This window comes from Mirounga angustirostris, unplaced genomic scaffold (assembly GCF_029215605.1).
Source record: "Mirounga angustirostris isolate CCGP_5_RB_7025 unplaced genomic scaffold, mMirAng1.0.hap1 SCAF_35, whole genome shotgun sequence".
NCBI lineage: Eukaryota > Metazoa > Chordata > Mammalia > Carnivora > Phocidae > Mirounga > Mirounga angustirostris.
In genome coordinates, this window is record NW_026991743.1 from 99,045 (window position 1) to 387,402 (window position 288,358).

Below are 288,358 nucleotides of genomic sequence, written 5' to 3' on the forward strand. Positions count from 1 at the left end.
GAGTTAAGGATGTGTGTACTAGCAACTTGCCCAAAGATTGCAAAGTTCCTTTGGCACAGAGTCAGATTCACTTCAAGTGTGGGATTGGGGCTGGCTCCTGTGTACCGAGATGAACCTTCCAAATGTCAAACAAAATCTGGAAGGCAGAGGAGAAAAGGACCAAGGGGTTGGGGTGGGAACAACGAGTCAATGGGACTAGCTCCTTTGAAGTACGCCAGCTAACGCTTTAAATATTTTAATATTTTTTCCCAATAAATGTCTATCATTGAAAGATTATAAGTGAATTTCTGAATCTCCGAACAGGCAAAGGAGGGAAATTGGAAGAGTGCTGTTTAAAAGGGCATATTTTAAGGGCTTTGGATGGAGCCTAGTGTTCTTGGCTCCCATGCTCCATATAGCTTCCCAATTTTTTTATTCACAAGCTTAGCCTTGGGGCTCATTTTCTGATCCCAAATCTGAGTAGCGTTGCTACCAAGCAAGATGTGTCTCTAGGGTCTGGATGTATAAAACTCTTCACTAAACCAAAGGTAGCCTTCGTTGGTTGGCTTTCAAAGCATGATCTGAAGTTTCAGCAAGGTCTTTGTTTTGGTCCAAAACTCCCCTCTGGAGCAAAAGATCAGAGCACTTGCTTTTCTTGAGACAGATTTCCTTGCCACACGCAGGACTGAAATCATTCTGGGCTGCCTGTATGGAAGTGAGTTTTCAAGGAAAACAATTTGACTCATTCATTTGTATTCCTAAATGGATTTTTTAAGTGCAGTTAATAAGATTACTTTGAAGTTAAAATCTATTTTCTTAGGTAAAAACTACAAATTAATCCCATTTAATTTATGGGGCTCCCCTTAATAGAGCCTGAAGGTAATCTGTTTTAGATTTTGCACTGAGCTTTCAATAAACATTAACTGAAGTTGTCATTTGGGCAGGGTACCTGTGCTAGGCTCCGAGGGAAAAGGATTTTAATAATCTTACCCTGTGGTCTAGTAAAGGAGAGAAGAAGTCCTGTATGGAGTCAAGAAGCCATACAATCAGAGAGCAAGGGAGTCACCTCAGCGCTGACTGCACGGGTGATGGATATTTGGATACAGGGGAAGGAGAGTTGGCTTCTGCCCCGAGTGATGCAGAGGGACAGCAGGGAGGTGGGAGGCTCTGAGCTGAGCCCGGAAGGATGGACGCATATCGCCTACCAGGTGTGGGAGAGGAGGTGGCAAGGCACGAACGGCACCAAAAGTAGTTATCTCAAATCTGGCGGAAGTTTCATGAAGGGAAATCACTGGAAGTTAGACTGGAAGTGTCTTTGCTGAATTTAAAGACCCTCTGTAATGTGTATCTAAGCTTTGGACCCCACCGAAGAGGACGGATATGTGGTAGTGTGCCCATGAAGGTTGATCTGTTGGCACATTGAAGAAAGTGAAAGGAAAGAAACACGTGTGTCATTTTCAGGAAACTTTAATGCAATGTCACATAGTTGCCAAAATTGTGAAGAAAAGGACACCTGTATCTCTGATTTTGTGATACTTTTTTTTTTAAGATTTTATTTATTTATTTGACAGAGAGAGACAGAGCAAGAGAGGGAACACAAGCAGGGGGAGTGGGAGAGGGAGAAGCAGGCTCCCCGCAGAGCAGGGAGCCCGATGCGGGACTCGATCCCAGGACCCTGGGATCATGACCTGAGTTGAAGGCAGTCGCTTAACCAACTGAGCCACCCGGGCGCCCTGATTTTGTGATACTTTTATTGGAGCCATGCGCTGGTGCATTAAGGCAATTATGAAATGGATATTTCTTATATATGAACGTGTTGACTTCAGAGCTCCGTGGCAATGATACGGTGAAGACTTCCAGTGTCGAATCCAAGCTTGGGCAGAACAATTTTACAGGGTATTTCATTAGTTTACAGTCAATCTACTTCAGGACTGTCTCTAGGGTTTAATTTGTCAACCATAAATTCAGGAATATTTGTCACCTAGATAAGAGGTTAAAGAATTAATGAGACACATTATTAAATACTTTCAGCTTTAAAAGGGTTTAGTATTTTAAAGTTTAGTAGAACCTTGTCATAATGCAATCTCTGGGGCCTGTGTCATTGAAATGTAATAATGATGAAGTTTTATAATTCAGTAAAAACTACAGCAGGTGAAAGATAGCCCACCTTATCCTGAATCCCATCCTATTTGCATGAGGAGAGATGAGTAAGGTTTCAACAAAGCTGAAGCCCCAGTTCCTGTAGCTTTCACAAGCACTGGAAAGATGGAGCTCTGTGAAGTACAAAATCTCGAATGAGAAGGGAACAGAAGGGGCAGGATGGCACCAGCAAAAACGACTGGTCTTTGAAACTATGCACCTGGCTTCATTAAAATCTCTAGAAATAAACAGTGAAAGTGAAAGCTGTTCAATATTTTAAAAGAAACTACCTATTTGAGCACCTGGTGTCAGGGAGCCAGGAGGCTGTTGGAGCTCAGAACTTACCAGGGTTCCAAATAGAAGACACACTGTCTATCTGAGGCATACGGAGCCCTGGGAGCTCAGAGTGTGATGTTACCATCTGTGTGATTGTGATGATCAGCTACCCGATAATGTCCGTGAAGCAGTGGGGGGCTCATGGCAGTGGGCACATTTTGGTTTGTCTGGGGCAAGGGAAAAAGAAAGATCACTAAATGTTGATTCCTTTGTTTCTCTTCCTTTTTTTGGAAGGTATGGTAAAAAGTAAACTAGTGGTAAAATAATAATAAAAAATAATAATAGGGGTGAATGGGTGAAATAGGTGAAAGACATTGAGTATACTTATCATGATGAGCACTGAGTAATGTATACAATTGTTGAGTTACTATACTGTATACCTGAAATTACTATAACAGTATGTTAACTGTAGTGAAATTAAAAAAAAATAAAAGGGACACCTGGGTGGCTCAGTTGGCTAAGTGTCTTCATCTCAGGTCATGATCTTGGGGTTCTGGGATTGAGCCCCATTTTGGACTCCCTACTCAGCAGGGAGTCTGCTTCTCCCTCTCCCTCTGCCCCCCAATCCCCCCACTCAAGCTCTCTCTCTCTCTCTCAAATAGATAAATAAAGTCTTTAAATAATAATAATACTAATAATAATTGCCAACATTTATTGAGTGTTATGTGCCAGGTGCTATAAACAGATGACCTACTCACATCATTGAAGCCTTACAACCAACCTATACAGCTATACTGATTATTATACCCTTTTTACAGAACAGGAAAGTGAGGGTTAATGAAACTGGACTCCAACGTTAGTCTATATAGGGGCCTGAGAACTACAGTCCACAGGCCAAAGCTAGCCCACTGCCTGTTTTTGTAATTAAAGTATTATTGGAACATAGTGATGCCGTTTGTTTACATATTTTCCATGGCTGCTGTACGGCTACACAGACAGAGTTGAACAGTTGTAACAGAGACCATATGGCCCCCAAAGCTGAAAATATTTACTAATGGTCCTTTAGAGAAAGCATAGAGTCCACTTGGTGTAGAATCCCTAGAGCTGTCACTCCAAGGAGTATTTTAGTTACAAGAGAATGGATGGGGTGCCTGGGTGGCTCAGTCGGTTGAGTGAGAGACTCTTGGTTTTGACTCAGGTCATGATCTCAGGGTCGTGGGATCAAGCCCCACGTTGGGCTCCGCAATCAGTGTGGAGTCTGCTCAAGATTCTCTCGCCTTCTCCCTCGCCCCACTTGTGTGCATGCTCTCTCTCTCTCTCAAATAAATAAATAAGTAAAATATTTTTTTAAAAAAGAGGGAGAATGGAAAATGTATCAGTAGTGGAAAGAGCACTAGACTGGGAGCCTGTAAAAAGTGGCCATGGGACCTTGGAAAAGTCACTCCACCTCCTAAGAAATCTTTTTTCTGATCTACTAATTAAAGCCACACTGCCAAGTTTCCAAATTAGAAGGTGTCCTAAACACTTCTTTCTGGTTTGCAAAAAGCTATTTTAGCAGAGGGAGAGAGAACGAGAGAGAGCAAGCTCAAGCAGGGGGAACAGCAGGCAGGGGAGAAGCAGGCTCCCTGCTGAGCAAGGACCCCGAAGCGGGGCTGGATCCCAGGACCCTGGGATCACGACCTGAGCCGAAGGCAGACGCTTCACCGACGGAGCCACCCAGGCGTCCCCTTTATTTTGATAGTTTTACATTTTAAATTTATCTACAATTTTGAATGAATTTTGGTGTAAGTTGTAAAGCCTGTGTCTGCATTTCACTTAATTCCGTATGGTTTCTAATTAATTGTTTCTATTTCTGGAGAAGTCGGGGACAATTGGACTCCATTTCAGTTCGAATTTCCAAAATGTAATGGATTCAGCTGGACCCCAGGACAGGTGCCTCCGCTGAACTGCGGGCACCGCATCCTGCACTGCCCCCGCCTCCCGCAGGGGGCGCCCGAGTCCCGCTCCGAGACCCTGCGGGGCATGCGCGCTCAGTCCTTCTCCTCGGGGCGCTGACCGGCGTTCCAAAGCCGCAGAACCCACTGTGCTGACGCCCAGGCTTCGGGAGGACGTGGGTCCGCGTCCACGCTGACCGGAGCCGGGTCTCCTCAGGACCTGCTGTGGAGGCTTTGGGAGGACGTTGGGCCTCATCCACAGTCAGGAGCCGGACCTCCTCCGGCCCGCTGTGGAGACTCCGGGAGGACGTGGGTCCGCGTCCACGCTGACAGGAGTCCGGCCTCATCAGGACCTGCTGTGGGGACTTCGGGAGGACGTGGGTCCGCGTCCACGCTGACGGCAGCCGGGTCTCCTCAGGACCCGCTGTGGGGACTCCGGGAGGACGTGGGGCCGCGTCCACACTGACGGCAGCCGGGTCTCCTCCGGACCCGCTGTGGAGACTCCGGGAGGACGTGGGGCCGCGTCCACGCTGACAGGAGTCCAGCCGCGTCAGGACCCCCCGGGAGTAGAAGGTGAGGAGAAGCCGCCTGAGCCGGGACTGCGGGGGAGGGGGGGTGCGAGCTCCCGGGACCCCGCTGGGGAAGGGCGCGCTGTGTAGATGCGGGGCTTTGTGTGCGCTGCCGTGGGGTCCCGCGCGGGGCTGGGCGCGGGGCTGGCGGGTCTCCCCTTCCTGAGCTCGGATCCGCTCCGAGGCCCCGGGGTCTGTGTTTATGGGCCACTCGGATTCGGTTCCTGGGGCTGCTCAGACAGTCTGCAGGCTGGGAGGGGACACCCGCCGCGGGGCTCGTGCTCCCCGGGCCTCGGCCCTGCGGGCTCCTTCCCGTGTCCACGCGGTCAGGATCTGGGTAGGGCTCCGGCTCCGGCACGGAGGTTGGCGTCTCTGCTTCTCTGGGAGGTGCTGACGTGGGTGTTCGGAAGAGTCACCGACTGCGGCGAGCCTGTCCCAGCAGCACAAACGCTCGGTCTCCGCACTCAGACCCCCAGCTGTCCTTGGCTCAGCACATTTCCCACCTCACACGGGGCGCTTGGGTGCGTTGGACCCCGAACAGGGACGCCGGCCCGCGGAACCGGCACATGACCCTAAGTGCGGAGATCATCCGGTGTCCACACTGCAACCCAGCCCGCAGGCCCGCTTCCACGGTCACCACCTGCCCCACTGTCTGAAGCGTCCTTTTCCCCTCGCGTCTGGTTTTCTTCCTCTGGAACTGCTCCCGACACGTTGCCTTATGCGGGTAACCTTGGCGGATGTAAAGAGCAAGCTGGTTGCAATCTGGCCTTTCCTGTCTGGCTTCTGTCACTGGGGCTGTTTTCAGTGTCCACCCACGCTGTGACCTGCCTCAGTCCCTCATTCATCTTTTCACTGCGACTAAACACAATAGTATCGACCACTTACAACATTGCAGGTGCACAGTTCTCTGGCCTCAGCCGAGTTGCGCGGTTGTCCCTCATTCTCCAGCACTCTTTCCTTCTCCGCGAGGGGGACTCTGTGCCTGAGACGCCAGCTCCCCATTGCCCTTCCCCTCGGCCCCTGCAGCCACATTCTACTTCGTGTCTCAGGATACTTCCTGTAAGTGGGATCACACAGTGTCTGTCCTCCTGTGACTGGCTGATTTCACTCAGCGAAACGACTTCCAGGGTCAATCCGCGTTGTAGCCTGTGTCAGAACTCCCTTCGTTTTTAAGGCCGAATCGAGTTCCACACTGTATATGCCACATTTTGTCTATCCATTCATCCGTCAGCGGGCACTTGGGTTGCTTCCACCTTTTGGCTGTTGTGAAAATTGCTGCTCTGAATAAGGGTACTTGTACTTTCAGTTTTGGGGGGAATATAGGCTGCAGTGGAATTCTGCGTTCAATATTTTGAGGAGCCACCCTATTTTTTTCTACAAATGAACCATTTTTCTTCATTCCTTCATAGGGCAGAACAAGATTGCCAGTTATGGATCTACCTCATTTTGTTTATCCTTTCCCCATTGATGGACATTTGCATAGTTTCTGGGTTTTGCCTATTGTGAACACTGCTGCTACGAATATTTCTGTACATTTTTGTTTGTATCAGTGTTTTCAATTTTGGGGGTATACACCTAGGAGTGTAATTGTTGAACCATATGGTAATTCTACTTTGACCTATTTGAGTAAATGCCAAAATATTTTATACGTAGACTCACCATTTTTCACAAGCAAGGTGTAAGGGTTTCAGTTTCTCAACATCCTTTCCAAAATCTGTTATTTTAGTTTTCTTGATTAGAGCGATTCTATCGTGTGTAAAAGGACATCTAACTGGTTTAAATCTTCATTTCCATAAAGACTAAGGATGCTTAACATCTATTCATGTGCTCTTCACCATTTGTATGATTTCTTTGGAGGAAGGTCTATCCAAGTCCTTTGTCTATTTTAAAAAATGGGTTGTCTTTTTGCTGAGGAGTTGTAAAAGCTCTTTACATATTCTGGGCAACAGACTCTTATTAGATAAATAATGTACAAATATTTTCTTCCATTCTGGGGGCTTTCTTTTCACTTTCCAGATAGTATCTGATGATGTACAGATTTTTATTTTTTTTTACATTTCTTTTTTAAGAGTGAGTGAGAGAGAGTGTGCAAGTGGTCAGGGGCAGAGGGAGAAGGAGAGAGAATCTTAAGCAGGCCCCATACTCAGTGTGGAGCCTGACGTGGTCTTGATCTCATGACCCTGAGATCATGATCTGAGCCAAAATTAAGAGTCGGACGCTTAACCAACTGAGCCACCCAGGCACCCAGAACAGATTTTTAATTTTGAGGATATTATTTTATCTATTTTTTCCTTTCCTTTCTTATGCTTTGGTGTCAGATCTAAAAGCATTGCTAGATCCAAGCTTATGAAGATTTATCCCCATTTATTTCTTCTAGAGTTCATAGTTTTACCTCTTACATTTAAGCCTTTAATTCATTTTGAGTTAATGTTTATATGTGGTGTGAGGTAAGGGTCCAGTTTCATCTCGCTGTTCATGGATAGTCAATTGTCTAGCACCCTTTGTTGAAAAGACCATTCTCTCCCCCAGTGTAATGTTGCCACCCTTGTCAAAATTCAGTGGAGCATAGATGAAGGGGTTTATTTCTGGGCTGTCAGTTAAATCCCACTGATCTGTATGCATATCTTTTTAAAAAAAATATTTTATTTATTTATTTTTAAAAACGTTTTAAATTTAAATTCAACTAATTAACGTATAATGTATTATTTGTTTCAGGGTGAATGCTACCTTTATGACAGTATCACAATATTTTATTTACTGTTGCTTTGTATTAATATTTGAACTTTGGAAGTATGACCTTTCACCTTTGATTTTCTTTTTCAACATTGTTTTGACTATTTTGTGGTCCCTTGAAATTCGATATGACTGTTAGGATTAGCTTGTGCATTTCTTTCCAAAGGCCTTTGTGAATTTCCTCGGGAACACATGAATTTCCACATTGCATTGTGTACTATTGCCATCTTATCAATAGTATGTCTTTTCATCACCATGGGGTCCTCAGATTTATTTAGGTTTCCCTTTCTTTCAGCAATGTTTTGTAATTTTCAGTGTACAAGCCTTGCACCTTGATTACATCTATTCCTGAGTATTTTGTCAATGTTAATGTTCCCTAAATTGGAATTGTTTTCTTAAATTATTTTTTTGGATGATTCATGGCTAATGTATACAAATAAGAGAGATTTTTGTGTGTTGATATTAACTGGCTGTAATCATTTTTTGTTGATTGTTTAGGAAGCTCTCTATATAAGATGATGTCATCTCTGGTCTCTGAATGGACGTAGTTCTACTGTTTTCTTTCACATGTGGATTTCTTGCCTTATCATTCTGGGTAGAACTTCCAGTACGATACTGAGCAATGAGTGAAAGCCAGCATGATGGACTTGTTTGTGATTTCAGAGTAGAGCTGTCAGTCCTCTAAATTGAGCATGATGTTTGATTAGAGTTAGGGTTGGGTTAGGGGTTAGGGTTAAGGGTTAGCGTTCGGGTAGGTGACCCTGTGACCCATGCAGCCCCACAGTCAGCATGTTGGAGCCAGGAACACTCCCCCTGTGCTGAGCTCCCGGGCAAACCCGGCGGGTCCCCTCCCCTGGCTGACCCCCTGAAGGTTCTGTCCCCACCTGCCATGAGTTGGAAGTCCCCACAACCTCCTCTTCAGGTTTGGATAATCTGCTCCAGTGGCTCATGGAACTCAGAGAAACATGTGTGATTCTTGGGCACAGCCATGAATCTCAGCTTCTTCATGATGGGGGCAGCCCAGCAGCTGAGTGACCATGCAGGGCTGCCTCTGCTTTTATTTCATTTTTTTATCAGAAAAGCAAGGGCAGTTGCCTCAAAGCGTGGGAGAGGAGGACAAAGGGATGGCAAGTATCCTGAAGCTGTAAAGCAGTCCTGCACCCTCCCCTAGGGGCAGGCACGCAGGGAGGCAGTCATGGGATAAGGGAAAAGCAGGATGTTTGTGCTAGCAAGCACCAGGTGCAGAAAGGGGACCTGAGGGTTACATTCTTTCCTAGCTCCTAACCTGTGCCCTGCCCCTGGGGATCATGGGATCCTGCTCCTACTGGGCCCTTGCGTTCAATAGTCTGAGAACAGGAACGCTGTTGACCTTTCAGCTGCTTCCACAATCACTCCTGAGGGCTTACAATATATTTTCTAAGAATAATTCCACACTTCCTCCGTGAGGTGGACTACCTGGTATTCACAGAGGTGGACATGAAGTTCTGCGACCACGTGAGTATGGAAATCCTGTCCCCCCTCTTCGGCACCCTGCACCCCGGTTTCTACCAGGCAGCCCACAAGGACTTCAGCTACGAGCATTTCCCACAGTCCCAGGCAAACATCCCCAGGGACAAGGGCGACTTTTCCTACATGAGGACCTTTTCTGGGGGGTCGGTGGTAGAGGTTCACCAACTGACCTTGGCCTGTCACCAGGCAATGGGGGTCAACCTGGCCACTGGGATTGAGGCTGTGTGGCACAATGAGAGCCACCTGAACAGGTACTTGCTGGACCATAAGCCCATTAAGGTGCTGTCCCCAGAGGACCCGTGGGACCCTCAGCTGCTGGGCTGTCCCCGAGAGGACCTGTGGGACCCACAGCTGCTGCGCTGCCCCTGGAGGACCTGTGGGATCCACAGCTGCTGGGCTGTGCCCCATCATGAAGAAGCTGAGATTCATGGCTGTGCCCAAGAATCACCAGGACATCAGCAGTGGTTATTACCTGAGGAGTCATTTTGGTGCCCACCAGGTCTTTCACTTGAGTTAACAGATGAGCCCGAAGGAAGGACGTCATCAGTTAGGAAGTACAGACGAAGGTCAGAGTGGAGGTGGGCAAAGCCCTCTTTAACTCAGAGAGCGGGGGAGCCCCGAGCTTCTTCTACACACCTTGCCCTGCTCATCGATTCCAGCTGCCTGGCCCTGAGTTCTGTCCTTTTAATGAACTGGTCATCTAGCAAGTAACATGTTTCTCTGAGTTCCATGAGCCACTGGAGCAGATTATTCAAACCTGAAGAGGAGGTTGTGGGGACTTCCAGTCTGTAGCCCATAGCTCGGAAACAGGGGTGACCTCTCTGCCCAGCCACTGGCTGACCACTGAGTTAACAGCACAGGGATTCAGTGGCCACACACAGCAAAGAATACAGACTTGACAAAGTTAGTTCAGAAAAGTCACTAAGCCAACAGTAGCAACTACAACGAGCAGCAATCATGAAGCCTGGAGTGGGGAAGGTCTGATGTTCAGGATGCTTCCATTATAATATTCATAATCACACCCTGGACTTGTCACTGGGGCCAAGTCCCCCGGCTGGGGGTCCGGTAGCTCCTACATGTTCCACGTGCCTCTCTCTGGCTCCCCCAGCTGTGAACAGTCCTGTACTGCTTCCCAGCAGAGGTCAGTTTTAACCAAAGCCAGGGAGATGGGATGGGTTTTCCTGACTCCACACCCCCTGCCCCCCAGGGCTGCAAGAGAGGAAAAAGTTTTCCTCAACCCTGTTAAGGTCCCCGGCTGAGTCTGGAAATTGACAAAGACAGATGAACAGGAGAAAAGCAAGCAAAATGTATTGATTGCTTTGGTGGGAGCCTCACAAGACCATGAAGACCAGCAGAGGTGACTGGAGCAGACAGCTCTTCTACCTTTTAGACAAAGAAGCAGTAAGCGTGTGAAGAATCGACAGACGCAGGGGTTTGGACTAGGGCTCGTAAACGGTAAAGAAGTAACTAGGAAGATAAGGGTTAGTTTAACCAGGTGTGTGTGTATAGACCCCGTGGTCCTAAATTCCTTGACTCTGGTGATAAGCACATCATCCCTGTGGTCCGGGGCGAGAAAGATCCACATGGGAGTCTTCTGACCTGCTTAAGGGAAAAAGGGCTGATGGCTGGGGGTCAGAGAGACCTTCTTGCTTTGCTCTATGCAAAAGTTCTTTTAGCTACTATATTTATTTTGCCAAGGTGCCATATTTGGGGTAGTGTGTCCTGACCCTCACTGGCCTGGTGCTGTACTCTGTCTCCTAGTATCCAGGACATTGGATGTGCTGCTGTGGAGACCTTCCAGCCCTGGGGTAGCCCCTTGTCCAGGGAGGCACCTGCCTCAAGGGGAGGGTCGCTAAGGGTGGCCGCCCCTCCTCAGGGAGATTGGGTGGGAGAATGCAGATCTTACTTCGAGAAGCTGACTTTATTTCCTGAAAAGGTCTACCTGATAGTGGGATCATACGGGAGTTCTATTTTTAGTTTTTTCGGGAAGCTTCATCCTTTTCCCAGCATGGGTGTGCCAACCAAAGTCAATTCCAGATGATTTTTACCTATAAACCAGAGATTTTTCAAGAACCTCTCCAGCAGAGAACATGAGGAGAACAGTTTCAAGACCTTAGACAGGCAGAGATTTCCCAGAAGGCAAAGTATACTAACAATAGGAACAAACGGGTAACTTAGAAACTACAGAAATGAAGAACTGGTTTTCCTTCTTCCATTTCTGGCTAGTGTGCTGGTCTGTGGCTCGATCTCACCTCAGGCAGCTGAAAGGTTGACCTCCCAGGTCAGCTACCACTGAGATGGCTACTGTTTCTAGAAATTCTTCGGGGTGTGGCCGGTTTTCCCCACCTGTGCACTGATCAAGTCGGCGACCTCAGACAGTGGAGCCACGGGTCCTCCAGGCATGGTTCCTCCCCAATGCCCCAGTAAAGCCATTCCACTGAGGGTTTAGGGGGACCGGAGCTGCCCCTAGGCAAAAACACCAGAGGTTCTCACTGTCCCTACCTGGCCTTCAGATGCTCCTCAGTTACTCCTGTGCCTCTGGTGTCTTCCTGGAACCCAGACCTGGCTGTTTTTGGACAGTTTGTCCAGTGCTACCCTCACTTTCTGGGAGGGGGATTTGCTGGAATCCGCAGTGTGTCCTGCAGCCCCACCGGGATCACTTTTTGAAGGCACGTCGCCTGGGCCATCTGAGGACTCAAGACTGTGGGTCTGTGGCTTGGAGGGATTCTGAGCATAGCTGGTGGGATGGGAGGGCTGCAAGGCCCAGAGGCAGGTTTCCAGAAAGCTGTCTGGGGTCCCCGGCATCCTACCGTTTTTGAATCAAAGCCCTGAGATCTTTAAAATGCCAGCAACGTTACAGCATGGGCCAGAAAAACAACTGTTCCTGTGCACCCAACACCACCTAAACTATTGGCCATTTCTTGTCACTTGAGCTGAGTAGAAAGGATTGGGAATCAGGGCTTGAGGGGGGTCCTGGGTCAGACTTTGTGTTTGGGGGACAAAGGTCATCCAGATAAGCTTGTGCTGAGGCTGAGGAGGGGGTCTGTGTGGAGACTCCAGCTGCAGGCACTGCTGTCCACTGATGCCCCCTCAGCCTGCCCAAGTGCACCTGCTGCTGGGGGAGAGCCTGCCCCCTCTTCTCTGCCTGAGGGCTCTGTCCTGCACCAGGTGCACCTCCTCTCCTGCCAGCCACTGCCAGCCTGCAGTCTGGGAGGGTGGCTACCCCAAGTTCCTCCAGCTGCTGGGGGAGAGCCTGCCCCCTCCTCTCTGCCTGAGGGCTCTCTCTCACACCAGGTGCCTCCTCTCCTGCCAGCCACTGCCAGCCTGCAGCCTGGGAGGGTGGGAGGGTGGCTACCCCGAGTTCCTGCAGCTGCTGGGGGAGCGCCTGCCCCCTCCTCTCTGCCTGAGGGCTCTCTCTCACACCAGGTGCCTCCTCTCCTGCCAGCCACTGCCAGGCTGCAGCCTGGGAGAGTGGCTATCCCGAGTTCCTCCAGCTGCTGGGGGAGCGCCTGCCCCCTCCTCTCTGCCTGAGGGCTGTATCCTGCACCAGGTGCCTCCTCCCCTGCCAGTCACTGCCAGCCTGCAGCATGGGAGAGTGGATACCCTGAAAACCTCCAGCCCTGTGGACAGAGTCAGTGCAATGTGGTCTCCCAGCAGGTCTGAGCACCAGGCCCCCACATTGCTCACTCTCGTCCTATGGGCTCAATGTGCCACATCCTCCCTCAGGCTCCCTGGGTCCGAGTCCTCCTCTGCTCGTGGACCATCCTTGGCCCAGGCTCCACACGCTGAGACTGGGAGCGGGTCGTCTGGACGTTCTGGACTCTCGCTTCTGTTCCCGTGACACGGGCACAGGCCGGCCTCACAGACTGCTCAGAGGAGACTCAGCACAGGACGATGCAGGTCGCTGTAAGGGGAGATGCCAAGTGACCCCAGAGGGAGCACACAGGCCTTGCAGAAGGCACTGGGCTCATGGGGCTCAGTGTGGGATGCGGGCGCCCAGCCAAGGGGCATGGGGAATCCTGCTGAGGGCGGCCCTGGCAAGTGGGGGAGGGGGAAGCCACGGAAGGGTCTCAGAAGAGGCAGGAGACAAGGAAGAGGACAGGACAGAGCTTCCTAAGGAGGTCGATGGAAGGATCAAAGGATCACAGAGACCCTTGGGGAAACTCGGAGGCCCTGGAGATGTTGGCTGAAATGCTGTCATTTGGTCAGAAAAGTTGTGTCACAACTCCCCAGTTGACACTGGATGATTTACACTTTGTTGGTTCTAGGAATCAGTGCGTACCTGCCATTAGAACTCACATGGCATGAAGTCTAGGACATACTTACTTTTCATCACTTTTCAGGACGAGATTTTTCTAGAGGAGGTGCTAAACACGGGTCTCTCCATTCTTTTCTTTGTGCGACTGGCCTGTTTCCAGGAGCAGATTCCTAGTGCTCATCACCAGAGCTAGCGGTGAGGAATGCCCCCCATCACCTCCCACAGTGGACGTGACCATGTGGGTTGGGGGGTGTCACTGATGAAGCCCCAGTGCTCAGTACCCAGCAGGGACCCCAGATCCTGTGCTGAATGAGGGAGGATGGGAGTGAGGGAAAGAGAGAGGGAGGGACGATGGGAGAGAAGGAGGGGAGAGAGGGAGAAGGGAAGGGAGGATGGGAGGGAGGCAGGATGGGGAGGGGGAGGGGAGAAAGGCAGGAGGAAAGGGAGGATGGGAGGGGTAGAGGGGAGGGAGGGAGGCAGGGAGGATGGGAGGGAGGCAGAGAGGCAGGGAGGGAGGGAGTGGGGGAGGGAAGGGAGGAGTGGAGGGGAAGGAGAGAGAGGGGGGAATGAATAAGTGAATAAATGACGTAGGGAGGGAGGGAGTGAAACCACAGAAGCTGGATCTGTACCTCAGGAGCCATTATTTGGGGTGAGGTCCGAGGGCATCACAGCCTGGGTCCTGGATGGTGGCTCAGGGCACGTCCATCTGTCCTCCCAGTGCTGACCTTCCTTCTCCTTGGACCCGGTGTCATCCTGGATCCTCTCCACCTCCTCCTCAAACAATTCTCAATGTTCCCAGGAACAGGGTGGCAGGAGGGGTCTCAGGAGGGCTTCCCGGATCCTGTGCCCCGAATGACAATGTGACAGTGGCTACAGGACATTCTATCGTGAGGACTGGGACCATGGATCCCATCCATCTCCTTGGGCATTAGTGTTGCTCCATTCCCTGCTCTCTCCACCACCGCTGTGATGAACACTCCTGAAAGCAGATCTGTGAAAAACCGAGCCAGAGTTTCCGGGGGTGAGTCCGAGGCCGAGCATGCCAGGTGATGGGTGCACCTGCAGCCTGGGATGGGTGATGCTCACTGTTCTCCCAGACAGGGGTGCCCATCACCCTTTCCTCCAGGGGACCTGCATTGGACCTCCGCTTCCTCACGTTCTCCCCAGACCAGACACCTGCCAGTCTGAGGGTGACCAGCGCTGCCTCCATAGGGTTTCCTTTGCCGGAATCCTTCCCTGGGAGCTCCACATCTCTGACACATATTCCCTGCATGCCTGTCCTCCCCCCTTGGACTGGCATGTGTTTGGTCTCCATCCCTGTGGAACCCAGTGACTTGGAGCGTGGTTTGTACCAGAGTCAGGTGAAACCTTTCTCTGGCCTTGCTTTGTGGTGTGTCTTCCAGCTTTCTGCGTTTCCCTGGTTTCTGTGTGGGCCACAGGAGTAACCAGCCATTTCCTGTCTGGGGTCAGGCTGTGGTGTCCCAGCAGGAACAGGGGTCTCCGCCCCGAGATTGTGCCCATAATTCCTTTTTTTAAAAAAGATTTTATTTATTTATTTGACAGAGAGAGACACAGCGAGAGAGGGAACACAAGCAGGGGAAGTGGGAGAGGGAGAAGCAGGCTTCCCATGGAGCAGGGAGCCCAATGCGGGGCTCGATCCCAGGACCCTGAGATCATGACCTGAGCCGAAGGCAGATGCTTAACGACTGAGCCACCCAGGCACCCCTGTGCCCATAATTCCTAAAGTGGCCTCTCTGATTACATCTGATCTGTAATCAATCGGGGATTTCAATATCGAATAAGGGAAATTTTATGACAAATAAACACAAGAAAACGAGTCCCCTTTGAAAATAGGTGGGCAGACACAAAGGCTCCTATTGCATGATTCCACGTACAGAAACATCCAGAACAAGTAAAAAAATAGGGAGAGAAAGCAGCTTAGGGGTTTCCAGGGTCTGGGCTGGGTGCGAAATGGGCAGGGGGGCTTCTGGTTCGGGGACTCCTTTGAGACATGAGATATTCCGCAGCAATCTTCTGTGGTGTGGTGGCACAGCGTTGGGAATGTACTTATGCTCATCACATGTTCAGTTGAAAACAAGTAATTTTATTTAAAACAAATAATAAACAGTATACAGAACATGAAAATGAACAATATGAACCAGAACAATATGAACCAGAGAGAAAGAACATAGGGGGAGGGGATGAAACAATCTGGCGGGGCGTCGGGGTCCGGCGATGGACCTAAGGGTAATTGTACAAGGAGCTCTCCCCGCAGGGCTGTGGGCTCTGGATGTGGCTCTGGGAGCCCTGCGGGAGCAGGAGTAGGGGCAGGGGTTGGGATAGGGGCAGGGCCAGGGGCAGGGCCAGGTGTAAGAGCAGGGCCATGGGCAGGGGCAAGGGGAGGGATAGGATCAGCAGTCCTGGCAGGTGCAGGATCTAGGGCAGGACCTGGGTAAGGAGCAGGAACAGGAGCTCCGGCAGGCGCAGGGGCAGGGGCAGCAGGTCTGGCAGGGGAAGGGGCAGAAGCAGGAGCAGGAAAAGGAACAGGAACAGGAGCTCAGGCAGGGGCAGGGGCAGGGGCAGCAGGTGTGGCAGGGGAAGGGGCAGAAGCAGGAGCAGGAAAAGGAGCAGGAACAGGAGCTCAGGCAGGGGCAGGGGAAGGCACAGAAGCAGGAGCAGGAACAGGAGCTCAGGCAGGGGCAGGGGCAGCAGGTCTGGCAGGGGAAGGGGCAGAAGCAGGAGCAGGAAAAGGAGCTCAGGCAGGGTCAGGGGAAGGGGCAGCAGGTCCGGCAGGGGTAGGGTTATGAGCAGGAGTAGGGTCAGGGACAAGAACAAGAGCTCAGGAAGGGTTAGGGGAATGGGCAGCGGAGTCTGGCAGGGGCAGGGAGAGGAGCAGGAGAAGGAGCAGGAACCGGAGCTCAGGCAGGGGAAGGGGCAGTGGCTCTGCCAGGGGCAGGGGAAGGGGTAGGAGGAGGATCAGGAGCTGGGTTGGAGCAGTGGCAGGTGCAGGATCCAGGGAGGACCTGGGTCAGGGGCAGGATCCAGGGCAGGAGCTGGGTCAGGGGCAGGTGCCAGTTCTTCCTGGTCCACGTCAGGCTGTCCGTGGGTGGGTGCCGGGTCACCTGCCTGCTCCTGGTCTCCTCCTGAGGTCGCTGCAGGCACCACCCCTCCGTCCAGAGCTGCCGATGGAGTTGGAACCGGCTCTAGCTCCTCAGGTGGTGGGGCAGCTGGGAGAGGAGAAAAGCTCTCCCCGAGCCTGCTCTCCATGGAGACAGAACCCAGCCCAGGGCCTCCCAGAGAAGCTGCAGCCAGGAAGGAGCCCTCCCTGGGGTGTCTCCCCGACTGCAGTCCACCCGCTGGATGCTTTGCGCCCAGTCTTTGCTCCAGGCCCCACACCAGCCTCTGGGGGCTCGTCCCTGTGGGGCCAGCACCGACCCATCCCCACACACCACAAACACCCAGCCCCAGCCTTCTCACCCTCGGGCTCGGTCTCCGTGGGCTCCGGGTCCTGGACCACTGTCCGGTGACCAACCACCTGGGACAGTGGTCTGGGTGGTGTTGGAGGTCTTGCCCGGCAATCCCCAGCACTTGTTTTTGGGGATGCCTGTGGAGTCAACCCCTCCGTCAGGGAGGAGGGCATGTCCGCCAGCCGCCTCGGGAGGTCATCCGTGGCCTTCTGCAAAGACAGGGACGGGTAGCCGGCTGGAGGCATCACAGCCCTGCCCGGCCATCCTCACTGTCCTGCCCAGTCCCCCTGCTGCTCCCAGATCAGACACAGACCTGTGAGTGCACAGCCCTGCACCCGGGATGCAGTGACCCATCCCTGCAGGGCTATCGGGATAAACCCTGGGTAGAAGGGGCAGCGCCCGCACACCCCATCCCACACAGCCAGCCTTGCCCTTGAACATGACCTGCCCACTGGGAATCTGACCACTCATTAGCCTGCTCCTGCTCAGGGTGGCCCCACCCCGCATGACCCCTCTTTACACACACACACACGCACGCACACCCACAGACACACACGCACGCACACACACACTCACACACAGACACGCACAGACACACACACACGGAGGGGAGCTTGGGGCTGCACAGGCAGATCAGAGCATGTGGGGCTGGGTGGCAGGCTCTGGGCCTCCTGGTGTCACCTTTCTGTCCTTCTGGCCAAATGGCCAGAGGCTGTGGGGAGCCCTGATTCGACATCCCCAGCGGGGGACAGCGTTTTCAGGGCGCTCTTTCTTCAGCCTGCAGCGTCCAGATTTGGGGAAGCAGCACCCGAACATGCTTTTTGTTGGAGGGTCTCCAAAGAAATGAGCTGGGCAGGGGGCTGTCTCTGGAATGTGGGTGCCTGGTTACCGGGGTTCCAAATTCTGTTGGACTCTGTTGTCAGGGAAGTGAGGTCACCACTGCCTGGGGTCCCCTTACCCAACTTCCTCCTCACATAAGACCCCCGCCCCCGAGGGCCCCCTCCCCCGGCTGCTCAATGCTCCCCCTCCCCCCATGCCCCATCCATACAGTGATTCCCTCACAGCCCCCCCACAGCCTTCCCAAGGCCTGGGTGCAGCTGGTGTCCCCGCTGTGAGGACACAGAGCTGGGTTCAGACTGGGCTCCTGTGTGTGCCCAGGGCTGTGACCCTGGACAGACCCTGTGCCTCTCAGGGCCTCCCCAGGCTCCCCATATGCACAGTGGGGTGTTCTGGCTTCTACTCCTAGGGACGCCATCAGGGGTAGGACCTCTACATACATTCCGGACCTGCTCTCACAGGAGGCTGGGGCACACTTGGCAATGCAAGGATGAGCCAGGGGCTGGGCGGGACATGGAGCACAGCTCAGAGGGGCCTGGGTCTGCTCTGGGGTCTGGGCAAAGCCACCCCCTTCTTGCCTGTTCCCAGCCCCTGTGGGAAGGTGGCAATGAACGGATTCCGACCTTGTCCCCTGGTGACGCACATTTCCAGGGGCTCCCATTAGGTTGAGGCTCAGGCCCCGGGGCCTCGTCTGTGCCCACGTGCTGGGCAGTCCCCACAGTGGTTCCCGGGCATTCCCGCATCCTGCTCACACATCCCTGTGGAATCCCCTCCCCTCCGGGGTGGATGGCCTGTGTGACCGCGCTCTCAGGAAGACAATGGGGCCAAATGCTGGGATGTCATTTCCAAGCTGATGGAGGAAAGTCTGTGACTTCTTCTGGTTCCCACTCTCGTGTGTTCATTCTCTGTCTCCTTCTCTGTTTCTGTCTCTGTCTCTGTGTCTCTCACAGGAGCAGGAGCTGTGGACTCCAGGGGTGATGTGAGAAACCTCAGAAGCCTCCCTTGTCCGTGTTTCCCTCTTCTGTCCCGGTGCTCCATTCCTTCCTAAGGCCTTGTCACCCGGACCAGAGCAGTGAATCTGGAACCTCTTCCAAATGGAGACCCGGAGGCTGCAACAAGGAGGGTCTTGGCCTTGGTCCCCAGACTAGTGGTCAGTGCTCTGCCACGTTCTGCGTACCCAGGTCCTCAGCCCCCCAAGCCCCCAGTCTGTCCCCTGCTCCGAAGGACCTCGAGGGAGTACAAAGCATTTTCCCAGGACTGGGAGCACAGGGGGTCGGGGATGGAGATCCAAGGCCAACAGGCTTTCCCACAAGCCTGTGGGACCCTAGGGACACTGCATCTCTACAGCCCAAGTGACAGAAGAGTAAGCTGAGGCCTTTGTGCTGGAGCCCCTCTGGACTTAGGGGTGGGTATCTCTTCCTGCTTCCAAGTGCCCAGGCTGGTGATGGACACCGGAACCCAGACCCTGTCCTCTCCCAGTGCCCTGGCAACCCCCTTGGGCCCCTTGGGGACCCCTGACCCTCAGCCTGGCCTGTCTCCCCTCCCCATGCTATGGATCTGGGTCCTTGCCAGGAGTCCTGATGCCCTGCCCCATGGCCCATCTGTCTGCAACCTGTTTCTTCTTTCCCCCCTGACACCCACCTCACTCCCAGGGTGTCCTCCCCTTCTGACCCCCAGCTGGGCAGTCAGAGTGGTGTGTGTGTGGGGGGTGAGTGTGCAGGTGCACGTGCCTCTACGTGCCTGGGGATGCCAAGGTCATGTCCCCACATGGGACGGGGTGGGTAGCTCTTCCCGAGGATCTGAGGGGCTGTCACCCCCAAAGCAAACCTCATGGGAGGGTTGGCACTGGCCTAGGACTGGAGAGCAGCTCCTTGGACTCTGCACCCCTCAGTTGTCCTGGGCCAGTCCCTGCCTCTCTTGACCCAGGTTCCCAACTGTCCCTGAGGGTCGGACATGGAAAGGCTTGAACGTGGCTGCTCCTCCAGGGGTAGGTGGGGGACAGGTGCACCAGGCACGCAGGCCTCCCCACCGACAGGGCCAGCCAGGTGTGTCATGGCCAGGTGTGCACAGACGACCTGCCCACAGCTCCTGTACCATGACCCAGCCCTGCGGCAGATGTGCACGAGACCCATGGCTCCGCACCTGACCGGTCCCCCGCGTTCCCTCACCACCTCGGAGACAAGGGCTCTTCTTCGTCCTAGGGCCCGTCATCCTTCGGACAATGAGAGCAGAGGGATCCGTATGTAGAGGACGCCGGCAGGGCGTCCCACGGAACGTCGTGTGCCCATCTCTGCTTTGTCGTCTAGGCTTAGCGGCGGACCCCCACCTAGAAAGAGGCCCGCGGGGCAGGGACATTTGTCTGCCCTGTTCCCTGAAGTATGGGAAATGTCTAGAAGGGGCTTCCTGTCCATGTGTGGAGTCGATGAAGCCCAGCCAGCACCTTTCAGATGTCTGAGTGGCTCTGGGGCCCCTCTGCCAGCCCCCAGGGATCCCTGCTCTGGCTCCACCCACGATGGGAGCCCCAGAGGGAATCTGAAACCTCCTCACAGCCAGGAATGCGGCTTTGCCCAGGACACATGACACCGAGGGTTGGGGCAGAGAGCTCCTTCACGGTGAAGAGGAACCGCCTCAGCCCCAGGCGACCCTCCCCGTGGGCCGGCCACAGGGTCGGGGAGCGGTCCCAACAGGCCCGCCGGCAACCCCGTGTGTGGGGCCTGGCCTCGTGGCACGCAGGGTCCCCAGGAGTCACCTGAGGTTCGGAGAGGGGACGTGCCAGGCCCGAGACACACAGCCCGCAGGTGAGGGGGAGCCTCCGGGCGGGACGGGGGGCCCTGCTCACCTTGGTGAGCAGCAGGTGTGGGAAGGGCTGGGGAGGCGTTCCTCTGGGAGGTGCTCCGGGAGAGGGGCCACAGGAGAGGGCCTGGCCCGGCTCCACCAGCTTCCTCAGGCTGTCAGCACGGACCGCCCACAGCGTCTGGCTCACCCCCAGCGGCAGGGCCCACTCAAGTTCACGGTGGGGCTGATCTGTGGTAAAGGAGGGACAATTCACAACACAGAAACTGCAAAACTATTCCTGTCCGTATCCCGAAGTGCAACAGAATATCCAAATTGGTTCGGAGCTCCAAGCAGGCGAGTGGGCCAATGGATGGAACCCATGGACAGATGGATGGACAGACAGGTGAAGGCCAATGGGTGGAGAGAGAGGGACAAACAAAGTGAGAGATGATGACAGATGAACAGACAGGCACTACTGAGTGGATGGACGCAGAGACAGAAAGGATGGGAATAGCAGAGAGATGAATGGACAGAGGCTAAAGAACAGACAGGAGACTAGAGATGAAGGACAGAGGGGCAGCGTCAAAAGGAGCCAGGAAGAGACAAGCCAGGCTGCCTGCAGCCCTCCTTGGCCCGAAGCCGAGGTGCCGCATCAGCAGGTGGGGGCAGATAGCCTGTAAGTCCTCTCGGCACGCTACACCCCTGCCCCGAAACCGCAGTCTCCTCTCTGGTAAAATCCAGAAAATCATCCCAGTCACCCCTAGTGCCTGTGCCAGACTGAAGGAGCCCACATGCACTTGGACTTGGCCCCTTACCGGGGGCACCCTCTGTCTGGACACCTGGGACCTTCTCTCACTTTACAAGGCCAGGGGTGGGTGAGGAAAGGGCTACCGGAGGCAGGAGGAGTCATTCCAGGAGTGGAGGAACCTCCCTTGGTTTCGCTATAAGCTTCACTGACAAATTCATCCTGTAGCTTCCCAAGCAAAAGGCTCATAAAATGTCATCAATGTTCATAACGGTTCATAAAAATGATCAGTTGAGCAGGCAACTTCAAAATGAGGTAGAAATAAGTTTAAAGATGTTTTCACTGTAATTCGGCTCTAGGACCCAGATATTTTCAGAGACGTAAATAATAATACATATGGCACAGAACCAGGCTGGGAGTGGGGAGGACAGGCTCCCACCTTGGGAGCTGGCACCTCAGCTTTGGCTGAGGAAGCTGGGCCTGTGCTGGGTGCCTACTGTCTCCTAGGCTGGGCCCTTCCTGTACCCTCCCTGGAAGCCCTGTGGTAGGACTTGACCACACCGACCAGAAGCCACAGCCTGGGCTCCGTCCACAGACTGACCATCCTTTGCTCATCTGGAATCTAGAACTTGGGTCTCCCCAGTGCCCTCCCAACTTCCTCATCAGGTCCCCTCATTTTTATCTCCTTGCTATGTCTTGGGTTCGCCGCCCCCTGCCTTCCATCATGCTTCCACAGCCTGAACCACTGCAGACTGGAGCAAACCTCCAACCTCCTGGGCAGGGCCTCCAGAAGGACCCCATCAAAACACACACTCTATCACCCCTCTGCCCAAGAACTTCGGGTGGCTCCTCACTGCCTGGAGCACCGTGTCCTACAGGTTCAGCATCCAAAGTCCTTTAGCATTCAGTTGGACCAGACCTGTCAGCCCCCCACAGCCCCACATCCCCTTCCTTTGTTCTTCCACATCTTTGCAGACATCCTCTTTCCCTAGTGAACGCCTCTGCATCCTATGAGACCCCAGGCACACATCACCATCCTCATCTCCGGGTGGGTCTTTGGGAGGGTGGGAGGGGGAGGTCATGGCCTCATCTTTGGGCAGACTGACTCAAATGGTCAGTCCCATGTGGGAGGGTTAGGCTGCCCAGAACCCACCTGTGCTGTTGTTAGGGCCTGGGCACACACCGACCGACAGACCACAGACTAGGGAGGGGAGGAAGGGAGGGAGGCTGGAAAGATTTAGAAGCAGACCCACGGGCAATGGAGCAACAAGGCTCCATCCTGCCCACGCACGATGTGTGGGGATAAGCCCAGACCCTACCTGCAGGACGTCTCTCGGAAGGAGATGTTCACGTCCCAGTGGGTGTGGACTCTGCAAGGAAAGAAGCGGAGGGTCAAAGTGGCCTCCAGGATCTGGTACCTGAACAGCAGGGTGTGTGTATGGCATAGCCCTCATCTTCCCCAGAGCGCTGGCCCCAAGGGAACTGGGTTGGCTCGGATTTGTCTCCAGTGCTATCTGGTACCAGCTCAACCAGCCAGTGGCTGCCACCAGGATAGGACCGTGGGGCAGGAGCTGACTCCTGGTCTCACCAGACAAAGGAATTGGGAAGGACAGAAATGAGGCTGCCACACCTGTCCTTCTTGTTGCAGCGAACCCAGGAGAGCTGCCACATTGTGCTGAGGGCGGGGGTGGGGAGGGGAGCTGCAGCCTCTTCTGCGACCAGCCAGGCAACTGAACCAAATTCCTAGTTGCCAGAGCTGCTCCAGCCAGGCTGGAACAGGTCAGGGAGCAAGCCCCATGGCCGCTGCCGGCACCAATGGTCCAGAGTCAGCCCAGGTGGGTACAGCTTCCTGGGTCCCAGCTGCTACCAGTCTGCCTCCTGAAAGCGACCACCGCACTTGTAGGTAGGAGGGATGCCAAAACGAGAGGTCAAGTAAGGAAACAGCTCTGCCCTCTGCCTGTCCCCTCACTCATAGCAGTGTTCCCAGAAAGACCCTCAGGCTGAGGGATGGTGATTGGAAGCCTGTGTGGGTGTGTCATCCTAGTAAGCGTGGGTATGAGGGCTGGGAAGTGGGAGTGTTGGGGGTTTGGGAGGGTTATTTTAGGGCAGGAGATGTTGGAACACGTTGAAAGACTAGGTGGGAAGAGAAAAGGCCTAGAAACTCTGGGGGTGAGTAACATGTGCTGGATGGACAGACAAATGAATGGACCGACGACAGATAGATGGAGGCATGAAGAGGTGAGTGGACAGTGGGAGGTGTCTCTGCCAGGAGAGGAGATGGTGGGAAGTCAGGAAGAGTGGCCCCAAGCCTGGAAGGGACAGTGGGTAGCCAGGAAAGCTGCCTCCTGCCAAGGAGAATGAGCATGAGAGTTTCAGGGACAGCCCTGGGAAGGGGGCTGCTCAGCTCCTTTCTCTCCTCCTGGCTGTGGTGGTATCAGGCCCTCCCTTCCTGGGTCTCCCTGACTGCCCTCCTCCGAGAGCCCCCGGCCCTTCCTAGAGCCTCCTTCCTTCCCCACATGGAACCTCGTCGACCCCCTCCCTCCAAGTGGGGGCAGGGTAGGTTCTCACTACGGTCTTGTGGCGTCAGGGGTTCGGGCTGTTTCAGCTTCGGCAGATACCAAGACATGACAAGCTAAACCCGGGCCCTGTCCCCAGGGCAAAGGGTCCTCGCCCTGGCCTGGCCTTCAGCTACCTGGAGACACCAGTCTTGATGTCCCGACCAGAGCCCGGGTGCCTCCCCCGAGCCTGGCCCCCAGTAAAAGTGCCTTCTCCTCATGAGAGGGACATGTGGGGTGTCCCCCTGTTTCAAGCCTGGTTGCCGCCCACAGGCTGGGCCACTCCCATCGCTGTCACCATCACTGGATGAGAAGCTGGGGGTCAGCTCCTTCTTTAGGACCCGTGCAGTGGGCAGGGCAACTGTCCTCTTGTCTGCCAGCCGCCCCTGGTTCTGGGTAGGGAGGGAAGAGAGGAAGGTTAGGCTGAGCCAGGACCCTCAGGGTCCTGGGAGCTGTGCACTCCAGGCCCGAGCCTCAGGCAGGGTGCAGGTGACGGAAGCCCTCAGAGCAGCTGCTAAGATCAAATAGGCACCATCACTGGCCCCGCTGCAGGGCTTCTAGCCCACAGGACAGGCCCGGGGGTCCACATGGGTCCCAGTGGCTGGAGCTGAAGACAAGAGCAGAAAGATGAGGCCCGGGTCTGCTACCAGGGAGCGGGGTGCAGTGAAGGGCTGTAGGCCCTGGCCAGGCTCCTCGTGACACTGCCTCGTCCAGACTCTGCACTCTAGCCGGAGTGTGGGGGTGCCCACCCGGAGGCAGACCCCAGCTTTCTCGGCCCCAGGGAGCCCCAGGGACCACGTGTGCACAACACAGCATGTCTGCATTCTGCCACGTGTTCAACGTGCAGGTACCTCTGTGTGCTGTGTCTGCTGGACCGTCCCACAAGCTCCCGCATGAACCCCCAGCCACTGCCAAGTCCTGTCTTCTATTCTGCTAGTGCCACGCAGGGTCCAGTTCAGGGTTGTTTGGAGCCTGAGTCTGGGGCCTGATCCTGCTGACCCCTTGCAAACTGCAGGCCCGGGGTTCACAGGTCACTTGATGGGGAGCCCTTACCAACCTAGACCCTGTGTCCCATGGGCCCCTAGTGAGCCTACCCTCTGGGTCAGAAACAGAGATTCCATTTCTTCCACAACACCTCCTTCTCCCCTCCCTACACCCATGTTGTGAGGATGTGGAGCTCATGTGTGTGCTGTGTGCTGGGAGATCAGAGCAGGAAGGCATGTCCTGTGCACAGACATGGAGGGTACTCCACACCGAGCTTGTCCGTGCTCAGAGCACACTATACAAGGTCACTATACACCAAGGCTCCCTACAGTGTCCTTAGGTCCTGCTGCCCCAGTGGAAGAAGAAAAGTTACTGATTATTTTCGGGTGGGCAGGAACCCTTTTCTTATTTAATAAGGGGTTGCTGTTTCAGGGGGGTGGCAGGGACCTTGGGATTATCTAATTCTCTCTCATCTCTTCAGTCACCTGGGGACCCTCGGACATCCTCTTTCCTGTTGCAAGGACAATGCCATCATACCCACGAGCTTGAGGAGGAAAGTGTGGAGGAGGGTCTCGCCTCACCCTGGACCCGTGTCATCCTGGACCTGCAGGACTGCTAAGCAGCCACCATCGTCCTGCCCTCCAGAATAAGGGACCTTCCCTTCAGACCCAGCCCACCCCAGCTCCAGATTTGGTCAGTGGCCCCAACAGGGTCAGGGGGCCCTAGTCTTCTCCCCTCGCTTGGTCTGGGGACCACAGTTGCCCCCCTCTCCAGGCCCCCCACCGCGAGCCACAGTCTCCTCCATACTTGCCCTTATGAATCCACTTGGGACACCCTCCGTATTCCTCTCTGCAACATACTCAGTGAGAGACCCTGGACAGCACTGGGGCCGGGTGGGAGTCTGAGGGTAGGCCTGAGAGATGAAATGGCCTGCTTTGTGGCCCCTTCTGAGACCCTGGCCTTGGCCCTGTGCTCTAACAGCAAGAGCAGAGAGTGGTTGAGCCGCAGGTGCGAGGGCCTGTCGGGTCCAGCTCTTGGGCGCCAAGGGCAGTGTTTTCAACAACCGCTGGCCTGTCTGAAGTGTGCACTGCTGGGAAGCCCCACTCCGGTCTGCCCTTCTCTAGCCTGTGGCCCAAGCACCAGGACCTCCTCTCCTGTCTTTCTGCCTTAATTGAACTATTCTCTTAAGAAGAAAAGGAAATGCATTTCCCTCTGCTTCTCATCTGTAGGGCGAGGAGGAGAGGAAAATGAGGGCAGTAATACCGCCACTTGGGATGAGGCCAGACCAGCTACGCTGGCCTGCGGTGGCTCTTGGAGGTGCTCCTGTGGGAGGGGAGCTGAGGAAGAGGGACCAGGATGGGCAGCCCTGACCCCGACCAAGGACAGGGAGCATACTTTCCTCCTACGCACACCCAAGACCTCAGCCACTCACCCCTGCTCAGCAGCGCACAGATTTGAAAACTCTGTGACAAACCTCTGTTGCTAGTCAACCATTGGCGCCTCAGAACACAAGGAGGGGAACAGGAAAGCCATCTTGCATGTCTGCATGATCCCTGCACCAAATATGCACACCCACATTGTGCCCCTGGGGTATCTGTGGCTGTGAGGTGTGTATGTACCTTCGGGCCTGGCTGTGGGGGATGGAGGAAGACAATCTCTATGTGGCGAAAGCCGGGGCTGGAAAGACAAGGGGGTCTGTGTAGCTCCTTTCTAAGGGAAGGGTACAGGGATGGGCCTGGGCGGGACCAGGTTCAGGAGAGGCAGGCCCAGGTCTGAGGCATCCCTCATGCAGGACAGGGACCCGGGAGCCCCAGACAGGTAGGCAGTTCGAGGTCGTGGCCTCATCCCTGCCAGACCTCCCCACCCCTCTCCAATCCAAGCAATGTCCCGGGGAAATTGATACTGGGCTCAGGCCACCTGAACCCCACACTCGTGTGAGAGACCTCTGGAAGAGTGGGTTAAGACAGGCTGGGACCCTCCAACCCGAACAGAAACCCCAGGCTAGCCTTGAGGGTGCCCAGAAGACTCTTCTCCAGTACCAGCTGCTTGAAAAGGTGCGTTAAGTGGAGCGGGAGCTCAGCTTCTTGCCCCAGGCAGGTACCGTCGTAGCAGGTAAGAGGTGGGCTGCCTGTGCGCACATACTCTGACCACGAGCTCATGGCAGACAGGTGTGTGGGGTAGGCACACAGGAGAGGCATGGCTGTATCCCCGTCCCCCTGTCCAACTTGTGTGTCTGATCTGGTGTCTGTATTCACAGGTGTGTTTGTGGCTTCCCCGCCTGCTCAGGCTACCCGCCTCCAGGGTCCATGAGGAAACCAAAACATCCCTTCCTCCTTCCTACTTCCAGTCCAAAGTAAAGAAGCTGAAGGTGGTGTCCTGGGTCCTCTCTCACCCCTTCCTGTGTGGAGGGCTGCAGACGCCAGCAATAACAGCACAATCCCAACCACCACCAGCAGCCAGGACCCTAACCGGCTCTCCCCGAGCAGCTCAAAATTGGTTCCTCTCAAGATGCAATTTCTTCTTCAGATCAGTCCTCCAACTATGGCTGCCTGGAGGACATAGGATGTGGAAGACAGTGATTCAGGGGCAGGCCCAGCACCCCAATCTCTGCTGCTCCCCTAGGCCAAAGAGGGCGTCAATACATGTCTACACTGGGTTGGGGGTCCCACATCAGCCTCCACCTCCAGATCTTGACACCAAAGGCCCACACTGCTCAGATTCTGCCCCCAACTGGGTTGTATCCTCAGACTCTCCTGGACATCCAGGGCCTTGCCCAGCAGGGTTCTAGCTTTTGGCATCCCAGAGACACATGTTACTCACTTCCAAGCTGTGACCACCCCAGAATGTACATCCAGGCCAGCCAACAGTGTCACATCCCAGTACAGGTGTTACCTTAGGACCAGCCCCTCTCCCAAGCCAGGCCAGCTGACACAGTGACACCCCCACCCCCACCCCAGACCTGTGACAGGGCAGGGTCCCAGGCCCCAGGTGGATGGCACTGTCCAGGGAGGAGACCTTTACAGCCTAGGCTGTCCCCAAGACCTGAGAAGCAGCAGCTCCAAGATAGGGAATGGTCAGGTCCTGCATCCAAAGAGCGGAGGGCTGCCCCAGGATTCCCACCCAAAGCAAAGTCTCCCCTATTTGCCCCTGCGGGGGCTCACTCCTGCACACTGGCAGGGTTGAGGTTAGGACTCTGGATCCTAGAAAACAGGCACACGCTCCACAGGGGAGAAGGAAGACCCAAAGCCCCAACTTTTCTCCCACATCTCACCACCGGGGAGGATATTCGACAGCCCGGACAGTCGCAGATCGGAGGGTGCACCTGCAGAATCCCCTTGGACATAAGCGTCTTCAGACTTTTCCTGTGAGGAGAGCCGAGGCAGGACCTGTGAGAGAGCAGGGCTGGGGCACAGGTAGAGCCGGCACGCACGGGCGCGCTTTCGGGGCGCAGTAAGCTGCACGGCCGGTTCCCCCTCCTGGCACGTGTAGGAACATCCAACTTCCGAACCCGCTCCCTGGCCCTGCCGCCCACCACACCCTCGCAGACGCCGCGGGGATCTGCCGGGCTCAGAAACTCAAGATCCCGGCAAGCGCCGGCCCCTGACCAAGGGCGGCCTCCTCCCCGCCCCCTGCGGCCCTCCTCCCGCTCTCCACCCTCTCTCCAAGCCGGTCCGGGGGAACTGGGATCAGGGCTCACGAAGGTCGAGCCTGCGCGCAGGTGAGCGGCGCCGCCGGGACCAGGGCTGTGTCTGAGCCCTCAGCGGGAGGAGGGCGGCCACAGCAGAGCCGCGAGCCTCAACGCCCAGCGCGACGGGGTCCCCAACTTTCTAAGATCCCCCACCCCCGCCCCTGTCGCTCGCTGCGCTTCCCCCGTTTGCCTGCTCCGGCGCCCTCGCCAGGCGCCCTCGGAGCCAGACTCCTGAATGCTCTGAGCAGGCTGCTCCCAGCCCCGCCGCCGTGCCAGCTCCGCGAGCGCCCCCGCCCCGACGCGCGCCCCCGCGGCCCCCACCTGCCTACGACACCCCTACACCTTCCCTTGCCTTCCAGCAACTCGCACCCGCACCCCGGCCGCCCGTGGGCCCCTCTACTCCCGCTGGAACCTGGTGGCTCCCCGACCCGGGAGGGAAGTGGGGTCCCGCCCAGCCGGCCTCCCGCCGTCTCCCGAGTTCCCCTAAACTTCCCCTGGGCCACACAGCCCAGGAATCCCGCAAAGACCTTCCGAGTGGGAGGAGGGGCCGGCTCGTGTGCAGCCGGGAGCCCAGAGCACCGCGGCTCAAGCTGAGGTGGCGGTGGAGGCCGAGGGCGCTCTGCTTGGGTCCACCAAGGCGACCGTGCTGGGGGCGGTGGGGGGGGAGGGGAGTGTCCCCGCGGCAGCCCCAGAGTCGCAGCGCCCTCTCCGGGCGGAGATGGAGTCTCCCAGGTGGCAGAATGAGGGGGTCCGGACCCAGGGGTCCTCGGGGAGCAGAGGGGAGGGACCGTAGCGGCCTGCGCCCCCACCGCGGCCGCACCTTTGTGGCGGATGCTGCGCCTCCAGTCCTTGGCCGTCTCTCGGCGGCTGACGAACTGGAACTCGTTGGGTGTGAGCCACTCGCCGCGGTGGCGGATGGACGGACCCTTGCTGCCTCGGCAGAGTTTGCGCACGGAGAGCAGCGCGCGGTGGGCGCCGCGCTCCACCTCGATGCCCGGCTCGCCGTTGTCCAGCAGCGGCTGGAAATCGGGTCCGCGGCCGCAGTGGCTGAGACGCGTTCCAGGGCCAGAGGGCCCCGGGGCAGGTGGAGGTGCGGGGCGGCCTCGTGCAGGCTCAGGTAGGCGCGCGGGGAGCGGAGTGGTGGAGCCCACAGCGCCTCGTAGCCAGCGGTCGCGGCGGGTAGCGAGGCGGCCGGGGGCAGGGCGGCCGCGGCTGGCGGCGGTGTCCGGTAGCCTGGGAGCGGCGGCAGTGGCAGTGCGGCCCGGGTCGGATGGAAGGTGGCCAGAGCCAGGGCCCGGTCTTCGCGGCCTGGGAGCTCCTTCTTGACCGCTGGCGTGACGGGCGGTGGCCTTGTAGCCTGGCTCTCCGCCGCCGGCGCCACTTGCTCGGGCCTGGCCTGGCGTTGGGTCTCGAGGGCGGGGGGCCCGGGAGTCTCCCGGCCGCGCGCCCGCCCTACCCGCTACTGCGCCCCGGCACCTGCGGCCGCGCTGCCCGCCGGGCCACCACGGGCCGCTTCTCGGCCGGCTGCCGGAGCCTTGGCTGCCCGAGACATGGTGCTGCGGGAGCTCCTCTCGATCCCCTATCGACCTGCGGAGCGCCGCAGCCCCGGGGCCCCAGGGCTCCACAGGGCCCTGGGCCACCTGCGCCCGCGCCCCCTGGGGCGGCCCCGCTCGCTGGTCCGCCCGCAGGGCCCAGCCGGGCAGTGGAGTCCAGAAGTCTCTGGCCCTGCGCCCCGCCCCGCCCGGGGGTCCCAGGCCCCAGCCCCACCTCGCCGCCCCGGCGCCCCGGCTGCGCACCCGCGTACACTGGGGCGCGCCCGCCCGGCAGGGACTTGGGAGACTCCCGCCGCCGCCGCCGCCGCCACAACTTGGCCCATTTAAACGGCCCCGGCTCGGCGGGCGGGCGGGCGCGGGCTCCAGCAGGGGGTGCGTGACGGCCGACTGGGCTCACACGGCTGGCGGCGGGGGCGGTGGGACAGGGCTGCGCCCCTGCCCTATTTCCAAGCGCGCGAGGGTGTGCGAAGGAGCGTTCGCTAGCGAGAAGCTGCGCGCACCGACCGCGCCATCGTTGAGGGAGTCGTGGGGCGCAGCTGGGAGTCCCGGGCTACACTTGGGGAGGGGGCGGGCCCAGGACCGAGAGTGGGCTCCTGGCGCAGGAGGGACCTGTGATTAGGAGCGGCCCGCTGGCCTGGCGGTTCTGGGTAGGAGTGTTTTCACAGCGGCGGTGGGTGGTGGGCATCAGTGTCGGGCGTGGGTGGTCTCCTCTGCATCTGCAGGGTGTGAGGCTGTGGGTTTGTGGTGTGTGGCCTCTGCAAATGTGTTGGGGAGGTTTCATGTTCTGTGAACAACACGAAAAGGATGCTGTCAACTACCGCCGCCTTACTACTCTGCACTTTACATGCCTTAGTTCACTTGATCGTCTCAATATGAGTTTTCCTCATTATTCTCATTTTATAGATGAGGAGGGTGAGACACAGAGAGGTCAAGTAACTCTCCTGATGTCATACAGCTGTTTTAAATCCAGGCTCTCTGACTCCAGGACAAACAATATCTGAGCCATGCTGTGGGGCAGGAAGGTGGGCTAGATGCAGTCTGGTTGAGGGATGGAAGATGTGGGGAGGAAGAGGGGCCGATGAGTGCGAGATTGCACACTTGAGCACATTTCTGTTCCTTAGTATGAGCCAGTCTGGCGAAGAGGAACCCTCTACACTCATGTCCACTTTGGTGCCTTGAGGAAGCAGGTCAGCCTTGGCCCAGTCCTGGCATGAGGGTGGCTTGTCCCTTGGTGTTCAACTCCCATCTCCCTGCAGGCCAGCATGCCAGCCTTGCAGTAGAAGCATTAGGAAGAGAAACAGAAACCTACTAATAGCTGATGAGACAGGTTTGTCTTTCTCTGATGTGTTATTCTGAACAAGCTAGAAAGTAGTCTCAGATCCCATCCCAGCGCCTAGACCCACACTGAGATGCATTTGGCACGGCATTTTTGTGGGCATCTCTCTGACCGGGCTCTGGGGGGTTGAGCTGGACCACAGGCGTGCTTGCATGAGCACCTTGTGCAAGGGAGTGATGGGAGTGAGGGAGCACCCCACCCTCACCCACCTCCTCCCAGGCACCTGCACCAGCTGGGCATGAGCCTGACCCCTGGCCACTGCTCTGCTCTCCCTTGCTGATGCACACTGCCAAGATCATCTGCAACTGAGGCACCAGCCAGCCCCAAGACTGACTTGGGGAGCAAGGTCTGGGCTGAGACCAGGAACGTGTCTGGGAACCTATGCACCCAAACCTCTGTATCCCCCTTCTGCTCTACTCTTTGTACATCTGCCTGCTGGGATTTAAGGGGCCAGGTGTGAATGTGGGTGTGAAAGTGAGTGGTCCTCTATGGTGTGCCACCCTCAGCCCAGTTGCCCTCCGTGCAAACTGGACACCTGCACATGCCTGAGCCTAGGTGCACACTCACCTTCTGTGGCCCGCGTCTTGCTCTCAGGGGTGCTGCCTCCATGTCTAATGGATGCAGGAGGCTGTTCCTGCCCAAGAGCCAAGGCCCACAGAGGAGCCATCATGCTAAGCTGTGGTCATGGCACAGTGTGGAGAGGTTATCAGGCCTCAGCGTGAGGCCAACTGTCTGGCTACAGCCCTGACACCGCTTTCAAGAGATGGTCCCCTCCACTCAGTTCTTCTCATGTTTGCCTGCACCTATTCACTGACCCTTAGGCCTCCTAACCCCTGACCTTTAAACTGAGGTTTGGGGACGGAAGGCTAGTGAAGTTTATCTCTAGATCTGAGAAGGTACCATGTAGCCTGTGGAGGGGGCCTCCCTTCCCTTCTGCAGGACCACCCTTGACTCACCCCTGACTTCTTTCATCCTGAACAGGCCCAGAGTGGTGAAGGAGGGGCAAAGAAGGCCCCAACTCTGGCTTTCGGAAGTGGAACCCAGCTGGCAAGGTAAGGGGGCTAAACTAACCTAGCTCACCCAGCCTAACCTCCATGCTACTATCTGGTTCCACCTCTCTCTGGAGGATCAAGGGGCTTCCTAAAATGACCATGACTGGGTTCAAAGCTCCCTGCAGGACCCCTTCTCCTCCAAGGGCCACACCCTGACTTTCAGGAGACCCCCTTCTAGGGCTTTGGCTGATCAGTTCACCCCTACCCCCACCCCTACCTGTTTCCCCCTCTTCATGGGAAGTAGACCTCTCTGCCCACAGGATCAGAGCCACTTTCCCACAGGGATCAGGCATCCTTACTCCTGGGCATTCTACCCCTGCCACAAGGATCTGCTCACTTTCTTCCTCCTGTCCACCTGTGTCCTGGTTTGGCACCTGCTCTGCGCTTCTGACTGGAGCCAGAGGTCAGAAGGACAGAATTTTGGCTCTAGAACCTCCCCCCGCCTGGAGTTCAGGCCTGGCGGCACCTTCCTTGGGAAACACAGGTGGGAGCGGCTGCCCAAACCCCTCCTCCGGCCCTCAGAGGCCCCGCCCCTGCCTTCCTGGTGGCCACGGAGGCGCCCTCGCTGCTCGCGGTCCCCCCGCTGGGGGCCATCTGCCACTGGGCCGAGGCCGGAGCCCCCGCCTGGCCGCTGCCGCCAGGGAGGGGGAGGGGGTCATAAATAACCCGCGGGGCAGCGCGGCCCGGGCGGTGCAGACGGTGACCCGAGACGTCCCCGGGGAGCGCGCGGGGGCGGCCCGCAGACCCTGCTGCCCCCAACCCGGGCTTGGCCAGCCTTGACCGCCTCTTCTGGAGCTCTCCGACCCAGTCCACAACTGGCGCTCCTGCCAATAGCCTCCCTCCCATCCTGGAGGGCCTGCCTACCCCATCTCCAGACTGTGCCCCTTAGAGCCCCTTTTCATCCATTCGTTCACCAATCATTTATTGAGCACCAGATGTGGAGCCCCAGGGAGAGGGATCCCAAGGTGAGGCTGGGAGATGCCCAGGAAAGCAGTGTGTCTCTGGATCTCAGGTGCATCCTTGGGCCTGCTCCCTCAGCCTAGTCTTCCTGAGCTCATCCAGGGTGACTGTCAGGGTGGGAGAGCAGGCCCACACATGCCAGGCACGGGAAGGCATGCAGGGACAGACCACACAGGTGTGAGCACAGCTGACACGTCTCTGAGGAAGTACATCCTTGTGTACACATCCGTGTCCTCAGGCAAGCACCCGAAGCCCGCAACAGATACATACGACAGGGTACATTCTCAAAAGTGCAGGCGCAGGACAGGGGCTTGCACGGATGCTGACATCTTGACCACAAACGTGCACGGACAGTGTATGTGTTCACGTACAGCACAGCCAGAGGAAGGACACCAAGACCTGTGCAAAAACATCCGTAGACACACAGGCCTGCACCATGGGCTCCATTTGGATACAGCTGTCATATCTAAGACAGCATGGCTGGGGCAAGGGTCTGGTTTAGGAAGGGTTAACCTGTGAGGTCAAAGGTCGGTGGTGAGTCAGCTGGGGCTCCCCCAGACTCCCTGCAAGTGTGGCTGGAGCTTCCCTCCGGGAGGAATGTGTCTGTTTCCAGCTGCAGGTCAGACACAGGAGGGGCTGCCCTGCGAGGACATGCCTTACCTTTGGCCAGTCCCGAGCTGGCGGCAGGCCATGCCGTCTCCGTCTCAGGAGTAGAGATGTTTCCGAGCCCAGTTTGTTCACTGACCTTAACATATGCCATTTAAAGGAGAAAGAGATAGGACCTAGGGTCAACCTTACGTTCTCCCGTGGGTGTGCAGACTTGGGGCACCCACAGGGCACACGCTGCCGGAGAGCACTGGTTACACGATACTCACCTGCTGTGTTACACAGAAGTTGGGACACACACACACTTTCTCAGACACCAATACAAGGACACAAATGAGCTCAACACACAGGGTGTGCTGGGTACACTGATGTCGTACAGAGGAAGTTGCTGGTCTGGCAACATGGGTCGGAGTCTGGCTACCACTGGCTCTGCTTGCTTGGCCCCTCTTGAGGAGGGACGAAGACACCCACTTGCTGGCATCACTGGGGACAGAGAGCAGCACCTGCCCCAGAGCAGCCTGCCGGGGGCTGTGGACCCTTCTTGGCCCGGGTTATGCTGAGGTAGGCTGACACAGGTGGTAAGGACGGCAGACTCTGCAGGGGCCTGAGATTTGGGTCCTCCTGGCTAGCCACTGAAGGACCCAGTCTTCTCTGCCCTTCTTTGGACCTTAGTTTCTCCATCTGAAAAATGAGATAGGGGCTCAAAATCTGTGGGTTCCTTTGGCTCAGAGGAGAGCAGTCAGGGTAAGATGTGGCTACATGTGCCCTGGTCAGCACGGTGAGGCAGGCCTGGCACACCCTAGATGCTTTCTCCATAAATGGGCCCAGAGTGCAGGACCGGGGGGGGGGGGCACTCCAAGGTAGGGCCAAGTAAAGGGCAGGAGCAGAGTCTTCCAGGGCCCCTAGGGACCAAAGAATCTATCCCAGTGAATGGGCATGAGGGCTGGTGTCACCCCTTTCTCTCCCTGTCGACATTGCCGGCCTACTGCCTGGACATGGCTTGGGGTGGAAACGGGGTTGGGCGGACCCCCGGACGCAGCTGGTGCCCTGCTGGGTGCATGTGGGTGCCAAAGCCCCACGTGGTCCTCATCCCTCATGGCACAAGCCTCTGCAGCACCAGTCACCCCCTCTTTCAGATGTCAGGTCAGGGAGATGACCAGAGTGGAGTAGTAGAGCTGGGTGCAGCACGCAGACTCAGCTCCAGTCCCATTACACCCCTACGTCCCAGGAATGTGCCAGCAGGGGCTGAGTGTGAGAGACGAGGAGACCCTTACCTGAGAGTGTAGGGTTTCCTATGTGCTCGTGTGTGTCCATACTGTGTGCTTACATGTGAATGTGCTTCCCTCCTCCTGTGACCACAGTCTTGCTGTCCACATCAGCTCATAGTCAGCGTAGATCCCACATGAAGGCCTTAGGGACCCACGCTCCTCATTGTGGGGGTATAGGCCCTGGAGGGTCAATCCCAACTCGGCTGGTCACATGTTTACTCTTTGCATGGTCAGCTGTCTTGGCCTGGGCAGACCTGTGACCACAGTCCTGATAGAGACATTAGGAGGTGCTGTCCTCAGAGTCGTAGGGCAGCGGTCAGGCTCCCATGGGGGGGAGTGGGTACTGGGGGAGGAGTGGGCTTGGATGTGGGAGGGGCCTTGGAGTTGAGCATGATGAGCATGATGGGGCAGAATGGGCTCCCGTGGGCTCTCTGCCAGGACTGCCAGGTGGAAGTTGAAGGAGAAGAGGGGACATTCAGGTGGGGACCCTCAGCACAGAAAGCCTTGAGGCAGAGGGAAACTGGAGGTGAGGGGTCAGTTGGTGGAGGGCTAGGAGGGGGGGGGCTACAGCTGCTGTCTCCAGGCCCAGCTCTGAAAGACTCCCAGGCTGCCCAGGGAGTCCAGACTGGCTCTGGGAGCAACTGTTAATACATTGGACTTCCTGCAGAGTGTGAGCCCCCTATGAGCAGGACTTTTGTTTTCTGACATACCCCCGTGTCAGCATTTGAGGGCTGCATACAGGGGTCCATCCTGGTGTGGCCCACTCAGCCCAGCTTGGCCTCCCTGCCCTGGGGAAGCCCCATCCCTGCTCACCTCTTCTTCCAGCACCTGTCCACTGGGCTTCTGCCCAGGCAGGACTCTGAATACCCTCCTGTCCCCAGAAGATTCTCAAGAGTTTGGCCACAGGAATCCTCTTCATCAGAGAGAGAGAGAGAAAGTCCTCAAGCCTCTTGGCAAGGCCTCATCCACTATGCTGCAGCAGGATTGCAACTCTGCACCTGCCTGCGCTGGGAGGAGGGGTGGTCTGGGTGTACCTCACACACAGTCCCACCGTCAGGGTCACCAGGAAGACCAACAGTCACTTTGGCGGCATGGATTTGTCGCCTCAAGAAGTAGCAAGCCGAGGTGGTCAGTGAATTCACGATTTCACGAGTCCAGCCCAGGCTGGCTGTTTGAGGTCATCGACTTAGCCTGACCCCATCCAAGGCCCGGTCCTCCTTGCCAGTGGGCCCATTCCTCCAAGGGCTGGTTGAGTTGGTGACATCCCTGTGGGGTGCCCCGAATGCATTGACATCTGTGAGTGCCTGTCTGGGTGTGAGTTTCCTTTATTTTTATTATTTTTAAAGATTTACTTATTTGGTGGGGGGAGGGACAGACAGAGAGGGAGAGGGGAAGCAGACTCCATGCTGAGTGGGGAGCACAAGGCGGGTGCCCAATCTCATGACCCTGAGATCCACCTGAGCCGAAACTAAGAGTCAGACACTCAACCAACTGAGCCACCCAGGCACCCCTGGGTGTGAGGGTTCCTTTATTACTGCAACCCACTAAGTCCTCCATGGGGTCAACTCACCTTCTGTGCGGAGTGGCCCCGCACACTGTGCCATGAGAACAGGAACTCTGTGATGCCCAACCGTGTGAAGTTATGCACGGTGCCCCAGGTGCAGTCTCAGAAGTGGGTAGGCTGAAGAGCACAGCCTGGTACGGATTGAGACCCTGAGCAGAGCCCATTGGCAGAGGCCAGACCCACACCGACCTCCGGCAGGGGAGGGGCAGCAATTCCAGGGCTCTGTCCAAGGCCACAACCTGGCACTTTCTCCGGGGCATTTAATAGTCCCAGGTTGGCCTTGGGGGCCTTCCCACCTGCAGACTGGCTAGGCTGCTTGGGGGCCTGGGGGAAGTGGGAGCAGAAGAGGCAACCAGAGGGACTGGGGCTGGTCTGAGGGGGTTTTACCTCTGCATAGAGGAATATGGGCATCCCCAGATGTGGAGTCCTCATGCCCTGCTCAGGACAAAGGATCCTGAACTTTGATGCTCTGTGTACATGCAGATGCTAACAGAGGTCAGCGTGCTATAGACCCCTCCCAGGAGAACAGACAGACCATTCTTCCAGACTGGGTGGCCTTGCCAAAATATGAGTCTGCCACATGTTGGCAGTTGAGTAACTGTGTGTCTAAGGTCCAGCAGGTATATGTGGGCTCCTGAGCTCCCGGGGCCTCAGAGACGTGACAGGGTGATTCATGACTGGTGAGGGGCAAAGCCAGAACTCCTGCTGGGTTATCCCATCTTCCATCCAGGAACATGGTCCTCAGCGAATTGTCAGCTTCTGCTTGATAGCGTGATTTTGGCCTCAATACATTGGGATTTTTCTTAGTGCTTCTAGTTGACGCCTTGCTATGTATTAGATGAGCTTCACTCATGGACACATGCCCTGAGACCATCCCCTCAGATCAGCCTCGCCTCTCATTCCTGCCTCACCCACCCCTCAAACATAGGCTGGGTTGAGGGGTAGATGGGTGGGGGGATGGACTGACGGGTGAATGAGTGGATGATGGGTGACTGGGTAAGTGGGTGGGTTCTACACTAGGCACTCTTCTCTTTCATAAGACTTCTGTGGTTTCCTTTACAGACTATGAACCTGAGTCTCTAGCTTCAGTCCAGACACTCAAGATAAGCAGGTGGGAGCAGGGCCAACATCACCACCAGGCACAGAGAGCATAGAACCTGGATCCCTGGTGCTTTTAGAGACGACAAAGACATTTTACTTTAATATTCCTTAAAACCAGAAGGAAGAAAATAATATAATAGCCTGCCCTGTGCATCCACCCCACAGCCCCCTGAGTCTTTTTCCTACCGCCATGCTGTCATCCCCATCTCGCTCGCAGTCCCTCAGAGAGCAGGCACCATACTCCTCCCCATTAGCCAATCAGCAAACCTCATATGTGCTCCCTTCTAGATCCCTTTCCTTCAAATACCTAGTCTGGCCCCTCTCACCTATGATATTTCTGTGATACTCCCAGACTCTGCCCCCACTCATCCAGTACCTGATGGGCACATCTGGCCAACTTGCTCTCTAGGGGCTCCTCTGGGAACAGTCTGGGACCCTTGGCCTCCAGGCCTTGCCTCCGCCCCTGGGCTCAACTTCCTGTTTCCCTGTCTTCTTCAGTGTCTGAGCATGGCTGAGTTGTTGCCTTTGCCCAGGAGCGTCACTCCCTAATATCACTATTCTGTGGCCCCGTTACCACTTGTGTAGCAACTTCTGCATTTGGGAGTCCTTTCCTCCATTGAAAAATTTTAAGTTATATTTTATAACCCTATTGATATAAAGACAAATATAATCCATGGTAGATATATTATTTAATCTTCATTATTATTATATTACTTTTTTTCCTTCTGGTTTTAAGGGAAATTAAAGTAAAATGTCTTTGTCGTCTCTAAAGGCACCAGGGATCCAGGTTCTATGCTCTCTGTGCCTGGTGGTGATGTTGGCCCTGCTCCCACCTGCTTATCTTCAAGACTTACAGCAGCAACCCCTCCTCCAAGAAGCCTCCCTGGATTGCCTTCCTTTCCTGTCAGGGTGTCCTGCACCCCAGAACACCAGCACATACCCTGGACCCACAGGTTTCTTACTGTGTTGCTGAGGCCCTGGGCAGACGAGGGTGCTCAGAAGGGCCAAGTGGAGCCCCCCTGGGGATGCTGATTTGGGTGACTTCACTGAGAAGTGATTCTGGCAGGCTGGTACGGAAGCTGAGCTGGAAGTGGCAGTGGCAGTGGGAGGTGGTGTTGACAGAGACTGAGATTTTGAAGAAAGACCTGACCTCTAGGGAGGGGCAGGCAAGGCCAGCAGACATCACTCCCAGTTCTGGGTGAGTGGCAGGAGCCCAGGCCCAGAGTGGCCCTAGCTGCCAAGACCTCCCCATCTCTGCCTGTAGGGACTCTGCCTGTGTCTACACCTGCAAGTAAAGCTGGACCAGGCCATCACATCTCTGGAGCCGGGGATTTGACTTCCCTCTTTCTGGGCCCCCCTCCTCCAGCCATTTTGCCCCCAGGGTTTCCAGGCAGGTCCAGCTGCTCCCCCCATCCCCCAACCCTACTCTGGCTCTGGCCAGGTTCTCAAAGGTCTACCAGGGAGGGTGGGGCACAGACATGCACATGCCTGGGTGCACACCGAGCCTCCGTCTTGACCCTCGAGTGCCCAGCCTGGGGATTGAGTAGTGGCCACTCAGATTGGTGATGTGGGGATGGGGGTCTAAGGGCATTTACAGCCCAGGTCCAGGGGATGACTAGGTTCCTGGTGCCTGCCCATGATGATAGGAAGCACTCAGATCCCTGGGCACCATCAGGCTGCTCTGAACAGCACGGGAGGGTTCCAGAGCAGAGGACTCACCCCCCTCCCCCAATCCCAGTGCCTGCAGCACTGAGGCCAAGACTAATAAAACACCCACCTCACAGGAGACAGCTTTATCTTGTTGATCGGAAGTCTGCCAGCCCAATTTATGATGGAACATAAGCTCTCCAAATCTGAATTTATGCTCTGTAGTATAACGAGAGGTCAGTGGGATTAAAAGTGGGCTTGTGAGAGGGCCATAGGCAGCTCAGTCCTCCGTGCTGCCACAGGAACCTCATGGCCTGAGTCCCTGCACCCAAGGGAGGACAGCGCAGCCCAGCAGCAGGACAGGAAAAGGGAGGGCAGGGGAGAGATCAGCCTGAGAAGGGGAAAGAGGATGGGAGGCCAGGCAGGAGAAGCGGACAGAGCGGGGCACGGAGCCTGGGGCTGCTGCTGGCCTGGACCATCAGTGTGACAAAGCAGGCCCTGGGGAAGAAGGGTAAAGACAGGTAGGGATCAGAGGCTTTCATGCAGGGACAGGGGAGCTTTCTCTCGCCACCAAGCCCTGGGCTACCCCTGGCCCTGAGAACGGGTAGGAGATGGCCCTGAGGCAGGCTGAAGGACAGAGTTCCGACCCTGGCCCCGGGGCCCAGCTCAGTCAGACCAACCTCCCTGTCCCCCTCCTCGACACCCTCTGTCTTCAGCACCCCGTGGAGTCCTGGGTGAGGGTGAGAGAGGGGTGTGCTCTGTTTAGGTGGGGCCCTGCACACCCGTCTAGCATGAGACTGACTTTCTGAGGACACGCTAGACCCTGGCTTCAGAGTTTATACAAATAAACGAAATGAGAAGTGCTGGCAGCCCTGATCGGATTACAGAGTCATTCATTCTTTGGTCGTTAATAATTTGTGCAATAAAGGGTTGCGGCCGCTCAGTGTGAGGAGGAGCCTGTGGCCCAGCCTTCCCTTGGCGCCGGGCCGCGGGAGCTGGAAACATAAATTATTAGTTTCTTATCGCTCACCCTGCCATCGCTCATGCTGCCAGGAGCCTGGCAGGAGCCAGCGGCAGTCCCACCGCCTGCCTTGGCCTGACTCTCAGCTGCCGTTTGTTGGGAGACTCTGGGTGAGGCCCCTCATCGCCCCCCCCCAGCCCCTCACTGGTGGGACCCTGGGCCTTCAGGGGCTGCTTAGGGGCTGCAGCTGGCACTGAGGCCTATTCTGGAGCTAGGGGAGCTTTGGGGTTTGAGTTCTTGTGCTCTGAGCCTCAGGCCCTCCCTCTCTGTGAGTGAAGCCGAACTACTGGAGGTCGGTCAAGCAACCGCCCACTCCTGGCCCATGGTATTTGCTCAAAAAGGGCAGTGGTCATTGTGAGCAACACCACGGAGGTCCACAAACCGCTCTCCACCTTGGCCAACCCCCCGGTCAAGGGAAAAGAAAGGTCTGTATCCGGGTGCATGTCAGCTCCTCTTGGTATGAACGTGCCTTCCTGGGTGGGACTCAGAGCGTGTTTTGGACCAGAGTCAGGTGAAACCTTTCACTGGCCTTGCTTTGTGGTGTCTCTTCCAGCTTTCTGCGTTTCCCTGGTTTCTCTGTGGGTCACAGGAGTAACCAGCCGTTTCCTGTCTGGGGTCAGGCTGCGGTGTCCCAGCAGGAACAGGGGTCTCCGCCCCGAGATTGTGCCCATAATTCCTTTTTTTAAAAAAGATTTTATTTATTTATTTGACAGAGAGAGACACAGCGAGAGAGGGAACACAAGCAAGGGGAGTGGGAGAGGGAGAAGCAGGCTTCCCGCCGAGCAGGGAGCCCGATGCGGGGCTCGATCCCAGGACCCTGAGATCATGACCTGAGCCGAAGGCAGACGCTTAATGACTGAGCCACCCAAGCGCCCCTGTGCCCATAATTCCTAAAGTGGCCTCTCTGATTACATCTGATCTGTAATCAATCGGGGATTTCAATATCGAATAAGGGAAATTTTATGACAAATAAACAGAAGAAAACGAGTCCCCTTTGAAAATAGGTGGGCAGACACAAAGGCACCTATTGTGTGATTCCACTTACAGAAACATCCGGAGCAGGGAAAGGAACAGGGAGAGAAAGCAGCTTAGGGGTTTCCAGGGTCTGGGCTGGGGGAGAAATGGGCAGGGGGGCTTCTGGTTCGGGGACTCCTTTGAGACATGAGATATTCCGCAGCAATCTTCTGTGGTGTGGTGGCACAGCGTTGGGAATGTACTTATGCTCATCACATGTTCAGTTGAAAACAAGTAATTTTATTTAAAACAAATAATAAACAGTATACAGAACATGAAAATGAACAATATGAACCAGAACAATATGAACCAGAGAGAAAGAATGTAGGGGGAGGGGATGAAACAATCTGGCGGGGCGTCGGGGTCCGGCGATGGAACTAAGGGCAATTGTACAAGGAGTTCTCCCCGCAGGGCTGTGGGCTCTGGATGTGGCTCTGGGAGCCCTGCGGGAGCAGGAGTAGGGGCAGGGGTTGGGATAGGGGCAGGGCCAGGGGCAGGGCCAGGTGTAAGAGCAGGGCCAGGGGCAGGGGCAAGGGGAGGGATAGGATCAGCAGTCGTGGCAGGTGCAGGATCTAGGGCAGGACCTGGGTAAGGAGCAGGAACAGGAGCTCCGGCAGGCGCAGGGGCAGCAGGTCTGGCAGGGGAAGGGGCAGGAGCAGGAGCAGGAAAAGGAGCAGGAACAGGAGCTCAGGCAGGGGCAGGGGCAGCAGGTCTGGCAGGGGAAGGGGCAGGAGCAGGAGCAGGAAAAGGAGCAGGAACAGGAGCTCAGGCAGGGGCAGGGGTAGGGGCAGGGGCAGCAGGTCTTGCAGGGGAAGGGGCAGAAGCAGGAGCAGGAAAAGGAGCAGGAACAGGAACTCAGGCAGGGGCAGGGGAAGGGGCAGCAGGTCTGGCAGGGGTAGGGTTATGGGCAGGAGCAGGGTCAGGGACAAGAACAGGAGCCCAGGAAGGGGCAGGGGAAGGGGCAGCGAGTCTGGCAGGGGCAGGGACAGGAGCAGGAGAAGGAGCAGGAACAGGAGCTCAGGCAGGGGCAGGGGAAGGTGCAGAAGCAGGAGCAGGAACAGGAGCTCAGGCAGGGGCAGGGGCAGGGGCAGCAGGTCTGGCAGGGGAAGGGGCAGAAGCAGGAGCAGGAAAAGGAGCAGGAACAGGAGCTCAGGCAGGGGCAGGGGCAGGGGAAGTGGCAGTGGCTCTGGCAGGGGCAGGGGAAGGGGTAGGAGGAGGGGCAGGAGCTGGGTTGGAGCAGTGGCAGGTGCAGGATCCAGGGCAGGAGCTGGGTCAGGGGCAGGATCCAGGGCAGGAGCTGGGTCAGGGGCAGGAACAGTAGCAGGAGCTGGGTCAGGGGCAGGTGCCAGTTCTTCCTGGTCCACGTCAGGCTGTCCGTGGGTGGGTGCCGGGTCACCTGCCGGCTCCTGGTCTCCTGCTGAAGTCGCAGCCACCACCCCTCCGTCCAGAGCTACCGATGGAGTTGGAACCGGCTCTAGCTCCTCAGGTGGTGGAGCAGCTGTGAGAGGAGAAAAGCTCACCCCGAGCCTGCTCTCCGTGGAGACAGAACCCAGCCCAGGGCCTCCCAGAGAAGCCGCAGCCAGGAAGGAGCCCTCCCCGGGCCGTCTCCCCGACCGCAGTCCACCCGCTGGGCGCTCTGAGCCCAGTCTTTGCTCCAGGCCCCACACCAGCCTCTGGGGGCTCGTCCCTGTGGGGCCAGCACCGACCCATCCCCACACACCACAAACACCCAGCCCCAGCCTTCTCACCCTCGGGCTCGGTCTCCGTGGGCTCCGGCTCCTGGACCACTGTCCGGTGACCAACCACCTGGGACAGTGGTCTGGGTGGTGTTGGAGGTCTTGCCTGGCAATCCCCAGCACTTGTTTTTGGGGATGCCTGTGGGGTCAACCCCTCCGTCAGGGAGGAGGGCATGTCCGCCAGCCGCCTCGGGAGGTCATCCGTGGCCTTCTGCAAAGACAGGGACGGGTAGCCGGCTGGAGGCATCACAGCCCTGCCCGGCCATCCTCACTGTCCTCCTGCCCAGTCCCCCTGCTGCTCCCAGATCAGACACAGACCTGTGAGTGCACAGCCCTGCACCCGGGATGCACTGACCCATCCCTGCAGGGCTATCGGGATAAACCCTGGGTAGAAGGGGCAGCGCCCGCACACCCCATCCCACCCAGGCAGCCTCGACCTTGAACATGACCTGCCCACTGGGAATCTGACTCCTCATCAGCCTGCTCCTCCTCAGGGTGGCCCCACCCTGCATGACCCCTCTTTACACAAACGCACACACACGCACACTCACACACAGACACGCACACACACACACACACGGAGGGGGGCCTGGGGCTGCACAGGTCAGATCAGAGCGTGTGGGGCTGGGTGGCCGGCTCTGGGCCTCCTGGTGTCACCTTTCGGGCCTTCCGGCCAAACGGCCAGAGGCGGTGGGGAGCCCTGATCGGACATCCCCAGCGGGGGCCAGCGTTTGCAGGGCGGGCTTTCTTCAGCCTGCAGCATCCAGACTTAGGGAGGCAACAAGCCCACATGTTCATGGTTGGATGATCTCCAACGAAATGAGCTGGGCAGGGGGCTGTCTCTGGAATGTGGGTGCCTTGTTACCTGGGTTCCAAATTCTGTTGGACTCTGTTGTCAGGGAAGTGAGGTCACCACTGCCTGGGGTCCCCTTACCCAACTTCCTCCTCACACAAGACCCCCGCCCCCGAGGGCCCCCTCCCCCGGCTGCTCAATGCTCCCCCTCCCCCCATGCCCCATCCATACAGTGACGTCCTCACAGCCCCCCCACAGCCTTCCCAAGGCCTGGGTGCAGCTGGTGTCCCCGCTGTTAGGACACAGAGCTGGCTTCAGACTGGGCTCCCGTGCGTGCCCAGGGCTGTGACCCTGGACAGACCCTGTGCCTCTCAGGGCCTCCCCAGGCTCCCCATCTGCACAGTGGGGTGTTCTGGCTTCTACTCCTAGGGACGCCATCAGGGGTAGGACCTCTACATACATTCCGGACCTGCTATCACAGGAGGCTGGGGCACACTTGGGATTGCAAGGATGAGCCAGGGGCTGGGCGGGACATGGAGCACAGCTCAGAGGGGCCTGGGTCTGCTCTGGGATCTGGGCAAGGCCACCCCCCTCCTGCCTGTGTCCCAGCCCCCGTGGGAAGGTTGTAATGAACTGATTCTGACCTTGTCCTCTCACAGCACAGACTTCCAGGGGCTCCCATTAGGTTGAGGCTCAGGGCCCGGGGCCTCGTCTGCGCCCATGTGCTGGGCAGTCCCCACAGTGGTTCCTGGGCATTCCCGCATTCTGCTCACACATCCCTGTGGAATCCCCTCCCCTCCGGGGTGGATGGCCTGTGTGACCGCGCTCTCAGGAAGAGAATGGGGCCAAATGCTGGGATGTCATTTCCAAGCTGATGGAGGAAAGTCTGTGACTTCTTCTGGTTCCCTCTGTCGTGTGTTCATTCTCTGTCTCCTTCTCTGTTTCTGTCTCTGTCTCTGTGTCTCTCACAGGAGCAGGATCTGTGGACTCCAGGGGTGATGTGAGAAACCTCAGAAGCCTCTCTTGTCTGTGTTTCCCTCTTCTGTCCTGGGGCTCGGTTCCTTCCTAAGGCCTTGTCACCCGGACCAGAGCAGTGAATCTGGAACCTCTTCCAAATGCAGACCTGGAGGCTGCAACAAGGAGGGTCTTGGCCTTGGTCCCCAGGCTAGTGGTCAGTGCTCTGCCACGTTCTGTGTACCCAGGTCCTCAGCCCCTCAAGCCCCCAGTCTGTCCCCTGCTCCGAAGGACCTCGAGGGAGTACAAAGCATTTTCCAAGGACTGGGAGCACAGGGGGTCGGTGATGGAGATCCAAGGCCAACAGGCTCTTCCACAAGCCTGTGGGACCCTAGGGACACTGCATCTCTACAGCCCAAGTGACAGAAGAGTAAGCTGAGGCCTTTGTGCTGGAGCCCCTCTGGACTTGGGGGTGGGTATCTCTTCCTGCTTCCAAATACCCAGGTTGGTGATGGACACCGGAACCCAGACCCTGTCCTCTCCCAGTGCCCTGGCAACAGCCCTGGGCCCCTTGGGGACCCCTGACCCTCAGCCTGGCCTGTCTCCCCTCCCCATGCTATGGATCTGGGTCCTTGCCAGGAGTCCTGATGCCCTGCCCCATGGCCCAGCTGTCTGCAACCTGTCTCTTCTTTCCCCCTGTCACCCACCTCGCTCCCAGGGTGTCCTCCCCTTCTGACCCCCAGTTGGGCAGTCAGAGTGGTGTGTGTGTGGGTGTGGGTGTGTGTGGGGGGGTGGGTGTGCGAGTGCACGTGTCTCTACGTGCCTGGGGATGCCAAGGTCATGTCCCCACATGGGACGGGGTGGGTAGCTCTTCCCGAGGATCTGAGGGCCTCTCACCCCCAAAGCAAACCTCATGGGAGGGTTGGGACTGGCCTAGGACTGGAGAGCAGCTCCTTGGACTCTGCACCCCTCAGTTGTCCTGGGCCAGTCCCTGCCTCTCTTGACCCAGGTTCCCAACTGTCCCTGAGGGTCGGACATGGAAAGGCTTGAACGTGGCTGCTCCTCCAGGGGTAGGTGGGGGACAGGTGCACCAGGCACGCAGGCCTCCCCACCGAGAGGGCCAGCCAGGTGTGTCATGGCCATGTGTGCACAGATGACCTGCCCACAGCTCCTGGAACATGACCCAGCCCTGCGGCAGATGTGCACGAGACCCATGGCTCCGCACCTGACCGGTCCCCCGCGTTCCCTCACCACCTCGGAGACAAGGGCTCTTCTTCGTCCTAGGGCCCGTCATCCTTCAGACAATGAGAGCAGAGGGATCCGTATGTAGAGGAGGCCGGCAGGGCGTCCCACGGAACGTCGTGTGCCCACCTCTGCTTTGTCGTCTAGGCTGAGCGGCGGACCCCCACCTAGAAAGAGGCCCGCGGGGCAGGGACATTCATCTGCCCTGTTCCCTGAAGTATGGAAAATGTCTAGAAGGGGCTTCCTGTCCATGTGTGGAGTCGATGAAGCCCAGCCAGCACCTTTCAGATGTCTGAGTGGCTCTGGGGACCCTCTGCCAGCCCCCAGGGATCCCTGCTCTGGCTCCACCCAGGATGGGAGCCCCAGAGGGAATCTGAAACCTCCTCACAGCCAGGAATGCGGCTTTGCCCGGGACACAGGACAGCGAGGCTTGGGGCAGAGAGCTCCTTCACGGTGGAGAGGAACCGCCTCAGCCCCAGGCCACCCTCCCCGTGGGCCGGCCACAGGGTCGGGGAGCGGTCCCAACAGGCCCGACGGCAACCCCGTGTGTGGGGCCTGGCCTCGTGGCACGCAGGGTCCCCAGGAGACACCTGAGGTTCGGAGAGGGGCCGTGCCAGGCCCGAGACACACAGCCCGCAGGTGAGGGGGAGCTTCCGGGCGGGACGGGGGGCCCTGCTCACCTTTGTGAGCAGCAGGTGTGGGAAGGGCTGGGGAGGCGTTCCTCTGGGAGGTGCTCCGGGAGAGGGGCCACAGGAGAGGGCATGGCCCGGCTCCACCAGCTTCCTCAGGCTGTCAGCACGGACCGCCCACGGCCTCTGGCTCGCCCCCAGCGGCAGGGCCCACTCAGGTTCACGGTGGGGTTGATCTTTGGATAATGGAGGGACAGTTCACAACACAGAAACTGCAAAACTCTTTCTGTCCGTGTCGTGAAGTGCAACAGAATATCCAAATTGGTTCGGATCATCTTCCACGTATGTGAAGGGTGATTTTGTACCTGGCCAAGGATGGGGCTGGACCGGGTGTGTGTGTCTGTGTGTGAAGGACCAGGTGTGTGTGTGTGTGTTTGAAGGACTGGGTGTGTGTGTGTGTTTAGCGTGTGTGTCTGTGTGTGTGTATCTGTGACGGGAGCAGCCCAGACCCCTTGGGTTGAGATCATGGCCACGTAAGGGGCACAGCCGTCGTGGCACCCCGGGTCGTCAGTGTCCCGGATGGCGTCGGGGCAGGAGACCCTCCCGGCCCTCCCCGAGCCTGGTCCTGGAGCGCCCTCATCCCCACATTCCCCCGGAGCCCGCACCAGCCCTTACCGACTGCCTGGTGCACGTGCCCCACGCTGGGGAGCCGTTGAGTGAGGCTCCTGTTGACCAGTTTGTCCCCAATTTCTTCCATGGGGCTCTACGAAGACAGTGAGCGGCGCCCGGCCCGGAGGCATCACAGCCCTGCCCGGCCGTCCTCACCGTCCTCGTGCCCAGGCCCACTGCTGCCCCCAGATCAGACACAGCCCCGTGCGGGCACAGCCCTGCGCCCGGGGTGCAGTGACATGTATCGACAGGGCTCCGGATCAACCCTGGGGAGAGGAGGCCGCCCCAGCACAGCCCGTCCTACCCAGCCAGCCTTGACCCGGGGTGTCAACATGATCCACCCACCAGGCATCTGGCCCCTCATCACCCTGCTCCTGCTCAGGGTGGGCTACCCTGCCCGGGACCTCTGCACACACACACACACACAGACACACACACAGGAGGGGCGCTGGGCTGCACAGTCGGATCACAGCGGTGTCTGGCTGGCCTGGCTGGCTCTGGGCCTCCCTGTGTGCCCTTTGGGCCCCTCCAGGCAAATGGCCATAGGTGTCAGGGGTGGGAACTGACCCCAGGTCTGCAGTGGAGGCAACGGCTCTCACTGTCGGCTTTGCTGAGACCACATCCTGGGGACATCGGGATACAGCAGGATTGCAGCATCTCCAGCCAAGTGAACTGAGTAGGAAGGGGGCTGTCTCTAGAATGTGGGTGCCTGTGACAGCCCTTGGGCATCTTGGGGACGCCCTGGCCATCAGCCTGGCATGTCTCCCCCGAGCCCCATGCTACGGCCCCGGGCATGTTCCCAGGAGACAATGCCCACAGCCCACGGCCCAGCTGCCTCCAACCTCCTCCTTCTTTCCCCCTTGTCCCATCCAGGGTCCACGCCCCCTTGGACGCCCCTGGGGAGTTTGTGTGTGTGTGTGTGTGCGCGCGCGCGTGCACGCAGAGAGCCTTGTGCGTACGTGTGCCCGCGTGAGGATGACCAGAGGAAAGGGCCCCACATGGGAGTGTGGGCAGGGTTCCCCCGGATCTTAGGGGCCCTCGTTCCCAAAGGAAACCCCCTGCGAGGTGAAGCTTGGCCTCGGAAGCTGGAACCCTCCCTGTTCCTCTAGCCTTTGCTCAGCTGGTGGGTCCCAGGCCAGTCCTTGCCTCTCCTGCCCTCAGTTTGCCGACTGTCCCATGAGGGCCTGGAGGAGGACCTTCATTAGCGTGGCTCGGCGTGGCCGGTCAGCTCCCACCTTTTGGGTGGACGTGGCACAGGTGCACTCTGGGTGGGCGGGGCCCTCCCACCAACGGTGGGTCGGAGGCAGGTGGATCCTGCGCAGGCGCACACGGCCCAGCAGACGGCGCCTGCGCGGGACCCCACCTGCCAGCAGGCCTGCGCAAACCCGGGGGGCTGGCTGTGGCCTTGGTCCTCCGTGTCCCGATCTCCACTGCCTGCTCAGTGACCCTCACGTCCTCTTAGGCCGGAGGCCAGCCCCAGTCCCGCCAGGCAGGGCCGCTGGACTGAGTGGACACGAAGACCTGGGGACTAGAGAGAAATGAAATATACCCCCGCTGCTGTCCTGGCCCCCACGTTCCACTTCAGTGTTCGTCTCAGTGCATGGCGGGGGGGTCAGGGGAGGGTGATGGGGACACGTGTGGCAGGGAGGAGGTCAGGCCTCCTTTTCCTCCTCTACATCCCCTCCCCCTGTCTTCCTGGCAGCAGCCTCTCTCCCCAAAATCCGGCACTCAAACACCTTCATCTCCCTGCTTTCAACCCCAACCCATCCTCCTGAGGTGGGAGGCACTGACCCCATCTCCAAAGTAGAAAACGGAGGTCCCAGGAGTTCCCACAGGAGCTTGCCCGTCACAGGGCTGTGACATGGCCCTGCTGTGGGTTTGAACCCAGCTCAATCTGACCCAAAACCTGAGCTTACAGAGGAGCCGGAGGAAGGAGCCTTTGAGCCCAGGCTTGGAGGTGAGGCCATCCTGGATGGGGGTCATAGGGAGGGACGGCAGGGGTTCTGAGCGGCAAATTCCTGCCGGGCTCCCTGGGGGACGAAGGCCTTACAGAGGCTGGAGTGGGCTGAGGGGTGCACACTGGGGAGCATGTCTAGAGCAGATCACGCAGGGCTCTCTGGATATTGGGCAAGGAGTCAGGGGACACTGCGTGTTGAGGGGTTCAGGGGACACGATCCGCGCAGTCTTACCAGAGCCACAGCATCGTAGATTTAGAAGGAGCTTGGTGGGCATGTTATTGTCCCCACCCAAGCATGGATCACCAAGAAAGCACGAGCCGGAGGTGAGGAGGCTGCCGCAGTTTCCTCCTGTGTAGAGTGGGGGCCGTGGTGGTCGTCTGCGTCCTTCCAGGTCTGGGCATGGTGCCTGGAAGGTCCAGAGGTGGCTTCTTGTCAGAGTAGCTAGCTGTTCCAGTGAGGTCAGTACTCAGAGACGTCTGAGTCAGGAGACCAAAGGGACGCCCCACGTGCCCAGTTTAGGAGGATGCTCTTGGACATGGTGCCGATCTTCATGTCCAGGCTGATGGGGTTGAGGCAGCGGCGCCCACCTGCTGCATGGAGAGCGGCAGGGAGGAGCCGTGGTTGCAGACCCCGAGACACGGCGCTCGTGTGAGTCCGAAGCTCCCACAGATGTGATGGAGGCTGAGGAGGGGGAGGTGCTGACAGAGGCTGAGATGATGCCTGAGGTCTCCAGCGACGACTGGGAGGTCAACTCCGGAACTTGAGGAACGGCAAGGCCAGCAGAAACACCAGACTGTGTAAGGCAACCCCGGTCAGCATCTAGCCCAGAAGCTTCTAGAGACTGAGTCTTCTTGGCCCCTTGTGGCTGTGGAGTGGGGACCCAGCCTCCAGGAAGGGATGTCTGTCAGGGAGAAAGGGTGGGACAGTCACCTCCTTTTCCTGGCCATCAGGAATCCTGGGACAAAACCCACACTGATGTTGTCCACATCTCCATCGGGCTGGAGGAGCATGCAGAGCGGGTAGGCGATGTCCCTGCTGCGCAGGTAAGGGCTGCATCTGAGCTGGTTCCAGGACTTGGTGTGAGCGCTCCTTTTGGTCTTGGGTGTTGTGTTGGGGGTGTGGTGGCAGAATGGAGGGGCTGACTTTGCATTGATCCGACATCCTGGGTGAATGGGTGCTCTAGGGTGTCCATGGGCACAGGTGGCTGTGACCCACACATGGGAAGGTGTGAAGGAAGCACACAGAAGACAGTGCCCTGAGCTATGCAGGTTTTCTGCTCATGGGCAGTGCTCCTTGGCAAAATTCAGCTAGTCTGCTTGTTCCTAGAGCACAGAAGGCCCCTAAGGTCGTGAGTGGTTCATGGGAAGTCAGGTCAGTCTGTTGCTGGGCATCATGCCTGGCAGGAGGAGAGCTTCAGCCTGAAATGAACGTCTGGGGGTGACCTAGAATGCCAGGTAGGGTAGAAATTGCCCAGGTAGCCTGATCCACTCCAGTCTGTATTGCTTCTCTACCCAACAACCCAGACCTAGACAATGGCCCTCTGGCTGGCTGGCATCTGGAACAGTTCGAAGGTTCCTCTGGTTCAGTCGAAGGAGAAGATCAAAGTTAGTAGAGCAAAGGAAACTATGAAGATTAGGGCAGAGATACATGGAAGAGAAGAGCACGTGAGAAAAATCAGTGAAAACAACAGTTCTTTCTTTTGCAGATTTACCAAAATTGACAAAGAGACAAAAATGGAACCACTTTATACCAACCAATTGGCTCCCTGAGATGAAGCAGATCATTCTGAGAAGCACACAAACTACCAAAGTGACTCCAGAAGAAATGGAAACCCTGAGCAGACCTATAATAAGTAAATAGACTGAAGCAGTCGTGAGAACTTCCCAAGAATGAAAAGTCCAGAACCTGATGCTTTCCCTGGTGATTTGTCCCACACGTTTAAAGAAGACAGAATACCAATCCTTCTGAAAGTCTGAAAAAAGTACAAGAGGACGGAACACTTCCCACGTCACCCTAGAATGCCAGCATTGTCCCGATTCCAAAGACTGACAAAGACCTTACAAGAAAAGACAGTTGCAGGCCAAAATCCATTATGAAGAGCGAGGCAAAAATCCTCAACAGAATTCTAGCAGACAGAATCTAGCAGCACACTGACAGGACTCTACATCATGACGAAGTGTGATTAACACCGGGAATGCAAAGGCTATTCAACGTAGCTAATCAGTGTCCTAGACCACATCCAGAAGAAACATGATCATGTCAATTGTTGTAGGATAAGCTTTGACAAAATCCAAACCTTTTCATAACAAGTGTTCTCAATAAAATAGAAATAGAAGGTTAAATTGTGATAAAGGAGAGGTGCCTGTGTGGCTCAGTGGGTTGAGTGTCCGACTCTTGGTTTGGGCTCAGGTCATGATCTCAAGAGTCTTCAGATTGAGCTCCAGGGAGGGTTCTGCACTCTGTCGGGAGTCTGCTTGGAGATTCTCTCCCTCTACCCCTCCCCACTCTTGGGCTTGCATGCTCTCAAATAAATAAATAAATAAATAAATAAATAAATAAATAACTCTTTAAAAATTATGATAAAGGATATTTATGAAAAATAACTCATATGTATATCATGCTCTGTGGTGAAAGACTGAGAGTTTTCTCCTTAAAATCCCCAAAAAGTCAAGGATGCCCATGTCCACCACTTCATTTCCATATTGTCATGGAAGTTTGGTCAGAGAAATTATACAAGATTAGTTACTAAAAGCTCACAAATGGAAAAGAAGAAGAAAAAGGTTATTTATATAGGACATGATCTTCTATGCAAATAATCCTAAGAATTTGAAAAACTCTGTACGAGATTATAATATTTGCCGAAAGGTATGAGCAGAGAAGACCAACACATATGGATCAATGGGATACTGCTGAGAATCAAGGAATACATACATGTACAGTTGTTTTCGAACACGGAGACCAAGGTCATTCAATGAGGCAAAAACTGTGTCTCCAACAAACGGTGTTGAGAAACCGGATATCCACATACGAAGGAGTGAAGTCAGAGCATTCCCTTCTACCCTATAAAAAATGAACTCCACATGGATCCAAGAATGAACTTTAAGAGCGAAAATTCTTAACACTCAGAAGGAAACTAAGAGCACCTAGGAGCAGATCTTCCTTCCCTTGGATTGGGCAATATGGTGTCTCTTGTATGGCACCCGAAGCCCAAGCAACAACAGAGAAAACAGAGACACTGGACTTCAACGTTGCTAAAAACTTTTGTGAATGAAAGGGTAATCTCAAGAGGATGTAAAGAAACCCAAAGAATGGTAGGAAATATTTGCAAATCTCATACGAGTCTTGCATCTAGAATGTGTACAAAACTCCTCCAACTTAAGAACCTAAACAACCCCACTGAAAATAATAGGCATTTCTCCAAAGAAGATAGTCAGACGACCCAGTGAGCACATGGGGCGATTTTCCTCATGAGATCGTAGGAAATGCAAGCCAACACCACAGTGACATGCCTTCCCCCACCCAGGAGGAGGGGCTCCAAGATCGGGTCAACCTTCCTCTTGTAAATTTCCACAAAAGGAAGCAGGCAGAATCCTAGAGATGTTCTTCCAGTGGTGACCTCTGTGACGCTCCTGGATCCGAGTGGTGCCAAGGTGGACTGCAGTCAGTGCTACAGTGTGCTGCCCAGATGCGCTCCTTGGGACAAAGGCTCTCATTTCCTCCGTGGCCGGGAGTGCTAGCTGCTGATGGCTCAGAGAAGTCCCTCTGAGGAGCTGCCTGCAGCTGCAGGGTCCCCCTCCCAGGGGGCAGCCGTGCAATGACTGGTTTGTGCACAGTGCAAAGGCTCCACCCTCTGGTCTCAATTCAGGATCTCTCTCCAGGTGGCCCCTCACCGTTCAACCTCTCCTCCCCAAGAAGCTGCCTGCACGCAAGGATCAGCCATGCCCAAGACTCCCCTGTTACCCAGCGCTCCAATCTTTGTCTCCCTGCTGCAGCTGTGATGCTCCCTCTCCCTGGAGCCACTCCTTGCATTTTGTCCCATCTTGCCCGCTCGCCTTAAACTACAGTCACAGGTCTCATCAATTGTCCCGACCCCTCCACGCCTCTCAGTGAATGCTGCTCATTCATTGTCTCATCCTTTTCCAAGAGTGTGCTCACAGACACAGCAGTAAGAGCTCCGTAATCAAACATTTTATACATGGGAAAAGTCATAAATAATATAACAACAGCAGCATAAATTCCCTCGGCCATCAGAAATAAAGCATAATCAAAAAACTGAAGCCCCTTGACTTCCTTACTTACTGATCAAAGTCCCCACCAATACCCAGAGGCAACCACTCTCCTGAATTTAGTGTTTAGCATTCTTTTTTACTCTAAAAGAATGGAATTAGGGGCGCCTGGGTGCCTCAGTCGTTAAGCATCTGCCTTCGGCTCAGGTCATGATCCCAGGGTCCTGGGATCGAGCCCCACATCTGGCTCCCTCCTCCGGGGGAAGCCTGCTTCTCCCTCTCCCACTCCCCCTGCTGGTGTTTCCTCTCTCGTTGTGTCTCTCTCTCTCTGTCAAATGAATAAATAAAATCTTAAAAAAAAAAAAAAAGAATGGGATCAAATATTGCATGCATCCATATTCAACTTTTTTTTCATTTAACCTTGTGAAAATCATTTGTGTTGATATATGTAACTAATTCATTCATTTTGTTACCATATAGCATCCTATTGGATAGCTATGTATCATTTACCAATTCTCCTAGAGATGACTTGATGACCTTCCCCGCTGCCAGCAAAAGCAGCATGTTGCAGTGAATGTTCTTAAGTGAGGACAGAAATGATTAAAATAAATAAATCCCTGATGATTTTGATTAAACATTTTTTTTTTTTTTTAACTGAGAGCAGGGGGAAGTATTCCATTCCCCGAGGGCTGTGAAGACATGGTCGGAGGTCATGGGTGGGAACGAGTCAAAGTGCCCTGGGAGCCTACGTCTGTTTCTCTGTTCCCCAGACTGCCCTGGGCTAGCCCTGCCTGCGTGCAGCACGGAGGAGGACGGTGGCGCAGTGACCGGGGCCAGTATGGGACACCCGCCCTGCCCCGGCCTCTCCAGCAGCTCTGTCTCTAACCGCTCCTCAGCTTCCTGGTGCTCAGACATGTGCAGTTTGGAGTCTGGCCCTGCAGGCCCTTTGGGGTGCAGCATGGGTCCGCCAGGGGGGTCCTGCAGACAGCCGGGTGTCGGGATGGCCCTGTGCCGGGCCCTGGGAGCGCAGACAATGCCGAGCGAGGCTGCGGACAGACGTCCTGGGGCAGGGTTTTGTGCCACACCCCGGACGAGGCACTGTGGGCCTTGTTGTGACACTGCACGCTCGAGACTGCTTCTCTCCTGCCGGGGTCCTGACACGCGCCGCGCCGTCGGTCCTCCCTGCGGCCGGGGGTTTGCAGACCCGGAAGCCTGGGCTGTGGGTGGGTGGCAGAGCTGGCTCCCACTGCTGGCCCCTGGGCTCGGCCCTCGCCCGGCTCCTCTGGCCTGGGGGTCAGGAACGCGGTTCCCATGCGCTCGGATTTGCACAGCGTGGGGGTTCTTCAGGAGGAGAGGAACAGCTTCTTCTAATTTCACCCTGATATTCCCTCCACAGGCCAGAGGCGGAGGGGTTGGGAGGCCCAGAGGGAATGGGGCAGCCTGGGTTCTTCCCGTCTGTGGGGCCCTGGGCTTGGGGGACTTTCATTTTGAGTATCCCTAGTCTTTGTGTTCCCCCATTCTGAAATGCTGTTTCCTCTTTTCTGGGGGTTACCATGGCAATTCCAGCCTGAGTGCTGAGGGTCACAGAGGTAGGTGCCCGTGGTCGTCAGTGGTTAGAACAGTGTGGACCGCCTGCAGTCACGTGAATTAAGGGTTGCAGATGCTGTTGCCGGGGCTCGCACAGCCGGCCGGGGAGCCCGCGCACCAGGCCCTGTGGCAGCCCTGCCCGAGTGTGCTCCCATCTGCCCAGTCGGTGCTGCCGAGCTTGCGTCTGTCCCAGGCCCGTGGCTCCTAAGCGAGTGAGCCGCCTCTGAGCCCAGGCATGCTAGTTCAGGGCAGAGCTGGACACTTCTGGGTCCCCGACGGCATTAGCTCTGTTCCCTGGGGACCCTCCTGGGTGTTCTTGCCCATCCTGGCATCCATCCTCTGGGGGTCTGGAGTTCGCCGGCGCTGGTGTGTGCCCACTGCCCCGGCTGGCATGTCTGTCGTCTGCTGTCTTCCTTCTCACACAGCCTCTGCACTTGAGCTTGGCCATGCTGCTCGTGGCCAGCCCCCCTCGGTACGCTTCTCAAATGTGCCATGGAGCAGCTCTCCACCTGTTCCCGCGTATACCTTGCTCCAGTTTTGAAAGGACCCTTCTTTCAGTGAACCTTTGTACTAAACTAAAAGAATAAGGCTTGCTGGCTCTAAGGCTTATGCCCAGGGGAGACAAACAGCGCTTAATTCCTGTCTTCTGGATGAGCTCCTGATCCTTCACGGAAAGCCCTCCGCAGGGTGACTGGGAATGTCACGGGGCACTGGGCATGATGTGTGTGGAGAGCAGGGCAAAGGGCAGGGTCTTGGAAAGGGGACGGGTCCCTCGGCGCCACTGTGAACATTGGAGGCAGGGGGCAGTCCGTTTGAGGGTGTTGATACACGGGGTTCTCTAGTTTTTCCAGTGAACTTGTTTGCAGGGGGTGAGGCCAGCCAGTTGGTGGGATGATGTGTTGGGCTGTCGGCGTGGGGATCTAAAGGGGGCCTCTGGCCACGCTGCTTTCAGAATTCAGGCCGGCTCTGGGAGGAGAAAAGCATTTTCCTCCTCCTGTCGGGGGCGCTGGGCAGTTTGATGGGGTGGGGAAGGAGCACATAGGCCTGCCTCCGCCGACGGTAGCCGTCTGCCGGGCCGTCTGCCGGGCGAGCTGGTAGTGCCTCGGGTCGGGCCGCCGTGGCGTGGCTCTGGGCCCCGTTTTGTTTTCTCTTTAGGATTGTGCTCTTTCTTGGATTAGTTTTCTGTTCCAGAACCACTCACTAGAGCTGTGTGGCATTTTATTTCCAGACCAAATGTGGATTCAGAGACCAGCCTGATTTTCAGTGGCTCAGTTGGGATGGGTCAGGCCAGGGAAATGCAGGAGCTGATCAGAGGGCGCTCTCCTGTTGGGTTCTGAGAGAGTGTGCTCTGTCCTGTGGAACTTAACTCCTTCACGTGTAAAAGGCTCAATCATTCAAATATTTGTATAACGAAGAAGCATTAAATGTCTCAAGCATTTATTGGATGCCTTCTGTGTGCACAACAGGCCCTAAAGTTTGCTGGCCTGGGCCCCTGCAGGGCAGTCTGGGGGGTGCTCCCAGTTCCTGGGGCAGCGTGGGCGAGGGACGGGAGATGCTGGTGGAGGAGGGTGGGGGTGACCTCAAACTGGACCTTGAAGGACCGTCCGTTCCTATAGGTCCGTACTTGGTTGTGGGGGTGTTCTGTAGACAGGGCCCGGGGCTGGCCTGTGTGGCAGCCGAGTGGCTGCATGAAGGCCCGGCCGAGGAAAAGGTGAGCAGGAGAGAAGAGCATTGCTAGCAGGGACCTGACCGAGGGGGCTGGGCGTTCAGACGGGGTGGGCTGGAGGCCAGCGCTGGCCCCAAGCGGGGGTGTTGGTGTGGGGATGGGCGGGAGAGGAACAGGGAAGGTTCCAGTTGTTCCCCAAGGGCGACAGGAAGACCTTGCAGACTTTGAGCTGGGGAGTGAAGCTGTCCCCCGACTGGCAGAGCCGAGACCAGAACCAGAGGCAGCCGCGTGGGACAGTGACAGAGGGGAGGGTGGAGCTGTGGGAAGTGGTTCAGGGTTTAGGAGGACGTGGAGATTGGCTGAATGCGGGTGGCCTGCTTCAGGGAGGAGGGGAGGGGGGCCCTTGGGCTCCTGGATTGCCATTCATGGAGATTAGGTCATGGAGGGAGTTGGTGACCTGGGCAGGAGGAGAGACCGAGCCCCGATCCAGGGTGGTGGGGATAGCAGGTGGGTTTTGACGCCACAGAGGTTGGCGGCCCAGGAGGGCCAGGAGCTGCTGGTGGCAGAGGGGCGTGAGGGGGTGCAGGAGGCAGGGTGCGCTCGTTAGTCTTCTGCCTGACCCGTGGGGGTTGTCCCGGGGCTGGACACTGTGAGAAGTGGGCATGAGGTGTGGCAACTGGGGCAGAGCTGACTTCTGTAGTGGACCCGATAATGTGAGGAGGGGAGCGTGTGGCTGAGTTGCCAGTGGTGCCCCAGAGGCAGCGGTTTGAGAACCCTTTACCTAGAGACGGTCAGGAGCATCAGGAAAGAGCGTGGTTTCCCGTAAAGTGGGAAGAAGGCAGGGCTGGGGCCTCGGCTGTGGGGTGTGGAGGTCAGGAATGTGCAGAACAGTCTGAGGAGCCCCTGGACAGGCCGGCAGGAAAGGGGGTGCGGTGGCATGGGGGGATGGAGAGCAAGGTCGGGAGGGCTGGACGAGGTGCGTCTGGAGGCCAGACGAGGGCAGGAGGATTGAGGGAAGGTGGGATTTGGGGGTGGCTGGCCACCACGCTATACACTTTCCCTGCTGATTCCAAAGCCTCCTTTCTTCCTACTCATCGTATCTTCTGTTTTCCATAATACACACCCATCACTTTTGTCTGGGTGGAGGTCTCGTGGACGTAGAACATTGTATGAGTTTTGGGCGACAGTGTAATGATTTGATACGTGTATATCTTGTGAGATGATCACCACAGCCTGTCCTTAACCTCCACCACCACACAAGGTTCAGATTGCTTTTCTTCTGGTGAGAACTTGTGAGGTCTTCTCTGTCAGCTGCGGTCAAGTCTGCGACACCGTGTTACTAACTGTAGTCACCGTGCTGCCCACATCACTTCCCCAGGACTTATTTAAGTTTGTGCCTCCTGCCCACCTTCACCCTTTTGCCTGACTCCCCCCACATCAGACAGCCACCAGCCTGTCCCCTGTATCTGTGAGTTCACACGTTCCTCTTCTCATGTGGAGGAGCACTTTTTTGTAAACATGCTCATTTCCAAGATCTATTCCAAGAGACTGTCCATGGAGCAACCTGCTGACCGACTCAACAGCAGCCCGAGTCTCTGCTGGGTTCTGGGGGCCCCAAGGAGCATGACAGGAGACAAATCCTGTCCCTTTCACGGGGAGCTCTGGCCCCGTGGGGGCACTGGACGGCCAAGAGCGTGTGGGACAGGCTGAGCGGCAATGCCGGGTGGGGTGGCGCGGGTGTCATTGCTGGGACAGCTCGAGAGGTGCTCCGGTCTGGGTCCGTGGGGCCACGTGTGCCTGCAGCTGGCTCCGCGGGGGCCGAGAGCTCCAGACTCTGCTGTGGGTGGAGGGACGATGGAATTGTTTGCTGTGGTGATAATGGTGTTTCACACATTTTCCTCTGAAGCCCTCTAAAGTTAATTTCCTTGGAAAACTTACTTCTTCTGAATATTTTATAAACCTGGGGAACATTGCTGTGTGTTAGAGCGAGCCTAATGGTAAATCAGTCGCTAATTGAGTTCATATTTCAGAAAAGCATGTTGAGCGCAGAGGGGGCGCAGCATGGTTTGTGAGCCCGGCCGGGGAGGCTGGTGGCTGGGGAGGTGGTGGCCGCGGGGGGGCTCCCGACCTGCCCACTGATGCCCCGCGCCCGAGCTGCGGGCGAGCACTTCATCCTAAACCGGCATAGGTTCTTGGTTTCCTTTTAGGTGCTTAGGACACTTCTTTTCCGTACTTTCCCTTCCTCTCACGCTTCACTGTCTCAGGGCTGAAAGCAGCCCTGCTACTCCAGCCTTTCACTGAGGAACAGAGAGCCATCCTGGTCCCTGGCTCGTCAGTTTTGTTGCCAAGCCAGGGCCTTGGTGGTGGGGTGTCCTAGTTAGACCAGAGACATGTTTGCCAGGACACGCGGGAGAGAATCGCCCTCTTGCTTCTCCCGCTGCTCTGCTCACCTGTGTTCAGATGATCGCCTGCCATCGTGGGAGCCGGGGGCGGGCAGGGGTTGTCCCTGTGTCCCTGGCTCCCTGGCGTCTCTCCAGCTCCGGTGCCGCTGCCTGCAGCAGGTGCTCAGCCAGTGTCTGCCGAATGAAGGGTGCTCTCCAAGGGGGACCAGGCTTGAGCACTTGGCCATCCACAAGTGAGCACTCAGACAGTCTTAGATTCTGGTTTTTATTATACTTTCCCTGCCCGAGTTGTAAAGGTGGTGGAGCAGAGTCCTGAGGAGCCAGCGGTGATTGTTCAGGGGCCCCCGTCTCTCTTCTGTGGGCCTCCCCCAGCTGACCCGTGTCTCCAGGCTGTCCTCACCTGTGACCCCCTCTGCCTGGGGGCTCCCCTCGCTCCCACGTCCTGCTTGTGGTGAATCTCAGCTTTACTGTCTCTATCGCCTGCCTTCCCCTTCCTGGTGGGGGCATTGTAGGGGTGACTCCCTGTGCCTCATGCAGGAGGGGTGTGCTCTGTTGAGAACTCAGGGGCTATTGTCGGGGGTCCTCTTCCGGGCGCCATCCTGGGGGGCATCTCTCCACCTGCCTGTCCCTGGGCTGCCCTGTGGGGTACAGTCCTTGGTCTGGGCGCCTCCCTCTCAGCTGGATGGGAACCTCTGTGGGGCCAAGGGTTGGGTCCATGACTCATCGTGAGTTCTCGTGCATTTGTTCTTCCATCTGAGAGTCCTTCCCGGCCACCCAGTTGTGTGGTCGCTAACGCTATACACTACGTATACTATATACAGGATGGAGACCCGCCCGCCCAGATTATGTAGCTGTGGTCCCCACTGTTGGCCTGCTGATAACCAATGAATCCTTCTGAAGTTTCATGGTCTTAGTTCAGGGGTGATATCATGTCTGTCATTTTCACTTGAAGCTACTAAAATGTTTTGTTCTGGGCTGGTGGCATTAGGGACTTCTGTCATTCGGGGCTGCAGAGGTAGACTCGGACCTGTTTAAAGGCCAGCCGGGTGGCTGGTGCAGAAGGGCTGCCTTGCTCCAGCCTTCGCCCCCCGCGGCACAGCGGCCTTCCCGGACACCCGGTCAGGGAGGAGACCCTCCTGCTTCTTCCGCCTCTCCCCGTCCCTCCCTCCCTCCCTCCCCCTTTCCTCCCTTCCTTTCAGCATCTTTGTGGAGACGTCATTTACCTGTCCTCTATTTCACTCACTTAAAGTGTACAGTTCAGTGTTTTTAGTCTGTGGAGTTGGACGATCATCACCATAGTCAATTTTAGAGCATTTGCCTCACCAGCCGTGACTCCCCAGTCCCTCCTCCCCAGCCCCTGGCTGCCACTCATCTGCTTTCTGTTTCTGTAGACTTGCTTATTCTGGACATGTGCTTATTCATGTGTGTGGGATCATATGAATGTGGTCTTCGTGACTGGTTCCTTTCGCTGCGCATGATGTTTCCAGGCTTCATCCACGTGGGAGCGGCTGTCAGCCCTTCATTCCTTGTTGGAAGCTGACGGTATATTCCGGCGTGTGCCTGGTCACCCACCGATGGGCCTCGGGACTGTTTGCGCACTTTTGCTCTTCGGAGTTGAAGCCGTTGCATCCTCTTCCCGGCCCCAGAGTCCCCTCCACCCCCAGCCCTCCGCTCCCATCCTGTTCTCCGTTTGTTTTCATCACCATCATGAGCTGGGAGTTTTGACCACCATGTATGTATCCGACACGGTAGATAGTTTCATTTTCTCGTTTTAAAAACATTTTATAGATGACATCATACTGTGCATATTCAAGTTACTCTTCAGTGGTAGGCTTGTAAGTTCCCCGATCTTGGTTCTTGTAGTTCCTTCGTTTTTATTGTAGTTAGTATTCCATTATAGGTGTATGTTCCAGTTTGTTTATTTGTTACTCAGTTGATAATGGACAAAGGGATAATGTGAATTCATTCTTCAGTTGATGATGGATAAAAGTTTTTCTTAATTTTTTTTTTTCTTTTTAGCGTTAGTGACATCGCTGAACCTGCCTCCTGCGTCCTTACACAAGGGGTTTTCATGGCGTGTGCCTAGAAGTGGCATTATGTCGTGTGTATCTGCTTTTTGTGAGGAATCACTGGGGTCCTCTTTAAAGCAATGAGTTACTGTGGTGTTTTTAAGCAGTACAATTCATTAAAAAGTTTATTGGTGAACATATTTTTTAAAGAATGATTTCATGATGTGCTACTTTTTCTTTTAAAATGGCTTTAGCTGAAGCCTGTTTTTCTTTTTGGCTATGCAAGACCAGATAAAAATGCAATTTTAATAAGATAAAATGAGATGCCTTTTAGTCTGAGCTTGAACTTTGCTGGAACATTTTCTGCTCAATAAACACAAGTGGTGTGCCCATGAAGAATTAATGCATTGGCGCTTTCCTGGGAGGCAAGGGGCCTGCAGCGTGTGGTAACACTGCAAGACCCATGGAAATGCCTTGCACATAGAGGGCAGAGGCCCACTGCCTGCTGGTTTTGAGCCCTATTCGTGTACTGAGACATAAGGGAAGGGTGCAAGCCAGCAAGGTAGGTGCATAGTACCGGTGAATGCTGTCTGTAGGTCACTTGGCGGTAGTCAAGCTGCTGCCATTTATGGCTGTCTCATTTCTTACACGTTCTTATTCCCATTTCCGAGACGAGGAAGCTAAAGCCTAGAGCAATTACCCAGGCCCTTTGCTTCTTAAAACAGGAAACCTACCAAGGTCGGGGAAGCCTCCAAGAGATTTCTGGAAAGGGACCACGACAGAGGGGTTGTGCATGACCTCCGTGGGCTGATACTCTTTCTTTCCAACAACAACAACAAACCCCCAAACCCTCCTGGATTCGGTGGGTCAGACTGGTCTCTTTTCCATGGTGTCACTGGGAAGGTTCAGAGGCTGGGAGGGAAATCAGAAGAATGCTGGTGACTCACGCCTGTCGAGGTTGATGCCGGCCATCATCAGCTGGGACACCCCCTGGAAGCTGTGGTTCTAGTGCTTACATGTGGGCTTCTTCAAAGCCTGGTGCCTGGGTTCCAAGAGAGAACCCAAGAGAACCAGGTGGAAACTGTGCTGCCTTTAAAAGCTTACATCTTCATTGAGACTCACATATAATAATAGTTCACCCATTAAAATTCACGTACAACACCATTCCCTCATTTAAGGGGTGAAAGTCAGTGGTACTGCGGTGTATCCGTCGCCACAGTCAACGTTAGAATATGTTTGTCCCCTCAGGAAGAAGCCCTGTAGTCTTCTGCTGTCACCCCAGTCTCCCATCCTCCACCCCAGGCAACCACTAGTCTCCCTTCTGTCTCCCTTCTAGACATTTCATGTCAGTGAGATCATAGAATAGGTTTTTTTTTTAAAGATTTTTATTTATTTGACAGAGAGGGAGTGTTAGAGCAGGAACAAGCAGGGGGAGTGGGAGAGGGAGAAGCAGGCCTCCCTCGGAGCAGGGAGCCCGATGTGGGGCTCGATCCCAGGACCCCGGGATCAGGACCTGAGCCGAAGGCAGACGCCCAACGGCTGAGCCACCCCGGCGCCCCAGAATAGGTGTTTTTTCATGACTGGCTTCCCATGCGTAGCGTGATGGTTTCAAGGTTCTTCCGTGTTACAGCGTGAGCTAGCACTTTATTTTTTAGCTGATGACTATTTCACTGAATAATATTCCAGTTTACCATGTTTTTGTTGTCCAAGAACATTATAAACGCCAATTCATTTTTTTTTTTTTATTTTTGTAGGTAAACTTAAAGGTTCGTGCGAGTTTGGAGTCCAGTGTGCTTGTCTTTGCCTGCCTCATACTCCTCACAACCCCGTCGCAACGTGGGGGCTATCGAATGTACGTTAAATTTTGCTGAAACATTTTAGGATATAAAAGGGAACATTTTCTGTAATTAAAATGTTGTGTCACAGGCACAGACATGGAGGAATGAATGGAAAACTGAAAAAATGCCCCAGCATAGAGTAATCTCCTGCGTATTGAAGACAGTGTCCGCAAACCAGTAGGGAATAGGATAGGTTTTTAACCAATGTCATTGGAGCAGTGGATTATTTTTTAAAAAAGTTTTCTACAGGCGCCTGGGTGGCTCAATCCTTAAGCGTCTGCCTTCGGCTCAGGTCATGGTCCCAGGGTCCTGGGATCGAGCCCCACATCGGGCTCCCTGCTCGGCGGGGAGCCTCCTTCTCCCACTCCCACTCCCACTGCTTGTGTTCCTGCTATCGCTATCTCTCTCTCTGTCAAAAGAAAAAAAAAGTTTTCTACAGTCTGTAGCAAAATAAAATAAATTCTAGGTGACTCAATACTCAAGGGTAAAAAATAAAACCACACAAGTGTGGAACTAGGACACAGTTGGAGATTTATGCCATCTCAGTAAGTCGGCTGGGCTGAATGTTCGTGCACTCCCAAAACTCACAGGAAGCCCTACCCACCAGACTGAGTGTGTTAGGAGGTGGGGGTTTTGAGGGGGTGAGGAGGTCCTGAGGCTGGACTCCCCCAGGGTGGGATTAGAGCCTTTATAAAAGAGACCCCAGAGACCTTCCCTGCCTCTTCCGCTGGGTGGGGACGCAGCAGAAGGCACCAGCTGAGGCCCTCACCAGATACCAAATCTGCCAGCACCTTGATCTTGGACGTCCAGCCTCCAGAACTGTGGGGAATAAATGTCTTTGTTTATAAGCTGCCACATGCGTGGTATTTTTGTTATAGCAGCCGGGATGGACTAAGACAGTTGGGGGTGGGCCTTTTTAAGTAGAGTCCTCAAAGGAGAGCCCCGTGTAACGCATAAAAGTGAGGTTGACTTAACCACAGAGACCTTTAAGCTTCCATAAGCCAAGAGGATGGCTTTGTCACCTGTCTGTCACCATTCTGTTCTCTTTTGGTTTTCTGCTGCTGCTGTAACAAATCAGCATAACCCTATTGGCTTATAATACACACTTGCTGTCTTATAGTTCTGGTGCTGGGCTAAGATGAAGGTGTTGGCAGGGCTGCAGTGCCCCCGAGACCCGTGCTCTTTCTCATCTTCCTGCCGTGCCCGCGTTCTCGGGTGGTTGATATCTCCTGCTCATTTCTCATGGTGGCATGAGGCTGGGGAACCTCTAGGCCTCACATGTGTGTTCCAGGCAGATGAGGAAGGGCCCACACTGCTGGTGACTGAGCTGCGCTGGGTCACAGGGCCTCCCCTGGCTGGACGCCCCCGCCGAGGAAGGGGTGCGGGTGCAGCCACTCAGTGGACCGCCCTGGTGTCTGCCACGGGGGCTGTTTTGTTTCCATCTGTTTTCCAAGTTTACTCTGATGAACAGAAGACTTTATTTTTAAATTTAATTTTTATCTTCTTTAAAAAGATTTTACTTAATTAGAGAGGGAGAGAGAGAGAGAGAGAGGGCACGAGTGGGGGAGCAGCAGTGGGAGAGGGAGAAGCAGGCTTCCCGCGGAGCAGGGAGCCCGATGTGGGGCTCGATCCCAGGACCCTGGGATCATGACCTGACCTGAAGGCAGACGCTTAACCGACTGAGCCCCCCGGGCGCCCCCAGAAAACTTTTATAATAAAATCATTAAGTCTTTAAAAAACACATTTATCTTCTTTTTGTGATTCTGCATTCTGTCTTTGACGAAATGGCAGCAGATGGGAATTTCCAGACGGGCATTTCAGCATTAGTTCATAGTCCTGCCGCTGGCACACGGTCCGGGAGCAGAGGCTGCTGGAACTGGGCGATGCTGAGTGGCTCCCAGCTCCCAGCAGCCTCGTCGGCAGCGGCGCCTGAGGCCCTGCCGATGCGGTCAGGGCTGCGGCTCCCCGGGCTGAGGCCCATTTGCCCGGCAGGCTGAATGCCCCGTTGTGTGTGTGGCGTGGACCTGTGTGGCGCCATTCATCCCTTCCAGACGGGCCCTCGGGACCCGTGGCAGCTGAGGGAGAGTTGCTGCTCAGGTGTGTAGGTTACTGGGAACTGGTCCTTTTCCCGAGTTAGTGTGGGCTCTTGAGGAAGCTGGAGAGAAGCTAATCGGTTTTCCTTTTTTTTAAACAGCATCCAGCATGTGTACGGCGCCCAGCACCCCCCCTTCGACCCACTGTTACACGGCACGTAAGTGAGGCCTGTGGTCATGCTGCATCACGCACGCGCCTGGGCGTCCTGGTGACCCGCCGGCCTCCTCGGGGTCCTGAGGGGAGCAGCGTGGTCTTCCCTCGAGCAGACACGCGTCAGGGCCTCGCACGACTGGTCCTCCGGACAAGGGCAGAGAAGGAAGCCCAGCCCAAAGTGGAGGAGAGCATGAAGCTGGCACCCCCTTAGCTGACGGGAGGGCCTGGCCCCGGGCCTGTTCTCGGTGGTCAGCTCACTTCCCTTGCCCTCCACTGCACGCTCTGCCCCTGTGTCTGGCTCCTCCACCAGAGCCACGCAGGGGGCTGGTGTGACCCCCTGCCCATGCTGGCGGGTGTCACTGGGCCCCCCGCGGGGGCTCTTGCTCTAGTGGTGCTGTGTCGCGTCTGCACGCTGAAGGACAGCCGCTCCTGCCCCCGCCGCCCCCACTGCTGCCTTAGGAGGTTTGCGGGCACTGGCCCGTGTGAGGTTTGGGGACTCCCTGTGAATGCCGTGACTGCGGTGCTGGGGTTCCTCCTGAGTGGCTTCTGTCACTGAGCAGAGACTGCTCAGCGGTACTGCCCCTCGAGAGCCTCTCCTTCCTGCCCCCGAATCCTAGGAGTCCTCTTCTGTTTTTTTTTTAGGATTATTTATTTGAGAAAGAGAGCGAGGGCACAAGAGTGGGGGGGTAGGGAGGGGGGCGAGGGAGAAGCAGACTCCCCACCGAGCAGGGAGTCCGATGTGGGGCTCGATCCCAGGACCCCGGGATCACAACCTGAGCCGAAGGCAGACGTTTAACCGACTGAGCCCCCTGGGTGCCCCAGGAGTCCTCTCTCGGATGCCTCTTTGGGTTGTGCTTGCTCTTCACCCTCAGCTCAGTTGACACTGGAAGCTTGAATGTGCACCTTTCATCCATGGGCTCCTTTCTGACCAGTCGTGGGGTGAGTCCGCTCCAGCCTCCGAGGGGACAGCTGAAGTCTGCCTTTGCTTTGCAGCTTGCTCAAGGGCGCGCCCAAGGCGCCCGCCACACCCGTGAAGGCCAAGAGCATCAGCACCTTCCCGGAGTTTGAGAGCAACACCAGCGACGCCTGGGATGCCGGCGAGGACGATGACGGGCTCCTGGCCGTGGCAGCCGAGAGCCTGAACACCGACGTGGTCATGGAGACGGCCCACCACGTCCTGCGCAACCACAGCCAGCGGCAGGAGCGCCGCAAGCCGCAGGAGGCGCCGGGCCCCGAGCAGGAGCCACAGCCTTCGGCAGAGCCTCCTTCGGTCCCGAGCGGTGACCTCCGGCTGGTGAAGTCCGTCAGCGAGAGCCACACATCCTGTCCTGCAGGTGGGCGGGGGCGCGAGGAGATGACGTGCAGTGCTGCGAGGGAGAGGGGCTGGAGGCCTCTCGGTGCGGGAGGTTAGCGGGCGTTCCGTCCTCTTTGCCACAGGAGCTCGTGCCCTTGGAAGACCTTGAGGTTGTGATCCACGTGCCCACAGGCCTTCCCAGGCAGGAGAAGCCGTAGGCTTTTCTTTGTGTCCCCAGCTGAGTGCTTCTTTCTCTCCTCCGGGTGGAGGGTGTGGTGTGTGGCTTTCGTGGCCTGGCTGTGAGAGGCCCACAGTGAGCACCAGGCCCCAGGGGACTGTGTCTCCCTTCTAAGTGTGCCCCGGTTGTCCCAGGGGGACATTTCCAGCTCAGGGGCCAGGCCAACTGCACGTTCAGAGGCTGCACCTCCTCCGACAGCTTCCAATGACACCCCCTCCGCCGCCGGGACACCTGCACGTGGCTCAGAGTCTGTAGGGGGCAGAGTCTGGGGTGTGGAATGACTGCCTCCAGGTCATAAACTCAAGGATGCGATCAGCGCCTGTCTTGTACCCCGTGCCTGGTGCTCAGTAGCCTTTCTGGAGACGGCTCTCAGTAGCTTTGCTTTTTGTTTTTGGGGGTGTCTATGATGTAAAACAACACAGTGTTTGATGAGCCTCTGTGATGGGCCAGACTCTTAGGGCTTGGGGTGCCCCCAGGAAGTCCCTGGCCTGGAGTGTGTGTTCTGGTGAGGGGGACAAGCACCAACCTACACGTTGGGTCAGTAAGGAGGCCTGGAGCGTGCGGGGAGGAGACAAACGCCCTGGGTCGAGAAGGAGGTGGGAGGTGGCGACAGCAGCCTGGACCTGGGGCGTAATCTTCAGTCAGAGCGTCCAGATGCCCTACTGAGAAGGTGACACGTGAGCATCAGTGAGCTGAGGCAGTGAGGCGTGGGGAGCTGGTGGCAGAGGGGCCGGCCTGCACCGCGGCGGACTCACGGCCTCCCGCTCCCAGGGTCTCTGGGGGTCAGGGGGACTGCCCCTTGTTTACAGAGGAGAGAAGAGGGCATCGGGCAGCCTCAGCTTGCCCTGCTGGGACCACGGAGCTGGCGTTCATCCCCCTGTCTAGTTTTCAGAAACCCTTCCCGGGAGCTGACTAATGTTTGGAACATCACACGTCTTCGTGGGTGAGAACGCTGTGAATTAGTTCCTTTGACCAGTTTTCATATTGGAATCTGAACTATTTTTCTCCAAAATAGGCTGAACTTCAAAGTATTTGAGTTTAAAAATGAAAATCTGGTTAGGGCTTCTGCGAGTGGGTCGGGGTTCCCCGAGACTGACGCATCCTATGCCGATTACCGCCTGCGCGCCCCGGCCGGGCAGTGCCCTCAGCCTGGGTGCCTGTTCAAATTGGCAGGTGCCCCGGATTCCTCTGCCCTCTGCTGTGCCCCACGCCTCTGGGGCCTGGGTAGAGCCTCTGTGACACCTGCCATCTGAGCAGTTGCTGGGGGGCGGGCCTCAGCACCCATAGAGGTGGGGGCCCATCTCGGCTGAGCGGGCAGGCTCCTGTTCTCTCAGGCCGTGGGGCTGCTGCGAAGAGCACCCCAGGCCGATGGTGCATGAGCAGCAGAAAGTTAGGTCTCCCAGTTCTGGAGGCCGGAAGTCAGGTCAGGAGGCCAACACGGTTGGGTCCTGGCTCTCTTCGGGGTGCAGACAGCTGCCTTCTCACAGTATCCCAACATGGGGGAGACTAGAGAGGGGAAACAGGCTGTCTCGTGACTCCTCAGGAGCACCGATCCCATCAGGGGACCCCACCCTCCTGACTTCCTCTAAACCTGAGGCCCTTCTTCCTAACACCGTCCCGTCTGTGGAAGGACTTGCGCATACGGACTTTGGGGCCTCACGGCATTCAGCCCATGGCCAGGTATGCAGTTGGGCTGCATCCTGCCAGGGTGGGGAGCCTTGGGGTGGCCTCCTCCTGTAAAAGCCAGGTGAAGGATACCCCAAGCGGCTCATGCTGGGGAAGGGGCCGATTACTGTGTTTGCCTTCTGCCTCCACCCGTTTGCGCATCAACCATCTTTCCTTTGCTTTCTGAGCAGGCTTTTTGTGAGCAGTTCATTTCATGGTAGCAGCTAGTGTTTATCCATCGCTTACTGTGGGGCAGAGACTGTCTCGGGCCCTCGTCATGAACAGATGCCTCTGACTCTGCAGCCAGTCTAGGAGAGAGCTTACGGGGGAGGTATAGGGAGGTCACGTGGCTCGCCCAGCATGCTGAGCGGTGGGGTAGGGTTCAAGTCCAGGGCGTCTGAGGCCAGGGCCTGCTGCTAGCTGCTGACCTCCCCACAGAGAGCAGGGCCTCTTCGCTGGTGATGCCGCCCCCAGGGGACATGAGGTCCTGTGTTAGGACCTTTCCTGTTAACATCTGGGGCAGGGAGTGTGTGCTCCTGGCATGAAGTGGGCAGAGACCAGGGTGCCTGGCCCCCAGGGGACTCTCTGGCCCGACCGTGCACAGTGCCAAGGGGGAGAGGGCCGCTCTGGAGCCCGAGGTGGCCTCTCAGGGAGCCGACCCCACGGGTGGCTGGCAGTGGTGCGCAGAACTCGTGGGCCTGTGTTCAGTTCCCTTGGTGGGCTGTTAGTCGTGGGGATGGCTTACTCGGTGATGGCGCTAAGACGACCACATCAGCCCTCATTCTTACTGGGCTGGGCCCGGCGCAGATGTGTTGACTGGCAGGCAGTCTAGTGGGGAACACAAGGATCTGAGTCTTTCACCTCCGTGGGTGGAATGGAGCCTTGGAGTGATGGACAGGACCCAGAAGCACCCACGGGTAGAAGTCCCAGTTCAGTCTTGTTGAGGAGGGCCAGGACGTGTCAGGGAAGGCTTCAGGGAGGAGGTGATGTCTCTAAGGTTACCCGTAGGGTGAGGCTCCAGGCTTAGGAGGTGGGGCCATCCCAGCCGAGGGGAGGTGCCGGGTGGGCTGGGCTGGCTGACTGCACACCTCATCTACGTGGTTTGCAAGTTCCCCCAAGGCAGGGACCATGTCCCATTAACTTTGTTTCCCTTTGGGGTCCTGTGTCATTACGTGAATGTTGCTGAGCTAAACTGAGGTGTCTTCAGGGCCTGGTGACCGCGGGCTCTCCCCTCCTCCATGTTCTGCCCCACTCTTGTCCCTGCACCGGCCCCACGGCCCAGGGCCAGGCCAGGCCTCTGTTGAGGTGAGGGACCTGTGAGTGCCATTTCATGTGACTGTGCTCCTCGGAGCGGAGTTGTGTTTCTGGGGCCTGGACGCTGTGTTTCATGGGGCCCAGTGTGATCAGAGTGCTGCCTGCCCTTCCCACTGCCGGCATTGTGTCGGTGCCTGTCCCTTTATGGTGCGCCACCGTGGGAGCTCACGTCACCCCACGCAGCGTCCACAGGGCCTGCTGGCTGCCCTCGCCTTTGGCCTTCAGCCCTGGGTAGATGGCAGCCTGAAAGTTCCGGGATGCTGCAGCAGGGGTCTCCAGCTGGCCTTCCCCGTGCCTCCTGCTTACCTTTCGACTGTCCTGACTTTCTTAATCAGCGTCTGAGGTATCTGTACCTTTGTATCTGAAGTCAGATGCCCTTTGCTTGGTCTAGGGTGCCGCTGGCGTAATGGGGAGCCTGCGCCTTTGGCTGCGAAGGGCTCAGTGGGCGTGGCTGGGGAGGACTGTCCATCGCTGATGGGGACTGAGCTGCAAGTGGGTCCTGGGTGGACACTGGCTGCCCCGGAGGGGGACACTGATGTGTTTTCCACTTACAGTAGCAGGGAGACCTGCTGTTGACCTTCCTGCTTCCTCGGGGGGCAGGGGGCATCACTGTGCCTTGCAAACCCTGCCCGTCCCATCTTAGAGGGGGACCGGATGTGTGCTCTGCTCAGGACGACGTGGTCCTTACATGTAGGAGTAGATCACAGGGATGCTCTCTAAGATGGCGGAGAAGTAAAACTCAGCACGTTTGGTTCCGCGTTAGAACGAGGAATCCCTCCTCCCGCCCATCGTCTTTCCTGAGGAATCATGACGCACAGCGGAGTGGCAGATTCCGAGGGCGGGGAGGAGGGGGTCTGAGCATCGCTGCCCCGGGCCTCCCGGAGGGCAGGCCGGTGGGGACACCTCCTGCAAGCGAGGGGTCAGCCCTGCGGAGGGGCTGGGACTTGCTCTCACCTCGACGCACCCACCTCTACAGGCTTTTCTGGAAGCTTAACTAGGCCAGACACTGCTCCTCTGTAGCCTGAGGGTTTCTGTGTGAAGCCTTTCCGGGCCTCGATTTTAGGGTAATGAGTCAGCTCTGCGGGAAGGAGGGGGTCGGTGGGAGTCTGACAGCGGCGGCCAGGAGCCGGCATGTTTTCTTCACTTTGTTTGGTTCCCGCCCCATCTCCTGGAGTTGGTTTTTTCCTCTACTTTAAATTTCAGTTCTGGGAGATGTGACCATTCAAGGGTATTTTGACCTGGGGGTGTACAGCCTGGTGCTGCCTTTCCTGAGGGCCCCTCGTTGGTCCCTGGGGGCTCTTTCTGAGTGGGTGTTGGGCCTTGGGCTCTTTTCTGTGGCTCTTCCTGGTCCGGGTTCCTGGATTTAACGCACGGTTTCACTTCGGCCCTGTGTGTCCCTGTCGGTGGGCCTTTGTGCGTGGTGGTAGGTGGTGCCCTGGGGCGGGGGGTGCTGGGCAGGCCTGCAGCCTGCTGCCCCTCCCCTGCTTGCATGCGCTCTAGCTTCCTGTGCTTTCTCTTGGTGATGGTCCCTGCCCGCCTCCCTCATGGGGCTTGGGGAGATCCAAGGGGTGCAGTGCCTTTTTGGGCTTCATGCTCCTCCACATGTGGCTCGGTGGCTTCCTTCTGTGCTCAGGCCCAGGTGAGCCCCACAGGCACCAGCAGATCCTTGGGTTGTGTCACCTGGGCAGGCCTGCTAGCAGTGGGGGAGCCGGGGGGGTCTGGAGTTTTCTGGTTGTCGTTTTGCTTTTGTGTGAGGCACGTCTGTTTTCCCAGGGAGTATCACTCTACCAATAAGGCCAGTGGGCTTCTTGGGTGTTCACTAGTTTCACTTTATTGCCCCGGTCACGCGGGTCTGCACTGGCCGGTTAGGGGAGGAGGGGATGGCTGTGGCACGGTGGCGTTCCCGAAGGGCAGGTGGCGCGGGTGGGAGCCTTCTTACTGGGGAACAGGGCTGTAGGGGGGGGGTCCAGGAGGCCATCCTCACCCCCTGCGCGCTCTCTCCCCTGACAGCGCCGGTGACACTGCTCCTCTGCAGCGGTCCCAGTCTCTCCCGCACTCGGTGGCGGCCGCCGTGGGTGGCACGTCTGACCCCAGCGCCCTCAGCAGCTCAGCGTTAAGTGAACGAGAGGCCTCCCGGCTCGACAAGTTCAAGCAGCTCCTTGCCGGCCTGAACACAGACCTCGGTGAGTCCCCCGCCGGCGGAGGGCACGTGCACCTGCGCCCCCACGTGTGGTTTACTTTGTCAGAGGGCGATGTGTTTGTGCCGTCCTGCACGAGTCACAGAGATGAGCCATTTGTCCTTGAGGTTTACTTCAGCTGTGTGTTGGTCATGGGCTTCCGGGGCCATTGATCCAGTATTTTCTGTTCTGTTCTATTTTTTAATGCTCCGATTGAACTCCTTTGGCTTCTTGGGGCTGAACTGGTTTGCTCCACAGGACTGGCCAGCTTGGTGTCCTTGCTTTTCAGAGTCTTCGTGGGGACACAGAGCTGGTGACCGGGGTCCTGAGTGCTGCTGACTTTACACCTTCCTTGGTGTAAAGTGTGGGATAGGCCGTGAACACCCCGGGAGCCCAGGCGGGGCTGGGGTGGGCGGGCCAGCAGGCCGTACAGTCAGCGAGGGGTCAGCCCTGCGGAGGGGCTGGGACTTGCTCTCACCTCGACGCGCCCACCTCTACAGGCTTTTCTGGAAGCTTAACTGGGCCAGACACTGCTCCTCTGTAGCCTGAGGGTTTCTGTGTGAAGCCTTTCCGGGCCTCGATTTTAGGGTAATGAGTCAGCTCTGCGGGAAGGAGGGGGTCGGTGGGAGTCTGACAGCGGCGGCCAGGAACCGGCATGTTTTCTTCACTTTGTTTGGTTCCCGCCCCATCTCCTGGAGTTGGTTTTTTCTCGGGGGTCACCATGGCCGCGGGGCCGCTCTGCCACCAGGCTCTGAGGCGGGTGCTCGCCTCCAAGTCCATTTGCTGGGCTTCCCCTCGAAGCTGCGTCCTTTCCTCGGTACGTCTCTTCTTTGCGGAGTGCCACGCTGCATCGGGCATCTTGCTGGCTGCGGGGGCTCTCCGGAAGGTGGGATGTGGCCGTGGTCACGAGATCACGCATGGTGGAGGGTGGGTGCCAGGGTGGCATGGAGGGCTGGCGCGCCTCGGCTGCCGTGCCCCACTCGCCAGCAGGTGGCGCGTGAGGCACGCGGCTGGGCTGCCCAGCAGGGAGGCGGGCGGAGGCGGAGCGAGCATGGAGCTGAAGGATAGGCCGCGTCCCTGAGGATGCTGCTCCCCTTGTGGGTGCAGAAGGGTTCCTTCCCGTGAGTTTCTGCGTTTTCATTTTCCTGATTGATTTGCTCACGCACACGTAAGACAGTCACGCGGCACCAGAGGATGTGCGGTAAAAATGGGTCGCTCTCCTCTTCCCCAGGCCTGCTTTCCCTCCTTCGCGTGATTCCAGGTGTCTTCTTCCAGGGACAGGAAGGGAGGCCTCTCGTTCTCTTAACGCTGAGCTGCTGAAGGCGCTGGGGTCAGATCATGCACATGACGTGCACGTGACGTCTTAAACCTTTTATTTTGATGTAATTTCAAATGTAGACGAAAGTTGCAAGAACGGTACAGGCGAGTCCTGCCTTCACCAATCGTTTGTACTTTGCCCCGTCTTCATCCTGTGCGTGTGCCTGTGTGTCTGCGTGCTTTCCCCGAACCGTTTGAGTCCGTTGGAGACCCTGGACCCCTGGACCCCTGAGAGCATCACTGTCTGTTTCCCAAGCACAGAGACACCGTCAGAACATTGCACAGCGAGATGGTGCGCTCAGCTCATCCGCGGTGCACATTCTCTTCCTGCCAGTCGCCCCAGTGATGTGCGCAGTGTGTGTCGCCCCGCCCGTCCTCCCCGTCAGCCAAGGGGGTCCCAGCGTGCACCGTGTTCCCGGGCGCCAGGGCGTTTGAGGAGGGCAGGCCAGCCGTTGTGCGGCGCCCCTCAGCGGGGGTGTCTCGTATCCTCCTGATGAGATTCAGGCCGGTCGTTTGGCAGGGATGTCGCCTATGAGGTTTGTGTTGTCTGTCACCGTGGCGGGAGGCCACGGGGCGGGTTGGCCCTCGGGTTCAGGAGGGAATGCGATGACTGGCGAGATGGCGGCTGTCAGGTCCTGCACGGGGACGGGTGGCGGACGCGACTCTTCTGTGGTAGCTCAGAAGTCGCGTGTGGAGAGGCGCTTCGGGGTCCGTGCATCTGTGCATGTTTCCCCCCACGCGTGGTGGTGCTGCTCTGCCCCCCACGTTAAACCTCACAGCGTCTTTCCCGTGGTAGCGCTAGAGACGCGCGCGGCCCGCACGGGCTGTGCACCCGGGACTCCTTTACCGCCCCTCCGACGGGCACTTCGGTTCTTCCCAACTTTGTGTCACGGCAGTGGGCTTGGACCTGTGATCCTCACCCCGCGCTGGTGACTAGCGATGGGCATCGATCGTCCCGAAACGTGGGTCAGGGAGAGGAGGAGCTGGGGTGGAAATCTCACCACGACGCTGGGAAGTCAGGTGGATCGGGCGCCAAGGAGTCTAGTCGTGGGGTTTGAGCCCGTCCCTTGGCCACTTGCTTTTCCAGCCCGCCAACACACCTGTGCCCCGAGGCAGTGTGGGGAGGTGCCAGAGTGCGGGGAGGGCGGAGGTTCTGGGACAACTGCTGGCTGGGAGTGCGGGGCGGTGTTCTCCAGCCCCGTGACTGGAGCAAGCCTGGAGCGCTTCTGGGGTCCTCGGTCGCCTGCCCAGTGGTGCTGGCTGTGCTGAGGGGGCACACCCGGGGAGGGGATGCATACGGAGTGTTTAGGAGCGGGCCCAGCACACAGTGAACGCTGAACAGTGCTACTCATCTTCCTGATTCGTTTGCGTTGGCCTCTTTACCCCTTACCTTGATTTTCAGAGCACCGATGCACGTGGTCGCTGTGGTCACTGCCGAGTCAAGGCGGCTTGCACGTGTCCTCTTGGTTGAGTTAAGCGGTTTCTGACAGTAGGGGGCACGGAGGTAGTTGGTGAAGACAAGATACACTGATAGGAATTGCAGTTCTGGGTCAGGAGCTGAGCCCCTGTTAGTCTTCTGGTGGCCTTTGTCAGTGGACTAACTTGTGGACATTAAAATCCTACTTCAGAACAAAGCTTTCCGGACTCATGGGGAAAGCGGCTATGCACGGGCAGGAAGAAAGGTTAACATGTAAATATAAGATTCTTTTGTTGGGTTGGTGCCGTTATGAGTGTTTTCTGTCTTTTGCATTCTGTTTAAGTATCAAATCTCACACCAAAAAGCTTTCAAAGTTAAACAATTACTGGATTTGTATTTAGTGGCAGGAGAAAACACAGCCAGTAAATTGCCTGTTTTTATAAGGCATTTAAGATAGCCGTTCAACCAGCTGCGCCGCCCAGGTACCCCTTCTTGGTTTTTATATATTAGAAAGATTAGCCCTTTATTTTTGATATAAGTTGTATTTTTTTTCCCTTTGATCGTGAGACTGCCAGTTCCTTCCTGAAACCTCTTCTGCCCTTGGCCTTCAGTTTACTCTCTGGCTGCTCTCCTCAGAGGCCTTTGTCCCCTGCCTGTCAGTCATGTTTGTGTCTTGCAGTAGGTGCCCTCCTGTCTTCTTATACCCTCTCTCTGGATGGCCTTGGTCATAACTGAGGCCTCAGTGGGCATCTCTGTGCTGTCTCTGTGCACCTCCAGCTGGGACTCTCCTTGGAGATCCCAGCCGCCTGCCCCATCATTAATAGATCCTGCACTCAGATATCATCTCAGGCTGTGTGGTTCCCAGACTGGACTCAGTAACACACTTTCTCTTGTGACCCTTCTCCTGGGAGTGGCAGAAATCTCTCTCAACCACATCTCTGAGCTTCCCTACCTCATACCTAGTGGTTGCTTCTCAGATTCTCGGTGGGGAAATCCATCCTTTTTGTACAAACTGGTGCTCTGAGAAGTTCGTGTTGTTCTGGTCTAGGAAGATCTTGCATGGGGGGTTGAGCGCTCCACTGGACAGCACTACCCTTCAGTCTCTTTGACTTGCTTGGGGTCCACATGTCTTGACTAAATGTTATCCACCTCTGCTCCGAAAAGAGCCATGTTGGTTCACACAGATGGCAACATCCTCCTGGTACATTTGTCCTCCTTATGCCATGTGTCATGGTGCACTTCAGCCCTCCAGGATGGGCCGCAGCAAGCAAAGGCCCCTTTTGCACTTGGGAGATTGTGGTGTCCCCCCAGAAGGCTCCAGTCCTGGAAATGCAGGACAATATGAGCCAGCTGGGCTGTGTTCTTTCTACATAAGTATGGATGTGCTAAGGCTGGGCTTAAGCAGTCAGTGACTGCATCATGGCACAGTGGGGTTTGGAAGTCCCAAAGAGCTCTCACCATGAAGGAGTTAAACACCTCTCTTGGTGTTTCAGAAAAAACACTGTCCAATTGTCTGTTTCTATAGCAGAATTCCCAGTGCTCTGAGAGTCCTTAAAGGGCATCTAAAACTTAACATGTCCTAGATGGCACTCAAAGTCTTCACACTGGGAGATACTCTGTCAGTGTGCCTTGTCTCTGCCAGCAGGATCAGCACCTCCTGAGCTAATTAAGAGTGAAATGCAGATCTTATTCCCCATTTCCGCTTGCCTCACTCTCCACACCCATGTCATCTGTGATCCACCCAAGAGCGCTTTCAGATGCATTGCCAAGAATGGTCCAGCTCCCACCTGATCTTGCCCCAGCACCAGTGACAAGCAGCTGCTCCCTCTGCAGCCAGAATGCACCTGTTGATCCTGCCTTCTGACCTTGTTGTTTGGTCCTTGGCATCAAAACTCATGTCCTCAGGTAGGAGCTCCCCTTGTGGTGAGCACAATATTACAGAGAGTTGTCGAATCTCTACGTGGGACACCTGAAACCAGTGTGACCTTGTGTGTCAAGTATGCGGCAATAAAACAAACAACCCCCTCCCCCAAACTCACGTCCTCAAGCAGAAGCAACCTCAGGGGTCTGCAGGGCCAGACTTGTGGTGTGGAATGAGGGAGGCTGTGGGTGGCACAGCTAGACTGGAGAGCAGATGTGGCCCCATGGGACAGTGGACTGCGGCTGCATGGCACCCGGACCCAGTGTTGTTGGATCTTCCGATTCTGTCAGGAAAAGCTTGAACTGTGGATGTAAAAACTGTAAAATCTCTTTCCCTTTCACAATTCTTTGAACATGCCATCCTCCCGCCTGGTTTTTATTTTATTTTCCCCTCCATTTCCTACCCTTTCTAATGTCCCCCCAGGCCTCTTGGACGCCTGAGTTAATGCCTTTTTGGTTATGCATGTACCCTTGTATGTCATGCAGTGAGGTTTGTGTATACGTGCTTTTCATTTATGTACATATTATCCAGCTCTAGATCTGGTGCTTGCACCCCTTGCTTAGGAAAGCTTTAGTATTGATCCCTGTTCATTACATCATCACCCCCATGATGGGCCAGAAGGTGCTTCTAACTCCCACACACAAAGCTGCAATGAGCTCCCTCCCAGCTACCCTCCTACAGTCCTCAAACTGACCTGGGGCTGGAGTGTCATGCCATGGGATTTGTGTGCTTACTCATACCAAGTGCGGACAGATTGCTGTCCAGAAGAATGTGTCATCGATCTCCACACCCCAGTAGTGCCTTCCACCTGGCCGCACTCATGCCAACCTTTGTATATATACAAAGGGTACAGTGATATGAATTTCCACATTGCATTGTGTACTATTGCCATCTTATCAATAGTATGTCTTTTCATCACCATGGGGTCCTCAGATTTATTTAGGTTTCCCTTTCTTTCAGCAATGTTTTGTAATTTTCAGTGTACAAGCCTTGCACCTTGATTACATCTATTCCTGAGTATTTTGTCAATGTTAATGTTCCCTAAATTGGAATTGTTTTCTTAAATTATTTTTTGGATGATTCATGGCTAATGTATACAAATAAGAGAGATTTTTGTGTGTTGATATTAACTGGCTGTAATCATTTTTTGTTGATTGTTTAGGAAGCTCTCTATATAAGATGATGTCATCTCTGGTCTCTGAATAGACGTAGTTCTACTGTTTTCTTTCACATGTGGATTTCTTGCCTTATCATTCTGGGTAGAACTTGCACTACGATACTGAGCAATGAGTGAAAGCCAGCATGATGGACTTGTTTGTGATTTCAGAGTAGAGCTGTCAGTCCTCTAAATTGAGCATGATGTTTGATTAGAGTTAGGGTTGGGTTAGGGGTTAGGGTTAGGGTAGGTGACCCTGTGACCCATGCAGCCCCACAGTCAGCATGTTGGAGCCAGGAACACTCCCCCTGTGCTGAGCTCCCGGGCAAACCCTGCGGGTCCCCTCCCCTGGCTGACCCCCTGAAGGTTCTGTCCCCACCTGCCATGAGTTGGAAGTCCCCACAACCTCCTCTTCAGGTTTGGATAATCTGCTCCAGTGGCTCATGGAACTCAGAGAAACATGTGTGATTCTTGGGCACAGCCATGAATCTCAGCTTCTTCATGATGGGGGCAGCCCAGCAGCTGAGTGACCATGCAGGGCTGCCTCTGCTTTTATTTCATTTTTTTATCAGAAAAGCAAGGGCAGTTGCCTCAAAGCGTGGGAAAGGAGGACAAAGGGATGGCAAGTATCCTGAAGCGGTAAAGCAGTCCTGCACCCTCCCCTAGGGGCAGGCACTCAGGGAGGCAGTCATGGGATAAGGGAAAAGTGGGATGTTTGTGCTAGCAAGCACCAGGTGCAGAAAGGGGACCTGAGGGTTACATTCTTTCCTAGCTCCTAACTACTGTGCCCTGCCCCTGGGGATCATGGGATCCTGCTCCTACTGGGCCCTTGCGTTCAATAGTCTGAGAACAGGAACGCTGTTGACCTTTCAGCTGCTTCCACAATCACTCCTGAGGGCTTACAATATATTTTCTAAGAATAATTCCACACTTCCTCCGTGAGGTGGACTACCTGGTATGCACAGAGGTGGACATGAAGTTCTGCGACCACGTGAGTATGGAGATCCTGTCCCCCGTCTTTGGCACCCTGCACCCCGGTTTCTACCAGGCAGCCCGCAAGGACTTCAGCTACAAGCATTGGCCACAGTCCCAGGCACACATCCCCAGGGACAAGGGCGACTTTTACTACATGAGGACCTTTTTTGGGGGGTCGGTGGTAGAGGTTCACCGACTGACCTTGGCCTGTCACCAGGCAATGGGGGTCAACCTGGCCACTGGGATTGAGGCTGTGTGGCACAATGAGAGCCACCTGAACAGGTACTTGCTGGACCATAAGCCCATTAAGGTGCTGTCCCCAGAGGACCCATGGGACCCTCAGCTGCTGGGCTGTCCCCGAGAGGACCTGTGGGACCCACAGCTGCTGGGCTGCCCCTGGAGGACCTGTGGGATCCACAGCTGCTGGGCTGCGCCCCATCATGAAGAAGCTGAGATTCATGGCTGTGCCCAAGAATCACCAGGACATCAGCAGTGGTTATTACTTGAGGAGTCATTTTGGTGCCCACCGGGTCTTTCACTTGAGTTAACAGATGAGCCCGAAGGAAGGACGTCATCAGTTAGGAAGTACAGACGAAGGTCAGAGTGGAGGTGGGCAAAGGCCTCTTTAACTCAGAGAGCGGGGGAGCCCCGAGCTTCTTCTACACACCTTGCCCTGCTCATCGATTCCAGCTGCCTGGCTCTGAGTTCTGTCCTTTTAATGAACTGGTCATCTAGTAAGTAACATGTTTCTCTGAGTTCCATGAGCCACTGGAGCAGATTATTCAAACCTGAAGAGGAGGTTCTGGGGACTTCCAGTCTGTAGCCCATAGCTCGGAAACAGGGGTGACCTCTCTGCCCAGCCAGTGGCTGACCACTGAGTTAACAGCACAGGGATTCAGTGGCCACACACAGCAAAGAATACAGACTTGACAAAGTAAGTTCAGAAAAGTCACTAAACCAACAGTAGCAACTACAACGAGCAGCAATCATGAAGCCTGGAGTGGGGAAGGTCTGATGTTCAGGATGCTTCCATTATATATTCATAATCACACCCTGGACTTGTCACTGGGGCCAAGTCCCCCGGCTGGGGCTCAGGTAACTCCTACATGTTCCACGTGCCTCTCTCTGGCTCCCCCACCCGTGCACAGTCCTGTGCTGCTTCCCAGCAGAGGTCAGTTTTAACCAAAGCCAGGAAGATGGGATGGGTTTTCCTGACTCCCCACCCCCTGCCCCACAGAGCTGCAAGACAGGAAAAAGTTTTCCTCAACCCTGTTAAGGTCCCCGGCTGAGTCTGGAAATTGACAAAGACAGATGAACAGGAGAAAAGCAAGCAAAATGTATGGATTGCTTTGGTGGGAGCCTCACAAGACCATGAAGACCAGCAGAGGTGACTGGAGCAGACAGCTCTTCTACCTTTTAGACAAAGAAGCAGTCAGTGTGTGAAGAATTGACAGACGCAGGGGTTTGGACTAGGGCTCGTAAACGGTAAAGAAGTAACTAGGAAGATAAGGGTTCGTTTAACCAGGTGTGTGTGTATAGACCCCGTGGTCCTAAATTCCTTGACTCTGGTGATAAGCACGTCATCTCTGTGGTCCGGGGTGAGAAAGTTCCACATGGGAGTCTTCTGACCTGCTTAAGGGAAAAAGGGCTGATGGCTGGGGGTCAGAGAGACCTTCTTGCTTTGCTCTATGCAAAAGTTCTTTTAGCTTCTGTATTTATTTTGCCAAGGTGCCGTATTCGGGGTAGTGTGTCCTGACCCTCACTGGCCTGGTGCTGTACTCTGTCTCCTAGTATCCAGGACATTGGATGTGCTGCTGTGGAGACCTTCCAGCCCTGGGGTAGCCCCTTGTCCAGGGAGGCACCTGCCTCAAGGGGAGGGTCGCTAAGGGTGGCCGCCCCTCCTCAGGGAGATTGGGTGGGAGAATGCAGATCTTACTTCGAGAAACTGACTTTATTTCCTGAAAAGGTCTACCTGATAGTGGGATCATACGGGAGTTCTATTTTTAGTATTTTGGGGAAGCTTCATCCTTTTCCCAGCATGGGTGTGCCAACCAAAGTCAATTCCAGATGATTTTTACCTATAAACCAGAGATTTTGCAAGAACCTCTCCAGCAGAGAACATGAGGAGAACAGTTTCAAGACCTTAGACAGGCAGAGATTTCCCAGGATGCAAAATATACTAACCGTAGGAACAAACCGGTGACTTAGAAACTATGAAATGAAGAACTGCTTCTCCTTCTTCCATTTCTGGCTAGTGTCCTGGTCTGTGGCTCGATCTCACCTCAGGCAGCTGAAAGGTTGACCTCCCAGGTCAGCTACCACTGAGATGGCTACTGTTTCTAGAAATTCTTCGGGGTGTGGCTGGTTTTCCTCACCTGTGCACTGATCAAGTCGGCGACCTTGGACAGTGGAGCCACGGGTCCTCCAGGTATGGTTCCCCCCACCCCCCAATGCCCCAGTAAAGCCATTCCACTGAGGGTTTAGGGGGACCGGAGCTGCCCCTAGGCAAAAACACCAGAGATTCTCACTGTCCCTACCTGGCCTTCAGATGCTCCTCAGTTACTCCTGTGCCTCTGGTGTCTTCCTGGAACCCTGACCTGGCTGTTTTTGGACAGTTTGTCCAGGGGTACCCTCACTTTCTGGGAGGGGGATTTGCTGGAATCCGCAGTGTGTCCTGCAGCCCCACCGGGATCACTTTTTGAAGGCACGTCGCCTGGGCCATCTGAGGACTCAAGACTGTGGGTCTGTGGCTTGGAGGGATTCTGAGCAGCTGGTGGGATTCTGAGCGCTGGTGGGATGGGAGGGCTGCAAGGCCCAGAGGCTGGTCTCCAGAAAGCTGTCTGGGGTCCCCGGCATCCTGCCGTTTTTGAATCAAAGCCCTGAGATCTTTAAAATGCCAGCAACGTTACAGCATGGGCCAGAAAAACAAATGTCCCTGTGCACCCAACACCACCTAAACTATTGGCCATTTCTTGTCACTTGAGTTGAGTAGAAAGGATTGGGAGTCAGGGCTTGAGGGGGGTCCTGGGTCAGACTTTGTGTTTGGGGGACAAAGGTCATCTGGACAAGCTTGTGCTGAGGCTGAGGAGGGGGTCTGTGTGGAGACCCCAGCTGCAGGCACTGCTGTCCAATGATGCCCCCTCAGCCCGACCCAGTGCACCTGCTGCTGGGGGAGAGCCTGCCCCCTCCTCTCTGCCTGAGGGCTCTCTCCTGCACGAGGTGTGCCTCCTCCCCTGCCAGTCACTGCCAGCCTGCAGCCTGGGAGGGTGGGAGGGTGGCTACCCCGAGTTCCTGCAGCTGCTGGGGGAGCGCCTGCCCCCTCCTCTCTGCCTGAGGGCTCTCTCTCACACCAGGTGCCTCCTCTCCTGCCAGCCACTGCCAGGCTGCAGTCTGGGAAAGTGGCTATCCCGAGTTCCTCCAGCTGCTGGGGGAGCGCCTGCCCCCTCCTCTCTGCCTGAGGGCTGTATCCTGCACCAGGTGCCTCCTCCCCTGCCAGTCACTGCCAGCCTGCAGCATGGGAGGGTGGATACCCTGAAAACCTCCAGCCCTGTGGACAGAGTCAGTGCAATGTGGTGTCCCAGCAGGTCTGAGCACCAGGCCCGCACATTGCTCACTCTCGTCCTATGGGCTCAATGTGCCACATCCTCCCTCAGGCTCCCTGGGTCCGAGTCCTCCTCTGCTCGTGGACCATCCTTGGCCCAGGCTCCACACGCTGGGACTGGGAGCGGGTCGTCTGGACGTTCTGGACTCTCGCTTCTGTTCCCGTGACACGGGCACAGGACGGCCTCACAGACTGCTCAGAGGAGACTCAGCACAGGAAGATGCAGGTCGCTGTAAGGGGAGATGCCAAGTGACCCCAGAGGGAGCGCACAGGCCTTGCAGAAGGCGCTGGGCTCATGGGGCTCAGTGTGGGATGCGGGCGCCCAGCCAAGGGGCATGGGGAATCCTGGTGAGGGCGGCCCTGGCAAGTGGGGGAGGGGGAAGCCACAGAAGGGTCTCAGAAGAGGCAGGAGACAAGGAAGAGGACAGGACAGAGCTTCCCAAGGAGGTCGATGGAAGGATCAAAGGATCACAGAGACCCTTGGGGAAACGCGGAGGCCCTGGAGATGTTGGCTGAAATGCTGTCATTTGGTCAGAAAAATTGTGTCACAACTCCCCAGTTGACACTGGATGATTTACTCTTTGTTGGTTCTAGGAATCAGTGCGTACCTGCCATTAGAACTCAAATGGCATGAAGTCTAGGACATACTTACTTTTCATCACTTTTCAGGACGAGATTTTTCTAGAGGAGGTGCTAAACATGGGTCTCTCCATTCTTTTCTTTGTGCGACTGGCCTGTTTTCAGGAGCAGATTCCTAGTGCTCATCACCAGAGCTAGCCGTGAGGACTGCCCCCCATCACCTCCCACAGTGGACGTGACCATGTGGGTTGGGGGGTGCTCACTAATGAAGCCCCAGTGCTCAGTACCCAGCAGGGACACCAGATCCTGTGCTGAATGAGGGAGGATGGGAGTGAGGGAAAGAGAGAGGGAGGGACGATGGGAGAGAAGGAGGGGAGAGAGGGAGAAGGGAAGGGAGGATGGGGGGGAGGCAGGATGGGGAGGAGGAGGGGAGAAAGGCAGGAGGGAAGGGAGGATGGGAGGGGTAGAGGGGAGGGAGGGAGGCAGGGAGGATGGGAGGGAGGCAGAGAGGCAGGGAGGGAGGGAGTGGGGGAGGGAAGGGAGGAGTGGAGGGGAAGGAGAGAGGGGTGAATGAATGAGTGAATAAATGACGTAGGGAGGGAGGGAGTGAAACCACAGAAGCTGGATCTGTACCTCAGGAGCCATTATTTGGGGTGAGGTCCGAGGGCATCACAGCCTGGGTCCTGGATGGTGGCTCAGGGCACGTCCATCTGTCCTCCCAGTGCTGACCTTCCTTCTCATTGGACCCGGTGTCATCCTGGATCCTCTCCACCTCCTCCTCAAACAATTCTCAATGTTCCCAGGAACAGCGTGGCAGGAGGGAGTCTCAGGAGGGGCTTCCCGTATCCTGTGCCCTGAATGACAATGTGACAGTGGCTACAGGGCATTCTATCATGAGGACTGGGACCATGGATCCCATCCATCTCCTTGGGCATTAGCGTTGTTCCATTCCCTGCTCTCTCCACCACCGCTGTGATGAACACTCCTGAAAGCAGTTCTGTGAAAAACCGAGCCAGAGTTTCCGGGGGTGAGTCCGAGGCCGAGCATGCCAGGTGATGGGTGCACCTGCGGCCTGGGATGGGTGATGCTCACTGTTCTCCCAGACAGGGGTGCCCGTCACCCTTTCCTCCAGGGGACCTGCATTGGACCTCCACTTCCTCACGTTCTCCCCAGACCAGACCCCTGCCAGTCTGAGGGTGATGAGCGCTGCCTCCATAGGGTTTCCTTTGCCGGAATCCTTCCCCGGGAGCTCCACATCTCTGACACATATTCCCTGCATGCCTATCCTCCCCCTTGGACTGGAATGTGTTTGGTCTCCATCCCTGTGGAACCCAGTGACTTGGAGCGTGGTTTGTACCAGAGTCAGGTGAAACCTTTCTCTGGCCTTGCTTTGTGCTGTGTCTTCCAGCTTTCTGCGTTTCCCTGGTTTCTGTGTCGGCCACAGGAGTAACCAGCCGTTTCCTGTCTGGGGTCAGGCTGTGGTGTCCCAGCAGGTACAGGGGTCTCTGCCCCGAGATTGTGCCCATAATTCCTTTTTTTAAAAAAGATTTTATTTATTTGCGAGAGAGTGTGAGAGGGAGAGAGATCACGAGCAGGGGGAGTGGGAGAGGGAGAAGCACGGTTCCCATGGAGCAGGGAGCCCAATGCGGGGCTCAATCCCAGGACCCTGAGATCATGACCTGAGCCGAAGGCAGATGCTTAACGACTGAGCCACCCAGGCGCCCCTGTGCCCATAATTCCTAAAGTGGCCTCTATGATTACATCTGATCTGTAATCAATCGGGGATTTTAATATCGAATAAGGGAAATTTTATGACAAATAAACAGAAGAAAACGAGTCCCCTTTGAAAATAGGTGGGCAGACACAAAGGCTCCTATTGCATGATTCCACGTACAGAAACATCCAGAACAAGTAAAAGAATAGGGAGAGAAAGCAGCTTAGGGGTTTCCAGGGTCTGGGCTGGGGGCGAAATGGGCAGGGGGGCTTCTGGTTCGGGGACTCCTTTGAGACATGAGATATTCCGCAGCAATGTTCTGGGGTGTGGTGGCACAGCGTTGGGAATGTACTTATGCTCATCACATGTTCAGTTGAAAACAAGTAATTTTATTTAAAACAAATAATAAACAGTATACAGAACATGAAAATGAACAATATGAACCAGAACAATATGAACCAGAGAGAAAGAATATAGGGGGAGGGGGTGAAACAATCTGGCGGGACGTCGGGGTCCGGCGATGGAACTAAGGGCTATTGTACAAGGAGCTCTCCCCGCAGGGCTGTGGGCTCTGGATGTGGCTCTGGGAGCCCTGCGGGAGTAGGAGTAGGGGCAGGGGTTGGGATAGGGGCAGGGCCAGGGGCAGGGCCAGGTGTAAGAGCAGGGCCAGGGGCAGGGGCAAGGGGAGGGATAGGATCAGCAGTCGTGGCAGGTGCAGGATCTAGGGCAGGACCTGGGTAAGGAGCAGGAACAGGAGCTCCGGCAGGCGCAGGGGCAGGGGCAGCGGCAGAAGGAGCAGGAACGGGAGCTCAGGCAGGGGCAGGGGCAGGGGCAACAGGTCTGGCAGGGGAAGGGGCAGAAGCAGGAGCAGGAAAAGGAGCAGGAACAGGAGCTCAGGCAGGGGCAGGGGAAGGGGCAGCAGGTCTGGCAGGGGTAGGGTTATGAGCAGGAGCAGGGTCAGGGACAAGAACAGGAGCTCAGGAAGGGTCAGGGGAAGGGGCAGTGGCTCTGGCAGGGGCAGGGGAAGGGGCAGTGGCTCTGGCAGGGGAAGGGGTAGGAGGAGGATCAGGAGCTGGGTTGGAGCAGTGGCAGGTGCAGGATCCAGGGCAGGAGCTGGGTCAGGGGCAGGATCCAGGGCAGGAGCTGGGTCAGGGGCAGGTGCCAGTTCGTCCTGGTCCGCGTCAGGCTCTCCGTGGGTGGGTGTCGGGTCACCTGCCGGCTCCTGGTCTCTTCCTGCAGTCGCCGCAGGCACCACCCCTCCGTCCAGAGCTGCCGATGGAGTTGGAACCGGGTCTAGCTCCTCAGGTGGTGGGGCAGCTGTGAGAGGAGAAAAGCTCACCCCGAGCCCGCTCTCCGTGGGCCTTTGCGGAGACAGAACCCAGCCCAGGGCCTCCCAGAGAAGCCGCAGCCAGGAAGGAGCCCTCCCTGGGGTGTCTCCCCGACTGCAGTCCACCCGCTGGATGCTCTGCGCCCAGTCTTTGCTCCAGGCCCCACACCAGCCTCTGGGGGCTCGTCCCTGTGGGGCCAGCACCGACCCATCCCCACACACCACAAACACCCAGCCCCAGCCTTCTCACCCTCGGGCTCGGTCTCCGTGGGCTCCGGCTCCTGGACCACTGTCCGGTGACCAACCACCTGGGACAGTGGTCTGGGGGGTGTTGGAGGTCTTGCCCGGCAATCCCCAGCACTTGTTTTGGGGGATGCCTGTGGGGTCAACCCCTCCGTCAGGGAGGAGGGCCTGTCCGCCAGCCGCCTCGGGAGGTCATCCATGGCCTTCTGCAAAGGCAGGGACAGGTAGCCGGCTGGAGGCATCACAGCCCTGCCCGGCCATCCTCACTGTCCTCCTGCCCAGTCCCCCTGCTGCTCCCAGATCAGACACAGACCTGCGAGTGCACAGCCCTGCACCCAGGATGCAGTGACCCATCCCTGCAGGGCTATCGGGATAAACCCTGGGTAGAAGGGGCAGCGCCCCCACACCCCATCCCACCCAGCCAGCCTTGACCTTGAACATGACCTGCCCACTGGGAATCTGACCCCTCATCAGACTGCTCCTGCTCAGGGTGGCCCCACCCCACATGACCCCTCTTTACACACACACACACACACAGACACACACGCACGCACACACACACTCACACAGAGACACGCACAGACACACACACACGGAGGGGGGCCTGGGGCTGCACAGGCAGATCAGAGCGTGTGGGGCTGGGTGGCAGGCTCTGGGCCTCCTGGTGTCACCTTTCTGTCCTTCCGGCCAAATGGCCAGAGGCTGTGGGGAGCCCTGATTCGACATCCCCAGCGGGGGACAGCGTTTGCAGGGCGCTCTTTCTTCAGCCTGCAGCGTCCAGATTTGGGGAAACAACACCCGAACATGCTTTTTGTTAGACGGTCTCCAAAGAAATGAGCTGGGCAGGGGGCTGTCTCTGGAATGTGGGTGCCTGGTTACCGGGGTTCCAAATTCTGTTGGGCTCTGTTGTCAGGGAAGTGAGGTCACCAGTGTCTGGGGTCCCCTTACCCAACTTCCTCCTCACACAAGACCCCCGCCCCCGAGGGACCCCTCCCGCGGCTGCTCAATGCTCGCCCTCCCCCCATGCCCCATCCATACAGTGACTCCCTCACAGCCCCCCCACAGCCTTCCCAAGGCCTCGGTGCAGCCGGTGTACCTGCTGTGAGGACACAGAGCTGGCTTCAGACTGGGCTCCTGTGCGTGCCCAGGGCTGTGACCCTGGACAGACCCTGTGCCTCTCAGGGCCTCCCCAGGCTCCCCATCTGCACAGTGCGGTGTTCTGGCTTCTACTCCTAGGGACGCCATCAGGGGTAGGACCTCTACATTCATTCCGGAACTGCTATCGCAGGAGGCTGGGGCACACTGGGCAATGCAAGGAGGAGCCAGGGTCTGGGCGGGACATGGAGCACAGCTCAGAGGGGCCGGGGTCTGCTCTGGGGTCTGGGCAAAGCCACCCCCTTCTTGCCTGTTCCCAGCCCCTGTGGGAAGGTTGCAATGAACGGATTCCGACCTTTTCCCCCGGTGACGCACACTTCCAGGGGCTCCCATTAGGTTTAGGTTCAGGCCCCGGGGCCTTGTCTGCGCCCATGTGCTGGGCAGTCCCCACAGTGGTTCCCGGGCATTCCCGCATCCTGCTCACACATCCCTGTGGAATCCCCTCCCCTCTGGGGTGGATGGCCTGTGTGACCGCACTCTCAGGAAGAGAATGGGGCCAAATGCTTGGATGTCATATCCAAGCTGATGGAGGAAAGTCTGTGACTTCTTCTGGTTCCCTCTGTCGTGTGTTCATTCTCCATCTCCTTATCTGTTTCTGTCTCTGTCTCTGTGTCTCTCACAGGAGCAGGATCTGTGGACTCCAGGGGTGATGTGAGAAACCTCAGAAGCCTCCCTTGTCCGTGTTTCCCTCTTCTGTCCCGGTGCTCCGTTCCTTCCTAAGGCCTTGTCACCCGGACCAGAGCAGTGAATCTGGAACCTCTTCCAAATGGAGACCCGGAGGCTGCAACAAGGAGGGTCTTGGCCTTGGTCCCCAGACTAGTGGTCAGTGCTCTGCCACGTTCTGCGTACCCAGGTCCTCAGCCCCCAAGCCCCCAGTCTGTCCCCTGCTCCGAAGGACCTCGAGGGAGTACAAAGCATTTTCCCAGGACTGGGAGCACAGGGGTTCGGGGATGGAGATACAAGGCCAACAGGCTCTCCCACAAGCCTGTGGGACCCTAGGGACACTGCATCTCTACAGCCCAAGTGACAGAAGAGTAAGCTGAGGCCTTTGTGCTGGAGCCCCTCTGGACTTGGGGGTGGGTATCTCTTCCTGCTTCCAAGTGCCCAAGCTGGTGATGGACACCCGAACCCAGACCCTGTCCTCTCCCAGTGCCCTGGCAACCCCCCTGGGCCCCTTGGGGACCCCTGACCCTCAGCCTGGCCTGTCTCCCCGCCCCATGCTATGGATCTGGGTCCTTGCCAGGAGTCCTGATGCCCTGCCCCATGGCCCAGCTGTCTGCAACCTGTTTCTTCTTTCCCCCCTGTCACCCACCTCACTCCCAGGGTGTCCTCCCCTTCTGACCCCCAGCTGGGCAGTCAGAGTGGTGTGTGTGGGGGTGTGGGGATGGGTGTGGGGGTGGGTGTGCAGGTGCATGTGCCTCTACGTGCCTGGGGATGCCAAGGTCATGTCCCCACATGGGACGGGGTGGGTAGCTATTCCTGAGGATCTGAGGGGCTCTCACCCCCAAAGCAAACCTCATGGGAGGGTTGGGACTGGAGAGCAGCTCCTTGGACTCTGCACCCCTCATTTATCCTGGGCCAGTCCCTGCCTCTCTTGACCCAGGTTCCCAACTGTCCCTGAGGGTCGGACATGGAAAGGCTTGAACGTGGCTGCTCCTCCAGGGGTAGGTGGGGGACAGGTGCACCAGGCACGCGGGCCTCCCCACCGAGAGGGCCAGCCATGTGTGTCATGGCCAGGTGTGCACAGACGACCTGCTCACAGCTCCTGGACCATGACCCAGCCCTGCGGCGGGTGTGCACGAGACCCACGGCTCCGCACCTGACCGGTCCCCCGCGTTCCCTCACCACCTCGAAGACAAGGGCTCTTCTTCATCCTAGGGCCCGTCATCCTTCGGACAATGAGAACAGAGGGATCCATATGTAGAGGAGGCCGGCAGGGCGTCCCACGGAACGTCGTGTGCCCATCTCTGCTTTGTCATCTTGGCTTAGCGGCGGACCCCCACCTAGAAAGAGGCCCACGGGGTAGGCACATTTGTCCGCCCTGTTCCCTGAAGTATGGAAAATGTCTAGAAGGGGCTTCCTGTCCGTTTGTGGAGTCGATGAAGCCCAGCCAGCACCTTTCAGATGTCTGAGTGGCTCTGGGGCCCCTTTGCCAGCCCCCAGGGATCCCTGCTCTGGCTCCACCCAGGATGGGAGCCCCAGAGGGAATCTGAAACCTCCCCACAGCCAGGAATGCGGGTTTGCTCTGGACACAGGACAGCGAGGCTTGGGGCAGAGAGCTCCTTCATGGTGGAGAGGAACCGCCTCAGCCCCAGGCCACCCTCCCCGTGGGACGGCCACAGGGTCGGGGAGCGGTCCCAACAGGCCCGACGGCAACCCCCTGTGTGGGGCCTGGCCTCGTGGCACGCAGGGTCCCCAGGGGACACCTGAGGTTCGGAGAGGGGACGTGCCAGGCCCGAGACACACAGCCCGCAGGTGAGGGGGAGCCTCCGGGCGGGACGGGGGGCCCTGCTCACCTTGGTGAGCAGCAGGTGTGGGAAGGGCTGGGGAGGCGTTCCTCTGGGAGGTGCTCCGGGAGAGCGGCCACAGGAGAGGGCCTGGCCCGGCTCCACCAGCTTCCTCAGGCTGTCACCACGGACCGCCCACAGCCTCTGGCTCGCCCCCAGCGGCAGGGCCCACTCAGGTTCACGGTGGGGCTGATCTGTGGTAAAGGAGGGACAATTCACAACACAGAAACTGGAAAACTATTTCTGTCCGTGTCCTGAAGTGCAACAGAATATCCAAATTGGTTCGGATCATCTTCCACGTATGTGAAGGGTGATTTTGTACCTGGCCAAGGCTGGGGCTGGACCGGGTGTGTGTGTCTGTGTGTGAAGGACCAGGTGTGTGTGTGTGTGTGTGTGTTTGAAGGACTGGGTGTGTGTGTGTGTGTGGTGTGTGTGAAGGGAGCAGCCCAGACCCCTTGGGTTGAGATCATGGCCACGTAAGGGGCACAGCCGTCGTGGCACCCCGGGTCGTCAGTGTCCCGGATGGCGTCGGGGCAGGAGACCCTCGCGGCCCTCCCCGAGCCCGGTCCTGGAGCGCCCTCGTGCCCACACTCCCCCTGAGCCCGCACCAGCCCTTACCGACTGCCTGGTGCACGTGCCCCACGCCGGGGAGCCGTCGAGTGAGGCTCCTGTTGACCAGCTTGTCCCCAATTTCTTCCATGGGGCTCTGCGAAGACAGTGAGCGGCGCCCGGCCCGGAGGCATCACAGCCCTGCCCGGCCGTCCTCACCGTCCTCCTGCCCAGGCCCACTGCTGCCCCCAGATCAGACACAGCCCCGTGCGGGCACAGCCCTGCGCCTGGGGTGCAGTGACATGTATCGATAGGGCTCCGGATCAACCCGGGGAGAAGGAGGCCGCCCCAGCACAGCCCGTCCCTGTGCCTTGTCAGAGGAAACCGGCCTCCCCCAGCAGCGCTGAGCTGCCTCGAGACCTGGCTCTCGTTCTCGGGCTGCCTCTCACTCTGCCAGTGGTGCCGGATCGGGTGGGAGAACTGGTGTGGAGGTGGCTCTGCTCTGGAATTCACCCCGGAGCTGCTTTTGCCTCCGGAGGGGGACCACGTGTCGGAGCTGGAGGGGCTCTAGTCGGCGGGGCCCTGACCGCTGTGGCCTCAAGATCGGGTCAACCTTCCTCTTGTAAATTTCCACAAAAGGAAGCAGGCAGAATCCTAGAGATGTTCTTCCAGTGGTGACCCCTGTGACGCTCCTGGATCCGAGTGGTGCCAAGGTGGACTGCCTTAGGAGGTTTGCGGGCACTGGCCCGTTTGAGGTTTGGGGAATCCCTGTGAATGCCGTGACCAGTTTTTACCATCTTGATTATGGTCTTCCATAATTTTTTTTTCCAAAAGGATGATACCAAATTACTATTTTTTTATGCATGCTTTTTAAACTTTTTCTCTACTGTATCTTCTGAAAGTACCTTCCCATATATTTCTGTTTTTTTTTTTTAATTAACATAATACATTATTTGTTTCAGGGGTACAGGTCTGTGATTCACGTATTTCTGTTTTTAAGGAATTAATATTTCTAAATTTTCAGTGACTGAAAACATTTCCATGATATAGATGTACCATTTGACCAGTTCTTTACCTTTGGACATTCAGGTGTTTTTTTTCCCTTCCTCTTTCTTACTGTCTTCCTGTTACTTCATTCCTTCTTCTTTCTGTCTTCCTGTTATTTACTGGTGATAGAACTTTTGTTTTTGGGTGTCCAGAGTTATTTGTTCGCTGGGCATAGAGTTATTTTATTAAACCCTAGTGTGGACTTTGGGTAGGCTGTTGCTTGTGAGAGTGCCACTTTTTGTGTTCAGGTATGGACTCATATCTTATGTGTATCTGTCTTCCTAGCATGTAGCATTTGCTGGTACAGTGGGTGCTCACTAAAGAATTATTGTTGAGTTCCAGAAATATAAGGGCCATGGGACAAATATTTAAGTATTTACCACGTATTTAAGGCCCTATATATAGGAATGAACAAGACAAAGATTGTCCTTGCTCTCATAAGCTGAACTACTACTCTCTACAACAAGGTTTATGTTATAAAGATGACAAGCCTCTTAATGTGAGGATCAATTAAAAAACCTTAAAGTTGGGGCACCTGGGTGGCTCAGTCGGTTAAGGGTCTGCCTTCAGCTTAGGTTGTGATCCCAGGGTCCTGGGATCAAGCCCCACATCAGGCTCCCTGCCCCTCCCCCTCCACTCCTGCTCTGTCTCTAGCTTTCTCTCTGTCAAATAAATAAAATCTTTAAAAAAAAAAAAACCTTAAAGTCACACAATGTAGGAGAAGCAGTCTACGTGACCTATAGCGTGGTTACTTTTCATGCATGTGGCTAATTGAGGGTTGACTAGTTGATTTTCCTGTAGATGATATTTCTTATTTAGGATTGTCCACTAGGGTTACTACAATGGAATGATTTTTTTCAGGTTCATACTTTTTGACCCTTTCAAGTAACTAGAATCAGTTAACTAAAATTTAAAATTTCATACCTGAACATAATATGTTATACTTAGCTATTATAGAGAACTCAACAGATCTTTTAGGATTGGGTTTGGGGGCAATAGGAAATATATCCCAAAATATTTTTGGTTTTTCTCTTGCACATTTTAAAATATGATTAAACAAAGATTGCAACCACGGAGATTTTTTGTTGTAAATTGGTGTTTCAACACTGCCAGCCGTCCACGCTTTTTGTGGTCCCACTTATAAAAGTGGAAAGTGAAGGGTGAGTGGCTGCCCTCTTGGGCAGGCACACAATTAAAAAAAAAAAATGTGTGTGCCCCAGCAGAGCTATATTAGAGTTTCATATAGCTGCCTTTTTCTTTTTTATTGTAGGGCCAGCTCTCAATGTTGCAAGAAAAAATAGACCATTTGGAGTGTTTGCTAGCTGAGAATAATGAGATCATCTCAAACATTAGAGACTCGGTCATCAATTTGAGTGAGTCTGTGGAGGATGGTCCAAAAAGTTCACAAGGCAATTTCAGCCAAGGTGCTGGCGCACCTCTTCTGCCATCAAAACAGTTGTCCCTTGTAGTGGACCCTGAAGACTGTTCGTTCGCTTTGCAAAGTGGAAGTCGGAATTCAGATGTGCAGGTAATGTATGCATTCGTTAATGATCATTGGGATTTTCTTGCTTTTCTTTCTTTTTTGATCTGGTGTCTGTTTTAACTTAGTAAGTTACTTAAACTCTGGATTCTAGTTTCTGTTTTTGTAAAGTGACTGGATTAGTCACATGACCATTAAAGTTGTTTTTAGTGATAAAATTCTGTAATTCTTTATTTCCCTAATTATTTTTTTTTATTATTTTATACTTTGTGATTATGGCCTTTTTGTATGCTTTTTAGGTCTTATTTTGTCTAGTAGATGAAGACTTTTAGAGGTTTAAATTTGACCAAAGAGATTTTCTTATCTTCCTATTAAGAGTATAAGAAAAGCCTTATTCTTACTATATATCTTTTATACATTATAGGTTTCACACAGTGTAGGGTTCGATACCTTCTGCTGAATATCTCTTTGTGAGAGAGGGAAGGGAAATATTCTAGAGCTGTGCTGTTCAGTATGAAAGTCACTGTCCACGTGTGGCTCCTGAGCACTTGAAATGTGGCTAGTTTGAATTGAGATGTGTTCTAAGTGTTGAAGACTTACTATGAAAACGAATACAAAATACTTTGTTTCATTTTACATATATGTGGAGATAATATTATGAGTATATTGGATTAATTTAATTAATTAATTAAAAAAATACGGATTTGCCTTGCATTCTGTTTCTCTTGGATAGCGCTTTTCTAGAGGGTGGTGGAGTTGTAAACTAGGATAAGAAAGGACTTCTGCTTTTCTTAAATTTAAGGTGTGTCAAATGTGCTCTGTTCTGCCAGTTAGCAGAGAGCTGTGTTTAACCTGTACCTTAGACCTGAACTCAAACTTGGTGACGAGTCTGTACTCGTCAATTAATTTAATTTAATTTAATTTAATTTTGTTGGACAAAATGGGTTGGCTCTGGCCTTGCTTTGGAGTAGATGTTTCTACTAACTTCTGGGGACAGAGAATGTGATAGGATCTTGAAGCCCGTGGCTCACAGACCAAGCCAGCAGCTGGAGACAGAGTTGGCCAAGCCTTGTGCCCATAATCTTATCAACTAGTGTGTGGTCAGGTCCCCACACTATCAGGATTCTGTGCTGTGAAGGTATATCTATTTTTGTGAGTCTTGGCTTTGTATAGGTTTTAAATAAGTACCTTTTAAAGGAGAACAACAAAACTCTTTTTGGAGGGGGTTGTTAAATCTGGGCTGGACAGAAACAGCCGTATTGCTGAAGAACCCCAGAAGGCAGGCAGAACGAGGCAGTGGGGTACAGGGCGAGCTGCAGGGCCGGAGAAAAAACCAGAAGGAATAACAGAGACTGTTAACACATCCTCCTTTCCAGCTGGTTCCCTTTATTGACTCATCCTTGGAAGCATTTTATTTTATTTATTAAAGTCATACATTCTGAAGTGAGAGATATGTTGTTGCCTTAAAATACTTTGCATTCACTTTTTACATAATTTGCTCGGTATCTTTAAGTTTTTTTGTAACCCGCTTATATATTTTATAATATATAGTGATTTTTATGTAATTAAAATTTTATATATAATTTTTACATAATTTAAATTTTATCAAAGTCAAATTTTGGTAAAATCAGTTTTGTGTTCTTTGTCACATTTAGTATTATAGAGGATATGAAAAATACCAGCTTTTAGGGTTTTTTTTTTTCTGCAATATTTTTTCCTTTGTGTCCAAAAAGATTATTACCTCAGACTACTACATTGGAAACATAGAGAGCATTTGAACATTTAAAAATTTCCATTTTTACATGATTATGCCTCATTCACTCAGTTGCAGTTTTAGTTTTAGAATGAAAAAGGTGAACATAACATTTGCTAAATGAAGGAACAGCTGTAGATGCATTTCCATTCAGATACAGATTTTAAAATATATGTGATTAATTGTAAAATAAAGACAACTCAAAGTAAAAAAAATCATCAGTATTGCTTGTGAAAATGCTGAAATATTTGGTCATAATCACATTTCATCAAGAAATTTTTTCTTTGCTGTTTAGTTCCTATCAGTTTCCACTAAAATGTATTAGAAGAAAAGCAGGGCAAGAAGGAATTGAATGAAATTATTTTTCATTAGAAGCAGATGGAGGAGGGGCTTATTTATCAGGATAGTTAAGTAACACAGTAGCATTTTAAGAATTTGAATGGTAATTAAATGTTTTCTGCCTTAAACTGTTCAGTTAATGTCTACAGAAATAGTTTTATCTAGTAAAATACATACACAGTGACTAGCTTTGAGCAAATATTTTCCAACATTAAGTTCAAATTAAAAATGGTAATACATGGTTAAATTTACTCTTTTTTCCCCTATATTTTGTCTTTTGTATTTTTAGATGTTGGATGTTTACAGTCTAATTCCTTTTGACAATCCAGATGGTGGAGTTTGGAAACAAGGATTTGACATTAGCTATTTATTTAATGAATGGGACTCTAAGCCCCTTCAAGTCTTTGTGGTGCCTCATTCCCATAATGACCCAGGTAAAATTTACACTTCAAAAAAACTACAGGTTATTAAGCCCCTGTACACACAGAGTATTTTAACGAGAATCTGGTAGAGCTGATTTCTCAAGTTTTTGAGACACTATTTGCTGACTTGTTCCAGCAACGTATTCCTTTTATTTTGAGTTTTTATCAATTTATGTGCCATTCATGGATAGTACTTGTGCGATGTGAAATAGTAATAAACACAAGAAGGTCTTTGTTTTGGGGATGAAAAGTTGAATTCACTTAAGGTGCTGACTGTTCATCGTAGTTACTTCTTGTAAAATAGTGCGTGGGAGAATTATTTTGTGTTCATAAACTGTGCACTAAAAAATGCAGAATTCTCATGGGAACGTTTGAATCTTTAAAATGGAAAAGCAATGTAAAGTGGTTAAGAGCCTTGGTCAGGTGGACATGAGTGTGGAGTCCCAACCCCATGGTGTGAGACAACTTTAGGCAAGTTACAGAATGTGAAAGTAAGTATTTTCGCGGGTAGAATCAGAATAAAGTATCTACTTTATAAGATGAGTTGTAAAAGCGTGATGCATGGCCCCGGTAACTCCTGTCATTATCATTATTGTTATTATTTCATATGACAGCTTTTGTTATTTATTGGGGCTGGAGACCTTTTCCTCCAAGGTAAGGGAGAATTGCTAAAATTACAGTGGGAAATGTGATTCAATGTATAGATTTGTTAGTGTGAGTACACTGGCACAGAGTAAATACTTCATGAATTCTGTTGCAGAATTTTTTGGGGAATGTACTTCAAAAGACTTCCTTTGAGGACTGACTTACACTTCTATTTGTTACTTTTCTCAATTTTTCCATTTCATCATTACTAATCAGAGGCACCATTATTCACCTAGTACTTTGAAGGTTTTTTTCTTTACTCCCAGCATTCATTTATCTCTGACTTATATCCTTTCCCATTGATTTATTGGCATATGTTCCCTTCTGTTTCTAAGACAGTAGAACTTGTTGCTTTAGGTCTGGATGGACACATGATTTGGTGAAGTTGTGTGTGTCTGTGTGTGCGTACACACGTGTGCTGCTTTGGATGTGAAAGGTACTCGGACAGTTTGGATGCTGAAATGTTTGAATTTCCATAAAACTTCAAAATTCAGTATGCACAGAGGTCTGAAATATGTGAAATCAATATTATTTTGGAAATTTGTGATGAGCATATGTCACACCAGCTTCTGACTTGGTTTCTCTGTCTTTGGTCTTAATGTCTTTATCTTTTCTTACAAATACCCATCCATCTTATTAACCTTTCCTCTTAAATGTTTTGCATCTTCTTCCTCCTTAATCTTAGCCTGTCACTTCAAATCCAAACTCCGATGGCCAGGCATCATGGAAAGACTGCAGGGATCTGGAGCCAGGCAGAATGAGGCAGGCATCCTGGCTTGGCTGTATACTGGCCCCAAGTCCTTTGGGCACATTTGTGTGTCTGTCAAATGCAGATCATATGGTAGATCATCTTAAAGCAGGAGTTAGTTATCAAGTAAATACAAAAGGTGATGAAAATCACACGTAATTAAAATTCCTTTAGCTATTTACTTACTTGTATGCCAGATTAAATAGTACATTTGCATGGAGGGTATGTGTACTGAAAAACAGGTCTTTGTTTATATCTAGACTTAACAGTGAGGTGAGGTGCTCACACTTGATACGTGGGATCTGAGTTTGCCTGTAGGACTACAGATGATTGATTTTCTCTGTAAATCTCATTCACTCTGAAATATTCCCTTATTGAGTGAAATGGTGGCAGAGCCCCTGTAGTATTTAAATTGTTCTCTCCTTTCTTCTCTGCCAGTTCATTTCTTGTCTCTTAATTGGGTGTGTGATGTGATTCCATTGTATCCAGTTTCTTATAGGGTCGTCAATACACTTTGCAGTATGTCTTGCAAGTCCTCATGTGAACCCATTTCTCCAACCTTTTAGATTTTTTAAAGACTTTTATTTTCTCTTCCCCTTTTCTGCCATCCTCAGTTTCCACCAATCTCATTTCTTATAATTCTAGAACACACACGCTTAACTGTAATAATAAAATTTGTGGTTTACCAGGCAGTGTGCCAAATGTTTTATAAACGTTGAGTGCTCAAAACAACCCTAGAAGGTGAGTGTCACTATTCCTGATGAAGGCGTTACCAACTTGTCAGACTTCCAGGGGCAGTAAGTGGCACCACAAGAATTCCTTGTTACTTTACCTGGACCTCCCACCTGAGTACACTCAAGGGACAGAGAACATGTGCCTCCTGTTCAGTCTGTCTCATTGCCTAGCCCAACACGTGGCATAGAGTAATCGCTAAATAGAGACGAGGCCTTCCCGACCTGTCTCCATGCCCCTCTGAAGCTTCTTGAACCTTCCATACTTGCACACAGGCAGAGATGTCAACGTTTACAGCACTTCTGCTTTGTCTCCTCACTAGAATGCAAGCTCAGTGAGGGCTCACACTTTGTCTTATAACCAGCAGGTCACTAATGCCCAGAAGAGTCAGCAGCACATGGTACTGACTCATTCGGTTCAATAAAATAGTGAACCAGGGAATGTGATTCTGCAGACTCAGATGAAACATTGGACCTTGACATTCACATTTCTTTAGCTTCCCTCCATCTCTTCTTCCTGTTGTCTTATTTCTGTTCCTTAAAAAAAAAAAATATTTAAAATGTGCTTTGTAATTTTAAATACAAACAGCAGATGATGTGAAGCTCTTCAAGGGCAGGGATTACCTATGCCTTTGAGATTTTGTTTGTTTGCCTTAGGGGTTCCCGCTGTAGTTAATGTGTTGTTCCGTGGGGAGATTTCTCTAATCATTGGTCCTGACTGCTCTAAGTGAATCTGTCTGTTGGCATTTTAGCAACCAGAGTTGAGTCTTTTTGTCTTAGTAAAAGATGTTAATGACCCTTACCCTCAGGCCCTCCTCCACTTGAGGAAGAAATAATAGTCTGACACTGACCTTTTATTTTTTTATTTTTTAAAGATTTTATTTATTTATTTGACAGAGAGAGACAGTGAGAGAGGGAACACAAGCAGGGGAAGTGGGAGAGGGAGAATCAGGCTTCCTGCCGAGCAGGGAGCCCGATGCGGGGCTCGATCCCAGGACCCGGCGGATTATGACCCGAGCCAAAGGCAGATGCTTAATGACTGAGCCACCCAGGCTCCCCCATGGACTTTTTGAAAGCAAAAGCGATAGCGATTTTTGCTACCAGCAAAATAGAGAACAGAACCGCTGGCTTTTCTTGATAATTTTCACCGCTCCTTCACAAAAGTGGAATTTAGGTAAGCTAAATCATTCTGTGAAGAAGTAAATCGTTCAGATCATGAAGAAACCTCTTTTTCAGTGGAAGAAAAGAGATAAGTGTGTGCGCAGACATTCTGAGTCAAAATGTGACTCTGTAATGGGAAATCTTTGTATAATACTCCTAAATGAATGTGCAGTTAGGCGGTTTACTTTCTAAATGAGATTTATAGAGATTTGTTTGCATTTTCTGCAGCAACAGTTTAAAACAAACTTTAGCTTAGTGGTTTGTTTCATCGGAGTTTTGTCTGTTGGGGATAGGAATGTTTGAAATAGACTTATGAAAGATTCCTATATTGAGTTCCCTAACTTTAGGAATTCTGTTGCTGTGTTTTTATATATGTAGGTGTTTTTCTTTTTGGATCGAGTTCTGATATCTCACAAGACAGATAAATTTCAAATTATGTTTCGTATTTTAATTCCTAATCATGCCTTCTTCCAGTCTATGAGGACATGTAACAATTGTCATACAGCATTTTGTATGGTTTACATGAGTTAAAACAAAATTGGAAAGGAATTGTTAAGTAAATGCTGATAACTTTGTACTGTTATGCTTTTGAAAAGTTCTGAATCATAGACCATGAAATTAAATGTTAGTTGATTGATACATGTTCATGTTATATTTAATAAGCTGATTAAAACAGCACCTTTGTATCTACAATCTTAATTCTTTCCTTCCCACTACTTAAACTGCCGAAATATTTAATTTTCCTTCAAAAAAGTCACAGTGTGTAGAGAGTAGATAAGGTATACTAAATGGAAAGTTGGACCGCATATTGTTAGTTAAGCAATATGTAAGATGAACATTAGAAAATAATCCCCCATGTGGTATGACTCTGAATCAGAGAGACCTAGGCACAAGAGCCACAGTGGAAAATCATTTTATTTTGTGCATTTGCAGTTGTTTTACAGAGTTTTTATTGATTCAAATGAGTGAGTAGGATTTTTCACTTTTTTTTTTAAATTAAGGAAACAGAATTTTGCATTTAGCATTATATGATAATTTGAAATGAGTGTATGTACCCTTATTCTTTTTTTTTTTTTTGAAGATTTATTTATTTATTTTAGAGAGAGTGGTATAAGTGGGATGAGGGGAGAGGGAGAGAGAATCCCAGCAGACTCCCTACTGAGCGCAGAGCCAGACTTGGGGCTCAGTCTCACGACCCCGAGATCACAACCTGAGCCAAAATTAAGAGTCACCCTTAATCGTCTGAACCATGTAGGTGCCCCTGTGTGCCCTTTTTCTTAAAAAAAAAAAAAAAAAAAAAAAAGCGAGAGAGAACAAAAACGTGAGGAAATCGCAGTGTGGCATTATTTTAAAGGTTTTCTGCTCATGTATTGTTCAGCACAATCAGAAGAAAAGAGTTCTGGTCAGCCATAGTTGGGTAACACCCAGTGGGTGAAAGCAGGGGAGACTTGCAAGTCCATCTGCCAAAGGAACCTGCTGAGTGGAAGGAGATGGTCAGGAGAGGGCCATGTGTTTGTGGGCACAGTTTGCGGAGCACTTTGTTCTGTTTAATAATTGAGGGATAAAATGAGTTCTTCGGTTTTGGCCACTGTGATGGGAAATTTGAGTTTCTGGAGCTAAAATGCATGAGGAAGAACTGAGTGAGAACTGGTATTCATTGCCTGTCTTGTATCAGGGGAGTGTTAAGTGTGTGTTGCTTCATGTAATCCATTCTGCAACCCTTAAAACTGGTAAATTAAACCCCATTTACCAGGTGAAGACAGTGAGGCTAGGGTCGGTATACTAATGTCTTCGAGATCCATCAGTTATAAATTGGCACAGGATGGCGAATTAAAGCTCAGATTTGCCTAATTCTGAGATCTCTGTTCTTTCTACTTACCATGCTGCTTCTCAAGATATTTTATTTAGTTCAAGTGATTTGCTTGCTTTATGGGCGTTAACTAATTTGACACATTTATCTGAACCTTGGGTTGTTAATAGAATTGCCAGATTTTTTTTTTTTAAAGATTTTATTTGTGGGCGCCTGGGTGGCTCAGTTGGTTAAGCGACTGCCTTCGGCTCAGGTCATGATCCTGGAGTCCCAGGATCGAGTCCCGCATCGGGCTTCCTGCTCGGCAGGGGGTCTGCTTCTCCCTCCGACCCTCCCCCCTCTCATTTGCTCTCTCTCATTCTCTCTCTCAAATAAATAAATAAAATCTTTATAAAAAAAGATTTTATTTATTTATTTGAGAGAGTGCTCGAGCAGGGGGAGGGGCAGAGGGAGAGAGAGAAAACCCCAAGCCGAATCCCCGCTGAGCGCAGATCCTGACTCAGGGCTTGATCTCTCAGGACCCTGAGATCATGACCTGAGCCAAAACCAAGAGTCCGATGCTTCACCGACTTTTCCATCCAGGAGCCCCTTGAGTTGTCAGATTTAACTTTATAAAGAAAAATGTAAGTTAAGTTTACATTTCCAATAAACGATAATTTTTTTAGTGTGTGTTCCAAATATCATATGGAACACACAGTAAACATTTATTCATTATTTATCTGAAATTCAAATTTAACTTGGCATCCTGTATTTTATCTGGCAATCTTAATTAAGAAAACACTGGCATTAAGAGTTAAATGTTTACACAGCACTTTAGAATTATCGTTTTAAGCGATCTCTCAAATTGGTGTATTGAGGTTCTTTTTCAGGGGGAGAGTGCTGATCGTTGCGGCTCTCACTGGACTGCATTCCTTAGGAGCATATACATCAAGTAGCACCTAGAGATGTGGGTGATCATCAGACATGTCCCCACCCTCCTGTTTCGGTTACTTTTGTCTGTCTGTCCAGTCTGGGTGCTTCAGAGCTCACCGATGTGCCAGTTATACAAATAATTGCTACTGCTTATGAGACTTTACTGTTTCAGGCACTGTTCTCTTCACGTATTAAATCCATTACTGCTCTCAGCCACTTTATGACAAAAGTCCTATTATTACCCTTATGTCACAGATGAGAAAACTGAGGCAGAAGAGAGTCCAAGTAATGTGTTGGTGGCAGGGCTGGGCTTGAACCCAAGCTCTGGACTCGGACTTGTAACCACTATTTAATATTGTTTCTGGAAGGTAATACTTCTGAAACCACAGGCAGAGCTTCTAGGAAGAAGGTCTTCTAAGTGTTTCCGTGTTAGATGCCATCCACTTTAGTATGATTAATCATATAAAACATTTTATGAACTATCTTGCAAAAGTAGACACCTCACCACACTGTTTCTCATCCTTTTTTCCTTCTGGTCTATCCTTATTGAAATGGATGTTCCTGTCCTTAAATACTACTTGAGTACATGAGATGGTGAGTGGTTTTCCTCATTGCTGCATATTTTACAATTAGCAAGTCATTTAGAAGCAGTATTTTCCAGCTTTTAAATAGTTTCTTTTAGAAACTGATAATTTGCCCCACATTTGCCCTGACCGTAAGGCTAAATAGCCTCATATCCTAAGAGTAACTCCTCGAAGGAAGTCACTTTTACTTTTACTTCTAATGGTTTCTTTCATATTATAGACACTTTTCATTTTTTCAGACCACTAAGCCCTGTTTGGGGAAGACGTAGTAGGCCTAAAGTGTCCTACTCAGTGTGAATTGATGCTCATGGATGGAGTCCTTAACAAGGGAGGGAAGTAACTTTAGCCCAGATTTAGAAATTATTGTGGAGGTTGATCTCACAATGGCAGGTGTTAAATATCGAGGTATGCAGGTCTTTTAAAGGGCATTTAGAAAAGCAATATAGTAAGGGGTCACAATTGGACATTATACATACAGCTGCAGGGTGAACAAAACCCCAGCTGTCCTAACGGTAATGCAGATGGCTTCCGTGGTGTGGGATAGAATTTCCAGTGAGGGCATCTTACACGGGTTCAAAAAGTGCTGTATCTCAAACAGCTTCGTGGACGTGAAGCTGATATGCTTTGAAAACTATTAGATGACACTGAATCACCTGGGAAAAAGGTGAGGTGATTCTGGAAACCTGAGTTCAGAAGCATTTATAGGATTCAGCAGGCTTCTAGGTTTCCAAAGACTCACAGGTCTTTGGAAAACCTCAGCTTCATCTTTGAGTCTCTCTCTCGTCTCTCGGGAGCTTCAGTAAGTTAGCATCTTCTCTTCATTTTGCCTCCTTGGTGTCATAAACGTTTTCCAGCAGAATTTTTGCAGTGGCCTCATTTCCTGTTTTCTACTTTACCATCTTCGTCTATCCTTTACACTCACAGAACACTCATTTTTGAAAGCACAGATCAAAAGACCTTAACTTCCTTCCTCCTAGATTTTCAGCAAGAACCAAAAACAGTTTAGAAGATTTTCGGTGATCTGACCCCCACTTCTGTTTTTATTGCTCTCTGTACTCCCAGCGTGTAAGCTGCCACGCAGCCATACCCACCTGCCTTCTCCCTGAAACTGACACAGACCTTTGTGGTTTTGTGTGTTTTCCACATGCTCTTCCTTCTGTTTGGGAACTACCACCTTTTTCCTCTATCCAGATGATGGCTATTCTAAGAATCTCTCTTCTGTCCTCCTGGTAGGAATCCACCACTTCTATATTCCCACGGCATTTCGCTCATATTTCCACTGTGGAATCTGTTTTCATTGATTAGCTTTATTGCTTTGCCTTATTAGAGGCTTGGTTTGTGTTTGAATGAATAAACTGGAACAAGACGTTGGTGAAAACTCTTTCACAGTTTATCAGGGCAGGGGGAAACAAGCTTGACTTATAATGGAAATGTTGGAATTAAAATTAATCAGCAGCGGATTTGAGTTATGATAATACCAGTTAAGATGGTGCGTGATACCTTAAGTGTAAGAGTGGCTATTGCAGTCAACTATGGAAGGATTTGACAAGTGATGGAAGAAACCTGTTGATCATATGTTGATAGACAATAACTTCATTACTAAAATAAAGAAGCTTTCTTATTTTATAAACCTTTATATTTGTTTCTTAATTTGAGACTATTATGTTAAAACAGAAGTAACCTGAAGCTTAAGTTATAGTTTTTACATGTTTATTATCTGGATATAATTATTTTTGATTCAAAATTTACTATGCTCTCTTAACATTCAGTACCTATTTAACTTTGAGTAGAATAAATGTAGCCATTAAAAAAATCATTATTGTAGCAGTTAAAATCACAACAGTGTAGCAATGATTTGAGGGGATGTGTGTTTTATTTATTTATTTTTTATTTATTTTTATTTATTTTTTAAAGATTTTATTTATTTATTTGAGAGAGAGAGAATGAGAGAGAGAAAGAGCACAACAGGGGGGAGCGGGAGAGGGAGAAGCAGACTCGCGCTGAGCAGGGAGTCCGATGCGGGACTCGATCCCGGGACTCCAGGATCATGACCTGAGCCGAAGGCAGTCGCTTAACAAACTGAGCCACCCAGGCGCCCCCGAGAGGATGTGTGTTTTAAATTATCTTAGGGCTGACAGAGCTTTTTTAAATATAAAATAGAACCTTAAGAGATAATGACCAAAGATTATTAGGTTAGCATCAGAACAGACAATGAATGCATTAGAGCTAATTGTGTATGTGTGCAATGTCTTTTCCTTTTGGTTTCATTTCCAGTTGGAGTAATAAATTTGTATTTATATTTCATATACCTTTTTTCCCCTATCCTTTTGGCCGTGCATTTCATTCATCTATCACATACTTACTGAATTCTTGATGGTGTAGGCTTCATACTAGGTGCTGGCTTCATGAGAATTCAATGCTTTGAAGTTCGGGTTATAGGTTCTCAAATTTGTAGGAATTGGGGCAGAAATACCTGGAGGTCCTCAGGCCCTTTGTATAAACATTTAAAAGTTATAAATCAAACTGATACATTGCTAAATAAGGATAGGTCTTTTCATCCTGCCTTGAGAAATAGCACCATTATCAGGAAGGCCATGTGTGGGTTGAGATCGATCAGGCTCCAGTTCTCTACTGGAATGTGTTGGTGCATGTGGGAAGAGCCAGCCTATAGTAGCCCAGCCCTGTCTCCCAGAAATGGCCCTGTCCTAAACCAGGCCCTCCTTTGCAGACACTCCAGCACTCTTCCCACACCCCTGCAAACTGCATTCCCCCTGCCCATTGCTCAGGCTAGGGAGGTTACCACCTGCAGGTCGACTTCCCTATAGAAAAACCTATAGAAGGCCCTTGGTGGGCTCTAGAAACTGGCTTGAGGCTGTTTGAACACAGATTTCTGGGCCCTGGTACTCAGAAGGGCAGGTCAGGGCAAGTCAGGGCAGGCTCTGGGTGGGCAGGTTCTTTGCTTTGGGAATTTATTGTGTGAAAAGAATATGGTCAGAGGACAAATAGGAAGATCCCTCAAGTGACCAGGGCTCAGGAAGGGATCCCCTTGCCCAAGTGCTAAATTGGTGCTGTGTATGCTCTTGAACCAAATAAAACTGAGTGTTCCTTGAGAGGATCAGAGTGCCACAAAGTCTTTAGATTTTGAAGCAAGATCAAGAGTCAAATTTTAAAAAATAGTGTTTTGTCAGTGAACAATTACGAGGTGCTTAATTGTTCACAAGCATTAAAAATAAGCATTGGGTTGTCAACTTTATTAGGCTTTATATTTTAAAACTTAAAATTTTTTATGATAAAATAGTGATAGCAAACTTGGAGTTATGCCTGCTTTAAAGAACTTCTAATTATGTATTCTTTGTTTTAGATATTTCCCCACTTACTTAAAAATGGTGACTAGCTGTTTTATGGGTTGAAGTGTTGTTAGAGGGGAAAAAGAGTAAATGGAAATGTATTCTTCGTGCTATTCTAGCCCTGGTTCAATTTCCAAGTGTATTCAAGGGAAAGAAAAAGGCTGTGAATTGACCACTTAAGTAAATCAGTTTGCAACTCAATGTCCTAGGATTATTAAATCCAGAGGTAGGAATATAATTTTATGTCACAAAAAATCATCCCATACAACTTTTCATAAAATACTGTCTTTCTGATTGGTCTTATGTTAATATACAATTGTAGTTTTACAGTAATTGAGGAAAAGAAAGAGCCAATTCAGTGTAAAAGGGAATACTTGATTATTGTATAAGAGCAATAAAAGCTAATTTACTGTTATATTACTCAATATTGAAAGCTGCAAGAGGCTATCTTTTAGTTCATTCTTCATTAATTGTGTTATATTTTAGTGATATTAGTATCTATTATAGATGAGTTTTATGGAAGGCTTTTAAGTTGACATCTCAGCATGTATTTTGGCTCACGTAAATATCTTTGACATATTTTCTGCATGATTGTTGAAGGGCAAATGAAGTGTTGAAGGCAACATGGATTAATCAGTCACTGTGATTTCTTTATGAAAACTCCTATGATAAACTATTCTTTGAAAGGGTCTTAGCTAATAACAAATTATAACTGATGAAAACAAGTAATTGTACTTAAAAAAGAAAAAAAAAAAAACCTGTTACTTATTCAGCTTCATAAAGACAGTTTCTTCTAAATTTGCTTTCTATGCTAGATTACTAGAGTTTTATTATTAAATTAATTTTGGAGTCATTCCATTGTTAATAGCTCTTTTCTTTTATTGAGTTAATAGCCAAATAATTAGGGCTTAGTTTTGACCTTTGTTAAAATTTAGGTAAAACACCTATGTGTGATGTCTTAAAGACAATAATTTGCACAGAGCCATTTCAGGAATTTACATGGTCCTCACTGCACATGTATAATAAGAGCATGATGCAGAAGGAGAGGTCACTTCCAAACATTTGATTTTAGCTCAGTCTTGCAATATGGAGGTAGATACATGTTAAATTAAATATTATAATGGTCCTTGGTAAAATAAATTCTCCCCACAGTGCAATCTTTGTTTTTCGGATGGTAATAACCCTGATTTTTTCTAGGGCTAAATTAGTTTGCTAGGGTTGCCATCCCAAAGTACTACAGACTGGGTGGCTTAAGCAACAGAAATTTATTTCCTTACAGTTATGGAAGCTGCAAGTCCAAAATCAAGGTGTCAGCAGTGTTGGTTTCTTCTGAAGGCCTCTCATCTTGGCTTGCAGATAGCCCCCTGTCTTCGCATGGTCTTCCCTCTGTGTATGTCTGTGTCCTAATTGCTTTTTCTTGTAAGGACATATTGGATTAGGGCCCACCTTCATGACCTTATTATACCTTAATCACCTCTTGAAAGACCCTGTCTCCAGATACAGTTGCATTCTGAGGTATTGAGGTTTAGGATTTCAACATAGGAATTTTGAGGGGACACAATTCAGCCCTTAATAGGGGCATAGAATGAATTCTTTGCAAACCAAAGTTTTGGGTTACCAATATGTTTAAGATGTGGAACAGTTTATTTAAATGTTTTAAATAAATGTGCCCTTTTCAAAATTTAGTTGTTAGAAATATCTTTTATTTCCTCTTTTACCTGTTTTGATTGTAGAGATGGGGAAGGGTCCATTAAAGACTGATGAAGGTGATAATAATAATAGCAACTAACATTTATCAAGTCCTGTGTTATATCCTGGACTCTGGTCTGAGCACTTGATGTTTTTTTTGTCTTGGATGTTGGCATGGTCAGCATTAGCAGCGAGTTGGAGCATGCTAGGGGTAGGTTGGCTTTTCTTTGCTTGTCCTTGGGAATCCAGATGTGGATCTTGGCTTTGCGGTCTGGGGCAGGAGTCCCAAGTTTGTACCTTTGCCAAGCAAGATGGGATTCTTTGCAAACCACTATTTCATGAGCTATCTTTGAATTTTCTATATAGATAGGCTTTTTATTTAAACATGGAAAAGTTAAACTATCCATGTAGTATTCTTTGGTGACTTTAAAAATAACTTAAAGGTGTCCCAGATCAAGAAAGTCCTCGTAAAGAATATTTTACACTGAATTCCTCTTTGGCTTCTGGCTTCATACCTGTCGCTTTGTACATGCTCACTAAATAACTATGGAATGAATGAATAGATTTTAGTTAAAGCAAAAGGGAGAAATACAGAGTGTCAGTGCCCTTTTCAGAAGCTCATATTTACATTGTCAAAATAGTTGCATTGTCTTCTCTGCCCTAGCACATTTTATTATCTTCCAGCTATTACAGTATATTTCAGATATTAATTATAAACAAAAGAACTAACCAGTTGACCCCTTAATAGTTTAGTCTCCCCACATGTTTGAGGTTTGGAAAAAATAGAGCAGTAGTTTAGCCTGGTTGTATAGAAACTCCTATCTCTCTATAAGATTTCATGGATAAGAGGTTGTTCTTTGGAAGGTCCACGTGGCCAATAGATAGCTGGGTATGATTTTGCCTCAGCAGCTCATCATGTTGCTTTAATGCTCTGCCAGATAGGGCTATGCTTGGACCTATGGGTCTTGTTAAAAATGTTTCTTTATAGGGATGGGGCACCTGGGTGGCTCAGTCAGTTAAGCGTCTGCCTTCAGCTCAGGTCATGATCCCAGGGTCCTGGATTCGAGTCCCGTGTCAGGCTCCCTGTTCAGCGGGGCGTCTGCTTCTCCCTCTGCCTGCCACTCCCCCTGCTTGTGCTCTCTTTCTCTCTCTCTGTCAAATAAATAGAATCTTATAAAAAGATGTTTCTTTAGAGTGAAATTGCAAATATCTTTAGATAAAACTTCCAGGATATTTGAGAAAAGTCTGAGAACTAAGTCCTCAGTATCTACAATTTTCTTTTGAAAAAGACTTGACATACATGTATACACTTGTGTTGTTTGATTAGTGTCAATTTGTGCTTCCAAAAAATGGAATAATTTACAGCCTTTGGAAACTAATGCCCGTTCTTGGCAGAATTCTACTTCTCTGTATTCATAATAGTGCTATTAATTACCTTACTGCTTTGCTGCTGACTTTTAGATATAGTTTATACTTTTCTTTTTCTTAATTTAACTTACTAAAATGGGTAGGGAGTTTCAGATGTGGTATGAAGGGATACAGTTTTCATTACATTATGAGTAAGTAGTACTGCCAGCTTGTTAACGCTGTTCAGATTTTTAGAATTAAAGCAAATTCCTTAAATTAGAGATAAATTATAAATAATTGAATTCAATACTATAATTACTAAGCATAAATAAATGCTTTTGGGCCTCAGGTCATTTTTCTCATTTTTTCCCTCATTTCTATCTGAATTTGTGCAGTTTTCAGAGTGTTTTGTCATTAGTGACTTTTTGAGTTTCGTATCCATTGAAATGGAATTTCACCACTTGAAACATTTCTGAAATTTTTAAATGTGTCTTAATATGAATGAAACATCTAAGGGTATCCAAAGGTGATGCAATGGAATGTGACTGAGTTGAAATCAGACATATGAATCAGACCTTTGTTGTATATTTGTGTCTTGATTTAGGTTGGTTGAAGACTTTTGATGACTACTTTAGAGAGATGACTCGGTATATTTTTAATAACATGGTCATCAAGCTGAAAGAAGACTCACGGAGAAAATTTATGTGGTCTGAGATTTCTTACCTTTCAAAGTGGTGGGATACTATAGATAAGCCGAAGAAGGATGCTGTTAAAAGGTTTGTTTTAAAACTGTTTTTTTGTTTGTTTTTTTTGTTTTTGCAATTTGGTAATATTAAACATTAATTATACAGTGAAACAAGACTTGGATTTTTAGAAGGTAAAAATTCTTAGCCTTATATCTGAAACTAAAATATTTCTTCACATCCTTTTTTCCCTGATTCTAGTTCATCTCTGAAAAAGTGACTTGAAACTTTTCTGTTGAAGTCCTTATGTTCCAACTTTGTCCCGGAGATTGAATTATTAGGTCAAAGGGGCTTAATATTTTAAATGGTTTTTGAAGCATATAATCAAAGTGACCCTTGGAAAGATTGTTTCAGAGTATTCTCTATCTTCCATATAGAATTGTACCAATGTCTCTGCCTAGTTGGCCACCAGTATAATTTTTTTCTAAAACTTTGACCAATTCGATGGTTGAAATATTTTAATTTGGATTTTTGATTACTGATAATGTTGCATATTTTCTCAGTGTGGTATGATGAGAGAATCTGTTCCCTATGTGTCCCTCCCTTCTGCTCCCAAGAGTTTAAGGATTATCATAGCATGAATTGCTTTCTTTTATTTATTTAATATCACACATATAGCACTTACTGTTTTAATGCCTGTTCTGAGCACTTCACAAATGATAACTGATAATCCTCGCAGCAGTCCTGTGAAGTAGGTACAATGACTGTCCTCGTTTTACAGATAAAGACACTGGTTGTCCGGGGTCACCCAGCTGGGACGCGCCTCGCTGGCATGCCATCCGGGGCCGCCTGTCCAGCCCCACAGGCTCTTCCCTCCCATGCTGTGCTCTGCTGCTGCCCTAAGATGTAAATTGTCTGGTTTTTTTCCTACTTATTTGAAGTGCCATCTTTGTTGTATTTAAATATGCATTGATTTCTGGGTTTTCTGACCTCTTTCATGGACTTTTCTGCTTGACTCTGATTGCCGTGGCTTTAAGATCTGTTTCATTAATGGGCAATTTAAATCTCCCTTTGTCTTTCTTTGCTGAAAAATTCTTTTAATGAGTGACCACTTAATTTTCCCAAGGAGCTTTAGAATTAATTTGTTAAATTCTTCCTACCGTATCAAAAAAGAAAAGGATTTTGATGGAAATTGACACAAACTAATTTAAAGATAATTTGGAGGGATTTGGTTTTCCATCATTATCTATCAGACTTTTTTTTTTCCTTGATAGGGCACAGCATTCAAAAACTTTGCTAGTGATACACACACACACGCACGCACACACACAGAAGAGATGGGAACCTAATAAAGATGCTGGTAGAGATTTATGTATGTTAGGTGGTTAGAAATAACATAAATGCTACAATAAAAGACCTGAAGTTTATACTTGTAGACGTGGATGTCAGAAAGAGTACAGATTTTGAGTTAGTGCAAAATGGTAGAAAGTGGGTTATCTGAAATCTGACAGGAAGTTTTTTGGCATATGTGGATGATTGTGAACACAGACAGTGAGTTGAAGTAACTGGTAGACCTTGGAGGGTGTGTGTGTGTGTGTGTGTGTGTGTGTGTGTGTGTGTGTCTTGTGTATCCCTACGTGGCTGGGTTCAACTGGGTGCAGTTTTCTGCCTTCTTCACTTCTGTTTCTCAGGGACAAAATTTCACTTAAGCAATACAAAATTTGCTCCCTGATATAATCATTCACTTTGGAATAAATTTTTTTGAAACAAGCATTTATAGCAGAAATGACTATACCTATTTTTTTTGCCACTGTTCCCCTGTCAGCTCCCTTTTATTTTTAGGGATTTTATTACTTTTTAAATTTAGTACATAAGGGTCTGTGCCCGATCTTTGCTTACTAGCTCATTCGGTCATGCATTCTGCAACTGCCCCAATGGATATCTCCAATGGGGCAAGAGCGACGAGGTTTGGACACTCGTGAGCTGAGTATTTCTTTTTCTTGATCATAAATTCTAACTCTCACCACTGACAAATAATTATCTTTTCTCCTTTTAATAACTAAAATTACTATAACTACCACTCACTTGTAGTTTGTTTGGATTTGCCTGATCTCTGTGCCCTTTTTACATTAGAGGGAATTCATTTAGAACAGTAGTTCAAATGGTTAGGCCCTGGAATGAGGCTACCTGGGTTCAAATTCTGGCAACTCCCATCTATTGTGTGAACTTTGGGCAAATTATCTAACCTCTCTGTGTCTCATTTTCTTTGTCTAGTGAGGATAATATTGGGACCTATTTTCTTTGGTTTTTATGAAGATTGAATGAATACAAATAAATGCTTAGCCCAATGCCTGGCATATTTTAAGTCCTTAATAAATATTAAAAGCTCTTGTTATTTTAGTTTTTGTCACTTTGAGTCTTTCTCTTGGACACTCAGTGTAGAACTTTAGTTCCGAAGTCATCCTTTTTTTTTTCTTTTAATAAAAGAATTTAACTGTAAAATATATGCTTTCTTTCTTAAAAAAGCTTTTTAATGTATTGCTTCAGTGAAGATAACCTTCCCCTCCACTTCCCCGCTCAGACATTTTTAGGATTTTTAAAATTTTATCCATGAAATTCTAAATTTTGACCGTGTATCTAGGTATAACTTATTATTAAACTTTCCATCTGTCAATTCAAACATATCTTCGGCTTATGTGTTCTGCCCTTACTATATACTGTTTTTATTTTCTCTGGGGATTAAATTTTCTAGTTATTGAGTCTCACTTTTCCACATGCATTTTTGATTTCTTTGTTATATTTACTGTGTTTGGGAGATTTTTCTTAAGGGTTTTAAAGATTTTCTTAAAGATTTTTCTTAAGGGTTCTTTTTTTCCCCCACTTCAGATTCAGTTCTTTGAGGGTATGAAACATGTTCTTTTCTGGCTTTGGTTTTAACTGTTTTTGTTTGCTTGTTTGTTTTTTACCCCTCAGTTCTGCATTCTTTATATGGTACCCTGTAAGTCCAAGTATTTTTGTCCTTTTTATTCATCCTTGAACAATAACAGATGTATATACACCTAGAATTTGTCCCAAAACAGAGAGTGTAACTGGCCTCAATTCCTTCCTGTTCTAACTAAATACTTTGTTTCCTTGTTGTGGGTGTTAGTTCATATTGACTGGCCAGCGTCCATTCCCCCTGGTTTCCTTTTGGGAAATGGCCTCTCACACATGTCAGATCCTCCATCTTCCTGCCTCAGGTCAGACAGGCCAGCTATGACCTGAGCTCGGCTAATCAGTGTATTACTGCCCAGCATTCTGAGTCGTTAGAAAGTGAAACGAGGGTGGACAAAAGGAAGCAAGGGAGGCAGACGTAGAGGGAAGGTTGCAGGTCATCCCTCACAGCCCTGGTGCGTTCATAAGACTCTTCCTGTCCTGGGACATGGTCCCTGTGATCCCTGTAGCATGTCCTCTCATTTTCTTCTAGCCCTTCGTTAAGCTTGGACTTGTAGTCCTCAGTTTTGTGTGTCCAGGAGAGTCTCCCAGTGCATTTCCTCTCTGGAGTCGGCAGGTGTTGTTGGCAAACAAGAAAGCTAGCTGATCTATTTCCCCTCAGATCCTTTGTTGGAGAGCTGGATTCTGAAAGATTGCATGAGCATCAGGGACCCAGCAGCTGGAGAATGTGTCCCTGTCATGAAAAGGACGAGGGGAAGAGAGTAGCTGGGGCTGTGGGAAGATGGGGAGATTTATGAAGTGTTTGTTCTCTGCTGGGTGAAGCTGCGGAGGCCAGGATTAGCTTTCTCCATTCAGCTTTCTCTTTTGTGACGTGTAAGCCAAGTAAGAGCTTTGGCCTGTCTGAAGGTCCTGCTTCACAAGAGTATAGGAGACTAGAGTCCAGCTACCTCCGAAGGAAAGTGGGCTTGCTGCCTGCTGCTTTTCGTAAGGTGAGGCCATGCTTGTTTCCTCCCAGGATGGCTGCATTAGGGAGCTACCCTCTGCAGCAGTAAGGACCTTGGGGTTGAGAGGCTTCTCTGTAGGATGAGCTCTCAAAGAGCCCTCAGGTTGAAGTATGGAGATAGTGATTAGTGTCTGTCCCAAGATACAGCTTTGCTTCAGTCCTTGGCCCTCCAAATTAGGGGCTGTTGCCCAAATCTCTCAGAGTCATTTCTCTTTATGATTTGAGACTCCATGTTGATTTTTCTTGTAGGATGATGGCAAGTTAGTACTTGAATTATTTTAGTTTCATCTATGTAGTATCTGTCAGAACCACCGCCAATTTTATAGCATGAGGATAGTCCCCTTCTCCTTATTCTAGCTGGGTGCATATCTCTCTCTCTTTTTCTGCTCTGTTGGCCATTTTACTTATGTTGAGCTGTATGAAATTGCCGGTATTTCACCATTTTTGATGTACAAAAATAGCAATTTCATGGGATTCAACCTAAGATTAAGGATAGAAAATGGTAAGATGTGGTAAGGAGTGGGAATACAAATGAGAATCTAATGCTCAATTCATTGTCTTAAACTTCTTTTGACAGATGCTATTTTGGCAGTGGGAAATATTCTGGAATATAGGCCTGATCTTGATGATACCATTTTGCTTGAAGAAAATATTGTTTTTGTTTGTTTGTTCTTTTTGTTTTGTTTTGTTTTAAGATTTTATATTTATTTGAGGGAGAGATAGAGCACAAATGGAGGGGCAGAGGGAGAGGGACAAGCAGACCCCTCTGCTGAGTGGGGAGCCTGACAAGCTCAATCCCAGAACCCTGAGATCATGACCTGAACCAAAGTCAGACGCTTAACTGATTGAGCCACCTAGGAGTCCCAAAGAAAACATTGTTTTTTATAGCAAAGTTAAGGCAAATGAGTTTTGTTTCTGGTCAAGCTTTGTCAGAGTTTTCTCCCTTCTTGGCATCATCATACACTTTTATTCACTTATTACATTTATCTGTGGAATTAGGGTCATAGCATTTTTTCCCCTACTTACTTAAACATAACATTCTTAGTATTTCTTGCCTAAATGTATGTTTTGGGGAAAAATTAATAGATGTACAGGTGTGCTTTCAGTATTTAAAATTCTGAGCTTGTACTAAGTGGTGTTAACTGATAGAATTTTTTTGACTGCTAGTATAATGCTTATGCAGTGGCTTATTTTTTCCTTTTTGAAGATGAGTCTATGGATTCTATGTCTGTACCTAAATTTGCAAGCTATCTATTGCAGAATAGAACCTGTTAATTCCAGCAGAGTTCCATGTAAGCTTTTATTGTCCCTGAAGAATACCAATTGATTGTGGGAACTTAACAGAAACATAACTCAAATGATCCCCATAATCTATTCTAGCAGTGACTTGTTTGATTCTCACCCCCTGTGGCAGCAGTCTTCAGCTCTATAAGCTTTTAAAAATGAGAATCTAGTTAACTAAAGGGAGATCCATGCAAACAACATCTAGCCTTTTGTGTGTGTGTGTGTGTGTGTGTGTGTGTGTGATTCAAAGTAATTTAATCAATTATAGTCATGGTGCCTACTTGTAACACATATCCAGTGGATTTAAAAGAAACTTCCTCCCATTAAATAATCAACACATTTTCTGTCTAGGCTTGTTTTATTTTTGAAAATGACTAGGATGTTAACATTCTTTTTACTTTTTAGGCTTCATATTTGAATATTCTTCAGCTAAATGCAGTTAAATACTGCATGATGTTTATAATACATCAAAATGTGAATCCTTATTCAGAATCAAGCAGCTGAAACATTAACCTTAGCATTTCTTTTGACTAGCACCCAGCATATTACATACTTATTTTTTTCCCTCTGGGCACTGAGACACTGAAACAGTTTTTACGGTGCATGTGCTCTTGCTGTTGAGACTGGTGTTCAGTGAAGAAGCTTAATGAGTTGTTGGAACCTAGAACAGTTTGTGTTCACCGAAGTCTTGACCAGCTTCTGTGTGGACATTTTGGTATGGAATAAGGCTTCATATGTGTGTGGGGAGGAAAGGTATCATCAGTGAATGGTTATTGAAGTGATGGTTAATGAAAATATTTTATCTTCAACACATTGCTGGGTTTCATTGCTTTGCCAAGAATGCACGATCTTTTTTTTTTTTTTTTTTAAGATTATTTGTTTGAGAGAGAGCGCATGCATGAGAGAGAGAGCACTAGCTGGAAGGGGGAAGGGGCAGAAGGAGAGGGAGAAGCAGGCTCCCCGTTGAGCAGGGAGCCCAATGTGGGACTTGATCCCAGGACCCCAGGATCATGACTGAGCTGAAGGCAGATGTTTAACAGACTGAGACACTCAGGTGCCCCAAGAATGGAAAATTTCTAATCTGTCATTCTCTTACATCTTTTTTCCTAGGTTTATATTTAAGTGAACCTTGTACCCTATTTTCTTAACTATCTGTTTGCTTATTGAAATCAGAGAAATGGGGGCACCTGGGTGGCTCAGTTCGTTAAGCGGCTGCCTTCGGCTCAGGTCATGATCCTGGGGTCCTGGGATCGAGCCCCACGTCGGGCTCCCTGCTCAGTGGAGAGCCTGCTTCTCCCTCTCCCTCTGCCTGCCACTCTGCCTACTTGTGCTCTCTCTCTATCTCTCTGTCAAATAAATAAATGAAATCTTAAAAAAAAAAAAAAAGAAATCAGAGAAATGGTTGAGATCACTTTCTTAAATAATACAAATCCAAACTTATTGATGTGCATTTCAGGTTTCACTATAAAAATGTACTTTTAAAGTTCTCATACAGGTTAATTTATTATACATTTTATACAGGTCAAATTTTACGGTACTTGACCGAAGGCTGCTGTGAAATTTGCAGAGCAATAAGAAGTTACAGTGTGTCTTGTGATGTTCAGAGCAAATTGCAGATTTGGGTTGAGTTTAGAGGCTAAAGATACATAGCATTTAATCAAAGGAATCAAAGCAATTCGCCGGTGTCTAAAATAATCTCAGTTCTCATAGTTGAAGCAGCAGCGTATGTGTATTTGAAGAAGTACGTATTTCACCCCACTTCCTCCACTCCCAGTTTATTTCCAATGAGGCAGCTTTGTGCAGCTGCCACCCCTCAGCCACTCCGGCTGCTGGCTTCTGTCTACCTCACGGATACTGGCACAAGCCACGAGGGACTTCTCAGCTGCTCCATCCACTGGATGTTGGCGCCGTCCCCCTGAAGGCTTTCTTTGCAGCGTCAACACTGACCACTTCACTGTCCTTGAAATTCTTTCTTTCTTGTCTTCTCTGACCCAGAGCTGTTTGTCTCCTGTTTCTCTTCCTGCCTTGCTGAGCATGCCTTTTTCATCCCCTCAGTTTCCTCCTCTGCTCACTTCCTCCATGTCCCTTTCTCGCCTGTGGGGTCGTACCCCTTGCTTCTCCTCTTCATCCTGCAGGCTCATCCACACTGTTATTTTAATTACTAGGTGTTTGGGCTGCTTCCAGATCTAGAGTGCCAACCTCAACTTCTTTTTTCCCTATTTAATGACAATAGTAACAGCTAACACTTCCTGAGTGCTTAACGTATACCAGGCATGTTGTAAGCACTTACATGTATTTATCCAGTCAGTCCTATAGCTTTCTTAGGAGTTAAGATGAGTTGAGTTTCCTTATGAGGAAACTGAGGCAGGGGTGTAAAGGAACGCACCTAAGATTCTCCAGCTAGTGAATAGGTCATGAAGACCAGAGCCAGGCAGCCTGGCCCCAGAATCAGTGCTGTTAAGTATTGTGTACTCTGCCTTTTCCATCTGCCATTCAGGCCAAATCCAGTTAGTCCCCTAAGCCTTGTCACTTACTCCTCTTTAGTATTTCTGTGCTCTGGACCCCAGTTCCAGGCCCATTACTCTGTGTTTCCTGCTATTATGAAAACCTCCAGCTGGTCTTCCTGTGTCTAGCTCTGTCTCTTCCAGGTGTCCTCCATTCCTCCCACAGAGTTAGGTTTCTAATGTATCATTCTGTCCATGTCACTTCTTGACTTTAAAACACTTCAGTGATGCTTCAGTGTCAAAAGGTACAGACCCATCTCTTGTCTGGCACACACTGGCTCTTGCTCTGATTCCTCCCTACTTGTCCATCCTTCCCTCTGATCACTTCCTGCCTCACAGTCTATTCTTAGCCCTGCTGAGCTGCGTGGGTGTCCTCAGACACATGTTATTTCTTGTTTAGGAATTTGCCCATGACTTGAGCTTAGAATTTTTTTTTTTCCTTTTGTGCAATGGATAATCTCAGTCTTATTTATTTTTCAAGACTCAGCTGAAATATTACCTTATTTCTGAAGCCTTCCCTTATTTACTCCATCATTCATTCAACAAATACTGTGCTAGACTCCGGGGATACAGGAGATGAGGAAGACAGACCTGATAGTAGCAAAAGAAACAGTCAACAAAACCAAAAGACAACCAACAGAATGGGAAAAGATATTTGCAAATGACATATCAGATAAAGGGCTAGTATCCAAAATGTATAAAGAACTTATCAAACTCAACACCCAAAGAACAAATGGATCCAGTCAAGAAATGGGCAGAAGACATGAACAGACATTTTTCCAAAGAAGATATCCAGATGGCCAACAGACACATGAAAAAATGCTCAACATTGCTTGGCAGCAGGGAAATCCAAATCAAAACCTCAATGAGATACCACCTCACACCAGTCAGAATGGCTAAAATTAACAAGTCAGGAAATGACAGATGTTGGCAGGGATGCGGAGAAAGGGGAACCCTCCTACAGTGTTGGTGGGAATGCAAGCTGGTGCAGCCACTCTGGAAAACAGTATGGAGGTTCCTCAAAAAGTTGAAAATAGAGCTGCCTTATGACCCAGCAATTGCACTGTTGGGTATTTACCCCAAAGATACGAATGTAGGGATCCAAAGGGGTACGTGCACCCCAGTGTTTATAGCAGCAGTGTCCACAATAGCCAAACTGTGGCAAGAGCCAAGATGTCCATCGACAGATGAATGGATAAAGAAGTGGTGTATATATATATATACAATGGAATATTATGCAGCCATCAAAAGGAATGAGATCTTGCCATTCGCAATGACGTGGATGGAACTGGAGGGTATTATGCTAAGCGAAATAAGTCAATCAGAGAAAGATAATTATATGATCTCACTGATATGAGGAATTCTTAATCTCAGGAAACAAACTGAGGGTTGCTGGAGTAGTGGGGGGTGGGATGGATGGAGTGGCTGGGTGATAGACATTGGGGATGTATGTGCTATGGTGAGTGCTGTGAATTGTGTAAGACTGTTGAATCACAGAGCTGTACCTCTAACAAATAATACATTGTATGTTTTAAAAAAAAAAAGCAGGAAGGGAAAAATGAAGGGGGGAAACCGTAGGGGGAGATGAACCATGAGAGACTATGGACTCTGAGAAACAAACTGAGGGTTCTAGAGGGGAGGGGGGTGGGGGGATGTGTTAGCCTGGTGATGGGTATTAAAGAGGGCACGTACTAAATGGAGCACCGGGTGTTACATGCAAACAATGAATCATGGAACACTACATCAAAAACTAATGATGTAATTTTGGTGATTAACATAACATAATAAAATAAAAAATAAAAATAAATAAAATAAGAAAATAAGGGAAAAAAACTTAGTATCACAATAAAGTGTTTGCTTCTATGGAAGCAAGAAGGGTGTCTTGGGAGGCTTCCTGAAGCAGGTGGTATTCAGGCTGAAACCTGAAAGGGGTTATAATTAGCCAGTTACGTAGGGGGTGGGGAAGGAATTCCAGGTTATGAGAGCAGAATTGTGATTATGGGCCAGGGATTATTAGCAAGAGCTTGGCATGTTCAAACACCCAGAAGAAGTTTATGAGGCTTCAGCAGTGAGGAGGAAGGTGTGTGTGCTCGGGCTGGTTAATGTCTGGTCATCAAGGAGATGCAGATTATAACTACTACAAGATTCTATCCCAAACCCTTTAGAATAGCTACAATCAAAAAGCCTGACAACACCAAGAGTTGACAAGAATGTGCAGCAACTGGAACTCTCATATTGCTAGTGGGGATATAAAATGGGACAATTGCTTTCTGAAAAGCCACCAAAGTTTTCCAAAGTAACACATACATAATGAGACCTAGGAGCCCCCTGCTAGGAATTTACCTAAGAGAAATAAAAACATGCTCACAAAAGGACTTGTTTAGACATTTTCATGGTGATTTCACACTGGAAACAGTTCAAATGTCCATCAGCAAGATAATAGATGAAAAAAGGCATATTCGTGCAGTGGAATTACTGCTCAGCAGTGAAAAAGAATGAATTACTGAAATACATGGTAAGATGGATGAATCTAATAAACGTGTTAAGCAAAAAAAGCCTGACAGAATAATAAATATTGTGTAATTTTACTTGATGAAGTCTAAGAGTAGCTAAACCTATCTATTATGATAGAAATGAAGTAAGAATGTCTTTCTTTTTTGGAGCAATTGAGGCGGGAGATAATTGGAAAGGGGCATGAAGGAACTCTCTGAGTTAATGGAAATAGTCCATATCTTGTTTTTGGTGGTGATTACAGGGGTATAAACACTTGTCAAAACTGATCAAACCAAACACACGTGTATTGTGTGTTGATATCTCAAAAGTCCTTTAAATACAGTACAGCCATAAACATGATGATAGGTCTGTTTATTAACATGGAAAGGTGTGCATTGGTATAGTATTAAGTAAAAGAAGTTGGTCAAAAACTGTGCCTACCATAACCCCTTATGCATTTATAGCAAGATAGTGAATAAATTTTTGAATTTTATTCTTTAATCTCATATATATTTTGATTCATTATGAATGAGCATTTTATTAATTTGTTTTGGAAAATGATAGAATGAAGTAATATTCCCTATACAGTGAAATATTTAAAGACGATCCTCTTTTTTTTTCTTTTCTTTTTTCTTAAAGATTTTATTTATTTATTTGAGACAGAGAGAATGAGAGAGACAGAGAGCACATGAGAGGGGGGAGGGTCAGAGGGAGAAGCAGACTCCCCGCCGAGCAGGGAGCCCGATGCGGGACTCGATCCAGGGACTCCAGGATCATGACCTGAGCCGAAGGCAGTCGCTTAACCAACTGAGCCACCCAGGCACCCTTGTTTTCTTTTTTCTTAAGTTTTTGTTTAAATTCCAGTTAACATACACTGTAATATTAGTTTCAGGTGCGCAATATAATGGTTCAACACTTACGTGCAACACAGAGTGCTCATCACAAGTGCATTTCTTAATCCCCATCACTTATTTCACCCATCCCTCCACCCTCCTCCCCTCTGGTAACCAGCAGTTTATTCTCTATAGTTAAGAGTCTCGTTCTTGGTTTGCCTCTCTCTCTTCCCCCTCCCATGATCATTTGTTTTGTTTTGTGTCTTAAATTCCACACATGAGTGAAATCGTGTCATATTTGTCTTTCTCTAACTTACTTCGCTTAGCATGATACGCTCTGACTCTATCCTCGTCATTGCAAATGGCAAGATTTCATTATTTTTTATGGCTAATATTCCATTATGTATATATATACATATATATATGACGGCTTTATCCATTAGTCAATGGACATTTAGGGTCTTTCCATAATTTGGCTGTTGTTGATAATAGTGCTGTAAACTTTGGGGTACATGTATCCCTTTGAATTAGTATTTTTGTATCCTTTGGGTAAATGCCTAGTGCAGTGCTGGGTTGTAGGGTAGTCCTATTTTTAACTTTTTGAGGATACTCCATACTGTTATGCAAACTGCACCAGTTTGCATAAAGAATATCCTCTTATTAAAACTTAACAGAAATGGGGGTCCTTGGGTGGCTCAGTCAGTTAAGCATCTGCCTTCGCCTCGGGTCATGATCCCAGGGTCCTGGGCCCGTGTCAGGCTTCCTGCTCAGTGGGGAGTCTGCTTCTCCCTCTCCCTCTCCCTCTTCCCCCGCTCATGCTCTCTACCCCCCTTCTCTCTCTCTCGCTCACATCAATAAAATCTTAAAAAAAAAAAAGATTAATTGAGCCATCTAATATTGGAAATATTCTTAAATAACATTTCATGATTATTTTATGCTATAGCTATGTTAGTTTTCAATGTTTAGGAGAAATTGGTATAATATTTATAGTTTAGAAAAAATTTTTCATTTAATTAATGTGTTAATGTAAGTCCCAAGTGTATAAAGGGTACACAGTGAAAGGTAAGAGATGAACCACTCTTGTCTCTTTGCCATCTAGTTCTTCCCACAGAATGCAGCTGCTGTGAACTCTATTATAGATATACAGGAAAACATATGTACATATACCTGTGTGCAAATACATGTTTATTATGCAAATGATAGCATGGCACGCACATTGTGCTGATCTTTTTCTGAATGAGTCTTTTTTTATTGTAAAATATTCATAACGTAAAACTTAGCATCTTACTGATTTTATTTGTACCATTTTATTGCATTAAGTACATTCACATTGCTGTGCAGTCATAACTATCATCTGTCTCTAGAACTTTTTCATGATCTCAAACTGTAACCGTACCTGTTACACAATAACTTGCCACTCACCTTCCCCGTCCTGCCTCTGGCATCACCATTCTACTTTCCGTTTCTGTAAGTTTGACTACTTTAGGTACCTCATATGAATAGAATAATACATGTCTTGCTTTGATTTCACTTAGCACAAAGTCTTCAGGGTTCATCCATGCTGAAGCATGTATCAGAATTCCCTTCCTTTTTTAAGGCTGAATAATGATATTTTATTGCATGAATATACCACATTTTACTTATCCATTCATCCATCATTGGACATTTGGGTTGTTTCTATCTTTTGGCTATTGTGAATAATACTGCTGTGAACATAGGTGTTCAAATATCTGTTCAAGTCCCAGCTTTTAATTCTTTTGTGTGTATATCCAGAAGTGGAATTGCTGGATATGTAGTAATTCTATGTTTGAATTTTTGCAGGACCCCTCATGTTTTCCACAGCAACTGTACCCCTTTACATTGCCACCCACAATGTTCAATAGCTCTGCATCCTTGACACCTATTTGCTGTTTTTTTTTTAATCTAATTTCCATCCTAATGGATATTGTACCATGCTTTTCAATCTTAATATATCTTGGAGAACCTTTCAGGAAAGAAGAGCCCTTCTTTTTAAAGACAGTATAAAAATCTATTTTTTGACTCTTCCCAGTGGGTGACCATGTAGTTTTATTTCTGGTCTTTTGTGAATGCATGGAATGTATCTTTATATTTAGTGTGTATAATGCTTCTGTTTATTTTTATACTTTATTTTTTGACTTAATTTGAATGAACATGTATAAAAGTGTATATGCATTTTACAATTTGATAGTTACTGCCAGAAATGTGTAACAATACCGATTTCCATACATCTTTGACCTCATAGTATGTTACACAACTTTTTGATCTTTCCAATATGATAAATAAAAGTGACATCTTGAAGTTTTAATTTGCATTTCCTTATGAGTGAGGCTAAATTTCTTTTCATTTTTGGGAGGCCATCATTTCTGAAATATATGCTGCATATTCTTTGTTCACTTGTCTTTTGAGTTATTGGTATCCTTTTTAATAGGAACCCTGAGTGTTAAATGGTGAGGAAACTAGGTGTGACTCCTGCCCTCACGGAGCTTACAGTCTATGGAGGGAGAAAGACAGTAAACATATAGTGTGTAATTAAGTTTTGTGATAAATGTTATAAAAGGAAAGTTTGGGGCTTTATGACAGATAACTGTATAGGTGGCTGAGCTTTAGACGAGATGTGGTGGCTAGGAAAGGCTCCAGGTGGATCCACAAGAGCCGGTGAGGCAGGTGTTGGGAGGGAAGAGATGCCAGGCAGAGAGCGCGTGGACAGTGAAATGAAAGGAGTGTGGCTGGAATGAAGTGAGGAAGGAATGATGAGAGAACACATTTGCCATCTGTCCCTCACGTTCTAAATCTTTATATAATTTATTTTAGAAAGAGAGAATGTGTGAGCAGGGGGAGGGGCAGAAGGAGGGGGAGAGAAAGAGAATCTGTAGTAGACTCTGCACTGAGATCAGAGCCTGACCTGGGTCTCGATCTCGCCACCCTGAGATCATGACCTGAGCTGAAACCCAAGTCAGATGCTCAGCCAGCTGTGCCACCCAGGCGCCCCCTCGTGTACTATAGTTTTAAAGACAGGCGCCAACAATATTCAGAAGTATACGATGAATATCCCCAATTAGTATTCTATGAGGGGTCTTAAAACAGGTTTTATTTTTGTTCTCATATATTAGGTACTTCCCATGAAAGGCGTATGAATCAGGCACATGATAAGCAAATGTTTTTAGGCTATTAATTGATTTGTTGGGAGCCTCCATCTTTTGAATTTTCCACGTAACTAAATTTTTATTTAAGAATGAATCCCTGTACATCATCTTATATTATTTCATATTTCCCCAGATGTGTGATTACAAATTCAATTCGTTTTCTCATGTGAAATTAATTTGTGGTTCTTTGAAGCTGGCTAAATGATGCATTTTTTACTACTAAGTTATCTGTAACCATTTCCGCATTAGGGAAAAAAGCTCTTTGAGTCTATCTTTCTATGTGTGACCAAGTTCCAAATGTGTGATGAGTCTACAGAGGGGAAAAAGTGACACTCAGAGAAAATGATTTGCAGCTTCGTGTGGTCAGCAAGGACATTCTTAAGTGTAAATTCTGCATCTTAGGCAAATTGAGCTGTGACAGATATGCTAAGCCTAATTTTGATCGGTTATTTTGTTAAGCTTATTATACCAAATTCCTAGGCAATGAAATAGTAGAAACAGAAATGTGTAATGCTGTTACCAGTGGTTACAAGTCAGCCATTTGAAAAAGTGAAACAGGAGTGTTGTTAATGTTGAAGTTAATGCCTGGTTTCCTATTTTCTGTATGTCTATATTCTTCTCTTTCCCTCCCTTTCCCTGTCTTTTCACTTTTGTTTCTAGATCTCATGTTTATTAGGAAATACGAGGAAAAGTGTACATGCAAAAATTCTGCCAGAAGCCAGTCTCTTGGCAGAAACGATGAATAGATCCGATGGAGTGGGCATGTCTTTTTCGATTTTGTATTCCTCTGGGCCAGAGAAATAGCTCAGTTTTGCTTGTTGAGCACTAAGTGCATGGACATTGGAAGCACCTGTATTCTACGTGACTTTTTCTGTAGCTGTAGGTACTTCCCATTGCTTGATTTAAAAAAAAAAAAAAACCAAAGTCTCAAATATACAGTTGCGGTCTGTCTTAATTTTATTTTCATCATGTTGCTAACAGTGGCAATTTATAAATATATAAATAATATATACTTAATATATAATATATATTTAATATATATTTATTTTATATATTATATATAAATAATATATATACAAATAAAAAAGCCACCTTTTTGTAGGCTACCATAGCCTTTCTATTATTGCTTATAAATATTTTTCTAAGTCTTTCCTGAGGTGGTGTTTCTGTAGACTGGCAGTTCTACTTTTTGTACTTGTTACTAAATGATGAAGATCATTGCTGTGTTTCTCAATCATCAGGTTAATGTTTTCCTCGTGTTTCTTTGGACCTTTTTTGTTTTTCTGTCATTCATGAGATACTTAACTGCATATATTCTAGAATACAGGCATATACATGGGAATTTTGTGCCTTTCTCTCTTCTGCAACTGCTGTGTGTGGGTTTCTGGTTTGGTTTGGTTTTGGTTTTGGGGAGTGTTTTTGCCTAACACAGTGAATATTTAATATAAGACCACACCTTCCTGCCTCTAGGAGTCTTCCAGTTTATCATCTGTTTTTCACCATTCTTATGTATAGACTAGGAAAACCAGGCAGTTTAGTGGAATAGGAGTACTCACCAACCTGATTGTTTGGCCAGGTGTCTAGTCATTGTTATATTGCTTCGTACTTCATATCGTGTTTTTGTTTTGTTTTGTTTTGTTTTTTTCCGTTTGGTTTTTCTTCTGCTTGGTTAGAGAAACTATCCTACGAAAAGCTAAAACCTGTGTCCTTTCTGGCCTGCGACTGTGACATTCATGCCTGTTGTGACCTATTCATATAGTTTTTCTTAAAAACCTATATGAGCATGCTCTTTCAAAGTATCAGTCTTTTGGCTTATATGACATAATAACTTGGCTTTCTTACAAGTTTGTTTTAAATCCCTCTGAGTGAAGCTTTTATAAATAAAACTATATCCCATTCTTTTCCAGTAATGTAATTTGCTATTTTAATCATATAAATATTTAAAAAATTTATTTCTCAGCTTTATATTCTGGCCCACCAATGTGTCCTTTTCTGAGTAAGTCGCAATTACATGGTAGCTTTTTAACTGTAAAAATACCTTTTACCAAGTGGGAGCGTAGGTTGCACCTCATTACTGTTTTCTAGAATGTTTCAGGCTGTTTGCACAGATTTATTCTTTTTATCTTTCACATTTCTTATTGCCTCTATTTCCTTTTATATTTTCCTTCTGCTTGGTCCTTGACTCTCCTTTTGATTGTTTTCTCCTCACCTCCTAGCTTCTCTGTTTCCTCTTTGTTTTAGTCCCTCCAAGCTTAATTTTTCTATCAGCCTCTTTTCTTGAACTTTTCATCTTCGGTTAGCTCCTTTGGGGTGTCTCACCATCCTATCGGACAGCCTTATCCAAATTTATATTTATGATCCCAAAGTGACCTCCCTTCTCACCTCCACTGTGTGTGTCACACTACGGTGCCGTTAGACACCAGGAATTAACACCCAAGACATACGTGCTTTCGTCCTTTGTTCTATTGCCAGTCATTGCCCAATTCCCATGGATGATTTTTCATGAGACACCTCCTTTCTCTCCTTTCTCTTCCATATTTCCTACCACTTTCATATTTTTTAAAAAGATTTTATTTATTTCTCTGAGAGAGAGAGAGCAAGCAAGCAAGCAGGAGCAATGGGAGAGGGGCAGAGGGAGAAGCAGACTCCCCTATGAGCAGGGAGCCCGACACGGTGCTTGATCCCAGGACCCTGAGGTCATGACCTGAGCCGAAGACGGACACTCATCTGACTGAGCCACCCGGGGGCCCCACCACTTTCATATTCTGGGTCGTACCACCTCACACCCAGATTGTTCAGACCCCTTTCCACCTGGCCCCTTTCTGTCCAGTTTATTTTGCATATGTCTGTGAGCTTCATCTAATCTAAAACTTTCTGTCAATACTGACTTTGAGCCGAGAGTCTCGTTCAGTCATTCATCATTTATCTCACAACTGTCAGAGTGCCCCTTACATGCCACACACACTTCTCAGTGCTGGGTGTGGATAAGTGAGCAAAACAGCAGGTGCTAGGGCGCCTGGGTGGCTCAGTCGGTTAAGCGACTGCCTTCGGCTCAGGTCATGATCCTGGAGTCCTGGGATCGAGTCCCGCATCGGGCTCCCTGCTCGGCAGGGAGTCTGCTTCTCCCTCTGATCCTCCCCCCTCTCATGCTCTCTCTATCTCATTCTCTCTCTCAAATAAATAAATAAAAAATTTAAAAACAAAACAAAACAAAAAAACAGCAGGTGCAAGTCCCTGCTCTCTGGGAGCTTACATTCTGCTCTCATGGTGGGTGGGGTTGAGGAGGGAGAGGGAGGAGACATACATGGAAACGGAACAAGGTAATTCTGGTTGGTGATAAATGCTATCGTGTGAGAGTGTGGTAGTATGGTGGGAGAACTGATTTAGGTTGGGTGCTCAGGGAGATTTCTCTGGGCAGGTTTTATTTGGGCTGAGACATGAGGACACCTGGGACCAATCAGTTTGGGAAAAATAGGAGAGAAGAAAATAAGTAGGTAAAAAAGATCGTGGAAAGCATTTTAATGCATGGGAGGCTTTTCCTGCCTTCCCAAAATTGACAAGTCAGTCTTTAAGATAACCATTGCATTCGAATAAGAACTCAATACTGATCACAGACATCTGGGGCATCATGGGGAGGAGGAAGGGATAGACTGTTTACAAATGGACCTGGGGAAATTAGTTAATGTATATAGTAGGTATGATTCTTTGCTCGCTTAGCTGTTTCTTGGAGTCCATTCATGCCTGGGGATAGGGATCATGTAGCAAAATAAAACTGAGATGAGAAATTCCATCATTGGAGTGTTTTTTTTTTAAATTTTAATTTTTAGACTTCTTAATCTGTAATTTCTATTAACTGTTCAGAAGCAGCAAAGACTTTGTTTTGACCAATTTATTTCTGAAATTTTCCAAAAGATCTCTTTACTGGAGTGCTGAGATAAGGAGCCACGTTTCTATATTGATGGCCAGAGTTTAAATCCCAGATCTGTCCTGACGTCTCAGGCTTCCACGTACTGGTCATAAGACTTAAGAGCTGGGTCTGGGCCAAGGCCTCCAGAGTGTGGCTAAATCTGGCAATCACCAGAAAGATAAGAAAGAGAACTGACTGGAAGCAGTTTGACAGTAAGAATAGGATAAAATAGCCTTGGATTTAGTTGTGTTCTTAAAGAAATGTGGGGTTTTTTTTTGTTTTGTTTTGTTTTTGGAGATTCCCAGTTTGTATATTGTTAAGTTTTTTATTTGGGCCTCTGAGAATCTAAGGTTTGACTGGACATTTGGGGTTTTTTAGGCACTATAATGAGCCATCATAGTGTCCATGTGAAATTATGTTAGTTGGTGATTCCCATGGCAATACAGGATTAAATTAACATTTAAAAATTTTATACAAGGAATTATTCATTCATTTTTAAAATTTGTGTCCATTATCCACTCTCTCACTGGTTGTATGGTTATGCACATGTTTGAATAAATCAGATGTTGTGTTAATGTAGTGGATTCTGTTATAGGCTTTGTAGGAAAACGTTTATCTTCTATGCCTCTGGGCTGCTTTAACAAAATTTGGCTTGGTACTCGGCTGTTCAGGGTAGGTATCCGGTGATGTGTATCCTTATTAAAGCTGCTTTTCTTTCTGGAATTCTACACAATTTCTCAAGCCATCTTACTGCAGACTGACAAGTCTATGGCATTTAAGGTGTTTGCTTAAATTCTTGACCTCTATACTTCCTCAGGTACTTCTTCAAATTTTTAATAGTCTGCGATTTTTTTTTTTTTTTTTTTTTGAGGAAGGGATCTTCTTGTAACAATTCAGTTGTTCCAGGGGTGGGGAATCTAGTTACCTTGTATGGCATTATGGCAAAGGAGTACCCAATGGACAGATAATGGTAATGTTAGAGCTTTTCACTCAGTAATGTAAAATAAACTATATAGACACATTTTAACTGAATCTGGAGCAAAGTGCTTTATGATGTTTTCTGTATTCCCAGAGGCATATGTTATTTACTGGCTTTACCTTTATTATTATTCCTTTTGTGTAGTTTGCATGATTAACTTACCATTGTCAGAAGGACTAAAATGAATATTGATATTCAATATAGGTATATTGAAACAAATATCATGCTTAAAACAACAGCCCTCCAGTAAACATTCAGGACATACTGCAAGTAAAGCACCTTGCTAGGTGCTTTGTAAGATTCAGAAATAAATCAGATGTGTCTCCTGACATCAGGATCTTTGAAGTTGTCTGGGAGATTATAACCTTATGAAAAGGAACTTCCAAAGTGACCTGCAGAGGCTTTGCCTAGGAAGGAAGGGTCACATACACACGCTTCACTAAGGATGTTTTATCACCAGGGCCCCAAAGTTGAAATTTATTCCCTGGTTTAAAAAACTTTTTTAGTAACTCATGTAAGTAATGGTTATACTTGCTTAAGGGCTGTCCCTGATGTTTACGCTATTTTAAATCTTTTATTTGAACTTTTCTTGTATATGTTATTGTAAACTCCTATATTTATTTTCTCTCTAGTTTGCTACAGAATGGTCAGTTTGAAATTGTGACAGGTGGCTGGGTTATGCCTGATGAAGCTGCTCCACATTATTTTGCCTTAATTGACCAACTAATTGAAGGACATCAGTGGCTGGAAAAAAATCTAGGTATGTATTAACGTCTTTTTCCTTCATTTGGACTACTTTGGGCAATTAATTTTGGGGAACATGAGATGAGGCTCTATTTTATTTTTTTAAATAACTGATTTTCCCAGTATTTTTTTTATCCTTCATTAATTTATGATGTTTCCTCCATCATAAGCTAAGTTGCATAAATATAATGTGGTCACTTTTAGTGTCATCTACTTTGTAATCTATTATTTTGTGTACTGTTTTATTAATTTTTAGAATAATTTTCTTCTAACAGTATCCCATTGGGATTTTAATTTTATATTAGTTAAGACTGTTGGTTAGAAGAGGCAATAACCTAATTTACTTGCCAAAGAAAAAGAAGAACAAAAGGAAGGTATTAGTTTTGTCATTGAGAATTCAAGAGGTACGGTAGGTTCAGGTAAAGTTGGATTATATTGTTTGGACACTATCTCTTTTGGCTCTGCTTGCTTGCTTGCTTATTTATTTATTTATGAGAGAGATAGAGGGTGGGGGAGGGGCAGAGGGAAAGGGAAAGAGAGAATCTGAAGCAGTCTCCATGCCCAGCATGGAGCCCTACTCGGGGCTTGATCTCACAACCCTGAGATCGTAACCTCAGCTGAAATCAAGAATCGGATGTTCAGTCGACTGAGCCACCCAGGCTCCACTTGGCTCTGCTTATTTTTGCATGGCCTTAGTCTTCTCCTGGTTCTCTTCACATGGTGAGTAAGAGGGCCATAGGCAACTAGGATTCTCATCTTCCCAGTCTAATCAGTAGAAGTTTTTCTTAATGTCTTACCTAATTGTCTCACTTTGGATTAAGTGCATAACTCTGAGCCAGTTTCTGTGGCCAGAGGTGTAGGGGCTGAAATCATCAAGCCCTAGTCAGTTTATTGGAAATGGTCATGCGGGAGAGGGGTTTGTGGAAGGCATGGTCCGCTCTACTGGAACCATGTGAATAGGTCCTCCATGGGAAAGAGGGATCTTGTTACCACAAGACATGGGGAAGAGGACACTGCCCTGATAAAACCAGGTGTTCACTACAACTGGTAAGAACATGGGACTCATTTAAATCTTTGCAGTACCTAGTATTTGCATCCTGCAATGTGGTATGTAATTCTTTTCAAATATTTCATATCTGAGTACAATTTTGTAGCATTTAGGAAATCCAGGTCCCCAGACACCAGCCAAGGGCAAACCTTCCAAGCAAGACCTTTCTAAAGATAGCACTTTCAGACCTCCTGTGTTACCTCTTTTTTGTGTACAGGCGTGATATCTGCAGCTTATTCTAATAACAACAACAATCACACCAATGATATGGCAAAAGAAAAAGTAAAGCAAATATGTTAATAATTGGTAAATCTGGTGGAGGAGTTTATGGGAGTTCTTCATATTTTTCTTAAACCTTTTCTTTTAAGTTTGAATTATTCCAAAATATAAAGAAAGAATGAATGGGGATGGCAGGGATTTTATCTCTAACACAGAAAAAAATTTTAATTAGGAAAAAAATAGAAATGCCAAGAAGTAAGTCCAATAAAAAACATCTATCCTTACCACACAGATACTGTGGAATTGTTTCACTGTGTTTAAACTGTGTAAAAACAATGTAGTTTATGCTAATCACAGATGCTACTGTGATCATGTATTGAGTTCTTTTCCTTCTGGAAGTCCAGAATCTTAATATGTACTGCTAGGCTGAGGATGCCTCCATGACCAGCCCCCAACAAATACCCTGAACGCTGAGTCTCTTCAGGAGCTTCCTTGTTTGATAGCATTTCACTTTTGTCACAGTTGTTTCAGTTGTCACAACATGGAGGGATTGAACCCATCCTTTGTGACTCCATAGGGAAAGGACTGTTAGAAGCTTGTGCTTGGTTTCCCGTGGACACTGTGCCCCCTGTGCCTTTTCCCTTTGTGGATTTTGCATTGTGTCCTTTCACTGTAATAAGTCATAGCTGTGAGTATGACCATATGCCGAGTCCTGTACATTTTCTTAACAGCTCACTAAATGGGGGTGGCAGACTTAGGGACCCCCTACACAGTGCCACTTTTCTTAAATAATTATGTTCTAAACCAGGAATATTTCTTTTATAAACTTCAGTTTGGGGATTTTTTTCTTTATGTTTAGCTTTTATTGACATATAAGTTCTATGCAGTGCAACATGCAAATCTTAACTATAGAGTTCAAGTTTTGGCAAATATATATACCCAGTTAAGCCACTTTTTCATCACCCCCGAAAGTTCCCTCATCCTCCTCAACTCTCCTGCAGCCAACTGCTCTCTGATTTCTATCACTGTAGATTATTTTTGCCTGTTTCAGAACTTCGTATATATGGACTGACTCCTTTGGATCCATGAGTTTTTGCTCAGCATAAATTTTCTTCTTAAAATTGTGTTGTCTCCAATATCATAAAATTTATCCACCTAAAGTATACAACTCAGTAGTTTTTAGTCTGTTCACAGAGTTGTGCAACCGTTGCCACCCTCTATTAGAACATTTTCAACATCCCCAAAAGAAATCTCTTACCCATTAATAGTCACACTCCTTTCTTGACTCCACCCTTCCCTGCCCCAGGCCCATGCCGCCACAAATCTACTTTTTTTTTTTTTTTAAGATGTATTCATGTATTTTAGAGACAGGAGAGAGTGTGGGGGGGGGGCAGAGGAAGGGCAGAGGGAGAGAGAGAATCCAAGTAAGACTCCCCACTGAGTACAGAGCCTGACATGGGGCTCAATCTCAGGACCCTAAGATCATGACCTGAGCCTAAATAAGAGTTGGACGCTTAACCGACTAATCACCCAGGAGCCCTCTCACCTGCTTTTTGTGTGGATGGATTTGACTCTTCTGGACATTTTACATACACCGAATCATACAATATGGCCTTTGTAACTGGCTTCTTTTACTTGGCACGATGTTTTCAAGTTCATTCATGTTGTAGCATGTATCAGTGCTTCATTCCTTTTTATAGCTGAATAATACTATTTTGTTTGGAAAGACCACAGTTGTTTCTCCTTTTTTCAGTTGCTAGACATTTAGAGTGTTCCCCTTTTTGGCTACTGTGAATAATGCTGCTATACACACTTGTGTAAGGTTTTGTTTGTTTGTTTGTTTTTTGTTTTTTTTTCCCCAGCAAATATATTTTTTTAATTTAAATTCAATTAGTTAACATATAGTGTATTATTAGTTTCAGGGGTAGAATTTAGTGATTCATCACTTGCATATAACACCCAGTGCTCATTACATCAAGTGCCCTCCTTAATGACCACTGTCCAATTACCCCATCCCCCTACCCCACACTAGCGTAAGTTTTCGTGAGGACATGTGTTTTCATTTCTTCTGAGTTTATACCTAGGAATGGAATTGCTGGGTCATATGGTAGCTCTGTGTTTAGCATTTTGAGGAGCTGCCTAATTGTTTTCCATAATGGCTGCACCATTTTACATTCCCCCCCAGCAATGTATGAGATTTCTAATTCCTCTACATGTGCAACATTTGTTATTGTCTTTTTTATTTTAGCCATGCTAGTGTGTATGAAATGGTCCCTCATTGTGGCTTTGACTTGCGTTTCCCTAAAGACTAATGATGTTAAACGTTTTTTCATGTGTGTATTGGCTATTTATATATCTTCTTTGGAGAAATGTCTGTTCAAATTATTTGGCTATTTTTACATTTGGGTTCTTTGTCTTTTTATTGTTGACTTGTAAGAGTTCTTTGTATATTCTTGACGCTAGTTTCTTGTCAGACAATGATTTGCCAATACTTTTTTCCATTCTGTGGGTTGTTTTTCAGTTTCATGAAGGTGTCCTCTGATGCACAAAAGCTTTGATTTTGATGAAGTCCATTTTAGTTTTTCTTTTGTCACTTGTGTTTTGATGTCACAGCTAAGAAACCATTGTCTCACCTAAGGTCATAGGATTTACTTTGTGGTTTTTACCTAGGAACTTTATGGTTTTTAGCTCTTACATTTAGATAATGGACACATTTGAGAAATGGAATATCTTTTTGTAGCTTTGGCTGCATTTTGTAAATTCATGTTCTGTTTTGTTTTTTAAGCAATTTAGAACAACAGCATGTTGTTTTGGATACTTTATATTTGGTCATGGAATGCTTTTTAAATTGTTCTGTTTTTTGTTATTTTCTGCCTTTGTGACCTCTGTTATGCAAATATGATCATTATAAACCTTTTGAAGTTTGAGTTATTAAGATTATCTTTTGCCCAAAATATCATAAACTTTTTGAAGTTTGAGTTACCAACATTGTCTTTTGCCCAAAATACCTGTTTTTCTAACTGTTCCCTGACTTTTCTTAAGCTTTAATATTAAATGTACTTGGAATAATCCAGTGACTAATTATATTATTCATATTACTTCTGTTCTAATTTTTAAGTCTGTTAGGTTTGTCAAAAATTGAGGGGTGTATTTTATTCTTTTTAATGACCATTTCTTGTCATTTTTCCTAACAATTTTTACTTTATTATGTATTTTGATAATCTTGCTTGATGGCACAAAATCTTTTTCATGATCTTTCCTGGTATTATTGGCAAACATACCCTTTATAAAACTTTGGCGCTTTTTTATGCTGCGCTTTTACCTAAATTTGCCCCTTACCCCTTTTAAAACAGTACTTACCATACCAAGGAAAACCCTAGTGGGATACTGGGGTCCTTTCTAGGTCTCTGCCTAGCTCTCACCTCCTTTCATGTCAGAGTTTTAAAAAATATGGTTTACATTCTTCCTTTTCTGTATCATCACCTCCCAGGGACTCTTAAGTCCACTGCAGCTAGGTTGCTGCTCCTGTGGATCATGTGAGTTTGATAGGGAAAACATCCCTAACGTTGCTAAAATCTGACATCACTGTAGAATTTGATGGTGATTTTTACTCTCACTTGTAAGCTAATTCCGCCCTTGTTATTTGGGACATTGCAATCCTTTATTATTTTATAACTTAATTTTGATATAATTTCAAACTTATAAAAAGCTGCATGACAGCTGGGAAGGGCTCTTTCATATGTCCTGTACTTAGATTCATAATGCATGTTTTTCTGAACTATTTGACAGTAAGTTGGAGGCATCTTCTTTCTTTATCTTCCAATACTTCATTGTGTGTTTTCTAAGAAAATAAGGACATTTTCTTCTTAATCTCAGGAAACAAACTGAGGGTTGCTGGAGTGGTAGGGGGTGGGAGGGATGGGGTGGCTGGGTGATAGACTTTGGGGAGGGTATGTGCTATGGTGAGTGCTGTGAATTGTGTAAGACTGTTGAATCACAGACCTGTACCTCTGAAACAAATAATACATTATATGTCAAAATAAAAGAAGATAGCAGGAAGGGAAAAATGAAGGGGGGGGAATGGAGGGGGAGACGAACCAGGAGAGACTATGGACTCTGAGAAACAAACTGAGGGTTCTAGAGGGGAGGGGGTGGGGGATGGGTTAGCCTGGTGATGGGTATTAAAGAGGGCACGTATTGAATGGAGCACTGGGTGTTATATGCAAACAATGAATGATGGAACACTACATCAAAAACTGATGATATAATGTATGGTGATTAACATAACAAAATTAAAAAAAGTTAAATTAAAAAAAAAGGACATTTTCTTATATAACCAGAAGAAAGTTACCAAATCCAGAATGTTAGCAGTGATATAATACTGTAATCAAATTCATAGGCTATATTCAAATTCTCAATAGCATTTTTTTTTTTTAATAAAAGGTGCTTTTTTTTTTTTCCCTTTAAGTCCAGGATCCAACCATGCTCATGTGTTGCATTTAGTTATCACATCTTTTCAGTCTCCTTTAATCTGGAACAGCTAGCTCCTCAGCCTTTTTTAAAAATTTCTTGACCTTGATATTTTTGAGGAGTGAAGGACTTTGTTGTAGGAAGTCCTTTTATTTGAGTATGTCCATTTCCTCACGATTAGCTTCCGGTTGTTTTTCCTTCCTTCCCTCCCTCCTTCTTTCCCTCCTTCCCGCTTTCCTTCTTTCCCTCCCTTCTTCCCTCCTTCCTAACCTAAACCAATCTACTTTTTTTTCTTTTTAAAGATTTTATTTATTTGTCAGAGAGATAGAGAGCACAAGCAGGGGGAGTGGCAGGGAGAGGGAGAAGCAGGCTCCCCGCTGAGCAGGGAGCCTGATGTGGGACTCGATCCCAGGATCCTGGGATCATGACCTGAGCTGAAGGCAGTCGCTTAACCGACTGAGCCACCCAGGTGCCCCTAAACCAATCTACTTCTTTTGCTCGAATATCACTGCAGTGATGTTCTGTTGGCCTCAGTGCATCCTGTCAGGAGGCACATGATGTCTCCCTGTTCTAATACTGGTGCTGCTAGCCTTGGTCAGTTGCTTAATTTGGGTCTCTTAAGTTTCTTTGCTGTACTGTTACATCTTTCTTCTTTAATTAATAACTTATTTGTGGGGGACACATTGAGATTAGCTAAATATCCTGTTCCTCATCAAACTTGCCTGTTGTACTTTTAGGATCCATTGATGGTTTTCTAATTCTGTCATTCCTTCTATAATTATTAGTTGGCATTCTACTGAAAGGAATATACCTTTCCTTTTTGTTTTCCTTTATTTCCTATTTCTTTTTTTATTTTCTTTTTATTTAGGGCTCATGGATCTCGTGGCTTCTTATTTTATTCAATGGGTTATAACCCAGTACTATCATTGTTTATTTTGATGCCCCAATTGTCACACATTTGGATAGTGGAAGCCCCTACAGGCTATCTCCTGAGTTATTTTAATATGTTCTGATGATTCTTTGACCATTTCTTTACTTTATGCTGTAAGTATATGTTCCAGGCTTATTTTGTATTTTCCCAGCCACCGTCCTGGGATGAGCCATTTCTTTAAGGTTATTTTTAATAGAGCATAGTGTTTAGAAGTCATCATCTAGAAGCTAAGGTGTGCTCATTGGTCCTGAGGTGTTACTGTATCTAGGCCCTCCTGGGGCAGAGCTAGAAAATGGCTGTGGGTGTGGGTGTGTGTTACAAAACTGTAAGTTAGTGCTGATACCTCCTATTTCAAGTCAGGGTTCTAAAGTACATTCTGCTCTCCCACATTTACATATTTGGTAGTTCCTTAACAGTGTGAACCCTGGCTCCCTGGTCTTAATTTGCTCAACCTTAGAATACATGAAAAGTAGTTCCAGAATTGTTAAACCATACCACCACAAAAAACCAAAAATACTAAATTGAGTGTGATTCAGTGAAACAACTGACAGCACAGAAATATGAGCTAAATTGGGTGGCTCAGTCAGTTAAGCATCTGCCTTTGGCCCAGGGTCCTGTGTTCAAGTTCTGCATCAGGCTCCCTGCTCAGCAGGGAGTCTTGCTTCACCCTTTACCCCTCCCCCCTGCTCGTGATCTCTCCCTCTCTCTCTCTCTCAAATAAATAAAATATTTTTAAAAAAGGTTTCTTTACAGTTGTTAGAGGTGAATTACATATGTGAAAAGCAAAAATATGTGGTCAGTTCTTTGAGTTTTGACACATATTCTTGGTCCTCTGAGAGTTCTGACTTTTTCTCCTCAGTCTCCTTTGCTGGCTTCCCAGCTCTGTGTTCATCTTCAAGATTGTTCCACAGAGTTCTTCCCTCCCCTCCATATTCTGATACTCTGTGTTACACCTATTTGCATGATATTCTGTGCAGTCAGGATCAAGATAAACTCATTTTTGTAATCCTAGAACCTCTCATAGTCTAGGTATATGGAAGTGCTAACCAGGTGTTTGAAAAAAATGCACATAGTAATACTATGTCTATAGATTTCTATAGGTTGCATGTACAAGTTTGCTTTTGAGTATCCTGAATAAATAAAAGATCAGATTTGTATAATGCCAGATGACTAGTCTTCTTTCATTAATTCCAGTCTTTACATTTATTATGTTTATTTTTTACATTGTACCCTATGTGAAATTGAGCTATATCTTTAGTCAATGGCTCTTAACAGTTGCTGTTAGTCAGTTGTGGAAAATTCCATTAATCCTTTCTGGGTAGAGAGAAAGTACCAGCATTATATTATATTACAATTTTATTATATTTCACTAAGATTTAACGAAATATGGTGCAGTTATTTTGGTCACTTCTGCTACTGTATAAAAAGATGATTTGAAGCTATTGTGAGGTATGAAAGACAGCCTGAAAATTCCTTAACATTGGGATTGAGGAGTCCAGGTTGAAATAAGTTAGCTTACTTTTCCTTATTACATAGCAAGTTGCTGGGTTATCCACCTCAAAGGAAAACAAGACTGTGAGGTCTTAGAAGGATGGGGGCTAGGTCCTGTTTGTTTCTCTAGCTCCACTAAATGGCAGGAGCTTTCTAGTGTCTATGAGATGGCAGAGTGCTGATTTCAGTGCCGGTTGATTAACCTCTAGTGCGATTCCTCTGCCTGGGAAGAAGACATGGCAGGGGCAGCATCCTCCCATCTGGGAGCCCTGCTGGGAACGTATGCTCAAGGGGAATGCTGGGCAGATGCCTTGTCCTCAGACCCAGAATACCATAGAACTCTGATGGCTCTGAATGGATTGTGACTTCTTTTCATTTCATTATCAGTTAAAAAAATAACACTTATTTTCTTTATCGACAGGAGTGAAACCTCGGTCCGGTTGGTCTATTGATCCTTTTGGACATTCACCAACAATGGCTTATCTCCTCAAACGCGCCGGATTTTCTCACATGCTTATTCAGAGAGTTCATTATGCAGTTAAAAAACATTTTGCATTGCATAAAACGCTGGAATTTTTTTGGAGACAGAATTGGGGTACGTAGGGTGTGATGAAAGTGGAAGATCTCACTTGACCTAGATGTTATTTCATAAGGGTTATGAACTCCTCCTGTTACGGGCTTTATTCAGAGTGTCAGTCTTGAAAATTAGGTTGCTTCAAGATATACGTTCTTACGATTTTTTTCCCAGTGTATTGGTGTTAAGATTCTCTTAAGCAGTGGTGAGGATATTTATCTATAGAACACCGTGGATTCTTTTTTATGCCTAAAGGAAGTAAATAAATGTAAGGAATTAGTCTTTTGCAAATAATGCTTTTACATGCTTCTGTTTTGAAAAGGACTTGTTTTATCACAAAGTTGAACATGTGTGAGAACTTATATCCAGTCCTTTATTTCACATTCAGCCTGTGTTTCCTCCTTCTGTCTTTCCTGTCTCTGCATCTAGTAAGAATTGCCTTTTAAACCATTAATCCTGTCCTCCTGAACAGCCCTCCTATTACCTGTCCTGCTTGTTTTCACGCTGTATTCTGTGGGTGCACAGGTGTTCCCAAGGTCATACTTCTACAGCTCTTTGCTGAGGGGTGGGAAGGAGACAAGATTTAGGCTTCTTGAGAGGTTTTTGCCTTTCCCAACCCCCATTTAATTCAGAATACCTTATTATTTCTTTTTCTTTATTGAGTTCTTTATTCTGGGCCATGCATTGTACTGTATGCTTTATATCTGCTCTCTCACTAGATCTTTATCCTTTATCTTCTCTTCTCTCATTATCCCTCTTAAATGGTGAAGAAATGGATGCTTAGAGCTGTGAAGCCTTTTGCCAAAGTCGTACAGGTAGTAGGTACAGAGGCGAGATCTGAATCCAGCTTTGTGTAGTTCAGAAGCCCAGGCTTTTAAGCCCCTGCCATTCACTGCTTTCCCGGTACTGGGCTTTCCGTAAGATTTCATCCACAAAAAGGGTTTCGTTGCTAAAACAATGTTCAGAAATTACTGCATTGCATCATACTTGTTTTCCTGTGTAAGTTAGATCCCCCCTTAAGTGTTTTCAAAAAATCGTTTGTAAATCTAGACAGTAACTTCCTGATACGTACTGCTGTTTTTTCAATAAGGAAAGAAATTAACTATATAATTTTTTATTCTGGAAATTAAAACCTGTAGGGAAAACGAGAACTTGTAGGGGGTTATATCCTGTATAGTTTGATCAAATGCAAAGAGCATATTAATTTAAAAAAAAGGATTGTTAATTTGAAGAGGCCCTAGTTAACAGTATTGTCTACATTCAAATTGCCCATAAATACCAATCAGCAAGAAAGTACTGAGTACTTTTATGTACTTAATACCATGCTTGGAAGAAATACAGAAAACTTCCTTGCCTATCAGGAAATTATAGTCTTAATTTGATGAAAGACAAGACCAACAGCAGCAGATAAACTGAAACGTGTAAATGAGCTGCTAAATAGTATGGCTGAGGCGAAGGGGTGGGGCTGTTGAGTGTCTTTGATCTACCGGAGAAGGGAAGAGGAGTTGTCACCGAGGGCCTCTGTGCGGTTAGCAAGCATTAGTGACCAGATCCGTGATGTCACACTCGAGTGTGATTCAGTGAAGCAACTGACAGCACAAAAATATACAAATTATAAAAGCTTTGAATTTTGGAAAAGAGCTGGTAATTAACTAAATGGAGCACGAGATAGAACTGGAATATGTTAGCACTTACCAGATAGATTTGAACATGTTGCTTCAAAATTATGCTTTGGAACTCATTTGAGCTTCTTTGTGTGTTCTGGTTCTTAATGAAGGAGGTATTTTCATTTTTCAAAACGTGCGTGTTGCTTTTTTGTTTTCGTTGTTGTGTCTGTCTTTGTCATAAAAGCATCACATAACCCATTGCTGAAAAGTAGAAATCCACACTTTATAAATAAAGAGGGAGAGGTATTTACAGGTCAGGAGCCTAAAAGGTAACCATTTTTAACCCTTGCTCAAGTCCTCCATCACTGGGTGGTAGGCTTCTGACCTCTCAAGGGCAGTGATAACAACACTTGCTGGCATTGGGGATTTAATTAAAGACAGTTCTGCATCAGGAACCAGTGCTCCCTTTCAGTATATTTTTTGTTTGCTTCGTTTTTATTCTTGGGTTGGTTTGTTTGTTTGTTTGTTTTGGTTTTAAGAAGTACTTCCCCTTGTCCTGTGCTGCTTTCTTGGTGAAAAGTCCCGGTGGCTCTTCATTGGTGAACAACGGGGAGACTCTGTGAACTCTTCCGGTTGCCCTTTCTTCTCCTCACAGCGAGAAATAGATAGGAATTTGCCCAGCATTCTCACAAGCCTCCCTACTTCTTCCTTTCCTCCTTTTATTCTCTTCCTCTCTCCTTCTCTCCTTTCCTCTGCGGCTAGTGTCATGGTCTTCCCCAGTGTGTCCCGTTACTGATGTGGGGACAGATGTGGCAAGGAGCTGGCAGCCAGGGATGGACACAGCCCATATTTTTGGATGAGCCAGGGATAACTTTTGCTTCTGTTCGTTTGTATCTTTCCAGGCCAGCACACGCTGGTCCGTGATGGGTCTCTGCTCAGTTTAGATAGAGGAGGTAGAGAGAGACTGAGATGTGAGTCTCTTCCTTCAGGCTGGTGGTCTTTAAATGCCACTGGAGTTTATGTATGAGTAGTAGTTAAGTAGGTTGTAGATTTAGGGTGGAGCTTGCATTATTTATGTAGAAAGTACTGGCATTTTGAACAGTTTTGGGAAAACACAATTTATAAATCCAGGTTTGTCTGTTGGCTCTTTATTTTAGATCTGGGATCTGGCACAGATATTTTTTGCCACATGATGCCTTTCTACAGCTATGACATCCCTCGTACGTGTGGACCTGATCCTAAAATATGCTGCCAGTTTGATTTTAAACGGCTTCCCGGAGGCAGATTTGGTTGTCCCTGGGGAGTCCCCCCAGAAACAATACATCTTGGAAATGTCCAAAAGAGGTATGAAAATATGCATTTCATTAAGACAGCATCTTGAGCAAAGCAACAACTCTGCTGCTCTTTGCTAAAGGGTTCAGTAGCCAACATTATCCATGCTCAAGGTACTTATTCAACCAGATCTAAAGCAACTTAAAAATGCAGAGCTTTGACTGTGCCTTTTATGTGTTATAACTTAATGGAAAATGAACAACAGTTGATCAATATACAATGGAGAACCTATAACAGTCTGTTATTACCCTCTCCTTTGCCCTCATTATAAAAGCCTTCTGCTGCTTTTGATTGATCTCACATACTTTAGTTGATAATAAAACTTCTGGTCTCTATTGTATACATTGGTAAGAAAAGCAACCCAACTGCAAAAACAGGTTTATTGAAATGGAACACATAAAGAGTATAATTATCTGTTCTTTTAATACAATTTCAATAATAGTGGATGCTGCCCAGCTCTGATGAATACACTCTTTCGATCATTCTGATATTTTTGACTTACAGACAATTTTTAATTAGGAATATTTATACTTAAAGATAATTACTTAAATAAAAAAGGGATGAATCATTTTTTTTAGGAAGAAAATTATGCTCATGACGGAAGCATCTCATTACCTATACTTGTCATTTGTTTGCTTTTAAAGTTTAATTTCTTCACTTAAAAATTACTGGTGTATAATGCCTTTAAATAAGACATTGTGTTGCAATATAAACCACTCACCTCTGGCAGAAAAATGATACAGGCTTTTATTTTATTTTTTTAGATCGATCATGTTATTTATTAAACACATGAGGAGATTTTTGAGAGTGAGGGGGGTAGCTATAAACAGTTAAAGTAGGATGACAGCCATAAATTCTGCAAACCACAACATTCATTAACTGTTTTTAAGACCCTGGAATTTCTGGTTTCTGAAAACCTACTCTGCCTAGGTTCTTGTACATGTTATCCTTAAAAATTTTTCAATAACATGATGGCAACACGAGTGTAGGAATATTTTTAAACTCATCATATTGTGTACACTAATTGTATAACAATAATTATGTGCAATTTTTTTTGCCATTTGTAAGTTTGATGGTTTTTGGGAACTCCACGCTCATGTGAATTGCTAAGAAGAAGCCAGGCATCCTGCGTTCCACAGGAGGGTTAAATGGGCAAGGATGAGGCAGGTCGGTAGTTACCAAGCATGGCTGCCCAAATTACCCAGGGAGCTTTCCAAAAATCTCCAGCCCAACAAAATGAGAATAGGGTGCCAACATAACCATGCCCCCAGGTGGTTTCGAAGCACAATGATAAAGCCTTTTAAATAAAGTAAGATCTTTGCACTGTGCACTATCAAGTCTATTTATTTTAAAAATTGCTTCTTTAAAAACTGGAAGGAGAAGGTGAGATTGAGTCTCTGCCTTGAGTCAGTCCTTTTGGCCATAAAATATTTCATTGAGGGTCCCTCACTCTGGCACACACAAAAGTATTTTAACATGGCAGCCTTTAACATAGATCGCTTCCAGCAAAATCTGATTTTTATGGTTATTTTGAAAAACTGTCCCAAGATTAGGGATCAACCTGGTTTCATTTTATTGGTTCCTACAGCAGTGAAGATCAGTGAGGAAGAGTGAATAGCGTGCTTTCTGGGCTTAGGTTAGTTAGGCGGAGGAGAATAATACAGTGTATTATGTGGCAAAAGGTATAGAGCTAGGCAGCATACGCTCTTCTGTAGCTCAGGGGGTCAGAGATAGGGAATTTCTTTGAAGGTAACCAGATGCTTTAATTGGGGCTCCCAGTGGACCAAAGACCTTGTGAGGCTCCTCTTTTTCTTTTCTTGGGTGTTGCTGAGAGTACCTGTTTAAAGTGCATTATTGGAGGGGGGAAGCTATTTTGTGTAATCCTTTTGCTGTGTCCCATCTGACACTACAAAGATTGCCCCCCGGGAACATACCTTGTGCTCAGTCAGTTCCAGTGAATCTGCAAGTGATTTCCAGGCACCTGGGGGCATAGAGATGAAAGAGTCTATTTAATACTTCTGTAGATTTTTTAAAAAACTTCTTATAATTCTTGAAATCTTTACTGGTTACTTCACATCCAGATATCACCGTCCTTTTTACTTTGTGATTAATGGAGAGCAAACACGGGCATTCCAGCTTAGTGGCACGTGATTTTTAATACCCTAAAGAAAATGAAATTTAACTACAATTTACAGGTGATAAAATTGGTACTGTTTAGTTCAGCAGGTTCCTCTACTTCGCAAATAAAGAGGTACCATTCTTTATCACATTGAGTTTTTGTTCTCATACAAGTATTTTACATATGATGGTGATTTGTGTGTCAAATGATACAGGATGTTCTAGGAAATTTTTTTTTCTTTGTTCTAGTTAAGTTGACATTTCTAACTGGTAGGAGTGAAGAGCAGATTGCTGCTGCACATCTTCAAGTGTGATATCGGTCATTTCATTTGGCATTAGTGTACAATGTATTTAGTGAATATCCACTCTCTACCAGGTAGTGTAGATTGGTCTCTTGAATTCCGTGTTGACACCTTCTGAGCAGGAGCTTGGGAGTTAGGACAGATGCTGAATGGAAGACTCACACTTAATGTTTGTGATTCTTTCCTCTTATGTGTCATATGCATATACACACAAGATACGGTATATCTAGTAGTAAACCTTGGCATTCATTTAAATGATCACTTATCCTTTTCTATGCTGGTTGCCTAGGGGAATCCGATTGGATGCTCAGTCATAGTGTATCTTTCTCATATCTGATTTATATGTTTGGTTTTTTTCTCTTATTTTTCTTTCTATTTGATTAGTCTCATTAGACATGTATTTTTTTAATTATAACTAATAATCCAAGGTTATTTTTGGTTAAGTGTGGAATATTAGTAAATTATTAGTAAAAATTAAGTACTCTACTGAACGCTAATCTCAGAAAACTATGTTATGTAAGAACATTATGGTTATATTTTACTCACCAAGTTATTGAATTTTGCTAATAATTTAATATTTGCAAAGCAGTTTCAGAGACTATCAGTATAAAAAGATCATGTGAATTTCTAAATTTAGTTAAATGTTTTTAATTCTATAAAATACTTCGTTCCATTATTGATGGTCTTTGAGTTTCTTTCGTAAGTTTTTATATTGTGAATTGGAACTTCTCGATAACCCTAGAAATGAAAATTGGAATACTGGGTAAAAAGCACATTAGTCATTTATCACTGATTTCTTAAGCTTGGCATTACAAACATAGAGAACTACTCTGAGTTCTTCATCCGCTTATTTAATTTCATTTTTATAAGCCATTCCTCTTAAATACTTTGTATTCCTAGACTTCCTCAAATGGTACCCCGGTTCAGCATTCAGCAGTTCAACCCCAAAGGTTTTCTGCAGAATACTAGAATAATATGAAATATAAAAACACATCAGCACATTTAGTATTTAGCTGACCTTTGGACTCATGGGTTAGATCTGAGGAAGGTAGAAATCAAAAAAGCTATTTGATCTCCAAAACTTTATCTGTTGATCAGCCCTGAGAAGGACACTGACAGATATCCAGTTTATTGATGGCAGGTGTTAAGTGAGTTGTTTTTCTTCTGTTTGAAGAGGAAATCAGGTTCTATAATTGGTTTCATTCAAACTATTAATTTTTTTATGTGTAATCAGGCAAGTTTAGATCAAATTAGAGAAAGGCATCTTGAGTCAAAGCCAACTTCAAAGTTTATATAGATAAGAAATCCTTATTGTCTTCTTGGACTAAATTATTTTAAAATACAGGCAATCTGGGATCCAGTGTCTATGGCCGGGCTTCAGGAGGCCATTGATGTTCCCAGTAATTTTATGTCAAAGTTGGTATGTGACTTTATTTCTCTAAGGATAATCCATTGGAAACCTGTGGGTTTTTCTCTCTGGTAAGAATTTATGAATATATTTTTTAGAAGATTTATTTATCCATTTTAGAGAGAAAGAGCAGAGGGGAGGGGCAGAAGGAGAGCGAGAAAGAATCCCAAGCAGACTCTGTGCTGAGCACAGGACCTAATGTGGGGCTTGATTTCATGACTTAGAGACCATGACTGAGCCAAAACCAAAAGCCTGGATGCTCAACCAACTGCGCCACCCAGGCACCCCAAAATTTATGAATATTTTAAGTGGATAATGAAAATTAGTATAGTAGTTTTAAAAAATCTGCCTTATAAATCATACTAACCTAGAATACAGGTAAAGTATACAACAATTTCTTTTAACATAATACACTTTTTAATGAGTTGCCCCATTGTCCTTTTCTTAGTACTGTTCTTATTTTCCTTTTTCTTTTGTAGGGCTGAGATGCTTCTAGATCAGTACCGAAAGAAGTCAAAGCTCTTCCGTACTACAGTTGTCCTGGCCCCACTAGGAGATGATTTTCGCTACTGTGAACGCATAGAATGGGATCATCAGTATAAGAATTATCAGCTGCTTTTTGATTATATGAATTCTCATCCTGAGTATAATGTTAAGGTAATTTGAAAATATTTAATTATGATACTGTATTTGAAGTTGAGCCTTCATTATTAAATGAGGCTAAAACACAACAGCCTTAGTTTCTTTGTCCCACATCCCAATATTTCCTAGAATATGTAGTTTGTATGTAAGAGTGTAGTTCTTAAAGAGGAAAATTATCTAGTACTATAGTTGCATTTCTGAAGTTGTCCCTTTCCCCCCATTCCTACAGCATTAAAGAGACTTTACTTTTATGTAGTTGTAAATATGCACCTACTAAGTTGTGATCTTCAGTTTTCAGTGATGTCCTGTTTTTCTACCAGCATCAAAAGTTTGTTTCTCTGACGGCTGCATCCTTGTGATTTTAGTAATGTGACGGGCAATGCAGATGAACGTGTCATGAATTTTGCAAATTAATGTCTTGTGTCCAGAGAATACACTAGCATCTTTCTTAGTTGAGAAGACTTCCAAAATTAATCATTTACCTGTAGTTCTTTCTCTCTTTTTTTTTTCCCCTTTTGGAAAATTTTGAATGTACCCTAAAGTTTTGAGAACAACTTAAGTACCCTTCCCCTGACCCCTGCCTCCCCATATCCATAGCTCAGCTACCACATTGATCAACTCGAGGTCACTCTCACTTCAGCTGTGCCTCACTGTCCTCTCTCACCCTCTCCCAGGGATTATTTTGGAGGAAATAGTAGTCATGTAGTTTCATCTGTAACCATTTCATTATGTATCTAAATGATAAGGACTCTGTTTAAAAATACAATCATAATGCCACTATTATATCTAAAAAATTAACAATAATTCAATATTATCATATATCCAGATAGATTCAGATTTTCCTGATCACATACAGGCATTTTTTTTAAAGCATATGTTTCATGAGTCAGGATTCAAACAAGAGTCCTATATTAGACCCTATATGAGAAAATTACCCAATGTGTTTATTATATTCACATACTAACCTATGAGACAGTAGAATATTTGTGGAAATACTACAGAAAGGAAGAGATGTTACTGTTTAGGAAATTAGAAAGCTGATGATAGGTCACATTTTATGTAGGGAGAATTCAAGTTTATTAAGTAAATGTAAATAATATTAAATAGTTAAATAAACTTAAATAAAATGCCAGGTGTATTCAAGATACTTACAACTGAATTTCTACCAAATTATGAACTTTAGGTCTATGTTTAAATCATCTCTATAATCTCCTCAAAGATGAAGCTGATACACAAACATTTACTTAGGGGATGGCATATGCAGATGGGTATTTTATCCCTAAGTACATCTTCCTAGTGAATGGTTTTGAGATCCATAAAAGGATCTACCACTCATTCTAAAGAATTAAAGTACTGATTTTTGTATTTTACCTATTTCCTTCTTTGCCCAGTAGGGCAATTTGTAAAGTCACTTTAAAAAGCATCCAACTCTTGATTTTGGTTCAGGTCATGGTCTCAGGGTCACATACTTAAGATTTCCTTCTTGTATCATTTCAAAAGAAAAAACACTAACCATGATGATAGAAGGGAAAATAAGGTTACTTTTGTAAGATTTGGCAATGATTTGAATGAGCGGGGGGGGGCAGGGGGAGGGGAGAGAGAGACTCTCAAGCAGACTCTGTACTGAGTGCGGAGCCCAATGTGAAGCTCATTCTCATGACCCTGAGATCATGACCTGAACCAAAATCAAGAGTTGGATTTCTTAACCAACTGAGCCATCCAGGCGCCCCACAGTATATTCAATTTTAATACTGTATATTATCTTTAATATCCATTTGATAAATACATCACAATTTGTCCATTGTATTATTGATGGACATTTGGGTTGTTTCCAGTTTTTGTGTATTACAAATAAAGCCATTTTGAATATTTTGTGCATGTTTTTATATACATGTATGTGAATTTATGTGGGTATAAAATGGGATAGAAATTTTTGGTCATGGGTATGCACATGTTCAACTTCAGTAGATATTGCCAAATGGTATCCCAAAATAGATGCACTAGTCGTTGCATTGTATGACAATTTCAGTTGCTGTACTTCCTTACTCAGATTTTTTGTTAGGATTTTTTTTTCATTTTTAATTTTTATGATCGATATGATGGTTTTATTTTATATTTCCCTGGTAGTTAATGAATTGAACCTCTTTTCATAAGTTTATTGCCATTTAGGTATCCTCTTTTGTGAAGTGACTATTTAAATCTTTTGATGACTTTTCCTTAAATTGGGTTGTCTGTTTATTTTGTACCATTTATAACTCTTTTATATATTTTGGTTTGAGTCTTCCTTCAGATAAAAGTTATACAAATATTGTCTCCCACTATGTGAGCCTGTTTTTTAATTTCTTTCTTAATGCTGTCTTTTGATAAACAGAAATTCTTTGTTTTAATTAAATCTAATATAATAGTATTTTCCTTTCCATGTCATGTTCTGCTTAAGAAATTTTTGTTTATACCCCATAATTATGAAAATACGCTTCCTATGAAGCTGTCCTCCAGAAGCTTTATTGTTTTACCTTCAATATTTAGGTCTGTAATCTGTTTGGAATTGATTTTTTTGTGAATTGTATGAAGACAGGGATCGAGGTGCATTTTTGCCCATATGGGTATCTACCACCATTTATTGAAAAGACCAGTGTGCCCACTTTACTGCAGCATCATCTTTTTCATTAATTTTGAGTGAAACTATTTGTGTGGCTCTTGTATAGACTCTATTCAATTTTGTCTATTTAGTCTCGGACTGTCTTAATTACTATAGTTTTAGAATGGATCTTAATTTCTGATAGCATAAGTCTTCTAATTTTGTTTTCCTTCTCAAGATTGCATTGGTTTTCTTTATAGTTCTGTATAGGTTTAAGATCAATTTTTAAATTTCTACCAAAAAAAGTTGGAATTTTGATTGGCATTGCATTGAACCTATAGATCAATTTGAGTACCGTTAACTTCTTTACAAATATTAGGCCATCCATGAATGTGGTATATTCCATGTATAAAAATACAGTTGACTTTTGCATTCTAACCTTGTACCCAGTAACCTTCATGCATTTCCTTTCTTTCTGGAATTTTTGTCACTCAAGTGTTGGCTGCTTTGATTGTCCTTAGATACCTTCAAACAAAAGCTTTTTTTCTCTCTGTGGTTTATCTAGTATCTGTTCTCTGTAGGATGTTTGAAGTTATTTTGTCCAAGCCAGAAGCTTCAGTTTATTATTTTCTTTTAATGAAAGGAAAAACCCAAGTAAGCAATTGAATTTAGATGGCTAAAAATTGACATTGTACCAACCAAGCCAGTCAGTTTCCCATTGGTCATCACTTATTTAACAATTTATGTATTTTTCTCATATGTTGCTCTGATAGAGGAGTTTGATTATGTTTAAGATTAAGGTTATGTTAAAGATATAATTTGTTGCCTTTTGAAGTAAAAAACATCTACTTTTTTTTTTGGTTATTTGGAATACGTACTTTGAGCTACCAAGAGACTATAGAAAAATTCACTCTTAAATAATTTCTTTTGAAACTACTCTAGGATAGATACAGGATTATATATCAGTCCTTTGAGATTGAATTAAATTTGTGAGAATGCTCACCAGGCTACTTAAATGAACTTTGCCTGGGGCAATTGCCAAGAAGGAAATACTTTCATCTTGGCTAATACCAAAAATTAGTTACAATATTCTAAAAGGGTATACTTTGTTGTTAATATTAACTCTGTAGCATGCCACAGTTCCCTAAAATCTGAAAATGAAGGGAATTTTTGTTATCTCATAGAAATCCCTTTTTATATAGATGAGAAAGTGAGTCAGAAATTTAGATTGTTGAAAATTTTTTACTTTTATCAGTATACTTCCCTGAGCTTGTCTGTACTATTGGGCCTGAAGTTAATGCTGTATTTCTTTGCATTTGTGACCCTCATGGTTATACACACACACACTTATATTCTGCTTCTTAGAATGTGTTAAGTGAGTAATAAATAACACTTAATTTTTGAGTACTTACTATTTGCTATTAACGTTTTCTTTTAGAGAGAGAGCATGCACTTTGGGGGTGCGGGGGCGTGGGGATGGGGAAAGGGAGAGAGAGAATCTTAAGCAGGCTCCATGCCCAGCACAGAGCCCAATGTGGGGCTCGATCTTATGACCCCGAGATCATGACCTGAGCTGGAACCAAGAGTCAGGTGCTTAACCAACTGGGCCATCCAGGCACCCCTGCTATTAACTTTTTAAAGTGCTTCACTTTAGTTAACTTATTTAATTCTCTGAACATTTTCTGGTAGGTACTATAATTATCCCCATTAGAGATGAGGAAACTGAGGCACAAATATATTAACTTGCCCAAGATACATTGTATTTGGTGAAGCCAAGATAAGACAAGGTAATATTGTTGAAAATTGCTTTTCTGTGATGTAAACATAAGGATTTAGAAATAATTATCTATTTTGCTGTTATAAAATTTATTGTGTCACAGGTACATGATAACTTCTATTTGTCTTACTAATATCATCATGTTTCCAGCTGAAATTTTGCCTTTGCAATAGAAAAATGATAGCTAAAACTTAGACCATTATTCCCAGTTGTGTTTCTAAGCATTTTACTTAGAACCCTATTAGCTGTAACACAGACACAGAGACAATATATAAATATGCTCAAAACCACATTGTTAGGTAAATGGTAGAGATGGAATTCAAACCAATGATATCTGGATCCAGGTTCTGTGCTGTTCTTAACCACTCTTCTAGAGTGCTACTCACTGTTTTTAACTACTCTTTTTTTTTTTTCTTAAGATTTTATTTATTTGACAGAGACACAGCTAGAGAGAGAACACAAGAAGGGGGAGTGGGAGAGGGAGAAGCAGGCTTCCTGCAGAGCAGGGAGCCCGATGTGGGGCTTGATCCCAGGACCCTGGGACCATGACCTGAGCCAAAGGCAGATGCTTAATGACTGAGCCACCCAGGCACCCCTGTTTTTAACTGCTCTTAATTATTTTTCTGCCACATTGAATTAAAGTAGCTTTTAGTATCTGTGTGTGTGTGTGTGTGTGTATCTGTGTGTGGTAGGAAACAACAAAAATAGCATCTTAATATTCAAAGAAATACATTCCCTGTTAAATTCTCTGTTTATCTCTAAAAACACTGCCTTTTAATATCTGTTTACATGGTGTGGTATAATACTTCTTTTTTCCTTTGATTTATGGAATAGCTTGGGCTCATAAAAATGGATTTATGTTCTGTTAATTTAAATCATTAGTCAAAAGACCTTTTCATTTGAGCAGTCAACCTTGCAGTTCTTGTCACTCTTTGTGTTTTACTTCTATTCAATGTTACCTGCTGGTAGATAAAGTCCATTTTTTTAATGACCTGCTGTTCTTAAAGTCTCCCTTATGAGAGCTCAAGCAAGGGGGATGGGGAGGCCAGGGGTGTGTATGTGCATATGACATATGAAAATACTTAATGGTTAACCAAACTGTATGTAAATGTTTTATTTTTGCTGCTTCCTCCCATCTTTTATTCATCTCTGAATTATTCTATTCCCTGACCCTTGCACACTTTGAAATTCTGGAGATTGGTAAGGTGTTTTCAGATCCACAGATTTGTATATCTCAGTAGTTCTTCTAACCCCTTAGGGGTGTAAGTTTTATTTTAGTTTAATTTGGGACCTGATGCAAGTGAAAGAGCTACTGTATATTTTTCCCCCTGCTTTTGAGTTTTGTAAAATCTGAGCTAGAATTTCATCTTAACTGGAAAGCGCATCTTAAATATTTACTGTTAACTTTTCCTTTTAGTGCTAGAAGTAATTTTAAGGTAGAGATGAATAAGTGTCACTTTTTTTTTTATTAGATACAGTTTGGGACTTTATCAGATTATTTTGATGCACTGGATAAAGAAGATGTAACCATTAGAAAGAATAGCCAATCCATGTCCCCTGTTCTAAGTGGAGATTTTTTCACTTATGCTGACCGAGACGATCATTACTGGAGCGGCTACTTTACATCCAGACCCTTCTACAAACGAATGGATAGGATATTGGAATCCCATCTAAGGTACAAAATTTACGTTTAGAAAGCTACATTAATTATTCACCTTTTTTATGTGATCATAGCACATAGCATAGCATAGAGTTTTGCATAATATACAACATGTATGCAGTATTGGGATGTGTTTAATGTAATTGTGAAATTTTAATGCAATCAGAGCTATGTCTCTAGTGCATAATCAGATTATTATATGGGCTTTTGTTCTGAAAAAAGCAGTTTATCTGATTAGACTTTCTCTTGTATCTTATGTTTTATATGTTTCTAATTAATTACTGGTATTGTTTGCACACCGTGATAATATCCAGTGGCATTGTTATGTGTGTCTGCAGGTCAGTAGCCAGACAGACTAAATTGCTGGAAACAAGCAAGGGTCACAAGGAACAAACAGGGCCTCTCTGTGGCTAAAATGTGGGCCTCAAAGTACACAATCTAAAACTAATGCATTTTATATGTGGGAGAACTTCAGAGGCTCCACCTCAGTTCTTATTTATTGAAACATAGTTCTATAGGTGTGATTCTCTGCTTAGAAGAGCAAAACTTGAAAGAGATGAGAACTGATGGCGGCAGAGTGATTGGCTGAAAAAGCATAGTGACAGGGAGAAAGCAGAAAAGTCAGGAGAAAACAAAAACGCTCTAACCAGCGTTGTCCAGTAGAACTTTCAGTCACTGTCCAACAGAACTTTCTGCAGTGGTAGAAATCTTCTGTTTCTGTTTTCTGCACTGTTTAGTATGGCCACTTGCCACATGTAACTGTTGAGCACTTGAAATGTGACCAGTGTGGCTGAGGAAGTGAACTCTTAATTTCCTTTAATTTGAGTTGATTTAAATGTAAATAAATAATCACACGTGGCTAGTAGCTATCTTTGTGGGTCCTGTTGCTTTTTGGTAAGGATGAACCACCCTGGGGACTCCTGGGGCTCTCTCTATGTGTGTGTAGCGTGGGAGCTTAATTCATTTTCGTGATGAGTTCACTTTCAGCTTAGTTCAGATCATGAATTCATGATGATTAATTTTCATGATGAATCTCAGTATTAAAAATAAAAAGTCATGTTATATCTACCTTCTTCTCCGTACTGGTAGAAATAGTACATTTTGGAAAGCCCTTTTATAAAGATCATGAATTTCTCCCAGAGTTGTACTTTGGTATAGTAGTGTGTTTTTTTTTTATTTTTACTGTTTCATGCTGTCAGCATTATTTCAAAAGCCTGATCTTTGCCTTTTTTTTGGGATATTCACAAATGTGCCAGATGGATACATATTCCTGTATTTGTAATAAAATAGTATTTCTATATTAGAGAGATTGATGCATTCTTGCCCAATAGAATATTAATTCTCTATTATGTTACTCTAAACTACCTATGATAAAAACAGAGAAAGTACTAAGTAATGTAGAGATTCTTTTGGACTACTGCACTTTTTTAAAAGTGTCAACTATTTTTTAGTGACAAAGAGTTACAAATATTGATTCAATTTTAATTTATTGAACATATTTAAGGTGAAGTACTTAGTGTGAGTAATAATATATTTTGAAAATTCTGCTTTAAAATAAAATGACAAAAAACCATATAATAATGACAAATTTCAAAATGTAATCAACTTACTTGAAAATAAGTTTATTGTCTGATTATAGATATTTCATCTTGATGCTCATTTGTAAAACATTTGGATAGGATAGAAGAGTATAAAGAAGAAAATATTTTTTAAACCCCCTTTTTACATTTTGGGATATCTATATGTATAGGTACTCTTTGCAAAGCCAGGAATATGTGCTATGGGTATAGATGAACATATATACACAATTTCTTTAATTCAAACTTAGTGTTTCTCCTGCCATGAATTTTAGAAAGATTAGAATTTAAAGGCAGAGATTATTTAGTATCTTCTAATTATTTCAAAATTTAAAACAATTCTTTTTTTTTTTTTGAGTACTTTAAATTTATCCTTTTCCTTATATTGTGATACATTTTCAAGCTGCCTTGGTTTTCTCTCCATCCTTCTTAATATGTTTGGCATAAAGAACCTTCTTAAACTTTTTACTTCATCAAGCCATCTCTTTTTTTTTTTTAAGATTTTATTTATTTATTTTTAAAGATTTTATTTATTTATTTGACAGAGAGAGACACAGAGAGAGAGGGAACACAGCAGGGGGAGTGGGGGAGGGAGAAGCAGGCTTCTCGCTGAGCAGGGAGCCCCATGTGGGGCTCGATCCCAGGATCCTGGGACCATGACCTCAGCTGAGGGCAGACGCTTAACGACTGAGCCACCCAGGCACCCCAAGCCATATCTCTTTTTTAAAGAACTTTTTCGAAACCTGTCTTGAACCATATCCTCTGATGAAAAAAATAAAGCATGAAAATGATAAGTCCCCATATTCTTGCTCAAAAACTACTCGTAAGCCCAAGTGTTTTTTCTTTAAAATAAACGAGAAGCGACAGCATATGTTTTATCACCTTTCAGTTTATATTGTTACTTTCCCTCTAGTTGTCGAATGTTCTCATTCAGCACAGAGACTAGCTGTTGTCACTGAGCTGTCAGGCCATCGCTTTCTGCCTCTCCTTCACTGTTAGTCTCCCACTCATGTGACCATTTCTGCACCGTCTCTCCTTTAATGTATGTATGTGAGAGTGAATGGCTTTCTGGTGATGAAGTTCCTGGTATGTGTCTGGGCTGATCTTGGAGAAAAGAAAGGGCAGCAACCATTATCCACTTTTTACTGCTGTTTCGAGCTTTTTTTTTTTTTTTCACTATGTTATACATAAGTATACCTGTCTCGCTGCCAGTGGGTACTGGCTTCTTTCCAGGACCATCTAGAACAAGCGCCCTTTATATCAATTTAGACATGATGTTCTCTGATGATTGATAATCTAGATATATTAGATGGATACCTATATGGTTTTATAGGAATGTTTATTATCAATATCTTTTTTATCAATTGTGCTGAAATGTGGATTTTTTTTTCTTTTTTTTATTCTTATGTTAATCCCCATACATTACAACATTAGTTTTAGATGAAGTGTTCCATGATTCATTGTTTGTGCATAACACCCAGTGCTCCATGCAGAATGTGCCCTCCTCAATACCCACCACCAGGCTAACCCATCCTCCCACCCCCCTCCCCTCTAGAACCCTGTTTGTTTTTCAGAGTCCATCGTCTCTCATGGTTCGTCTACCCCTCCTATTTCCCCCGCTTCATTCTTCCCCTCCCGCTACCTTCTTCTTCTTCTTTTTTTTTCCTTAACATATATTGCATTATTTGTTTCAGAGGTACAGATCTGAGATTCAACAGTCTTGCACAATTCACAGCACTTACCAGAGCACATACCCTCCCCAGTGTCTATCACCCAGTCCCCCCATCCCTCCCACCCCAACCCCCACTCCAACAACACTCAGTTTGTTTCCTGCGATTAAGAATTCCTCATATCAGTGAGATCATATGATACATGTCTTTCTCTGTTTGACTTTGAAATGTGGATTTTTTAAAAAATGCATTTAAAAATTGTATCAGTACCACATATTTTAAATAGTAAATGTTTGTTTTGAAATAAGAATTAATGACTGTTTTATACAATTAGGGCTGCTGAAATTCTTTACTGTTTCGCCCTGAAACAAGCTCAGAAATACAAGATAAGTAAATTTCTTTCATCATCCCATTACATGGCACTGACAGAAGCCAGAAGAAATTTGGGACTGTTTCAACATCATGATGCTATCACAGGAACTGCAAAAGATTGGGTGGTTGTGGATTATGGTACCAGGTAATATAATTATTAAAAAGTGATTATAAAACAATTTTTTTTTTAATTTTGGGTCACAGGCTTATATCTTTGATGAAATTGTTAATGTACATCAGACCATATCAATAATGACATCCCTTATAAGTATTGCTATAGAAAAACAACATCAATATTCAAAGCATTTTTCAAGAATTGTATTGAGAATGTACTAGCTGTCCTAACTTTTTATTGCAGTGCATTTCTGCAAATGGAGTAGTAAAACATTATTATAAAGCTGATTCTGTTTTCTCCCAAGTATAATGTGGTAATTGGGGTTACCTTGTTGACCAGGGATTTGGTATCAAATAAATCATAGCTATAATCCAAGGAGATAAAGAGCCATACTTGATTGTATAGCAGTTTAATTTCATCCTATTTCATATCCAGTTGTTCTCAGCCTAGAGTTTAGCCAGGAAGTAGAAGAACCTAGAAACTTTGACATATATAGATGATATAAGGAATTGGGATGAGAAGGGTTGGCTTGGGTATTGATATCAAAACCATCTTCAACTCTTAGAAGGTCTGTGAGATGAGTGAGGGAGGGGAAGCTCAGTTATTTTCACATTGCAGGATTGGAAACAGTGAGTACAGGCTTTAGCTCAGAACAGCAGGAGACTTTGTAAATAGTGCTTCCCAATAATCAAAAGGCTTACCTTTTGTGATAGTGAGATTTCCATCATCATGCCCTAGTTTGGGTAACCATTCATTAGGATCATTGTAGAGGAGATTCCTATGTTGGGGAAGGAGTTTTGACTATTATTTCATTATGGCTTAGTTATTATTTCTTCCAGATTTTTTTCCTATCAAAAATGGTGTACTTCAATAATATTTTAAAATTGTTAAAGTGTGCTCTGATTTTCTTATAATACAGATTTAAGAAGTGAACCTCTTTTTTTAATAAATGCTCTCTCCCATATGTTAAAAGTGTATACAACATATAAAGTCAACATTACAGATTGATCCACAACTGATATCACTAATCATTATAAGTGTTAATTAAAATTTTAGTTATAGTATTTTGACTGCCTTTCTAGATATTTGAAAAACAAATTCTTGAGGTTTCATTAGTTGACTTGAATCCTTGAAAATATATTCATGGTAGCATCTTGAATATCTTCTCAGTTTTCTTGTGGCAAATGTATTTGGCATCTGTTGAGGTTGAGCTGGGCTTAAAATGGAAAACATTCATTGGCTGATAATGATAATTGGTTTTTCTCCCACAGAAGGCATTTTTTAAAATAAGGTCAGATCCTCCATTTTTTTCCTTTTCACCTGCTCCTGTCTTCTTGGTTTATTGAATTTAAAAGTGAGGCTTATATTCAGAAAAGAGTTCCTAAGAGGAAATGAAGAAGTCATTCTCCTATACTGTCTACCTGCTCTCTCTCTGGCTGCCATATTGAAAGAGACTTGGGTACAGGTCATTGAGTTTTTGCAACTGAACATTTTCTATCTCATAACCTTTCCAGAAGGGCTGTCATTAGTTCCTCCATATGTTTGGTTATGCTTTTAGCTTATAAAAACATCACCATACAAAATTGCATCTTAGAGAAAAAAGACAATAATTCTCAAATTATACTTGACATTTGTAAATTTGCTTTGCGAGCACTTCACACTTCATTGAGAAGTCATACACAATTATCAAGTCATTAGCATAGACATTTTAAGTAGGAAATTTCAAAACACAAGTTAGAGAGTTATAAACAAAGAGGCAGCTAGCATTGGGTGCTCTCTTGTTCTTAGAATGTTGACTGTTTATTCAAATGTTGGCAGAAGTGTCCCTGTGAACAAGTGTATGAGTTAAGGATTGCATTTGGCTGCTAGTAATAACAACTTAAAACTGAATAAATCCTATCCTACTTATTTTTATGCCACGTGGAAGAAGTCTGCAGGTCCCCAGTTCAGGTATAGCAGCTCTACAGTGCCGACAGGGGTCCAGACCCTTCTAGCTTTCTCTTCTGCCATCTAAAGGTGATTCTTACTTAGAGTACTGCTCTCAACAGTAGATTGAATGTTTATATAATTATCACCTGGAGAACAAGAATACATCATGGCTATTTGAAGGTTAATTCTAAACATGGCATGAAAAAATGAATTAGAGGGGGACAGTGTTTGTGATGGATGTTCAGCCTAAAAGTGGATAATGGGGCTATGTGCAAGAGAAGAAATGGTAATGAGATCAGTTACAGAAATATTTAGAATTCTGCCTATTTCTATGTTGTAGTTAAGGTAGGTAGGAGAAAAAAATGAACAAAGGGTAAGTATGAGGGCCCATATGTATAGATCAAACTTCACTGACAAACATGATAGTATCTGCCTGAAACAGTAGTAATGATACCAGAGTAGAAAACTGTGATTTCTAAGTGATGGTCCGGTTCAGTGATAATAAAATACGGGCATGTTAGAAAATTAGAGGCTCTGGGAAATCCCACAATGATGAATTGTTGAAACATTAAAATTTTGCTTTACCCAATGTTTCCCAAACTTATTTACTGTGTTTAGTCTTGTTTTGCTTTAAACAGAATGGCTTTATGCATCCTGAGAAAGCATTTGGGGAATACACTACCAGTTCTTAGTGCTTACCTCGTTAGAAGACTGTGCATGTGCCTTTAGGATACAAACATTGATGTGTGGCATTCCCTCAGTTTAAGCTCCAGTGCACTGTAATACATATAAGGTTTTAGCTGATGGAGCACATGACTTTTTTTTTTTTAAAGATTTTATTTATTTATTTCACAGAGAAAGAGACAGTGAGAGAGGGAACACAAGCAGGGGGAGTGGGAGAGGGAGAAGCAGGCTTCCCGCTGAGCAGGGAGCCTGATGCGGGGCTCGATCCCAGGACCCTGGGATCATGACCTGAGCCGAAGGCAGACGCTTAACAACTGAGCCACCCAGGCGCCCCTTCTTTTTTTTTTTTTTTTAAAGATTTATTTCACAGAGAGAGAGACAGTGAGAGAGGGAACACAAGCAGGGGAGTGGAACATGACTTTTATTCTTCAGGTTCTGACAGCCTAATAAAGATTGCCATATAGATAAAAATAAACTTAAATCGAGGGGCTTGTTCCTATAACTGAATTGTAGTCACTCATATTGTCTTTTAGTCTGGTGAAAACACTTGTTATCACCTAGGAAAACATTTGAATAGACTAAGAAACTTAGCTGGATGATGGCCTGAACTCACATGCAGAAGACTTTAACACTATGTATGTATAACACATTTGCATAGTTAATTAACTTACTGATTGTGATCACTTACATCTTTGAAAGTAATCTCAGTGTTCTGCAAAAAGAAGTTATTTTTAATTCTCTTAAACATTTTTTTGTCGTTGCATGCCAACAAAAATGTTCTTAACATGTAGGTCCAAAATTGCGTCCTGTATTGGGGAAAATAATATAATCACTCTATAAACATAATAGATTCAATGGCTGATTGAAAGCATGTTTAGCCAAGTTTTTCGACAGATTTCTTCAGTGGCTTTACTTAGGGTTACCTGTTCTATAAAGGTTTAAATAAACAAGATGGAACTTGAAAAAAAAAAACCTTCAAATTCTTTTCCCACGTGTAGTGCTTCAGCAATAGTTGATATTGTACCAATATTATATTCCAGAATTGATCTTGAGTAGGTTGATTCATACGCATCTCTTTGGTTCCTCAGACATAAAAGTACAATTGGAATACAATTAACAATTTTAATGACCAAGAAAAGTAACAAGGAGAAAGACAATTTCATTATCCAGACCTGTGAAAACTTTCTCTTTTTTTGAACAAGAACATGAAACTAAAGTCAACAAAATATTTATTTGAAGTTTTCAGGAATTTGAGTTTTTTGAAGTATGTATACTGAACGAATATTCTTTTGAGTGACAGTTAATCTCATGCTTTCTTTTGCTGTTTCAACATTTGTTAAAGAATTCTCTAAAGTAAAGGACCAAATCACTTTTTTGGTAACAAAGCCTTAAAGCTATTGGAGTGATCATGTTGAATATTCTTAGTATTTGGCATGATACTTGTAGAAAGTATCGGTAGTTTGATTAAGTTTACACGTTTCAGGTGTATACAGAAAGTTTTCTATTTTAAATGAATCCTTATTAGTGAAATCTTTTGACTAACTTTTTTTTCCTAAGTACTTAGTTCTGGGCAAAGAAGAGTCCGTTCATTATAGCTTCATTATAGGTTTCACTTTGTGAATACAGGATGATGGTGGTTTGGCCATTATTAAAGAAACTGAAAATATTGTATACTGATGTTTGAATTGCTTCTCAGACCAGTAATAATTTTTGGTTCACAGACTCTTTCATTCATTAACGAATTTGAAGAAGATAATTGGATATTCTGCACTACTTCTTATTTTGAAGGACAAAACCTCGTACAACTCTTACTCTTTTGATAACCTCCTAGACATGGTTAGTTGCTACCTTTTATATTATCATAAAAATGTGTGATTCTTTTGTTCTTGATTCAGAAAAGGGGGTGAGAAGCTGAGTGAAAAGAAACCTTGAAAAATAGTGATTTCCTTATACATGATTTGAAAGAATTTGCATCATTTTATATGAAATACCTATGTGTTCTTCTTTCCTGTAAGTGTGTCTGTATTTGATTTATGGTGTATATTTTGTTCTGACTAAATCTAAGCATGAAAACTAATGAACTTCATTATGTGGAACATACAGCTTTGAGAACACTATTAATATGGTACTGTAAGGTAACTAGACGCTGTAATTAGTTATTTTGCTTGGCTTTGATTAGAAGCCCCTGAATTGTCTTCTGGTTTCAGGATGAGCCCATGGAGCGCTGTGAGCAGTGCTCAGATGTGTGTAACAGCAGAGGAGCAGTTGAGGAATTAAAGACTAGCTATTAGCCCCACCTCTGTACCTGATTGCATGGGCCTGAAAAAGCTGCTTAACATCTGTGAGCCCTCATTCATTTATCTGTTAGATGGGATGATTCCTGCCTTGGCTTGTATCGTGGTTAGGATCAGGGGAGCCAATAAAACAGAACATACTCTGAGAGGAAGAATATACTCTTCAGCAGCAAGGAAGAACAGTGGGAAAAATGGGGGATTGCAAACCTCTTTAGACTTCGATTTGGCAACTCAGATGTTTTAAAACTGTAATATTTTATCATTAGAGTCTATTGTGAGCCATAGGCTTTGAAATTTTACATGTAATTGGAACTTACACATCTGGAATCAGAGATAGTAAGTTCAGTATTTTCATATACTGATGTTTGCAATCAAATTATGGTTACATATTTTCATGTTGAAGTAAAAAATCCAATAAATGGACATACATTGCTTAAGGATATGAAACCTGTGATACAAAGGTAAAATAGTGAAACTTTTTGCAAAATGATCTTTAGAACTTTGATTTACTTGGTTCCTAACTGGACTCTAGTAGTCCGTGTAACACATGCCGTACTGAAGTCTAAAGACACACCCATAAAAATGCACACACACAAGAATTACTTATTTTGAACTTTGATGGACCTTTATGTAGCTAGAAGGAGGACACCATTGTGTCCTTTTTAGGATTTTTGTAAGTACTATTACATAGCTAGTTTTGAAACTTAAGTTTTAAAAGTAAAATAAAAAATTTTTGTTTATTTTTACAGGATTTGAAACAAAACTCACAAGGTTTTCTACCACAAAAAACTGTAATAACACTGAGTGCAGAGCCAAGGTAAATACATAATTTCTCATACACTTTGCTACTGTTCTGACTTGACTTTTTTGCTTTTCATGTTTCTTTTCCCTCGCCAGGATATACTTTGAGGCAGTATTTTGTTTAATAAATTTATTAATTTAAAAAAATTTTTTGAAGAAATGGATTTTTCTCCCATGACTGTCATGTTCAATGTTAATAGTTAACACAGTGTTTGATACATTAATTGCTGAATGAACAATTACAACTATTTTTTTACAGATATTTGGTATGGGATCATAAATATGATTTATGATTATGTTTTTTCTTAACCCTTTGTTAACTTATCTTTTCATTGATCCCCGATCCCATTTTTAAAATGAAGGAAGAAACTTAATTATGAAAAGTTCCTACTATAAATTGCTTACTAGATAACTGTCATTGTGCTGGCCAGACTGTCTCATTTTGGCATTGTGGATTTATGTTAAGGCAAATGGGAAGGGTGTTCAGTTGACCTGAAAATGGGGCGATTAATTGGTGGCTGCCTCTGATTTATAAAGAAATGTTTTGTGTTTTTATTGGTAATCATTTAACCAAGTCTTCTGTTTTAAATGACCAAATATCACTAGGTCAGTACCCACTATCCCCAGATACACACTATATTCTTATATAATATAACTTTTTGCTATCTAAATTGAGAAATTTAGTATGTACAAATTGTAGGATAAAAAAATAATTGTAAAGGATAATTCATGATTTTAGGTATTCTTTATTAGAATTATTTTAAAATAAATGGAATCAAAGTATTACAGAAAATTTACAATTGCTAATAAAATTGACATTTTGGTTACTCAGAAAATAAAGCCTTAGTTTGCTAAATCTCTTCAGGAAGTAGAGACTTAAAAATGTATACAGCTCATACCTTAGAACAAGAAGACAGGTATTTTTTAGTAACACTAAAGTATCACTAAAGTAATGGTAAAGAAATCCTACATTTCTTTCTTTTGGCCAGAAAAAGAAGGGATTAACTGGAAAAGACAGTTTAAGTCTCAACTTTGAAGTCCTGTTGCAGGCTTAACAGCTTTCAGGTTGCCAAGTCATAAGAGAGTAATGATACTCCCATTACAAAATGTTTTCTTTGTCTTAAAATATGTAATATTTTGATGTAGTTGAGGTTGTGTGGCTGTTCCTTAACTATTTTGCCCCTAATAAACTCTGGTATTAGGCATAATCCCCCTTTTTCTATTTTGGTAGGGGAAGATCTTTGTTTCTGCTGACTGTAAGAATGCCTTATGCTTGCTATAAATAATTTATGCCCCTTCCCCACCCCATTAGTCTTCCTCTGGGTGAATGGTAGGGTGGGTGGGATGGAGCCCTAATGGGTTACAAACCCTATGGCTTTTCTTCTTCCTCTATTGTCCTTGCTTTAGCCAGGAGTAAGTGGTATTTTAGCTCTACTTATGCTGGAGGAAGAAAGGAGATCCAGGTGTATTAACTAAGAAGAAATATATTTTGAGCTTTAATATTGAGGAGTTTTAATTATACATCAACGTAAATAGCATTTTGGGGACTATTAGTAAAATGATTGCTTTCTGATATTTCCTTTTAAACAGTTTGTATTTAAATAGTGTTCTTCATCTTAATATTACTCCTTCACAGTTCTTTTCTACCAAATGTCAGTGCTACTACTGTTTCTGTAGTTAGGTGAATTGGGAGTACTTAGGATTGTCAAGTTCTTATTTGTATCTTTATTATCTGTTTTGTACTTGAGGACCTCATGAATAGAACTACTTATACTTCTGGTTTTAAAATCTATATTTTACTTGTTAGCCACAAATAATCTGAGCTGATCTCTCAACAAAATCAGAGAAGAATGGAGGAATGACAGTGGCCTTTAAAATGGAAGAATTTCATAGTTTTATTTAGCAGATACTGAAAGTGATATCATTGCACTTCTCAGTCTTGAAGTTGAAAGTTTCAGGAGTATGGTCATGAGTCTTTCTCATGTTCTTCATGAGTCCCTATATAATGATCTAAGGCTTAGCATTATTTTGGCGATAAGAATAATTCTTGTTTGAGCAACAATTTATTAATCTAAATAAAACATGCATTCTCAGTGAGAGAGACATCCTCCTTAGGAGGGTAAAAATTGGTTCTTGGGGAGTTTGAAAAAAAGTATTTTTTTAAATATATAAAGCATAAAAATAGTACTCAATAGTACAATAACAGATATACTTTTAAGTGTATTAAAATGGTATGGGGGGATGATTAACAAAAAATGTCTAAAGAGTCTTTAAGGAGTTATGTGAAAAGTCTGAGAAATACTGATCTAACTCACACAATTTCATAGCTATTTTTTTTTAAGTTTTTATTTATTTGACAGAGAGAGACACAGCAAGACAGGGAACACAAGCAGAGAGAGTGGGAGAGGGAGAAGCAGGCCTCCCGCTGAGCAGGGAGCCCGATGTGGGGCTCAATCCCAGGACCCTGGGATCACAACCCAAGCCAAAGGCGGACACTTAATGACTGAGCCAGCCAGGTGCCCCTAACTCACACAATTTCAATAATACATGTAAATGAATTTGATCATGCTGTTTGGCAACATTAGTTATAGCTATAACCTAACATAAGTTAGTTTGGGAGTCTTTAAAAAGGAGTGGCTAATCTGCTCATGGGGATGTGGTACATATCTGTGAGCCTGATTGAGTTCACAAGGTTGGGTAAGCTCTATAGTATATGCATTCATAGTCTTTATGTGGAAAGAAGGTATAATTGAGAGTTAAAAGTTAGGGCACCCTGAACAAGTCATAAATTTTCTAGCCTTAAATAATCCTTTAATGTACCGAGGTGTTTCTTTTCCTCCAAGGCCCAATTGTAAAAAAAAAAAAACTGTAGTACAAAGATTTACAGGATTAGGGACGTGGAGGACATAGAGGATGGAAGGTAAACTCCTAGGACAGGCAGGGATTTCAGTCTCCTTTCAGTGTTTAGTACTTGAGGCAGGATGGAAGCAAATATCACCGCAGCCCAGGACGCCAAATCATGTGTTTTGACAACGTGTGAAGGAACTTTGTTTTTTAAATGTGGATAATTTGAAATGCCATGGAGTATACAACTAAAATCTGAAACTTCTGTAAATCTGAAAATTTAACTTTTCAAGTAGAAAACTTTTAGTTTGAGAGCAATTTATTCAAACCCATTACAAATTTACCATTAAGTGCTTTTAATGTTTAACAAGGCATTTATTGGTAAGGGATTTTTGGCCAGAAAAAAGAAGGGATTAACTTCAAATGAAACCACCAACCATGTGGAGACACAAAAGAAGTCCTTGTTTTGGGGGCTTGGGTGACTTTAGAGTATCAAACAGATATTAAAAGTACTCAGTTCCAGAAAAGGCACTCAGTACCTCCATTGTCATGTGCTTGTTGTAATGGTTCTTCCTGGATGGCTGCCCAGCACCTCTAATTTAATTTCCTCTTGTTTTCTCCACGTGTGCTTTCTTTTTGGATCCTAATCTTTATTAATAGCATCATTCTCTTTTTGGTTGTCTAGGTGCTGAAAAATAGTCTTTATATGGAAAGCAGGTACAATTAAGAGTTAAGAGTTAGGACACCCTGAACAAGTCATAAATTTTCTAGCCTCTAGAACCCACTTTGACTTCTACCTTTTCTTGTTCTTTTAAGTTTCATCAGCTGGAAAGTGTTTTGGATTTTCCCCTCTGCTCATCTCTGACATTCTTCGTCTCCTGTCTTCCTATTACTTTCTGGTTTTAAGGCCTCTATTATGATTTTTTTTTTAAATGTTTTACTTGAACTACTGCAATGACTTCCTGCTCTTCTGTCTTCAGTTTCTCTCTGCCCCTAATTTATTGCATGTAGTTGTCACAGGAATCTACCCATAGCGGAACGCAAGAAAGACACCTGGGTGGAAGCAGCAAGGCTTCTAGGACCTAGCCTCAGAACTCCTAGAAGGTCCTTTCCACTACATTCTTAGTGAAGCAAGTCACTAGCGTCAGCCAAGATTCAGGGGGAGGGAATTATTCTCCATGACTTGAAGGGAATGATGGCAGTCATCTTTGGAGACGGTCTACCACAGTTTATCCACTGGCCACTACAATTCACATACAATTCACCATGTGCACAATATTCCACCTCCTCCCATGATGCCAAAGTGCCATCCCATTATGGTACTGGCCTCAAATTTTCATCTAAATCAGATCCAAAATGACTCAATCATGTAACTGGGAATTGATGTTTTCTTATTTCTCTCAGTATAATAATTATTTGAAGTTAATTCTGCTAGACTGTAAACTCCTTGACAGTAGGAACTATTTCTTTTATTTATTTCTCCCACCATGCCTGTGGAATTGCAGTCAACATAGTAAGAATTGAATAAAGACTTGTTGAAATACAATTAATTACTGATTGAAGAGACTATTAAACTTCAGACACCAGATATGCGTAGACATTCTACGTGAAGATGTGGTATCCTGGTATATCTTCTCTCCAAATAGTTCTTTCATCTAGTATTTGGAGTTTGGATGCCAGAGGGCTTCTGAATACACTAAATAATACTACAAGCAAAAATAAATAACAGCTCAAAGCTTTGAATTTGCTCAACATTTGGATAACTGTTCATTGGAGATTATAGAGTTTCATACCATGGGACCTGAAAAATTTTAGGTTGCCTCTCAGCATCATTGCATTCTTACAGAATTACCTTTGTTGAGATTGCTTTCTTGAAGGCTCTTTAGAATGGGTGGGTTCAAAAGATACTCCCAAATATCTAAATGAGTTGACTTGATCAGATGACTTTTTTTCTTTTTTAGATTTTATTTAAATTGAAGTTAGTTAACATACAGTTTATTATTAGTTTCAGAGGTAGTATTTAGTGATTGATCAGTTGCCTATAACACCCAATGCTCATTACATCAAGTGCCCTCTTTAATGCCCATCACACAGTTACCCCATCCCCCCCACGTCCCCTCCAGCAACCCTCAGTTTGTTCCCGGTAGTTAAGCATCTCTTGTGACTTGCCTCCTTCTCTGTTTTTATCTTATTTTATTTTTCCTTCCCTTCCCCTATGTTCATCAGTTTTGTTTCTTAAATTCTAGATATTAGTAAAATCATGGTATTTGTCTTTCTCTGACTAACTTATTTCACTTAGCGTAATACACTCTAGTTCCATCCACATTGTTGCAAATGGCAAGATTTCATTCTTTTTGATGGCTGAGTAATATTCCACTGTGTGTATGTATGTATATATACATACACATCTTCTTTATTCATTCATCAGTGAGTGGACATTGGGGCTCTTTCCGTGTTTTGGGTACTGTGGACATTGCTGATCAGATCAGTTTTTACACACAAGACTTTCTGTTGTTGCTGACTTAGAGTATTTGCCTGATTCTGCATTTTGTGTTTTTAATGTTGTTATCACAAACCATTCTTCTCACAGTAATTATCTATTAGTGTAATGGCATTCAAGACTTTAAATCATTTTTTCATCTGTTACCATATCATCAGTGTATTTTTAGACCAAATCACACTGTATCTAATCTTCCTACCAGTTGTTTAAACGTAAGTTTTAAATGAAGTAACCAAATTCACAGCCGTACAGTTATTGTTTGGAGTGGAATTTCTAGGGAAATGGAATTCTCACCATTCAGATTCTGGCAGTGTTATTTATTATAATATAGACCTGGTAGAGTCATTTATAGCTCAAGAACTGAGCTGAGATTCCGCTACTTGAACGAAAGTGGTTCTAATCTGAGCACGTGGCGTCTCCTGAGAGAGCTGTGAACGTCACGATGCACCTTACTTTGTACCTGGTGGTTTTTCTTGGGGGAGCTGGAACAGTGTTAGCAGTGATAACTGTGATGAGTAGTGTAAGAACTGTGCTTTATTGCTCATGGATCGTAACAGTGTGAGCTCAAATCTTGTCATGCACTAGAAAACTAGTACAGAAATGTCTTCACATTAGTTAGCAGAAAAACAAATGTACAAAGTCACAGAGATTGAGGGTTTCTGTCCTTGATAATGAAGGGCTGCCTTTTAACATTATCCCAAGGGAATTTAAAGTAATAATAGAATACATGATTTGACTAGGATTTGACTCTCTGGATCCTCTGCAGGTTCTGTTATTATGAGAGACTTTAGAACTTTTCCTTTAATGGGGCAATTGTTAACTGAGAGTACTGGAGACTCTTAAAAATAAAAAACTGAGTTCTAGTCTAGTAGAGGTCTGTCTGGGTATTAATAGCATAGTCTATTTAAGAGTTAATGCTCATTACTGGTTTTGAAGGCGTTCCTAAACTCTCCTCTGAGATGCTTTTTTGTTTAAGTATTTCTTGCTTGTGAAAGGTGTTTGTGTGTTTTCATCTATGTTGCATCTGAGTTACATTTTATTCATTTTGACTTGTTTCAAGATATAGATTGTGACCGGTTCTCCAATTATCCAGAAACACGTTTCAGCCTGTGTGTAATGTGGGATATTTTTAGAAAGGATGTCTCACCCAAAAGACTTGAGTAGAATATAGTACATTACTTTAAGTAACCAAAAACTTCCTAGGGAGTTGGGGATACTTTCAACATGATATATTAGTTAATTTTATGTTATAACTAGTTTTAGAGCAATCATGTCTGGATCACAACATCAAATAATCTTATCTGGTGTTTGCCATTCTAAATCGGTCATTCGCAGGCTTGTCTTTTGCCTGACTTTTTCCAAGGAGATATAAAGGTCTCTGGGGGAGAGAATAGAAAAGGCCCTACCTTTCCCACAACAGTCTCCCTACCCTTAACATTTCTATTTATTTTATGATATCAGAAATGATGAGTATTAATTCCAGAAATACTGTTTCAGCCTTACATTGACTTAGATGAATAACGCCTATTCTATGAAAAAACAAAAAAGTTGACACTTTGTTTTATGTGATGGCAGACTAGGGACTCTGAGACTGACTCTCTCAATTTCCTATTAAAACTCACGAAAACAAAGATGATGATCAACAATCAGAGGAACACCAAATCTTGGTTTGACAGTCAGCCTATTGCCACAATTTAAGATATCCACAAACTATAAAGTTGATCAACTGGACTGGAAAATACAATTACTCACTGACCAGTGGTAAACAGTTAGAAATAATAGCTACATTGCAGGTCTCTAGAAGCAGGTGTGGAGATTGATTCCTTTTCCTTTTTATAATGTCTACCCCCAAAGCTTTGAAATTTGTGTACCTACCACCTAGAACAGAGAACTAATATTTTAATACAGGGACAGGGCTACTTTTTTGAGGCTGTTAAGGAGATAAAGTAACTATTCTTTTCATTCTCTCTTCCTAAGATTTCTGTTAACCAATCTCCATTTAATTGGCCAACTAGATCAACTGATTCACTCCATTCCTTTTCTGTGCCCATGATAGCCTGACCTTGTCCCTAACAGGCCACTAGCTAGGGAAACTGGTACAATTCTCTCCCTCTGGTCTTTCCATTGAATTGTATGATTATCATGAAACAATTATTTATTCCCAGATCAGTTGTTCTTGTTATTTTTCTTACACAATTTGATTAATTTTTATTGAACTGATGAATTATACAAAAGATTGTTTTTTTTTTAAATGAAGTTGGGTTCTTTAGAAATTTTCAACAAATGTGAGTCACTGGTGAGATGCCTAAAAAAAATTGGGAAGAAGTCATAAAGATGTAGAAGCAGTCTGTACTCATATGGCTTAATATTTTTTCAAGTGGTGAAATTCTTGGTCTGCTTTAGAAAAACCTAATCTGGAAACCATACATGATTAATCACATGCATGGTTATGCAGAAAATATGACACAGGACTCCAGTTAGTAGTCCCATAGTTAAACCAGAAGCTTTGCTCTTAATATCAATAGATTAGGAAATGTTATATATATATAAGTATATATAAAACATATATGAAAACATGAATTATTAAGTCATATGTGTGTAACTTAAAATTGTACTACTTAAACTTTAACTTTCAAGTCAACTTTATCTCTTTCAGTTAATAGGTCTATTGCCAGCCTTAATCACACTTAAAAGAGGGCTTCCATTGTGTCTGTATTTCACAACCAATTTGGAGACTGAATCTGACAGAAATAAAATAGGCAGGTGCAGCCACTCTGGAAAACAGTATGGAGGTTCTTCAAAAAGTTGAAAATAGAGCTGCCGTACGACCCAGCAATTGCACTACTGGGTATTTACCCCAAAGATACAAATGAGGTGATCCGAAGGGGTACGTGCACCCGGATGTTTATAGCAGCAGTGTCCACAATAACCAAACTATGGAAGGAGCCAAGATGTCCATCAATAGATGAATGGTTAAAGAAGAAATGGTATATATGTGTGTGTGTGTGTGTGTGTATACACACACACACATATACACACATACACACACAATGGAATATTATGCAGCCATCAAAAAAAATATCTTGCCATTTGCAACGACGTGGATGGAACCAGAGGGTATTATGCTAAGCGAAATAAGTCAATCAGAGAAAGACATGTATCATATGATCTCACTGATATGAGGAATTCTTAATCTCAGGAAACAAACTGAGGTTTGCTGGAGTGGTGAGGGGTGGGAGGGATGGGGGGCTGGGTGATAAACATTGTGGAGGGTATGTGCTATGGTGAGCGCTGTGAATTGTGTAAGGCTGTTGAATCACAGACCTGTACCTCTGGAACAAATAATACATTATATGTTAAAAAAAGAGAGAGAGAGAAAAGATAGAAGGAAGGGAAAAATGAAGGGGGAGGGGGGAACCGGAGGGGGAGATGAACCATGAGAGACTATGGACTCTAAGAAACAAACTGAGGGTTCTAGAGGGGAGGGAGGTGGGAGAATGGGTTAGCTTGGTGATGGGTATTAAAGAGGGCACGTACTGAATGGAGCACTGGGTGTTAATACGCAAATAATGAATCGTGGAATGCTACATCAAAAACTAATGATGTAATGTATGGTGATTAACATTACATAATGAAATAAAAAAAAAAAGAAATAAAATAGGCAGAAACAAGTGGGGAACTGATGGTAGAGCACTGACCTAGGGAAGTATCCGTTCAAGGAAATTACTATTGACAGTGGCATGGGCCAGAAGGATACCCATGATAGTCTTTGCTGAAGAAAGAATCCCTCCATTTGTTCACCAGAGTTGGCATAAAACAATGAATATACAGGCATAGCCACCTTGGATGGTAGCCCTTTGGACCTTTGCAATCAGGCTGGCTCTATGCATGTGGACTTACATTCCTTATTATATATTTTATATATTATATAACTTACTCTTCTCCATCACTGCATTTTTCTTCCCCTCCTTTAGGCATTATTAACAAACTGGTTATTTAATTTATTTATTTCTTGCTGTCTGTCTCCCTTGCTAAAATATTAGCTCCATGATGGCAGGGAACTACCTTGCTTTTGAATCCCCTGGCAAATCCCTTGCTTTTGAATCCCTTGCCAAATACTCGTCAAATAAACTAACTCTAGGTAAGAGAGGGCTTTAATGCCAAAATAAAGACCAAGAGTACCTTTAGCATACACAGGGTCTGGATATCTGCTTCTGTGAGGGTAAGTAAAGGGAAAGTTATCCTAGCAAACCTTTGCAAAGGCTCTACAGAACGACAGAAAGTAGCGCTACATGAAGACTCAGAAGAACAATTTACCTTTTAAAATGATTTATTACAGAGACCAGGAAAACATTACAAAAAAACCTCTTTGGAGTTCTCAAAAAATTTGAGTCATGATCTCTAAGAAATCTGAAACGGGAAACAAAGAGCCGAGATGAAAAACTGGTGAGATGATACGGGGAAGGGACAAAAGGGAAGGTTATTGGTGGGGGCGCGATGAGTGAGCATCTTTACAAGTGATACTGAAGAGTGAGGCCGACATTGTGAAAGAGTGTCCAGTGACACGAAAGAAAAAAACCCATGAGATGCTTTGCAAGAATGCAGAGAAAAGGAAGAGGAGTGGAAACAACAGGAGAGAAGATGATTGGTATGCAGGGTAAGATTTAAACAAAAGACAGTGATTTTCTTCAGGAGAAAAAAATGGAGCAGAGACAATGATCAAAGACAGAACTGATGGAAAGTTTTCTGAGCTGAGAAGGTCTGACTTTATAGATAAAAGGGTTAAGTTCTGGGTAATACAAATGAAAAGAGGGTCACTCCTGTTATGTCTTGGTAACTTAGTCCAATTAAAAGGAAAGGGACATATTGTAGAAGTACCCAAGCAGAAAGATATATACTGTGTAATATGGAACAAAAGCTAAACAGACTTAGGTTTCTTCTCTGTAATGAGAAGACTATAGAGTTTTTAAATCATTTTATACTCACAGTTATCTTTTGTATGTGAAAGCAACAAAAAAAGACATTTTCAAATATGAAAACACAAAATGAACCATGGGTACTCTTCTTTTTGAATATTTTCTTGATAAAGTCAACTCAGCTGACTAATATTTGAATCAAAAGTAAGAAGGCCTTGAAAATAATGAGACATCGTGAAATGCAGATCATGACTGGAAATTTGGTTACCGGAACTGAAGCTAGGTATGTACTGTAGAAAAAGCTACAGGAATATAGATCTGTGACTTCAGATTATGTTAACATCTAAAAGAGGTGGAGAGTCAAGAGCATATAAGAGATCTTAAATAAGTAATTGTTTTGCCTCAGGAAGATTTAAAAGATAAAAGCTCCTGGTGAGAGTGATATTTCCTACTCAGTTGCCTTGATTTATTGTCCATGTACTGGTGACTCACCACATCCATATCTCTTCTGAGAAAAGTTGGCCAAGTTCTGCCCACAGGCCAGATAGGTAGCTCCATCGGGATGGTCCACCTGTACCTCCATTTCAGTGCGTATAAAACTGAACTCCTGGGGCGCCTGGGTGCCTCAGTCATTAAGCGTCTGCCTTGGGCTCAGGTCATGATCCCAAGGTCCTGGGATCAAGCCCCACATTGGGCTCCCTGCTCAGCAGGAAGCCTGCTTCTCCCTCTCCCTCTGCTTGTGTGTGTGTGTGTGTGTGTGTGCTCTCTCTCTGTCAAATAAATAAAATCTTTTCTTAAAAATTTTTTTTAAATTAAAAATAAAACCGGATTCCTACTCTCTACTCAAATATTCTGTGGTCCTGAGCTCCTTAATAAAATTTCAGCAGCATCATCCAGTTACCTGGGCCTCAATTTTTGAGTGATCATGCATTGCAGTTTTTCATTAGTGTCCCCTTCAGTCCCTGCTCATCTCTGTCTCTTTCACTTTCTCCTTGTACCCAAACAAATACCAGGTCTTTTCATTCTACTTCCTAAACGTATCACAGTTTTGTCCGCTTCTCCTTAACTTCAGTACCAGTGCCCTCCTTTAGGTTGCTACTGTCTCTCCCCTGAGTGATGGCGACACTCCTGTAACAGGTGTCCGTCCCTCCCTCATACATTTGTTGGAGGAATTAAATAAGGTTACGTATATGAATTTTATAGTGTAGAATCTGGTACTTAGTAGGCATTTAACGGATACTAGCCATGATGTTTCAGCTGCTCAAAACTCTTCTTTTGCCCACTGCCCTAAGGCTAAACTTACAGACTCTTTAACTTGAATTATGTGTCTACATTTTGGTTTCTCTAGCATCATCTTTCACATTACCCCAGCCTGCACTCTGTGTTTCAGCCCTTCAACTATCAATTCTCTTAACATACCATGTTCTCTTACTTCTAGACCTTTGCTGCCTGGAAACAAAACAAAAACCCCCTACCAGCACATCCCCAGGCACGCACGCACACACACACACACACTCTCTTTGCCTGATTGACCCCTGGTTATCGTTTAGGACTCAGCTTAAGTGTTACATTCTCTGGAAACTTTTTCCAGTATACTTGAGTCATATTAGGTGTCGTTCTTGTATGCTCCCATGGGACTGTGTGTCTAACCACTGTTGTCCCACATAGCACATGTATAATATTCCTATGAAGATGCTTGCTATAAACCCCGTGAAGGCATAGGTTGGGTCTTATTCATCATTCTTACATGACACCTAGCAGTCTGTCTAGAAAGTAACCCAGTAATACGTGCCAGGAGCGTTCAAACTAGGCATTGCACTGGAAAAAATCGATCCTGTGTAGAGATGAAGAGAACTGTGGGCAAAACCTTTCTCTCAGCTTTATCATCTGAAAAAATACTTTAAAAGACTTAAATGTTCAATAATAACCATCGAGGAATTGGTCAAATAAACTATGTTCATAAAATTCTATATAAAGTTAAAGAAGATGCCTGTGCTAGCATGTATTTTGTAATAAAGAGCATAGGATTGGTAAATTCTGAGGCTTAGCTTAAGTTTTTATGAAATCTGCCTTTCACATTCCATGGAGAAAATAAAGAAGACTCGCCTGAATTAAAGAAGTTATGAATGGTTGAATGAAATAAGAAGTACTTGGTATACAAGAGATGTTTGCTGATTGATCATTAAAAATTGTGGTAGAGAAGGTGACAATTATGAGAAGTTACATGTAGTAATTGATAGGCAGTTAAGGACAGATTTAAAACTAAGCATCCCTCTGAGGAAAAGTATGTTTGTAGTGATCAATCTTTATGGGAAAATTTTTGCTTTAGGAGAATCATCTTGCATTCAGTATTACCTTCTTTTAAGATCAATAGGAGTTTTGGGTACTTCAGTATAATTTGTTGTGGGTATAGTGTTTCGCTTCAGATTGCATTCAACTGCATGTAACAAAAAGCGTGCTACATTGGCTTCCCAAGAAACCAAGTTTCAAAGTAGTAGGTAGTCCAGGCCTTGTGATGTGTTCCATGAGGTCATGAAAGGACCAGGCCCCTTTTACCTCTCAGCTCTGCATTAGCCTGTGGTGGTTCTCATGGTTTCAAGATTGTGCCTGGTTCTCCAGACATTGCATTGTGTTCCAGCCAGGAAGGGGTAGGAGGAGCAAAGGATGAAAGTTATGCCACTTGAGTCTGCTGACTTTTATTAAATTGAGGATACAATAATTCTCTGGGAAGCTCCACTTGCTGAATTCTAATTATATTTCATTGGCCAGAACTGTGTCACGTAGCCACAAGCATGGAGAATCAAGGGCTTTTTTTTTTTTTAAAGGTACGATTACTGTCTTCCTGAGTAAAATTGAGTTTCTGTCAGGAAAGGAGAATATGGGAATGGCTATTGGGTAGGCAACTAGCATTATCTACTCATTAGGTTCATTAACTAGACGACTCAGGCCAGCTACCATATTTTCTGATCATGGACTACTCTTCCCTGCCCTCTTCCTCTCAGACTGGAGTTGTATTCTGCACACTGTGGAAACAGGTCTGTGCTGAATAAATCAGTCCTGGATGCTAGAAGCTTCTTAAAATCCTGTTCTCAAGACTCTCCTACCAGTTAGGTAGTAAAATCATATCTAACACAATTATTAAAGAAACAGATTTTCCATTTATTCTAAAACCAAAACATAATTAGATATTGTAAAATTAAGAATTGGGATAGAGATAAAGTAAAAGCATATATGTCCTGTTGGGATTTGGGGTATTCATATATAAAGAAAATATTCTTAAATGTTTACTGTTTCTTAGTGACCTATTTAGGGTCATGTTAAAAGATACTTATTCCTTGGTTCAGATAGTCAGCCATTCAGTGACAGATTTATTTTGTGTTCCTGCCTTTGTCGCACTGTGCTGGGATATGTTCATGTTCTCCTTCCCCTTTCATTTCTTGTGGTTTTTTTTGTTTGTTTGTTTTTTGTTTTTTTCTTTTTCTTTCTTGTTCAGAACCACAGATAGGGTGTCTTCTATAAGAAGTCTATGCCTTGGACTGCTTGTATAGCCTACCTTTAAATAAAATCCTCAATCCTTTACCTGAAATCTTTTGTGAATTCAGAATTTTTATTTTCTAGGAACATAATATGCATATATGGCATATTATTACATAAATATTTCAGTCTGGGACAGGGCTCATTAAATAATTTAAAATTTCTGAATATTAAAAGATCAAGTGGAATAAATAATTTTATGTGGCTTCATGTCAGTTCAGTTTAGGTTTTGCCACCAAATGAGTTTTGAAAAAACCTGATTTTCAGAATTTTTCAGATTTTGCAGATAGAGACTGTAGAGCTATATAATAAAGGTTTGGAAGAATTATGAAATAATTAGTTTAAAGTAATTAGCAAATTCCCTAATAAAGGCACAGTACAGGAGAAAGCACCATAACTCTTCTGACTTGCATTGGATTGTTACTAGCATCATGCTTAAGTGCCTCAACTTTTCCTCTTTGTCCAGCTTCCCATCCCTTCCAAAAACTGAAAAATGTCTGTCTTTCAAGAAATTTTTGCAAGTCAACTGGTGCTGACTTTTCACCCTCTGTACCACATTCCCGAAGCACAGAGGTATTTAAGTGCTAACTTTTCTTCTTTATAAGAGTCCTTTCCTTGATTCTGCTTGTCTACTAGTGATCTAGCTTCTTGAATATTCATTAGGCTTCCTCGTTATCAGAATTAAAAAAGAAATTCTTATTCCTTTCTTGCACCTCCTGAAAAAATACTTTTTATGGTTTTGTGTTAGGCAGTTTAAAGTTTATGATAGGCAGCTTTAAATAATATAACTGTATTTATTATATATACATTTTTACTGTCACCTAGAAGTTTGAAGAAAATATTTATCAGTAGGCGACCATCATTCTCACATACTGATTTCTGAAAGATTTACAACGTGGTCAGAGTTTGTCTCCTTAGTGCTTTCAGGGCATGATATCTTAAATCATTCTTTTCATCAATTTTATGTGAACTTGAAAAGAATCTTCCTTCCCAGGCCCTTATAATTAGTCTACTGTGATTTTGTTCCTAGGTACAAAATTATTTTAGATTTTATTAGCTTTAGATTTTATCTGTGGAAGTGGCTGAACAGACTGCATTTAAAATGATAGTTTTAAGTTTTATTTCTTGAAAAGCAATGGCAAAGTAGTTATGTGTTCAGTGAACACCTGCTAAATTGCCTGGTTAGTCTGTGTTTTAATTGCCTTTTTATTGTTTATACTTTAAATCAAACTTTCTTAACTAGCTGTGTGGTTCTAGTTTGTTGTCAGATTATTATACAGTGAATTAAGTTTATACAAGGTGTTTTAGTTGTGTGGTTTGTCTAATGAAATCAAAGCGATTTTGTTTGTTGCTTCCAACATCTTGCAATTACCTCATCAAGGATCATAATTGGGAGAGTGCAGAAGATGGAGAGGAAAAATGTGTGCCCTCTGTGTGTTGGATTATGATGAGATATTTTGTTACACTGTGAAGGCAGAGTTAGCATGGGGACTACCAACTGTAATCTGGGAAGGATTATAATCATTTCCAGTTATGATATTTGGAAATGCATAACTTGGTAGAACTTAAGAAAAACTTGGGAAAGGAGATGAGATAGTGGCAAAGAAAAGCTGACGTTAGTTTTGCTGTATCTGCCAGGTAATGCAAATCTTAAATGATCCTCTTCTGTTATTGCTGTAATGCCAGAGGTTTTCCCCCCGTTAGTTGGAACTGTGTAATGCACCACGAAAGAGAGAAAGTAAATATCTGGACTACGAGTCATTTTAAAAAGTGATTTGTATTAGGGTTGGGCAGGGGGGAAGTGATGATTAAATGAGAGTCCTTAGCTGTTCTGTTTTGTTTTGTTTTCTGGTTTCTTGCACACTCAGTCCTCTGTTCTCTCTCTTCTTTCCTCCCCGTGTCCATCATGTCTTCTGAAATTGCTGAGACAGAGCTAATTAACTCAAAGCAGTTCACAGCATAGACTGAAGTGATATGGCGTATTTCAAAGTCTTCTGTTCTTCTGAACCAGATTTTTTTTTCCTTCTAAATGCAGATTAATAAAGCATGCACTACAAGAGGAACAAGGAAAAGGATTTTAGTGAAGGTATCCCGATCCTGAAAAAGTCGGGATCACATACTAATGTGTGTGTCAGAGTCACATACTAATTAGGACTCATACTAATTAGCTACTAAAATGAAACAAAACAGAACCTAGTTCACAGCTTATTATAAAAAGTGATTTAATATTATATAAAACTAAATGTATGGTTAAAATTATTATTTGCTTTAAATGTGAATCTTTTTCCCCTATGGGACACGGGAAGGAATCTGTGTTCTGGATGCTTATTACCTAATTTATTGGTTGGGCACATGTTACATTTTATTATCAGAGCCCTTATGACTAGACCTGTGTAGTAGAGCATCCAACAAACCTGCCAGTAGGAATTCTAGGCTCAGTACCTGGATGTGCCTCAGGGCTTCTGCAGAATCAGGATACTGGCCCGAGTCTTCAGACCATATTATCTCTAAGCCTCTGGGAACATGGGGTTAAGCAGTAAATCACTCATTTCTGGGATGCTGGCTTAAACATCTTTGGTGCTGAGGATAGGTGATCCTCAACTGTTTTTCTTCTCCACGTTGCACATTAGGAATATAGTATTGTCTTGCTGGTAACAATGAATCCTGGCAGTTGTGATTCTCCAGGTGTGTTTGTGATGGGACAAGTCAGGTGACACGTAAGCTCTGGTAGAGGGCAGTAGGAGGGCACCAATAGGTTGGCAGATCCTTCAGGTAAGTCTGTTAGCATTGCCCTCACTATTCTTTAGAATTGCTTCTGTGGATAAAATAGGGTTTTACCCAGTATGTCAAGACTTCAGTGTCCTTTGTAAATACGTTTTTGACTACACAGCTTCAGCCACTCTTCTTTCGCACATCTATGGAATCTCGGTGAACATAAGTGGTGTAAGCTAGGTTGTGTGATCCTGATGCATACTATAAGCCATTAGGAATTAGAGACATTTTTATTGCTGTGTTGTCGCTTTTGGTATCTCAGAATACCATTTCTATCATAAGAGCTTCTCCCGATAAACCCTTTATAAGTCAAACATTTTATAGATTTTATGCTACATGCTCGCTCTTTTCTTTTGTGTTTTCCTGTTGTCCTTCACTTTAGTTTTGACCACTGCAAGTATTAGTTTTACTTCTTATGCGATTTGCGATGCAATTGAAATACACAGAACACACGTAGAATAAAAGAGCATGACTACGCTTTCTAATGCACTAAATACACAATACTAGCTGGTGTCTGCCATCTTTGATGTAGCTGCTATGGGTCAGGGGGAGATGGGGTTGCTATTTGACTATTCAGTTCTGTGGTCCTGCAGTTACAAAATTGTATAGGAAACCAAAATATTTCAATCAAGAAAATATTCACTAATGAATCAGTGAGTTATATTATTCAAACATCCTCTTTGAAATATCTTTTGATTTATTTGAAGATAATCTGATTCGAATTGATCATAAAGTAAAATCATAAATCTTTCAAAGACTCTGTTTCATGAAGTCTGTGATATGATGGTCTAGAACATTTCTGCTCACAGGCAAAGCCATGAAACAGTGAGGATCTCCAACTAAGAATTCTTTGAATATCAAAGAAATTAAGAAGAGGACTTTAGGAAAAATGATGAAGTCCTTGAATATTGTTTACAAATGTAGTTATGTTTAAAACCATCCTATAAAAATTAAATGCGTGAAGGTGTCATAATGTGCTAATATAAAATATTGTTGGAAAAAGTCTGCCAGAAACTCCAGTTCATTCATTTTTTTGCTCATTCTAAGAATTGCATGTAGTTTTAAATAATTGTCTAAACTTATTTTAATAGTGTGTGTTGTCCTTTTTCTAGCTAGGCCCAGTCAAATCTTTTTTAGCACTATTTGTATAAAATTTTAACACCCTTTTTAAGTGGAGCTACTTGAAATGATCTTTTTTCCAGAACCAACTCTCTTGGGGAATAAGGACCCCATGTATATAAAATAAATGTGTGATTCTGCATGGATAGCCATACATTTTTGTTGTCTTTTAGTGGTCTAAAATGAATGTCAGGATTTTAATTGAAATTAATTGTGGCTAAAGTACAAATAGGCAATGTATGTGTTTTCTTACTCAGCGAGCTTAGGCAGGGATCAGGAGATTAGTTGGATCAAGCTGATTATTTTAGAAAGGCTAATAAAACCATGTGTTATATAGGTCATTTTCTGGGCCATGGAAATAACTTTATTATAGTTCTATTAATGTCTTCCATTTGTATAACATTTTATTCTTAGAAAGTGAATCATTATTTCATTACCCTTTGTAGTGTGTGTTATTTGTGATGAAATTGCGTGTTCTCCAAAAATTTTACCAGAATGTGTTCCTTATAAGTCCTCTCTGTGTGTTGACTCTATGTCTACAAGCTGAGTCTTTACACATAGTGTAAAAGAAGTAGAAATACTGTTTTAAGACCCGAGTAGTGAAGCAGCCGTTTTTGCAGGTATCTTGTGGTCTGTAATCCTTCAGAACAAGACCGAATCTCAGTGGTCTCAGTCTATGTGAGTTCCCCCACAGCACAAGTGTCTTCTGCTTCCAGAAAGCCTGTGGAAATTCAGATGAGTGCAGTTTGGAATACAGCAACTACTATTTCACAGACAGCCTATGAGGTACGTTTTCGCCATAGAACTTAAAGAGTCACCATTAAAAAAGCATAGCCAGTATGTAGTTTATATATGTATCCCTGCTCCCTTTGAGTCATCACATTGGTGTATGTGAAGTGGTTAAAGTTGTGGATACCAGGGGATTTAACTGACCAGTTAAATGACACTAAAAGGAAAAGAGATCCTGTGTTTCCTAGAATACTAATATCTTCTTTAGTGTGTATATCACATGTTATTATTAGTATGTTATTAGCATGTATATTGTATATCTTTGTAAGTATTGGAACTTTTTCCTGAAGTAATGAAGTCATCATTACCTAAAAAATTTTGAAATTCTTTGTTTAACTCAATTCAGTAACAATTATGCACACTGAAGTTGAGATGAATAACACCTTTTCTAAATAACTTAGGTCCTTTCAGCGTTTCATTGCAAAGGTGACGTGACACACCATAAAAGAAGGACTTCCTAAAATAGAGGAAGGTGCTTTTTACCTGAGATACAACTGTGGAAAGCCTGGCCTGAAGTAATAGACATTTTTGGAGAAAATTTCTTAAAGTAATATTAAACTGGACCCCCGCATCACTAGAAAAGTTGAATTCTTGGAGTCTCGAGTGCAAATTAAACTGTACTTCTGAAGACGCAGCCAAAAGCTAGGAACTCTAAATGAGAATTACTTTGCTTGTTAAAAGCCATTGCTGGCTGCTTTCATAAATTCATAATCCTTTAGTTAGAAAGGAGAAGATAATAGAAGTTTTGGTCAGATGTTACAGGAAACAGCCTATCTAGAAAAGGGAGGAATAGCTCCTAGAAGGCAGAGGTCACGACTTACAGTGTGTGTGCATCCTCTGTGCTTTGTGCATTGTCTGCTGGACCCCAGGCATTCGATGGCCACTGTTAGCCTGCCTAATATTTATAGTATTACATTTACCACTTTTATTTTTAATGTACTTGAAACCATAGTATAAAAAGGGTCCTGATAATTAGGAAAAATTGTTGTTCACCTAAAGCTCCTACCTTCATGAAGCATTTTCTCCTCTGAGCATCCATTAAGAGCACCAGAGGACAATTGAGGTTGCTCGTATAATTTCATATATTGAATGAAAGCATTCATGCCTTTGATAGTCCTACCAACCTGAAGTTATTAGATTCCCTGGATAAACGGAAATGTGGATACTCTACCCATAAATTCTCAAAACATCTTTAGAGTATTAAATTCTTTTTAAAATACGGTAGTTTTTTTGTTGTTGTTCTTACTAGATGTATAAATCCTTTTCTTTCAGTAGATTGCATTTCTCTTTAAAAAAATTCTCTCCTCTGTCTTTTAAAGATCTCCTTCCTAGTGCAGATGCCACCACTCGGACTGAAAGTGTATAGAATTTTGGAATCAGCAAGTTCAGACCCACATTTAGCTGAGTATGTGCTGCATAATGGTAACGTAAAAGATAAAGGAATTTTCAACATGAAGAATGTAAAAAGTACTGAAGAAGATATAACTCTAGAGAACTCCTTTGTTAAACTTCGGTTTGATCAGTCTGGGCTTTTGGAGGTATGTTCTGAATAGTTTCCAAATTCATGGAAGGCTTATCACTTTTATTATAATATGTGCAGATTATGTATGCAGAGGGGGGAAAGTCGATGCAAATACTCTGGGAGAAAGGATGGATGAGCTATATGTATCTGATATATGTGGTCCACTGTGACCACTTGCTCCTAACAAGGGTGGTCTGTGGGTGGTGCTGCTCCATGAACTGTTACTGGTCCACAAGATAAGTATAGAAGCTGTAATGGTTGAGAAAAATGTTTGTGGAAACTCTGAAAGCACAATGACACAATAAATTTATGCCTACTGAATCTAATAATAAAAAATTTGAGTGTATATTTGGTATATCACTTTAAATTTAATTTTTCTAGTAATTCACTCTTATTGTACTTCACAAAAATATTGGTCCATGCATACTGGAAATAAAAAAATAAACCTGCTTCTTCAGTACAGAAAGTTTGAGAAGCACTGGTCCACATCTCTTAATTTGTGTATCTCTTTCTTCCTTAATGAAGTGTGTTCTTTTTGTTTCTATTGTGAAAGTTTTAAATTCTAAGTATTAGCTATAAAAGTATACTTTTAAATATAAGATTTTGGGTGTTCATCCAAGAATCGTGAACATTAGAGGCTGAATGTTAGCATTTTTCTGTCTGTCTTGAGGTTTTTTGGTGTTTTTTTTTTTAATCAACATATACATGGAACCAGATGCAACATCATTAAAATCTTAATATAGTAAGTTGCTTTTAAACATTGTTTTTATCCTTAGGAAATGATAAGTAAAGAAGACAGTAAACATCATGAAGTAAAAGTGCAATTTTCATGGTATGGAACCACCAGTAAAAAGGACAAAAGTGGTGCCTACCTCTTCTTACCTGATGGGGAAGCCAAGGTAAGTGCCAATGAACTGAGCTGTGAATAAGCATTTATTGAAAGAGTAATGAAGAAAAAAATAAGTTCATCTCATTATTTTGTCATCTGTTAGGTATAGATGAGTTGGTTCCACTATTATATTTCCTTATTGACACTTGGCAATCGGTAGTCGTGAGTGTTAGGTAAACAAATAATTTTTCAGGGTTGGAATTCATTAAGGTGCTACAATGAACAGTTGCTCTCCATGGAAAGAAGCCAGATTTGTTGGAGGGTTCAGGTGCTGTTGTGGTGTTCTGTGTGGCACAGCACATATACAGAGACAAATTATCTAGCCATAGGAGAAAAATAAATTGTCCAGTGGGCCATTTTTCTCCTTAACTTTCAGCACTTTAAAAAACAAAAAAAATTTTCCCTCCCCTTGACTGTAAAGGTGTAATAATATATACAAATTTTGGCACATTTTTGAAAATGCAGAAAACTGAAGAAAACAATAAAATTTACCAACTATTCCAAAGGCCATGCAAACCACTGCCAACATTTTGATGTATTTTTTATTGTCTTACTATGCATATCCCTTTCTCCCCCATTTTCACTGTTGTGACAGTGCTCACAATCAAATGGTATATTCTTCGAAAACACATTTTTAATATATACTGTTGTGATTAAAGGTCTGAGGGTCCAATGTCTAACATGGTGACTGTAGTTGATAACACCATATTATATGATATGCTGAGAGAGTAGAACTTAAATGTTTTCACACACACAAAAATGTATATATATGTAAAAAAAAAAAAAAAGAATTTCCTATTGTTGCATATGTAGATTTTCTCCCAATACTTCACTACTGTAACATTGTGATAAGCTTTCTTTGTAGCATTCTTTTTATGCAGTGATGATTATTTCCTGAGAATAACTTTCTAGAAGAGTTATTTTGTGTCAGTGGATGAGGCCTTTAAGACTTGATACAGGGGCGCCTGGGTGGCTCAGATGGTTAAGCGTCTGCCTTCGACTCAGGTCATGATCCTGGAGTTCCGGGATCGAGTCCCGCATCGGGCTCCCTGCTCGGCGGGGAGTCTGCTTCTCCCTCTGACCCTCCTCCCTCTCCTGCTCTCTGTCTTTCATTCTCTCTCTCTCAAATAAATAAATAAAATCTTTAAAAAAAAAAAAAGACTTGATACATACTGGGGCGCCTGGGTGGCTCAGTTGTTAAGCATCTGCCTTCGGCTCAGGTCCTGGTCCCAGGGTCCTGGGATGGAGCCCCGCATCAGGCTCCCTGCTCTGCGGGGAGCCTGCTTCTCCCTCTCCCATTCCCCCTGCTTGTGTTCCCTCTCTAGCTGTGTTTCTCTCTGTCAAATAAATAAAACCTTTAAAAAAAAAAAAAAGACTTGATACATACTATTTCTCTGTCCTGTAAAGTGACTGCATAAATATTCGCTCCCACCAGCATTTTTGAGAGTAGCTCTCTAATATACCACTCCAAGCACTGAGAATCAGTCATATCAAAAGCTTTACCTATAATAATGGGTGAAAAATATTTTACTGTTAAGTTTTTGTGATTATTAGGGAAGCTAAACTTCATACATTTATTTCTCTCTCCTATATCTTTTGTGAGTTTCATATATAAGTTCTTTGACCATTTTTCTACTGGTATGACTTACGGATCTATAAGCATTCTTTATATATGGTAAAAATTAATCCTTTTTCCTATATACTGCAAAATGTTCCATCAGTGTGTCATTTAATTTAATTATGTTATGCTGTTATAGTATTTTTTTTTAATTTTTGTGTAGTCAGTTCTGTATTTTTTTCTTTAGAACATCTTCCTTTGCTTTTCTACTTATATAGGTTTTCTCTACTTCAAGATAAGTTAAATATTCTCCATATTTTGTTGCCTAGAAACCTGTCTCCTGCAGAAGTTACTGTTGTTCTTCAATTTCGAAAAACCTGTTAACCGAAATCAAATAATAGATTTTATTTTATTTTATTTTTTTAAAGATTTTATTTATTTATTTGACAGAGAGAGACACAGAGAGAGAAGGAACACAAGCAGCAGGGGTGGGAGAGGGAGAAGCAGGCTTCTCGCTGAGCAGGGAGCCCGATGCGGGGCTCGATCCCAGCACCCCGGGACCATGACCTGAGCTGAAGGCAGACGCTTAATGACTGAGCCACCCAGGCGCCCCAAATAATAGATTTTAAAGAATAGCATTGACCGTTCTAAGGAGTCTAGTTTTTTGTTGTTTCGATTTTTTTTTTTTAATCAGTGAGGAATTAAAGGTAAACTACAGCTCATAGTAGCCGTTCTAGGAAGGGTAGTGGATCCTAAGTATAAGCTGTATCAGTCTGTTCTCACTTGGACAAGAATTTGGGTTTTGGGTTGTTTTTTTTTTTTTAAGATTTTTATTTATTTATTTGAGAGAGAGAGTCAGAGAGAGGGCACAAGCAAGGGGAGCAGCAGAGGGAGACGGAGAAGCAGGCTCCCTGCTCAGCAGGGAGACCGACGTGGGGCTTGATTCCAGGAACCTGGGATCATAACCCCAGCCAAAGGCAGACGCTTAACCGACTGAGTCACCCAGGCACCCCAGGAATTTGGTTTTGATTGACTGTTCTTATACCAAAGAAAAAATGAAAAATAACAATACTTCTGGAATATTATGCATGGGCAATTGTGACTAATTTATTTAAAATTATTCTATCTTTAAATAGCTCTAATATTAAATTAAAAAACCAAGAGAATTATCATATATTTACAAAGAGAAAATAAAAGACTATCAGGGAGGCAGGTGGGTGCATCAGAAACAGGTAGGAGCCCAGAAATCCCCATGCCAGCTTTCATGTTCTTCCCTTACTTTTTAGCTATATGGTAAAATTAGGTCCAAGAACTTTGTAAACTCTTAATGCATTATATTAATTTCAGAATATTTTTTCTAGAACCAGAGAGGTACATTTGGAAGAAAATTTCACAGTTCTGAAAATCTGATGCTACTTAAGTAGTTCGCAATGCAAGCCTAGCTCGTCATGCCATTGTTGAGCTTCTGCAGCCTGTAATGCTTAAGAAAATATAATTCCTTCAAAAAAAAAGAGAAAATATAATTCTTCATAAATGCTTTCAATGTGTTCCTATGTCACAGAAGTATGTTCTGTTCCTGATTTTTCTTGACAACTAGATTCGAAATGACGAACCTTAAACCAGTGGTTGCCATAGTTTTTTCAAGTTTGTAAATTTGCTTTATATTCAGTTCTTTCTAGTAAAAGGGCAGTGTGTTTTATAGACTAGTAAACCTAAGTGTGATTAAGCAATTCTCTGAATCCTGCTTTCTGTTTGCTTAGATGACTCCCTGTGGTCATCCTTGCCACCTGCCCGACCCCTGAACATTAGGGGGCCACGGTTATAATAAACGTTTGCCTGGGAAAATGTCACTGCTGTAGAATGAATGGTATTTCTAATAAATAGCACATGGACAATATAGAAGGGTTTTAATTAGAAATTTTTATAGCTGGGAGGGAATGTTTGTAGATCACCTAGGCCAGTCAAGTTGTAAACATTTTTATTTTCTATTTTCAGCACTTTTTGTCTAATGAAAAACCTTATACTCCATTTTTATAGCATGCGCCTGTTCTGATACCTTGTAAGGTTTTGTTTTCACTTGAGATTGCAAATATCAGGTGGTATGTATTTGCCATTTGGGAAATGATAATAAACATCCCTTGGAAAAGTTAAAAGCTGAAATTTTTTCTTAAAAATGTCATTTCCTCCTCAGCCTTATGTTTACACAACACTGCCCTTTGTCAGAGTGCAACGTGGAAGGTTTTACTCAGACGTGACTTGCTTTTTGGAACATGTTACCCATAGGGTCCGACTGTACAACATCCAAGGTAAGAAAACAAAGCAATAGCTGTGAAACATGTACTCTGGTTCTGGAATTCTTTGTGTGTCATTTTTAATAAACTAGCAATTGGTTTTTTGTGTGGGTTTTTTTTTGTTATGTTATGTTAATCACCATACATTACATCACTAGTTTTAGATGAAGTGTTCCATGATTCGTTGTTTGTGCATAACACCCAGTGCTCCATGCAGTACGTGCCCTCTTTAATACCCATCACCAGGCTCACTCATCCCCCCACCCCCTCCCCTCTAGAACCCTCAGTTTGTTTCTCAGAGTCCATCGCCTCTCATGGAGCAATTGGTTTTTGAACATGGTATTTATGGTGGTCTTTCCTAAACTTGTCATTATACTCACTGTGTGGTTTAAAAATATACTTAGCCTTTTGATAATCAGAAATGGTAAAACATTTAACTCTACATATGTATGTTCTTTCCCTATATATATCTCCTCTTACGTCTCATAATATTTGTCTTGGTCATGAGTTCATTAATTGGAATCTTTATTTCTAAGATCTAAAAACAGTGGGGTTTTTTGTTGTTGTTTTAATTTTACAAAATGGGAATTCTGTCAATTACGGCTTTCAGTTAGTAGATCATTGACCGTCTCTGACATGCACACACCCCCCCCACATATGGCCTGCCTTAAATATGGAATGTATTACAATAGCAGGTGTTACTGGAATTTAACTTTCTTTTAAGAAAAACGTTCGTTACTAGTTCTTTCTGTTTACAAGTCTTTACCTGGGAGAGTATAAAATCGGGCGATTGTTTATTGCTTTTAGGATGGGACTGATGAGCAGCATCTTTATCAACCAAGTGACAGTAAATAGGCTTTTAATCCTCTTAGGGACTTAACCATGGGCAGTGGTTCTTGTCCTTCCTTAGGATTTGGATGGAGCCGTGGCTCCCAGACACCCTCAGAGTTGCACATTTATGTTGGTTCATGTTGAATTCACTTTTTTTAGAATGGAGTACTTTTCCAACCACAAATTTAATCCTAGTAACCAGACCACTTAACCATGGTATCAACTCTCTTAGAAAAGGACCTCATAAAAATGCCACTTTAGATTCTTCTTTGCTGTTAGCTAGGCTGAAAAAGTTAGAAAAGGAAATATTGTTTCCTTGAATCTTTATACCAGTAGATAATAAAGCGTTTGAAAACTAATGATAAAATATATGGGCAGGCGCTGTTTGCTTTTTGGGTTTTGTGGGGAAGCAAAGGGTACTGTGTTCAGGGAATGTTCACTTTGCTACCTACAAGAAAGTCTGAAATAATCTTTTATTGAGTTTTATTGAGTTTTCTAAAATCTCTGGTAAGCCAGAAACAATATTTTTGACCATCCTTTTCTACTCTTGCATAAGCCATTGTTCAACATCTCTGAGAGCTCTAAAATTATACCTTCAGCTACGGCCAGAGGTTTCATTTTATGGGTAGAAAGTAGCATCCCCATCACACAGGAGATGTGCTTATCTGCTTTTAGATTTGCTTAAAAAACTGTTGCTTGTAATGGAATGTTTCTTCCTTGAGTACAGCATGGCCCCCACTTTGGCCCAGGCCTGTGTCATCAAGCATGGTTTACTGTTGTTTTTCCTTAGGTCTACTTAGGAGGTAGGCTGTGTGACAGAGTTCATGCTGAAGCAGCTCGCCAGAGAATTCCTACTTCTCAGTCAAGTCCGTTTGCTTAATTGCTTTTCTTTTTGTTTAAATGAGTCTGTCACCATCATTGCAGCCTCAGAGTTTTCGCAGGTTGTCCAGGGGATCTGGAGCTCATCACAGAGGATGGTTTCCGTAAATTAGAGGGCCCTCTTCTGCTGCTGTGACTATAAGCTTAGTTTGCCGTCATATCCCAGTGGTTGATTTGGAAATTAGTAGGCTCTGACTTGCCTGTGTACTCAACCCAACAAACATGCATTTACCAGGCCCTAAAAGCTTTTCTTTTCTCCTCTTTCCTTCTCCCCAGCTAAGCAGTCCAAAATGCCCAATGGCTGACTAGTAGCCCCTTTGCAGAACCAGGAACCACCAAGATTTAACTGCCTCCCAGCCCTCCAAGGTGACAATGCCAGTGGATTGGTCAGTTAAGAAAGAGAAGTTGTTCTCAACTGGACGCTTAGAGTATTAGCATAACAAAAATAATAATAATAAAATAAGAATACAGACCTCGAATTGCCTCTGGATGTCACAATGGGTGGAATAAACAGGGTGAAGCATTTGGATGAGATTTCTGTAGCTTGAAAGCAGAAAGCTTCAGAAGTTGGTGGGAAACGACAGATAAATAAGTTAGGTATAACGTGAAGTTAACTTAGAGTGCTTCTCCAGATGGGTTTTACTGTTCTTGGCTTGGATTGAACCTGAAACCAGCGTGTATAACCATTCGAAGTGACATAGCGATCTTTATTTTTGCTCTCTCAAGCCCAGAGTGTTTATATTTTTTGTTTTTTTCCAACATGAAAGCAATCGGTGGGAGATGGAGATACCAGTTCACCTGAAAGGCTTTCATTCAAACTATACATCCTTCTATGTTTGTATCTGAGCCCCTCTCAACAAATCTCCCTCTTGGAAAAAATAAGCCCCGTTGTGGAGAGAGAGCCTCTTCTCAGTCGCCTTCCTGACCTCCCTCCATCTGTCGTTTTCTTTCACATACCGGTGCATGAAGGCTCAGGTTGTCTGGATCCTGGCTCATTGGGGTTTTAATTAAATCACTGGTCAAAACCTAAGGAAGAGATGTGAGGTCTTCAGGGTGTTTGGATGTCGACGAGTTCAAAGTGCCTGAATGGGGTCTGGTTATGCTGCACCAAAGCAGCCATACTGTGAAATACTTGAAAGCTCTTCGGTGTTTTAAACTTCGGCCTCATGTAAACCAGGTATCTGGGCGATTGATCAAAATCCATGGACAGGATGTAGCTTTTCGTCTTAGGTGTAGAGAAAACATCAGCCAACTTCCATGCTTTTGTCGAGTGGCTTGTGTTTAATATTTCTTGAAAGAACGTAAATACCTACTTTCAAATTTAACTTTCTAAATTGTCTTTGGATGTATGCTAATTGTGCCCCCTTTAAATAAACTGACCAGATGCAGTTATTCGGATGAGTATTAATGAATAGAGCCTGTTTGTTGTTAGTACCAAATTTATGAGCCAGAAAAAAATGGGGCTTGGGGGAGAGAAACTATTAATATTTTATGATTAGGTACTATAATGGTATTAGGTTACTAAACCATTAATTATACAAAAGATTTTATTACCTCTCAGCAACAAGGATAAAGAAACAGAAAGAGTTGATATTATGGAATATCTGTCTTTATTGAGAGTCTATATTAAATGTTTCAAATTCAGTTTACTTGAAATATTCTTTTAAAAAAACTAAAGTAATACAAACCTGATAAAGTATCCTTAAATTCCTCAGTCTCTATTTTAGTTACTCTTTGACCGTTTTCTCCCCCAAAGTAACCTTTGGCTCCAATTAAGCTTTGAGAGAAAACAAAAGCAAGAACAGAAATCAAACAGCACTTCCCAGATTATAAAAACTGTGTGGTCATCATTGATTTTGCAACAAACTGAGTTGGGAGGCGTAGGTTCAACCAACTTTGTTTTTTTGTTTTTTGTTTTTTTCTTGGTGTTTTATATTTAAGTTTTAGTGTCTATTTGTGTTCTCTCCAGATTCTGAAAATGGTCAGAGGTGCAGTTTAGAGTCCTCTCTTAACATCATTTAAGCTATTAAAAAACACTCTTGTGTTTCTTTTCATTATTGTTCAAACATTACATTCAAAACGTTTCTAGAAATATTAAATTAGAGGAAATCTTGTGCTCACTAGCTTTAAAAGCTCTACAAGATCAGAGGGATTTGAAAGAGTTCTAATGCAACACAATGTATCGCCTTCTATCAGGTTAAATAAGAAATCCATTTTGTAGCACCCATAATTTAATGAAATGCCCTTTTGGAACTATTTTTTTTTTAATTTTTCAAAGATTATATTTAGTTTGTAGAAAATAACATTTTTCTGGAGGAAAAGATGGGAGAAATGAGGATTAATTTTTCTTGCACTATAATCATCTTTAATTAAATTGAAGCTTTTCGTGTCACTAAGGCTACTTTAGCTTTTCTTTGTTAATCTTGATTTGGAAGATAGAATGTGATACAGGCAGAAGCCCCTGTATCCCCTTACGTTATATATGTTTCATCACAACAAGTGCATACCTTGCAGTGACATCATGATCAGTAAGTGACATTTGCTAGCTGTGGCTTCATTTGTCTTTGGAGTTGTAATTATTAGACTTTGGTGCCCTAGTTTTTTGACATCAACAGCTACTTTGAAGAATGAGGTTGCTATGGGTTACCAGTGTGTCCTGTACATTTTCACTAGCACAAGGTTCAGGTTCCAGATCGGTTAAAATATATACCTTCAAGCTTCCCCCCGCCTCTCCGCCCCAGGACTACGTTCTCCTAGGCGGGTGTTTGTGAATGAATGAGTATGTGTGCAAACCATGTTTCAACCCTTAAGAGAAATATCTAAATGCAATACTTTTGCCTATTTTCCACCAACATACTATGAAAGTACTATATGTAATGGATCTTGCTAAAAGAAAGCAAGTAGCCTGGAGGTAAAATGTAATGAACTGCCATCAAAAAGTATGGAAGAAAAGACTTTCCTTTGGCTGCAATGACTGAGTAATTTCCTTGCATGGGCACATTTAGCATTCAAAAAGAGGTCGCTTAGTTTTTCTCTGTTTTGAATATGTAATGTGATTGGATTCATAACATGACCCTTGACTTTTAGAAAGTCAAAATGAACTCCATCTAGTTAAACACATAAGAGAATCACACTGGGAATTAGAGGTCTGAATCCTCAGTTGTGCCTTGAAGCCAACCAGTGACCTTGAGTTTGTCCTTAGATTTCTTACGGACTCAGTTTCTTAAACTGTAGAAAGACTAGATAGATGGCCAATTAGGTATAACCATTAAAGAGTCTTCACAAAACTTAGTATTACATAAAGTCTCTGTTGTGCTTAACTCCTTGCTCCTAAATTCATCTTCTAAGGATGGTTGAATCTGGGCCTTCCATCCCTGGAGTCCTCCTCCTTGTAAACAAGGTCTCAGAGCTTCACTGAAGTTGTTTTTATTTCCATGAAAAGATTCATGAGGATATTAAAATGGTTTGCAATCAATCTCTCATTTTTTTCCCAGGACTGCGTTCCATATTTAGTTTAAGAGTAAAAAACATTAAGTAAGTTATGGCTAGGCAGACTTAGGTAATTCAGACATTTTTGGAATACCATAATATGCAATTGACTGCTAAGGATTTTTCTTTCCTGTTAATTGGAACTTTTAAAAATTGAAATAAGTAGCTATGTGTTGAATCTGATTATTCCCTACAGGCATGAAAGAGGAGGTTATTTTAAGGGACTATAAGCACATTCTGGCTAAACAAATTGAGAACTCAGAGGTTATCTTGGGGGCTCGTTGACAGCAGCTGCTGTGTTGAAAGCATAGCTTCTTAGCAGGGAAGCATCCTCCCCCACAAATAAGTGTTGTACTAAACTCAGATGAAGGGCAGGGGGATGGGAAATATGGGGGGGTATGGTGGTTAAGAGCTCAGACTCCAGAGTCCACGTACCTGCATGTCATCTCCAGCTCCTATCCCAGCTCTGCCGCTTACTAGCTAGCTGCTTGACCTTGCGCAAGTTATTACCTCTCTGTCCTTGGTTTTGTCATACTGAAAAAGGTGACAATAATAGAATCCACCTCACAGAAGTGTTGGAAGATTAACTGAGTTAATATACATAAAGCCTGGCACATATTAAGTGTTGTGTCTCCTTAAGAGGTTGTGTAGGCTTTGGGCACCTGGGTGGCTCCGTCGGTTAGGCGTCTGACTCTTGATCTCAGCTCAGGTCTTGATCTTAGGGGTTGTGAGTTCAAGCCCCACATTGGGCTCCGTGCTGGGTGTGGAGTCTACTTAAAAAAAAAAAAAAAAAGAGGATGTGGGCCAGATGAATTAGACATAAGTGTTACAAAAGACAGTAGCCATTGAGGGTTGGGGGTTTTGGGGAAGATTTGATAAAGGAAGTGAGCTGTTGAGATGCTATGTCTTAGAGAAATGTCATTTATATAGGCAGAAAGGAGGGAAAGAACATTACAAAGCGTGAAGTGGGTTTTTTTTTAATCAGACTCCTTTGTTCGATTAGAATTTGAAAAAACTATTACATATATTTAAGTTGGCATCTAGTTTTTATACATTTAAAGAATTGCAGATGTTTTTTTCTGGGATATAATAAATATTGATATTTTAAAATAAGCATATCCAGTGAGTAGCAATTTGATTTCCAAATCATGCATTTTTAAAAAGGCCTGAATAAGATCTTTAACAGTCAAATTTCACATCCTTATTTTCTCCTTGAACTCGTATTTCCATTCTACTTCCACAGAATTTTATCTTAATGTAATATTTTTATGCTTGAGAGTCTTGTTATTTATCAACCTTGCATTACTCTTATTAAATACATATGTATGTGTATATTAAGTTTAAAAATTCTATCATCCTAAAAGTAAGTATTAAATTTTTTCTGGATTGAGTTATAAAGATTATTAGTAGTATACAGTTGATCAAAACAGTCCCTGTATAGGGGCACCTGGGTGGCTCAGTCGTTAAGCGTCTGCCTCCTGTATATTGCCATTTTGGTCATTTATTTCATGAACTTATAGGAAACTTTTTGCTCAGTGGATGAATCGTTTCTACCCTTTGTATCCCCATATGTTCATGTATCCATTGGTGAATGTTACTTATTGCTAGAATGAGATAGGTTTCAGCATCGATTTTCTTCTTAATTTTTGTTTTTATAAAGGTAAGGCCAAAAAATGATGTTACCATAAATAGGTGGGAATGGAAGGAGTTTTATTATAAGAATGTCATTCAGTCCCTTGAACTCCTTATGAGTTATGGTCCATAAATCACAGAATTGTCTATTGTCAAACTTGAGTTTCAATCAATTATTTTTAATGATCTACTGCCTGACAAATTGATTAGATACACCTTCAGTTTTGTTGAAGCCAAACAATAGAAAATCACATGTTTTGGAAAATATTTGTTACCCAGCCTTTAAAGTTCAACCAAACACCAGTATTGCAAATTGTCTCTGTTCAGCGTCCACTGGAGTTAGGATGAATGAGTGGTATGCTACTGATTCTTTTTTGTTAATTCAAGAGAAGGAACGGTAAAAGTGTGATTTAAAAAAAAAAGAAAAAAACAAGGAAGAACTGCTTGCCTCCATAGCAAGATCAACTTGAGAAGTAAGAGTACACAGAATCCAGGCTTCCTGCATTAAGCTACCTTGGAAAGGAGCATGTTTGGGAGAGCGGGAAGTAGGCAAGTTCAGAGTGACTGTCAGTGTGGAGAGTATGCGAACAGACCATTATGAGTATTCTAGCATTCTTCCCTCGCTTGTCCTGGACCAGCCCCAGCTTGGATCGTTGGGAAGGGAACAGGAAAGCTCTACAGTGTTGTGAGCTGTTTTATTCACTCCCCATGGAAGTGCTTTCGTTAGATCTTGTCTGTTTTGGATTTAAAAAAATGTTACTGATGTAGATGTTGTATTCCCTCCAAGAGAGAGCTTCCAAAAAACCTATTGTTTCTTTTTTTTTTTTTAAAGATTCTATTCATTTATTCATGAGAGATAGAGAGAGAGAGGCAGAGGCAGAGGGAGAAGCAGGCTCCCAAGGAGCAGGGAGCCTGATGCGGGACTCAATCCCAGGACCCTGGGATCATGACCTGAGCCGAAGGCAGACGCTTAACGACTGAGCCACCCAGGCGTCCCAAACCTATTTTTTCTTAAAATCAATGCTTAATAGGACAAAAAAAAAAAAAAAAAGACAGCTTTCAGTGTTATTGTGTGTTTTTTTCTATTACTAGGTCTTCAAGTATATTGTAGTTAATTGGTGTCATCTTTAACCAAAAATTGCAATCCATGGAATCAAAATGCTCTACTTTTCCTATTATGCATTTACTTTTGTGTCATTTTAAGAATTACTGAAATGAAAAGCCTAAAATATGTAGACTAGTGCCTTGCTCATGATAAGTTGATCAATAAGTCGTAGTAGTTATTTATCAAGTGCTTTAGAAATGAAACGAAGTGGTGCATCATCATTTTCTTAAATTCAAGACTTGGAATGAAATTTACTCAAATTTATATTCATGAAAGCAGATGTTAAAATTTTCACTTGTGGAGAAATAGTCAATATGAACATTTACAGACCTGGAAATCAGCAAGTACCTCAGAGGATAAATTAGATCTTACAATGGATAGGCAAGTTGAATAAGTCAACATGGACAAAAAGGTCATCTAGTTATGGGAATTATTACCATTTTTATTCTTGGTACTTTCAGATATGAGTACAGTTTTTAAAAATGATAATATTTGCTTTTTTAGAAACATCATCTCCATATCGTCCTACTAAATTTATCATTGTTGTGAGAATTGTCGTTTATGTGTTGAGTGAAGCAGTGTGTATTAGTTAATAACCCTAAGTGTCAACTCCTGGTTAAGTTGGGTAAGTTCGGGGGCACCTGGATGGCTCAGTTGTTAAGCGTCTGCCTTCGGCTCAGGTCATGGTCCCGGGGTCCTGGGATCGAGCCCCGTATCGTGCTCCCTGCTCAGCGGGAAGCCTGCTTCTCCCTCTCCCACTCTGCCTGCTTGTGTTCCTTCTCTTGCTGTGTCTTTCTCTGTCAAATAAATAAAATCTAAAAAAAAAAATAGAATAAAAAAGATAATAATTTTTATGTATACAAATAATATATATGTATACTCTTTTGACAAAAGTGTCACACATTATAGTATATGTATATAATGTAAAATCCCTCTAGAATCTGTGCGTGGTCCCTATCCACTACTCAAGAGAGGTAATCAGATACCTGTGTGCACCCTCGGATCACTTGCATTCTCTATCTCTATCTCCTCTCTCTCTCTCACACACACCTCTCTTGCATGCATATCTGCAGAAAGGTATAGTATTGTGTTTGGTTTTAGCAAAAAGTTCATCACACTGTACAAATGCTCCATTCACCTCTTGCATCAGATATCTTTCTTTGCCAGGGCAGAGAGCTACCTCATTCATTTGCTACAGAGCAGTCCAAAACGTGGATGTACTGGTTTTATTATTCATTTTTCTGTTGGTGGGCATCTAGCCTGTTTCCCCATGTTTCTACCCTTGGCACCAGTGCACAGTGAACATGCTTGTGCTTGTGATTAGTGTTCATCTTAGGTAAATATGTGAGATCACAGTGTCTTTAATTAGTATATATTACTTTATTGGCTTCTAAAGTGACCGTGACATTTTTAAAGAAAAGATTTCGGATTGTTTTGAAGAAGTTTTGTATTCTGGCAAGCCTGTCCCATAATTATTTTTTATTATTTTTATTTTATTTTACTGATAATGTATTTGTCTCCTTTAGGTAGCACTTGCAGCATATCATCCCAGATCAGTACCCTCTCCCTTTCTTAAAAAATAACCTGGAGGTCTCCTTTCTACTTAGAGTCACTGCAAAGCTTCTCCAATCGATGGTCCCAAAGTAACTTTAACATTCTCTAGTGGTCAATTTGCCAGTGAGACATGATGGCCGAGAGGCTTAGTGCTGGTTCTGTCAGCCTTGTGATCTGGGGCAAGGTATGTTCTCCTAGGCTTAGGGTCAGGATTGAATGAGTTACTGTATGTAAAGCATATGGCGGGGCATATGGTACATAGCGGGGACTCAGTAATTGTTGGCTGATTCTCCCATGTAGCTGCTGCCCGTTACTCAGCAAACACTATCTGCCTATTATGTGCTGGGAGCATAAAGATAAATAAGACATGGTCCCAGTGCTTGAGGAGCTTACATTCTAACATGCATGTGTTTGCTCAAAATCTAAGTACTTATTCCTTTCTTTCTATTTAAACTCTGTCCATGGCCTAGTTTGCTTTCCTCCCATGTCAGCTGACTTCTGCATCATGAAGGGCAGCCTCTCACATCTTAACTCATTCTCTTTAATGGTGATTCAGCACCTACTACATCCCCAAATTATTGTTAAAAACTGGAATGCAGAGATGGTGTGTAAGACAATCTGTAAGGAGCTAACAGGCTCCAGGGAGGAGAAAAAAAAAAACAAACAAAACTTCAGAGTTCTGCAAGACTCTTTCCGCTTCTCTATGATGGCTTTCCACCTGTGGACTTGCTCTGTTTTTACCTTGCATTGCCTCTGTTAATAAAGATAAATAATCTCCATTCTCTCTTTCTGGGGACAGAGGGTGAGGTGTTAGCAGCAAGGGAGTTCTTAATTCTCTGTCTTTATCAATGACATAACTCTTCGGACTATGCTTGTTAGGTAGGAGCTGTTTTCTTTCCCAGGACTGAAGAAAAACCAGAGGGGCTTAGAAATTCCTGGCCATCCATGCCCAGGTGGAACCAATTTGGTAAAAGAACCTTTTGCTGCAAAGATTCTGCAGGTCACTGAGACCGATCGGTTCATACCCATGCTTCCCAGGGAGTTCTCCCCTCAATCCCATGAGCTTCTTTGGGAATGGCACACTTTAGGGAATTCTTGACCTAGAGTAGGAAAAGGTAGCAGTCCTTTATCCCCCTCACATAGATTCTTCTTTAAAAAGTAATAAATTACCTTTGATGACTCAGGGATACCTCCTTGCTTTGATTACCATTACAAGATTTATTTGGTTTGTTCATAATAAGTGTATTAGGTTTGATCTTACTTTAAAAGCCTGTCCTGGCACAGATGTCTTGCTGAACTGTGAATGGACATCGAGGCTCCTTTTAAAGGAGACTTAAGCATTTGTTGCCACAACCGGATCTGAGCATAATACTGAGCTCAAGAAAGATCATTTTCTCAACAGAAATAATTTATTATTGCCAGAGGTAATGTGAAATTATTTATTTTTTCTTGAAGCATGTTTTTTGTAAATGTTTTCCAGAGATACGTGACTTGAAATTAATGACACTCTCCTTTGTAAAGACTTTATTTCATTTCATGTACTCTATTGACCCCCTGGGAGAATATCCAGTCTAGAGAGGAGAAAACGGACGTGGTGCCAAACAGCCACGAGTGCCTCCAGTAGATGAGGTGTTTGCCTGAATGCTTCATGGGGGACTTCATCCCTATGCTGTATTTTGTGTTTTTTGGCATCTTTGGTTCATTTGTGGAAGCTTGTCTGTTAGAATTCCATATACATTTCATTGGCTTTGAAAGATATTGGGGTTGACATAAACCTACTGAAAGGAAAGTTTGCATCGAAAGTAATACATTTCCTAGTCAAAGAAAACACCATTGTTCTGGCATCAGTGGATGCGATTTTTGTTTTCTTTTAACTTCCCAGTAGTAGTGAAGCTATTTGGGTCAGTTATCTGGTAATTGTCAGAAGGAAAGTTATATGTATATTTTACTGGTTAGTGGTTCAGACTGGCCATAAAGTGGGAGGGAAAAGAAAAGGACCTTCTTCCCCCACACATGAGGTCATACTGCTCATCACAGCTTTATGAACATAGTAAGAAACTGAAGTCATCTCTGACTGAGGTTGTCGAGTTGGAGGAGTAACATCTCCCAGAAAAGAACTTCTGTGAGAATTCTGAAAAATCTGTTGATGGAGGCTTCTGCCCATTTAGTATTGTCAGCATATTACTGTTGATGTCTTACAATTTCCGGTGTACTTCTCACATAAACCTATAGTGCCTCAGCTAGCTGCATTTTCATTATTTTCCACCAGTCCCACCGATTCAAACTTCCTTCCTTTAACTGTTTGCTTTCATCTTCTCTAAGCCCTGGGGATTCTTCTTGGCTTCCAGAAAAAGTCCTCCTTACTCCCTTCTCCCACTCCCCATTTCTCTTTACATAGCCTTCTTTGTCTAAAGAGTGTCCTGGTGATCAGCACGCTGTGACAGAGTGTGTGTGAGGACTGGTGGGTAACGACTGACAACTGCAGGTACGTGTCCAGGGCTCTTAGAACCTTAAAAACCTTCTGCCGTATGAAATAGGATAGGGCCAGTCTTTCTTCCTTTGATTGCTTGCTTTCCTGATTGCTCTTTTGTAGAAGATCCAGTATCTCTTCTACATACTCAGTCTGTATTAGGAGTGTTGGATTTCTCCATAACTCCCCTCTCCGTCTCGGAAATAGACCCAAGGCTTCACTCAGGACCAGAAGATATAGTTAGGGTGGCATGACAGATAGAAATTAGTGAAAAGTTTAGGCTTATCCAAAAAAATAAATGTTTGATACATATGGGACTTCTTCAAGCTGTCCTCTGCTTTATATAGCAAAGGACAAAATGAATCACTCCATAACAAGGGGTCCTAAGAGATACCAAACTCAATTAAAATTGATTTAACTTGGGGCACCTGGGTGGCTCAGTCGGTTAAGCGGCTGCCTTCTGCTCAGGTCAGGATCCCAGGGTCCTGGGATCGAGCCCCGCATCGGACTCCCTGCTCGGCGGGAAGCCTGCTTCTCCCTCTCCCACTCCCCCTGCTTGTGTTCCCTCTCTCGCTGTCTCTCTCTGTCAAATAAATAAATAAAATCTAAAAAAAAATTGATTTAACTTCTGGGGAGCTGTCCAGATTATACTCCACAAATACTAATATGATAATATCCATTTTAGCCATAAAGCATCTCATTGGATCTCGTGTCTCTTTTCCTAGATTATAGATCATGGGCAGTAATAGACTGTCTCTCGAACCAACAGAGTGTAGATCTCACTGCTTCAGATTTCCAGCACGGAAGGCGAGCCATGAAGAAGTAGGCTCACATGGCTCTGTTGGAGAATGGCCGTACACGTGACAGGCGGCCTGGCCTGGAGTGGGCTAACCTTTTCTCATTTAAAGTTCTCTTTTCCCTCCAGAACTCATTGGAGAATCATTTGCATCTTATATTTCATCTGCGTTTATCTCATCCCAAGCTCTTCATCCTTCTGTTGAGTTACATGTTCTCTGGAGTAAATGTTTTCTACTGTCTGACAGTGTAAAAAAAAAAAAAAGAAAGAAAGAAAAGAAAGAAAAAGGTGAACGGTGGCACAGTTAGCATGAAAAATGGTGAAGATAGGAATAGAAAACGGGAAAATGTATGTCACTCTGGAAGTTCTGTACAGTATAAGAAAAGTGGAGCAATCAATTTCTATTAACATATATATTCTTTTAAATTTAGGAACAGACGGACAGTCTGTGGAAGTGTCCAATATCGTGGACATCCGAAAAGAACATAACCGTGAGATTGCAATGAGAATTTCTTCTAGCATAAACAGTCAAAACAAATTTTATACTGACCTGAATGGATATCAGGTAATTTTCCCTTAAAATGTCTAAGTAATAGCTGTGTTAGTGTGTAACTTTTATATATGGTAGTGGGCCAGTTAATTTTGGATCCTTTGAAAAATATGCTTAAGTTTACAAATTATTTCTAAAGGAAAACTGAATTTTAACAGGTACTTATAGGTTCTATATTCAACCAGATGTCCAAAGTTAGAACAGATATTTGAGAGATTGGTTTGTAGAGCATCTGATTTACGGAGGTAGTGTTTTCAAAGGCAGATTTGGTGACCATTTGCATGTTAAATGCCTTGACACCAAAATATATCTGAATTTGTTTAATAGAAAGGAAACATAATTAGGGATTGGTGGAGTATGTATTTTTCCCCTCATAAAGAAATGGTATGTGTGTATTTAATTTATTACATATATACTTTTAAATGTATAATGTAATAATGGGCTCTTTTAAATTTCAGGAAAGCTCTTTCCCTCTTTTTATCAATAATGTATGTGTATTTACCTTTATGCACACACTTGTGTACATATACATAGACAAAGAAATACAAGCACATATATAGAAATGTGGGCAGGTATGTATTTAATCAAAATGTTCACAAAATAGTTTGAAATAGTAATGAGAAAATTGACTCAATCTTTTTCAGATTGTTAGCTCTCTAATTTAATAGGGCTCTTTTGATTGTTACATAAATTTCTATATTCAGAGTATATGTGTGTGACAACATAGCTTTGAAATACTACCACTAAAAACATTAGCATGTTTTTGAGACATTAGCATTTTAGAAATTTCTGGCTATGAATAGAAATAATTTCACAACAAATGCTTTTACTTTGTCTGATTTTCAACTGGGATGAGTGGAAGGGGTTGTGATAATTTTCTCTTCTACAATTTCCTGCAAAGGTTAAATTTAAACCTTTTCCAAAGCATAAAAATTGCATTATACACTTTGAATTTACATGTTAATTCTACCACAGCTGTTTGGTTTTCAAATGAAGCCCTGACTTTATGGTGATTCATTTTCCTTGTGTACAAAAGAAACTCTTTTCTTAAAATCTTACAAAAGCAATTATTTGTATGTGTGGGTGTATACATGAATGAAAAAAACTTAGTAAAAGTGAATAAACATGTGAATTTTCTTTTCAAGGATCGAGCATTTGAATAAATGGGAAAATATTATTTCTAAACTTCTAAATTTCTAAATTTATGACCTAAATATTTCTGCTTCTAAAATAGGCCATTTTTTAAGCCTTGGAAAGAGTAGTCCTTGAGCAAAACTAGAAATCTAGACCAACAGGTAGGGAGTGAGGGTGGCAGCCCTATAGTCATGACAGTGTGAATGTCCTTTTCAGTGAGTATACAAGTTAATTTGATTGGGAAGATCCAGATTGGAAAGGAGAAATGGAAAATTCTTTGAAACTCTCTCTTCTTTTTTCTTTCTTTCTTTTTTTTTTTTTTTAACATTTTGCAGTTGTTTCTTCAGGTTCATAATTTCCTGGGCCTGTGATACAAATTACCACAAAATGGGTGGCTTAGAACAACAAGAATTTATTCTGTCATAGTTCTGGACACCAGAAGTCCCAAATCAAGATGTCTTCAGGGCCACACTCCCTCCAGAGGCTCTAGGGAAATACTCTTCCTTGCCTGTTGGGGCTTCTGATGGGCTTGTAGACCCATCACTCCACTGTCTGCCTCTGCTGTCCCAGAGTCCCTGTCGTATTCTCCTTGTGTTGCCGTGTGTGTCCTTTCGTGTCCAGGTTTCCCGCTTAGAAGGACACCAGCCCTTGGATTAGAGCCCACCCTAATCCACTATACCTTATGTCTGTAGAGATCCTATTTCAGAACAAAATCACATTCACAGGTTATGGATGACCATGAATTTGGGGGACACTATTAAGTACAACCAGTAAGTTAAAGGATGCACTACAGGGTTGTTGTAAAGATTAAAGATCATATTTGTGAAAGCCCGTACTTTGTCTCATTATAATGGGCACTCAATACTATTACATTAACTTTGTACTCCTTTTCTTCTTGAGTGTCATGTCACACTTGCATGAGCTGAACAGGAGAGATGTCATTTTTATGTGGTGTGAATAAGATACCTCATAACAAAGTCTCTGTTTGATGTTTCCTCCTGAGGTTTGAGGGACTCTCCTCAGCCCCAACCAGCTTAGTGAATTTTCGGTCAAAAAATAAAATAATGTATTTCATGCATTCACATACCAGACCAAGAAAAGTTAAAATATGGAACTACCTACATTGACACTAAACAGGAAGAATAAGCACTGAAGAGTTTTTAAATATAAATATTAATTTGATTATTTTAATGTAATATGTTAGAGGATTTGATAAGGGGATCTGTGGTATTTATTAAAACTGATTCAAGAATTATAAGAGAGATTTTTTGAAAGGGGATAGAGAGCTATTATGCTTAGCATTCATTACAAAAGCAGTATGTTAGATTTAGATGAGAAATGAATACTTGATACCTTTATAATTTGTTTTATGCAAATATTGGAAAGCTAGAAGACTTTTGTTAAGGATTTTTATTCTGAATTTAAATAGGAATGCCTATTTTAAGAACCTGGATGAGTTCTACCTTTCTCACCTAAAAGTTTTCTAAGATCCTCCTTATTTTTTTTTTTCATATTGTTTGAAAGAATGTTTTAATTCCTAAATTAGCTCTTCCTTTGAACAAGAAAGGAAGCTATACCTTTTTCTTTTTGGAAGAAACGTCATCTGTAGTCAGTACTAATTTTTTAAAGTACATCTGTAAATATCCCTTGATTTCTTTTTTTTAAAGTGAACTGTTTGGTCTTATAGATTCAGCCCAGAATGACGATGAGCAAATTGCCTCTTCAAGCAAATGTCTATCCGATGACCACAATGGCCTATATACAGGACACCAAGCATCGCTTGACATTACTCTCAGCTCAGTCTTTAGGGGTTTCAAGTTTGAAAAGTGGTGCGTGTTGTTTGGATTCTTTTTTGCTCTTACAAGTTTCAGTTCCAAATGTATAATTTTTCTGTTGGTCATATTATTAATTATCATCTTCAGACACCAGCTATTAGTTAATTTTGGTTTTGTGAGAATAACATAAAATAATGTATTTCTTCAATCTTCTGATGAAGAATGAGGGACCTAAAGCTCCATGAAACCATGGCTTCTTAAAGATAATTTTTCTCTCCTGATAGCTCATTGTTTGCACAAGCCTCTGTCATTGTCATAATGGAATGGCTGTGGAAACTCTCCCAGAAGCCAAAGAGGAGAGGGAGCTGGGGTAAAAGTTAGAAATTCCCAGAGTTGCCTAAGTTCGCAAAGGCGGGACGTAACAGTTCAAACCTAGGTGCTTCTCTGAATCGTATCGTTCTAGGGCACTTCTACCCGAAAGAAGAAAGGGAGTTGCAATGATACAGCTAGGCAGATAAAGAGGTGACAGACACAACTTTAAGGATTCCAAAAGATAGAACAAGATGGAAAGAGAAAATAAATCGTAAACACAGATTAATTTTTATAAAACCTTCTATGGAGAGGCGTATGTCCTTTATAATACATATTTTTTCATTATCATTTATATGTAGTCAAATTGCTCTTCTTTCTTACATATTAAGAGTTGCTAAGACAAATGTCTTAAGGAGCCAGGCAGATAATAAAGGTGTGCAGGTACCTGACGTACCCTTTGCCCCAAACCCACTTTTTTAATTGGGCATATACATACATTCCATATGTCCACCCACACAAAAAAGCATACTACTCATCTTCTTTTGTGGCTTTCATTACACAGACTCATGGGATGATGCCATAAAGACATTAACGCTGTTAGAAAAATAATAATGGCCTCACATCAGGGATGCAGCGGGGAGTGGTGGGGCTTCGGCAAACTGGGGCACACCATTCCCAGTGAACGGTGGGGCAGCCGCTGCTCAGCGCCAGGTTGTTGTCACCATGGGGAAAGGGGCCCAGGATTGCCAAATTTTTCTGCTTCTGAAGAGCCCAGGAGTCTGGAATTTTTTATGTTTTTATTTTTATTTTTTTTTGGAGATTTTATTCATTTATTTGACAGAGAAAGAGAGAGACAGCGAGAGAGGGAACATAAGCAGGGGGAGTGGGAGAGGGAGAAGCAGGCTTCCCAGGGAGCAGGGAGCACAATATGGGGCTCGATCCCAGGACCCCGGGACCATGACCTGAGCTGAAGGCAGCCGCTTAATGACTGAGCCACCCAGGCACTCCATATGTTCTGATTTTTAAAAAATTAAGTCAACTATTTATAGATTGGACAACTTCACATAAAATTCCTAAATGTGGTTTAGGGACAGAGGAGCTTTATTTCTCAGCTTGCCTTTGTCAAGGGAAGTGACATAACTGTCTACTCCATGATTGCTCCAGTCCTAATGTCTAGTTCCCTATTTAAGGACCCAGCTTTGAGAATTTAAGGCAACGTTTAAAAATGGGGGGCTCAAGAGTCACACCTGGCCCAGGTGCCCCTGCTACAGACAGCCAAGCACCCTAGCATTTCAGTACCTACAAACAGAAGAACAATTTGAGTACAGCCCAGGAGATTTACTGAGTGTCACATATTATGAGGGCTAACATTTGGAGGCAGGGAGAAGAGAGAAACTGCCAAGAGATTGATGTACTCATTTGGGTGTGACATGATCAAGCTCTAGATGGCCAATTCGTCCCAGTGCCTGAGGAGCACATTCTAGACAGTTGTGTTCTAAAATAAATATGGAGGTAGTAACAACGAAAATTCTGACCATCACTGGCAGTTTTATGTACTGGGTACCTAAATTGAGAAGAAAGAACTAAACAGAGTTGTATTGACTGTGTAAAAATAATAGTTATTAAAATATTTTATGTATTGCTCTTTTATGCCAAAAGATCATTTAGTACTGTAACAAATGTGAATGAGTGGATGGATGAATATGCATATATTTTTATGTATGACTAGGTTTTTTTTTAGTGTAAATATATGACTGTGGCTCTGGGTGGTTTTTTGCTTTGTTTTGGATAGGGTTTTTTGGTTTGTAGTCTCATAGCCTAATTCTTAGCTTACAACTTAACCTAGAGGAGGTGTGGAATTACTGCACAGCCAATGAAGGAACCAAATATGACCTCTTCTTGAACTAGAGGAGAGAGGATAGTTGATGCCACTAACTTAATACCAGGGAGGGAAGGGGGTACGTGCTGGGTGTCTCCAAATCCTGGGGTTTCTTCAGAGAATCACCAGATACCAAGTAACCAAAACGCTTAGTCTTTCAAATCCTTTTTAGATTCTACACATCTGTAGTTGCCTTGTTACTCCAGGTGTGATGTATGTTTCCTAATGAACCTCGTAAATGTTTTTAAATTCCAGGTGCTACCACTAAAAATTTTAGAGGACATAATTTACTCTTCAGATTAATTCTTTTTAAATTTCACTTAAGTTTTGATCTGTCTCATTTTTAAATTTCTTACCAAATTTTACCAGACATTTATGAAGAAGAACGGAAATAAAGTCCTGTTTTTTGCATTTATCCTAGCTGTTTTGAGAAAGCCCTTGGTACTTTGGGCTATATGGATCTGTCTCCTTGGCTTAAATCAGGACCGTGCCTAAACTTATGTGATTGTCACTGGATGTTTGTATTAAATAACTCTGGCCAGTTTGTTTGTTTGTTTGTTAGGTCAGATTGAAGTTATCATGGATCGAAGACTCATGCAAGATGATAATCGCGGCCTTGAGCAAGGTGTCCATGATAACAAGGTTACAGCTAATTTATTTCGACTACTACTGGAAAAAAGAAGTGTGAATACGGTAGGAAAAAAATAATAACTCATACGTTCTGATGTTGTTTGTTCTTTGCCACCCAAAATTTGAAATTATGACTGTCCACTTTTTTTATGATTTTCAGTTCCCAGGATTGAGATATCTTTATAATAGGTGTAGCCTATATTGACAAAAAAGAGAACTTCAGTTACACATATGTCAGATTTGCATGTAGGTCATCTTATTTTTTATTTTTCCTTATTATGTAGATGTAAAATGTTAAAGAATCAGTTTGGGTGAGATTTTCTGAGATTATTTTGAAAGAAAATAAGAGTTGAATTTAAGAATAGAACTTAATCACACACTTAGATTAAGTTTGATTAGTAAAATTTATGGGAAACCTTAGTGTGCTTATTCTAGTCTTAGACTCCTCAATTGAAAATGGATTTACTTGTCTATCTTCTTGCTCAGTTTTCATTTCTCAAGACAAAACCTCAGCATTCCATTAAAAAAATCTGGCTAAAGCTCAGTTGGATGTAAACCAACATGACAATACGCCTCTTCAAGGCTACACAAAAGTCATCATCACAGTCCTCCGTGCTTTACTGATTTCCCACCTCAGATGATCTGTACACAGCCCTTTTTTTCTCACTCTGCTCTCCTTCTTTCTTCACTGATCCATTTCAGATCTTTTCTACTCTTTTTAGCTGGTGGCCTCACCATCGACTTCACATCTGACAGGGCTCTCTGTTCTGGGTATCAACCATCTCCTCCCACCCTTTCCTTCTTCCCTCATGTTGCAATAGAGACATTTTTACCTTCCTTTCCTCCCAGGCCAGTACCTCCACTTGTCCTTGCAACGTACCCCAGCGCCCTCCTCAGCATCATCATCCTCCTTCCCTCTCTCTGCCCTTCATAGCTGACATTTCCCTAGGAAAGAAACCCTTTCTGCAGGCTTTTAGACACTCTTCATTTTCTCCTATTAAAAATAAAAACCAAGGGCGCCTGGGTGGCTCAGATGGTTAAGCGTCTGCCTTCGGCTCTAGTCATGATCCCAGGGTCCTGGGATCGAGTCCCACATCAGGCTCCCGGCTCAGCGGGGAGCCTACTTCTCCCTCTGACCCTCTCCCCTCTCATGCTGTTTCTCGCTCGCTCGCTCTCTAAAAAATAAATAAAATCTTTAATAAATACATACATACATACATACATACATACATACCAAAAACAACCTCCACACAGACTCATGTCCATTTGCCCTGCTCTCCCGTCCTGTCTTCCACACCCAGTTGAGCCGCTTTGGAAGATGGGTTTATTTCATTGCTTCCGTGTCACACTCAACTCATTTCGGATTTGCTTTAGCTTCCCCCACCACACACACACCCTTGCCAGTGTCACGAGATCCACCATCTTACTTCACCTTGCAGCAGCATTCGACACTGACCATGTCACTTCTTAGAAGACAGTCTAGCCAGGGCTTCCGTGGTGCCATGCTCATCTGGTTTTCCTCCTAGCTCTCAAGTGGTTCTTTATCTCTCTGATGGTTATTAAGCCATTAAATGTCAGAGTCCTCAAGGGTTGGCCCCACGCCTTCTCCTTTTCTCGTTTTATATGTTCTCCCTCTGCAATCTCTCCTACTCCTGTGGCTTTGGTGACCACCTCTACGCAGATGAAACCCACACATATATTTCACCTCTTACCTGCAGACCCATCTACCTAGCTGCATCCTGCTATTCAGACCCGACATATCCATGATCACTCTCATGATCTCTCTTCCCTTCCCCCCAGACCTGCTCTTTTCTAGTGTTTGCTCTCTCGGGGACTAGTACCACCTTCCATCCAGTGCCACATACATAGCAGTCATCTCTCATTGATACTTCTCCTTTGCCTGCCCCTTTCTTAAAACAATGATCACCAGTGTTGACTATCTTATTGCCTAAATATTTCAAATCTATAAACTCGCTTATTTTGACCACCATTATCTAAACAAACATCATGTGTTTCCTGAATCATTCTGCTCTTCTTTTCCTGCCATATTTGTTCTCAAATCAAGTAAGCAAAGTGATTCATCTTTTCAAAATTCAATCTGACCTCACTGCTCCCTTCTTAACCCTCAGGTGTCTTCTCATTGCTCTCCTAATAAAAGCCAAAATCCTTCCCATGGCCTGAAGAGCCCCTCATGATCTGGGCCCTGCCTGTCCCCCAGCTTCATCCAGCATGACTCGTGTTATTTCTGCTCTAGGCCCACTAGTTTTCTTTCAGTCCCAAGTGCTCCCTACGCACCTGGGGCCCACAGCACCTTTGCATTTGTGGTTTCATTCTGTGCCCAGGGAACTCTTCATAATAGTTCAGGCCAAAGCTGCCTTGGTCAACTGCTTTTTCTTGACCAGGCCAGATCACCATCCTCAGTGCCTCCTCAGAATTGCGCATCTGTCCTCCGTGCATAGATGTGATTATATTTGATCATTGTCTCTCTCCTCTTTTGGACCATAACTTCATGAGAGTGGGGGCCATGTTCCTCTGCTTCTAGAATTGTTCCTGGTAGAGGAAGCACCCGATATGTGTTGCATGAATGAATGCACAAATGCATAAATGAGTGAGCTGTAATAGCGCATGGTGCCACCGCATTTATCCCAGCCCCTGCTTACTGCCTTGTCATACTCGGCATGTTCTCTTCCCCTGCTCCATTCCAGGGACTTGTCTGCTTCATTTTTATGTACCCCACAGGGCTCCTTGCCTATGGTAGCTATTCTATAAATAAAACACTGGTTGATTGAATGAAATGGCAACAGCTCATTAAAGCCAAGAATTCTTTCAGTATCTAGAATCTTTTAGGAAAAAAGATTTTAATATCCATTTTTAGATGTCAAGATTTAAACCAGTTCTTGGGACTCATGGTTTAAATCAATTACTGACAAGATAGCTTAATTTGAGGACTAAAACTGCACAGGAAAATCATTGTCTGAGTGCTGGCAGCTACTGTCTTTTTCTCCTCCCGAAAATGTCTCTGGCTTTTATGATTTTTTTTTCTCTCTATATAGACACTAATTTGCAAAGCTTCTATTAACTATGGCAATAAGCATTTTCATGTCAGATCTATAAAGCTTTCACTTAGAAGTGAAATAATTTGTTTATTCCCATTCAAAACTCCTTGGATAGTAATTGATTGAAATTTGATCCAGTGTTTGTATAATCCTATGTTGGTTAAATTTTTCTTTTTGCTCAACTATAGATTCTTGGACTTAAATCAATAGTTTCTTTTAAATAAAAAATGAACTAGAGAAGAGAAAATACATTTTAATTTCTAGTGCAATTGATTAAAAAGGCATTTGATTAAGGAATGTTCCATCTCCTATAACTTAAACTTTGCAGAAAGTGTTTTTATTTTCAACTCAGACTCTCATGTTTAAGATGTCGATGGTAGGAACCATGGTGAGGAGACAGTCTCTGTACAGGAAGGCATTTTAGTAGAAAGTCTTCAGCCTGCCAGAGCCTCTGGGAGGAGTTATCCGGGTGACTAAGTGGAACCGAATCCTGTTCGTGAGTGTTCTGCAGAGAGGCAGTGAGAACAAGGACTGGAATGATAATTGCTGTGAGATGTGCAGATGCCCAGTGGGTTACTGTAGCTATGTGAGGTGGACTATCATCCGTGTGTAATGACCAATGGAAGCGGAAAGTGGGAATTGTCTCTTTGGCATTGACCCTTTAGGTTTTGTTTCTTTGACACTTACTCCCTATCCCTTCCTGCTGAAGACTGCTATAGGTAGAGGGCATTGAACCAGGAATTAGAAGTGCTGGGAAGTGTTCAGGTATTACAGTTGTGTCATTTTACCTGTGGATACCAGTTCTTTACATGTCAGGAAAAGGAGCTAGGAGAGATCAGATGAAAAGCTCAAATGCTGACAGGACTCAGAAAAGTGATGGCATGAGGGAGGTTGGTCAGGTTTAAGGGCAAACGCGTAAGTGAGGTGACCCCAGGTCTGTGATGAGTGAGGACACATCCCACCAAGGAGCTACAACTCAGCTGCACTTGAGGGAATATGGGGGCCCAGGGTGACTTGGGTTTCCAGTGTTTTGGGTTTAAAAAAAAAAAGTTACCTGTTTTAGGGAGTTTTTTTGTTGTTGTTGACAATTTCACTGTGAAATCTCCTGGATTTTTTTTCTTTTTTGAGAGTTGGCCAAAAAACAGACAACTTTTTAATACCATGCAGACCTATCAAAACCTATCTGTAGGCAGATTTAGCTCACAGATCACCAGGCTTCACCTCTGCGCTAAATGAGATATATTTCTAAATCTTATGATTCATTAATTTTCATCAATTATTTCTTCTGTCTCTTTTTACCACATCCTTTCTCCTACTGTATTTTTCTCTCCTTTATTTATATTACATTTACTTGTTGATAGATTAAGTTTAAAAAAACATTTATCAAGTTCTCACCATGTATCAGGTCATACTGAATAAGCCAAAGTGACTCAAAATATCAACTCTTATTGTCTTAAATAATTTATTTAGCAAGTTTTGCTGTAGATGGATGGAAACCTTTGATGTTTAGGGATCAGATAACTTAAATGGGCTTCATGAAGGACACCATGGAGCCTAGCAGGAAGTTCTGATTTATAAAATAAGGGCTGGAACCCAATGGAGATCTCAACTTCTTGTGGTTTGGATCAGAATGTGCTATAAACTCTTTATAATTTCATACAGAATGCAAGGAGAAAGCTAGATCTGAACAGCTTGAAGCCTTCCAACCCACAAGGAACCAAATAATGTTTAGAGTAGAATATTAGTACTGCAAGGCTGGAGAATTCATTTACAGCTTAAAATTTCCTATAGCAAACATGTGTTATAAGCTTTGGGTTTATCATAAAGGTTACAGTTAAAAGATTACCTTTCCAGGAGATTAATCAAAAGGTGATAATTCACCAGCTAAATATCTTGTCGAGCCCCTCGTTGCTATAAACATGTTAAGAAAGTGCATGAATCATGGAACCTTCTGTGAGATTTTGTCCCACCCTGCCTGGCCAGCTTCCAGCAGCGTTATTTGTTCGTGGTGCTTTTATAGCTCTGAACCACAAATCTTCCCTAAACTTCTCTCCCTTATCCTGCTTAGGACAGTAAATGGCACAGTTCTTGAATTCTCGAAGCACTTACAGCCATGATATTGTTTCCTTTGACGAGACTTAGCATTAACATGTTTCTGAGTCTGAATCATTTTCTTAATCCAAAACTAGTTAAAGGATGAGACTCAGACATTTGATTGCAAAGGCAGCGGTTTCTTCTACAAGGTTGGGAGGATGTCTGGGGTGATGGTTCCCAGCACGTGTCCACAGAGCTGTGTCAGACTGACCGAGATTTGAGATTCACTCTGGGGGCTGTTAAGCTTTGGCTTCCTAGGGCTCACCCCTGGAAATTCTGATTAAGTAGATTTGGGTTAGGGTTCGGGGATCTATGTTTAAAGCTCCCCAAGCCATTTTTATGTATGGTAGGTTGCAGGGGGGCACTGAGAGTCAAGGGAACTGGTGTGGTTGGGAGGAAGAGTATATATGCACATTACTGTTTGAAAGGTATACATAATCCATCAAGAAGTATCCCACCTATTCACTGAAGTGTCCAGGGATTCCTCCAAGAGCATAGAACAAAGCCAGAGAGCTTTCTCTGAATGTTACTTGACCTAGAATGGACTTAATGCCTTCTGATTCTGATACGGCAGGTGTCTTCTTTTCTGTTGGGATCTTTTATCTTTTATTATTGAAAAGTGATTTTGTCAGCAATCCTGACCTAGATTATGAAGTCCTTTGATCTTGGAGTACATTTAAAGTTTCCAGTTGAAACTGTTCCCTCAGTATTCAACAACATGCATTAAATTTCAGTATTGTTGGTGAATATTATTATATATGCTTTTTTAATCTTTCTTTTAAAAAAAGTGTGGGATGGGTGCATATTTTATTTACAAGTCATTTAGACCTTGTGTCAGTATCTCAGTATGCACTGTCCCTCTACTGCCTTTATTTTTTTTTCTTTCTCCATAGTCTGAATTGTAATGACATCTACAGTTCGCTGCTGGCAAGATGCTTGTCACTCTTTGCTCAATACCCTCTGTTCAGTGCTAATCTGACATTCTGAATTTTAAGCCCCGTATCTCCTATAAATCCTACCTTTTCGGCCAGATAAGTAGCCAAGCCTTTTATTTGAGCCCTGTATTGCAGAAAGGATGCAAAATCAGAGGATATCAGTGAAATGGACAGTTTAAAAATAAGATACAAAATTAAATTTGTTCCACATGTCACTGTTGATCAAAAAAACTTTCCACATAAATTATTTTCTCTTCTTAGTGTTTTTCTCTGTGTGCTCTTATACCTTAGGCATTATTGGTTAAGATTCTACTTAGTCATCGATTTAGTTAATTAAGTGTGTCATCTACCATATGCCTATTGCCAGCCCTGGCAGACTTGTTTAATGTTTGAACATGCAGAACCACTTGTCTTTAAGTATATACCATAGCAATGACTAAAGTACTTTTAAATTCTACTGAATAATTGTGTACTAGGTAAATATGTACTAACTATTATATAACATAATTTAACAGTTTCAGTTCAGTGGTAGTGATTTACCAAATTTAACAGATGATATAGGTATACTCCTTGTGTTATTTTAAAAACCTTATTTATTTTGAGAGTTTTTCCCCAAAAAATCCTGTCATTGGGTAACATGTATGGAGCATAGCTTCAGATCACAAGATGTTATGGTCTAGTTGAGTGTATAAATGAAACCATGAGTATATGGTGGGTAAAACCTGAGGGAGAAGAGATCACATTTGATGATGTGCAAGATGTGTGAATATTCCAGCCCATCTATTTAAGAATTTTGTGGTAGGTTGAGAAAGAGTTTCCATAAAATGTTATGCCTTGTCCTAAAATGATTTTTGGAAAATGTTATCAGGATTTTTAGTACTAAAGCAATGGAAAAAAGATCTTTCTAAACATGAGTTAGGTGGACACTGTTCATTTTCTTGTATTGCTTACAAATGGACTTGGTAATCTCTGTGTTGGCTAAGACTGTTATTTACAAAATATAAAATTAAAATATTTGGTTTTGTTTATATTTCTTTTCTATTTAAACCCTGTCAGGTAATTCCATTAATATTGTGAAAACTGCATATATATATATATATATATAACACTTAAGCATTTCTGTTTTCTCTTTTTTTTTAATTTTTTTATTCTTATGTTAATCCCCTGACATTACAACATTAGTTTTAGATGAAGTGTTCCATGATTCATTGTTTCTGCACAACACCCAGTGCTCCATGCAGAATGTGCCCTCCTAAATACCCACCACCAGGCTAACCCATCCTCCCACCCCCCTCCCCTCTAGAACCCTGTTTGTTTTTCAGAGCCCATCATCTCTCATGGTTCGTCTACCCCTCCGATTTCCCCCGCTTCATTCTTCCCCTCCCGCTACCTTCTTCTTCTTCTTTTTTTTTTTCTTAACATATATTGCATTATTTGTTTCAAAGGTACAGATCTGAGATTCAACAGTCTTGCACAATTCACAGCGCTTACCAGAGCACATACACTCCCCAGTGTCGATCACCCAGTCCCCCCATCCCTCCCACCCCACCCCCCACTCCAACAACACTCAGTTTGTTTCCTGCGATTAAGAATTCCTCATATCAGTGAGATCATATCATACATGTCTTTCTCTGTTTGACTTATTTCACTCAACATAATACCCTCCAGTTCCATCCACGTCGTTGCAAATGGCAAGATCTCATTCCTTTTGATGGCTGCATAATATTCCATTGTATATATATATCACATCTTCTTTATCCATTCATCTATCGATGGACATCTTGGCTCTTTCCACAGTTTGGCTATTGTGGACATTGCTGCTATAAACATCGGGGTGCACGTACCCCTTCGGATCCCTACTTTTGTAGCTTTGGTGTAAATACCCAGTAGTGCAATTGCTGGATCATATGGTAGCTCTATTTTCAACTTTTTGAGGAACCTCCATACAGTTTTCCAGAGTGGCTGCACCAGTTTGCATTCCCACCAACAGTGTAGGAGGGTTCCCCTTTCTCCGCATCCCCGCCACCATCTGTCGTTTCCTGACTTGTTAATTTTAGCCATTCTGACTGGTGTGAGGTGATATCTCATTGAGGTTTTGATTTGGATTTCCCTGATGCCGAGCGATATTGAGCACTTTTTCATGTGTCTGTTGGCCATTTGGATGTCTTCTTTGGAAAAATGTCTGTTCATGTCTTCTGCCCATTTCTTAATTGGATTCTTTGTTCTTTGGGTGTTGAGTTTGATGAGTTCTTTATAGATTTTGGATACTAGCCCTTTATCTGATATGTCATTTGCAAATATCTTCTCCCATTCTGTCGGTTGTCTTTTGGTTTTCATAACTGTTTCCTTTGCTTTGCAAAAGCTTTTTATCTTGATGAAGTCCCAATAGTTCATTTTTGCCCTTGCTTCCCTTGCCTTTGGCGATGTTTCTAGGAAGAAGTTGCTTCGGCTGAGGTCAAAGAGGTTGTTGCCTGTGTTCTCCTTTAGGATTTTGATGGACTCCTGTCTCACATTGAGGTCTTTCAGCCATTTGGAGTCTATTTTTGTGTGTGGTGTAAGGAAGTGGTCCAGTTTCATTCTTCTGCATGTGTCTATCCAATTTTCCCAACACCATTTGTTGAAGAGACTGTCTTTGTGCCATTGGACATTCTTTCCTGCTTTGTCGAAGATAAGTTGACCATAGAGTTGAGGGTCCATTTCTGGGCTCTCTATTCTATTCCATTGATCTATGTGTCTGTTTTTGTGCCAGTACCATGCTGTCTTGATGATGACAGCTTTGTAATAGAGCTTGAAGTCCGGAATTGTGATGCCACCGGCTTTGCTTTTCTTTTTCAATATTCCTCTGGCTATGCGGGGTCTTTTCTGGTTCCATACAAATTTTAGGATTATTTGTTCCATTTCTTTGAAAAAAGTGGATGGTATTTTGATGGGGATTGCATTGAATGTGTAGATTGCTCTAGGTAGCATTGACATCTTCACAATATTTGTTCTTCCAATCCATGAGCATGGAACGTTTTTCCATTTCTTTGTGTCTTCCTCAATTTCTTTCATGAGTATTTTATAGTTTTCTGAGTACAGATCCTTTGTCTCTGTGGTTAGATTTATTCCTAGGTATCTTATGGTTTTGGGTGCAATTGTAAATGGGATCGACTCCTTAATTTCTCTTTCTTCTGTCTTGTTGTTGGTGTATAGGAATGCCACTGACTTCTGTGCATTGATTTTAGATCCTGCCACTTGACTGAATTCCTGTATGAGTTCTAGCAGTTTTGGGGTGGAGTCTTTTGGGTTTTCCACATAAAGGATCATATCATCTGCAAAGAGTGAGAGTTTCACTTCTTCTTTGCCAATTTGGATGCCTTTGATTTCTTTTTGTTGTCTGATTGCTGTGGCTAGGACTTCCAATACTATGTTGAATAGCAGTGGTGATAGTGGACATCCCTGCCGTGTTCCTGACCTTAGGGGGAAAGCTCTCAGTTTTTCCCCATTGAGAATAATATTTGCTGTAGGTTTTTCATAGATGGCTTTTATGATATTGAGGTATGTACCCTCTATCCCTATACTCTGAAGAGTTTTGATCAAGAAAGGATGCTGTACTTTGTCAAAAGCTTTTTCTGCATCTATTGAGAGGATCATATGATTCTTGTTCTTTCCTTTGTTAATGTACTGTATCACATTGATTGATTTGCGGATGTTGAACCAACCTTGCAGCCCAGGGATAAATCCCACTTGGTCATGGTGAATAATCCTTTTAATGTACTGTTGGATCCTATTGGCTAGTATTTTGGTGAGAATTTTTGCATCCATGTTCATCAGGGATATTGGTCTGTAATTCTCCTTTTTGATGGGGTCTTTGTCTGGTTTGGGGATCAAGGTAATGCTGGCCTCATAAAATGAGTTTGGAAGTTTTCCTTCCGTTTCGATTTTTTGGAACAGTTTCAGAAGAATAGGTATTAATTCTTCTTGAAATGTTTGGTAGAATTCCCCTGGGAAGCCATCTGGCCCTGGGCTTTTGTTTGTTGGGAGATTTTTGATGACTGCTTCAATTTCCTTAGTGGTTATAGGTCTGTTCAGGTTTTCTATTTCTTCCTGGGTCAGTTTTGGTAGTTGATCCATCTCTAGGAATGCATCCATCTCTTCCAGGTTACCTAATTTGCTGGCATAGAGTTGCTCATAATATGTTCTTATAATTGTTTGTATTTCTTTGGTGTTGGTTGTGATCTCTCCTCTTTCATTCATGATTTTGTTGATTTGGGTCATTTCTCTTTTTGATAAGTCTGGCCAGGGGTTTATCAATCTTGTTAATTCTTTCAAAGAACCAGCTCCTAGTTTCGTTGATCTGTTCTACTGTTCTTTTAGTTTCTATTTCATTGATTTCTGCTCTGATCTTTATCATTTCTCTTCTCCTGCTGGGTTTAGGTTTTATTTGCTGTTCTTTCTCCAGCTCCTTTAGGTGTAGGGTTAGGTTGTGTACTTGAGACCTTTCTTGTTTCTTGAGAAAGGCTTGTATTGTTATATACTTTCCTCTTAGGACTGCCTTTGCTGCATCCCAAAGATTTTGAACAGTTGTGTTTTCATTTTCATTGGTTTCCATGTATTTTTTTAATTCTTCTTTAATTTCCTGGTTGACCCATTCATTCTTCAGTAGGATGCTCTTTAGCCTCCATGTATTTGAATTCTTTCCGACTTTCCTCTTGGGATTGAGTTCTAGTTTCAAAGCATTGTGGTCTGAAAATAGGCAGGGAAAGATCCCAATCTTTTGGTACCGGTTGAGACCTGATTTATGACCTAGGATGTGATCGATTCTGGAGAATGTTCCATGGGCACTAGAGAAGAATGTGTATTCCGTTGCTTTGGGGTGGAATGTTCTGAATATATCTGTGAAGTCCATTTGGTCCAGTGTGTCATTTAAAGTCTTTATTTCCTTGTTGATCTTTTGCTTAGATGATCTGTCCATTTCAGTGAGGGGGATGTTAAAGTCCCCCACTATTATTGTATTGTTGTTGATGTGTTTCTTTGCTTTTGTTATTAATTGCCTTATATAATTGGCTGCTCCCATGTTAGGGGCATAGATATTTACAATTGTTAGATCTTCTTGTTGGATAGATCCTTTAAGTATGATATAGTGTCCTTCCTCATCTCTTATTACAGTCTTTGGTTTAAAATCTAATTTGTCTTATATAAGGATTGCCACCCCAGCTTTCTTTTGGTGTCCATTAGCATGGTAAATTGTTTTCCACCCCCTCACTTTCAATCTGGGGGTGTCTTTGGTTCTAAAATGAGTCTCTTGCAGACAGCATATCGATGGATCTTGTTTTTAAATCCAGTCTGTTAGCCTGTGTCTTTTGATTGGGGCATTTAGCCCATTTACATTCAAGGTAACTATTGAAAGATAGGAATTTAGTGCCATTGTATTGCCTGTAAGGTGACTGTTACCGTATATTGTCTGTGTTCCTTTCTGGTCTATGTTGCTTTTAGGGTCGCTCTTTGCTTAGAGGACCCCTTTCAAGATTTCCTGTAGGGCTGGTTTTGTGTTTGCAAATTCCTTTAGTTTTTGTTTGTCCTGGAAGCTTTTTATCTCTCCTTCAATTTTCAATGACAGCCTAGCTGGATAGAGTATTCTTGGCTGCCTATTTTTCTCATTTAGTACTCTGAATATATCCTGCCAGTCCTTTCTGGCCTGCCAGGTCTCTGTGGATAGGTCTGTTGCCAATCTAATGTTTCTACCATTGTAGGTTACATATCTCTTCTCCCGAGCTGCTTTCAGGATTTTCTCTTTGTCTATGAGACTCGTAAGTTTTACTATTAGATGTCGGGGAGTTGACCTATTTTTATTGATTTTGAGAGGGGTTCTCTGTGCTTCCTGGATTTTCATGCCTGTTTCTTTCCCCAAATTAGGGAAGTTCTCTGCTATAATTTGCTCCATTATACCTTCTGCCCCTCTCTCTCTTTCTTCTTCTTCTGGGATCCCAATTATTCTAATGTTGTTTCGTCTTATGGTATCACTTATCTCTCGAATTCTGCCCTCATGATCCAGTAGTTGTTTATCTCTCTTTTTCTCAGCTTCTTTATTTTCCAGCATTTCATCTTCTATATTACTGATTCTCTCTTCTGCCTCATTTATTCTAGCAGTTAGCGCCCCCATTTTTGATTGCACCTCATTAATATCCTTTTTGATTTCTACTTGGTTGGATTTTAGCTCTTTTACTTCTTCAGAAAGAGTTTCTCTAATAACTTCCATATTTTTTTCAAGCCCAGCTAGTATCTTTAAAGTGATGATTCTGAACTCTAGATCTGACATCGTACTAATGTCCGTATTGAGTAGGTCCCTGGCAGTCGGTACTGCCTCTTGTTCTTTTTGTTGAGGTGATTTTTTCCGTCTCGTCATTTTGTGCAGAGGAGAATAGATTAATGAGAGAACAAAATGCTAGTAGAGTAACCACGTCCCCAGAAAATATACTCTAAACAAATCAGAAAAGACCTGAAGCAGTGGGATAAGAAGGGGAAAGAGAGAAAAAAGAAAAAGAAAAAAAAAGGAAAAGATAAAGATAAAAACAAAAACAAACAAAAAAAAACAACAACAACAAAAGAAAAACCAGAATGTGATCAAATATGATCTATATGGTATATAGATCAGTGCCACACACTAGATTTGGGGTGTGTTTTGGTCTTTTAGAAGAAAGTGTCTCCCAAAATTTTAAAGAAAGAAAAACATATATGTACAAAAATAAGGGTTGATATGATGAAGGGATGGAAAATGACTGTAAAAATGGAAATTATAAAAAATTTTATAAAAGGAATTGATAAGAAGTTGTTTGAAAAAAGAAAGAGGATTTAAAAAAAGAAAAAAGAAAAAGAAAAAAAAAGGGAGAGGATGTGATCAGGCAGGGGAATAGAAAACACCATATACTAGAGATTTAGTGTATATTTTAATCTGTTAGAAGAAACTATCTCAAAATTTTAAAGAGAGAACAACTTATATATATAAGCCAAAAATATGGGTAACTACTATGAAGGGATAGAATATGACTCTAAAAATGAAAAATAAAATTTTTTTTTTAAAAAAAGGGATTGATAAGATGTTGTTTGAAAAAGGGAAAAAGAAAAATTCAAAAAGAAATAAAAAGACAAAAAGACAGTTAAAAAAAAATTAACTTTAAAAGACTAAGGAATCATGGTAAAAAAGCCGTGAATTCTATGTGCAGTAGTCCCCTAGCGCTGGAGTTCTGCCATTCTCATTGATCGGTAAACTTGGTCTTGGCTGGCTGTTCTCGCCGATCTTCTGGGGAGGGGCCTGTTACCGTGGTTTCCAAATGTCTCTGCCAGAGGCGGAATTGCCCTGCCCTTGCCCCTCCCGGCTAAGTAATCTGCTCGGGTTTGCTCTCTGGGGCTTTTGTTCCCTGCGAGCTTTCCGCACAGCTTTGGAGGCGGAGCGTGAAGATGGCGGCCTCCCAATCTCCGCCCCAGAGGAGCCGAGAACTCGGGCCCACTCCTCAGTGAGCCCCCAGAGAAAAGCCATCAGTCACTCCCGTCTCCCCGGTCTCCGGCTGCACTCCGTGCTCAACCGGCCTGTGACCGCGCGTTTCTCTCTCTGGCACCCGACCCGGTCTGGAGTCTCCAAACCCAGCAGATCCCTGCGGTGCACTCCCGCGCGGCTCCTCCCGGGGGAGGAAGGTGAGTCTCCCCGGATCTGCCGCTTGTTGGGTCCCTGCCGGAGGCGTAGGGGCCCGACTGGGCCGCGGATCACGGTTTATGGTCACCCCGAGCTGAGAGCCCGCGCCTGGGCTCCGCCTCTGCCGCCGGCTTCCCTGCTCCGATCCCTGGGAGCTCTGCCACACTCGGGCACCCCCGGTCTTTCTGTGACCCCGAGGGTCCTGAGACCCCACTGTCCCGGAGGGTTCCACCCCCCGCTTAGCCACCAGAGTGACGTCCCTCGGCGGAGCACTTTTAAAAGTTCCGATTTTGTGCTCCGCGGCTCTATCACTTGCCAGAAGCGGCCGACGGAGGCCCCTCCCCCGCCGTCTATCCTTCCGAATATCGCCTCGGATTCACTTCTCCGCACGTCCTACCTTCCAGAAAGTGGTCGCTTTTCTGTTCAGAGAGTTGTTGCTCTTCTTTTCTTTGATCTCCTGTTGGGTTTGTAGGTGTTCAGAATGGTTTGATCCCTATCCAGCTGAATTCCTGAGAGGAGACAAAATCCAGGTCTCCTACTCCTCCGCCATCTTGCTCCGCCCCCCCTGTTTTTTCTTGATAGGAAGAAGAAAAGAAGTCAGTCAGTTATCCTTCTCTCGTTAGCCACATAACTTCCTCTTTCCTGAATCATCCTGTCTTTACAATGACAGAAAAGATCCCCGTGCCCACCCTTCAGCTGCTAGGTGAATTCTCTCCGTTACTGTCATCTTTGCCTTGTGACATTAATCTCGTTAATCTGAGGACAATACAGTCAAAGGTATATCCCAAAATGTATCTATAAAGAATTACTTTTTTGTGATGTATTTGATATAAGGGGATGAGAAGCAGAAAGAACTGCAGCTGACCCTTGAACAGCATGAGCTGGAATTGCACTGGTCCACTTACACAGATTGTTTCCCATAAACACACTACAGGACTGAAAATGTATTTTCTCTTCCTTATGATTTTCTTAACATCATCTTTTCTCTAGCTTCTTTTATTATAAGAATACAGTGTAACATACATATAACATACAAAATGTGTGCTGATCAACTGTTCATGTTATCAGTAAGGCTTCCAACCAAGAGTAGGCTATTAGTCGTTATGTTTTGGGAGAGTCAGAGTCATGCGGATTTTTGACTCGGGGGAGGGGGATCTTCGCCCCTAACCCCCTGCACAGCTCAAGGGTCAACTGTACTGTGGGTTTTACTGCGCCTCAAGGAGCCGTTAAGAGGACTTGGCCTTTAGGCAAAATCATTCTACCTTTCATTTGACTGTTGCTGTGTAGTTTAGAGCATATCCCACTACTAATTTATGTTATTCCCGGAAAAGTTCTATGTGGTGAGAAGGTCAGGGTATATTATCTTTGTACAGATAAGAAAGCAAAAACTGGCCCTGGGGTCACATTATAGTAGGTGGGAGAACAGGCCGTAAGATCAGCTCTTCTGGCATTTTCCATTCATTTCTCCTTGTTAGCCAGTGTTTCTTGAGGAGTTAGAGAATTAAGAAGCATAGCATTTAATTATTTCTGTATCAGAGGCCTTGTACATTCATATCTTTCTCTTGAAAATCACTGCAACTCAGATGTTTGCATTGAGAAACCCAACTATTTAGAGACATCCAAAGATATACTAGAGGAAGAGAGGGGAAGGTTTTATTAGATTTGGAATTTTAATTCAGTTAGACTGCTTTTGTTTACATGTATGCCTACTTTTAAAGTCAGAGATTGCATTTGAAAAGAATAAAAATTAGACATTTGACATCATTTTTATCTTTTGTAGAGCTGTTTTGTGATATTGTGAATTGACATATGTGTAGCTACAAATAGTCTTAAGTGCTTAGGGATTCTGCAGGGAATGTAATAAATGGTCTGAGTATGAAAAGAAGAGAATGCTCATGTTGAAGACCACATAAGAAGAGAAAAATGTTTCGTTTAAGCACAAAGAACTAAAGCAAACCAAGTAAAGTAAGGATAAATGCCTGCAAATTGGGACATATAGGGCTTTTAAAACTGTATGACCAAGAGAAGGAACTTAGGCCTATGTAGGAATATCCATGAGGCTTATGATAATGAATACAGGTGAACACAGGAGGCCTGCGCATATCTGCATGTGTCAAAAGCCTTGTTTGATCATGCGAACGAACCAGGATTTATTTCATGCCTACTACGTGCCAGTTATAGCTAAAGGCACTAGGGATACTGTCATGAGCAAACCAGACAATCACCCCTGCGTTCCTGAAGCATGGATTCTGGTGGGAGGAGAAAAATAAGAAAAAATAAGAGAAACATATAATGTGTTAGATGGTGATAAGTGTTAGGGAAAATAGGGAAGGATGGTTCTGGAAGATGATGCGAGTTTGCATAGTGTGGTTGGAAGAGGACCTTGCAGAAAGGGTGTTAATGGAGTAAAAATCTGAAGGAGGTTAGAGAGTAAGTGACTCATGCAGATTTCTGGGGGTAGAGTGGTCCAGGAAGAGTTACAAGCAAGTAGAAAGGCCTAAACGTGGGTGCCATGGTGAGAATAGAAGCTCCATGTGAGCTGGTCTTTTCTTTGATTCCTTGCTGCATCCTGTTGCCTAGAAGAATGGTTGCACATAGAAGGGGCTCAGCAACAATTTGCTGATTGAGCGAATCTCATGAGCTCTGTTTCTAGGATTCTGCTAGTCTTTTGTGGGTCAACTTTTTGACTCATGGAAAGAACACACCAGCGATGGATAGCCTCCCTGAGCTTTTCCTCTCATTAATTCATAAGCCAAAGGGAATGAGGGGATGGGGGGGTGGTACTAAAGACTCTGAGCCTCAGGTTGCCACCTCTGGGCATGATGGTAGAGGACATTAGCAACCTAAGGATCTGAAGGCTTCTGGGGCACATGGCGGCCACTGTTCCTTAGCCTCGTTTCTAGATGACTCTTTCCCATGATTGTTTTCTGGAAGCAGATCCAGTTGTCTGGAGTCAATGAATGTTGCTATTCAGTTGGTTCACACTCTGAAGAATTCGGCTCCGTGTGGTCTGGTCTCCACTCACTATGTCCGCTTGGCTTCCCCTTGTTCCTCACACCCTTCAACAGGTGGCCCACCTCCACTCCCTGATGGCTGGCTGAGTGCCGACTCAGCTGCCCGTTATAAAATGGGGCTGATATCAGATCTTCCTGCTGCGGGTCTGTTGTGAGCAACACATAAACTAATGCTTGTGAAAGCCCTTTGGAAACAGAAGTGCTTTATAAACATACGTTGTCCTGATGGTGCTTATGGTACTTGCCGGCTCAGGTGCAAACTAGGGTTTTAGCAGAGGAAATAGAAAGCAATTTAACAATTTGACCAGGAAGAATAAAGGCTGAAATATTATGTGTAACCATAACTAGCACACTGGCACATGATCAGAAGTCGGTATTATTGGGGGCTGTTTTACTTTATCCTATCAATCAGTGCCAGTTCCTGTGTTAGTCTTTGACTCTTAGCACATATTTCTAACAGTTGGTTAAAAGCTCACCGGTAATCCAAGGGGATTGATTTGTCCATTCAAAATCACTTCTTTAAAGAATTGCATTCTGTCCCTTAACCTCTGATAATAGGAAAATAATCATTGAAAGAAGCTGACGTAGGTATTGAATCAAAGAAAGCTCGGTACTTAAAAAGGTGTCAAGTGTAATTTCATGGTTACACTAAAAGAAGACAAAAATCACTTGGAAGAAATCCAGAAACCAGACCTCAGCATTTTGGATTGTATCCCTATTTCTGTGTGCTGGCAGCTCCAAACATATAATAATGAATTGTTCCTCTGGAGGTTGCAAAGCATTTTTCCCATTGAAGTAGTGTGAACATAGCTCTTAGCTTCCAAGCCAGACCAGGGTCTCCACTGGCCTGTATGTAAGTAAGCATTTTCCTAACTACCACCTCCCACAAGAAACATGTCTGAGAACCACCTTCACACGATGGAGGCATGTCTTTGTTTCTGCCGCACCTCCTCGTCGGCAGCGGGATGGAGGAGGCCCCTGCTTGCCCAGCTCCCGGGTCACCGTCTGATGGTTCCTCAAGTTCTAAACGTCACATGGGCAGCCTGACTCCTCAGGGAGAAAGGGGTTATGGACTCGAGCAACAGTGAGAGAGGCAAGGTAGGGTTGGAGGTGTTGCTAACCCATCAAGGTGCTGCAGCATTTCCAGCTACCAGTCCTCAGAGTCCTATGTGTCCAGATCACACCAGGGAGATTTTGAAATAGAGAAGACTTACAAATTTCCCCATCTCTGATATTCTGATTCCCTAGGTCTGGGGTGGGGCAACTTAGGAATCAGTAATTTTCAAAAACTCTCATGATTCTAGAAATTACTGTTATCTCCATTGACTAAGTTGGGAAAGTAAAAGTTAGAAATTAAATGACTAAGATAAAATTACACAGTGGTACATGGCAGAATTAGGGCCCACATGCAGGTTTTCTGAATCTGGGTGCTGTACAGGGCCTCAGAGGGTGGCGTTTGACTTCTTAAGAGTTACTAAATCTGTTCCTCAGAGTCCAGTTTTTCAGGAATTATTCTGTATTGGTAGATGAGTTTATGGTTTTATATAAGCATATGTTGCTCTTATTTTATATGTTTTTGGAAAAAACTGATTGCATGTCATCTAGTTGCAGTCAGAGGACGATGGGAGCAGGCATCTCTTAAACCCTGCCTCGCAGCACCGCCGGGTGTGCCAGTGAAGTCCCGTCTAGCAGTGAACTGTCAGCCTTCTCCTCCTGGAGGCTCGGCCCCCCTCTCTTGTCTTTACCATCTCCTTTTCTTGTACTGTCAGAAGCTTGAGATATTAAAAAGAAGATTCTGTAAAGGCTTGAAAGCTGGGGAACAGGAGCACCAGTGAAGTGGTCGGGAACAGGAAAACCATGCCATCCTCAGGAAAGGGTATTGATTAGGGGGGAAGGGAGTCTTGGTAGAGAGGATGCTGGGAGAATCTCACAGGGGCATGGATCATCGGTCAGGGTTCTGTAGGCTGGAGAGATAGCTTCAGCCTGGAATGCAGACATTCCAGGGACCAGAAGGAATTTGATTAAGCCATTTAATTAAAGGCTTCATGGAGCCATGATGCCTTGATGTTTTGCACAATGATACGTTGTTCAACCTTTTTCTTTCCCCCAGATTATTTCCACCTCTTTTATGTTCAGATGTATTTTTATTTAATTCATTTATAGATATGTATCTTTATATCTGTATCTACTTCTCTCTCTGTGTATTACATTTAGCCCTATCTCTGACATTTTATTCTGATTTCTTGCAAATAGTTAAATATTATCATTTCAACATCACCACTTACTGAATAAGATTTTCTCTCTCCACTTGTTTACACACCCCCTTTTCTTATAAGAGGCAGTTTAAGGTTTTTACTTCATTTTGCCTTTCTTAGAAGAATTGATCGGTGCTTTATTAATCTCCCTGGCTTCTGGAAAGGTGAAAATTGTGGAGAAAATTTCCTCGTTGTACAGCCCTTCACCTTCTCTGTTCTTTCTGTCATCTTATCTTGTTGATCGAAACAGGATAACTGTTATTGGACATTTTAATGAATGCCCTGGAAAATGAATTCCTACTGGTTACTTCCTGTCTCAGGACTTAAAATGCAGTGTGCAGTTTTCCCACCTTTCCAGTTGCCAGAATACAGGGAAAGATGGATGTCAGTCGGCATTTTCAAGGAATCTGGGCAGGTTGGAGAAATTTCTCCACCAGCTGTTTAGCCATGCCTTAATTTGTATGGACCTTAGACATTCTTTAAGGAGGATAGAGACACATTTCTCTTAGGGAATCTAGTCGAAGTTATGGCTTCTCTCTTCCACAGAAAAAAAGGGTGCACACATAACGTTGACTACAGTTTCCAGGAGTGTGCTTATCTGTGAAGCTCACCTTATTAATGAGCAAGTCAGATTTCTTTTGGTGTGAGATGGGACGGCCACAGCTCTCTCTTCTGGGTTCTCACCCATGTCGATGGAGGGACACTTGCCTGCTGCTCTGCTTATCAGACACTGCCGTGTGCATATATGATTTTCAGAATGGCTTTAAATCCCGTTTAAAATGGGGCGGGTGGGTGGAAATGACAGTGTCCATGCCTTCCTTTCTCAACTAATGTATGTTCTGATAAGTCGTGGTTTTAGGCTGCTGGAACCTTGGATTAAATACTCCCTTTTTCTAAGCTCAGATCAGAGAGTGAGCTCCTTCGGGTTATAGCCTTTTCTTCTGTTACATTAAAAGTGATCTTTCTCTTTCCCCTCCTAGCGGGTGTCCTTGAGCGCCAGTCCATAGCTAGCGTGAAGGCAGGGGGGCGAAGCTAGTAGAGCACTTTGGAGTCCCGCTGCCTTTGTTTGAGCACATCACCTGTGCTTACCGGCCAGTTTGCTTAGCACACAGCCCCTCATTCTCCCATTTGCCTCATTCGCAACGTGGCCATGATAACAGGACACACCTCAGAGGTGTCCTAGGGATCAAATGAGTTAATGTTTGTAGAGCACTTAGAACAGTATCTGGCACGTACTAAGCACTGAGTGCGTGACGAATGAAGGTTGTCAACAGTGAGAGTTCAGTCATGAGCAGTGGTGATTGTTGCTAAAAATGAAATAAAATGTAGGCACTTTTTTTTTAATAAATTGGAGGTTGAATTTTATTCCCAAAGTAAATCTCGATGTCACCTTGACTTGTATTCCGTATATATTTTTTGAAAAGTTAATAAGATACCTAAAATTGTGTGCCGGGCATTATGCTGAGTGTTTTCTTTGTAAAGAGAGCCTTATTTAGCTCTCCCAGCAGTACTGTGAAGGTAGGCAATATTGTGCCCCCCTGTTACAGAAGAGGAAACTAGCTGACCTAAAGATGGTAGGTAGCTTTCCCAGGTCATGCAGCCAGTAAATGGTGTGCTGAGAGGCGCACCCCACCATGTTGACTCCAGATCCCCGCCCAGAACCTTCTACTCCTCTTGTATGGAAACAAAGGGGAGTGAGAGTGCTGAAAATGTTAGGGAATGCTCTGCCTGTTTTTCTCTTGACCACTCAGTTATGATGGGACACCCTCAGAAGGATCCACCATCTGTGGGAAAGGTCATGAAGGACTAATGTAGGGTCGGTCAGTGATCATTGCTAGTTGACTATGAGAAGGCATGCTTCATGATTGCGATGTTCACGTGCACTTAAATATAATAATACAAACTTGTATACCACCTCCACTGTTTCAAAGGCTGTTATGAGATGAATTGAGTTCTTCCGTGAGAAGTATTCTGTACAGGGTCCCACACACGGCAAGTGCTCAAAAAGTGTTAGCTGCGATTACTGTTACTGTCACTGTGGTTGGGACTTGATCCTCAGAGGGGCGCTTCACGAGTCTCCCGAGTTTTCTGAGTTCTGAGAGGTTAAATGACGTATCTGCAGACACAGGACTGGTTCGTGTGTTTTGCCCCCAGTCCAGCTTCTTCTAGCCTTGATGGCGTCGTTCTGCCAGCCGCACCATCTTCCGTGCCCCCCCACCCCACCCCGTTGCCAGAGAAACCTCCCGGGCCCTGCTTAGCCTCAGAGCCACAGGTTGCTTTATCCCCTGGAAGTAAGTTCTGCGGTGGATTCTCCAAGTGACTTCGGAACACCCAGGCCTTCCCGAGGGGATTCAGTCTCAAATGTGATCTGAGGTCCGGATAGTACTCATACATTAATGAATATAAAAACAGGTCTTTCAGAGTCTGTTTACTCTCCTCGAGTGAACAGCATCTTTTTTGTGAAGGTATCTGTTTTCTTGCATGCATATTCAAGTTAAATTCACAGTTTCCCTACTTTGAAAAACAGTTTTCTTGGAAATAAAATGACGAGACAGACTTTGAAACTGAAAAACTGCTGCTTTGCCTCAGGTATTTTTGCTTGAAAACTGATACTTTCATGAATATTTAATTTTTAAAAACTTGGACAAGATGATTGCTATTTCAGTTGGTGTTCTGGTCCTTACGAAAGTGATGCAGTTTTGGTTTTTAGAGAAAGTGTAACATTTTTCCATCAGTGAAAATTACTCTTTATGACTTCAATTTCTACTTTTGCATTGTTTAAATCTCTTGTAAAACTAATGGCAAAATTCCAAAGATGCTTCCTTTTGCTTTTTTTTTTTATTATCACCTCCAGTCTGGTAAAGGCCTCACACATTCATTATTTCAAGAGCAGATGTGTTGCAGGAATTTTCACAAAGCCTGCTGTCTGGTGGTTTTGTAAGGATGGTTTAGTGAGTTAAAATGGCTAAATGCTTCAGGTTATAATGATAAGTGCTTTTAAAAGAGCCTCATCAATAGACCATGTAAATAGTGAATCTGAATTGGGACTTAGTCATGATTTTGTTATGTTATGATTTTGATGCATAATTGTTGACATACAGTTTGGAGGGTCTCTGATTCCTCAGCTACAGAGTTATAATGTCACTAAAGAAAATTTGTGAATAAAAAATTAAGTGAGCTATTGGGAAAATAATCACCAGTACTTATCTGATAGATTACAATGACAGAAAGAATAATGGCTAAAATGTACCAAGGGCTTCCTCTGCTGCAGACACTGGGCTGAGTCTCTGTTACACAATTGAATTTCATCTCCATTTTATGCTACAGGAGAAACCAGGTTTTGCTAAAAGCATCTAGGAAATTGCAGAGCTAGGATCTAGATGTCGAGCTGCCTGACTCCCAGCCCAGGTTCTGATCCATTTTCTGTAGCTTCTACACCAACACATTCTGTCCTATAAGCTAAGCCACCATACCTCGTATTTTCAACGTCTTACTAGACGCCATGACTCCATGAAGAGGGGAAACCTGCATTAGGTCCATTTTATAGGCAAAGAAACTGATGCTTAGGTGATCAGTAACTATTCCAAGCCTATACACTTAGCACACGAGAGACTTGTCCTTGTCCTTCTGGAGACCTTATGTATGTCATAAATGAAGGATTTTTTTTTTTTTTTTTTTTTTTTTTTTTTTTTTTTTACTGTGCTCTTTTCATGCTCTTTTGGGACTGTGTGAAACACCTTGAAATTTTATTTTTTTATTTTTTTATTTTTTTTAAAGATTTTATTTATTTATTTGAGAGAGAGAGAGAATGAGAGACAGAGAGCACGAGAGGGAAGAGGGCAGAGGGGGAAGCAGACCCCCTGCCGAGCAGGGAGCCTGATGCGGGACTCGATCCCGGACTCCAGGATCATGACCTGAGCCGAAGGCAGTCGCTTAACCAACTGAGCCACCCAGGCGCCCCACCTTGAAATTTTATTAGAAAACATTGTCATATGATTTAAACTTGCTATGTGTATCATGTTGGTCCTGTGATGACTCAGAATTCCTTAAATGACTTTTTCCTCTCCCTTCAAACAAAATCTTAGCAGTACCACTGCAGAATACCAGTGTGAAATATCATAAAGCAGGTTATTCCAGCCAAGAATCCGAGGTGAGGCCAGCTTTAAATTGTTGAGGCACATTAAAGTCAAATCAGTGGTGAGAATGCTGACAGCTCCTCCTCAGAAAAGATGTCTCTGTGGCACATTTAAAAATCATATCCCCCAGTGAAGATGATTAAGAACTTGGACATATTCGTATCGGTGGCCACAGAGGAGAAAAAGGGATCATTTTCATCACAGGTCAGTGCTGAGCACACTGAACTCCTTTGAATAGCTGTCCCTTTCTTAATTCGTCCAAGGATTCTTAATTTATTTTGCTTATTATCAGAAGCGTCTCCCCCCTTGAGGAAACATAAAATTTATTAAGAGAATTGTAACTTAAAATATTCAGAGCACTCCTGGCATCTTTACTTAAATGGATGCAAGAAATTTTACTGCAAGAAAGTATATATTGATCCCTGTAGCTGACTTGTCATGTTTCGTATTTTTCTCTTTGCACAAGAAGAATAGCTTCTGTAATGTGAATTTAAATGATACGTCAAGCTAATAAATGTGGTTGGCCTAGCAAGTGATAAGCATAACTAACTCAATTTAAATGTCTTTTATATAAAAATAATGAACCAGTGCATTAAAGATTAAAAATGTTAATGCAATTAGCAAAAATTAGCATTCAATAAAGAAGTGTGTTTCAGTTTTGAGATGGATGATACATCATTCAATGACCAGATAAGGACTAAATTCAGGTACACTTTATTCAGCTGGCGTGTATGTTAAAAACCAAATAAATAAAAATTAAATGCTTTATTTGCCCCTTTGCAACGACGTGGGTGGAACTAGAGGGTATTATGCTAAGCGAAATAAGTCAGTCAGAGAAAGACAATTATCATATATAATCTCACTCGTATGTGGAATTTAAGAAACAAAACAGGGTCATAGGGGAAGGGAGGAAAAAATAAAACAAGACAAAACCAGAGAGGGAGACAAACCATAAGAGACTCTTAATCATAGGGAACAAACTGAGGGTTGCTGGAGGGGAGGGGTTACAGGAATGGGGTAACTGGGTGATAGACATTTAGGAGGGCACGTGATGTAATGAGCACTGGGTATTATATAAGACTGATGAATCACTGACCTCTACCTAGACATGAAACCAGTAATACATTATATGTTAAGTAATTGAATTTAAATTAAAAAAAGTAAATGCTTTATTTGAAGAAACTTTGATAAAACAGTATGTGGCATGTAGACAAAAGGACACGCAGGTCCTTGGGGACTGTGCCAGAAACCAGGGCATGAGGTGACTTAAAACATATTGTCACCTGCCTCCTTGTGGGGGAGGTAGAGGGGATGTAGCAGGTGTGACAGTGAACGTGGGACTGGAGGGGAAATGAATTTTCCTGGCTTCACTGCTAAATAAAGTGAGCATTTTTGGTTTGGGGACGCTGACTTTAAAACAGTGGAGTATACAGTGGTGTCGCTATTTGCCTTAATGTCGCTGTGGCGTCTTGTCACTCTATGCTCATCTGCAGGTGGATGGCAAGCATTCCGATGAGGCAGCCTTGATCCTCCACAGGAAGGGGTTTGACTGCCACTTCTCGAGCAGAGACACGGGGCTGCTTTGTTCCACAACCCAGGGAAAGGTGAGCTGAAAAGTGGTTTTTGCTTGTTGATTTCATGTGCTTTGAAATCCTTGCTTTCTGCTAATCATTCTGACAATAAGATAACGTTTCATTGCCTCTTCGTGGACTCATTCCCCTCAGCTGCTGTAATTTAGCTCAAGTCTCTCCATCTTAAGAAAGCACTTTCTCAACCTTCGATCTCTTCTCCTTGTCAGCATCAAAATGCACGTCTGGAACATGGGCACGTGTAGGGGCAACATTCTCCTCCATTCCTAGGCCTTCCGTTGCCAGCCGACAAAACATCCTCTCCCCGCCCCCCATCCCCCAATATTCCCTCCTCTCTCACACATGCTCATGTAGGATCTAGGTCCATGAAGTCTCAGAGGGGCAAAAGCAGGTTTTATAATAACTAAAGGTGGGGTGGGGTGGGGTAGGGAAGTGGTGACACTGGCCAGTCGGGGAGTTTCACCACGGCCCCGAAGCAACCTTACTTAGCTCCAGTCAGTTGTTGTCCCAGGGGAAATGAGGGTCTAGATCTCCTGATCAAGACAGATTTGCATAGGAGTCCTCACTGTGCCAGCCAAACAGGTCTTCAGGCTGACCTGCCGGCTGCCCAGTTTTTCTGTCTCCTTTGAGCTCGTCTTTCTGATAGTTCCCTCAGGCTCTCCTTGGAAGGAAATGAACCTCCAGCCTTCTGCCTCTGGCTCTGAGCAGGTTGTGCTCAGAGAAGACAGCTGGATGGCACACAGGCAGGTCTGTCCCACGGGGCAGCTCAGCTGACCCAGCTCTTCTCCAAAACCTCACAGATAACCTGTAGATCAGACTTAAGAGATTCATTTCCAACCCTACCAACTAGAATGTGCATAGGGTCTGAAAAGGAGAGAAAAGACAATATGGTAGGGGGTCAAAATCCACTTAGGCAGATAAGCTTCTTCATTTCTCGTATCATGCCCTCCGTGGAATTGGTGCGAAGAAAGCACTGATGGTTTGGGGTTTGTTTTTCATGATATTTACGCTTTACCTTATTACTGATGATGTGAGTGTACTTGGTTGTAAGCATTTGTATATAGACATTAAGGCGTCAAGTTTTAAGGGGATTATATGGTCCAGAGAGACATGGGGTGAGGGTAGTACTTTCTCAGCAACCCCCCAACCCTGAAAATGGGACTCACTGACATGAGGAGCCTGTGTCCTTTCTCTCAGCTCTTTGGGAACAAGAAGAACGACAACTGTTAGGTGTAAATGTTGGGTGTAAGAGGATACGGATGTTTTTAAAGCTTGCTGGCTCATAGATGTGTTTTCTTTTATTGAAAAAGTGGCCCCTGCACGTGATAAGTTCTCAAGAAATTCAGAAGAAGAATGTAGAGTGAGCTGTCCTCTCCTGGTTACACTTCTCCTAGGTGTCCCTCCCAGGGTGGTCTGTGTGTCCAGGCTCGCATAGCTGTATCTAATCCCCTTCCTCTTCCTCTTTTTATCATTAAAAGGAAACTTCAAATACACTGTTTTACTCTCCTACTATTTTCCACTGAATAAATATATAGATGTGCTACTAATCTTTCTTCAAAGTTGACCTAACTGTGCAATTTTTTTTATCATTTATTTTCTAGATTTTGGTACAGAAGCTTTTTAGCATGTTTACTGTTGCAAGTCTCATACCTTCGTCATTATCCTTGATGCATTCACCTCCAGACGCCCGAAATATAAGTGAGATCAACTTGAGTCCCATGGAAATCAGCACATTCCGAATCCAGTTGAGATGAACCTGGCTTTCAAATTTGGATTGGGAAGCATTGTCTTTTATACACTTCTTGGTTTGACGTGCAATAAGGAAGCACATTATTTTAGCTTCTGGCTACTGTGAGGACATGAATTCTGTGATTGTTATTATAATTATTATTATTATTATTTTTTTTACTAGTACAGAAAGAAAAAAAAAAAAAAGCCATGCTATAGCCAGTTTTTCTTTAAGTTCCATCCATGAATCACCACCATCAGTATGAATCGATGCAACAATGAAGGAAGAAATGTCTAAAACAACTTCTCCACAGATTGTATCTCAGGTTAAATGCTAACTAACTATATCTGTGTCGGGAGTTGTGAAGAGATTGTTATAAGTATTCATGTTGCTGATCCTTCATTAGTTTTACAAAAATACCCATTTTTACCAAAATGGAATAAAAAGCTGAAGGGTAATAGCTAATGGCCAAAATGGTTGCAATCGTTCATACGCATTCGAAAAATTTTGTGTATTGAAATATGTGGAAAAGTGCAATCCATCAACCCTTATGATATCTGTACATCATTGATCTTCACACCTTTTTCTAATGTACCACTTGACCCCTCCCTTCTCACTCTTTGTATTTCCAGAAATAGCAGATTTTGAATCATTCAATAGTAGAAAAAGAGGCATATTTTCATTACTTGACAATGTGGGATAGGTGCAATTTATTCCATTGTCACTAAGATAGAAAAAGCAATCCCATAGGTACCATAACCTCTTTTAGGTACCACAAGGTGTCTTTTTACACAGCTCATTTGAATACAGATGTTCGGAGAGGGGTTTTCTATTTTAAAAATAACCATATCAAAATAAATGTGCCTTATTTTTTTATAAGTCTTGTTAAATCTTTTGGTGTCCATATGACTGAGGAAGGGGGAGAGGGTGGGGGTGGGGAGGAGGTGGGTACTTTCTATGACACGTAAAGTGTTATCGGTTTTGCCTGACAATGCTGGCCACATTCTGATCTGTTTCATTAAATTTGTGGTGATGTTATTCTAAACATTTTGACTATTTGAATGTACTGAGATGTCAGAAAACAAAACAAGGAAGAAAAAGTACTGTTCATTAAAATCCGCTGCTGCCAAGAAGATGGCAGCATGAAGCAAGGATTTTGTGACATGCAAAATCCATACACTGTTTCCATTTCACAGGAGGTAACTCTATGAAAGAATGCTTTAAAAGGGACCCTGTTTTGAAATCCACTTATAGGTAGCTCATCCTGATTTCTTTTATTAAAGAACATGTGTGTTGAGTGAATTCCAAACTTTTGTACGTGCTAACCTCAAAGTGAAGTTCCAAGCCTATGTGCCATTACAGTACTTTTGATAAAATTTATTTGGGATCATGATTAACATGACATTAACACTGAAGCAACATTAGAAACATTTAGAATATTCAGTTTTAGGATAGAAAGGATTCACTGAGTATGTACACTTTTGAAAATTCTCTTTGTGTTACCTAATAAATTTAGTATTCTCTGACTTTAAACTTCCTTTTACCTCCTGCCATTCCAGCATCTTTATAGAGAAGTTGAAACCTAATTTCTGTTTCACCAGGTAGTCTGATGATCATCCTTTTTTTTTTTTTTTTTTTACCAAGATGCAGCTCCTACAATTATTGCTAAGTTATGTTAAGTTCATAAATTTTTTTCGCCTTTAATAATTAAGGAAACAATACTGGTGTTGATGAAGATATTATAAGGGAGTAATGTCATGCAATAAACATGTACTGTAAGTTTCCTTCCTCATTTTGGGGGATAAACAACTAAAAGAAAAAAAAAAAAACAAAGCACTTCCTTTTTGTGGACATCTATAGATGTTAAGATTGCCAGAAGCAAATCCCAGGAATAAGATCAGTATTTTCATTGCATCTTAAATGTAAAACCTTCCTTTGGGAGTTCACTGTGTTCTGTGGTTAAGTGGGTGTGCTTAATCATTGTGGAAATTCTGATCAGTTGAAATAAAAAATCTTGATGCAATAACAGTGGTTTTGCCACTTCTGGTTGTTTGAGATGGATCTGTCCCATGTCAGTCGGGGTCTTAGTGTGTGTTGCCACCGTTCACAGGTAAAGCAGAAATTCTCTTTAAACCAGCAAATTTCTGCTTTTTATTTTTAGAATAAATCATCAGGGAAATGAGGAGAGGATGCTTTTGCTTTGGGTTGCGGTCACGAACTGATTAATTTAGTGTCTCTGGCACACCTAAAAACCATACATTTCAGTTGTGATCTCGGTGGCATATTTGTTTGCTTGGGTTTTATTACATTTGTTACTGCAGATGTTCGGTTGAGCGAGTAGGTCATTCCTGTGATTTTTTTTTTTTTTTTTTTGGTAATTTGAGCTTTTTACCTGCAGTGTTTGAGAACTCGGCATTCTTGTTTTCTTCAAATACTGATTAAAATAAAATGCTATAAAATGTGTTGTGAAACATTTTAATTACCTTCCCATGTCTTTGTTGTACTTGTGTCGAAATGTTTTCACATTCCTTTGGAAGAAAATCTTTGCTTTCATTTTGATTATGTTGCTTATCTTGGAATCAAATAGGTTTTGATATTTTTCTCTTGGAAGGTTTTATATCTTTTTGGGAATATGTAATATAAGATCTCTAATAAAAGATAAATCTTACCATGTACGTAGTCCTCCAGAGTGCTGCTTAAGTCTTATTTTGTAAACAACAAGAATTAGTACATTTTGAGGGGTAGGGTGGAAGAGTGAGGGTCTGTTCTTTGTTCCTTCAAGAATGAATCACTCCACCTTCTGCCCAGTGCTAGCTGGGAAATACAGTTTTAGAGAGCAAGTGGCAGGCGGGGGTGGTGATGAGTTCATCTGGGTTTGTGGCCACCTTTGAGTTTGGGGTGTGGGAACCTTCCGGACAGTGTGGTACCTGTGGGGCCTTCTGAGCCAATTGGAGGAGCAGGGTCTGGTCAGATTCCGTATATTACAGGACAGTAGTGAGAGGAAGACAACACAGGTAGCCAAGAAGTTTCCCGTGAGCTGATCAGGAGGGCGAGCAGGATCTGGAGGCACCCCGCCGGCCCCACCCGGCGCCCAGGGCGGTGGCTTTCAGAGACTTCCTTCAAAGGCGGGAGGTGGGGCGGCTGAAGGACAAAAACGCCGGAGGATCCTGTGGGTTAGCCAGGCAAGTGAGAACGTGCTAACTGGGGAGTTTGGGCTTGTTTTGGGTGATGTAGTACAGAGGCTAGTCAATTTGTAGTATGCATGTGCCAAGCTAAAAACTTGGGAGAGAACTCTCCATAAGCATCTCATCAGCATATAAGGAAAATTGTGTTTGGCTCCATCACATTTGATTATCAACACGTCAAAATAATTTGGCTATCAAGACTTGTAAAGAAACACGTAGTTTCGGTAGGTATCTGCTCGCGGACTCCCGCGAACCCGTGAGCGGCAACCAAGGGAGCGCGAGCGCGACTGGCCGGCTGAACGGGCGGCCGGACAGGGGGTGGCCGAGCGTCAGCAAGGCCCCGGCTGAAGCGGAACGAGGAGATCAATTGTTCCCGGTAAGGAACGGTCGAGGGTCGATGGAGCTCCAGAGACAGGCAGAGCCAAGCACGAGATGACGTCGTCCAGGATCTGTCCTCGTCTCCTGGGTGCCCCGCTGAGAAAGCACCCTTAATTATTCAGCCAATGTCCTGGCACTGACATCGCTTCCTCTGGCTCATGTGCTAATGACCGTGGTGAGGGCGGCGTTCGGCTCACATGAATCCCGCGGAATCGCGTGAGCGAGAAATAGTCCCCCCCCCACAACGTGCACACCCATAGAAGATGGGGTTCTACAACCAGAGAAAAGGGCTGGGGACCTTGAATACGAGGTGGACAAAATACAGTAGAAACACATCGCGGAGAAAAACCAAATACGCAGATCGGAAGGAAGCAGCTCACCCAGTTTCAGTTCCAGGAAAGTTCTGTAGAAGACACAGATTTGAGACAGTTCTTAAAAGATGCATTTGATTCGAACAGAGACAACAGGTGTGTTCCTTGGAAAAGACAGAATAAGGAAAGATGGTAACAGGAGGCGTAGAGAACTAGAAATAGTTTCCTCTGCCTGGAGCAGCGCCACCCAGTAAAACTTTCTTTAATAAGGGCAAGTTCGTCATCCATGGGCTGTCCCATAGAGCAGCCACTAGCCACCTGTGGCTTTGAGCATTTGAGGTGTAGTAGTGCAACTAAGGAACTGAATGTCTTATTTTAGCTTAATTAAATTTAGCAACATGTAGCCACTGTTTCAGTACCGGTCTGTACATGGTATGCACAGGACAGTAGTAGGAAATACAACCAAATATGTAAGTTAAGGTCACTTGTGCTAGAATCCTGCTACTGAGTGTGGTTCTCAGACCAGAAGCTGTGACATCACCTGGAAACTGGTTAGACAAGCAGAATCCCAGGCCCCACCTCAGACCTCCCGAGTCACAATCTGCACTTTACAAAGATCCCTAGAGGATTCACATGCACACTAAAGCACTGGCCTAGAACATTCCCAGGGAGTAATTTCTCTCTGCTCTTACCGAACTTTTCCAAGTAGCTCTTGACTCTAACTCCTATACCTCACAGTCTCTAGGAAGCATCCCACAATACCTGTCTGCTTGTCCCACTGCCACCCAATTCCAAGTCACCTTCGTGCACCTGGGACTCTGCCTTACAAAAGAGTTGTAAGAGGGCTCCTGCCCCTTATGTCTCTCTTTTTTCACACAGAAGCCAGAAAATAAAAGAAAGTAAAATTTGAAAAATATCTTCCCTCTTGAAAACTGTGTGTTTCCCGTTACACCTGGAATAACATACAACCTTTCACCATGGCCAGAAGCCATGCCTGGCTTGGTCCGTGTCCTTCTCCTCAATCTCAACTCTGAGAAGGGGGCGAGGGTGTTTAAGAAATCCTTTCCCGACCCAAATCAGCTTTATCTCCCACCACGCCCCCTTCTGACTGTTGTCTAGGATCCTTATGGGTCTCTAACATGCCAAGATTATCCCTCTTGGGGGCTTTGTACTTGTTCCTTCTGCTTCAAACTTGCTCTCAAATCCTCCCCTGGCAGGCACCTTATTATTCTGGTTTAATTCAAGCATCATCTTCTCAAGAATCTTCCTTGACCAGCCAATTTAAACCAGTCCCACCTCCACTCCCTCACTGAGTATTTTTATTACACTGCTTCCTTTCTGCTTAAACAGAGTCAAATTTGAAATGATGTAGTTTGCCTTCCCCACCAGAATATAAGCTCTCCTGAAGGCAAGAACCCCAGCATTTATTCAGCATTGCATCCTCACACTTGGAACAGCAGGCGTTCGGAAGATATTTGTTCAATAAATGAATGAAAATATGTGTACCACCAGTAAATGTTGTGAAACAAGAATTATAATTTTCAGAATTACAATTTTTCCAAATCCCTTACATCTTAATCTGCTCATGTTATTTTCCTGCTCAAAAGCCTTCAGGAAGTTCCCATTACCAGAAATTAAAGTATAGAGGTCTCAAACTGCATTCCTAATCTCCCTGAAGTATGTGACCTCCTTATGGAAGATACTGTCGTTGCTTAATGACCAGTCATTGCCCCTCTGCCTTCCATGCTAATAAACCCTGATTTTATTCATAATCAGATACCCAGGAGCTTCAGGATGTGAATTGTTCTTGATCTAAATTAGTCATGAGAATTTTCTTCTCCAGGCTGGATGATGAATTTAGGAATTGGCATGTGACACAATTTTGGCCAACGGGAAGTCAGTTGGGGACTCCTGGGGGAGGCCTCCTTCCTCTTCAGAAGGAGGGAGCATCTTACCCTCAGAGCGCAATGTTTAAAGGTAGTATTGGTGTAAGTGTTGATGCTTGGGCTGCTGCAGCCACTTTTGCAACCTTGCGGTGGCAAGCCTGAGGACAAAAGTCAACTAGACGACCAAGTCAAAAATGAGTAGAGCCTGGGTCCCTGATGATATTGAGCAGCTGAATGAACCAACTCCAACCTTCTCGTGATGTGAAATAATGCCACCTTGCTAAATGTTTAAGCCATTTGAGCTTAGTGTTTTGTTAGAAAGAGCTAAAAACACTTAAACTGGTGGTTCTCACCACTGCCCCAGTGCTGTGCTTTCTCCGTTAGGTACTTTCCTGGACGGGGGCGTGTGTACTTGCACAACTAAGACTCGGTCATAGTAGGTTCCTCAGAACACATCCTCTTACGTTGTCCCTGCTGCTCCCACCACCTTGCATATTTTGCTCAATATGTTTAATAAAATTGTGTTTAATTAATTATATCGTGAAGGAATTTTTTTCAAATGTAAGGAAGAAGAAGGTTTTTAAAAAATGATAAGTGAGTTAAGGATGTGTGTACTAGCAACTTGCCCAAAGATTGCAAAGTTCCTTTGGCACAGAGTCAGATTCACTTCAAGTGTGGGATTGGGGCTGGCTCCTGTGTACCGAGATGAACCTTCCAAATGTCAAACAAAATCTGGAAGGCAGAGGAGAAAAGGACCAAGGGGTTGGGGTGGGAACAACGAGTCAATGGGACTAGCTCCTTTGAAGTACGCCAGCTAACGCTTTAAATATTTTAATATTTTTTCCCAATAAATGTCTATCATTGAAAGATTATAAGTGAATTTCTGAATCTCCGAACAGGCAAAGGAGGGAAATTGGAAGAGTGCTGTTTAAAAGGGCATATTTTAAGGGCTTTGGATGGAGCCTAGTGTTCTTGGCTCCCATGCTCCATATAGCTTCCCAATTTTTTTATTCACAAGCTTAGCCTTGGGGCTCATTTTCTGGTCCCAAATCTGAGTAGCGTTGCTACCAAGCAAGATGTGTCTCTAGGGTCTGGATGTATAAAACTCTTCACTAAACCAAAGGTAGCCTTCGTTGGTTGGCTTTCAAAGCATGATCTGAAGTTTCAGCAAGGTCTTTGTTTTGGTCCAAAACTCCCCTCTGGAGCAAAAGATCAGAGCACTTGCTTTTCTTGAGACAGATTTCCTTGCCACACGCAGGACTGAAATCATTCTGGGCTGCCTGTATGGAAGTGAGTTTTCAAGGAAAACAATTTGATTCATTCATTTGTCTTCCTAAATGGATTTTTTAAGTGCAGTTAATAAGATTACTTTGAAGTTAAAATCTATTTTCTTAGGTAAAAACTACAAATTAATCCCATTTAATTTATGGGGCTCCCCTTAATAGAGCCTGAAGGTAATCTGTTTTAGATTTTGCACTGAGCTTTCAATAAACATTAATTGAAGTTGTCATTTGGGCAGGGTACCTGTGCTAGGCTCCGAGGGAAAAGGATTTTAATAATCTTACCCTGTGGTCTAGTAAAGGAGAGAAGAAGTCCTGTATGGAGTCAAGAAGCCATACAATCAGAGAGCAAGGGAGTCACCTCAGCGCTGACTGCACGGGTGATGGATATTTGGATACAGGGGAAGGAGAGTTGGCTTCTGCCCCGAGTGATGCAGAGGGACAGCAGGGAGGTGGGAGGCTCTGAGCTGAGCCCGGAAGGATGGACGCATATCACCTACCAGGTGTGGGAGAGGAGGTGGCAAGGCACGAACGGCACCAAAAGTAGTTATCTCAAATCTGGCGGAAGTTTCATGAAGGGAAATCACTGGAAGTTAGACTGGAAGTGTCTTTGCTGAATTTAAAGACCCTCTGTAATGTGTATCTAAGCTTTGGACCCCACCGAAGAGGACGGATATGTGGTAGTGTGCCCATGAAGGTTGATCTGTTGGCACATTGAAGAAAGTGAAAGGAAAGAAACACGTGTGTCATTTTCAGGAAACTTTAATGCAATGTCACATAGTTGCCAAAATTGTGAAGAAAAGGACACCTGTATCTCTGATTTTGTGATACTTTTTTTTTTAAGATTTTATTTATTTATTTGACAGAGAGAGACAGAGCAAGAGAGGGAACACAAGCAGGGGGAGTGGGAGAGGGAGAAGCAGGCTCCCCGCAGAGCAGGGAGCCCAATGCGGGACTCGATCCCAGGACCCTGGGATCATGACCTGAGTTGAAGGCAGTCGCTTAACCAACTGAGCCACCCAGGCGCCCTGATTTTGTGATACTTTTATTGGAGCCATGCTCTGGTGCATTAAGGCAATTATGAAATGGATATTTCTTATATATGAACGTGTTGACTTCAGAGCTCCGTGGCAATGATACGGTGAAGACTTCCAGTGTCGAATCCAAGCTTGGACAGAACAATTTTACAGGGTATTTCATTAGTTTACAGTCAATCTACTTCAGGACTGTCTCTAGGGTTTAATTTGTCAACCATAAATTCAGGAATATTTGTCACCTAGATAAGAGGTTAAAGAATTAATGAGACACATTATTAAATACTTTCAGCTTTAAAAGGGTTTAGTATTTTAAAGTTTAGTAGAACCTTGTCATAATGCAATCTCTGGGGCCTGTGTCATTGAAATGTAATAATGATGAAGTTTTATAATTCAGTAAAAACTACAGCAGGTGAAAGATAGCCCACCTTATCCTGAATCCCATCCTATTTGCATGAGGAGAGATGAGTAAGGTTTCAACAAAGCTGAAGCCCCAGTTCCTGTAGCTTTCACAAGCACTGGAACGATGGAGCTCTGTGAAGTACAAAATCTCGAATGAGAAGGGAACAGAAGGGGCAGGGTGGCACCAGCAAAAATGACTGGTCTTTGAAACTATGCACCTGGCTTCATTAAAATCTCTAGAAATAAACAGTGAAAGTGAAAGCTGTTCAATATTTTAAAAGAAACTACCTATTTGAGCACCTGGTGTCAGGGAGCCAGGAGGCTGTTGGAGCTCAGAACTTACCAGGGTTCCAAATAGAAGACACACTGTCTATCTGAGGCATACGGAGCCCTGGGAGCTCAGAGTGTGATGTTACCATCTGTGTGATTGTGGTGATCAGCTACCCGATAATGTCCGTGAAGCAGTGGGGGGCTCATGGCAGTGGGCACATTTTGGTTTGTCTGGGGCAAGGGAAAAAGAAAGATCACTAAATGTTGATTCCTTTGTTTCTCTTCCTTTTTTTGGAAGGTATGGTAAAAAGTAAACTAGTGGTAAAATAATAATAAAAAATAATAATAGGGGTGAATGGGTGAAATAGGTGAAAGAGATTGAGTATACTTATCATGATGAGCACTGAGTAATGTATACAATTGTTGAGTTACTATACTGTATACCTGAAATTAATATAACAGTATGTTAACTGTAGTGAAATTAAAAAAAAATAAAAGGGGCACCTGGGTGGCTCAGTTGGTTAAGTGTCTTCATCTCAGGTCATGATCTTGGGGTTCTGGGATTGAGCCCCATGTTGGACTCCCTACTCAGCAGGGAGTCTGCTTCTCCCTCTCCCTCTGCCCCCCAATCCCCCCACTCAAGCTCTCTCTCTCTCTCTCAAATAGATAAATAAAGTCTTTAAATAATAATAATACTAATAATAATTGCCAACATTTATTGAGTGTTATGTGCCAGGTGCTATAAACAGATGACCTACTCACATCATTGAAGCCTTACAACCAAACTATACAGCTATACTGATTATTATACCCTTTTTACAGAACAGGAAAGTGAGGGTTAATGAAACTGGACTCCAACCTTAGTCTATATAGGGGCCTGAGAACTACAGTCCACAGGCCAAAGCTAGCCCACTGCCTGTTTTTGTAATTAAAGTATTATTGGAACATAGTGATGCCGTTCGTTTACATATTTTCCATGGCTGCTGTACGGCTACACAGACAGAGTTGAACAGTTGTAACAGAGACCATATGGCCCCCAAAGCTGAAAATATTTACTAATGGTCCTTTAGAGAAAGCATAGAGTCCACTTGGTGTAGAATCCCTAGAGCTGTCACTCCAGGGAGTATTTTAGTTACAAGAGAATGGATGGGGTGCCTGGGTGGCTCAGTCGGTTGAGTGAGAGACTCTTGGTTTTGACTCAGGTCATGATCTCAGGGTCGTGGGATCAAGCCCCACGTTGGGCTCCGCAATCAGTGTGGAGTCTGCTCAAGATTCTCTCGCCTTCTCCCTCGCCCCACTTGTGTGCATGCTCTCTCTCTCTCTCAAATAAATAAATAAGTAAAATATTTTTTTTAAAAAAAGAGGGAGAATGGAAAATGTATCAGTAGTGGAAAGAGTACTAGACTGGGAGCCTGTAAAAAGTGGCCATGGGACCTTGGAAAAGTCACTCCACCTCCTAAGAAATCTTTTTTCTGATCTACTAATTAAAGCCACACTGCCAAGTTTCCAAATTAGAAGGTGTCCTAAACACTTCTTTCTGGTTTGCAAAAAGCTATTTTAGCAGAGGGAGAGAGAAAGAGAGAGAGCAAGCTCAAGCAGGGGGAACAGCAGGCAGGGGAGAAGCAGGCTCCCTGCTGAGCAAGGACCCCGAAGCGGGGCTGGATCCCAGGACCCTGGGATCACGACCTGAGCCGAAGGCAGACGCTTAACCGACGGAGCCACCCAGGCGTCCCCTTTATTTTGATAGTTTTACATTTTAAATTTATCTACAGTTTTGAATGAATTTTGGTGTAAGTTGTAAAGCCTGTGTCTGCATTTCACTTAATTCCGTATGGTTTCTAATTAATTGTTTCTATTTCTGGAGAAGTCGGGGACAATGGGACTCCATTTCAGTTCGAATTTCCAAAATGTAATGGATTCAGCTGGACCCCAGGACAGGTGCCTCCGCTGAACTGAGTGCACCGCATCCTGCACTGCCCCCGCCTCCCGCAGGGGGCGCCCGAGTCCCGCTCCGAGACCCTGCGGGGCATGCGCGCTCAGCCCTTCTCCTCGGGGCGCGGACCGGCCGTTCCAAAGCCTCAGAGCCCACTGTGCTGACGCCCAGGCTTCGGGAGGACGAGGGGCCTCATCCACAGTCAGGAGCCGGACCTCCTCCGGCCCGCTGTGGAGACTTCGGGAGGATGTGGGTCCGCGTCCACACTGACAGGAGTCTGGCCTCGTCAGGACCCGCTGTGGAGACTCCGGGAGGACGTTGGTCCGCGTCCACGCTGACAGGAGTCCGGCCGCGTCAGGACCCCCCGGGAGTAGAAGGTGAGGAGAAGCCGCCTGAGCGGGGACTGCCGGGGGGGGGGGGTGCGAGCTCCCGGGACCCCGCTGGGGAAGGGCGCGCTGTGTAGATGCGGGGCTTTGTGTGCGCTGCCGTGGGGTCCCGCGCGGGGCTGGGCGCGGGGCTGGCGGGTCTCCCCTTCCTGAGCTCGGATCCGCTCCGAGGTCCCAGGGTCTGTGTTTATGGGCCACTCGGATTCGGTTCCTGGGGCTGCTCAGACAGTCTGCAGGCAGGGAGGGGACACCCGCCGCGGGGCTCGTGCTCCTTCCCGCGTCCACGCGGTCAGGATCCGGGTGGGGCTCCGGCTCCGTCACGGAGGTTGGCGTCTCTGCTTCTCTGGGAGGTGCTGACGTGGGTGTTCAGAAGAGTCACCGACTGCGGCGAGCCTGTCCCAGCGGCACAAACGCTTGGTCTCCGCACTCAGGCCCCCAGCTGTCGTTGGCTCAGCACATTCACCACCTCACACGGAGCGCTTCGGTGCGTTGGACCCCGAACAGGGACGCCGGCCCGCGGAACCCGCACAGGACCCTAAGTGCAGAGATCATCCGGTGTCCACACTGCAACCCAGCCTGCAGGCCCGCTTCCACGGTCACCACCTGCCCCACTGTCTGAAGCGTCCTTTTCCACTCGCGTCCGGTTTTCTTCCTCTGGAACTGCTCCCGACACGTTGCCTTATGCGGGTAACCTTGGCGGATGTAAAGAGCAAGCTGGTTGCAATCTGGCCTTTCCTGTCTGGCTTCTGTCCCTGCGGCTGTTTTCAGTGTCCACCCACGCTGTGACCTGCCTCAGTCCCTCATTCATCTTTTCACTGTGACTAAACATAATAATATCGACCATTTACAACATTGCAGGTGCACAGTTCTCTGGCCTCAGCCGAGTTCCCGCGGTTGTCCTTCATTCTCCAGCACTCTTTCCTTCTCCCCGAGGGGAACTCTGTGCATGAGACGCCAGCTCCCCATTGCCCTTCCCCCGGCCCCTGCAGCCACATTCTACTTCGTGTCTCAGGATACTTCCTGTAAGTGGGATCACACAGTATCTGTCCTCCTGTGACTGGCTGATTTCAGTCAGCGAAACGACTTCCAGGGTCAGTCCGTGTTGTAGCCTGTGTCAGAACTCCCTTCGTTTTTAAGGCCGAATCGAGTTCCACACTGTATATGCCACATTTTGTTTATCCATTCATCCGTCAGTGGGCACTTGGGTTGCTTCCACCTTTTGGCTGTTGTGAAAATTGCTGCTCTGAATAAGGGTACTTGTACTTTCAGTTTTGGGGGGCATATAGGCTGCAGTGGAATTCTGCGTTCAATATTTTGAGGAGACACCCTATTTTTTTCTACAAATGAACCATTTTACTTCATTCCTTCATAGGGCAGAACAAGATTGCCAGTTATGGATCTACCTCATTTTGTTTATCCTTTCCCCATTGATGGACATTTGCATAGTTTCTGGGTTTTGCCTATTGTGAACACTGCTGCTACGAATATTTCTGTACATTTTTGTTTGTATCAGTGTTTTCAATTTTGGGGATATACATCTAGGAGTGTAATTGTTGAACCATATGGTAATTCTACTTTGATCTATTTGAGTAAATGCCAAAATATTTTATACGTAGACTCACCATTTTTTACAAGCAAGGTGTAAGGATTTCAGTTTCTCAACATCCTTTCCAAAATCTGTTATTTTAGTTTTCTTGATTATAGCGATTCTATCGTGTGTAAAAGGACATCTAACTGGTTTAAATCTTCATTTCCATAAAGACTAAGGATGCTTAACATCTATTCATGTGCTATTCACCATTTGTATGATTTCTTTGGAGGAAGGTCTATCCAAGTCCTTTGTCTATTTTAAAAAATGGGTTGTCTTTTTGCTGAGGAGTTGTAAAAGCTCTTTACATATTCTGGGCAACAGACTCTTATTAGATAGATAATGTACAAATATTTTCTTCCATTCTGGGGGCTTTCTTTTCACTTTCCAGATAGTATCTTATGATGTACAGATTTTTATTTTTTTTTACATTTCTTTTTTAAGAGTGAGTGAGAGAGAGTGTGCGAGTGGTCAGGGGCAGAGGGAGAAGGCGAGAGAATCTTAAGCAGGCCCCACACTCAGTGTGGAGCCTGACGTGGGCTCGATCTCATGACCCTGAGATCATGATCTGAGCCAAAATTAAGAGTCGGACGCTTAACCAACTGAGCCACCCAGGCACCCAGAACAGATTTTTAATTTTGAGGATATTATTTTATCTATTTTTTCCTTTCCTTTCTTATGCTTTGGTGTCAGATCTAAAAGCATTGCTAGATCCAAGCTTATGAAGATTTATCCCCATTTATTTCTTCTAGAGTTTATAGTTTTACCTCTCACATTTAAGCCTTTAATTTATTTTGAGTTAATGTTTATATGTGGTGTGAGGTAAGGGTCCAATTTCATCTCTCTGTACATGGATAGTCAATTGTCTAGCACCCTTTGTTGAAAAGACCATTCTCTCCCCCAGTGTAATGTTGCCACCCTTGTCAAAATTCAGTGGACCATAGATGAAGGGGTTTATTTCTGGGCTGTCAGTTAAATCCCACTGATCTGTATGCATATCTTTTTAAAAAAATTATTTTATTTATTTATTTTTAAAAACGTTTTAAATTTAAATTCAACTAATTAACATATAAGGTATTATTTGTTTCAGGGTGAATGCTACCTTTATGACAGTATCACAATGTTTTATTTACTGTTGCTTTGTATTAATATTTGAACTTTGGAAGTATGACCTTTCACCTTTGATTTTCTTTTTCAAGATTGTTTTGACTATTTTGTGGTCCCTTAAAATTCCATATGACTGTTAGGATTAGCTTGTGCATTTCTTTCCAAAGGCCTTTGTGAATTTCCTCAGGAACACATGAATTTCCACATTGCATTGTGTACTATTGCCATCTTATCAATAGTATGCCTTTTCATCACCATGGGGTCCTCAGATTTATTTAGGTTTCCCTTTCTTTCAGCAATGTTTTGTAATTTTCAGTGTACAAGCCTTGCACCTTGATTACATCTATTCCTGAGTATTTTGTCAATGTTAATGTTCCCTAAATTGGAACTGTTTTCTTAAATTATTTTTTGGATGATTCATGGCTAATGTATACAAATAAGAGAGATTTTTGTGTGTTGATATTAACTGGCTGTAATCATTTTTTGTTGATTGTTTAGGAAGCTCTCTATATAAGATGATGTCATCTCTGGTCTCTGAATAGACGTAGTTCTACTGTTTTCTTTCACATGTGGATTTCTTGCCTTATCATTCTGGGTAGAACTTCCAGTACGATACTGAGCAATGAGTGAAAGCCAGCATGATGGACTTGTTTGTGATTTCAGAGTAGAGCTGTCAGTCCTCTAAATTGAGCATGATGTTTGATTAGAGTTAGGGTTGGGTTAGGGGTTAGGGTTAAGGGTTAGGGTTAGGGTAGGTGACCCTGTGACCCATGCAGCCCCACAGTCAGCATGTTGGAGCCAGGAACACTCCCCCTGTGCTGAGCTCCCGGGCAAACCCTGCGGGTCCCCTCCCCTGGCTGACCCCCTGAAGGTTCTGTCCCCACCTGCCATGAGTTGGAAGTCCCCACAACCTCCCCTTCAGGTTTGGATAATCTGCTCCAGTGGCTCATGGAACTCAGAGAAACATGTGTGATTCTTGGGCACAGCCATGAATCTCAGCTTCTTCATGATGGGGGCAGCCCAGCAGCTGAGTGACCATGCAGGGCTGCCTCTGCTTTTATTTCATTTTTTTATCAGAAAAGCAAGGGCAGTTGCCTCAAAGCGTGGGAAAGGAGGACAAAGGGATGGCAAGTATCCTGAAGCTGTAAAGCAGTCCTGCACCCTCCCCTAGGGGCAGGCGCTCAGGGAGGCAGTCATGGGATAAGGGAAAAGCAGGATGTTTGTGCTAGCAAGCACCAGGTGCAGAAAGGGGACCTGAGGGTTACATTCTTTCCTAGCTCCTAACCTGTGCCCTGCCCCTGGGGATCATGGGATCCTGCTCCTACTGGGCCCTTGCGTTCAATAGTCTGAGAACAGGAACGCTGTTGACCTTTCAGCTGCTTCCACAATCACTCCTGAGGGCTTACAATATATTTTCTAAGAATAATTCCACACTTCCTCCGTGAGTTGGACTACCTGGTATGCACAGAGGTGGATATGAAGTTCTGCGACCACGTGAGTATGGAGATCTTGTCCCCCCTCTTTGGCACCCTGCACCCCGGTTTCTACCAGGCACCCCACAAGGACTTCAGCTACGAGCATTGGCCACAGTCCCAGGCACACATCCCCAGGGACAAGGGCGACTTTTACTACATGAGGACCTTTTTTGGGGGGTCGGTGGTAGAGGTTCACCGACTGACCTTGGCCTGTCACCAGGCAATGGGGGTCAACCTGGCCACTGGGATTGAGGCTGTGTGGCACAATGAGAGCCACCTAAACAGGTACTTGCTGGGCCATAAGCCCATTAAGGTGCTGTCCCCAGAGGACCCATGGGACCCTCAGCTGCTGGGCTGTCCCCGAGAGGACCTGTGGGACACACAGCTGCTGGGCTGCCCCTGGAGGACCTGTGGTATCCACAGCTGCTGGGCTGCGCCCCATCATGAAGAAGCTGAGGTTCATGGCTGTGCCCAAGAATCACCAGGAGATCAGCAGTGGTTATTACTTGAGGAGACATTTTGGTGCCCACCGGGTCTTTCACTTGAGTTAACAGATGAGCCCGAAGGAAGGACGTCATCAGTTAGGAAGTACAGACGAAGGTCAGAGTGGAGGTGGGCAAAGGCCTCTTTAACTCAGAGAGCGGGGGAGCCCCGAGCTTCTTCTACACACCTTGCCCTGCTCATCGATTCCAGCTGCCTGGCTCTGAGTTCTGTCCTTTTAATGAATTGGTCATCTAGTAAGTAACATGTTTCTCTGAGTTCCATGAGCCACTGGAGCAGATTATTCAAACCTGAAGAGGAGGTTGTGGGGACTTCCAGTCTGTAGCCCATAGCTCGGAAACAGGGGTGACCTCTCTGCCCAGCCACTGGCTGACCACTGAGTTAACAGCACAGGGATTCAGTGACCACACACAGCAAAGAATACAGACTTGACAAAGTGAGTTCAGAAAAGTCACTAAGCCAACAGTAGCAACTACAACGAGCAGCAATCATGAGGCCTGGAGTGGGGAAGGTCTGATGTTCAGGATGCTTCCATTATAATATTCATAATCACACCCTGGACTTGTCACTGGGGCCAAGTCCCCCGGCTGGGGGTCCGGTAGCTCCTACATGTTCCACGTGCCTCTCTCTGGCTCCCCCAGCCGTGCACAGTCCTGTGCTGCTTCCCAGCAGAGGTCGGTTTTAACCAAAGCCAGGGAGATGGGATGGGTTTTCCTGACTCCCCACCCCCTGCCCCCAGTGCTGCAAGAGAGGAAAAAGTTTTCCTCAACCCTGTTAAGGTCCCCGGCTGAGTCTGGAAATTGACAAAGACAGATGAATAGGAGAAAAGCCAGCAAAATGTATTGATTGCTTTGGTGGGAGCCTCACAAGACCATGAAGACCAGCAGAGGTGACTGGAGCAGACAGCTCTTCTACCTTTTAGACAAAGAAGCAGTCAGTGTGTGAAGAATTGACAGACGCAGGGGTTTGGACTAGGGCTCGTAAACAGTAAAGAAGTAACTAGGAAGATAAGGGTTCATTTAACCGGGTGTGTTTGTATAGACCCCGTGGTCCTAAATTCCTTGACTCTGGTGATAAGCACGTCATCCCTGTGGTCCGGGGCGAGAAAGTTCCACATGGGAGTCTTCTGACCTGCTTAAGGGAAAAAGCGCTGATGGCTGGGGGTCAGAGAGACCTTCTTGCTTTGCTCTATGCAAAAGTTCTTTTAGCTTCTGTATTTATTTTGCCAAGGTGCCATATTTGGGGTAGTGTGTCCTGACCCTCACTGGCCTGGTGCTGTACTCTGTCTCCTAGTATCCAGGACATTGGATGTGCTGCTGTGGAGACCTTCCAGCCCTGGGGTAGCCCCTTGTCCAGGGAGGCACCTGCCTCAAGGGGAGGGTCGCTAAGGGTGGCCGCCCCTCCTCAGGGAGATTGGGTGGGAGAATGCAGATCTTACTTCGAGAAACTGACTTTATTTCCTGAAAAGGTCTACCTGATAGTGGGATCATACGGGAGTTCTATTTTTAGTATTTTGGGGAAGCTTCATCCTTTTCCCAGCATGGGTGTGCCAACCAAAGTCAATTCCAGATGATTTTTACCTATAAACCAGAGATTTTGCAAGAACCTCTCCAGCAGAGAACATGAGGAGAACAGTTTCAAGACCTTAGACAGGCAGAGATTTCCCAGGATGCAAAATATACTAACCGTAGGAACAAACCGGTGACTTAGAAACTATGAAATGAAGAACTGCTTCTCCTTCTTCCATTTCTGGCTAGTGTCCTGGTCTGTGGCTCGATCTCACCTCAGGCAGCTGAAAGGTTGACCTCCCAGGTCAGCTACCACTGAGATGGCTACTGTTTCTAGAAATTCTTCGGGGTGTGGCCGGTTTTCCTCACCTGTGCACTGATCAAGTCGGCGACCTTGGACAGTGGAGCCACGGGTCCTCCAGGTATGGTTCCCCCCACCCCCCAATGCCCCAGTAAAGCCATTCCACTGAGGGTTTAGGGGGACCGGAGCTGCCCCTAGGCAAAAACACCAGAGATTCTCACTGTCCCTACCTGGCCTTCAGATGCTCCTCAGTTACTCCTGTGCCTCTGGTGTCTTCCTGGAACCCTGACCTGGCTGTTTTTGGACAGTTTGTCCAGTGGGACCCTCACTTTCTGGGAGGGGGATTTGCTGGAATCCGGAGTGTGTCCTGCAGCCCCACCAGGATCACTTTTTGAAGGCACGTCGCCTGGGCCATCTGAGGACTCAAGACTGTGGGTCTGTGGCTTGGAGGGATTCTGAGCAGCGGGTGGGATTCTGAGCGCTGGTGGGATGGGAGGGCTGCAAGTCCCAGAGGCTGGTCTCCAGAAAGCTGTCTGGGGTCCCCGGCATCCTGCCGTTTTTGAATCAAAGCCCTGAGATTTTTAAAATGCCAGCAACGTTACAGCATGGGCCAGAAAAGCAAATGTCCCTGGGCACCCAACACCACCTAAACTATTGGCCATTTCTTTCACTTGAGTTGAGTAGAAAGGATTGGGAGTCAGGGCTTGAGGGGGGTCCTGGGTCAGACTTTGTGTTTGGGTGACAAAGGTCATCCAGACAAGCTTCTGCTGAGGCTGAGGAGGGGGTCTGTGTGGAGACCTCAGCTGCAGGCACTGCTGTCCCCTGATGCCCCCTCAGTTTGCCCAAGTGCACCTGCTGCTGGGGGAGAGCCTGCCCCCTCTTCTCTGCCTGAGGCCTCTGTCCTGCACCAGGTGTGCCTCCTCTCCTGCCAGCCACTGCCAGCCTGCAGTCTGGGAGGGTGGCTACCCCGAGTTCCTCCAGCTGCTGGGGGAGCGCCTGCCCCCTCCTCTCTGCCTGAGGGCTGTCTCCTGCACCAGGTGCCTCCTCCCCTGCCAGTCACTGCCAGCCTGCAGCATGGGAGGGTGGGTACCCTGAAAAACTCCAGCCCTGTGGACAGAGTCAGTGCGATGTGGTCTCCCAGCAGGTCTGAGCACCAGGCCCCCACATTGCTCACTCTCGTCCTATGGGCTCAATGTGCCACATCCTCCCTCAGGCTCCCTGGGTCCGAGTCCTCCTCTGCTGGTGGACCATCCTTGGCCCAGGCTCACACGCTGGGACTGGGAGCGGGTCATCTGGACGTTCTGGACTCTCGCTTCTGTTCCCGTGACATGGGCACAGGCCGGCCTCACAGACTGCTCAGAGGAGACTCAGCACAGGACGATGCATGTCGCTGTAAGGGGAGATGCCAAGTGACCCCAGAGGGAGCGCACAGGCCTTGCAGAAGGCACTGGGCTCATGGGGCTCAGTGTGGGATGCGGGCGCCCAGCCAAGGGGCATGGGGAATCCTGGTGAGGGCGGCCCTGGCAAGTGGGGGAGGGGGAAGCCACAGAAGGGTCTCAGAAGAGGCAGGAGACAAGGGAGAGGACAGGACAGAGCTTCCCAAGGAGGTCGATGGAAGGATCAAAGGATCACAGAGACCCTTGGGAAAACTCGGAGGCCCTGGAGATGTTGGCTGAAATGCTGTCATTTGGTCAGAAAAATTGTGTCACAACTCCCCAGTTGACACTGGATGATTTACTCTTTGTTCGTTCTAGGAATCAGTGCGTACCTGCCATTAGAACTCACATGGCATGAAGTCTAGGACATACTTACTTTTCATCACTTTTCAGGACGAGATTTTTCTAGAGGAGGTGCTAAACACGGGTCTCTCCATTCTTTTCTTTGTGCAACTGGCCTGTTTCCAGGAGCAGATTCCTAGTGCTCATCGCCAGAGCTAGCCTTGAGGACTGCCCCCCATCACCTCCCACAGTGGACGTGACCATGTGGGTTGGGGGGTGCTCACTGATGAAGCCCCAGTGCTCAGTACCCAGCAGGGACCCCAGATCCTGTGCTGAATGAGGGAGGATGGGAGTGAGGGAAAGAGAGAGGGAGGGACGATGGGAGAGAAGGAGGGGAGAGAGGGAGAAGGGAAGGGAGGATGGGAGGGAGGCAGGATGGGGAGAGGGAGGGGAGAGAGGCAGGAGGAAAGGGAGGATGGGAGGGGTAGAGGGGAGGGAGGGAGGCAGGGAGGATGGGAGGGAGGCAGAGAGGCAGGGAGGGAGGGAGTGGGGGAGGGAAGGGAGGAGTGGAGGGGAAGGAGAGAGAGGGGGGAATGAACGAGTGAATAAATGACGTAGGGAGGGAGGGAGTGAAACCACAGAAGCTGGATCTGTACCTCAGGAGCCATTATTTGGGGTGAGGTCCGAGGGCACCACAGCCTGGGTCCTGGATGATGGCTCAGGGCACGTCCATCTGTCCTCCCAGTGCTGACCTTACTTCTCCTTGGACCCGGTGTCATCCTGGATCCTCTCCACCTCCTCCTCAAACAATTCTCAATGTTCCCAGGAACAGGGTGGCAGGAGGGAGTCTCAGGAGGGGCTTCCCGGATCCTGTGCCCCGAAGGACAATGTGACAGTGGCTACAGGACATTCTATCATGAGGACTGGGACCATGGATCCCATCCATCTCCTTGGGCATTAGTGTTGTTCCATTCCCTGCTCTCTCCACCACCGCTGTGATGAACACTCCTGAAAGCAGATCTGTGAAAAACTGAGCCAGATTTTCCGGGGGTGAGTCCGAGGCCGAGCATGCCAGGTGATGGGTGCACCTGCAGCCTGGGATGGGTGATGCTCACTGTTCTCCCAGACAGGGGTGCCCATCACCCTTTCCTCCAGGGGACCTGCATTGGACCTCTGCTTCCTCACGTTCTCCCCAGACCAGACACCTGCCAGTCTGAGGGTGATGAGCGCTGCCTCCATAGGGTTTCCTTTGCCGGAATCCTTCCCTGGGAGCTCCACATCTCTGACACATATTCCCTGCATGCCTATCCTCCCCCTTGGACTGGCATGTGTTTGGTCTCCATCCCTGTGGAACCCAGGGACTTGGAGCGTAGTTTGGACCAGAGTCAGGTTAAACCTTTCTCTGGCCTTGCTTTGTGGTGTGTCTTCCAGCTTTGTGCGTTTCCCTGGTTTCTGTGTGGGCCACAGGAGTAACCAGCCGTTTCCTGTCTGGGGTCAGGCTGTGGTGTCCCAGCAGGTACAGGGGTCTCTGCCCCGAGATTGTGCCCATAATTCCTTTAAAAAAAAAATATTTATTTATTTGACAGAGAGAGACACAGCGAGAGAGGGAACACAAGCAAGGGGAGTGGGAGATGGAGAAGCAGGCTTCCCACGGAGCAGGGAGCCCGATGCGGGGCTCGATCCCAGGACCCTGGGAGCATGACCTGAGCCGAAGGCAGACGCTTAACGACTGAGCCACCCAGGCGCCCCTGTGCCCATAATTCCTAAAGTGGCCTCTCTGATTACATCTGATCTGTAATCAATCGGGGATTTCAATATCGAATAAGGGAAATTTTATGACAAATAAACAGAAGAAAACGAGTCCCCTTTGAAAATAGGTGGGCAGACACAAAGGCTCCTATTGCATGATTCCACGTACAGAAACATCCAGAACAAGTAAAAGAATAGGGAGAGAAAGCAGCTTAGGGGTTTCCAGGGTCTGGGCTGGGGGAGAAATGGGCAGGGGGGCTTCTGGTTCGGGGACTCCTTTGAGACATGAGATATTCTGCAGCAATCTTCTGCGGTGTGGTGGCACAGCGTTGGGAAAGTACTTATGCTCATCACATGTTCAGTTGAAAACAAGTAATTTTATTTAAAACAAATAACAAACAGTATACAGAACATGAAAAGATAAAATAACAATATGAACCAGAGAGAAAGAATGTAGGGGGAGGGGATGAAACAATCTGGCGGGGCGTCAGGGTCCGATGATGGAACTAAGGGCAATTGTACAAGGAGCTCTCCCCGCAGGGCTGTGGGCTCTGGATGTGGCTCTGGGAGCCCTGCGGGAGCAGGAGTACGGGCAGGGGTTGGGATAGGGGCAGGGCCAGGGGCAGGGCCAGGTGTAAGAGCAGGGCCAGGGGCAGGGGCAAGGGGAGGGATAGGATCAGCAGTCGTGGCAGGTGCAGGATCTAGGGCAGGACCTGGGTAAGGAGCAGGAACAGGAGCTCCGGCAGGCGCAGGGGCAGGGGCAGCGGCAGAAGGAGCAGGAACAGGAGCTCAGGCAGGGGCAGGGGCAGGGGCAGCAGGTCTGGCAGGGGAAGGGGCAGGAGCAGGAGCAGGAAAAGGAGCAGGAACAGGAGCACAGGCAGGGGCAGGGGAAGGCGCAGAAGCAGGAGCAGGAACAGGAGCTCAGGCAGGGGCAGGGGAACGGGCAGTGGGTCTGGCAGGGGAAGGGGCAGAAATGGGAGCAGGAAAAGGATCAGGAACAGGAGCTCAGGCAGGGACAGGGGAAGGCGCAGAAGCAGGAGCAGGAACAGGAGCTCAGGCAGGGGCAGGGGAACGGGCAGTGGGTCTGGCAGGGGAAGGGGCAGAAATGGGAACAGGAAAAGGAGCAGGAACAGGAGCTCAGGCAGGGGCAGGGGCAGCAGGTCTTGCAGGGGAAGGGGCAGAAGCAGGAGCAGGAAAAGGAGCAGGAACAGGAACTCAGGCAGGGGCAGGGGCAGACACAGGAGCAGGAAAAGGAGCAGGAACAGGAGCTCAGGCAGGGGCAGGGGGAGCAGGTCTTGCAGGGGAAGTGGCAGAAGCAGGAGCAGGAAAAGGAGCAGGAACAGGAACTCAGGCAGGGGCAGGGGCAGACACAGGAGCAGGAAAAGGAGCAGGAACAGGAGCTCAGGCAGGGGCAGGGGAAGGGGCAGCATGTCTGGCAGGGGTAGGGTTATGAGCAGGAGCAGGGTCAGGGACAAGAACAGGAGCCCAGGAAGGGGCAGGGGAAGGGGCAGCGAGTCTGGCAGGGGCAGGGACAGGAGCAGGAGAAGGAGCAGGAACAGGAGCTCAGGCAGGGGCAGGGGAAGGTGCAGAAGCAGGAGCAGGAACAGGAGCTCAGGCAGGGGCAGGGGCAGCAGGTCTGGCAGGGGAAGGGGCAGAAGCAGGAGCAGGAAAAGGAGCAGGAACAGGAGCTCAGGCAGGGGCAGGGGCAGGGGAAGGGGCAGTGGCTCTGGCAGGGGAAGGGGAAGGGGTAGGAGGAGGGGCAGGAGCTGGGTTGGAGCAGTGGCAGGTGCAGGATCCAGGGCAGGAGCTGGGTCAGGTGCAGGATCCAGGGCAGGAGCTGGGTCAGGGGCAGGAACAGTAGCAGGAGCTGGGTCAGGTGCAGGTGCCAGTTCTTCCTGGCCCGCGTCAGGCTGTCCGTGGGTGGGTGCCGGGTCACCTGCCGGGTCCTGGTCTCCTCCTGAAGTCGCTGCAGGCACCACCCCTCCCTCCAGAGCTGCCGATGGAGTTGGAACCGGGTCTAGCTCCTCAGGTGGTGGAGCAGCTGTGAGAGGAGAAAAGCTCACCCCCGTGCCCGCTCTCTGTGGGCCTTTGCCGAGACAGAACCCAGCCCAGGGCCTCCCAGAGAAGCCGCAGCCAGGAAGGAGCCCTCCCCGGGGCGTCTCCCCGACCGCAGTCCACCCGCTGGGCGCTCTGAGCCCAGTCGTTGCTCCAGGCCCCACACCAGCCTCTGGGGGCTCGTCCCTGTGGGGCCAGCACCGACCCATCCCCACACACCACAAACACCCAGCCCCAGCCTTCTCACCCTCGGGCTCGGTCTCCGTGGGCTCCGGCTCCTGGACCACTGTCCGGTGACCAACCACCTGGGACAGTGGTCTGGGGGGTGTTGGAGGTCTTGCCCGGCAATCCCCAGCACTTGTTTTGGGGGATGCCTGTGGGGTCAACCCCTCCGTCAGGGAGGAGGGCATGTCCGCCAGCCGCCTCGGGAGGTCATCCGTGGCCTTCTGCAAAGACAGGGACGGGTAGCCGGCTGGAGGCATCACAGCCCTGCCCGGCCATCCTCACTGTCCTCCTGCCCAGTCCCCCTGCTGCTCCCAGATCAGACACAGACCTGTGAGTGCACCGCCCTGCACCCGGGATGCAGTGACCCATCCCTGCAGGGCTATCGGGATAAACCCTGGGTAGAAGGGGCAGCGCCCGCACACCCCATCCCACACAGCCAACCTTGACCTTGAACATGACCTGCCCATTGGGAATCTGACCCCTCATCAGCCTGCTCCTGCTCAGGGTGGCCCCACCCTGCATGACCCCTCTTTACACACACAGACACGCACACACACGCACACTCACACACAGACACGCGCACACACACACACACGGAGGGCGGCCTGGGGCTGCACAGGTCAGATCAGAGCGTGTGGGGCTGGGTGGCCGGCTCTGGGCCTCCGGGTGTCACCTTTCGGGCCTTCCGGCCAAACGGCCAGAGGCGGTGGGGAGCCCTGATCGGACATCCCCAGCGGGGGCCAGCGTTTGCAGGGCGGGCTTTCTTCATCCTGCAGCACCCAGACTTAGGGAGGCAGCAAGCCCACATGTTCATGGTTGGATTATCTCCAACGAAATGAGCTGGTCAGGGGGCTGTCTCTGGAATGTGGGTGCCTGGTTACCTGGGTTCCAAATTCTGTTGGACTCTGTTGTCAGGGAAGTGAGGTCACCAGTGCCTGGGGTCCCCTTACCCAACTTCCTCCTCACACAAGACCCCCACCCCCGAGGGCCCCGTCCCCCGGCTGCTCAATGCTCCCCCTGCCCCCATGCCCCATCCATACAGTGACTCCCTCACAGCCCCCCCACAGCCTTCCCAAGGCCTGGGTGCAGCCGGTGTCCCCGCTGTGAGGACACAGAGCTGGCTTCAGACTGGGCTCCTGTGCGTGCCCAGGGCTGTGACCCTGGACAGACCCTGTGCCTCTCAGGGCCTCCCCAGGCTCCCCATCTGCACAGTGGGGTGTTCTGGCTTCTACTCCTAGGGACGCCATCAGGGGTAGGACCTCTACATACATTCCGGACCTGCTATCACAGGAGGCTGGGGCACACTTGGCAATGCAAGGAGGAGCCAGGGGCTGGGCGGGACATGGAGCACAGCTCAGAGGGGCCTGGGTCTGCTCTGGGGTATGGGCAAAGACACCCCCTTCTTGCCTGTTCCCAGCCCCTGTGGGAAAGTTGCAATGAACGGATTCTGACCTTGTCCTCTCACAACACAGACTTCCAGGGGCTTCGATAAAGGTTAGGCTCAGGTCCCAGGGACTCATCTGTGCCCATGTGCTGAGCAGTCCCCACAGTGCATCCCAGCATCCCTGAATCCTGGTCACAGATCCCTATGGAATCCTCTCCCCTCCAGGGAGGATGGCCTCTCAGGAAGAGAATGGGGCCAAATGCTGGGATGTCATTTTCAACCTGATGGAGGAAAGTCTGTGACTTCTTCTGGTTCCCTCTGTCGTGTGTTCATTCTCTGTCTCCTTCGCTGTTTCTGTCTCTGTCTCTGTGTCTCTCACAGGAGCAGGATCTGTGGACTCCAGGGGTGATGTGAGAAACCTCAGAAGCCTCTCTTGTCGTGTTTCCCTCTTCTGTCCCGGGGCTCCGTTCCTTCCTAAGGCCTTGTCACCCGGACCAGAGCAGTGAATCTGGAACCTCTTCCAAATGGAGACCCGGAGGCTGCACCAAGGAGGGTCTTGGCCTTGGTCCCCAGACTAGTGGTCAGTGCTCTGCCACGTTCTGCGTACCCAGGTCCTCAGCCCCCCAAGCCCCCAGTCTGTCCCCTGATCCGAAGGACCTCGAGGGAGTACAAAGCATTTTCCCAGGCCTGGGAGCACAGGGGGTCGGGGATGGAGATCCAAGGCCAACAGGCTCTCCCACAAGCCTGTGGGACCCTAGGGACACTGCAACTCTACAGCCCAAGTGACAGAAGAGTAAGCTGAGGCCTTTGTGCTGGAGCCACTCTGGACTTGGGGGTGGGTATCTCTTCCTGCTTGCAAGTGCCCAGGCTGGTGATGGACACCGGAACCCAGACCCTGTCCTCTCCCAGTGCCCTGGCAACCCCCCTGGGCCCCTTGGGGACCCCTGACCCTCAGCCTGGCCTGTCTCCCCTCCCCATGCTATGGATCTGGGTCCTTGCCAGGAGTCCTGATGCCCTGCCCCATGGCCCAGCTGTCTGCAACCTGTTTCTTCTTTCCCCCCTGTCACCCACCTCACTCCCAGGGTGTCCTCCCCTTCTGACCCCAAGCTGGGCAGTCAGAGTGGTGTGTGTGTGGGTGTGGTTGTGGGTGTGGGGGTGGATGTGCAGATGCACATGCCTCTACGTGCCTGGGGATGCCAAGGTCATGTCCCCACATGGGACGGGGTGGGTAGTTATTCCTGAGGATCTGAGGGGCTCTCACACCCAAAGCAAACCTCATGGGAGGGTTGGGACTGGAGAGCAGCTCCTTGGACTCTGCACCCCTCATTTATCCTGGGCCAGTCCCTGCCTCTCTTGACCCAGGTTCCCAACTGTCCCTGAGGGTGGGACATGGAAAGGCTTGAACGTGGCTGCTCCTCCAGGGGTAGGTGGGGCCAGGTGCACCAGCACGCAGGCCTCCCCACCGAGAGGGCCAGCCAGGTGTGTCATGGCCAGGTGTGCACAGACGGCCTGCTCACAGCTCCTGTACCATGACCCAGCCCTGCGGCAGATGTGCACGAGACCCATGGCTCCGCACGTGACCGGTCCCCCGCGTTCCCTCACCACCTCGGAGACAAGGGCTCTTCTTCGTCCTAGGGCCCGTCATCCTTCAGAAAATGAGAGCAGAGGGATACGTATGTAGAGGAGGCCGGCAGGGCGTCCCACGGAACGTCATGTGCCCATCTCTGCTTTGTCGTCTAGGCTTAGCGGCGGACCCCCACCTAGAAAGAGGCCCGTGGGGCAGGGACATTAGTCTGCCCTGTTCCCTGAAGTATGGAAAATGTCTAGAAGGGGCTTCCTGTCCATCTGTGGAGTCGATGAGGCCCAGCCAGCACCTTTCAGATGTCTGAGTGGCTCTGGGGCCCCTCTGCCAGCCCCCAGGGATCCCTGCTCTGGCTCCACCCAGGATGGGAGCCCCAGATGGAATCTGAAACGTCCTCACAGCCAGGAATGCGGCTTGGCCCGGGACACAGGACACCGAGGCTTGGGGCAGGGAGCTCCTTCACGGTGGAGAGGAACCGACTCAGCCCCAGGCCACCCTCCCCGTGGGCCGGCCCCAGGGTCAGGGAGCGGTCCCAGCAGGCCCGACGGCAACCCCGTGTGTTGCGCCTGGCCTCGTGGTACGCAGGGTCCCCAGGAGACACCTGAGGTTCGGAGAGGGGACGTGCCAGGCCCGAGACACACAGCCCGCAGGTGAGGGGGAGCCTCCGGGTGGGACTGGGGGCCCTGCTCCCCTTGGTGAGCAGCAGGTGTGGGAGGGCTGGGGAGGCGTTCCTCTGGGAGGTGCTCCGGGAGAGGGGCCACAGGAGAGGGCCTGGCCCGGCTCCACCAGCTTCCTCAGGCTGCCAGCACGGACCGCCCACAGCCTCTGGCTCGCCCCCAGCGGCAGGGCCCACTCAGGTTCACGGTGGGGCTGATCTGTGGTAAAGGAGGTACAATTCACAACACAGAAACTGCAAAACTATTTCTGTCCGTGTCCTGAAGTGCAACAGAATATCCAAATTGGTTCGGATCATCTTCCACGTATGTGAAGGGTGATTTTGTACGTGGCCAAGGCTGGGGCTGGACCGCGTGTGTGTGTCTGTGTGTGAAGGACCAGGTGTGTGTGTGTGTTTGCAGGACTGAGTGTGTGTGTGTGTTTGGCGTGTGTGTCTGTGTGTGTGTGCGTGTGAAGGGAGCAGCCCAGACCCCTTGGTTTGAGATCATGGCCACGTAAGGGGCACAGCCGTCGTGGCACCCCGGGTCGTCAGTGTCCCGGATGGCGTCAGGGCAGGAGACCCTCGCGGCCCTCCGCGAGCCCAGTCCTGGAGCGCCCTCGTCCCCACACTACCCCTGAGCCCGCACCAGCCCTTACCGACTGCCTGCTGCACGGGCCCCACGCGGGAGAGCTGTTGAGTGAGGCTCCTGTTGACCAGCTTGTCCCCAATTTCTTCCATGGGGCTCTGCGAAGACAGTGAGCGGCGCCCGGCCCGGAGGCATCACAGCCCTGCCCGGCCGTCCTCACCGTCCGTCGGCCCAGCCCCACTGCTGCCCCCAGATCAGACACAGCCCGGTGCGGGCACAGTCCTGCGCCCGGGGTGCAGTGACACGTATCGACAGGGCTCCGGATCAAACCTGGGGAGAAGGAGGCCGCCCCAGCACACCCCGTCCCACCCAGCCAGCCTTGACCCGAGGTGTCAACATGATCCACCCACCAGGCCTCTGGCCCCTCATCACCCTGCTCCTGCTCAGGGTGGGCTACCCTGCCTGAGACCTCTGCACACACACACACACACAGAGAGGGGCGCTGAGCTGCACGGTCGGATCACAGTGGTGTCTGGCTGCCCTGGCTAGATCTGGGCCTCCCTGTGTCCCCTTTGGGCCCCTCCAGGCAAATGGCCAGAGGTGTCATGGGTGGGTCCTGACCCCACGTCTGCAGTGTAGGCAACGGCTCTCACTGTCGGCTTTGCTGAGACCACATCCTGGGGACTTCGGGATACAGCAGGATTGCAGCATTTCTGGCCAAGTGAACTGAGTAGGAAGGGGTCTGTCTCTAGAATGTGGGTGACTGTGACAGCCCTTAGGCATCTTGGGGACGCCCTGGCCACCAGCCTGGCCTGTCTCCCCCGAGCCCCATGCTACGGCCCCGGGCATGTTCCCAGGAGACAATGCCCACAGCCCACGGCCCAGCTGCCTCCAACCTCCTCCTTCTTTCCCCCTTGTCCCATCCAGGGTCCACGCCCCCTTGGACGTCCCTGGGGAGTTTGTGTGTGTGTGTGTGTATGTGTGAATGTGTGTGTGTGCGCACGCGCGCGTGCAGGGAGAGAGCCTTGTGCGTACGTGTGCCCACGCGAGGATGACCAGAAGAAAGGCCCGACATGGGAGTGTGGGCAGGGGTCCCCCAGATCTTAGGGGCCTTCGTTCCCAAAGGAAACGCCCTGCGAGGTGAAGCTTGGCCTCGGAAGCTGGAAACCTCCCAGTTCCTCTAGCCTCTGCTCAGCTGGTGGGTCCCAGGCCAGTCCCTGCCTCTCCTGTCCTCAGTTTGCCGACTGTCCCATGAGGGCTTGGAGGAGGAACTTCCTTAGCATGGCTCGGCGTGGCCGGTCGGCTCCCACCTATTGGGTGGATGTGGCACAGGTGCACTCTGGGTGGGCGGGGCCCTCCCACCAACGGTGGGTCGGAGGCAGGTGGATCCTGCGCAGGCGCACACGGCCGCGCAGACGGCGCCTGCGCGGGACCCCACCTGCCAGCAGGCCTGCACAACCCCGAGGGGCTTGCTGTGGCCTTGGTCCTCCGTGTCCCGATCTCCACTGCCTGCTCAGTGACCCTCACGTCCTCCTAGGCCGGGGGCCAGACCCAGTCCCGCCAGGCAGGGCCGCTGGACTGAGTGGACATGGAGACCTGGGCCTAGAGAGAAATGAAATATACCCCCGCTGCTGTCCTGGCCCCCACATTCCACTTCAGTGTTCGTCTCAGTGCATGGCGGGGGTTCAGGGGAGGGTGATGGGGACACGTGTGGCAGGGAGGAGGTCAGGCCGCCTTTTCCTCCTCTACATCCCCTCCCCCTGTCTTCCTGGCAGCAGCCCCTCTCCCCAAAATCCGGCACTCAAACACCTTCATCTCCCTGCTTTCAAACCCAACCCATCCTCCTGAGGTGGGAGTCACTGACCCCATCTCCAAAGTAGAAAACTGAGGTCCCAGGATTTCCACAGGAGCTTGCCATTCACAGGGCTGTGACATGGCCCTTCTGTGTGTTTGAACCCAGCTCAATCTGACCCAAAGCCTGAGCTTACAGAGGAGCCGGAGGAAGGAGCCTTTGAGCCCAGGCTTGGAGGTGATACCATCCTGGATGGGGGTCATAGGGAGGGACGGCAGGGGTTCTGAGGGGCAAATTCCTACCGGGCTCCCTGGGGGACGAAGGCCCTACAGAGGCTGGAGTGGGCTGAGGGGTGCACACTGGGGAGCATGTCTAGACCAGATCACACAGGGCTCTCTGGATATTGGGCAAGGAGTCAGGGGACACTGCGGGTTGGGGGGTTCACGGGACACAATCCGGGCAGTCTTAACAGAGCCACAGCATCGTAGATTTAGAAGGAGCTTGGTGGGCATGTTATTGTCCCCACCCAAGCATGGATCACCAAGCAAGCACCAGCCGGAGGTGAGGAGGCTGCCGCAGTTTCCTCCTGTGTAGAGTGGGGGCCGTGGTGGTCGTCTGCGTCCTTCCAGGCCTGGGCATGCTGCCTGGACGGTCCAGAGGTTGCTTCTTGTCAGAGTAGCTAGCTGTTCCAGTGAGGTCAGTAATCACAGACGTCTGAGTCAGGAGACCAAAGGGACGCCCCACGTGCCCAGTTCAGCAGGATGCTCTTGGGCATGGTGCCGATCTTCATGTCCAGGCTGATGGGGTTGAGGCAGCAGCGCTCACCTGCTGCATGGAGAGCGGCAGCGAGGCGCCGTGGTTGCAGACCCCGAGACACGGCGCTCGTGTGAGTCCGAGGCTGCCACAGATGTGATGGAGGCTGAGGAGGGGGAGGTGCTGACAGAGGCTGAGATGATGCCTGAGGGCTCCAGCGACGACTGGGAGGTCAACTCCCGACCTTGAGGAACGGCAAGGCCAGCAGAAACACCAGACTGTGTAAGGCAACCGCGGTCAGCATCTAGCCCAGAAGCCGCTAGAGACTGAGTCTTCTTGGCCCCTTGTGGCTGTGGAGTGGGGACCCAGGCTCCAGGAAGGGATGTCTGTCAGGGAGAAAGGGTGGGACAGTCACCTCCTTTTCCTGGCCATCAGGGATCCTGGGACAAAACCCACACTAATGTCGTGCACATCTCCATCGGGCTGGAGGTGCGTGCAGAGTGGGTAGGCGATGTCCCTGCTGCGCAGGTACGGGCTGCAACTATGGCTGGTCCCAGGACGTGGAGTGAGCGCTCCTTTTGGTCTTGGGTGTTGTGTTCGGGGTGCGGTGGCAGAATTGAAGGGCTCACTTTGCATTGATCCGACACCCTGGGTGAATGGGTGCTCTAGGGTGTCCATGGGCACAGGTGGCTGTGACCCACACATGGGAAGGTGTGCACGAAGCACACAGAAGACAGTGCCCTGAGCTATGCAGGTTTTCTGCTCATGGGCAGTGCTCCTTGGCAAAATTCAGCTAGTCAGCTTATTCCTAGAGCACAGAAGGCCCCTAAGGTCATGAGTGGTTCATGGGAAGTCAGGTCAGTCTGTTGCTGGGCATCATGCCTGGCAGGAGGAAACCTTCAGCCTGAAATGACGGTCTGGGGGTGACCTGGAATGCCAGGTGAGGTAGAAATTGCCCAGGTAGCCTGATCCACTCCAGTCTGTATTGCTTCTCTACCCAACAACCCAGACCTAGACAAAGGCCCTCTGGCTGGCTCGCATCTGGAACGGTTAGAATGTTCCTCTGGTTCAGTCGAAGGAGAAGATCAAAGTTAGTAGAGCAAAGAATCTATGAAGATTAGGGCAGAGATACATGGAAGAGAAGAGCACGTGAGAAAAATCAGTGAAAACAACAGTTCTTTCTTTAGCAGATTTACCAAAATTGACAAAGAGACAGAAATGGAACCACTTTATACCAACCAATTGGCTCCCTGAGATGAAGCAGATCATTCTGAGAAGCACACAAACTACCAAAGTGACTCCAGAAGAAATGGAAACCCTGAGCAGACCTATAATAAGTAAATAGACTGAAGCAGTCATGAGAACTTCCCAAGAATGAAAAGTCCAGAACCTGATGCTTTCCCTGGTGATTTGTCCCACACGTTTAAAGAAGACGGAATACCAATCCTTCTGAAAGTCTGAAAAAAGTACAAGAGGAGGGAACACTTCCCACGTCACCCTAGAATGCCAGCATTGTCCCGATTCCAAAGACTGACAGAGACCTTACAAGAAAAGACAGTTGCAGGCCAAAATCCATTATGAAGAGCGAGGCAAAAGAATTCTAGCAGACAGAATCTAGCAGCACATTGACAGGACTCTACATCATGATCAAGTGTGATTTACACCGGGAATGCAAAGGCTGTTCAACGTAGCTAATCAGTGTCCTAGACCACATCCAGAAGAAACATGATCATGTCAATTGTTGTAGGATAAGCTTTGACAAAATCCAAACCTTTTCATAACAAGTGTTCTCAATAAAATAGAAATAGAAGGTTAAATTGTGATAAAGGAGAGGTGCCTGGGTGGCTCAGTGGGTTGAGTGTCCGACTCTTGGTTTGGGCTCAGGTCATGATCTCAAGAGTCTTCAGATTGAGCTCCAGGGAGGGTTCTGCACTCAGTCGGGAGTCTGCTTGGAGATTCTCTCCCTGTGCCCCTCCCCACTCTTGGGCTTGCATGCTCTCAAATAAATAAATAAATAAATAATTCTTTAAAAATTATGATAAAGGATATTTATGAAAAATAACTCACATGTATATCATTCTCTGTGGTGAAAGACTGAGCGTTTTCTCCTTAAAATCCCCAAAAAGTCAAGGATGCCCATGTCCACTACTTCATTTCCATATTGTCATGGAAGTTTGGTCAGAGAAATTATACAAGATTAGTTACTAAAAGCTCACAAATGGAAAGGAAGAAGAAAAAGTTTATTTATATATGACATGATCTTCTATGCAAACAATCCTAAGAATTTGAAAAACTCTGTACAAGATTATAATATTTCCCGAAAGGTATGAGCAGAGAAGACCAACACATATGGATCAATGGGATAGTGCTGAGAATCAAGGAATACATACATGTACAGTCAGTTGTTTTCGAACACGGAGACCAAGATCAGTCAATGAGGCAAAAACAGTGTCTCCAACAAACGGTGTTGAGAAACCGGATATCCACATACGAAGGAGTGAAGTCAGAGCATTCCCTTCCACCCTATAAAAAATGAACTCCACATGGATCCAAGAATGAACTTTAAGAGCGGAAATTCTTAACACTCAGAAGGAAACTAAGAGGACCTAGGGGCAGATCTTCCTTCCCTTGGATTTGGCAATATGGTGCCTCTTGTATGGCACCCGAAGCCCAAGCAACAACAGAGAAAAGAGAGACACTGGACTTCAATGTTGCTAAAAACTTTTGTGAAGGAAAGGGTAATCTCAAGAGGATGTAAAGAAACCCAAAGAATGGTAGGAAATATTTGCAAATCTCATACGAGTCTTGCATCTAGAATGTGTACAAAACTCCTCCAACTTAAGAAGCTAAACAACCCCACTGAAAATAATAGACATTTCTCCAAAGAAGATAGTCAGACGACCCAGTGAGCACATGGGGCGATTTTCTTCATGAGATCGTAGGAAATGCAAGCCAACACCACAGTCACATGCCTTCCCCCACCCAGGAAGAGGGGCTCTAGTGAATAAGCAGAAATAACAAGTGTCGGAGAGGATCTGGGGAAACAGAACCCTCCTCCATTGCTGGGGGAGATGTAATATGGCGGAGCCACTGAGGCAAAGGGTGTGGCACGTCGTCCACACGTTGAGCATACTGTTCTCATTTGGCCGAACTCCACTCATTCTCTAAACAGAAGAATGGAACACAGGCCCTCTAAGAACAGCCTGCACGTAAGTCTTCGTAGCAGCACTCTGGACAATAACCGAAAGATGAAAACAACCCACAGGTGCACCCACACTTGAATGGACAAAACAACGTGGTCTGTTCATACAATGGGATTCATTCAGCCACGCGAGGAATGAAGTAGTGATACACGCTATGACGTGGGTGAACTTCGAAAACATCCTACTCAGTGGAAGAAACTAGACCCCAAATACCACATACGGTATGATCCCACGTGTATGAAAAATGCGTCCCAGGTAAATGACAGGTGCCAGATCAGTGGTTGCCTGGGAGCAGGGGGATGGGGAATGGCCAGTGACTGCCTGCTCAGAGGGTGCGGGGTTTCTCTCCAGGGCATTAAATGTCCTGGGACTAGATAGGGTGATGGTGCCAGCACGGGAAATGGAGTTGATAACAGTGGTTTGCACACTTTGAAATGTTTAAAAAATAAAGTTGATTTTATCTTAAGCTACAAATATACCCGGAGACAGGAAAAGAAACCAAAGCCAAAAGAGAAGAAAAGGAATGCGTTCGCTGGTGAGGACAGGCCGACTCTGGTGCTGGAACTGGCCCTGGTTGGAGCTCATCAGCTGCCCCGGGAGGTGGGGCCGGAGCTGGCTGTAGCTGGTGCTGGATTGGGTCTTGCTCCCACTGGCCCTAGCTCTGCAGGGGGACCAGCGCTGGCTCCAGGTCGGAGGTGCCGCCGGAGCTGACTGTGGAGCCGGTCCAGCTTGGAGTCTTGCCTTGGCTCTAGCTCTGCAGTCGGCGATGGAGCCGTAGGTCCAGGGGCTTCCTCCCACTGGGGCGCACGTGGCTCCAGCTCCCGAGCTCCTGACGAAGGCCCCGCAGCAGGACATGGAAATGCCTCGAGCTCTGCAGCGGGCTTTGGGTCTGTAGCTGCTTGTGCAGCCGCGTCGACTCTGCATCGGTGACCGGCCCCGGGGCAGAGGCCAGTTCTCCGTCTCGAGATGGTGCCGAAGCAGCAGGAGGAGAGAAGATCACCACCCAGCCAGGGGGATCACACTGTGCTGATCCCCACAGCCCGTCCTTGTGCCTTGTCAGAGGAAACCGGCCTCCCCCAGCAGCACTTAGCTGCCTCGAGACCTGGCTCTCGTTCTCGGGCTGCCTCGCACTCTCCCAGTGCTGCCGGATCGGGTGGGAGAACTGGTGTGGAGGTGGCTCTACTCTGGAATTCACCCCGGAGCCGCTTTTGCCTCCGGAGAGGGACCGCGGGTCGGAGTTGGAGGGGCTCCAGTGTGCGGGGCCCTGGCTCAGGCTCTCGATCTGCTTCCACGGCTGGCACGAGTCAGCGCCGGGGCACGTTGTGGTGCGTCAGATGGTTCGAGATCTTAGCTGCCCCACGGCTCGTGCAAGGTCTCGTGCTCGAGGTGCTCTAGCTCTGTATCGCCCACTTGCTGACCGTGGGTGAGATGCTGACCCACCGGTTAGGCTGGGAGCTCCGACGGCAGGGAGGATGTGTGGGGGTCCCCTCTGTGTTCCAGCGAACAGACACAGGTGTGGGTGATGCCCGCGTGGAAGAAAGCATGAATACAAGAGTCTGTGGCCCAGACCTCTCATCTGTAACAACATCCGCCGCATCATGGTGCTGCTGGGGGAATCACACTGACTCACTAAACGTTGAAGTGCTACCACCTCCCAGACACGGTTCTGGGGTTGCGGACCCAGCGGTGAGGAAGCACGGTCCCTGCTCGCGTGGGGCTGGCCGGAGCAGAGGTCCAACGAGGACTTGAGGTCCCCGGCAAGTGTCTCTGCTCAGCTGGGGGCAGCTGCCGGGAGCAGCGGGTCAGGCCCTTGTCCCCGTCTGGCATCTCAGGACCGACCCGCATCGGGCGGGTGGTGAAGGGGATGCAGGATACTTGGTCAGAATCGCCCAGTAGCCATTACCCCCATGTAGCCGGTCCCGTCACCGTCCCGAGTTTTGTCATCCATGAAGTGGGCAGGGGAGGAAAGCCGTTCGTGGGTTCAAGAGCCCTATCCAAGTGTGGAACCGGGTCTGGATCATCTCTGGAGGGGGATTCAGCTCCAGCACCTGCCCCAGAGCTCTAGCCAGGTCCTCCACCGATGCGTGCCGCAGCTCCCGAGACTGGGGCAGCTGCAGCTTCGGCTCTCGCGCCAGCTCTGGGATCAGAGCCCGGTTTGGAGCTTGAGCAGCTCCAGCACCAGCTAGGGAACTCGCCAGCCAAGGGCCAGCACCTTCACCGTCTCACCCTCGCCATCGTGCACGAGGTCAGGAGAGGGGCTGGGGGCGGGAGGGTCCCTGCTGGGCAGGTCACCCCGGGTACCTTGGTCACTCCACTCAGAGCTCCCCCTCCCCACCCATCCCACAGGTCACAGCCCCAGGGATCCCCAACCCTGCTTCCCTAACAAGGCTCAAGGTGGACAAGCAGACCTGGGATGTTGGAAATTGAGGCTTGTACCTTCAACACTGGATACGTGCTGACCCAGAATCTCCACTTTATGGATTCTGTTGCAAAGAGAGGTTGATGGACACGGTGTTCCCTTCGACACGGTGGGAGTGAGCTGCCCACGCTAGGTGATGGGTGCACCTGTGGCCTGGGATGGGTGCTGCTCACTGTTCTTCCAGACAGGGGTGCCCGTCACCCTTCTCTCCCGGGGACCTCCGTTTCCTGACGTTCTCGCCAGGGCTGCTGGTCCCCAGACCAGACACCTGCCAGTCTGAGGGTGACCAGTGCTGCCTCTATAGGGTTTCCTTTGCGAGAGGCCTTCCCCGGGAGCTCGTGCATCTCTGACTGCCCCCATGCCTGTCCCCCTCCCCTTGGACTTGCATGCATTTCGTCTCTGTCCCTGTGGAACCCAGTGACTTGGAGCATGGTTTGGACCAGAGGCATGGGAAACCTTTCTGTGGCCTTCGGTTGCGAGCAATGCTTTGGCCCTTTGGGGTGTGTCTTCCAGCTTTCTGCATTTCCCTGGTTTCTCTGTGGGTCACAGGAGGAACCAGCCCTTTCCTGTCTGGGGTCAGGCTGAGGTGGCCCAACTGGAACAGGGGTCTCCGCCCTGAGATTGTGTCCATATCTACCAAAGGGGGCTCTATGGTTTCATCTCATCTGTAATCCATCGGGGATTTCAACATCCAATAAGGGAAATTCTATGTCAAGTCAACCCAGAAAAGAAGGAGTCCCCTTTGAAAATAGGGGGGCAGACACAAAGGCCCATACTGTGTGATTCCACGTACAGGAAACCTCCAGAACAGGTAAAGGAACAGAGAGAGGAAGCAGCTTAGGGGTTTCCAGGGAGGCCTTCTGGTTCAGGGACTCCTTTCGGGAAGCAGATATTCCACAGCCATGTTCTGTGGTGTGGTGGCCCAGCGTTGGGAATGTACTTGATGCTCAGGACTTGTTCAACTGAAAACAATTCATTTTATTTAAAATGAATAATAAACAGCATATAGGACATGGAAAGAGAATAGAACAGTTAATACGAACCAGAGAGAAAGAACATAGGGGGAGGGGATGAAACAATCTGGCGGGGCATCGGGGTCGGGTGATGGAGCTAAGGGTAATGGTACAGGGAGCTCTGCCCGTGAGGATGTGGGCTCTGAATGTGGTTCTGGGAGGCCTGCAGGAGCAGGAGGAGGGGCAGGGCCAGATGCAAGAGCAGGGCCAGACACAAGAGCAGGGCCAGGGGCAGGATCCACGGTAATTGCTGGGTCAGGGGCAAGTAGAAGAGCACAGGCAGGTCCAGGGAAAGGGGCAGCGGCCCTGGAAAGCAGGGGAAGGGGCATCGGCTCTGGCAGGGGCAGGGGCAGGAACAGGGACACCGGCACGGTAAGGGGCATTGGCTCTGGCATGGGCAGGAACAGGGTCACAGGCAGGGGAAGGGGCATCAGCTCTGGCAGGGGCAGGGGCAGGAACAGGGACACTGGCAGGGGAAGGGGCATCGGCTCTGGCAGGGACAGGGGCAGGAACTGGGATGCAGGCAGGGGAAGGGGCATCGGCTCTGGCAGGGGCAGTGGCAGGAACAGGGACGCAGGCAGGGGAAGGGGCATCGGCTCTGGCAGGGGCAGGAACAGGGACGCAGGCAGGGGAAGGGGCATCGGGTCTGGCAGGGGCTGGAACAGGGACACAGGCAGAGGAAGGGACAGGTGCAAGGGCAGGGGGTGGGCCAGGGGCAGGAATGGGCGCACACGCAGGGGCAGGGAAACTGGTAGGGAAAGGGGAAGGAGCTGGGTCAGAGGCAAAGATAGGAGCACAGGGAGGGGCTGGCTAAGGGACAGTGGCAGGGGCAGAAGCCGAGTCAAGGGCAAGAACAGGAATACAGGCAGGGGCAGGAGAATGGGCAGGATCCACGGCAGGAGCTGGGTCCGGGGCAAGAACAGGACCACAGGCAGGGGTAGGGGCAGAACCCCGGTCAGGGGCAAGATTAGGAGCACAGGCAGGGGCAAGAGAAGGGGCAGGATCCAGGGCAGGAGCTGGGTCAGGGTCAGGATCCGGATCAGGGGAAAGAGGAGGTGCACAGGTAAGGGAAGGGACAGGTGCAGGGTCAGGAGCTGGGTCAGGGGCAAGAACAGGTGCACAGGCAGGTGCTGGGGAAGGGGCAGGTGCAGGGGCAGGAGGTGGGTCAGGAGAAGGGACATTGGCTCTAGCAGGGGCAGGGGCAGGGGAAGGGGCAGGAGTTGGGGCAGGGGCCGGAACAGGAGCACAAGCCGGGGGAGGGGAGGGGGCAGGTGCAAGGGGAGGGACAGGGTCTGCCGCATTGGCAGGTACAGGAACCGGGGCAGTATCTGGGTCAGGGGCAAGAACCGGGGCACTGGCAGGGGTAGGGATGGGTCAGGATCCAGGGCAGGAGCTGGATCGGGGGCAGGAGCAGGGCCACAGTTCGGGGCAGGCGCAGGGGCGGTGTCTCTGGCAGGCACAGGGGCAGGCACAGGGGCAGGCTCTCCAGAGGCAGGTTCTCCAGCAGGCCCTTCCTGGCCCCCGTCAGCTCTCCGTGGGCGGGTGCTGGGTCACCTGCCGGCTAGTGGTCTCCTGCTGAAGCCGCAGCCCCCACCCCTCCGTCCAGAGCTGCCGATGGAGTTGGAACCGGCTCTAGCTTCTCAGGTGGTGGAGCAGCTGTGAGAGGAGAAAAGCTCAGCCTGAGCCTGCTCTCCGTGGAGACAGAACCCCCCCAGGGCCTCCCAGAGAAGCCACAGCTAGGAAGGAGCCCTCCACGGGGCGTCTCCCCGACCGCAGACCACCCGCTGGGCGCTCTGAGCCCAGTCGTTGCTCCAGGCCCCACACCAGGCTCTGGGGGCTCCTCCCTGTGGGGCCAGCCCCCACCCTTCTGCACACACCCACGGGCACCCAGCCCCGGGCTTCTCAGCCTCAGGCTCGGCTCCGTGGGCTCCGGCTCCTGGAGCACAATGCAGTCAATGACCACCAGGGACAGTGGTCTGGGTGGTGTCGGAGGCCTCTCCCCGCAATCCCCAGCACCTGCTCCAGGGGAGTCCTGTGGGGTCACGCTCCGGATCCCGGACATGGAGTGGGTGTCCGCCAGCCTCGTGCCCATCTCATCGGAGGTCTGCAAAGACAGGGACGGGTAGCCGGCCTGGAGGCATCCCAGTCCTGCCCGGCCAACCTCCCTGTCCCCTGCCCCGTCGCCCTGCTGCTCCCAGATCAGACACACACCTGTGGGTGCACAGCCCTACACGCGGGACAATGACCCATCCCTGCAGGGCGATCGAGAGAAACCCTGGGCAGAAGCTCACAGCCCCCCACACCCCGTCCCACCCAGGCAGCCTTGACCTTGAACATGACCTGACCACGGGTTATCTGACCCCTCCTCAGCCTGCTCTTGATTGGCGTTGGCCCACCCCACATGACCCCCCTTCACACACACACACACACACACACACACACACACACACGGAGGGGAGGGGACCTTGGGCTGCACAGGTGGATTAGACCCTGTGGGGCTGGGTGGCCGGCTCTGGGCCTCCTGGTGTCACCTTTCGGGCCTTCCGGCCAAACGACCAGAGGCGGTGGGGAGCCCTGATCGGACATCCCCAGCGGGGGCCAGCGTTTGCAGGGCGGGCTTTCTTCAGCCTGCAGCATCCAGACTTAGGGAGGCAACAAGCCCACATGTTCATGGTTTTATGATCTCCAACGAAATGAGCTGGGCAGGGGGCTGTCTCTGGAATGTGGGTGCCTTTGTTACCTGGGTTCCAAATTCTGTTGGACTCTGTTGTCGGGGAAGTGAGGTCACCAGTGCCTGGGGTCCCCTTACCCAACTTCCTCCTCACACAAGACCCCCGCCCCCGAGGGACCCCTCCCGCGGCTGCTCAATGCTCCCCCTCCCCCCATGCCCCATCCATACAGTGACTCCCTCACAGCCCCCCCACAGCCTTCCCAAGGCCTGGGTGCAGCCAGTGTCCCCGCTGTGAGGACACAGAGCTGGCTTCAGACTGGGCTCCCGTGCATGCACAGGGCTGTGACCCTGGACAGGCCCTGTGCCTCTCAGGGCCTCCCCAGGCTCCCCATCTGCACAGTGCGGTGTTCTGGCTTCTACTCCTAGGGACGCCATCAGGGGTAGGACCGCTACATACATTCCGGACGTGCTATCACAGGAGGCTGCGGCACACTTGGCAATGCAAGGAGGAGCCAGGGGCTGGGCGGGACATGGAGCTCAGCTCAGAGGGGCCTGGGTCTGCTCTGGGGTCTGGGCAAAGCCACCCCCTTCTTGCCTGTTCCCAGCCCCTGTGAGAAGGTTGCAATGAACGGATTCCGACCTTGTCCTCTGGTGACGCACACTTCCAGGGGCTCCCATTAGGTTTAGGCTCAGGCCCCGGGGCCTCGTCTGCGCCCACGTGCTGGGCAGTCCCCACAGTGGTTCCCGGGCATTCCCGCTTCCTGCTCACACATCCCTGTGGAATCCCCTCCCCTCCGGGGTGGATGGCCTGTGTGACCGCACTCTCAGGAAGAGAATGGGGCCAAATGCTGGGATGTCATTTCCAAGCTGATGCAGGAACGTCTGTGACTTCTTCTGGTTCCCACTGTCGTGTGTTCATTCTCTGTCTCCTTCTCTGTTTCTGTCTCTGTCTCTGTGTCTCTCACAGGAGCAGGATCTGTGGACTCCAGGGGTGATGTGAGAAACCTCAGAAGCCTCCCTTGTCCGTGTTTCCCTCTTCTGTCCCGGTGCTCCGTTCCTTCCTAAGGCCTTGTCACCCGGACCAGAGCAGTGAATCTGGAACCTCTTCCAAATGGAGACCCGGAGGCTGCAACAAGGAGGGTCTTGGCCTTGGTCGCCAGAGTAGTGGTCAGTGCTCTGCCACGTTCTGCGTGCCCAGGTCCTCAGCCCCCCAAGCCCCCAGTCTGTCCCCTGCTCCGAAGGACCTCGAGGGAGTACAAAGCATTTTCCCAGGACTGGGAGCACAGGGGGTCGGGAATGGAGATCCAAGGCCAACAGGCTTTCCCACAAGCCTGTGGGACCCTAGGGACACTGCATCTCTACAGCCCAAGTGACAGAAGAGTAAGCTGAGGCCTTTGTGCTGGAGCCCCTCTGGACTTGGGGGTGGGTATCTCTTCCTGCTTCCAAGTGCCCAGTCTGGTGATGGACACCGGAACCCAGACCCTGTCCTCTCCCAGTGCCCTGGCAACCCCCCTGGGCCCCTTGGGGACCCCTGACCCTCAGCCTGGCCTGTCTCCCCTCCCCATGCTATGGATCTGGGTCCTTGCCAGGAGTCCTGATGCCCTGCCCCATGGCCCAGCTGTCTGCAACCTGTTTCTTCTTTCCCCCCTGTCACCCACCTCGCTCCCAGGGTGTCCTCCCCTTCTGACCCCCAGCTGGGCAGTCAGAGTGGTGTGTGTGTGGGGGTGGGTGTGTGTGTGGGGGTGGGTGTGCAGGTGCACGTGCCTCTACGTGCCTGGGGATGCCAAGGTCAGGTCCCCACATGGGACGGGGTGGGTAGCTCTTCCCGAGGACCTGAGGGACTCTCACCCCCAAAGCAAACCTCATGGGAGGGTTTGGACTGGCCTAGGATTGGGGAGCAGCTCCTTGGACTCTGCACCCCTCAGTTGTCCTGGGCCAGTCCCTGCCTCTCTTGAACCAGGTTCCCAACTGTCCCTGAGGGTCGGACATGGTAAGGCTTGAACGTGGCTGCTCCTCCAGGGGTAGGTGGGAGACAGGTGCACCAGGCACGCAGGCTTCCCCACCGAGAGTGCCAGCCAGGTGTGTCATGGCCACGTGTGCAGAGACGACCTGCCCACAGCTCCTGTACCATGACCCAGCCCTGCGGCAGATGTGCACAAGACTCATGGCTCCGCACCTGACCGGTCCCCCGCGTTCCCTCACCACCTCGGAGACAAGGGCTTCCGGTCCATGTGTGGAGTCGATGAAGCCCAGCCAGCACCTTTCAGATGTCTGAGTGGCTCTGGGGCCGCTCTGCCAGCCCCCAGGGATCCCTGCTCTTTCTCCACCCAGGATGGGAGCCCCAGATGGAATCTGAAACCTCCTCACAGCCAGGAATGCGGCTTTGCCCGGGACACAGGACACCGAGGCTTGGGGCAGAGAGCTCCTTCACGGTGAAGAGGAACCGCCTCAGCCCCAGGCGACCCTCCCCGTGGGCCGGCCACAGGGTCGGGGAGCGGTCCCAACAGGCCCGACGGCAACCCCGTGTGTGGGGCCTGGCCTCGTGGAATGCAGGGTCCCCAGGAGACACCTGAGGTTCGGAGAAGGGAGGTGCCAGGCCCGAGACACACAGTCCGCAGGTGAGGGGGAGCCTCCGGGCGGGACAGGGGGCCCTGCTCACCTTGGTGAGCAGCAGGTGTGGGAAGAGCTGGGGAGGCGTTCCTCTGGGAGGTGCTCCGGGAGAGGGGCCACAGGAGAGGGCCTGGCCCGGCTCCACCAGCTTCCTCAGGCTGTCAGCACGGACCGCCCACAGCCTCTGGCTTGCCCCCAGCGGCAGGGCCCACTCAGGTTCACGGTGGGGCTGATCTGTGGTAAAGGAGGGACAATTCACAACACAGAAATTGCAAAACTATTTCTGTCCGTGTCCTGAAGTGCAACAGAATATCCAAGTTGGTTCGAATCATCTTCCACGTATGTGAAGGGTGATTTTGTACGTGGCGAAGGCTGGGGCTGGACCGGGTGTGTGGGTCTGTGTGTGTGTGTGTGTGTGTGTGTGTGTGTGTGTGTGTATGAAGGACTGGGTGTGTGTGTGTGTTTGGCGTGTGTGTCTGTTTGTGTGTGTCTCTGAAGGGAGCAGCCCAGAACCCTTGGGTTGATATCATGGCCATGTAAGGGGCACAGCTGTCGTGGCACCCCGGGTCGTCAGTGTCCCGGATGGCGTCGGGGCAGGAGACCCTCCCGGCCCTCCCCGAGCATGGTCCTGGAGCGCCCTCGTGCCCACACTCCCCCTGAGCCCGCACCAGCCCTTACCGTCTGCCTGGTGCACGTGCCCAATGCCGGGGAGCCGTCGAGTGAGGCTCCTGTTGACCAGCTTGACCCCAATTTCTTCCATGGGGCTCTGCGAAGACAGTGAGCGGCGCCCGGCCCGGAGGCATCACAGCCCTGCCCGGCCGTCCTCACCGTCCTCCTGCCCAGGCCCACTGCTGCCCCCAGATCAGACACAGCCCCGTACGGGCACAGCCCTGCGCCCGGGGTACAGTGACATGTATCGACAGGGCTCCGGATCAAACCTGGGGAGAAGGAGGCCGCCCCAGCACACCCCGTCCCACCCAGCCAGCCTTGACCCGGGGTGTCAACATGATCCACCCACCAGGCATCTGGCCCCTCATCACCCTGCTCCTGCTCAGGGTGGGCTACCCTGCCCGAGACCTCTGCACACACACACACACACACACAGAGGGGCGCTGGGCTGCACGGTCGGATCACAGCGGTATCTTGCTGGCCTGGCTGGCTCTGGGCCTCCCTGTGTTCCCTTTGGGCCCCTCCAGGCAAATGACCAGAGGTGTCAGGGTGGGACCTGACCCCAGGTCTGCAGTGTAGGCAACGGCTCTCACTGTCGGCTTTGCTGAGAACACATCCTGGGGACATCGGGATAGAGCAGGATTGCAGCATCTCCAGCCAAGTGAACTGAGTAGGAAGGGGGCTGTCTCTAGAATGTGGGTGCCTGTGACAGCCCTTGGGCATCTTGGGACGCCCTGGCCATCAGCCTGGCATGTCTCCCCCGAGCCCCATGCTACGGCCCCGGGCATGTTCCCAGGAGACAATGCCCACAGCCCACGGCCCAGCTGCCTCCAACCTCCTCCTTCTTTCCCCCTTGTCCCCTCCAGGGTCCACGCCCCATTGGATGCCGCTGGGGAGTTTGTGTGTGTGTGTGTGTGTGAGTGTGTGTGTGTGTGTGCGCGCGCGCCCAGGCAGAGAGCCTTGTGCGTACGTGTGCCCGCGCGAGGGTGACCAGAGGAAAGGGCCCCACATGGGAGTGTGGGCAGGGGTCCCCCAGATCTTAGGGGCCTTCGTTCCCAAAGGAAACGCCCTGCGAGGTGAAGCTTGGCCACGGAAGCTGGAACCCTCCCTGTTCCTCTAGCCTCTGCTCAGCTGGTGGGTCCCAGGCCAGTCCCTGCCTCTCCTGTCCTCAGTTTACCGACTGTCCCATGAGGGCTTGGAGGAGGAACTTCCTTAGCGTGGCTCGGCGTGGCCGGACGGCTCCCACCTTTTGGGTGGACGTGGCGCAGGTGCACTCTGGGTGGGCGGGGCCCTCCCACCAACGGTGGGTCGGAGGCAGGTGGATCCTGTGCAGGCGCACACGGCCCAGCAGACGGCGCCTGCGCGGGACCCCACCTGCCAGCAGGCCTGCACAACCCCGAGGGGCTGGCTGTGGCCTTGGTCCTCCGTGTCCCGATCTCCACTGCCTGCTCAGTGACCCTCACATCCTCTTAGGCCGGGGGCCAGACCCACTCCCGCCAGGCAGGGCCGCTGGACTGAGTGGACATGGAGACCTGGGGACTAGAGAGAAATGAAATATACCCCCGCTGCCGTCCTGGCCCCCACGTTCCACTTCAGTGTTCGTCTCAGTGCATGGCGGGGGTTCAGGGGAGGCTGATGGGGACACGTGTGGCAGGGAGGAGGTCAGGCCGCCTTTTCCTCCTCTACATCCCCTCCCCCTGTCTTCCTGGCAGCAGCCCCTCTCCCCAAAATCCAGCACTCAAACACCTTCATCTCCCTGCTTTCAACCCCAACCCATCCTCCTGAGGTGGGAGGCACTGACCCCATCTCCAAAGTAGAAAACAGAGGTCCCAGGAGTTCCCACAGGAGCTTGCCAGTCACAGGGCTGTGACATGGCCCTGCTGTGGGTTTGAACCCAGCTCAATCTGACCCAAAGCCTGAGCTTACAGAGGAGCCGGAGGAAGGAGCCTTTGAGCCCAGGCTTGGAGGTGAGACCATCCTGGATGGGCGTCATAGGGAGGGACGGCAGGGGTTCTGAGGGGCAAATTCCTGCCGGGCTCCCTGGGGGACGAAGGCCCTACAAAGGCTGAAGTGGGCTGAGGGGTGCACACTGGGGAGCATGTCTAGACCAGATCACGCAGGGCTCTCTGGATATTGGGCAAGGAGTCAGGGGACACTGCGGGTTGGGGGGTTCACGGGACACAATCCGGGCAGTCTTACCAGAGCCACCGCATCGTAGATTTAGAAGGAGCTTGGTGGGTATGTTATTGTCCCCACCCTAGCATTGGGATCATCAAGCAAGCACCAGCCGGAGGTGAGGAGGCTGCCGCAGTTTCCTCCTGTGTAGAGTGGGGGCCGTGGTGGTCGTCTGCGTCCTTCCAGGCCTGGGCATGCTGCCTGGAAGGTCCAGAGGTGGCTTCTTGTCAGAGTAGCTAGCTGTTCCAGTGAGGTCAGTACTCAGAGACGTCTGAGTCAGGAGACCAACGGGACGCCCCACGTGCCCAGTTCAGCAGGATGCTCTTGGACATGGTGCCGATCTTCATGTCCAGGCTGATGGGGTTGAGGCAGCAGCGCCCACCTGCTGCATGGAGAGCGGCAGCAAGGAGCCGTGGTTGCAGACCCCGAGACACGGCGCTCGTGTGAGTCCGAGGCTGCCACAGATGTGATGGAGGCTGAGGAGGGGGAGGTGCTGACAGAGGCTGTGATGATGCCTGAGGGCTCCAGCGACGACTGGGAGGTCAACTCCGGAACTTGAGGAACGGCAAGGCCAGCAGAAACACCAGACTGTGTAAGGCAACCGCGGTCAGCCTCTAGCCCAGAAGCTGCTAGAGACTGAGTCTTCTTGGCCCCTTGTGGCTGTGGAGTGGGGACCCAGGGTCCAGGAAGGGATGTCTGTCAGGGAGAAAGGGTGGGACAGTCACCTCCTTTTCCTGGCCATCAGGGATCCTGGGACAAAACCCACACTAATGTCGTGCACATCTCCATCGGGCTGGAGGTGCGTGCAGAGCGGGTAGGCGATGTCCCTGCTGCGCAGGTAGGGGCTGCATCTGAGCTGGTCCCAGGACTTGGAGTGAGCGCTCCTTTTGGTCTTGGGTGTTGTGTTGGGGGTGTGGTGGAAGAATTGAAGGGCTGACTTTGCATTGATCCGACACCCTGGGTGAATGGGTGCTCTAGGGTGTCCATGGGCACAGGTGGCTGTGACCCACACATGGGAAGGTGTGAAGGAAGCACACAGAAGACAGTGCCCTGAGCTATGCAGGTTTTCTGCTCATGGGCAGTGCTCCTTGGCAAAATTCAGCTAGTCTGCTTGTTCCTAGAGCACAGAAGGCCCCTCAGGTCGTGAGTGGTTCATGGGAAGTCAGGTCAGTCTGTTGCTGGGCATCATGCCTGGCCGGAGGAGAGCTTCAGCCTGAAATGACGGTCTGGGGGTGACCTGGAATGCCAGGTGAGGTAGAAATTGCCCAGGTAGCCTGATCCACTCCAGTCTGTATTGCTTCTCTACCCAACAACCCAGACCTAGACAAAGGCCCTCTGGCTGCCTGGCATCTGGAATGGTTAGAATGTTCCTCTGGTTCAGTCGAAGGAGAAGATCAAAGTTAGTAGAGCAAAGGAATCTATGAAGATTAGGGCAGAGATACATGGAAGAGGAGAGCACGTGAGAAAAATCAGTGAAAACAACTGTTCTTTCTTTTGCAGATTTACCAAAATGGACAAAGAGACAAAAATGGAACCACTTTATACCAACCAATGGGCTCCCTGAGATGAAGCAGATCATTCTGAGAAGCACACAAACTACCAATGTGACTCCAGAAGAAATGGAAACCCTGAGCAGACCTCTAATAAGTAAATAGACTGAAGCAGTCATGAGAACTTCCCAAGAATGAAAAGTCCAGAACCTGATGCTTTCCCTGGTGATCTGTCCCACACGTTTAAAGAAGACAGAATACCAATCCTTCTGAAAGTCTGAAAAAAGTACAAGAGGAGGGAACACTTCCCACGTCACCCTAGAATGCCAGCATTGTCCCGATTCCAAAGACTGACAAAGACCTTACAAGAAAAGACAGTTGCAGGCCAAAATCCATTATGAAGAGCGAGGCAAAAATCCTCAACAGAATTCGAGCAGACAGAATCTAGCAGCACATTGACAGGACTCTACATCATGACCAAGTGTGATTTACACCGGGAATGCAAAGGCTGTTCAACGTAGCTAATCAGTGTCCTAGACCACATCCAGAAGAAACATGATCATGTCAATTGTTGTAGGATAAGCTTTGACAAAATCCAAACCTTTTCATAACAAGTGTTCTCAATAAAATAGAAATAGAAGGTTAAATTGTGATAAAGGAGAGGTGCCTGGGTGGCTCAGTGGGTTGAGTGTCCGACTCTTGGTTTGGGCTCAGGTCATGATCTCAAGAGTCTTCAGATTGAGCTCCAGGGAGGGTTCTGCACTCAGTCGGGAGTCTGCTTGGAGATTCTCTCCCTCTGCCCCTCCCCACTCTTGGGCTTGCATGCTCTCAAATAAATAAATAAATAAATAAATAAATAACTTTAAAAATTATGATAAAGGATATTTATGAAAAATCACTCATATGTATATCATTCTCTGTGGTGAAAGACTGAGAGTTTTCTCCTTAAAATCCCCAAAAAGTCAAGGATGCCCATGTCCACCACTTCATTTCAATATTGTCATGGAAGTTTGGTCAGAGAAATTATACAAGATTAGTTACTAAAAGCTCACAAATGGAAAGGAAGAAGAAAAAGTTTACTTATATAGGACATGATCTTCTATGCAAATAATCCTAAGAATTTGAAAAACTCTGTACGAGATTATAATATTTCCCGAAAGGTATGAGCAGAGAAGACCAACACATATGGATCAATGGGATAGTGCTGAGAATCAAGGAATACATACATGTACAGTCAGTTGTTTTCGAACACGGAGACCAAGATCAGTCAATGAGGCAAAAACAGTGTCTCCAACAAACGGTGTTGAGAAACCGGATATGCACATACGAAGGAGTGAAGTCAGAGCATTCCCTTCCACCCTATAAAAAATGAACTCCACATGGATCCAAGAATGAACTTTAACAGTGAAAATTCTTAACACTCAGAAGGAAACTAAGAGCACCTGGGGGCAGATCTTCCTTCCCTTGGATTTGGCAATATGGTGTCTCTTGTATGGCACCCGAAGCCCAAGCAACAACAGAGAAAACAGAGACACTGGACTTCAACGTTGCTAAAAACTTTTGTGAATGAAAGGGTAATCTCAAGAGAATGTAAAGAAACCCAAAGAATGGTAGGAAATATTTGCAAATCTCATACGAGTCTTGCATCTAGAATGTGTACAAAACCCCTCCAACTTAAGAACCTAAACAACCCCACTGAAAATAATACACTTTTCTCCAAAGAAGATAGTCAGACGACCCAGTGAGCACATGGGGGGATTTTCCTCATGAGATCGTAGGAAATGCAAGCCAACACCACAGTGACATGCCTTCCCCCAACCAGGAGGAGGGGCTCTAGTGAATAAGCAGTAATAAGAAGTGTCGGAGAGGATCTGGGGAAACAGAACCCTCCTCCATTGCTGGGGGAGATGTAATATGGCAGAGCCACTGTGGCAAAGGGTGTGGCACGTCGTCCACACGTTGAGCATACTGTTCTCATTTGGCCGAACTCCACTCATTCTCTAAACAGAAGAATGGAATGCAGGCCCTCTAACAAGAGCCTGCACGTAAGTCTTCGTAGCAGCACTCTGGACAATAACCGAAAGATGAAAACAACCCACAGGTGCACCCACACTTGAATGGACACACACAACGTGGTCTGTTCATACAATGGGATTCATTCAGCCACGCCAGGAATGAAGTAGTGATACACGCTATCACGTGGGTGAACTTCGAAAACATCCTACTCAGTGGAAGAAACTAGACCCCAAATACCACATACGGTATGATCCCACGTGTATGAAAAATTCGTCCCAGGTAAATGACAGATGCCAGATCAGTGGTTGCCTGGGAGCAGGGGGATGGGGAATGGCCAGTGCCTGCCTGCTCAGAGGGTGTGGGGTTTCTCTCCAGGGCATTAAATGTTCTGGGACTAGATAGGGTGATGGTGCCAGCATGGGAAATGGAGTTGATAACAGTGGTTTGCACACTTTGAAATGTTTAAAAAGATAAAGTTTATTTTATCTTAAGCTACAAATATACCTGGAGACAGGAAAAGAAACCAAAGCCAAAAGAGAAGAAAAGGAATGCGTTCGCTGGTGAGGACAGGCCGACTCTGGTGCTGGAACTGGCCCTGGTTGGAGCTCATCAGCTGCTCCGGGAAGTGAGGCCGGAGCTGGCTGTAGCTGGTGTTGGATTGGGTCTTGCTCCCACTGGCCCTAGCTCTGCAGGGGGAGCCAGCGCTGGCTCCAGGTCGGAGGTGCCGCCGGAGCTGACTGTGGAGCCGGTCCAGCTCGGAGTCTTGCCTTGGCTCTAGCTCTGCAGTCGGCGATGGAGCCGTAGGTCCAGGGGCTTCCTCCCACTGGGGCGCACGTGGCTCCAGCTCCCGAGCTCCTGGCGAAGGCCCCGCAGCAGGACATGGAAATGCCTCGAGCTCTTCAGCGGGCTTTGGGTCTGTGGCTGCTTCTGCAGCCGCGTCGACTCTGCAGCGGTGACCGGCCCCGGGGCAGAGGCCAGTTCTCTGTCTTGAGATGGTGCCGAAGCAGCAGGAGGAGAGAAGATCACCACCCTGCCAGGGTGATCACCCTGTGCTGATCCCCACAGCCCGTCCCTGTGCCTTGTCAGAGGAAACCGGCCTCCCCCAGCAGCGCTGAGCTGCCTCGAGACCTGGCTCTCGTTCTCGGGCTGCCTCTCACTCTGCCAGTGGTGCCGGATCAGGTGGGAGAACTGGTGTGGAGGTGGCTCTGCTCTGGAATTCACCCCGGAGCTGCTTTTGCCTCCGGAGAGGGACCGCGGGTCGGAGCTGGAGGGGCTCTAGTGTGCGGGGCCCTGGCTCAGGCTCTCGAGCTGCTTCCACGGCTGGCTCGAGTCAGCGCCGGGGCACGTTCTGGTGCGTCAGATGGTTCGAGATCTTAGCTGCCCCACGGCTCGTGCAAGGTCTCGTGCTCGAGGTGCTCTAGCTCTGGAACGCCCACTTGCTGACCGTGGGTGAGATGCTGACCCACCGGTTAGGCTGGGAGCTCCGAGGGCAGGGAGGGTGTCTGGGGGTCCCCTCTGCGTTCCAGCGAACAGACCCAGGTGTGGGTGATGCCCGCGTGGAAGAAAGCGTGAACACAAGAGTCTGTGGCCCAGACCTCTCCTCTGTAACAACATCCGCCGCATAACGGTGCTGCTGGGGGAATCTCACCGACTCACTAAACTTTGAAGTCCTACCACCTCCCAGGCACTGTTCTGGGGGTTGGGGACCCAGCGGTGAGGAAGCACGGTCCCTGCTCGCGTGGGGCTGTCCGGAGCAGAGGTTCAACGAGGACTTCAGGTCCCCGGCAAGTGTCTCTGCTCAGCTGGGGGCAGCTGCCGGGAGCAGCGGGTCAGGCCCTTGTCCCAGTCTGGCAGCTCAGGACCGACCCGCGTGGGGCGCGTGGTGAAGGGGTTGCAGGATCCTTGGTCTGAATCCCCCCGTAGCCATTACCCCCATGGAGCCGGTCCCGTCACCGTCCCGAGTTTTGTCATCCATGAAGTGGGCAGGGGAGGAAAGCCGTTCGTGGGTTCAAGAGCCCTATCCAAGTGCGGAACCGGGTCTGGATCATCTCTGGAGGGGGATTCAGCTCCAGCACCTGCCCCAGAGCTCGAGCCAGGTCCTCCACCGATGCGTGCCGCAGCTCCCGAGACTGGGGCAGCTGCAGCTTCGGCTCTCGTGCCAACTCTGTGATCAGAGCCCGGTTTGGAGCTTGAGCAGCTCCAGCACCAGCTAGGGAACTCGCCATCCAAGGGCCAGCACCTTCACCGTCACACCCTCGCCATCGTGCACGAGGCCAGGAGAGGGGCTGGGGGCGGGAGGATCCCTGCTGGGCAGGTCACCCCAGGTACCTTGGTCACTCCACTCAGAGCTCCCCCTCCCCACCCCTCCCACAGGTCACAGCCCCAGGGATCCCCACCCCTGCTTCCCAAACAAGGCTCAAGGTGGACAAGCAGACCTGGGATGTTGGAAATTGAGGCTTGTACCTTCAACACTGGATACGTGTTGACCCAGAAACTCCACTTTATGGATTCTGTTGCAAATAGAGGTTGATGGACACGGTGTTCCCTTCGACACGGTGGGAGTGAGCTGCCCACGCTAGGTGATGGGTGCACCCGTGGCCTGGGATGGGTGCTGCTCACTGTTCTCCCAGACAGGGGTGCCTGTCACCTTTCTCTCCCGGGGACCTCCGTTTCCTCACGTTCTCGCCAGGGCTGCTGGTCCCCAGACCAGACACCTGCCAGTCTGAGGGTGACGAGGGCTGCCTCCATAGGGTTTCCTTTGCCAGAGTCCTTCCCCGGGAGCTCCTGCATCTCTGACTCCCCCCATGGCTGACCCCTCCCCTTGGACTTGCATGCATTTCGTCTCTGTCCCTGTGGACCCCAGTGACTTGGAGCATGGTTTGGACCAGAGGCATGGGAAACCTTTCTGTGGCCTTGGGTTGTGAGCAATGCTTTGGCCCTTTGGGGTGCGTCTTCCAGCTTTCTGCATTTCCCTGGTTTCTCTGTGCGTCACAGGAGGAACCAGCCCTTTCCTGTCTGGGGTCAGGCTGAGGTGTCCCAGCAGGAACAGGGGTCTCCGCCCCGAGATTGTGTCCATATTTACCAAAGGGGGCTCTATGGTTCCATTTCCTCTGTAATCCATCAGGGATTTCAACATCCAATAAGGGAAATTCTATGTCAAGTCAACACAGAAAAGAAGGAGTCCCCTTTGAAAATAGGGGGGCAGAAACAAAGGCCCATACTGTGGGATTCCACGTACAGGAAACATCCAGAACAGATAAAGGAACAGAGAGACGAAGCAGCTTAGGGGTTTCCAGGGAGGCCTTCTGGTTCGGGGACTCCTTTGGGGAAGCAGATATTCCACAGCCATGTTCTGTGGTGTGGTGGCCCAGCGTTGGGAATGTACTTGATGCTCAGGACTTGTTCATCTAAAAACAATGAATTTTATTTAAAATAAATAATAAACAGCATATAGGACATGGAAAGAGACTAGAACAGTTAATACGAACCAGAGAGAAAGAACATAGGGGGAGGGGATGAAACAATCTGGCGGGGCATTGGGGTCGGGTGATGGAGCTAAGGGTAATGGTACAAGGAGCTCTCCCCGTGAGGATGTGGGCTCTGGATGTGGTTCTGGGAGCCCTGCAGGAGCAGGAGGAGGGGCAGGGCCAGATGCAAGAGCAGGGCCAGACGCAAGAGCAGGGCCAGGGGCAGGATCCACGGTAAGAGCTGGATCAGGGGCAAGTAGAGGAGCACAGGGAGGCCCAGGGGAAGGGGCAGCGGCCCTGGAAAGCAGGGGAAGGGGCATCGGCTCTGGCAGGGGCAAGGGCAGGAACAGGGACGCAGGCAGGGGAAGGGGCATCGGCTCTGGCAGGGGCAGGAACAGGGACACAGGCAGGGGAAGGTGCATGGGCTCTGGCAGGGTCAGGGGCCGGAACAGGGATGCCGGCAGGGGAACGGGCATCAGCTCTGGCAGTGGCAGGGGTAGGAACAGTGATGCAGGCAGGGGAAGGGGCATCGGCTCTGGCACGGGCCGGAACAGGGAAACAGCAAGAGGAAGGGACAGGTGCAGAGGAAGGGGGTGCGTCCGGCCAGGAAGGGGCACATACGAAGGGGCAGGGAAATGGGTAGGGAAAGGGGAAGGAGCTGGGTCAGAGGCAAGGATAGGAGCACAGGGAGGGGCTGGGGAAGGGACAGTTGCAGGGGCAGAAGGCGAGTCAAGGGCAAGAACAGGAATACAGGCAGGGCCATGGGAAGGGGCAGCGGCCCTGGAAAGCAGGGGAAGGGGCATCGGCTCTGGCAGGGGCAGGGGCAGGAACAGGGACACCGGCACGGGGAGGGGCATTGGCTCTGGCAGGGGCAGGAACAGGGACACAGACAGGGGAAGGGGCATCAGCTCTGGCAGGGGCAGGGGCAGGAACAGGGACACTGGCAGGGGAAGGGGCATCGGCTCTGGCAGGGGCAGGGGCAGGAACTGGGACGCAGGCAGGGGAAGGGGCATCGGATCTGGCAGGGGCAGGAACAGGGACACAGGCAGAGGAAGGGACAGGTGCAAGGGCAGGGGGTGGGCCAGGGGCAGGAATGGGCGCACACGCAGGGGCAGGGAAACTGGTAGGGAAAGGGGAAGGAGCTGGGTCAGAGGCAAAGATAGGAGCACAGGGAGGGGCTGGCTAAGGGACAGTGGCAGGGGCAGAAGCCGAGTCAAGGGCAAGAACAGGAATACAGGCAGGGGCAGGAGAATGGGCAGGATCCACGGCAGGAGCTGGGTCCGGGGCAAGAACAGGACCACAGGCAGGGGTAGGGGCAGAACCCCGGTCAGGGGCAAGATTAGGAGCACAGGCAGGGGCAAGAGAAGGGGCAGGATCCAGGGCAGGAGCTGGGTCAGGGTCAGGATCCGGATCAGGGGAAAGAGGAGGTGCACAGGTAAGGGAAGGGACAGGTGCAGGGTCAGGAGCTGGGTCAGGGGCAAGAACAGGTGCACAGGCAGGTGCTGGGGAAGGGGCAGGTGCAGGGGCAGGAGGTGGGTCAGGAGAAGGGACATTGGCTCTAGCAGGGGCAGGGGCAGGGGCAGGGGCAGGAGTTGGGGCAGGGGCCGGAACAGGAGCACAAGCCGGGGGAGGGGAGGGGGCAGGTGCAAGGGGAGGGACAGGGTCTGCCGCATTGGCAGGTACAGGAACCGGGGCAGTATCTGGGTCAGGGGCAAGAACCGGGGCACTGGCAGGGGTAGGGATGGGTCAGGATCCAGGGCAGGAGCTGGATCGGGGGCAGGAGCAGGGCCACAGTTCGGGGCAGGCGCAGGGGCGGTGTCTCTGGCAGGCACAGGGGCAGGCACAGGGGCAGGCTCTCCAGAGGCAGGTTCTCCAGCAGGCCCTTCCTGGCCCCCGTCAGCTCTCCGTGGGCGGGTGCTGGGTCACCTGCCGGCTAGTGGTCTCCTGCTGAAGCCGCAGCCCCCACCCCTCCGTCCAGAGCTGCCGATGGAGTTGGAACCGGCTCTAGCTTCTCAGGTGGTGGAGCAGCTGTGAGAGGAGAAAAGCTCAGCCTGAGCCTGCTCTCCGTGGAGACAGAACCCCCCCAGGGCCTCCCAGAGAAGCCACAGCTAGGAAGGAGCCCTCCACGGGGCGTCTCCCCGACCGCAGACCACCCGCTGGGCGCTCTGAGCCCAGTCGTTGCTCCAGGCCCCACACCAGGCTCTGGGGGCTCCTCCCTGTGGGGCCAGCCCCCACCCTTCTGCACACACCCACGGGCACCCAGCCCCGGGCTTCTCAGCCTCAGGCTCGGCTCCGTGGGCTCTGGCTCCTGGAGCACAATGCAGTCAATGACCACCAGGGACAGTGGTCTGGGTGGTGTCGGAGGCCTCTCCCCGCAATCCCCAGCACCTGCTCCAGGGGAGTCCTGTGGGGTCACGCTCCGGATCCCGGACATGGAGTGGGTGTCCGCCAGCCTCGTGCCCATCTCATCGGAGGTCTGCAAAGACAGGGACGGGTAGCCGGCCCGGAGGCATCCCAGTCCTGCCCGGCCAACCTCCCTGTCCCCTGCCCCGTCGCCCTGCTGCTCCCAGATCAGACACACACCTGTGGGTGCACAGCCCTACACGCGGGACAATGACCCATCCCTGCAGGGCGATCGAGAGAAACCCTGGGCAGAAGCTCACAGCCCCCCACACCCCGTCCCACCCAGGCAGCCTTGACCTTGAACATGACCTGACCACGGGTTATCTGACCCCTCCTCAGCCTGCTCTTGATTGGCGTTGGCCCACCCCACATGACCCCCCTTCACACACACACACACACACACACACACACACACACACGGAGGGGAGGGGACCTTGGGCTGCACAGGTGGATTAGACCCTGTGGGGCTGGGTGGCCGGCTCTGGGCCTCCTGGTGTCACCTTTCGGGCCTTCCGGCCAAACGACCAGAGGCGGTGGGGAGCCCTGATCGGACATCCCCAGCGGGGGCCAGCGTTTGCAGGGCGGGCTTTCTTCAGCCTGCAGCATCCAGACTTAGGGAGGCAACAAGCCCACATGTTCATGGTTTTATGATCTCCAACGAAATGAGCTGGGCAGGGGGCTGTCTCTGGAATGTGGGTGCCTTTGTTACCTGGGTTCCAAATTCTGTTGGACTCTGTTGTCGGGGAAGTGAGGTCACCAGTGCCTGGGGTCCCCTTACCCAACTTCCTCCTCACACAAGACCCCCGCCCCCGAGGGACCCCTCCCGCGGCTGCTCAATGCTCCCCCTCCCCCCATGCCCCATCCATACAGTGACTCCCTCACAGCCCCCCCACAGCCTTCCCAAGGCCTGGGTGCAGCCAGTGTCCCCGCTGTGAGGACACAGAGCTGGCTTCAGACTGGGCTCCCGTGCATGCACAGGGCTGTGACCCTGGACAGGCCCTGTGCCTCTCAGGGCCTCCCCAGGCTCCCCATCTGCACAGTGCGGTGTTCTGGCTTCTACTCCTAGGGACGCCATCAGGGGTAGGACCGCTACATACATTCCGGACGTGCTATCACAGGAGGCTGCGGCACACTTGGCAATGCAAGGAGGAGCCAGGGGCTGGGCGGGACATGGAGCTCAGCTCAGAGGGGCCTGGGTCTGCTCTGGGGTCTGGGCAAAGCCACCCCCTTCTTGCCTGTTCCCAGCCCCTGTGAGAAGGTTGCAATGAACGGATTCCGACCTTGTCCTCTGGTGACGCACACTTCCAGGGGCTCCCATTAGGTTTAGGCTCAGGCCCCGGGGCCTCGTCTGCGCCCACGTGCTGGGCAGTCCCCACAGTGGTTCCCGGGCATTCCCGCTTCCTGCTCACACATCCCTGTGGAATCCCCTCCCCTCCGGGGTGGATGGCCTGTGTGACCGCACTCTCAGGAAGAGAATGGGGCCAAATGCTGGGATGTCATTTCCAAGCTGATGCAGGAACGTCTGTGACTTCTTCTGGTTCCCACTGTCGTGTGTTCATTCTCTGTCTCCTTCTCTGTTTCTGTCTCTGTCTCTGTGTCTCTCACAGGAGCAGGATCTGTGGACTCCAGGGGTGATGTGAGAAACCTCAGAAGCCTCCCTTGTCCGTGTTTCCCTCTTCTGTCCCGGTGCTCCGTTCCTTCCTAAGGCCTTGTCACCCGGACCAGAGCAGTGAATCTGGAACCTCTTCCAAATGGAGACCCGGAGGCTGCAACAAGGAGGGTCTTGGCCTTGGTCGCCAGACTAGTGGTCAGTGCTCTGCCACGTTCTGCGTGCCCAGGTCCTCAGCCCCCCAAGCCCCCAGTCTGTCCCCTGCTCCGAAGGACCTCGAGGGAGTACAAAGCATTTTCCCAGGACTGGGAGCACAGGGGGTCGGGAATGGAGATCCAAGGCCAACAGGCTTTCCCACAAGCCTGTGGGACCCTAGGGACACTGCATCTCTACAGCCCAAGTGACAGAAGAGTAAGCTGAGGCCTTTGTGCTGGAGCCCCTCTGGACTTGGGGGTGGGTATCTCTTCCTGCTTCCAAGTGCCCAGTCTGGTGATGGACACCGGAACCCAGACCCTGTCCTCTCCCAGTGCCCTGGCAACCCCCCTGGGCCCCTTGGGGACCCCTGACCCTCAGCCTGGCCTGTCTCCCCTCCCCATGCTATGGATCTGGGTCCTTGCCAGGAGTCCTGATGCCCTGCCCCATGGCCCAGCTGTCTGCAACCTGTTTCTTCTTTCCCCCCTGTCACCCACCTCGCTCCCAGGGTGTCCTCCCCTTCTGACCCCCAGCTGGGCAGTCAGAGTGGTGTGTGTGTGGGGGTGGGTGTGTGTGTGGGGGTGGGTGTGCAGGTGCACGTGCCTCTACGTGCCTGGGGATGCCAAGGTCAGGTCCCCACATGGGACGGGGTGGGTAGCTCTTCCCGAGGACCTGAGGGACTCTCACCCCCAAAGCAAACCTCATGGGAGGGTTTGGACTGGCCTAGGATTGGGGAGCAGCTCCTTGGACTCTGCACCCCTCAGTTGTCCTGGGCCAGTCCCTGCCTCTCTTGAACCAGGTTCCCAACTGTCCCTGAGGGTCGGACATGGTAAGGCTTGAACGTGGCTGCTCCTCCAGGGGTAGGTGGGAGACAGGTGCACCAGGCACGCAGGCTTCCCCACCGAGAGTGCCAGCCAGGTGTGTCATGGCCACGTGTGCAGAGACGACCTGCCCACAGCTCCTGTACCATGACCCAGCCCTGCGGCAGATGTGCACAAGACTCATGGCTCCGCACCTGACCGGTCCCCCGCGTTCCCTCACCACCTCGGAGACAAGGGCTTCCGGTCCATGTGTGGAGTCGATGAAGCCCAGCCAGCACCTTTCAGATGTCTGAGTGGCTCTGGGGCCGCTCTGCCAGCCCCCAGGGATCCCTGCTCTTTCTCCACCCAGGATGGGAGCCCCAGATGGAATCTGAAACCTCCTCACAGCCAGGAATGCGGCTTTGCCCGGGACACAGGACACCGAGGCTTGGGGCAGAGAGCTCCTTCACGGTGAAGAGGAACCGCCTCAGCCCCAGGCGACCCTCCCCGTGG

The 288,358-nt window shown here is 47.3% G+C and overlaps 2 protein-coding genes across 2 annotated transcripts; both read left to right on the forward strand.

The window, feature by feature from the left end:
- The first annotated feature begins 56,916 nt into the window (after positions 1-56,916).
- On the forward strand, positions 56,917-73,515 carry LOC135363151 (TBC1 domain family member 22A-like). Its single transcript, XM_064583842.1, has 5 exons — positions 56,917-57,075; positions 63,196-63,293; positions 65,474-65,530; positions 66,520-66,860; positions 72,048-73,515. The coding sequence occupies exons 1-5, from the start codon at positions 56,917-56,919 to the stop codon at positions 72,152-72,154; spliced, it is 762 nt and encodes a 253-aa protein (XP_064439912.1). The 3' UTR covers positions 72,155-73,515.
- Positions 73,516-78,998: 5,483 nt separating this feature from the next.
- LOC135363152 (alpha-mannosidase 2-like) lies at positions 78,999-233,732 on the forward strand. The gene is made up of 22 exons (XM_064583843.1): positions 78,999-79,310; positions 92,993-93,250; positions 95,584-95,728; positions 109,295-109,466; positions 129,107-129,234; positions 137,799-137,972; positions 140,716-140,902; positions 145,198-145,375; positions 151,188-151,390; positions 154,957-155,139; positions 159,444-159,558; positions 160,766-160,833; positions 179,123-179,288; positions 180,611-180,829; positions 181,590-181,712; positions 185,452-185,566; positions 198,739-198,872; positions 201,679-201,820; positions 204,520-204,650; positions 218,924-219,118; positions 229,240-229,350; positions 230,937-233,732. Exons 1-22 carry the CDS (start codon positions 78,999-79,001, stop codon positions 231,087-231,089), a joined length of 3,612 nt encoding a protein of 1,203 aa, XP_064439913.1. The 3' UTR covers positions 231,090-233,732.
- The last annotated feature ends 54,626 nt before the right edge of the window (positions 233,733-288,358 follow it).

Coding starts and splice junctions, on each gene's coding strand:
- LOC135363152 (XM_064583843.1), top strand. CDS start 78,999: ATGAAGTTCTGCGACCACGTGAGTATGGAGATCCTGTCCCCCGTCTTT. Junction 160,834..179,122: donor ACACTGAGTGCAGAGCCAAG/GTAAATACATAA, acceptor CCGTTTTTGCAG/GTATCTTGTGGTCTGTAATC. Junction 201,821..204,519: donor GGTTTCAAGTTTGAAAAGTG/GTGCGTGTTGTT, acceptor TTTGTTTGTTAG/GTCAGATTGAAGTTATCATG.
- LOC135363151 (XM_064583842.1), top strand. CDS start 56,917: ATGCTGGTGGAGGAGGGTGGGGGTGACCTCAAACTGGACCTTGAAGGA. Junction 57,076..63,195: donor AAGGCCCGGCCGAGGAAAAG/GTGAGCAGGAGA, acceptor TTATTTTTGTAG/GTAAACTTAAAGGTTCGTGC. Junction 65,531..66,519: donor GACCCACTGTTACACGGCAC/GTAAGTGAGGCC, acceptor TTTGCTTTGCAG/CTTGCTCAAGGGCGCGCCCA.